Source organism: Rattus norvegicus, chromosome 5 (assembly GCF_021556685.1).
Source record: "Rattus norvegicus strain SHRSP/BbbUtx chromosome 5, alternate assembly SHRSP_T2T, whole genome shotgun sequence".
Taxonomy (NCBI): Eukaryota; Metazoa; Chordata; class Mammalia; order Rodentia; family Muridae; genus Rattus; species Rattus norvegicus.
In genome coordinates, this window is record NC_141538.1 from 126,918,082 (window position 1) to 127,127,350 (window position 209,269).

The window sequence follows — 209,269 nt, forward strand, 5'->3', positions numbered from 1 at the left end:
TGGATGGCCCCATGGAGAATATACCAGCAAGTGTAACCATATGCAAATCAGTTAGTTAGCAGGCCATGTGAGAGTACAAGGGAAGATGATGATAGTTTAAATTTAGAAGAAAGGGGTAGATTCAGAGAATTAGAGACACGCTATGAGATACTTATAGATAATAAACTGAATTAAGTCTGGGGAAACTGAAGAGAAGGTAATAAGAGTGAAGTTTTGGAGAGAAGGCTCAGCAGTTAAGAGTACTTTACTGCTGTATTCAGAACCCAGAACTCTTCTGATCTCCATGGGCATTAGGCATGCAAATGCATACTTACACACAGACAAAATACTCATAATAAACAAAAATAAATAAATTCTTTTTAAACAAAGGAAAGAAAAAGGGAAAAAGAATGAACTTATACTTTTATATAGACTTTTTTCCACCACAAAAGACCAATTTTGAGATAGAACTCCATAGACTTTAATTTAAATAACTTGAATTTGGGGGTGTCTCTTACACATTTCAATGGGGATTTTAATATATATGAATCTGAGACTCAAAAAAAGGAGAATTGGTCTAAAGGTATTGTTGTGAACACTGGAGTTCAGGTGATCACTGGGGCCCATGTGGCTGTGAATTCATGTCTAAGCAGAATACTGAGGGACAAGAGGAAGCGACTTAGGGAAAAAGACATTTAAGAATCACATTCAGAAGTCTTAAGAGGAGGGTCATTCTCCAAGCAAGAAAGAGTAGCCACAGAAAGGGGAAGAAAGAAGAAGTAGGCACACGAGGGCCAAGGGCAGCAAGTGTTCAGCCGAGCTGGTTGTGATGGTCTCCAAGGCATGCTGCTAAGAATCGAGCAAGCTGAGGACTGAAAGGTTGCCAGTTGCTCAAGCAACCCAGGGTAGGGTGTTAGTGTTAATGCTGGTGGGGGCGCATCAGGAAAGGTGCAGGGAGCTGAGAGGTAGGAATGGTTGGAAGGTAACAATTCCTTTGAAAAGTTTTGCTGCTCTGAGAAAGGGGGGAAGGGGATTGCAGGAGGAGGTGGGTCCAGAGAAAATGTTTTGGACTATACAAGCTTTGAGCATTCTTAAATGCTTAAAAGGCACACACAGGAAGGAAGTGGTTGAATATTTTCTAAAAAATGAATCTGAAAATTGTTATACAGTCTGAACAATTATGGTTACAGGTACAAAGTCAACAGTTCCCACTGCCCAGGACAGATTAATGTTTTTAAACAGGTGTTTGATGATTTAGCCCAAGCAATAGAAGCTGTGGGACCATCTAGCTATCTTACACTGCCAGAGGCCATGTTAGTACTCTGCCCCCTGATCGACAGCCCTTGGACTGCATCTGTTGAGGACTACCAGTAGTGAATGGGATATGTCCCACAGCTGCCCTGTTCTTCAGACGTTTCTAAAGGGTACAGACAATATTTTACCCATCTCTATATGGGTTGGGCCAAATGTAGAGCCTAACCACAGTATGGAGCTGAGCCGTATGATATAGAGAAAATATCTTGTGCCTGTATGGATGTGGCACCTGACAGTAAATTTGATGGCCTATAACTTAGACAAGAAATAGGAGGTGGAGGCTGGAGAGATGGCTCAGTGGTTAAGAGCACTGACTGCTCTTCCAGAGGTCCTGAGTTCAATTCTCAGCAACCACATGGTGGCTCACAGCCATCTGTAATGGGCTCTGATGCCCTCTTCTTGTGTGTCTGAGGACAGTTACAGTGTATTCATATAAATAAATAAATAATTCTTTTTTAAAAAAGAAATAGGAGGCGGACTATCCTGTAAGCAGAAAGGATTCTGGGATATTATGGGCACAGGAGATTCGCTAGGGTAGATGTAACAAGCATAGATGTATGGTGCTTGGTCACAGACAAGCAGCCATGTGACAGAATGTAGATTAGAATAAATGAGTTACATTATGAGCTAGTTAGAGAAGAGCCTAGCTTTATGATCAAGGTATTTTTAAATATATTTTGAGTCTGAATCTTATTTCTAGGAGCTAAGAGGAAGAACTAGAGCAAACTTCTACAATATGGTACACTTAATATTTATAGAATGAATCAATAGGTTAAAAGTAGCAAAATTAATTTAGGGAGAGGGCTTTCAAAAGAGATCACCAGAATACATATGTACTTTTCACCTTCCATCAAACCTACTCACTTCTCCACTTACCCATGAAGTCATCCGTGGGGTGAGATAAGCCACACCTCTCTCTCAGGATGACTTCTGCAAAGCTTGGAGTATAATACATGTGTATGGCAGGTCCTGGCCAAGGCTCAGCCGAAGACAGTTCTGTGATAAAGTCTTATTCTGGGTGTAAAGGACTGGTCGAGTGATGTCAGCTCCTTGGCCAACATAACTCCTCCAACAATGAAGACCTTTCACCTAAGACAACCTTAGCCCTAGAAGGGAGCAAAACTCCTTAATCAATGGAGCAGCATTCAGGCAGGAATGGGCTGGAAACTGTGCCAGACTTGGCAGTTGCCTAAGAGTTGGGCTGCCTACTGCCTCTAGAGACCAGTAAATAATGTATGTCGTCTTTTCTGCATTCATTCCTCAAATAGTCTAGGCCTGAATGATTGTGCTGGCTAGTTTTATATCATCTTGACCCAAGCTACGGTCATCTGAAAAGAGGGAACCTCATGCAGAAACTGTCTCTGTCTTAGGATTACCATTGCTGCGATGAAACACCATGCCAAAAAAGCAAGTTGGGGAGGAAAGGGTTCATTTGGCTTCCACTTCCACTTCATAGTCTGTCATTGAAGAGGGTCGGGCAGGAACCTGGAGGCAGAAGCTGGTGCAGAGGCCATGAGGAGGCACTCCTTAGTGGCTCACCTACCATGGCTCGCTCAGCCTGCTTTCACAAAACCCAGACCCACCAGTGCAGAAATGGCACTACCCACAATGAGATAGGCCTTCCCCTGATCATTAAGAAAATGCCTTATATCTGGGTCTTAGGCCTTTTCTCAATTGATGTTCTCTCCTTTCAGATGACTTGTGTTATATAGCTTATGTCAAGTTGACATACAACTAGCTGAGACAGCCTCCATAAGAGCTGGCTGTGGGGCACTTTCCCAATTAGTGACTGCTGGAACCATTGTAGGTGGTACCATCCTTGGACTTGGTGGTCCTGGGTTCTAGAAGAAAGCAAGCTGAGCAAGTCAGTAAAGTAGGCATCCTCCTCCTTCCATGGCCTCTGCATCATCTCTTGCCTCCAGGTTCCTGCCAAGCTTGAGTTGCTGTCCTGACTTTCTTCAGTAATGGCTACTATATCGAAGTGTAAGCCAAATAAACCCTTTCCTTCCCAACTTGCTTTTTGGTCATGGTGTTTTATCCCAGCGCTTTACCTTCTCCTCCTGAATGAAAATTCCCTCTCACTGGAACATCAAGTTCACAAATGTTCAGTGCCAAGAGTCCTGTCTTTTGCTATCCTCTCCACCCCCTCACCCCCGTGTCTTGCTCAGGATTCCAAGGCACTAACTATTAGGGGAAATATCTTGGGCTCCCTTTCCTAAGGGAAGGCACTAACAGGCCATGGAGCAGCGTCCTCTTGGAATTCATTCTGGGTCCTTAGTCCCTGCTGGGTGACCTCTGTACCCATGGACCGGCAAGTGGGGGAGAATACTCCCTGTGACCTTGAGGGAGATTTCCTGATAGGGAGAGGGGTTAGGAGTAGGTAACAAAGATAGTGAAATTCCAAGGTGGACAGCATCTTCCTCACCTTCTAGACAAAACACAAAAGTTGGTAGCTTAAAATAAAGGCCTTTTTCTCCAGCAGTAGAGCTCTCCTGCCTATGGGCCAGTCCTATCAGGATCCCTGTCTGTGTTCAACTGACCAACCCTAAACTAGGGGAGGAAGACACCCTCAAAGACCCTTAAAACCCCCATCCCTCAAGAAGAAAACTGGCTTCGGCTTCCACAGTACCCTCTCTGCTTTTCAGAGGGTCTTTTTCTCTGTGTGCCTTGCTGTGTGTGTATTTCCTCATCCCTAATAAAAGCCTTACTTCACCTGCTGGTTTTGTTTGCTGTGCCTGAGGTTTCCTCTGCCACTGCCTGGTGTGCTTTTTCGTGCTTTAACTGCCAAAAAGTCTAGTCAAGACCTCTAAATGGTAGCACCTTGTCCTTGGATGCCGCCACAACTTTGCTTCTTAGGCTCAATCTAAGGGATGCAGGACCCTGTCTGATGCACCAACTCCCTCACTCCCACCCTCTTTTCACTCAGGGAACAAGGAATGGGACAGTCAAAAGTTGAAATGGTTCTGTGAGTCTAACAACAATAAACATTAGAAGGTTGTGTGGGGATCCAACAACTCATATTTTCTGTCCTTTAACTGTTTTAGAGATTTGTTTCTTTTTATTTATATGAGTCTGTGTTCAGACACACACCAGAAGAGTAATACATTGGATTTCATCACAGATGGTTGTGAGCCCCCATGTGGTTGCTGGGAATTGAACTCAGGACCTCTGGAAGAGCAGTCAGTGTTTTTGTTTTTGTTTTTTTTTTTTTTCTTTTTTTTTTTCCGGAGCTGGGGACCGAACCCAGGGTCTTGCGTTTGCTAGGCAAGCACTCTACCACTGAGAGCTATCCCCAACCCCCGCAGTCAGTGTTCTTAACCACTGAGCCATCTCTCCAGCCCCCTTTAACTGTTCTGAAGTGTCCGTTGTTTTGCTTTTCAGTTTTCTCTTTTTATTTTTATTGTTTGTTAGCCCTTTTCCCTTTGTTTTGTTTTGAGGCAGGTTCCAAGGGTAACTCAGAATCTACTGTGTAGCCCAGGTAATTCTCTTGCTTCAACCTCCCACAGGTCGTGGGATGACAGATGAGGTGGCACACCTGGATTTGACCTTGAAAACAGTCCCTTGTGTGCTGAGGACGCCAGCCATAGTTTCCAGCTCTTGCCTTTATGTCCCTGCTCTCTGCCTTCCATGCTGTCCTGGCACTCTCTTCTACTATAGCAAACCAAGGAGTAAAAGAAAGAGGTTTCAAACCTGGGGGCAAGCAGCTGGGGTGCCTATTTAACATATCAAAGCAGTCCTGGCCTCAGGGTTCTCCCAGCATCCCTCAGTCCCTACCCTTTACTGGTAGTGACTGGCACACCCCACCCTCCACCCTGAACTTCCCAGCCAAGGGGCTGGGCTGCCCTTCCCGCAGAGGCTGGCTCTTCCCTATAGAGCCAGACATTGTGGTTACCCACCTATCCTCTCTCCGTTTGCTCCTTTTGCACCTTTGACCTCCTGGCTACTGTACTTGGCTCTCCTCTCTCTCTTCCTGCACCCCTCTCCCTGCATGGTTCAAGGTCATGACCACACTGAACTCTCCTAGCTGTGTCTGCCTCTGGCTACACTCTCCCACATATATAATATAATATAATATAATATAATATAATATAATAATAATACAATACAATCTACCATACCAATGAGCAATCATGTCCTTTCTTTTCCTCTTTATTTCTTTTTTCACTCACAAACCACAATACTCATCCCCCTCTTCAATCCTAAAGCAATGTCAGAACAGGAACTAGTGAGATGGCTCAGCCAATAAAGGCGCCTGCGGCCAAACCTAAACAACCTGAGTTCAATCCCAAGGACCCCCACTGAAGGAAGAAAGAACCAGCTCTCTCTCCCAACCCCCCCCCCACACACACCACAATCAATCAATAAATCAATAAAGGGTCTTGGATAACTATTCAAAAGAACACTACGATGGATTGTTGGGGATTTGAAGTTTATTAAAGAGTTGTTAATACGATGGACAGACAGACAACAACTAGATGGGACTCTGAGGAGAGTTCAAGTCTCAGTATCTGAGACAGACAGCATGGCAGGAACTCTGAGGAGAGGAAACCAGGGCCCATGTGGCACAGATAGGGGTCTCTTCTGATACCCCTGAGGTTGGAGGGGTTTCACAGCACAAACCTATGACTAGGTGCTTCCAAGGCGAGGCAAGAAGAGGAATGAAGAGCAGGATCGGTGGCCACAAACACTCTGTGATAGCAACTTCCTTCTGCATGTGAGAAATCCTAGCACCTGGAAGCTAGGGACTCAGACAGTGTCTCAGTCAGGGGCCTGTCTGTGTCTGTGGGAGGAGAGGGGCTACTGCAGGTATTGTAGCCTGAAGAGCAGCTAGACTCTAACATTACATCTTTATGACAAATGAATAAAGGCGATAATTTATGTGAAGGCAAACAAACGGTATCTCTGGTTTTATAGACAACAATCTCTCATATCATTATGCCCTGCCCTACCTCACATAAAGGCAAGCTTAACTTTGCCTTGTGGACCAAACCAGAGACCAAAAAACAAAACAACAACAGCAAAAAGGAAATAGATAGATAGTAGGTAGATAGGTGGATAGATAGGTAGATAGTTAGAAAGAAAGAAAGAAAGAAAGAAAGAAAGAAAGAAAGAAAGAAAGAAGGAAAGATAGATAGATAGATAGATAGATAGATAGATAGATAGATAGATAGATAGATAGATAGAGCAGAGAGGGGAGGTAGTTGTATAATAATGCCTGGGAAGAAGGGAAAATGGGGAATCATTAAGGAAAGTAGGATTCAAATATCAAATATTGGGTCATCATTCTAATCTGGTAGTGGAAATAGTACCTAATCTTTCTTGAAAGTTCCTTTCTCAGGGCTGGAGACACAACTTAGCAATTAGGAGAACAGAAAGCCAAAGTTCAGTTTCCAGGACCCCCATCAGGGGCCTCACAACTGCCTGCTAACTGCAGTTCTAGGGGGATTCAATGCCTCTGGCATGCTGACACTCACACACACATGCACTCACATACACAGACACACACACACACACACACACTTTAAATATTTAAACAAGGAAGAAGAAAAGCTTATTTTTGGGGCTACTCACTGAGCTGTGTGGTCTCTCCCTCAGTCTCTGACATTACCTCAGTCTCTGACATATATCGACTGTCTGAACCATACTCTATGTGTTCCTTTGAGCCTGTGATGTTGCTCCCTCTTTTAAAATTTCTTATTCACAATTATGACCAGACTGTTCCAAACACTCTGCTTACTCTTGAAACTTTTATTTTCTGTTAAAGAGAAATACTTGGGTTAGTGGTTCGTAACTCACAACCTGGCATTTTTAAAATTCCACTTCTGACTAATACAGCACCTTAATGTAGCTGATGCATAGACCCGCAAGGTGCAATTTTATTATTTTTTAAGAAAAGGCAGCTATGGTAGAGACACAAACCCCATTAAGGCTGACAGACTGCTTCATACTGTATCGTGTTCTGTAGGGAAGTGAGCTTAGTCACAGGAAATGGGATTGTGCTCACGCCTCCCCCAAATAATAAAATAGCACCAGGTGAATGAGCAGATGGAGGTGTGGGAAAGTGCGAGCTTGCTCCAACACCCCCCTGGGCAGCTGCCAGGTCTGTTTCTGGGGATGTTTTCCAGGCTGCTCCTAGTCATGTTTACACCCACCCCACTCTACCTCCCATCCCACAGCCGTTCTCCAGGGAGACCTGTGTCTTTATCTGCAGGCCTATTTCTGTACCTTTCTTCTGGAGCCCCACAAGCTGCAGAATAATTAGTGCGTGCCGGTGATCCAGGCATTGAAGGAGAGGTGAATGGGGCTGGCTGGTAGCTAAGACTGTCTGGTTTGCCACTGACCTTTAACAAAAATACACTTATAATCTGGCCCTTACCAGTGAGCATGGCGGCACTCTCATTTCTGCTCTTGCCGCTTTAATACTTGTGTGAAATTGTCCTGGACTCAAAAGAGGTCAGGGAGTAAGGCTTGCTTTGCAGTCAGGAAATGTTCCATGGGTCCCAGCACGAGGCATGGTCTAAAGCACTGGAGACAAACAAGACAGTGTGGTGAGAAGCAGGGAGGAGGGCATGATGACGCTCACCTTTAATCCTTGCACACAGGAGGCAGAGGCAGGTGGCTCTCTGTGAGTTTTAGACCAGCCTGGTCTACATAGTGAGTTCCAGGACATCCAGGGCTATGTAGAGAGCACCTGCTTTAAAACAAAACTAAAGAAATAAAAAGGCAGGATGGCCCAGTCTGCATCCTCATAGAGAAAAGAAGATGTGAGACCAAAGGAAAACTATGTGCAAATAGGACAGGCGCCAGGAAGCAAGCGCGGTGACTGATGGGGACAATGAGGAGTAAGCTTTAGGATGGGACTAAGGGGAAGTTTCTCTGAGGAGACATTGCTGTGAGCCTGAATGATAACAGGATATGGTGATAAGACAGACAGACAGCTTTTCTAGCAGAATCTATCAGAGAAACACCTCCAAAGTGGGAAAGTGTGTGATAAGTACAAAACCGTGTGTAAGGGGCATGTGGCAGAAGCTAACTAACAAGATGAAGAGGAGAGGCTGTGTGAGAGTTGGGGACACAAAGTGAGAAACTTGGGGTTTCTTCTTATTGTAATATAAAGCCCGAGGTAATTTTAGATAAGAGATTAGAGCCGGATGAAGTCCGATTGACATTTCTTTTTTTTTTTTTCTTGTCTCCAGCTTATTTGTAAAAACAGCATAGGACGCTGGTCATCTGCAGATAGTGTGTAGGTAGGTGTGTCATAGCAGTCCGTCTGTCTTCACACTGGCAGGAGCCCTTTCTATGGGGCCTTCACAGGGGCCTGGGCACCTTTGGGAGCCTGGGCTGGAGCTTTGGCCTGGGCCTTAGCTGGAGCAGTGGCCTCTGCCTTGGTTTGAACCTTGGGCTTTGGTTGGCAGAGCCTCTGACCCTTGGCCATGTAGCTTCAAATCTGCTTCCCAAGCTTCGGGGTGAGCGCTGAAAGCCAGAAGGCTGAGTTTGCAGCTGGGGCCCTTTGGCATCTTGGGCTTGATGGCCTGAGGCTTCACAAGGGCCTTGGTGGCCTCTGCTCGTGCGCTCACTGCCCTTACACTGTCAGCCTGCATCTTCTTCAGGCCTTTCTTGTTGTGCTTCTTGGCAAAGCACATGTTCCTCAGAAACGTGGGGTCAACCCCCTTAAAAGATTCGTATCTTTGTGACTGGGGTTTCTTGGTGCAATTTCTGTGTCATTTAAGGGACTGGTTGTGTGGTGTGGTTCTTAGATTTGGCCATGTCTGCACGGCAACCTGCAGCTCCCACAGCACAGCGCTTGGGACTGGGAAAGAAAGAGCCTGATTGACATTTCTTAAAGTTATGGTTTATATTCACTGGAAATACAAAAAAAAAATATCCAGGTATTAAAATCCTTCACTCTGCTCCCACATTAGCAGCTCATGTCATTATAGAAGTGTAACAGCCATGTTATGATTGACACGGCTGCAGTCCACAGAGTTTGCCAGACCTCACGGATCCCATCTACACGTGTGCGCGTGCGTAACAGAGAGAAGGAGTTGTTGATAATTTTATAACATGCATAGCTTTGTATAACCACCACCAAAGTCAAGATGCCAGCTATGCCCTCACCACAAGGCTCCATGGGGTTCGCCCTCTGTAACCAGTCCTGCTCCCTCCCCTCAAATCCCAATCTCAAGAAACCAGCGATCTGGTTCCCATCTCTGTAATTACAACATTCCAAAGATATTGTATAAATGGAGTCGCAAGGCGTGTGCCCTTCTGAATCAGCTGCTTTACTAAGCAGAATTTCCCTGGGGCCCATCCAATGTTCTGTTCCATTTAATGCTGAGTGGTATTCCTTGATACGGATTACCATTGTTCTGTTACTCTGAGGAAAGTCTAGGCTGTATCTGGTTCTCGGCTATTATGAATAATAAGAACTTTGCACATAGGTTTTTACATGAATATAAGTTTTTCTCCTCTGGAGTAAATGTCAAAGAATTCAAGCACTATACTATACAGTGAGTGCACTTTTAGTTTTGTTTTTGTTTTTTTTTAATTGCTAGTACTGGGGGGAAGCAGATTGAGGGCTCGATAGTACAGGCTTGCAATCCCAGCATGAAAGAAGCAGAGACAGCTATCCCTGGGTCTCTGGGCATTGACTTTATCTAATTGGCACTTGGGATATTGGAAGAGCCCTTGTTTCAAAAACAAGGTGAATGGCATCTAAGGAGCAATCCCAGGGTTGACCACTAGCCTCCACACATGCACACACATGTGCACCTGTGTGTATACAAACATGCACACACTCAAAGAAACTACTAAACTATTTTCTACCCTTTTATATTTCTACCACCAATAGGCTGTTGACAACCCAGTGTTTCTGCACCCTCATTTCTGTTAACACTAGTTTTCCTTCTAGTCATTTGGCTAGATATACAGTGATAATCCATTTATAGTTTTAATTTGCCCACAGTAATAGATAACGGGGTTACCATGTTCTCATGTGCTTACTTGCCACGTGCAATTCCTCTTCCGTGGAAACTCTGTACACATCAGTCTTAGTTATGTTTCTATTGCTGTGACTAAACACCAAGACAAAGGAAATTTATAAAAGAAAGAAAGCACTTAACCATAGGGTTTACAGCTCCACAGGGTTAGAGACCATGACATCGTGGCAGGGAATATGGCAGCACGGAAGCAGGCTTGACAGGGGCTGATAGCTTGCATCTAATCCACAAGTGCAAAGCAGAGAGAGCCAACTGAATTTTGTTCTCACCTTGTGCAGCATAGAATTTTGAGAACTATGTTGAATGAGAGTGGTGGGAAGGAACACCCTTGTTTTTCCCTAACAGTGAAGTGATGATTAATATTGTCAACCTGTCAGGATCTAGAATCAGCCATCAGACAAGCCTCTGGACACACTTGTGAGGGTTTATCTGGATTAGGTTAAGTCTTAGTTAGGCTTTTATTGCTGTGAGGAGATACCATGACCATAGCAACTCTTGTAATTGTGGCTGGCTTACAGTTTCAGAGTCCATTATCATCATGGTGGGCAGCATGGCAGCATGCAGGCAGACATAGTGTTGGAGGAGTCCAGAGTTCTACAGCTTGATCCACAGGCAGCAGGAAACGATTGTGTGCTTCACAGGGTGCAGCTTGAACAGAGAAGACCTCAAAGCCCATCCCCCACAGTGACACACTTCCTCCATCAAGGTCACACCTACTCCAACAAAGCCACAAAGCCTAATAGTGTCATTCCCTAGGGGCCAAGAATATTCAAACATGAGTCTCTCGGCCAAACCTATTCAAATGCCACAGTTAATGTCTGAGCATGCTTGTGAGGATTTTATTGATTAGGTCAAGTGGGGAGAGAAGAACCATTACCATTGCCTGGGATGTGGGACTTGGGTTGCATCTGCATTCTCTATTGACATATCTCTAACATCTGGACAGCATCCAGTGGCTTTCTAATCAGCTTCTCAGCTGACATGCTTCTTCTTCAATATGTCACTTACAAAGAAGCCAGAGAGAGCCCTGAGCACGAGCACTGGCCATCATGTTTTCTGACTGCAGATGCAATGTGGTCAGCCCTCTCGAGGTCCTGACAGACTGTGCTCTTGAGCTGTGAACCAAAGCAAACTCTTCTTTTCCTGTAGTGACTTCTCTCAGATATTTTATCACAGCAACAAGGAAAGTAACTAAGACATAGAGGGAAAGCCTTTAACCTTTCACCATTTGATATAATTGTGTCTATAGATAATTTTATAGGTTCTCTTTATCAAATTAATTCATTTCTGACTATTCTTATTTCGGGAATGAAAGTTGAATTTTATCAAAAAAATATAACACTGTATAATTTTCAAACGTTGAGCATCTTTTTATACCTGAAATAAACCCCATTTCCTTACCACCAAGGTATACACCTTACACAATGCTATATTCAAATAATTGATTTTAAAAGAACATTTCTGCCTCTGGAGCTTGAGAAAAAGCATAAGGCTTAAGAGCATTGGCTGCTCATCAGAGGACCTGCAGTCACGTCTCGGCTCCCACCTGGCAGCTCACATCCATTTGATATTCCATTTTCAAGGTATCTGGTGCCCACTTCTGAGCTTTTTAGTTACAAGACTGTGTGCATGGTGCACATGAATATGGTCAGCAAACACTCACACACATAAAAATAGATAGATGATTGATAAATAGTAGACAGATGATAGATAGATAGATAGATAGATAGATAGATAGATAGATAGATAGATAGATAGATAGATAACTATTTAACTTGCATTGTTAAAAGACCACTCTGGTTTCTTTGTATGGAATGTAAAGAAGAAGAGGAAGGAGGAGGAGGAGGAGGGAGGAGGAAGCAGCAGAAGCATCGTATCTGCTGAAAAGCCACTTTAGAAAGCCACTTGAAGTTGTCCAGATGTCAGAGATACATCAGTAGAGAAATGAGACACCATCAGAGATTGGGGATGTATAGACAAGATCAGATGAGACTGCTCTTGGATAAAGTGTGATCTGTAAGAGAGAACTAGTGTAGGCAAAGAAATACTTGAGAATTATATTTTGCAGAATGTGTATCTGTTTGGATTCCTGAAATCAAGGACTTTCAGCTGGGTCCATCATGACACATTAGACTACAACATTCATTCCATTTTCCCTAACCCCTATCCCCTCCCAAGGATATCTCAACACCTACGTGCAGCTTGAAAAAGTTACTGAAGAGTCATCGCCCCAATTCCCTGGACTTTCGGGGGGCTGAAGGTGATTATTCTAAGGTTGTTTTGTGAGGAATTTAGAAATGGTCATAATTTAACAGGGAGGAATTAGCTAGATTGATTTGTACAGTCACAATCTCATTTGGTAAGTAAACTAAATCATATTTTTACTTTGGAATGAATTTATTTGTTAAAAATTTTAAAAGTAGGGCTGGGGATTTAGCTCAGTGGTAGAGCGCTTACCTAGGAAGCACAAGGCCCTGGGTTCGGTCCCCAGCTCCGAAAAAAAAGAACCAAAAAAAATTTTTTTTTAAAAGTACAAGGTTTAGACACAGTCCTTCTATTGATGCCATTACAAACTTCTGAGTTGATTAAACAGGAATTAGGGGCCAAATAGCAAATTCATGGCTCCTAGTTCACCATTAGATTGTTTTAAAAATATTCTCATTGGAAATAACTGAGAATAGTTAACAGACAACAGTCCAGATGGTCTTATATAGATAGATGTTTTTAAAAAACATCAGAAATCCACAAAATATGGCATTTAAGATTATTTGTCTTTTGTTGAGACATATCTAGTCCTACAGTTCCCCTTTGGTGGATTTAACAAAGAAATTGAGCATCTCTACCTCTAGGTGAGGTAATAATTTATGGCTAGGCAGCCACTGGGCAAAAACTGCCTATTTCATCTACAGACTAGTACTGTCCTAAAAGGGACACATTATACAAAATAGTTGATGGATAATTTTTGCTGAGCCAGAATTATCAGCCCTTCAAGTTTTCTATGTTTCAAAAGTCTGTCAGTTGATCCTGAACTAGAAGGCTAAAGACTTAAACGTTCACATGTTGTTAACAGGGGACTGTGCTTGTGGAGATTTGTCTCTACAACCTCTCAGTTCTGGAAGCCGTGTTAGGCTTCCTATGCTTATAGATATTTGGTTATTCTCAGATTTCTGACAGGGTTGAAGACTGATTATAGTCTCATAGCCTACTCAGGCTGTTTAACTTTGAAAATGCATATTTAATTAGATAGTTATCAAATGGTAACAAGCTAACCAGGATATAACATAGATTTTAAGCCTTTCTTAAGCTGGAATGGATAACTAAATGTTCTGTTTAACTGATAAAATGTTGGACTGGGTGTTAGATATATTTTATGCCTTTAAATTACAAAATGATAATAGTTGTGCTCAGCTTATATTTGAGAGAAAAGCTTTTTTAATTAGACAGAAAGGGTGAAGTGTAGGTTGATGTCATTATGCAGGTGAAGGCAGGTACAGGATAGAACGAGGCCTGTCATTGGACAAGAAGGAAGGATGGGCGGGAGAAAAGTTTTAGAGAGGGAGGAGACTGGAGCAAGAGGGAGAGCAGCCAAGAGAACATGTAGGCGGATGTTAAGATTTCTCTCTACACATTTACAGGTTGTTATGACGACTCTTAAGGGATGGATGTATGGCTGTGGCTTTGTACGTCAAGATGAACAAAATATATCTTATCTAGGTGGGTGGTTTATATCCTTATCAATTGGTTGTAAGTTAATTGTGTGGATGTATTGTACATTGAGCATTTAACACATAAATCTGGTTGTTGGTTTCCAGTTTGCTGAGTCATGACTTCACTGGGTAGTTGAAAGTGTGAGCAGAGTCTGTGACAGGAAACCATGCTAGGTTATAGAACACTTGGGGCTAGCCTGGTGTGGAACGATACTAGCATGGTCCTTGGAATGTGATGGTAACAGGCCTGGTAACAACTGGCCAAGGGGACAGTGTGTGAAAGTGGCTGACAGGGAAACGCCAAGAGCGCGGGGATCCACGCAGAGAGGGAACTTGCAAGAACCAGGTTGAGCACCTTTTTAAAATATACCACAACAAAGAATGATGAGACCAGTACTGGGGAGGCCAGAGATTCTATTCACTAAGATACAAAAGACCAGGGAGGGGGGAAGCAGAAGGGGATGAAATAGAATACAAAATCAAGAGCTCTGTTTTAGGCATAGTAAGTTTGAAGCATCTTTTAGAGCTCATACGACAATGTTAAGAAATTAGATGTTAAGTCTAGGCCCAAGAGAAGAAGTATTTCAAGCCATGAAACTGGGCAACATCACCTAGGAAGGGTGTGATAGCTAATTTTGGTTGTCAACTTGACTACATCAGCAACCAAGTAAAGCCTAAGCTGCTGGGCACTCTGGTGAGGCGTTTTCTCTTCCTTCTTTCCTTCCTTCCTTCCTTCCTTCCTTTCTCTTTCCTTCCTTCCCTCCTTCTTCCTTCCTTCTTCCTTCCTCTTTCCTTCCTCCCTCCTTCTTTCCTTCCTTCCCTCCTTCTTCCTTCCTTCTTCCTTCCTCTTTCCTTCCTCCCTCCTTCTTTCCTTCCTTCCTTCCTTCCTTTTTTCTTTTCAAAACAGGGTTTTTCTGTGCATCCCTGGCTGTCCTGGAACTTGATCTATGAACCAGGCTGGCCTCGAACTCAGAGATCTGCTTCTGCTTGCCTCTGCTTCCCAAGTGCTGCAATTAAAGGGATGTATCACCACTTCTTCAAGATTTCAATATAAACTGAAGATCAGCAGCTCTCCAATAATCCTCCAGGTCTCCAGCACTAGTCTTGGAATGCTGAGATATTCAGACCCATGGACTAAGTAGACAGTGGCCTCTCAGACTTCCTGTTGTGAGACAGCCATTGTTGGACTGCAGACTATAAGACACTCTAATAAATATTCTTTTAATGTATATTACTTCAATATTAATATTGTTTTAGAATATATAATATAAATTATATTCTATATTATTTAATATATGGTATATATTATAAATTATAAATTACATATATGTATATAGTCACTGTAACAGTTTTTTGCTTTATTGAACCCTGATACAGATTGACTGATACAGAAGAGGAAAGACTGAGGCCCAGCATCAGACTCTGCTCATGCAGACTCCCACTGCATCCCCAATTCCTGCTTCCCTAGTCTCAAGGTTGCAACCTCACAATTGTCCCTTAGATCTCAGATCAGCTATTGTTCTGTCCCTTTAATCTTGAGTTCCCTTCCCAGCTTTGATCTGCCTTTGCTTCCTGCCTTGGTGACTTTTCATATTGCTGTAACCAGCTACCTGAGGAAAAAAAGTGGTGTGACAGGAGAAGGGTATGTCCTGGCTGACAGTTTGAGAGTCAAGTCCACCACCGTAGAGAAAGCATGACTCTCACTGTCCAAAGCAAAGACAGGGCAGAAAGTGGGGCCAGGATTTAGAAGGTTTATAAACTTCAAGGCTTGTTCCCAAAAACTCACTTCCTCTAGCTAGGCTCCACCTACAGAAGGTTCCACAACCTCCCCAAATCAGTGCCATCAGCTGAGGACTACATGTTCAACCATAAGAGCTTGTTGGAGACACTCTGTTCAAACCACAAGGCTTCTTGAGTTGTTCATGCCTCCTTAGAGTCTAGTGACACAGCATTTTAAGTGGCTGCCACCCTGGTGACCCCAACCCAAATAGCTTCATTACTGCTGTTTGTTCCAACTCTGGCAAAACGATACCTCATTTATAGCCTACCCTTCCTTCAAGGTTCCACTCAAGTGCTAGCGCCTCGTTAAAGCAGATTCAATGGCTCGAGTCCCTGGTCCCTTCGGTCCCTTCCTCCTTCTTCCTACCTTCTACCCCTCCTGCCATCCATACTACTTATTTCATTTATGCATTTAATTATAAACTATATAAAGATATAGCACTAAACAAAATCTTATTTAATCATGTATGTACATATATAGATAGATACATTGTATATGTGTGTGTGTGCGTGCGTGTGAGTGCACTTTAATACAAAGATAAGCACCGTGAAGAGACAATATGGAGCATCTAGAATACACCACTCTCATTTTTCCTGTAAGTACTACAGTCTAGCTGAACGTTTCCTCATCAGACAGACCATATTTTACGTCACTCAGCTAAACCCAGAAGCTGAGTCTTGGATATTTATAATCAACAACAGATGTTTATTAATAATGGTAGTGGCAATAGAGAAGGACAGAGTTGTGTGGGGGATAAATCATTAATAGCAGGGGGTAAAGAAGTTGAACTTCTCTTTGCATCCCTGCAGAAAGAAGGAAAGGTACAGAATGCATTTGATGTGCTTGTGTGAACCCAAACCAGTTTCATTGCTGTTGCTGTTTTGTTTTGCTTGCGGTTTTTCTGGAAGGCGTCTGAAAGGCGGTTTGTGGTGCCTACATGCTTGCCCCAGGTGTTCGTGCACTTTCAGCCTCTTCCCAAGTCATTATCCTCGAGAACTGATCACACTGCTGTGCTGGTGAATGTTGACCAACTGACTCACTCAAATACATCCAAGGACAGATCTGTAGCATTTCTTTGGGGTAAATGTTTTCATAGCCAAGTTAAGGCTATCGACATACTGATGGGAAGGCATGCGGAGCAGTCCTTTTTAAAACACCAGACAGGGACAGTAGACGGGAGCAGACAGGAGTCTCTTGATACTGGCTGAGTTTATAAGCTGGTTTGTTCATAACTTTATGCATTGATTTCATTGCCCCAAGATGGTATAAGACCCTCTCTCATTCTCCAACTGACTAGACCCAGACAGCTCTCAGAGAGGAGCCAGCTCTGGTAAACGATGTCCTCGTTAGATTAAAGGGAAAAAGGAAAGTCATATCCTGCTACCTGATCCCCAACTCCCACAACTTCCATCTCTGTGGGAGAAATCAAGTTCATACTGAAATCTTTGCTGTAGTACTAGGGTAATTGAATTACCCTAGATGCACAGAACACATGAAACTCAAGAAGGATGACCAAAATGCAATCCAAAAAGCAGCTGATCTAAGACCTACTCCTCACCACTGTCTCCCTCGTCTATGTAGACATTCTAGACAGAGTGGAAAAATAAACATTTATTTTTTGTGAGGCTGAGTTGCAAGCAGAGGGAGTCTTCGTGGCAAAGGGCTGTAATACTAGCTATTACAGAGGCTGAGACAGGAGGATTGCAAGTTCAAGGCCTGCCTGGACTACAAAGTGAATTCAAATGAGAACTTGTCTCAAAGGATAAAGTAAGAAGGCTGGGCACATTGAGTAGACATTTTAGTTTGTAGAATGTTTTCTCTGTAAGCACGAGAAGCTGAGCTCCCGCTCCAACATTCACATTTTAAAAAGCAGGAGTCTGTGAGCCTAAGACCAGTCCAGTGTACATATTGAGCTCCAGGCCAGCAACATAGTGAGACCCTGTAAATGAATAAATAAGCAAAATAAAGATAAAAATCGAGGCACTATTACATGTGCCTATCATCCCACTCTGGAGCAAAGGATACAGGAGGATCCATGGATATTTTTAGCCAGCCAGGGTAGCCGAATTCATGAACTCCAGGCTCACTGAGACTGTCTCAAGCACTAAGGAATTAGAAAGTTATTAAACAAGACAGCTGATGTATACATCCTCTACAGACAGTTGTATACACACACAAACACACACACACATATTCACACACACACACGCACACACACACATGCACACACACATAGTCACACACACATGCACACATACATATTCACACACTTACACACATATTCACACACACGCACACACACATGCACACATACATATTCACACACTTACACACACATGCATACACACACATAGTCACACACACACATGCACACACACACACACACACACACACACACACACACACACAGCCAGGATATAACTCAATGACAGAGCACTAGCCTAGCATGAGTGAGGCCCTGGGTTTAGTCCACAGGACCAATGACTCTCTTGCTCTCCCTCCCCCTCTTGGATAGGACTGGAGTCCCAGGAACTATTTTGAAACTGTGAAGCAATAAACACAGGGGCAAAGCCAAGAAAGCTGAAGATCTATCAGCCATGAGTCGAGTGGGCTTCTAAACTAAAACAAATAAAGTTCGATTTGACATCGGATGTCGAGTGTTCTGTTGTTTACTGCCAAAGTCAGTCTCGCTCCATACACGTAGGAGGTTCGTCTGTTCCGGCGGCTCTGCCCTCAGATCTGGGCTGGGAAACGAGAGCAAAGACAACCGAGTCACTGAGCACGGTTCTGGGTGCCTTTCACACTGCATTCTCTTTAAGCCTCACTACAGCATTATGAGGGACGACATTTACAAAAATGGGTAATCTGCCGTGCCTCATTTCGCCTTAGATTTTTAAAGAGGATGTGATAGCCTGCGCTTGTGTAGCTCTTTTTTTTTTAATTTTATTTTTTTATCTTTATTAACTTGAGTATTTCTTATTTACATTTCGATTGTTACTCCCTTTCCTGGTTTCCGGGCCAACATCCCCCTAACCCCCCCTTCCCCCCCATTACCGCCCTCCCCACAACAATCACGTTCACTGGGGGTTCAGTCTTGGCAGGACCCAGGGCTTCCCCTTCCACTGGTGCTCTTACTAGGCTATTCATTGCTACCTATGAGGTCAGAGTCCAGGGTCAGTCCATGTATAGTCTTTGGGTAGTGGCTTAGTCCCTGGAAGCTCTGGTTGCTTGGCATTGTTGTTCTTATCGGGTCTCAAGACCCTTCAAGCTCTTCCAGTTCTTTCTCTGATTCCTTCACCCGGGATCCCGCTCTCAGTTCAGTGGTTTGCTGCTGGCATTCGCCTATGTATTTGCTGTATTCTGGCTGTGTCTCTCAGGAGAGATCTATATCCGGTTCCTGTCGGCCTGCACTTCTTTGCTTCATCCATCTTATCTAATTGGGTGGGAGAAATGGATACAGAAAATGTGGTACATCTACACAATGGAATATTACTCAGCTATCAAAAACAATGACTTTATGAAATTCGTAGGCAAATGGAGGGAACTGGAAAATATCATCCTGAGTGAGGTAACCCAATCACAGAAAAACACACATGGTATGCACTCATTGATAAGTGATATTAGACCAAATGCTTGAATTACCCTAGATGCATAGAAAACATGAAACTCAAGATGGATGATCAAAATGTGAATGCTTCATTCCTTCATTAAAAGGGGAACAAGAATACCCTTGGCAGGGAATAGGGAGGCAAAGTTTAGAACAGAGACTGAAGGAACACCCATTCAGAGCCTGCCCCACATGTGGCCCATACATATACAGCCACCCAATTAGTGTAGCTCTTAAAGAATTCATTTCAGTGTAGATTTTCCAACGTCTGAGCACTTGCCCTTCCACAGGACATTAAAAGTACATCGCACCGCACAGACTTCCTGTTTGAAGAAGCTGCAAGTGGAAAGATGTGGCATCTATTCCTGCCTGCTGCCAAGCAGTTGGGGACTTTTAGTTTGATTGACAAATACCAAGGAGAACCTTTCCCTTTCCTAAAGCTAGTCTCGGCCTCAAAGAAGTAAAAGAGAATTTTATATCTTTCAACTGGGGTAGTGAGAGCTACCTTCTGTGGGGGCTGCCCTCAATCCGCCATGCTCCTCTAATGCATTTCTTGAGATCACACTGGCTGTGTGGTTTGAATGAAAATGGCCCCCATAGGCTCATATATTTGAATGCTCTGTCCACTTGGTAGAACTGTTTGGGAAGGATCAGGAGTTACTGCCTTGTTGGAAGAGGAGATGAGTCACTGGGTTCCGGCTTTGAACCAGCTCTTGCCATTCCCAGTTACCATGCACACGCACGTGCACACGAACATGGATAACCAATCTGTCTCTGCCTCAGGCTTGTGGATCAGGAGATAGCGTTCGGCTACTGCTCCAGCACCATTCCACCATTGCTGCCTGCCTGCCTACCTGCCTGCTACTTCCCACCATAATGATCATGGACTCTAACCCCTGGAACTGATAAATGTTTTCCCAATAAATGTTTTCTCTTCTAAGTTGCCTTGTTACGTGACTCTTCAGAGTAACAGAAAAGTGACCAAGACCCCAGATCTGTCCTGATGAGCCTCTATAGAGATGAGCGCTTTCAGGTCTCCACAGATAACACCGACACAGCCAGGAGTTAGAAATCAGTGTGTCTCCGCCGCACATGGAAGATGGAGGCCTCCCTGATGTGAATTAGGAAGACACGGAAACCACAGGAAGTGGCTAGGGACAAAAGAAGGGGTGGGGTGATGGGCCACCATGTGGAAATTCCTCAAATAGCGGCAGCTCACCATGTACAGAAGTGGAACTCCTGTAACTCTGTTGTCCTTCAGTCACCCTGGGGAGGGATGTACTTCCTGAGCATCCATTGTGAGCTAGTTACAGAGATGGGACACAGACATATTCTTTTGAGACAGAGTCTCACTATGTAGCCCAGGTTAATCTAAAACTCTCTATCACCACCACCACCCCACCACCACCACCACCCCACCACCCCACCACCACCACCACCCCACCACCACCACCACCACCACCACCACCACCCCACCACCCCACCACCACCACCACCACCACCACCACCACCACCCCACCACCCCACCACCACCACCGCCGCCGCCGCCGCCGCCGCCGCCGCCACCACCACCACCACCACCACCCCCACCACCACCATCACCACCACCACCACCACCACCCCACCACCACCACCACCTCACCACCACCCCACCACCACCACCACCACCACCCCACCACCACCACCCCACCACCACCACCCCACCACCATCACCACCACCCCACCACCACCACCACCTCACCACCACCCCACCACCACCACCACCTCACCACCACCACCACCACCACCACCACCTCACCACCACCACCATCACCACCACCACCCCACCACCACCACCACCTCACCACCACCACCACCACCGCCGCCGCCGCCGCCGCCACCACCACCACCACCAACACCACCACCGCCGCCGCCACCACCACCACCACCACCCCCACCACCACCATCATCATCACTCTTTTTGCCTCTGCCTCCCCTGGGCCAAGCTTACAAGAGTACTGGCTGTAGCTGTGGTTTTCAAAGCAGGTATAATCCCCATTCTCGTGGGAATGGTACAGTCTAGGAGAGCAAGTGAAGAGTTAAGACGGGCTACAATAAAGTGAGATGGGTATCACAAGTGAGCAGTATTAGTTACATCCATCCTTCCATTTTCTTACTCCTTTGCTATGTGGTGAGGGAGAACAGCGAAAGCAAGGACCGTCCCAGCCAACGGCCCATGTTCGACTCAGGTGCAGACTTTTACTCTTGGGTCAATCTCTAAGTCTCTCAGTATTTCCTTCTCTTTAAAATGAGCTCAGCCATGATCACTATGACTGTGTCACTTACATTTTTAAAAGGAGCCATAACTGGTGATCTCTGCGAACAACTCTGTGCTCTTGGGATTGCCCACCTTAGCGTTTGTGAATTAGCAGGATTCAAAGTATGCGCCAAGGAAGTTGTGATTTCTTTAGCACGCCCTCGCACCACATGGGCTGCCCAGACCCTCCTGATGACTGACACAGGAAGGTTCTCGTCTGAGACTGGCCATGTCACTGCTGGCACCAACATTCCAGGCTCTTCACTTATGCGCCAAGGAAGTTGTGATTTCTTTAGCACGCCCTCGCACCACATGGGCTGCCCAGACCCTCCTGATGACTGACACAGGAAGGTTCTCGTCTGAGACTGGCCATGTCACTGCTGGCACCAACATTCCAGGCTCTTCTAGCTAAGTATATCTTCAGAACAGCAATTTTAGCCTGAAGTTTTCAGTGCCTTGGAGACGTAACAATGAACACCCTTAAATACAACTCCCCCCCACAAAAAAGAAAATCATGAAAAGTTTAAAGCACTATGTGTGTGTGTGTGTATGTGTGTGTGTGTGTGTGCATGCGTATGTGTGAGTGTGTGTGCGTGTGTGCAGAAAAGAACCCATGGGGTTCAGCAGATTTTTAAGGATTCCCATAATCCTCAAAGAATGATCCTTGAGCGATCTCCCCTTCTGCTGAGTGCTGCGGTTCTTGTATCCATCACCCATCCTCCCACGTGGCCTCCCAACTGTCCTACCAGACTATTACTTCCTCAAAGGTGGAAGCTATAGCTTTTTCAGTCAATAAACTACAGAGAAAATTAAATGGAGTTGGACCCATTTAGACTCTTAAAAAAAAGAAAACCAACAACTTACTGTGTAACCGGAGATGATACTGGCATAAGACTTTCACATCACTCAGGATCACCATGCCAGGGACGGATGTGAGTGGCTGGGGCTAGGCTTGCTGGGCTATCACAAGCCCTCCCCAGAGAAGCAAGCCTTTTCCTTTCTGGCTGCTGCATGGAGGAGTGGATATAAACTCTCATTCTCCGAGCAGGTTTGTCTATGAACGGGATGAAGGGACCTCAGAAACCTGGAAGCAGAGATAGGAAAGGAACTATTGCTGTCAATGTTTCTAAACTTCCCAGTTACACAAATAAAACACCGCCCCCGCCCTCTCTCATGTGTGTGGGTGGCTTTGCATGCATATGTGCCTGGTACAGCACTTGTGCGCCTGTGCCAGCAGAAGAAACTGGAGTTACAGATAGTTGTGAGCCATCTTATAGGTGTTGGGAGTCAAACCTGGGTCCTCTAGAAGAGCAGCCAGTGCTCCTACCTACTGAACCATCTTTCCAGTCCTTTTTCTTTAACTTTCTGTTCAGCCTTGGCCACATGCAACCAGGGTCCCAAACTCGTCTGTTGAGTAGGGATAGTAATACTGAGACAGATCACAGAGACCTAGTTCAACGTAGGGTATCTGGGAAGGACTTATGTGCTAATAAGTACCACTGAGAAGGCTGATATCCTACTAGGCCTTCATTATAAGCACCCATTGGTGTTTTAAGTTCACAAAGCTGTTTAGAGTCAGCCAGTGGGCCACGTCACCAACAGCTGGTAGACTCTACCCTTGACACTTGCCTCAAGTGGAGAACTGTCAATCTGGCACCATTGCTTTGGCAAACTGGCTGGACCATCATCATAACAGCCTGGCTTCTTTGAACACTCTACAACAGTCCCTCTGAGCAAATTCCTCTTTGCCAAGTAGTCTGAAACTATCACAATGAAGAAGCTGCAGCACCAGCTTTGAGGCTCTGCTTTAGTCACAACTGCCCTAGACATCCTGCCCTGACTCCAGGAGACTTCACTTCAGCCTCTCCGTGAACTGCAGAGGACCTACCCCACCAAACTGCAGCTGGTCTCACTCAGGAAGAACAACTTGCTGACTTAGCAAAAAAGCTTGTGATTGGTGGAGCTCCAAGCTGTGATGGATGGAACTAGAAGCTGTTTACAAGCAAACCGTCTTCTTCTTCTGTCTTGATGAGCAGGCGTGTTTTTTTACTCTATCTAGATGATTCTGGAGAGTTCCCTTCCTATATACTGCCCACAAGTGCTACAACACTTGGCTCCATTAAAAGTCTCTTCTGGATTGTCTTTTACTGTTTCCCTGTGGTCTTTGTCATAGGTAGGACTTAGCTGAGCTGGCAACACTAAGGAAACCATAGACTTCCCACCCTAGCTACCCAGCAGCAGCAGCTAGAAGCAACTGAAAAGTGACTCCCAAAGCCATAAACCTGCAGGGACTTGTCTTGAGCATGCTATGCCCGGGACATAAATAAAGACATTCGTTCTTTTTTCATGTGTCAGAATTTATTAAATAAAAATCAATTCATAAGTTGGAGAGGTGATGACTTAGCACTTAAGAGCATGCACTGCCCTTGCAGAGGACCCAAGTTCAATTCTCAGTAGGCATATTGGGCAGTTCACAACTATAACTCCAGAGAGAGAAAGATCTGATGATTCTGGCCTCCGTAGAAGCTGATACCTACACAGACACATGTGAGGACACACTGTTAAAATAATAAAAATAGATCATCAAGAAAGCTTTCCAGATGATCTTATCTACTCTAACCTGTCCAAGGCAAATGAGGGTTCTTTTATTCCAATATGAATTACTAATATTAACTTATATCACACAGCACCTGGAAAATATGTCTCTATCTCTCCCTATCTATCTATCTATCTATCTATCTATCTATTTATCTATCCCTATCTATTTATCTATCTTTATCTATCTATCTGTCTGTCTATCTATCCCTATCTATCTATCTATCTATCTATCTATCTATCTATCTATCTATCTATCTATCTTTAAGTGAGTTACAGAATGAATATAAGTTAAAGCAGCCATAGCAGACTTCCAGAGGTTTCAGAGGAGGGTGGACAGAAGTGTGTGTAGAGTCTGTATTGATGACCTAACAGATCCACGCCAGATGCAGGGAAGGATAAAACTTGGGGCTGAGAAGGAAGATGTAGTCAGCTTTAGAAATGAAGGGGCGGGACTGAGTTCAGGGCAGAAACAACAGATTCAGTTGAAATGGGCAAGTAGGAAGATGGACAGATGGGCCACATCACCAGGAGGGGATTGATGTGTGCTAAAGCTTTGAGCAGAGTCAAGAGTTCTCTGCCAGTCCTTCACACACACACACACACACACACACACACACACACACACACACACACACACACACTCTGGGTGTCGGATGACCTACTGGGAGACCCACACTCTGGGTCAGTGGGGCCATGCAATCACAGTGCTAAGTATCTACTACTTTATGGGGTTCATTTGAGGGAGTTATACCCTTCACTCAGTCTGGCATGCATAATAAGTTCTTGGACCTGATTGCCCTGAATGTGACTCTTAACATGCTCATGTGCGCCTAAGGTCTCAATTTACTCTGCTACACAGACAGATGGTCCTGTTTGCCAGTCCACTAGACATACAATCATCTTCCACCTTCAAGATAGAGGTGGGGGGTGGGGGGTAGAGAAATGGCTCAGCAGTTAAGAGCACTGGCTGTTCTTCCAAAGGTCATGAGTTCAATTCCCAGCAACCACATGGTGGCTCACAACCATCTGTAATGAGATCTGATGCCCTCTTCTGGTGTGTCAAGGACAATGCAGTCATATACATAAGATAAATAAATAAATCTTTAAAAAAAAAAAAAGAAAACAAGAAAGAGAGGGAGAAAGACTTGTGAAATGGAATCTCCCGTGGCAAAGCATTACCTAAAAAAAAAACACCGTTTTACACAATAAGGAGGAGCTCAGAGCAGGATATGCCTGATGGTAACAGATTCCTGGGGTTTTAAGTCCTTGACTTGTGCAGCAGTTAAGAATCGGCTAGCAGCCGAAGACCTCCAGAGATTGGCTGGGTAGGATGACGGAGACTATTAAGGACTTCAGAAGAGCAAAAAACGGTGAGAAGAAGCAAAGAGCTAAGATGACTAGAAGGCAAGAGAGTAAGAGGAACCAAGACCACTGCAGAAGGCAAAAAGCCAAGGAGATCTGCACGTGCCACTGCTGGAAACATTCAAGAGAACCATTGAAAGTTAAAAGGCAAGAGCCTTGTTACCACAGGAACGTCAGAGAGACTACATTAGCTGCCTGGTACTGGGCTGTTCACACTCAAGGTCAAGCATCTAGAGCCGTAAATCGCGGGCTTTAAAATCTCAGAGCCATCACCTAGTTCTGTAAGCCTCTAGCTTTGGGTGCTCAGAGCGATAAGCTTCTGACTGAGAACCTGGACTCAGAAGTCTGACTCTTGGGGTTTAGAGACAGAGGTCTCTAGGGAAGACTCCATCCCGTAAGCTTTTAGAGTTCAGGGATGCCAGCCCCAAAGGAACTTCCCTATACTTGTTCATTGTTTCCAATTAAATAGTAAAATGGGACCCTGAACCAGCCTTTTCTAAATTCTTTTATTTTTAGGCCTCAAACTTCCTATGTAGCTGACAGAATATGGTCCTAAATTTCTGATCCTCCTGCCTACACTTTGGAATGCTTGGCTTGCAGGCCCCATGCCACCATATACCCAGTTTAAACCAGTCTCCCCCTTTGACTATACCTATTCCTAAAGTCATGTAAATATAAACATAACTGGTAGCCAAGGACCTAGCTTGTGACTGCCCCATCACAAAGAACAACATCTGTTTGTCTGTTACTGTGTCGTCACTGTGGAACACTAATTACATAGGCTGTAATTAGACATCCCTCGAGGAGGGGGGATAACAAAGTATTTTGAGAAATGCTTGGTTAAACAGATTCTTTCCCAGGGGACTTTCCAGAGTCTCCAATTTTCTAATTTGCATCATGAATTTCCGACTAAGCCAAGTGATATGACCACAGAACCCTATGCTGAGGAGAGGCCCTATGAATACGAACATATCTTGGAAACAGTTCTCTGTATGTGTGGTCAGTGAGCTGAGCAAACATTTCTACACTGTCCTCTTGTCTAGTGGCTTCTCGATTCTGGTCTGACTATTAGTAACTTGGTGACTTAGAACATAACTGTTTGAGTCTCGCTTTTGTATTTATAAGAGGCATAGACTCTGTGTCTTTCAAAACCTGTCCAACCATGCCGTTCTTTGAGGTGGGATTATAAGAGGGCTTAGAAGGACTAAATGGGGAGTGTGGATACTGGGTCTACAAAGGTCAAGGCAAGCCCAGGCATTGAGAAATGAAGGGCTTGGTGGCTCATGCTGAAAATCTCAACAATTTGGAGGCAAAAGCAGGAAGATCAAGAGTTCAAGGTCAGCCTTGGCTACATAAGGAGCTTGGACCAGCCTGAGCTACCTGAAACCCTGTCTCAAGCAAAGATAAAGGAAGGGACTTAGGGAAAAGAAGGAGGGACAAGAGAGGGAAGGAGAGAGGGAGAGAGGAAGGAAATGAAGAGAGAAAAGTGAGCGGAAATGCTTCTCTGCTGTGTATGTTCACAGCAGCCATTAGATCCAACCCAGGATTTCAGAGATTTTATTCCAACATCCTAGCAGGAGCAGTCTTTGGAATAACTCAACTTTAACTGAGCTGTGTTACTTGAGATGGGGCCCTGCTATGGAGCCGTAGCTTACCCAGGACTTATAGTCCAGGCCACCCTCAAATTCACAGCAGTCTTCCACTTCAGCTTTGAAGGAGCTCCAGTCCACACAGCAGACATGGCTCTGGCAGGCCTTGCCCTCCCCCCATTCCCTCTGCCTTACTAAAACATTACATTACGTTCCTAAAGCTAGACCCCCCAAGTATAGTCCCTTATTTGGCCACTTCCTCCTCCAGAAGCTGACCAAGGTCCAGCTATCAAAGCATTGAAGCCCAGGGATCAAAATCCTCCTTTGGCTCACCTAATTAACATGCCCAATTAAAATTAAACACTTCATTCTAAACTGGGGTTTCCTCTTTTACCTTTATAAACTGCCATTTGTCTATGGCCACATCGGTCTCTTCTCTTGTCCAGAGGTACTGCTTTGTGAGTACACAGAATTCCCTGCCTCCTTTCTCCCTTGTTTCCTTTTCCTTCTCCCTCTTCCTCTGTCTCCTACCTTTGTCATATCCCTGACCTCTGTCCCTCTGCGGCAAATAAATAAATCCCTGCTCTGTCTCCTTTGTGCTGAGAGCTTGGTCTTGGGGTGTCTTGAGCTGATTCTGAGGTTTCCTACAAGCTTCCTGAGAGCTGAGGTCACAGGCTTGTGCCAGCATGCCTGATTCTTAAACTAGGTTTCTATTAACAATGAATTCTAGGGATTTACACACTATATGGTCTGGTAAGACAAAACGAAAGCCTTATAAAACACAAAATGCATTTGAGTAAATGTAAATTGTTCTGTAGTGCCTGAAAAATCCCAGAATTCTACCAAAAGAGGAGCTAGGAAGTGAAGTTTGTACAGTGCAGACCTTCAGACGTTATGGTCCTCTCTAAGTTCCCATTTCACCAAGACAGCTATGAAGTGAGTTCTATGCTGCTGTCTTTAGCTACTCAACAGGAAGTTGTCCCAGGGAGCTTAGTAAGCAGTAGGGAAATAATGAGGGAGGAAGTCCTTTGAAAACTGTGAGGTATATCACAGCTATTCTATTTTTATTATTATTCATACCATTTAAAATGTAATTTTGGCTTCACCACAGACATGACTTCAGGCAACCAATTCATCAACTCCACCCTTCATGTAAAGTCAGGGCAGTAATGGCTGGGAGAGATTAACTAGAAAATCATGGTGGACAGCTCAGAAAATTGACGCTCACTGTGATGCTTATTCATTAACAGTAGCCAAGTGACTGCGAGGTTACAAGCAGGCCTGCCCTGGAGAAGAAGCCAGGGTGCTCTGCTACCTTTTACACTTGTTACCATTTTTATCATTAGTATTTAATCCATTAGCTCCAGTAACGTATAATTAGCATAACGCCCTGGAAAATGAAGCCAGTCTGGTGACTCAACATCAGGGGAAGGAAACAGACTTCTAAGCCATGTTAGAATTAAGCTGGAAGCTCAGGGCCAAGTCCTTTAAAAAGTCTTAGACCCCAAACATTCAGCCAAAAAACAGAGGAGACCATCTTTCTATTTCAACCCTGCTACCAGTGTAAACCCATTCCTGTCTGTTACAGAGCTCTTTCATTGAGACTGTGAATTACTCATAGGAATGTGGGTTGGAAATTAGGGAGAGGGCTCAATGGATAAAGCACTTCAGCCTGAAGGTGTAAGGAGCCCATTTAAAGCCACGTGCAGTTTACTCCCCTGTAATCTCAGTGCTCCGGTGTGAGACAGGTCACAGGCACAGAAGAAACTCTCTGGTAAGGGAACCTGGCTATGAGGACTTCTATGTGAACCAGGATGCACTGGGTGCCCCAACACCAATGGTGTTCTCTGACCAATCATGGGCCATGGTGCAAGATCTCCCTCTCCCTCTTCCCTCTCCCTCTCCCTCTCCCTCTCCCTCTCCCTCTCCCTCTCCCTCTCCCTCTCCGTCTCTGTCTCCTCCCAGCCCCCTAACTAGAGGACATTAAAGGAAGCACAGGAATTACAAAGGGAACTGAGCAGATTGCGGAGTGTGCTTAATGTCTAGATTGTTGGGCCAGATAAGACTGTGCTTGCAGGAGAATTAAAAACTTCTAAAAGGTTGAACCTAAGAACCTGAGTTCAGATCCTCAGAACACATATAAAAGCTGTAACCCAGCATTTGGGGGTGGGGCGGGGAGGGTTGGTATAGACAGAGACAGGCAAACCTGTAACCTAGCACTGGGGCTTGGGGCTTATAGACAGAGACAGGCAAGCCCCTGGAGCTCTTTATCCAGCCAGCCTAGCTCAATAGGTGAGTTACAGGCTCAGCAGGAGACCCTGTCTCAAAAAGTAAAGTGGAGAGCAACTGAAGAAGGCACCCCACAAGCATACGCATGCACATGCCAACACACACACACACACACACACACACACACACACACACACACACACACACACACAAATATATATAGATTAAGCTGTATACATTTCCCTCCTGAAGAAAGTGTCCTGAGGTTTGGAGGATGTTCACTTAGCCCAGCGACATTGGAGAGGCAACAACAGCAAACCACAGCTTGAACCTAGAGCCTATCAAATCCAAGAAGCCTGGGCAGGTACAGTAAGTGAGGCCATGCAGTGCAAAAGCTAGCCTCGCCTGGCCAAGCCCATTGGAGGTGCAGAGAGGCATGGCTGCCCCAGGATGAAGAGGCAAGATGGAAAATGACTGAGATTGTGCAAGGTAGCTAACCCGCTCCCATTCACACTGCTGCATTGAAGTTGATCTTTTGAGAGAGCAACAGCAGTGATAGAATTGCTTCATGCTGTGAAGCCCTGACCTTGTCCGCCTTTGGAGACAAACGATGGTGGGCCTTTAGAAGTTCCTCTGGCCAAAGGTTTCCAGTTCATAGATTTTTATAATGCTGACCTCTGGGCATTTTATATGTTTAGAAGAGTATCTAAAAAGAAAAGAAAAAAAAGGAAAGCGTCTGAAAGACATACTTGCACATCTAAAGAAACATAAGAGGGGAAATCAATGATCGTGGTTTGCAAGAGCCAGGTACAAGTGTGAAGTTCTTGGGAGTTTAATGATTAGGTGAGGCACGCATGGTACCTAAACTGGCAAAGAAGAAAAGTCCTGCAACAGCCTATGCCCATAAGAATGAATGAGTGAGTGAATGTCAAAACAGTTAAAATAATTGGTTCTCCAAGCTACACTTGGATAGAGTTGTTTCCTTGTTTGCGTTGTTGATGTCTTATCTGGTGTGAGTAAACATTTGTTCATGTGCAGCAGAAAAAGTTCCTACACTTGTTAGAAATTACATTCCTTTAAGAGTGATATATATATATATACACACACACATATACACACACACTCACACACAGATAGATAGATAGATAGATAGATAGATAGATAGATAGATAGATAGATAGATAGATGGATGGATGGATGGATGGATAGATAGATAGATAGATAGATAGATAGATAGATAGATAGATGGATGGATAGATGGATAGATAGATGGATGGATAGATAGATGGATGGATGGATGGATAGATGGATGGATGGATGGATGGATGGATGGATGGATGGATGGATAGATGGATAGATGGATGGATGGATGGATGGATGGATGGATGGATGGATAGATAGATAGATAGATAGATAGATAGATAGATAGATAGATAGATAGATAGACAGACATGTATACATTTGTGTGTGCGTGTGTGTGGTATATGCACATGTGGGGCATACTTCTCTGTGCACTCACAGAAGCCAGAGAAGGTGGGCTGTCCTGCTCCATCTCTTTCTCTTTATTCCCTTGAGATGGTCTCTCATTGCACCTGGAGCCAGGCTGGTGGCTGCAAACCCCAGTGGTTCCCTGTCATTATTCATCACAAATTCATAGCAACCTTGTTTCTTTTAGCAATATTATCCTCTTTCTTCAAAAGTTATTTATTTATTATATATAACTACAGACACACCAGAGAGGGGATCAGAGCCCATTACAGATGGTTGTGAGCCACCATGTGGTTGCTGGGATTTGAACTCAGGACCTCTGGAAGAGCAGTCAGTGCTTTTAACCACTGAGCTATCTCTCCAGCCCACAACCTGATTTCTATACAGATGCTATGAATTTGAATTTAGATCCCCACATTTGCACAGCAAGAATTCTTACCTGCCATTTCCCTAGTCCCCTAGCTCCATATTTTGAAACAAAATATGAGCAAAATAGATTTAGTGCGGTAATAAAGAATTATACAGCCAAACAGGATTTATCCTCAAAATGCAAGATTGCTTTAATGTCTGAAACCAACGAAAGCAATATACCATACCTATATAATTTAAAAAAGTACATGCTGTCTGGGCATAGTGGTCCATGCATATAGTCTCAGCAGTCTAAAAGGCCAGCAAGAGGATTTCTTGAGGCCAGGATTGTGAGGTTAGCTTAAACAACATAGCAAGACCCTGACCCAAAAGAAATGAAGAGCCCATATGATCATCTTACTAGATGAGAAAAAACCATTTGACAGGTTATTTTGACATGACCAAAGGACAGAAAAGGAAAGGAGGAGGAACTCCTTCAGTTTGGTAGTGGACAACAGTGAAAAGTGTAGTTGATGGGACGCTCAGTGGTAAAAGATCAGGCAGATGCATCTCCTCTCCTGTCAGGGGCAGGAAGCAAGACCAGAAGGACTGCCCTGTTCAACACTGGTCTAAAGGTTCCATCGGGGAAGGAGACAAGAGAAATAAGTAAGGGGCACCCAGCTTAGGAAGGAAGACGTAAAGCCATCTTTATTCAGATAATAAGAACCTGCTATAGGAACCATTAGGACTTAGCAATAAGTTCAGCAAGGTTTCGGGAAAAATCACGAAACCTAGACACGAAAGTTCTATTACGTTTTTATTCACTTATAGTAAACAACTCAAAATAATATTTAGAAAATGATTTTATTTACAAAAACACCATGAAAGTAAAATATTTGGGATATAATTTAGCAAGAGAAATTGTACTCTGAAAACAATAGAGAAGATGAAAGGAAACCTAAATAAATGGGGAATGTCTGGTATCGTGGGCCAAATGAGTTATTGTTATTTATGTGCCAAAACTCCCTTAATCTATCTATAGATTAAAGCAGGCTTGTGGGAGTCACAAAGACTTATTCATAGAAATTAACAGGCTGATTCTAAAATATAGTTCCAAGGGATCCAGATGGCCAAAACCATTTTTAAAGTGAAAGACAAAATTGGAGGTGTCACACTAGATAGGAGAACTTGCTAGTAAATGTACTTACTAGTGAGTCGTGGGGATGGTGCAGTGTAGACATAAAGATAAAGATACATGGCCATGGGTAATTCTGAGATTTCAGAATGAACCATGTATCTATGCTTAACTGCTGCTGGGCAAGGGTGAAGACCATTCAAGTGCGAAAGTAGCCTTTTGAACAAGTGTGCTGAGACATCCAGATGGCCACATGCAGAAGAATGCAGTCATACTATACCTCACACACTCATGTCCATCATTAATTAATATTTTCTGCTAATTACTAACTAGTTCTCTAAAAGTATTATCACCTCAATTAAGAGAGATTCTAGAAATGGATGGAAATCATGGTTAACCATCGGACTGCCATTTAATTTTACATTTTAACATCATAAATTTTATGTGTTTGGTTGTGGTAGTGTGTGTGTGTGTGTGTGTGTGTGTGTGTGTGTGTGTGTGTGTGTGTGTGGTGTGCCTGCCATGCATGAGGAACCCTGAAGTTGCCAGTGGATGTCTACCGCTGCAGTTCTTTAATTTTTGGAGATGGTGTCTTGTACTAAACCTGGAGCTTGTTATTTAGGCCAAAGAGCCCCAGGTCCTTCTGTGTCAGACCCCTATTCCAGCAGTGGCTGTACAGGAACTCCACACCTCACCCGGCTTCCATATGGGAGGCGGGGATTCAAACGCAAGCACTTTGCTCACTGAACCATTGCCTCAGTTCTCAGGATAAAAGACAATTTGCTGATCATTCATCTGATAAGATATTTGGCTCGAATATAAAAGACAAATAATCTGGGTCAAAAATGGGCAAAGGACTTGAATGAGACTACTCTCCTCAAAGGAGATAACTAGGGAATAGGAACAGGGGAAGAAGCTTGACATCATCAGTCACCAGAGAAGTGCAAACAAAAGCTACCCCACAATGTGAGGCCACTTCATAGCCACTACTCTTAAACAGTAAGAAAATAGAGGTTGTGATGGTTTGTATATGCTTGGCCCAGGGAGTGGCACTATTAGTAGGTGTGGCCCTGTTGGAGTAGGTGTGTCACTGTGGGCAGGGGTTTAATACCCTAGTCCTAGCTCCCTGGAAGTGAGTATTCTGTTAGCAGCCTTCAGATAAAGATGTAGAACAGCTCCTCCTGCACCATGCCTGCCTGGATGCTGCCATGTTTGACTTGATAATGGACTGAACCTCTGAACCTGTAAACCAGCCCAATTAAATGTTGTCCTTATAAGAGTTGCCTTGGTCATGGTGTCTGTTCATAGCAGTAAAACCCTAATTAAGACAGAAGTAGACATCCCCCACCCAATAGAACCCCTAAACACTGTTAGAAGGAAGGGCTGTAAATGGTGGGACACATTTGGAAAACAATTTGGTAATCCCTGAAAAAGTTCAGCAGAACTAACACTAACAATTCAACTCCTAGTAGATGCCTGAAAGAAATGCAAACATTTATCCACATAAAAACTTGAGTGTTTGCTGAGACACCATTTATAGTCCCCCAAAGGTAGATTGGATCTCATATCCACCATGAGTGAATAAATAAAATTTAGCATAGCTATATATAATTCAATTCCATTCATCCACACAGAATGAAGTTCTAAACATGCTACAACAGGATCACACTTGAAAGGAAAAAGTAAAGGCAGCCAGAGAGAGAGGCAACACCTTATTAGGACAGGTAAGATGTACACGGTTACTTAGGGAGTGGGGTGGGATGAGGAGACAGCAACTTGTTTTCTACTGGGTTCCTCTCCACCTGGCCCTCCCCACCTCCTCTCATTGTACTTTAGACTCTTAAGATAAATTATTGAGGAGTATGCTTCCGTTGAACTAACTGCAAATCTGAACACAGCCGTACTCCTGCTAATACTCATGAGGAACGGCCTTAAATACGTCTAGCCTGTGGTTCCTCTGGGTCCAGCTCACACTACTTACAGCTTATTGTTCCTTTAAAGCAAGTTTTATCAGAAACTGAAAAACTAAGTCGATACGAAGTTAACACAAACACCACGAAAACTGTTAGCAGTTGAAAACTGTTAGTCAGTGGTTGATTTTCAGCCTGATTTTGAATAGACTTAATCAAAGGTCATCTGGGAACATTGGCTCAAATTTTGCTTTAAAAAGCTGTTTTGAAATTATAGACTCACCTACAATTTCCAAAGACTTAAAATGTAGGCTTCTGAGGCTCAGAATTGACAGAAGCACTTATAGTCATTTAAAAAAAAAAAGTAATACTTTATAGTTCTCCCTCTTCAAGGGTCCCTAACGTATGTACAAGAATGAAGGTGAAAGAAAACCAATAATAAAACTGTTCTAAATTACAGTAATAGTCACATATGTCTGTAAATAATATGCTTAAAACCATGGAATTGTATACTTCGTATGAGTGAATTGTGTGGTGAATGACCTCCATTTTAAAAAGCCTGAAACCACACCCTCCCCACCTGTTGCAGGATATTTGATCACACTGTAAACCCCGAGACTGTGCTATTTACTGAGGGGGGGAAAACCCGTTTTTCAGTTGTGGTGCACACACCTAAAGGTACATTTTTATCCTTTCAAACACATACAATGGGCCTGGCTCTGAATTGACCAAACTCTGGTACATTGAGTATTACTCTATTTTTTTCCTTGTGATAGTTTGGGTTCAAGAGCTTTCTGCTTGAATAGTGTCAACAAGATTAAATAAAGGCAGCCATAGGTCATGAGACAGAGCAAGCAACTAGCTGACAGGAAGTGAGCATAAGATTATTAAGAAGAAAACATAGACAGCAAGAGGAAGTCAGGAAGAGACAGAGAGATATACAGGAAGTAGAAAGGAGGGACATTCCATTTGAGGGAGGTTTTTTGAGACAGGGGCAGGAAGACATTGCTGGTAGAACATCAGCTAAGGAGGGAGGTCAGCTCGATGCCTTCTCTGAACTAGTAGGCTTTTGCTCCAGCATCTGGTTCCTGAGTCTTCATCGATAAAATGGAATGATTGAGATTTTGTTAAAAAAAAAACAAAACACCTCCTCAAATCCCCTATCAATGCCAGATCAGTGAATTCAAAGGGATCAGCTTTCTGGTTGCTGTTTTATCCTTTCTAACTCATACAATGGGCATAAATCTGAATTGACCAAACGCTGATACATTGAGTATTATTCTATTTTTTTTTCTTGTGATGGTTTGAGTGAGAATGGTATGTGTAGCTACTGTGTAGTCACCAGGGAGTGGCACTATTTGAAAGGATTAGAAGGATTGGGAAGTGTGGCCTTATTGGAGGAAGTGTGCCCCTCAGGGTGGGCTTTGAGGTTTCAAAAGCCCATGCCAGGCCCAGGCTCTCTTTCTCTCCACCTACAGATCAGGATGTAGCTCTCAACTGCTTCTCCAATGCCTGACTGCATGCCATCATGATCCTCACCATGATGATGATGGACTGAACCTCTGAAACTATAAGCAGGCTCTCAATTCAATGCTCTCTTTTGTAAGGATTGCCTTCATTGTTGTTCTCCTTACTGCAGTAGGACAGTGACTAAGACATCTCTAAAACAGAGGTCCTGAGTTCAATTCCCAGCAACCACATGGTGGCTTACAACCATCTGTAATGGAATCTGATGCCTTCTTCTGAAGTATCTAAAGACAGCTACAGTGTACTTATATATAATAAATATATAAATCTTTTTAAAAAGTCTTCACTGTGGTTCTGGGTGTGGCTTTAAGATCTGTTTTTATTGATAATATATCATCAGTAGAGGTCAGGTAAAGAGAGATACATGGGGCTAGAGAGATGAGTTCAGTGGTTAAGCATGCTTACTCTTCCTCCAGATAATGTTCTTCCAAGTATGGCTTTTGGCACCAACCCGGCTCATTACTATCCATGTACTCCAGCTCCAGGAGCCTGACACCCTCTTTTGGCCTCCACTGGTGCCCATACTAATGTGGCATTCATTTACACAGGCACACAAAAGGAATAATAAAAATAAATTTCTTTAAAACAGAGAGATTTTATATACTCTTGCTCACTGGGGCTTCTATTTTAGGATTGAGCCTTCAGACTTAAGTCAGTGTCATTCCAAGGAAGAGACAGGCCATAAGGCCTGCAGGATGGGACATTATGTTAAGGGAGATCGTGTGGAAAGCATTAGAGTTTCCCAGACAAGCTCCTAGCTGAATGGACTTTAACACCAGAAGTGTTTCATTGTGTGACTTTCTTCCTTGTCTCTTGTATTTTTGTAGCCAAGTGGAGTTTTTGTTTGAGATATTGTATCTTAAAATCCACAGACCACAGGAAGCTCAAGAAGAAGGATGACCAAAATGTGGATGCTCCCACTCCTTCTTAAAAGGGGGAAAATATTCATAGGAGGGGATATGGAAGCAAAGTTTAGCGCAGCGACTCAAGGAATGGCCATTCAGAGCCTGCCCCACATGTGGCCCATATATATACAGCCACTAAAACTAGATAAGATTGGTGAAGCTAAAAAGTGCATGCGGAAAGGGACTGGATATAGATCTCTCCTGAGAGACACATTCAGAGCATGTCCAATACAGAGGTCAATGCTAGCAGCAAACCACAGAACTGAGAATAGGACCCCCTTGGGGGGAATTAGAGGAAGTATTGAAAGAGTTGAAGGGGCTTGCAACCGATAAAAACAGCAATGCCAACCAACCAGAGCTTTCATGGACTAAACCACCACCGAAAGACTATACATGGACTGACCCAGGGCTCCAACTGCACATGTAGCAGAGACTAGCCTTGTTGGGGCACCAGTGGAAGGGGAAACCCTTGGTCTTGCCAAGGTTGGACCCCCAGTGCAGGGGAATATGGGGGAGGGCAGTAAGGGGGATGGATAGGGAATACCTGTATGGGGGAGGGGAGGGGATGAAATGGGGGCTTATGGACAGGAAACTGGGAGGGGGAATAACCTTTGAAATGTAAGTAAAGAAATATATAATAAAAAATTTTTAAAAACCACAGGAATATTTTGTGTATTTACTTTACCTCTGACTGGTAACTGGAAGAAGAGGTAGGTTTTTAAGAAAGATTTATGTGTTATGTTTGTGTGTACAACATCTATGGGGTGAAAAACTGTTCCACCAACCCAGAGAATTAAAAGTAATAACAAATCAGCATTTTAAGCCACAAATATTGAGGTGATTTAAGATACACTAATAAACAATTAAAACAGTTAGGAACCAAGAAGAACCTAAAAGTAGGTTCAGATTTTTAAAAGCATCATCATTGGGCTGAGCAATTGAAGGCAGATCTAGAGAAGCAGAAAGAGGGCCTGAAAAGCCTTCAGTTACCAGCACCCACATTAGGAGGTTCACAGCCACCTATGTTCTAGCTCCGGGAGAATGTGATGCCTCTGATCTCCAGGAACACCTGCACTCATGTACACAGATTCCACTCACTTGTCGGTATATACATACATATAATTAAAAATAATAATAAACATACATGGTTTTTAAAAATCATCTCTAACTCTAATTACCTGCCTGAGGCAAAACAAACACAAAAATCATCTTCGTGGTTTTTTTTTTTTCTTTCTTTCTTTTTCGGAGCTGGGGACCGAACTCAGGGCCTTGCGCTTGCTAGGCAAGCGCTCTACCACTGAGCTAAATCCCCAACCCCATCTTTGTAGTTTTTAAGATACAATGCCAGTTTCAAAATAAATAAACAAAACTCTACTGTGCTTACAAACATATAAGAAGGACAAGAGGAAAATCAGAGAGACCTAAAGGAGATTCAGCTATGGCTATTCCAGGCACAGAATATAAAAATAACTGTGACTACGAGGAATTAAATATCAAGATAGATACAGAGTCCATGAAAAATTAAAGTGAACTTTAAAAACGTATATATTGCACACCTTTAAACTCAGTACTTGGGAGGCAGAGGCAGGAGGATCTCTGTGAATTCAAGGCCAGTCTGGTCTATATAGCAAGTTCCAGGATATCCAGGACTACATAGAGACTGTCTCAACAAACAAACGAACAAAGGATTTACATATTCGGTAACTAAATTAAGAACTCAATAAACAGTTTCACAGAAAAGACACCGCTGAGGAGAAAATCTGTGAACTTGAACAGAAAATCAAAGAGGTATCTAGACAGAGTCAGAAAGGGACAGAAGGATAGTAATAAGGCCTGCAGGATGAGACATTATGTTAAGGGAGGTCGTGTGGAAAGCATTAGAGTTTCCCAGAATAGAAATGTATGTAACTGAAGTCTCATGAGGGAGGGATGGGGAGAAACGAAGGGAGGGAGGAGGAGGAATGGGAAGGGAAGGGGGAGGGAGGGAGAGGGGGAGAATTAAATAGAAATACGTGAAGAAATAACATCCAGTCGTATGTGACGGTACCCTTCAGGAGACTGAGGCTGCAGGTTCACAAGTTTGAGATTATCCTGGGCTATACACAACGAGACCATCTTAATACAATTAATAATAATGATAATGATAATAATAATAATAAATCTCCTGAGACCTCAAGCCACACAGTCAAGAAACTCTACAAACTAAAGATAGGCATAAAGACAGCACATTTAGAGACATCAAAGTGAAAGTCCTAGAGAGAAAGAACATAAGGAGCAGCTAGAGCTCTTAGCCAGAGCACTTACGTGGAATGTGCAAGGCCCTGGCTTTGATCTCCAGTACTGGCACAGGAACAGGATCAAAAGTTGTAAATTAGGTGAGAGAACAAAACTCAACTCTTTGTTGCAAACTGGCCACCCCAGGTTGATCTTCCTAAGCAGCGGTAGCTCTGTTCTCCGCACACGTGTTCTAATGGTCCCTATTCTGTCAGAACGAAACCTCTAGTTCATAGTCTTCTGGGATCTAGTGTCTGTGTATTTTTGTAGCTTCCTCTTTCCTTCTTCTGCTTCCAGAACTCTGTACTTCATAGCGCCGTGGCTTTCAGTGCCTCTGCCTTGCTTTACTCTCGTGCACCTCAGGACGCTTGCACACTGCTTCTGTCGCCTGGGACTTTCTCTCCTCGCAGCCGTTCTTGGTTTGCCTGCTTCCTTTCATACTATAGTTAAGACGTCATTTCCTTTCTAGACACCCTGGCCTTCGAACATTCTCTCTGGAGAGTAAGAAATCTGCTCTTACGCTGGAGAGTAAGAAGTCCTATCAAAATATCTATCATGATTTACTTATGATCCTCTCCCTTTATAGACACTAAGTTCAAAAGGACATTAGCTGTGCGTTTGCTCACATGTCCCTGTCTGAGTTCAGGCTAGACAGAGTAAAAATCATGTTAAGAGTCCTTCGTATCTTTAAGATACTCCATCACAACTTATTTCTAGTCCTAGTTTCTTCTTTCTCTTTAGGTTTCTAAAGAAGATATGTGCAATTTTGTTGCTGTTGCTTTGTTTTATGACACAGGGTTTTCTGTGTAATAGCCCTGGTTGTCCTGGAACTCTATTTGTAGACCAGGCTGGCCTCGAACTCACAGAGATCTACCTGTCCCTGCTCCCCAAGTGCTGGGCTTAAAGCCTTGCACCACCATGCCCGGCTATAATTAAATTTCTCTAAAGTTTTTTTTTTTTTTTAACATTTCTGGATTTTCTGCAGTTAAAATAAAAATGTAAATGAACATGAATAGGACATATGTATATGTCCCCAATTTAACAAGATATTTATTTTCTTTAGGACTAGGTCTCCTGTAGCTCAGAATGGCTTTCAAACTTACTATGTAGCTGAAGATGACCTTGAACTCTTAATCTCCTATCTCAGCCTTCAGGCCAGGATGACAGGCAGGGGCTATGACTCTTGGCTTACTCAAGAAGACTTGCTTTTTAAAAGAATGCAAAAAATCCTGTGCTGTTGCTGTTGCACCCTCAAATGACACTCTGGCTTTTCGGTCACTGCAGGATCTGATCTTTTGCAGGGAGGGGAGGGTAGTCTTTTGTGGCTCCTTTCCAGTTCTCATCACAGACATTGTTTTTCTCTCTCTGCTTCCTCCTCTCAGTGAAGCACGGCTTCCTCTGTCATGGTCTGTAAACCTGTCACTGCTGATGAGTCTTTTTATGTGCCATCTGAATGGGCCGGCTCTCGTCTCATTACCTCTTCAGTTCTATCTGCAATCTTAGTAGAAAGCAATTTTTGTTGTTGTTGTTGTTGTTGTTGTTGTTGTTGTTGTTGTTGTGGCTAACTCATTTAGTTGACTTAACTCTGCAAATCCAGGGTAAAATGGAATGCCTCCATTTCGCTTTCCATCATTAAATGGTCTTTTTGTTCCGCCATGGCATCACCAGCACCAACAGTTCCTGATTTAGTAAATGGTACACTTGGTTGTTATGTGACAAGGTCTTGCTATGTAGTTCAGTCTATTCTTAAACTGGAGATCCCTCTGGCACAGCTTCTAGAGGGCTGGGATGACAGGTGTCCTGGCCTATACTGTTGGTGTGTATTCTGTGACAGGTCGCTTACCTCAAGTTAGACTACTTTGGTCTTTATCTATTAGATGCACCTAACACTTCATTGACACCCCAGGATTTATTATCTCTTCAATAAAATCTTATCTAGGTGTCTATTTTGTTACCAACCCCATTACATAGCCTTTATTAAGAACAATAGAAAGTGTGTGTGTGTGTGTGTGTGTGTGTGTGTGTGTATGATAAATTCACTCTGTAAATTGTTTATACACTGTCAAGTCACTAGGCAAGAAGCCACCAGGATCTGAGGAAAAAGATGCTGGCAGAGAATGCAGAGAAAAGTTCTGAGTGTTGTCAATAATTTCAGATTTGGGGTATGTGAAAGTCTGATTGCTGAGCCATCAGAAATGTTTTAACAGTGTGAGAAAGGTTGGTGGATCTGGGGTTCAAGAATAAAGCAGGATGAAGACCCACAGGAGACGAACTAATAAGCAAGTATGCAAGAAGAGGAACCAGGATCTTGGGAGAGAACCCAGAAGAAACCTAGATCATTGTCCTAGGACACTGACCCGGATAAAAGAGCAAAGGGACCGGCCATGGTAATGCCAATGCTGAGGTGAAAATAGGAGGCAACGAGCTAAAGAAAAGCTGGAAGACAGAAACAGAGATGAGCCCCCAAAGACAGCCGGACCCCGAGTCAAAGATTTCAGTAAAAACATGGTGGTCAGAATCAGGACTGGACACCCAGAATGTTTCCATGTGTCTGTGTCTGAAGGACGGTTATACAGTTCGCATTTTCTGGCGTTCTCATACAGGGTTTCTATATTGGGTTGGGAGGCAGGGGGTGTGTTTTAGATTTTCCATGGATTTCGGCTGAAAAGTATGGTAACGTTTATCAGGTTTGGTGGAAAAGACGGTCAGTGTGGTTGGGAAGATTCAGTCAGGAGTGGGAGTTCAAGGTCTGGAGGTCTCCAGAGAAGGCTGGAGGGTCGAGGCCCAAGGTGTGAGGCAATGCTCCTCTTGCGAAACAGGGCGCCCGAGCCTGCGCGCGGCGAGGAGGGCTTCGGCGGCGCGCGGGGTCACTTTCCTCGGACCGCAGGACACTTCAGGAGAACCGAGCAGGGTTCTGGGGACGACGGGTGGAGTCGCCCGGGATGGGACACGAGTGGCGTCAAGCCACCAAGGCCGGGGCGTCCCGGGACCTCAGCAACGCCGTCAGCAAGCGGCTCCGCGCCAGCCCCTCCCGTCCCAGAGGGAACCTGTTGCCCGGGAAGGGGTGGGCGGGAGGCGCGGGCGGGGGACTCTCGTGCTCGCTCTGCACGCCACGGCCTCTCACCTCAGATACGCTCGCGCACGCCCCTCCCTGGCCCCGGACTCGGAGAAAAACACACACACATACACATACACACCTCTCAGAGCAGCCCGTGCCCGGGTACGGCCGCCCGAGCGCCGCTTGTGCTGCTTCCGGGAGCGGAGGCGCGGCCCCGCGAAGAGGAGGAGCAGGCCAACATGGCGGCGCGCAGGGCTGGGCCGGCCGGCCGCGCCTGAGCGCCCCACCACCCCAGCTCGGCTCGCGGCGCCCACGCGTGCACCTAACCCTGGCCCGGCGGCCGCCGAGCGCGCGGGGCAGGAGCGCAGGGGCCCTCCCGGGTACGGGGACCGCGCCGAGGCAGCGCGGCACGGCCCTCCAGGCCCGGGAGCCGCAGCTTCGCCGCACGCCGGCCGGCACGGCTCCGAGGCCCGAGCCATGGAATCGGAGGAGGAGCAGCACATGACCACGCTGCTGTGCATGGGTTTCTCGGACCCGGCCACCATCCGCAAGGCCCTGCGCTTGGCCAAGAACGACATCAACGAGGCCGTGGCGCTGCTCACCAACGAGCGGCCGGGCCTCGACTACGGCGGCTACGAGCCCATGGATAGCGGCGGCCCCAGTCCGGGGCTTGGAGGCGGCCCACGGGGCGACGGCGGCGGGGAAGGCAGCGGGCCTTCCCGTGGCGGGAGCACCGGAGGTGGTGGCGGCTTTGACCCCCCGCCCGCCTACCACGAGGTGGTGGACGCGGAGGTGAGTGGGGTTGCCCTGACCTCGCCAGAGAGGCCGCCGCGCTGGAGTCCCGTGGACAGCGAACGTAGCCTGCCCTGCTCGCAGTGGGACTCTTGGGCGGGGGCTGTAATGAAACTCGGGGCACGGAGATAATAGAACACCGGCTCTGGTCAGAGATCGGGGTCACTAGACCGGGGTCAAATGGGGAGAAGGGCCTTGGGAGAGGTATATTCCCGCATGGAGTTAGGTATACGGTTCTGGGCTGCGGAGGGGTCTCATAGGCTACCTGCCGAGTCTATGCAGTGGGCAGGAATCCCTGGAGGGGATGGGGAGGAGCGTCCACATTTCCAAATTCGTGTGGCTTGGGAAATGGGAAGGACATGAATATCAGGTGTCAAAACTGAGGTCCCAGTGGACCACAGTATTTGTGACTCTAGGTTTTACTGAAGGATTGGGATAGGTACCAGTTGAGAATCAGAAATAGTGCGTTGCTGTTGGCCTGCCAGAGTAGAGGCCTCTGCCGGGTCACACAGGAGTGACTAGTGGGGTTAGGAATAGGGTTTAGGTTTTTAAGCCAACCGTTAGAAAGTGGACAGGGTCTAAAATGAGGAAGGGCCTAGACAGGACCAGGAATGGTAGGAATGAATACAGGGTAGAGGAGCAGGTTTGGCTGTTTTAATGTCTAGGTTGGAAGGATGGGCTTGACTAAGGTCAGGTATTAGGACAAGTAGTGGAATGGGACTGGGATAAAGAATGAGTGAGAAGTCTGGGCAGGAGTAGGAGCAAAGGAAGGACCAGACAGCCATGAGATCAGGAATGGGAGGTGGAAGCTGGGACGCGAACCGACTAAGGGGTCACTGAAGAGGAGAAATTAGACTGAGGAAAGGGTTCTAGCCTTAGAGAGGTTAAAATGGAGGCGGGGGCATAGACTAGAGAGGAGAAATAAATGGAACTGGAGTCTAGACAAGGGAGTCTAGTGCGTTTGGTCAGATACCTAGTATCTTAAGTAACGAAACTATACTTTTAGTGTTTGGTTTACACTGTGTGCAAAGAGCATGGGAGAGGCTGACAAGCTTGCCGAAACAAGGAAGAATCACCCAGAAGCCATAGTGGTTATGATTAATTTGCAGGAAAATGGCAGCTCGTGGCAGAAATTCTTGTACTTTTCTTCGGATAGTGTATTTTAGGGTCCAGGATAGCAGCTTGGCTTAGTCTGGCTACGGAACAGCACAGATCTCAAATTAGTAAGTAGGCTTGTGATTTTAGAGAAATTAATTTGGGTAATTTCTGAGCTAAGACACCTGATTTTGTTTTCCTGAGCAGCGCTCTGTGCAGCAACTGTGTTTGCAGCAGTTTCTCAGTCTGGTGTTTGCCTCCAGTCTCCAGCTAAAAGTCCACCGTTAACCAGTAGCTCTTTTTGGGGATTTTTAAGATTCTGTGTAATTGGCTGTCCTCTCTTGTTCATTGAGTTTTTTTGAGACAGGATTTCCTCTGTGTAGTCCTCCTGATTGTCCTGAAAGATAGGCTGGCCTCGAACTCAGAGGTTTGCCAGCTTCTGCCTCCCAAGTGCTGGAGTTAAAGACCTGTGCCACCACCACCTGGTCTTAAAGCGACAGTTCTTAAGTGTGACATTTAAGATACCAGCTCCCATCACTCTTCCCTGTCCTAGCAGCCAGTTTCGTCTATTTAGAAATCAAGAGGAAAACTCACTTCTTCTGAACATGTTTATACATGTCTTACAGAGCTCAGTGTGTTTTCAGTAGGTGAGAGATTTTATTTTCTGTTTCTGCTTTTAATCTCCTGTGGTTGACAGTGTAAGTTAAAATACCTGTGGCACCTTGACATTAGCTTACTTGCCATACATTTAAGTTGGCACAATCTGGAGTGGCTTCTTTGAATAAAACAGCAGGCTGAGAAGTTTGCTTTCACGATAATCCGTAGAACATTTTCTTTTAAAAGAAAGTCTAGCCCTCATTTCTCCTGACATGTGGCTTGGGCCTATACTATCACTTAGTAAGAGTTCAAGAGGGCTGATTAAGGCTGCATTCATTACTCTATGCTGGTAGAGTACAGGCCACCTTCTGACACCACACCAGGCATGTGATAAGAATATTTTTAACAGTTTTAAAAATCATCACGTATGACATCCATGAAACTGGGGCTTCTGAAAGGTATGTCCAGCTGCAGGTTAGCTGTTTGACATTTTACTAATCCTCAGTAAAATAGTTAGTACACACCATTGTAGGTATGCAGTTAGTAGCGGAACCTACATTCCAGTGCAGGTCTCTGGCATCAAAAGCCAGGGCGCTTTTAGCTGTGTCCATGCAATAGTTTTAGGGTTGCGTTCCTTGGTGCAGTGTAGATGGCAAGGGAAGGTAAAGCATTTGGGAAGAGGTGGATCGTGAAGCTACTCTCTGAGTCTAGGATGGCGAACGGCTGTATCAAGGCATCAGGGCTACATTAGTGGGTAGAATGAAAGCAGAATCTTTTTTTTTTTTAAAGCATAGATTTCAGAAATTAATACTTAGTTGAGTCCCCTTGTTTTATAGTTGTGGCCTTTGAGGCCTCAAAGGGAAGTTGTCTCGACAGAGGCAGCTAGTACAGCCAGATGCTTTCCTTTCAGAAGGAAAAGATGGTGCGGTAATGAGTCCAAGGGAGACAACGGAGTGAGCACAGCGACCGTTGCCAGCTCTGTCTGATTCACCCCTATTTCTAAGAGCAGACTACTGTATCTTAAAATACATATACGTCTGCTTTCTACATTTAGGACATCTTATTTTCAGCGTCCTTTAGAAATCTTTTTGAGACGATAAATTAGTTTTTGAGGCAGGGGATGCAGCTTAGTGGTAGAATATGTTTAGTATACCTGGAAACCTGGGTCATGTCCTTAGTACATAAATAAAAAAATTGTGGCAGAAAAATGATAAAAATGGTTACATTTGGGGTTGTGGATTTAGCTCAGTGGTAGAGCGCTTGCCTAGCAAGTGCAAGGCCCTGGGTTCGGTCCCCGGCTCTGAAAAAAAGAAAAGAAAAAAAAATGGTTACATTTATTTGTCTATATGTATTTTGGGACAGCAGCCATTCTGTCAGTCATAAACATTTCATGCCTTCCCTGTCCCATGGCAGGGGGGGTGGGTAGATTGGCCAGCAGAACAGTTTACATTCTAATAATCTACTTTCAGGCTCTCATTTTATGTGAAGTGACTTACCAAGGTCATGTAGCTAGAATCAGTTTGGTGATTTGGTGCCCTTCTGTAGTTAGAACTTGCTTTAAAAATTAGAAATTTGAAAAGTAAAAGTTGCATTTCAGTAAGAGCAAGAGGTGTATTTAGAGAGACCAGATAGCCCATAAAACACAGAGACTATAGGAAACCTTCGTAATGGTCTTCATTAAGTAAAGGTATTGCCTTGCAAAGGAAGTTGTTTTATTCTTGCTAGTATTGTTGGATGTGGATGTAGAAGTGGTTCTTGGGTTTTGGGTCTGGAAGGAACTCTTAAGGATCCTTTTGGTTTTGGTTTTGAATGAATGGCATTATTCCAGAACGATTCCATGGTAAATAGGTAGTCTGTCCTATTTTTATTAAAGTGTGTGATATCTCACAACTGCTTTAAATGACTTCTCCTGAGCTTTCAAATTCACACCGTGAGAAGCTTTTACTGTGGCCAAAGTAAACTCAGTGCCTCAGCTGAGAGCTGCTCTGTAGTCTGTCTCCACAGGGCTCTGGAATTGGTCCTTGTATTGTAGTCTTGCCCAGAGAGTCAGTAGAACTCTGACCAGGTATCCTTGGCAGCTTAGAAATTTTAACAATTATGAAGTATACCTTTCCCTTTTTAATTTTGTCTTTAGTGAATGCTAAAAGGTTTTGAAAGGAGTTTTACATTGACTAAAGAATTGACTTTTCTTAGCTGCCTAGTTCTATTCATTAATACTCTCTGAAATATCATTTCATATTCTAATCAGACAAGTAATTGTGAATTTCATGCTTTTTTATTGAATGTGACAGTCCTTGGTAGTATTATGTCAGAAGTATTTGCAAGAATTCCTTGTTTTGTTTGGTTTTGGTTCTCAGGTTAAGGTGGCCCTGACATAGCACATGTAAAACACGTGTGAATTAATTAACAGTGATCAGAATATATGATCTGTAGTTTGCTTTACTATGATTTGATACATTTCAAAAAATCATGTAAAGGTTTGAGGAAAAAAATCCTCAGATCAGTTGAAAGTAGATGAAATAAAAGTAAAGAATCTGAAAGATGAATCGGGATAGCCTGGTTTTTGAAGTAAACATTTCTCTGTGATCATTGTGGAGTTCCTTGGGGAATTTTTGAGTGAGTGCATGGAAGGTCTGGATTCTCACTTTTGTTTACACTCTCATTGCCTTTAAGATTTTTTCAATTGTTTATTTAATGGTGTGTGTGTCTGTCTGTCTGTCTGTCTGTGTCTGCGTGTTTGAGATTCTATTTTCCATTGTTGAGGTAGTCTCTCGATTCTGCTGCTGCGCTAAGTACCTCAGGCTGACTGGCCCATGAGCCTTTGGGAGATTCGCCTGTCTCTGCCTTCCATCCTGCTGGAGGATTCCAGAGATCACAAAGGTACACTACCACATCCAGCTTAAAAATTGTTTTATTTGTTTTTATTTCGTGTATGAATTATACATGAAAAAATGTTTGCTTGCCTGTACGTATAGGTATGGCATGTGTACCTGGTACCCACAGAGGCCACAAAAAGGTACCACATCCCTTGGAATTGGAGTTACAGATGATTGTGAACTGCCATGTGGAAACCAAACCTGGGTCCTCTGCAAGAGCAACAAACGCTTGTCACCACTGAGCCACCTCTCCAGCCCAATACCAGCTGTTTATGTGGGCTCTGACTGTTGAACCCAGCTTGTGAGGCTTCTGCTTTATTGTTCTGGCTTTTACCTGCTGAGCTGGCTTGCTGGCCCTCACTTGCTTTTAGAATATTTGTAATTGGTATAAGGAATTTCCTTCTGGGTGTCTTGTGCTTTTAGTCTGTTTATCATAGTAGACTGTGGCAGAATCATATAGTTTATTAGACTAGGATTTGAAAATTAACTGTTGTCGTTCTTTATATTTTACTGCTTTGATAGTTTGAAGAGAAGACTTCAGGGCTGTTTGTTTGTTTTTCTGTTTTTGTGTAAAGGCAGGGTCTCTTTGTGTAGCTAATTGGCCTAGAGTTCACTCTGTAGACCAGACTGGTCTTAAACTCATAGAGATCCTCTTGCCTCTGACTCTCCAGTGCTAGAAATAAGGCCTGTGCCACCAGGCCTTGCAAGGTTTCAACTTTTATTAGGAAAGTATATCAGTGTACTTACACATTTTTAGGTTTACTTCTCAGATATTAGCGTGTGTGTGTGTGTGTGTGTGTGTGTGTGTGTGTGTGTGTGTGTGTGCACATAAGAGCAGGAGCCTGCAGAGGCTAGGCCTGTCAGATCCTGTGAAGATGGAGTTACAGTTTTTCTGTAAGAGCAGCGCATGCTTTTAACTGCTAAGCTTCCTTTCAGCACTGAAAGATTTCATTTTGAATAAGAAAGTGTCAAAAAAGATTTAATAGAATCTTTCAAAGCCAGAGATAAATTTTCTAGGAAATTTTTCATATTTGGAATTCCAAAGAAATTCACTGCACTAAAGCACATAGATTTATTCATATGTGTTTTAGCTTTATTGTTTCATTTATTTGTTTTTTGATTAGTATACTAGGAGATAGGTTCCTTCAAGATATTTTCACACACAGACACCATTATACTTTGTGCTTACTTGCTCCTCTACTGCCCTCCCCAGCCCTCCACTTTCCTTCTTGCTATTTCTCACCCCCTACTGCTCATAGAAATATTTCCCCTTTCTTTTTGTTGGAGGTGTTTTATGAATGGGGTTTTGGTTTTGACTTTTGAGACAGGGCTTCATGTAACTCAGGCTGGCCTCCAACCCTCTGTGTAGTTCCTTTTCTGGAGCGCCAAGAGAACAGGCAGAGCTACCATCCAGTTTATCTCCCACCCTGCCTTCATGACAGGGGTTCCATTCCATCCTCTTGTTCCTGTCCCCTCATCTAAGCATAGTTTTCACATGAGGTGGTTTGCACTAAGAAGTAAGGACTTTGGACTGTAGTAAGAAGTGTCTGTAGCCCCTTAGTTATAGGAGAAAGGACACCTTAAAAGCAGGCTAGTTAAGTTTTTATAGGGCGATTTGAAACACCTTTGTGTGCATCGTAACCTTAAGAGAATGTCTGCATTTATAATGATGTTACAAGCCGAGGAGCACTTCAGTCTGTTTTGTTGAAAAGGATTAGAAATGAGCAATGTACTTTAACAGTTTTGGGTTGTGGGCCTGAAGAGATGGCTCAGCGGTCTAGGGCACAGTCCTCAGCACTCACATGGTGACTTCAAAACAGCTGTGCTCAACTCTACTTCCAGGGGTCTAACACCCTCTTCCTGTCCCTGCGGTCACCAGGGATGCATGTGGTTTAAACACAATCATGCAGATAAAACTCACATTTGCATAAAATAAAAATAAATCTTAAAAAAAGTTGAGTTTAGAGCACTGAACAAATAAGCTTCAGATATGACAGTTCAGTCGGGTAAACTGCAGATAGTCAACCAAGAAAATTGTTGTTCAGTTTTAGAAGAGCTGTTTTTTGCCTTTTGAAAGCGTTGGTTTCATTTAAAGCTTGTGTTGCTCACTCTCACTGTTCCCATAGGAATCTTTACTGCTGAGTGTTGTCAGTCTTCAGTCACATTTCCTTCATACACTTTTCTTTGATAAGCTCACAGTGGTAGTGGTCTTTATAATGCATGCCTGTGGTGAATTTTCAACAAAATATATAACCATTTTCATGTTTATAATTTTGTCTAACAGTGAGAAACTGTTCCCACCATTGACGATTTATGATTTTTCTCTCTTCCTCTGTGTGGAAGGGAATTTACTTGTTTTTAGAGATTCCGTAACTCTAATTTAAGGATTATAAAGCCGTACACTCTTGATTGTTTTCATTGTTCTAGAGCTGACACAGTTAAGTGCAGTAGATCCCATTTAGACTTACCCCGACTAGCTTACAAAGTGAGTCTCGGACTGTGGTTATTTTATTTGGCTTTGACAATTACTAGGGGCAACCCCTAATCTACTCTTCTAACTGCTGGGCCAGTTACCTCTACAGTGCTACAGTGACGTGCGCAGACACTTGCTGCTTCTCCTGACCACGTGCTTACAGCCGATCTCCCCTCAAGGTGGGGATCATAACTCCCCCTCCCCCATTGTTTGTCCTCCTTCTCCTGTTCTCTGCTCACTTCTCTTTTCAACCAGCTAACTCAAAACCTACCTACCTCTAATTTCTCTAGTAATTCAATTAAATGTAGCAATTTTTACAGCTTCAAATCAAGCAACAAGGTTTGCACAACAAAAGCCTACAGAATTTAGCATTACAATACATGGGAGCAGACCAGACTTCAAGAATTAAGTCAAAGTATCCGATAATTTTTTTTAGAAATGAAAGTACTTTAGCCATGATAGGAAGGTTTGAGGACTGCTTCCTGGGGCTGAGTCACAGACTTGACTGTCCTTGCAGATAAGTAAATCTTAGTTACCATCTTCTTCCCACTTGTAAGGCAAACTCAGATGTCCTGTTAAAGTCTGCCGTCCCATACTATTGATCCATTTTTGTGACATTCAGTTGAATTTACACGAGTTTATATCAGAAATATTTTTGAAATAATAAGAATCAACATGACACTAATAATCTTTATCAGTAGGTCTTCAAAATGACTTTGGAAATTAAAACAAGATTATTAGCCAGACATTTGATGGCAGACACCTTGCAGCATCTGTGACCTGTGCTTCAGACCCAAACTTACTGAGAAAAAGAATGCCTTCTTTCCGTCATGCTTTTCATTACATCTTGTCAGTTTCCGCTGGAAGTTGAATTGCACTTTAAGATTTATACTTGCAAATGGTCAGCAAGGCATTTAGAAACAATTTAAAGTGAGTTTTGCTATCTCAGAAATAGGAAGGTATTCCACCTACAAGAGGCAGCACCCTATCAGTTATCTTAGTCATTGTAGCCCCTTCCTTTCTCCTTTCTATTGACTTCTGCTGCCAGGGCTGTAGAGATGGCTTAGTGGTTAGTGCTCTTCTGCTCAAGCTTGAGGACCCATATCTCAAGGCTCACAACACTTGTAACTCCAGCCAATGCCAGCATGCCCATGTGTGTACAAGTGCTCCTTTCTCATCTGCTCCAGTTTCCATTCCTGCCTCTTTGAATGTTTCTCTGAGATTCTGTGTGTAGCATTAGAAGGATCTTTCTAACAGTCAAGCTTTAATCATAACCTTGGTCATAAGTCCCTCATCTCTTCTGGGTAAAATCTAGTCTTTTATTCCAGGGTTTCCCTGTTACCTGATTTTTATCTCTTACCTTCCTGTTCCTTTGTAGGTTTCTGCCATCTGCCTTCCCACTCCATGCTTCCTGCTTATCTGGCTAGCACTGATTCATTCTTCAAGGTTAGCTCGTGTACCATTTTTTATGAAGTGCACAGATGGTGAAATTTTAGTTTAAAAGGTATTTCATATGTGCAGGGTTTTTTTGTTTTGTTTTTAAAGATTTATTTATTATATATGAGTACACTGTAGCTGTCTTCAGACACACCAGAAGAGGGCATCAGATCTCATTACAGATGGTTGTGAGTCACCATGTGGTTGCTGGGATTTGAACTCAGGACCTCTGGAAGAGCAGCCAGTGCTCTTAACCACTGAGCCATCTCTCCAGCCCCTATATGTGCATTTTATCTGTAGTGTTCCTGGCTGGTGTTTGATTAGATAGAGAAACTAGTTAGTGGATGAATGGATAGATAGAAATTAAAGGTAAAATGATACTTGAATAATAAATCAGGGTTTGGGGAGACTGTTCTCTATTCTAGGTTCTTTGTTTGCTAGCTATGTTACTGGGTGTCCTAGGATTTCCATTGCTGTGAAGAGACACCGTGATCATGGCAACTCTTATAAGACAAAACATGTAATTAGGGCTGGCTTACAGTTTGAGAGGTTTAGTCTATTATCATCATGGTGGGAGCATGGTAGAGTATAGGCAGACATGATGCTGGAGAAGCTGAGAGTTCTATATCTTGATCCACAGGTAGCAGTAGAAGGATATGTCATACTGGGCATAGCTGGAGCATAGGAGACTTCAAATCCCACCCCCCAGAGTGACACATTTCCTCCAACAAGGACACACCCACTCCAACAAGGCCATATCTCCTAATAGTGTCACTCTCTATGGGTCAGGCATTCAAACACATGAATCTATGAGGGCCATACCTATTCAAACCACCACACTGAGCTACATAATAAAACTCTTGTCTCAAGAACTGAGTAAACTGTTGTCTACATCACCATTCCCAACTATACATTACCATGCTGGTATGGTCAAGGCCCCAACAGTTTTAATAGGCAAATCATCTGTGGAACTTTGCTGGCCAAAGGGGAGCATAGGCTCTCCTTTTCCTTCCTTTCCCTTGGACGCTTGTACTACTGTCACATGGAATTAATATTTCACAAAACAGAGTCAAGGGATTTGTTTATAAACAGCATGAGCCTTCTTCAACAGGAGAAACATTACTGCATCTGTTACATGATTGGTTGCCATGTTAAGAATTTCATCAAAAAAAAAATCTACTAAAAACATTTGAAATCCAGAAGTCTTCCTAGCTCTCTCATGTTATGACTGGGGAAGTGGATGCACAGTGAAGGGAAATGACTGAGCCAATGTCCCTAGAAAGGAAAGGGTAGAACTGGGGGCCTGTTCCATTTACTACTATCACCCCCAACTCCACCAGGGCGTCAGGGAGTCACACGAAAACCCTGATGCAGGGGCCTTAGAGACAAGAGGATGTCTAATGTGTGTGTGTGTGTGTGTGTGTGTGTGTGTGTGTGTGTGTGTGTGTGTAGAGGTATATGGGAGGCAGAAGCAGGACAATCTCTATGAATTCCAGCTTAGCCTGGTCTCTGTAGAGAGTTCCAGGATAATTAAGGCTACATAGAAATAATTAAGGCTACATTGATCAGTAGGCTATTGGTAGAGACTGTATGTGTTTTATACTGGTTGTAGCTTGAACATTTAAGACTTCAAAGCCTGCCTCCACAGTGACACACTTCCTTTAACAAGGCCATGCCTCAATAAGGCCACACCTCCTAATAGTGCCACTCCCTATGGCCAAGCTTTCAAATACATGAATCTGTGAAGGCCATACCTATCCAAGCCATCACACTGGGTAGTTACCTTTCTGAGTCGTAGTTCTCTCCAAAATGAATATCTTGGAATGAGAAGATGGCTTAGTCAGTAAGGCGTGTGCCATGTGCGGTGGTTCGACTAAGAAATGTCCCTATAGTCATAGCCGAATGATTACTCTGTCTCTATTTGTGGCACTGATTGTAGATGTTTAGAAGGTGTGGCCAGGCTAGATGAGTTTATGTCACTACCTCTGTGGGTAGGCTTCAAGAGTAAAAAGCTCCAGCTACTTCCAATTTGCTGTCCCTGTGTCTTAGTTAGGGTTTCCATCGCTGCAAAGAGACACCATGACCAAGGCAACTCTTTTTTTTTTTTTTTTTTTTTTTTGGTTCTTTTTTTCGGAGCTGGGGACCGAACCCAGGGCCTTGCGCTTCCTAGGTAAGCGCTCTACCACTGAGCTAAATCCCCAGCCCCGACCAAGGCAACTCTTATAAAGAGCAACATTTAATTGTGGATGGCTTATAGGTTTAGAGGTTCAGTCCGTTATCATCAAGGCATGAAACATGGCACCATCCAGGCAGGCATGGCACTGGAGGAGCTGAGAGTGCTACATCTTGTTCCAAATGCAACCAGGAGAATACTGGCATCATCAGGCAGAGCTAGAAGGAAGCCCTTTTCCACGATGGACCTCAAAACCCATCCACACACTGACACACTTCCTCTAACACTACACCTATTCCAACGAGGACATACCTAATAGTGTCACTCCTTATGGGCCAACCATTCAAACACATGGGGGATCTATGGGAGCTATTCCTATTCAAATCAGCACAGCCTGCATTGCACTTAAGATGAAAAATGTGAGCTTTCAGCATCCTGTTCCAGCCACCATTCCCACTGCTTGTTGCCATGCCTCTGTGCCACAACAGACTTACCTCTCTGGAACAGTGAGCCCAAATAAACTATTCTGTAAGTTGTCTTGGTCATAATGTTTTTATCAAGAGTAACTAACATACCATGAAATCATAAAGACCTGAGCTTGCATTCCTAGACCTCACATGACTTAGTTTGAGTTTCTGATGATGTTTTGAAACATCATGACCAAAAGCAACTTGATTAGGAAAGGGTTAATTTTACTCAGTTCCATATAAAGCTCATCATCGTCAAAAGCAGTGAGGGCAGGAACTCAGGCAGGACAGGAGCATGGAGGTAGGTCATGGAGGGATACTGCTTTCTGGCTTGCTCCCCATGACTTGCTCAGCCTGCTTTCTTAAAGAGCCCAGGACCACCAGTCCAGGGGTGCCACCACCCACAATGGGTTGTGCCCTCCCACGTCAATTACTTATCTAAAAAATGCTCTATAGCTAGATCTTATGGAGGCATTTTTTCAATTGAGTTTTTCTCCTTTCAGATAATTCTAGCTTGTTTCAAGTTGAAATTAAATTAGCAAGCACATCACTTAAAGTCAACATGGAAAGCAGAAACAGGCAGATCTCTGAAGGTCAATGGCCAGCTAGTGTAGCTGAGTAGGTGAGCTCCACATTTGGTGAGAGAGACTGTATCATAACATATGATGGAAGGTAGAGAAGGACTGAGAAAGACACCTGATGCCAACCTCTCTCACACACGCACATGCACACGTGCAGCTTGGACAATTTATGGCTTTTTTTTCTTTTCTCGAATTTCCTTTCTCTCCCCACTCCCTTTGGAGAAAGGGTTTCATGTAGCTGAGGCAGGCTTCAAACTTGCTATTTTACTCAGGCTAACCTTGAATTCTTGATGCTCTTGCTTTTACCTCCTAAGTGCTGAGATTATAAGTGTGTACCACCGTGCCTGGTTTAAATTTCTTTCATTTATTGCCCCATTGGAGAAGTTAGAAACTGTAGAACCAATCATGTTTATTTATTATCATAAGGTTTTATTGCGTGAAGAGATACTATGACCAAGGCAACTGTTATGAAGGAAAACATTTAATTGGGGCTGGTATATAGTTTCCGAGGTTCAGTCCATTATCATCATGTCTGGAAGCATGGCAGCATGCAGGCAGGCATGATGGTAGATGAGGCAAGAGTTTTAAATCTTAACACCTAGGCAGCAGAAGGAGACTGTCACACTGGCTCATAGCTTGAGTGTGTAGGACTCAAAGCCCACCTCCACAGTGACACACTTCCCCTAAGAAGGCCTCACCCACTTCAACAAGACCATATCTCCTAATACCAATCCCTATGGGCAAAGCATTCAAATACATGAGTCTATGGGGGGGCCATACCTATTCAAACCACCAAAAGTATAAATATATATGCAATATTTAAAATAAGCTAATACCAAAGTAGTTATATACTGTTATTTTTGGATGACGGGGCTGATTTTTTGAATTAAAGTTTTCTTGATGAGCTTTTAATGGCCTATAAGCTTTAATAAATGTAAATAAACATTAAAACATAGACAAATAAACTTTACTGTCTGCCCATTAAAATGCAAGTAGTTAAAAAGTCTAAAGCACTTAACAGTTCTTAAATAAGACTCTTAAATTACTCAAATGACTTCTGAAGAAAATTAAGTATAAAAAGATTTACTTGGTTTTTATCTAACATTCACACACATACACACACACACACACACACACACACACACGCACACAATCAAAGGTGACTGTATTAGGTTGGCTTACATAGACAGTACAGTCTGTGTAGTCCAGCAGTGGCTGTCTCACACTGGAGAGACTGAGAGGCTGTAATGCTAGAACAGATTCATAGTCTCAGTCTGGCACTGAAGACTGGGGGAATCCTGGGTGCTATTGGTCTTCAGTCTGTTTTGGAAGCCCCAGGAAGCTGGCTCTGTTACCAGGAAGGCGTGCTGACAGACTAACAAGGAGTGAAAGCAAGCATGTACAAAGCTCTCCTCTCTGCTGCCATGTTTAGGGAGGTCACCCCCTTTAGATGGCTATAACACCTCACAGGCGGGCCAAGCAGCTTACCCTTTGGTTGATTACAGATCTAGCCACGTTGACAGTGAAAATTAGCTGTCACAGGAACTACTTTACAAAAACTAGAAATATTTGGTTCAGGTATTTGCTTTGTTGTTATTCCTAACCATGAGAAAACTCTGTTCCACAGAATTTATCCATATTGAGCCTGCGTTTTTTAGTTTGTCTTTCTGCTCTGCGCACCTTTTTTCTGTGCTTGCCCTCCATGTGTCCTTCCCCATTATCAGCATTTTGTTCTCTTAATTATTGCTATGTTCTGATTGATCTCTGTCTTATCTACCTACCAGCTTTTGAAAGGGCCATAACTGAATTTGAAACAGCTATCTTACGAGGTTTGTTTTAAGGTAGAGGATAGATTACGGAGGAACACAGGTAGACCCTGACAGCACAGTTAGCGGCCTTTTGTGTTCCTGCTTCGCCTAGCACTGTGAGAATTGTGAGGTCACTGGTAGGGTCTGTCCGCAGTGTTTAGGATTCTAATCACCTGATTCTTTCAGTCCTTTACATACAGTTACTGTGCATTCTTAAAAGAGCAGCACAGCTGTTTCTGTTATTTTTATTAAATGGAAAGAATTCTCTGAATAAAAACTGTAGATGTATATTAAATAGTGGTTTAGATTGTATCTGTTTGATAAATAACACATTTTATACTGAAATATCAGAACAGCAAAATAGTTAATACCAGTTTACTAAAACTAACCATTCAGATTGGCTAGTTTTTTTGTCAAGAACTTACCATGTTTGCTAGGCACTGAGGTAGGTATTGAGAACAGATGTAAGGATGCAGAAATTAGATATAGTCCCCTCTTCGAATTTTTGTCATTGCTGTGGTGAAGACCTGACAAAGGCAGCTTAAAGGAGGGGGGATTTATTTTGTCTCAGTCTATCATGTAAGGAAGGCATGGCATCGGGGATTGGGATGTGGGGGGGATCCCACACTTTTTATCTGAACAAATCAGGAAGCAGAGAAAAGGACATGGCTGCTTTTCTCCTAATTTCATTTTCAGCTGTAGCCCCCAGCCAGGGGTGCTGTTGCACACATCCAGGCCAGGTTCTTGTTTTAGTTCAGTCTCTCCAGCATCATAACACAAAGCTATCTGTACCTCCCTGTGCCCTAGACATTTCTTAATCCATTTAAGTTGACCATAGAATTAACCACCATACTTCTTTATTACAGCCTTGAGCCTAGTAGATGTTTTGTGTTCAAAGTGTAATAAATTATATTTGATTTTTTAGAAGCTAGAGACTTTAAAATTATGAGTTAAGTATGAAGAAATGTAGATTTATCAAAAGAATTTGCATAGTGCCTTAGAATTTTTGTGATATAATTTATCTATAGTGGTATCCATTGCCAGGAATCAAATTTTTTAAGGGAAATTTTTTTATTGCTATGGACAGAATTTTTATTTACTTACCTGTTTGAATGTTTCATATTCATGGGTTGATATTTTCTCAACTACTGTCTCCTAAGAATAGTGCCATTTATTTATTTTTTCCTAAAAGCATAAATCTAAAAAAAATACAGCAGTTTATTTTGTACATAGACAGGACTTACTATGAAGCCCTGACTGACCTGGAACTTACGTGTAGACCATACTGATCTTGAATTCAGAGATCTACCTGCCTGTCTCCCAGAGTACCTGACCATTGCCTGCTTGGTTTTTGTTGTTATTTTGTTTTGGGTTTGGTTTTTTTGTTTTTCTTAAAGATGGGTTCTCATATTGTGGCCATCCACTACCTTCCTTCCCAAGTGCTGGGTTAGAAGTGTAAGCTGCCACATCTGGATAGGAACTAATCTTTGATCTCAAAAGAAGTCCCTTAGAGCTGGATGGATGCGGGAAATGTCTGGGACACTTGTTGGAGAGGCATAGCAGCAACCCTGTGAATGAAAGCCTTGCAGAGCCACTCAAAGTTGGGCTCTGGCTTATTATTCCTGTTTCGATTTTTACAGTATGTTTTATGTTGAAATGCTAACCAACGCAATAGTTTGCCAACGTTATTTTCACTTTGTGTGGTTACGTCTCATGGCTCATGCCTCATTTTGAAATGTTCAGGTGGATTAGAGTCGCAGTGGATTATTGCTGCCTCAGTCTTACACACACAGACAAGCGCGGTTTGTCTCTGACAGAATGTTATGCATTTGGTGAGTAGTAACACTCATTTCCTGTTGGAATGATGCAGGCCAAATATATTCCTTTGTACCATAAAAGCAGTAGTTTATAATATGTGTTCAGAGAGGCCCACGAGTGTCAGCAGTGGATGGCAAGCAAGTCCTATTCGATCTTCATCACTCTTGGTTAGCATCTAGAACAGGTCTGCAAAAAAGGAATTCTAAGCATTCACTAAGGGTTAAAGGTCAGAAAAGGCAGCACTGCATTTCATTCACCCAGTCATAGTGATTAGAATCTGGAGAGAAGTATCAAGGTTGCATAACAAGACATTCCTTACAAAACAGAAAACTTGACAGAGCTGTTTTCTGCCATTTCTTCTCTTATTCCGGCAAATAAAGTTTCGTGTTATAACTTTAGGGATTAAAATAAAAGATTTGTCTCAGGGCTGGAAGGGACCATACAGATCTTGGCGTGTCAAATCTTGCCACTTAAAGGACAGTGACTTTTGGCTCATTATCAAAATCAAGAAAAATAAATCTTCCTCCTGCCTCTTGGGGTAGATACTGTTTACCTTTTAAAATGTCTTTTTTTTTTTTTTTTTTGAAGTCAGGGCCTCTCTTTGTGGTTCAGGCTGGCCTCGAGTGTACAATAATCTTCCTGCCTCAGTCTCCCAAGTACTGGGATTAAAGCTTGCACCATCACACTCAACTTTGTTCAAGAGAGGGTGTCTGTAGGCCAGCTGGCCTTCAGTTTGCAGCAATCCTCCTGCTGTTGCCTCTTGAGCATTAGCGCCGACTGTGCACTAACTTCGTAAGTTAGTGAAGGATGCTAGGTTTCAGGAGGAGGAGGAGGCCAGGCAGTTGCTATCGGTTGCCAAGATGCTGTGTCAGCTATCACTGTAGCGCTTCCAGGCCCTCCCCGAGTGTATGCAGTCAGCACGGGTACTGAATCCTTGAAAATAAGCTGTACAGTCAGTCCTGGGCCAGTACATTGCCTGACTTACAACTGTTTCAGATGTGTCTCCTTCAGGTCTTTTAAACTGCTCTTTTGTTTTCTGTATATTAAACATAGAGTGTATGTTTACCATCTGGGAGTTTGCGTACATTTGTAAATTTGAAATTAAGCATTTTGAAAGGTAACTTGGAACAGTATTAACATGTTTAAAACATTTGACCTAGATTCTGTATGTTAATAACTGTAGAAATAAAACAACAAATTAGTGAACTCTTAGAGGATACTATAAAAAGTCAGCTTTAAAACATGACGTATCGCATTATGACTCCTTGTCTGCACAAGGCTTTTCTCCTATCTGACCTTCCTTGCTGCCTTCTCTTTCTGCTCTTGCTGCATTGATAGACTGACCTTAAGAGTTAATCCACAACATTGCTAGTGTTGTCGGTTTGACCCTGCACTTGTCTGTTCTCTACAAAATAGACTTAGCATAGCCTTGTGGTTAGTGAAGCCCTCTAAGACTTCAAAGGCTACCATACTCAATGTGCTGTTAATCACTTTATTAATAGCTGTCAGTTAAGGCTTCATCGAGCATAACCTTCCATTACACAGCGTAGCCTCTTACTCCTTCTCCCTGTCCCTTGCTAGAAGTTCCTTCTTGAATTTGAATAGAAACTTTTACATATTATGGCATTTCCCCACTGTATTGATACTGTTATTTTTCGCTAGTACTGAATCGGGTGCTTCGAGGCCTGGGTTGGTCTCCCGTCCCCCTAAGGTCTAAGGAGCATTTAATATCAGGTACTGAGTCAAATGAAAGGCTCTGAGCTTTGTCGTTTGTTTTTATTTGTCGCCATCACTGTTTTGAAATATCTGTTCCATTCATGTGTATCATATAATCCCCTAAAGTTATGTTGCTTAAAACTCTATCCACCCGTCCATCCGTCCATCAGTCTATCTATGTTTTAGAGACAAAGTCCAGCTGTGTAGTTCTGTCTATCGGAACTCTCTGTGTAAACCAAGCTGGTAGCCTAAAATTTTAAACCATCACTGAAGGTCATCTAAGTTTTAGGAGTTTTTGAGCAGATTCCTGTCAGGGTGTTTTCTTTCGATCACAGTGCGAGGGAACAGCTTATTTGAACTCTTGCCAGCGTTTTAATAAGGAGCCAGTTTTGGGCCTTAACACATTAAATGTGGTCTTCGGTCTTTGGTGCTGCTTCCTTTGCTTTATGTGTTTCTCTAGCTCATAGAACAGCATCGTCCATAGGAAAGGACACACACAATAGATGCTTTCAAAACAGCCTTCGTTTTTAGAAGGAGTGGACTTCAGTAGCAGATTATTTGTAGAGACTATCGTTTCTGGTGACAAAAGAGAAAACATTTTACCACGCCATTAAGCCAGGAGGGCTGAGGATGTGTGCGGTTGGTGGCGTGCTTGCCCAGCCTGAATGGAGCTCTGGGTAGCCTAGGACCACCTAACTCAGCACAGTGGTGTGTGCCAGTACTCAGTACTCAGTACTTGCAGTGCAATCACTACGGGTCTCCTTGACTGTCAGGGCTAACAGTTTTAATCATCCTTCATGTACAGGACAATTTCTTCAACAAATAGATATCCAGCCTAAACTATCATTTGAGCCAGGGTCAAGAGTCATACAACTAATGGTGAGACTTCACCCCATATTTGTTGGTTTGTATCTTTAATGTTTTATTTTTTGTCAATTTAATCCATGTATATTATGTCTTTGGGTCTTTTTCACACACACCCCATCTCCCTCTTACCTGTCTTATTCCTGTGGAGCCCCTCCTTCCCAACAAGCCCCTTTTCATTTTCATGTCTTTTGTTTCTTTGTGTGCTTGGCTGCTTTTGTTGTTTTTTGTGACCCAATGATAAGTAGGATTGTATGCAGCACAGTTCAGGGTATCTTAACTGTGGTTATACCACTGGGGTGTGGGGAATGATTCCCTCTCCCTAGCAAGCAGCGGCTCCCCAGGGAGAGGCAGTACTCATGAGCCCCTCCTCCATCTGTGGTGGAGTGCTGATGGACCCCATCTTGGATGGATTGTCAGTGGGTAACATGTATGAGCAGCAGCAGTGCTGTGTCCAGAAGACAGCCCTTTACAGCTTGTCTCTCCATCCTCTGGTCCTGCACCCACTCTTCCGAAATTTTCTTATCACACTTGACCAGGTGTGAGTCCTCAGTGGCTGTTACTCACTATGAAGAGAAGCTTCCTTACCTGGGGTGACAATCACTTTTGGACTTACAGTCCTATGTTCTCTCCACACCAGGAACAGTAGGGCCTGCCTTCTTCCTTTTGTGTTTTACTCACCGTGATCCTCAGGTCTCACTTTTGGATCGTTTTCTTACAAATGAATTATCTGACAGCTGAAAACATTAAGGCAAATTAGAATGCATCACATGAATGAACATTGAGTCTCTTCTAGGAGTAATATAAAAGAACTTTTAAAGGAATTATACTCTATAAGTGAAATATTTGTGTAGATAACCTCTTAAGGTGTATTACTTTACTCTTGTTCATTTGGAATTTGGGTTTTCAGAGCATACTCTTCCCCCCCCCCCCCCGCCTCTTACACACACACACACAGACACACACACACACACACACAGAGAGAGAGAGAGAGAGAGAGAGAGAGAGAGAGAGAGCGCTCAAGCCAGCGAGCTGGAGAATTCTTGTTCATACTGGAAAGTGATCTTATTTATTCAATGCCCACAAAAACTTTTGTAGTTAGAAGCAAAGCAAAAAATAACACGTTTCTCTCCCAAGTTAGTAAGTGAAGTTTGGAGGAACATTCTATTGTGCTCAGGTAGGTATTAGAATTATTTCAAGATAGTTTTTAATTAAAATTTCATCTAGAAAGAGGAACCAGGCAGTGCTAGAGTGACCTAAGCATTGGGTGCAAGAGCTGCTCAGGCAGATGTTCTGGGTACACAGGAGAGACTGTGTAAGGATCTGGGCAAGAGTTAGACACTGGAGACCGAGGAGACAAGACACAGCTCCTTCTGTTGTGTCCATAGCCTGATTGTAGGCACCAAATACCCAAGCATGTGGCTTAAAACAGCAATAATTTGGTATTAGGAAGATAAGAAATGTGATTTAACTATGTCACTCTGAATTGCCTGAGTACACAGCGTTCTCTGAGCCCAGTGTCCCTTCCCCTTCTCTTCAGTTTTGCAAATATTTATCAGGTGCCTAACAGTCACTGATTCGTTCTTCAGACATTAATGGAGCATCTTTGTTTCTGTGCCTCGCTTAGATGATACAACAAAAGATATCCTCCCTGGTGAAACCTGTGTATTGTATGTAGTCCAGGGAAGACAGGAAAATAAGTAAAACAAAATATGTTTCAAACAAACAAACCAGTAAGATAAATAAGTAAAATGTAGAATGTTGTGAGGTTTTAAGTACTATGGGAGAAAGTAGGGGCAGCTAATTAGACTAAGTATGTAGGATGACAGGGCAGGATGCTTTTAAAATAGATTGTTGAGGGCAGGCTTCATGGAGGAGGTCATGTCTGAACTAAGACCTGAAGAAGGTGAGGGCGCTGCCTCTTAGGGAGATTGTGCTCTGTAGAACGGCATAGTAAGCACTTAAAGCTAGCAAACCATAAAGGCTGCGTCTCTCAGCTCTGCTGTTGTCCGATGAACGTAACCAGATGAACGAATAGGTTTGTGCTCCAGGATTAGCTTTATCTAAAAAGCAGTGGCCGTGCAGTTTCTCTTTCAATGCAGGAATACCTAGTCCACAGGCTTCAGTAAGAGCAGGGCTGGACTGTTTGAAGCACCGCAGAGAAGCAAGTATTGTTGGGGCTTAGTGCAGGGGTCAGGAGGAGGTCAGCTCCTCAACTTTGAGAAAAATGAAGGAGTTGAAGGTTTTAAACAAGGAAACATGATTGGGTAGAAAGGATTGGGAGTTGGGGGATTGAGAGATGCCTGTCAGATATTCAAGTTAAGTCAGAAAGGGAATTAGGTAGAGAATTGGAGTCCAGAGAAGGACTATCCCACAGCCAAAGTGGAAGCCTTCTGCTCAGAAGTGGTACTTAGAGCCACTGGGATGTGCATTCTCAGCAGGACACTATTACTCCACTCGGGGATAGGATGTAAACAACAATTAAGAACAAACCGCCAAGATCTCTCCGAGACTTACTCCAAAGCTCAGCACTGCCTGGCCTTGTCTTACTCTTGGTTGTGCAGGTTCTTGGGGAGTCGGGTAATTCAACTTGTAAAAAGGTGTTTCGAGAGGTAATGGTGCAAACGGTATGGGAAAACAGCATTAGATTGGAGTCCATGCACAGGCACTGAGAGTCGGTGCCTTAATCAGACCAAAAAGCAAATTGGGGAGGAAAGGGTTTATTTGGCTTATACTTCCAGATCATAGCCCACCATTGGAGGAAGTCAGGATAGGAATTCAAACAGGGCAGGAACCTGGAGGCAGGAGCTGATGCAGAGGCCATGGAGAGGTTCTGCTTACTGGTTTGCTTAGCTTACTTTCTTACAGAACCCAGATCAGCCCTGGGGTGATACCACCCACAATGGGCAGGACTCTCCCATTGATTACTAATTAAGAAAATGCCTTATAGCTGGATCTCATGGAGGCATTTTCTCAACTGAGGCTCCTCTCTCTGTGATGCCTCTAGTTTATATCAAGATGACACACAAAACCAGCCAGAGAAGTGGTCTGAACTGGATACCAAGGTGCTCAGTCTAGATACTAGATGATGAGGAACTAGGCAAGGGCTCTCCTAAAACCCAGGAGTGGAGGGCTTTCGAGGAGGAGGCAGCGAGCAGCAGAGTTAAATATTGCTGGTGGGTCAGGCCTGATAAGGACTAGTGTCTAACCACACGTGTAGTATGCAGTTGCAGTGAAGTAGTTGTGTACTGGGATTTGGCTTATGTATAATTTATCGTAATAGGCTGTCTTCAACTGTGATTGCAAGGAGTCCCTTTTATAAAGTGTATGTTTTAGTAGTGCTAAGTATGTTCATAAGGTTTTGTGTGACAAAACTCTTAAGCTCCATGCCTGTTCAAATACTTTGCACTCACTAGCCTCTGGCAGACACCATTCTGCTCTTTCCATGTCTGATTACTTTAGATACTACTTACAAGGAGAATCATACTAGTCCTCTGTGACTGGCTTATTTCTTTTTTCTTTTTTTTTTTTTTTTTGGTTCTTTTTTTTTCGGAGCTGGGGACCGAACCCAGGGCCTTGCGCTTCCTAGGTAAGCGCTCTACCGCTGAGCTAAATCCCCAGCCCCTGGCTTATTTCATTTAGCCTCAAGGTGTGTTCATGTGTATGCTTTTGGGGGAAGGGAACAAGTTTTCTTCTTTTTAAAAGTTGAATAACTCCCTCATGTTTTCACATAGCACTCTAGAGTAACATGTTCCTTACGAGAAATTAGAATCTCTTATCTAATTGTTTTCTCTAGGCTTCACCGTCAGAACCTGCTGTGAGTTACTCACAGCTTTGAGAAAACGTGGAATGCTAGTGCTGTTTAAAGTAGAAGACAGAGGGCATTCCTTTGTTCGGAAGTACATTGGAAGCTCAGAAGAGGTGATACGTGACATGGCTTTGAGGGAGTAGAAAGCTCTTAGGCTGAGAAAGGGCATTCTAACTGAGTATAGACATTTGGGGTGGAGAGATCACTCCCCAATGTACATGGTTTCCTGACAGGACCTTGTGCTACGGGTAGGGCGGCTGGGAGGGGCACGATCGGGCAGGAAATAAGCTTTTCTTCTTAGGTGCCTGTCAGCAACACAGCAACAGGGGTAGGAAATGGAAGAGAATGGTGGGCTCAGTTTCTTTTTGTGTGTATTTTGTTTCCTTGTCACATTCCTGGGAAGAGGGAATCTCAATTTGAGGAATTATGTCCGTCAGGCTGCTCTCTAGGCAAGCCTGTAGGGCATTTAATTGATTAATGATTGATGTGGGGAGCTCACCTGCTGTGGGAGGGGCCACTGGGGCAGGTCCTGGACTGTATAAGAAGCTGGTTGAGCAAACCACAGGAGTGAGACAGTGGACAGGCCTCTGCCTCAGCTCGCTTCCCGCTTCCTGCCTTGGCTTCCATCAATGGACTGTATAAGCCAAATAAATAAACCCTTTCCTTCCCAAGCTGCTTTGGCCATGGTTTTATCACAGTTCTAGGAACCCTAAGTAAGACAAGTAGCAGATTGTGTAGGGAGAGGGGCTCAGTCCAAGGCACGGCACTTACATGAACATTGTCTCAGTCTAAGCAACATGTGAAGGTCCTCAGCTAAAGCAATGTTAAAGGACTGCTCAGGAAATTCCTGAGGTCTTATGCTGATCAGTTGATTGGGAGAATTTCACAAAACTCTCAGAGATTAGGAAGTATTTTAGTTATTGTTCTAGTAGCTGTGAAGATACACCATAAGCAAGGTATCATATCAAAGCATTAGTCCATGGTGGGAGGCAGGCAAGCATGTCTACGGAGCAGTAACTTGAGACTTTGCAGCAGATCTGCAAGATGGAGGCAGAGAGAGCAATATCAGCCTGGCCTGGTCCTTTGAACCCCAAGTGTCCCCTGTTGACATATCTCCTCCAACAAGGCCATACCTCCTAATCCTTCCTAAGTAATCTACCATCTGGGCACCAAACATTCAAATACATGAGCCTATAGGGGCCATTCTTACTCAGACTACCATAGGACAGAAGGAAGGAGGAAGGAAACAGATTCCAGGCAGAACTATTAGTTCTTAGGATGTGGGACATTTGAAGTGCCTTTAATATACCACAGCTAGTCATTCCAGCTGAGAGAGAAGTACTTACAACAGCCTAGAGAGAGGCTGGCTGCTTTGTTATGTTCCCATTGTCTGTGTGTGTGTTAATTCTAGCCCCTGTTTCTCACTGAGGGAAACTGAGAAATACAGGAGAGATTCAGGATCCTATTTATGGTCACAAAGCTACACCCTCACTAATTCAGAACAGACAAACTAGGCCCAAGTAAGACCAGCCACTCACCCAGTCTCACTTCTTACAGTTCCTTGCCTAATAACAATAGCCATTCCTGTGTTTATAGTAGGTATGGCTGTTTCCTCCCCTCAGAAGTTCTGTTGGCAGTAGCTTCCTCACACTGCAGTCCTGCCTGCACTCATAGATTACATAGCTTTTCCCTCCTTTTTAAAAAAGACAATCTTTGACAATTTCATACAAATATGATCACATACACCCTAACTCTCCTTATTCCCTCCTTTTTACAGACTGAAAACGTTAACTACTTAGTTAGCAGGCTGCAGGCTATGTTCACCTGTCAGACCCTAACCACTATTTTTAAATTGTTATTTTAAAACTGTCTTACTGGGGGTTGGGGATTTAGCTCAGTGGTAGAGCGCTTGCCTAGCGCTTTCCCCAGCTCCAAAAAAAAAGAAAAAAGAAAAAAAACTGTCTTACTGGTCACAGGTATTATATTTTATTACAGATCATAAAGTTCTGTGCTGTTTTGAAATTCTTGGTTAAGGGACTATAATAGCTACCCTTAATGTGTTAATTCTCCTAATGATTTTATTGAGATATAATTCCCATACCATAAAGTATTTGTGCACAGAGTTGTGTCATCATAACCACTTAACTTGAGAATATTTTAATCTCCTGAAAAAGAAACATCACAGCCATGACACCATCATCAGTTGCTCCCCAAGAGTGGCCATCTTGTGCGGCCATTTCACAGAAGTAGCATGATGCAGTATATGGACTAACATCTCAGACTTTTTTTATTTAGAATAACATTTTGAAGTGTATTCATATTGAAATGTATATCCATATTTTTGTCTTTTGGGGGCATTGTTTCTCTTATGAACATAACTTTGTGGAATTATATTAAGTTACGAGTTTTGATGCACATTGATATGGAGTTGAAATTAATTTTTTGTGCTTTATCATTTCTGTCTTATAATAGTGGATTTTTCCTTTATTGAAATTCTAGTGTCTTTATGGAATGGTTTTATTATTTTGTTGTGGGTGAATTATGGCATGTTTGAAACTAGGTTTTAGACAAATTGAAGGTTTTGGAGAGTCAGGGTTCTGGTGCTTTCTTTCTCACAAGTTAGCACGATGAGAACTGAAGGCACATCTCCCTCCAGTTAAGAGTCGCACTTTTGCATAGGTTGCTTCCCATTCGACTGTATGGGCTGACTGGGACTTAGGACTTGTCTCTGGAGATAAAAGGTGATGCTAAGTAAGTAAGATCTGTGCCACCATTATGGAGTTTGGTCTTGTGGGGGTAAACATAAGTCATGAATAAGCCTGACGTGGTGACTCACACCTTTAATCCCAGCACTTGGGAGGCAGAGGCAGGTGGATCTCTGTGAGTTCAAAGACAGCCAGAGGTACCTAGTAAGGCCCTGTCTCAAAAATCAACAAACAAACATAAACAAATGTCCAATTACATTTGTGAGTAAATGCTATGAGGGAGTACTTCAGAATGGCAAGAATCAGTTTTTGGGTGAAATTCGGCCTGATCTAGACAGTATTCTCTGAAAGAAGTATGTGTAGGAATCAATAGGCTCAAGTAGGTAAAGGTGAGCTAGAATATGCAGTGTAAAACAGCATATGCCCGCCCATTGGTTCTGCAGGAAACAGCCTTAGACTTCTCCCCATGAAGCAGTTGTCCCTGCCCATGATTCTGGGCCTTCAGCTAGCACTCTTAAAACTGAAGGTAATGGCTGGAGTCTGGAATCTGAAGTTCCTTCCCTGCCCTTCGGGGCTTGGCTCAGGTGGTGCCCAAACAAAGCTGTTAGACAGGGTACACACAGGCGGCCTCTTAGAGATTTTCCTGCACTCTTCAGTACAAAGAGCCAGGAGGCAATATTCCCTTTTCATGACTGAGGCTTAGCCATCAAGCTGCGACACAAACCCCCACTCTACTTGAGAGCCAAGGGAAGTAAGGTTTTTGATTATGAGAGTAGCAAAGTGGTAATATAGAAGTATGACTGCAATGCCTCTCAGGAAGCTAGTAGATCTTAGAGAAACAAGAGTACAGAAAGCTGGAGAGGGAGATAGAGGATAGGTCATTCACAAGGCCTTGTAGAACATTTAGAAACTGCTTTTAAGGACATTATTTTGAGGCTATGTGCTTTTTAAGGTCAGCGTGGAGAGCTGTAGGAGTCGGCCTCTTTCTCCGCCCTACCCCTACCAGTTAGGAAGCATGTAAAATCATCCAGGAGTAAAGTGGGTTGGGGGTGGCTATGGAGACAGAAGTGCATGGTTTGGAGAGGAATGAAGGCTTTAGGCATAATAACTAGACCTTGAGGACAGGGATAAGAAAACCAAGTGTTAAGTCTGGTCTCCTGGTTTCTGATGTGCTGCCAACAACGGGCCATTTGCCAGCATGAGAGATAGGAGAAGTGGCCTCGAGTAAGGAGAAGCACAGGAACTTGGCTTGAGACACACATTGAACTGGAAAGGGTATTAGAGAAGACTGCATTTGTGAGTCTGTAGGTCAGAAGACAGATCTATGCTGACATAGAAATGTATGGATCATCTGAGGCTGGAGAGAGAGCCGATGTTCAAGAGTACTTGCTGCCTGTGCAGAGGACCAGAGTTTACTTCCTGCCACCCACATTGGGACTGTTATGACAACCTATTAACTTCCGGGGAATTCAGTGTTCTCTTAGACCCTCACTGGGCACCCACAAGCACAAAAGAGGTTCCTGAGTTGTGTGTAGGTTGTAATGGAGATTTGGGAAACAGATAAATAAATATGAAAAGTGTCTGGAACAGAGAAGAGGCTTGAGGTCCATATAGTTGACCGAGACTTGAGGGACTCATATAGTTGGTGGATAAAGGGGAAGGGAGTAGAGAAGGAAAAGCCAAACTGGGCAAAGAAGGAAAAAAATCTAGCTTTTTAAGAGGAATGTCAGGAATGTCAGGCCAAATATCAAATATTCCTGAGAAGTTTTGGGGAGATTGAAAAGTGGTTGGTTTGAAGCTGTGTAAGTTCCGTTGTGGACATAACAGCAGTCATTGGGGGAGTGAGGCCTCTGGGAGCCGAATGGGGCTGATTAGGAGATGAAAGCAGATTGGATGGCGCCCTCTAGCTCAGCCTCATGGTCAGAGAGAAAAGAATACGGCTGACAGGGATGTAGTTTTAATATTTTATAAAGAGAAAATGAGAATTCAGGAGAATGATAACCTCTGAGAGGGAGTGGGGATATCAGAATGATACGTTGGGAATTTCTGGGGTTTGGTGAAGTTGTAGTTTTTGAGAAAGATGAATCCACACTAAGGAATACATAATTACCATTGATTAAGCATCTGCTGGGTGTTAAATACTGAATATTTGGAGGGGTGACTAATTGGAGTGCTTTTCTTATGCTCATCTCTTTTTCTCAGAAGAATGATGAAAATGGAAATTGTTCAGGAGAAGGAGTTGAATTTCCTACAACAAATTTGTATGAGCTGGAAAGCCGTGTTTTGACTGATCACTGGTCTATCCCATACAAGCGAGAAGAATCACTAGGCAAATGTCTGCTGGCTTCTACCTACCTAGCAAGACTTGGTGAGCTTCCACACCTCAGGTGTTTGTTGCAGGACATGAAGTTTCATGTAGGTCAAACACAAATCATTGGCTGTGATTCTGGTCACACCGTTTATTTTCTCACTCTTTGTCATTCCCTGTGGGATGATAGAAGCTGTTTCTGTTTCTAGTAGAGCATAAAATTACTTATAATACAATTGAAAAGCTTTGTAGAGATGAAAATTAACTTTTCCCCTAGGAGCTTGAAGCACTTTATATTTGGGCTCAATTTGGGGCTTTTCAGAATAGGAAGAGTTCTGGCAGTGTACTTCTCTAGCATCTGTGAGGCCAAGTCCCTGAGGGTGGGGAGGAAGGAGTGAAGGGGATGGGAAGGATGTGTAGTTTACTATCATGATTAAATGTAAGATGCATCAAAAGAAGTATTTTGACTAGGCCTAAGTTTAATTTCAACAGCCATCTATGGTGTATTTAGTATTGATTTCCCAACACTGGCATTTATTAAGAACCTGTTAGGATGCTAGGCAAGAATTCTGGAAAATAAAATTGTTTATCAATATTCCCAATGATAAAATTCATTACTAAGTTTAAGAGAGAAAAGCATTCTGGACCCAGTGAGTTGTCGCAGTAGGTAAATGCCCTGGCCTCCAAGTCTATTGACCTAGATGGTGGAAGGGAACCACAGTTCTTTTCCTGAAAGCTGTCCTCCAACCTCCCTACACATACATTACCCACCCCACAGTAAGTAAGTGCGTACAGTAACTTTAAGAAACACTGAATTCTTTTACACTAGGTTCTTCCATTCGCTTAGCATTTGTTCCTTGCTGTTTGTGCGGTGCCAGGCACAGTTCTTTTGTTTTATTTACACAGAACTCATCTGCATTAAGGCATATGATTAGGCCTATGTCCCGGATATCAGGTGCTTTATAAATGGCTGTTCAGGCAGCTAGTGCTCCTAAGCAGCTGCTGCTGTCCTCAGATCATGTAAGCTACTGTGGCATGGAGACAAGACTGTCCATTTCAGGTTTAACTAGTGTCTAGTTGAATGCTCTCATTATTTCTCAGCAAACTACTACAGCACAATGTCTGCTTTTAATAATCGCTTAAGAATCAAAGTTTTGAGTTAAACGGTCTATATGTATGAATTTAGAACAGATATACAATGTCTACAAAAAAGCACTTGGAATCTACATAACTTACATGTTCTTATCTGTTTAACCAAGGTCTTTCAGAGTCTGACGAGAACTGCAAAAGATTTATGGAGCGGTGCATGCCTGAAGCATTTAAGAAGGTAAGGAATTGTGTTGATTGGATGGCTGGTAGGGGCAAGCCTTTGGTTTTAGTCTTAGGAACTTGTTATGCATATGTAAAAATCTATGTAATCAGTTCACGGACTTTGTTCAACTGAGAAATTCTCTTCTATGAAGTAAGCTCTGAATTTGAAACTTAACAATAATTTACTTTCATTCATTTAAATGCTCACACTTACCTTTGGTAAATTTAACTCTTACTTCCTAGTATTTAATAGATTAATTTATACTAGGGGATTATATAAAGGCTGTGACACTTAGTAAATTAGTGTTCACTACCCAAGTCAGGGCCACTTCATGTTTATTGTTTTTTGTTTTAATTTTGAATTTTTTGAGACTATAATATTATCATTTTCCTTCTTTCTTCCCTCTAAACCTTTTATGTACTCACCCTTGATTTCTTTGAAATCCATGGCCTCTTTTTCTTTAATTGTTGTTATATACATAAGTGTGTGTGAATGGAGAGAGGGGGTGGGTGGGTGGGTGGGTGGGTGGGTAGGTAGGTAGGTAGGTAGGTAGGTAGGTAGGTAGATTAGGTAGGTAGATAATCCTAAATGTATAACTACAATTTGCTTGGTTTGTATGTTTCCATCCCTCATTGTGGGAATGTTTCTTTGCCTCAAAGAATCAAAGTACCATAACAGAAAACCAGTCAGAATGCAGGACTGTGGAGCCCAGTCCCAGCCTATATACCTACAACACAAATCCTGCTCCTGAGGCCCAGGGATCGATATGCTTATTGTTTTACCAAGGCAGAAACATATTTTAAATTTGTAAAAGTTTGTTCTTCCTGAAAAAAATGACATGGATGAGAACATTTCTTGTCAAAGCCAGAATGATAAGTTTGCTCCTCAATCTGGTCACTTCTCTTACACAGCCCTCTTCTTCAACTAGGAGACCCCAGACTTGTCCTTCTAAACGCAGTCTGACGCGGCCTGGTTGCCTTTTCAGGACCTGAGTCTTTTTCCTCACAAGAGAAAGGGCTATGTCATAGATATTGCTTTTTCCCCAGTAGAAAACCAAGTGCTCAGTACACTTGGCTGGAATGAGTTTCCCAGGGTCTTATACTTAGAGATTTTGCATTAATTTTTGTCCCCTGTGCAAATTAAGTCACTAGACCTACAGATGGATGATATTTGTATTTACCTTAAAACTTACTGGCATAAATGATCGTTTTGTTAATGGTTATTCCTGTCTGTACTTTGATTCAAGGCATAAGCAATAACAAAATTAATTTGAGAAACAAAATGGTTTAATCTTTGAATAAAGGGAATAAATCTCTTTAAGTTGCATTTGGATAGAAATTATTTAGAATCAAGGTCTGTCCTTAAGATGTATCTGTTCACCAATTTATAATTTTAAATAGAAAGTGTTCTTAATATATAATAGCTTTAAAATAGCAGACATCCTAGTCCGACATGTGTCATAGTATGAACATAGGTTTACAAAGAAGGAAATGCTTGTTTATTTAGTCATGGGAAACAATTCAATTAGTTTAAAAAACAGCCTGTAGGGACCAAGAGTTTTCTCAAACTCAGAAGACTGGAGTTTGGGTCCTAGTACCCATGTTAGGCAAATACTTGTAACTCTAGCTCCAGGGGACATGACACCCTCTTCTGGCATCCACAACACCTGTGGGGGGACACACACACACACACACACACACACACACACACACACACACACACACAAAACATTAAACAAATCTCTAGGCAAGAAAAACAACAAACAACCCAGCCTTTAGGTTGGGAAGCTCCAGATCCAGAAGGATCAGTGGTGAGTTTCACGTCTGGTGTCTGGTGTCCAACTCCAGAGTCGCTTGGGAGAGCTGTTTTGCATTGTACCCTTAGCGGATAACTGCAATCAGGTGCTGGTTGCTTGCTTTTCTCCGAAACTGTGAACACAGATATGCTGAATTATGAGTTGCCAAAAGTTAAAGTTCCTCAGGGTTTAGAAAGATGAAGAAGACTTTCCGCCCTCGTAATTGGACTTGCTGTCTTTGGTTAAGTCTGAACAGCAGGTTTGGTGCCTTTAGGCATAGCCTTCACAGACTGGGCAGGATGTGCTCTGTTTGGTGCTGTGCTCTGTGACTGCTTCCTACTGTGAGGCTCCTCCTTCTATCTCCAGCTTTTCTAGATGTTGGTCCTGACAGCATGGCGAAGGCGCAGGAAAGTGGCTTTGTTGTCAAGGTGGCTTCTTTACTTTCACTTTCCAGCTGACTTGTTTATTCTGCCAGCAGAAGTCATCCGAGTCAGCTCCAGTGTTTGAACCGTATGCCCATCTCTACACAAGGTGCTGCCTGTCTCCCCATCTCTTCTAGGAGGTAGAACTTGATGTGCAAAGTGAAAGTGAGCTAAGGAGATGAGACCAGACTCTGCATTTTATTGTTGAGATTACATGAAACTTCATAATCAGTGCTTCATTTTAATGTGTAATTTTTAGGTATAGGAGCAGTATTCAGTCACTGCTGCCACAAGAAATAGTACCTTGCCAGTTTAAATAAGTGTAATCTTTGGAGTTTTTCTCATTTGAGCTAACAGTGGAACTGAACAGTGTTTTAAAAATGTAGAACTGGTTGGTGATGCACACCTTTAATCTTAGCACTTGGGAGGCAGCGGTAGGCAGATCTCTGAGTCCAAGGCCAGCTTCGTCTACAGAGCAAGTTCCAGGACAGCCAGGGCTACACAGAGAAACCCTGACTCGGAGGGAAATAAACAAACAAACAAACAAACAAAAACAGAAAAGAAAATGTAGAACTGATGTTTCTTTCTTCTACTACTGAAATCTAGGTTTGTCCAGGCTGCTTTTCTTCAGTTCTCAATGTGACCAAAGTAACTTTTTAGTGCAGAGTATTTCCCTATAAAGGGAAATCTTCCAAAACACGGAGCTAGCTCCCTAGCTTGGTGGCACACACCTGTAATTCCAGTGTTTGGAAAGCTAAGGGGGGCAGTTGGGAGTTGGAGGCTAGCTTGAGCAGAGACCCAATCTCAGAAAATAAACACCCAAACCCCAAACCAACAGCAATACAAAGAAAACACCATCCATCTAAACAGAGCCCCGCGAGAGCAGCCTAGAGGTTTAAGTGTGATGCTTTGTGTCCTCGTTCTCTGACCTGCCAGTTAGTTTTGAATTAGGTATCCTAAGGACTGAAGAGTTGAAGCGTCCAACTTCTTTTATTTTAATGAACCTAGCATGATATCATTGCTTTACATTTGATATTTATGCCTATAAATGTTTTAGAGTGAGTAGATTGAAATATCTTATTATTTTGAGCTGTTTTAAATTTGCTTTACCATTAAAAAGTTACTTTTGTACATATCGAAAAGGGTAAGGTACAGTGAGTTAGTGAATGTATAAAATTTGTTCACATTGATAGTTATTAGTAGACAGATGATAAGATGCCGTCCTTCTGAGATATGGATGAAGTGGATTGAATATATGAATCCTTGAGACTCATCCTCCTGTTCTTAGATTCCTGAGTTGCTGATTAATGTTATTTTATCAGCATATATTAATACCTTACCATTCGTTAAACGCTCCTGTTTGTTATATCGTTCGATCTTTGTAACATCTGAGTGAGACGAACAAGAATCATGCCTCCCTAGAGACATTTTCATTATCTGGTATAATAAGAACAATGTCTCTTGAATTTGAGAACGTTACTGAAGGCCGCAACAGTTAGGAACCAGTAGTTTCCATAGTAGATGTCCAGTTTCTGTTTGCCTTGTATTACTTTGTTTCCTGACATAATAATGGAAAACAAAAGAACAAATTAAAAATTGTTTTAATACCAGGCATGGGTTCACTCGTCTTTGGTCCCAATACTTAGGAAGCAAAGGCAGGCCAGACTCTGTGACTTTGAGCCAGCCTAGTCTGCATAATGAGTTCTAGGGCAGCTAGAACTACCTAGAGAGACCCTGAAAAACTTGCTTTTAAACAGACTGCTTTGTTATAAAGAAATTAAAGCTCAAAACAGAACTTCGGTACTGAGTTTGGGATACATGAAGAAGCAGGATGGCAGTTACTACTAGTCTCAAAGCCGTGTCCATCCAGAAGGGTATTTTGGTCATAGTTTTTGACTATTGGAGATCTGTTTGGTGAACTGTAGGTTTCTTGTGGTTTTTCCAAGTTATATTCTAGATTCCCTTTTGTTTTTGTAGCTCCTGACATCGAGTGCTGTTCACAAGTGGGGAACTGAAATTCATGAAGGAATCTACAACATGTTGATGCTGCTAATAGAATTGGTTGCAGAGAGGATGAAACAGGATCCAATTCCCATTGGTCTCCTAGGCGTGCTTACAATGGTATAGTATCTTGAAAATGAAGTGCTACTCTCTTTGTTTTGATTTAATTGAAAATAATCTGCTATTCTTCTACTTGTAACTAGTGAGAAGTGATGAATATTTTGTCATGAAAAGTATGAACTTAGCTGCGAGAATCCTCACCTTTAGTTTAGAAGCAGAGCAGCCATCATGTTCAGAAGAAATGCTTCTCTAGTTCTAATTGATTTTCAATAGCTTTCCCTGGTAACTCTGATTATTCCCATCTTAAATATATTTACAGATATATAAATGGCCTTTTCTCCCATTCTTGTCTTTTTCCTCAGCTTCATTATCTCCAATTTTGTCATTTGGCTGTACTTGTGGCAAGATGCCACTCAGGGATGCTGGCATTGCCTTGCCTCAAGTCAGACCTCTCGCCCTGCTGGCTCATCTCCCATGGCATGGATGCCAGCAGGGCAGAGGAACATGCAACAACTCCATCAGTGGAGGAACCAAGGCTGTATTTTTATCTTCTTTTCTAATGCTAATATGTTGCTATAAAAGTAGGTGATGTTTCTCTGTTCTCTTTGAATCTAGGCTTTCAATCCTGATAATGAATACCACTTTAAAAACAGAATGAAAGTGTCTCAGAGGAACTGGGCAGAGGTGTTTGGAGAGGGAAATATGTTTGCTGTTTCACCTGTATCTACTTTCCAAAAGGTAAATGTAGTTCTTTTTCACCTTTTTTATCCATAAATATGTTGAAAAAAAAGTTGTCTATGCTTCAGAACTGACAATTTACATAGAAGAGTTAAAATTATTTGAAAATAAAAGATAAATATTGCAACTGGTTAATAGAACTTCCTAAAATTTATTAAAAATTTTTTTTCTGTTGCTGTTAAGTAATGTTATAAAAAATCTTTTTATCTGAAATTATATTTGGTGAAAGAAATTACTTCACTGCCCTACATACTGGATTATCAGAACCACAGTTTAATTGGTGTCCCAGTTTCCTAGAGGTATTTGAGAGAGTAGAGCATTTGAAATTACTTAAAATGACTAATTCTACCCCAAAACCATAGTGAAAACAGTCCTCAGTGCTCTCTAGAATTTTCTTGCAAACATGCCAGCATTTAAACTTTCGTCCCTACATTTCCAGGTCCAGTATCCTGATAACGAGAGATCTGTCACGGGGCAGGAGTGTTATGCCCACAAGAGGGTATCATCTAAATGTTCTCTAATTCAGACACGGGTTTTAAAAACAGTTGAAATAAGTCAGTTTTAGTTGTTAGAATGGTGTCCATCACCTCATCAGAAGCACATTTGGTGTGGCCACTTGATGTTTACCTGGCATTATTCTAGGTTTGGGAAATAAATACCAATACTCCTTGCTTTTATCAAAAAGTATAATAGTACATGGTTCTTGGCTCATGGTTATTCTGTACAGAATAAAAAAAAGCTGTCTTTGATAACTTTCCAGTTTTGAATGACTTGAGCAGTATTTGTTGGTTTCTGTTTTGTTGTTTATTTTATTTATGCGTGAGTTCTCTGCTGTGTGTACACCTGCATGCCGGAAGGGGGCATCAGATCCCTTATAGATGCTCATGAGCCCCCATGTGGTTGCTGGGAACTGAACTCAAGACCTCTGAAAGAGCAGCCAGTGCTCTTAACCACTGAGCCATCTCTCCACCCCAGTTTTTAAATTATATAGCAAACAAATAAAATAATACATAAGAAGCAACAGATAGCAAAACACCATCAAATTAGACCCTCCCAACATCTAGCAGTGAAGATTGGAGTGACCCAATTGAGAGAGAAATGAAATGTAACATCAAACCAGGGCTTGTGGGAATCTAACTGGAGAAGTCTAACGGAGGCAGGCAGCTGCAGTTTCCAATAGAACATGTCCAGGGCAGATTAGAGTATTCTTCAGGAGAGGCCTACAAGAAAAAGAAGAAATAGTGAATCAGCCATTTACAGTCACCTAGCAGAAGCAGATGGGGAAACCTTGAAACAGTCATGCTTGGGTTCCCGATTGAAGTCCCAGGCAGGGTAGAGCAGACTTTCCATGGATGAACTTTTCATCTCTTTTTCACTGCAGATGTTTTTTATATGATAAGATAAACAGTAGTAACCTGACTTAGAAGTCATTTACTTGCCAGCTAGTCTCAAGGACACGTTTTTAATACCCTTATTTGCTTGCCGCTTTCCATTGTCCCTCTCACAGAGTGAGGGGACCAGCCTGTTCTAGGACAGGGAGCTTTGGAGGAGACAAGGGGGAGCCTCCTTGTTCCCTGAGTCAGCTTCCAACAAGCCAAACAGTGTGTAACACTACACGAGGATAAGTCCACCTCTGTAGTATAGTAGAGGAGATAGAAAGCAAAAGGTTACAGTAAGTAAGCGATTGGTGCGCTTGTCTCCCGTGTGTGGACTGTGGGGAGGGATGGCTAGTGCAGCGCTGCCTCTCCTGCTGCTGATTGCCCAGGATGCCCAGTTGACTCCCTTAGTAATCCTGGGAGTAGGGTCCATTCTACTCCCTTTGCATCGTGAATGAGAAATTAAAACTACATAAGTATTTCCAAAGGCCAGGTACCCAGGTACAAGAAGAATTTATGCAGTCATGAAATTTGAACTTAAAATAAATACTAAAGTCTTTTCTTCACTTTTTGTTGTGAACATAGCACATTTACTGTGTTACATGGCAGGAGTGTGTAAAAGTGCTACACTTAGTGATTTAGTGCAGATAAATATTCAGCAGACATTTATTTTCCTCCCTTTGCTTTCTATAACTGAGACCAGAAAGGTTCAATCTTTGTTTCTCCTCGTTTTCTCACAGGGAATTACTTCTCCCAGGAGAGCCCTGGCTGCCTGCTGCCTCCTCAAGCATTTTGCTCCTTAGGGTTCCTGTTCCTTCTCTGGTGTCTTAGTCGTTCCCTCCCTGAAGGGTTATTCTCCTTCAGCATGCGCTGGTGTTTTCCACCTCTGAGTGTTCTTGCCCTTACATCCTTTGTGGCTCCAGCATGGGTTTCCTTCATGGACAAACCTCATGAAAGATTGCAGGTTCTCCTGTCATTCTCAGTAGCTGCCCTGAACTTAACTTACTAACTGAACAAAAGCTGACTTTCATCATCTTTATTCTCCCATGAGTAATACATATAGACTTTAGTTTGTTTCCTGGGGTTCCCTCTACCTCTAATTCCTACCTTGTTATCTCTAGTGGACAGTCTCTTAATGCTTTTCTGTCTCTTTTTAAACCATATAAAAAGGTAGCTCACTTATAAAACATGCTTTAGTTAAGTGTCCTTCAGTGATGGTTTTTAATGCCCTGAACCTTTATTTCACGTTTCTTAATATTTTCACTGGTTTTTGTTTTTTTTTTCTTTTTCTTTTTTTCGGAGCTGGGGACTGAACCCAGGGCCTTGCGCTTGCTAGGCAAGTGCTCTACCGCTAAGCCTAATCCCCAACCCCCACTGGTTTTTAAATTCTGAACTAATTGCTATTATTTGTCAGAATAATAAATCTGTCATTCGCAGTGTCTTCTGGCTTTGATTAGGCCCGTCGAGAAAGTAGCTCCTGGTCTGGTTCTTTATGAGAAGTGCATTTCATCTCCCTTCTTTTTCAGACTCCTCTTCCTTCACCCTTATCTTTTTAACTCTTACGTGGCTGATTAAGATATTCTTACTGTTTCTTTGGTGCAGATTCAGCTTCGTAGTTCAACAGTTAGTGTCTTGTGTGCATGTACATACACAAGGGGGAGGTGTGCATGAATGGGGATGAGGTCTGTGGTGCATGTATTCATGTGAGTTTGTACACATGTATTTCAGGTCTTTGTGCATGCCTATGTATGTAGGCCAGAGGTTGGTATCATCCGTCTTTCTTAGCCACTCCCCTGTTGTTGAGATAGTAATCACTTTACAGTGGTTAATAGAGTTTGTCTCAGTTCTGTCACTTCTCAGACGTTATCTTTCATGTATGTGAGTACACTGTCACTGTCTTCAGACATACCAGAAGAGGCATCGGATCGCATTACAGATGGCTGTGAGCCACCATGTACTTGCTGGGAATTGAACTCAGGACCTCTGGAAGAGCAGTCAGTGCTCTCAGTGCTCTTAACCACTGAGCCATCTTTCTAGCCCAGCCATTACCTTTTGATGAATTACTTTCTCTGTCAGACAGTCTGTCTTCTTTTGGAACTTTGATTGGATACACATTAGACTTTCTCATTTTGTCTTAGGTGTTCCTTCCCTTTTCCCGCTTATTTCTGTTTCTTTGTGTTATATTTGTGGTACTATGCTCCTCATATCTATAGTTTAGTTTCCTTTTATATTTGTATTTAGTTTTAGTTTTCTATTTAACGTTCAAATCTTTAACTTCACGTGCACATGTGTGTACACACACACACACACACACATTTTGTTTGTTTTGTTTTTGAGACAGGGTCTCATGTAGCTCAGGCTGTCCCTGTACTCCCGATCTTCCTGCCTCTGCTTCTTAACTGTTGGGATTTCAGGGATTGCTTTGCATGTTATTGGGCTGTTTTCTGCTACCTGGCTTTGGTCCAGGCCTTCCTGTCTTTGTACTGTACTTTCCTAAGGAGTGTCCTCTGTTCTCATTGATATAATGTCACCTTAATGATGAGAACGTTATCTTTGTGGTTCAGACTATTCTCTGAGCATGCCTAAGTTAAGAAGACAACCCTCCCTTCTTAGTTGTCATACAGAGTTCTCAAGATTCACATGCCTGTCAGGGCCTTGCTGTTGCCTGTAGCCTCTCTTCTTTTCCACTGAGTAAATAGCATCACTGACTATCTCAGTGCTCAAGCTAAACCCAAGTTGGCGAAATTGACCTGTTTTCTTAGTTCCTGTATTCAAACCACAACCAGAGTCTGATTTAAAACCCTGCCAGGCCTCCAGTGTGTACTCTGTGTCCTGCCATCATTCTGTTCCACACCCACCCATCCTATCTTGTTCTAACTGATTCTCTGAATGCTTCCGGGTCTTCCGTTCTTCTTAGAATGGAAAGACTACCCTGCCTCTCCTTGGCGCTTGCATGCTGTCCAGGCCTTTACTGCTGCCTCCAGTCTCACTGCCAGTCTCCACAACTCAGTCCAGGCAGCCTGGGAGTGTACTCTGTGCCTTCTCCAAATTGCCCTCACCACTTTAGCCTTCTGCCTTTAGCCTACTGTCCTGCACAGCACCTTGTGTGGAGAAACCTCCTATTCTTTAAAGGACTCTTTGCCTTTTATTTTTACAACTGATTTATCATAACTTGAAGTGCTTGTGTATGTGGTAGTTTTTTAGCTTTTAACTGCTGCAATCTGAGCTCTGTGAAAGCGGGTGTGACATCTCTTTCTACCTAAACTTAAGCCCTAAGTGCACAGAAGAAAGAAGGGAAGGGAGAGCCAGGAAGGGTGGTGATGATAAGGCTGGGACTGAACTCTAACCTTTGACTTCCTTTCTTTTATTCTACTTTTTAGGTAATAATTTTTACTTTCTACAATAAAGATTTCAGTCCTGAATGGTCATTCCCAGCCCTTGGGAAGTAAGCAGGAGAGTAAGGAATTTAATACTAGTCTCAATTGTGTAGCAAGTTCAAGGCCAACCTGAGCTACTTGAGACCCTATTTTGGAAAAACACAATAAATAAAATACAACTTTCTTAGAGACTTTAACTTGAGGTTTCTTTTTCCTCAGAGAACTTAAACAGCAAACTCCAACTGCCCCAAACGCATACACGCTCCTCATGTGACAGTGCCACGAAGGTCTAGATCTGTATGCTTCAAAAATTGTATAACATAGGGGCTGGAGAGATGGCTCAGCGGTTAAGAACACTGGATGCTCTCCAGAGGGCCTGAGTTCAATTACAAGCACCCACTGGGTGCCTCACAACCTTCTGTAATGGGATCTGATGCCCTCTTCTGGCATGTACTGTGTGTGTGTAAACACAGAATACCAATACATTAAAAAAAAAATTAAACAAATTGTATACAGCAATGTCAAAGGCTTACATTAAGAAACATTAGGGAAAGACTTCCAAAGTATGTTTCAAATTTTAATGCTTTTCCTTCAGATTTCCTATTTAGGAAATAAAAAAGGTTAACAATGGGGAAGCTTTTCTCTTCCCATATTAATTTTTGGATTTATTTTCTCACAGGAGCCTCATGGATGGGTGGTGGACTTGGTAAATAAGGTATACACTTTTATTAATTTGGCTTTGAGATACCACTCCTAGTTTCTAGTGTGACTTCTGATAGTTCAATATCTTAAACAAGTGGAAAATAATTATTAGTTATTTTTTAGTTATTTTTCTGTTGCTGTGATGCAACATGACCAAAAGCAGTGTAAACAAAGTTCATTTTGGTTCATAAGTCCAGAGGCAGAGCACATAATGCTGGGGAAGGCATGGCAGCAGGAGGCAGGAGCAGGCATCTGCCTGATCACATCTTATGCACGCACACGAACACACACACACAGGAACCAGAGAGCAAGCATGGGAAGTGAGATGAGGCTGTAAACCTCAAAACCTGCTTCCACGGATATACATACCTTCTAGCAAGGCTGCCCTTCCTAAAGCTCCATAGCCTCTCCAGACAGTGTCACCAACTGGAGACCAAATGTTCAACTACATGAGCTTGTGGGTGATAGTTCTTGTTCAAGCCACCACAAATAAGAATGGTTCACTGAGGAGGAATGCTGTATAGTCCTTCTCTGTATGTGATAAAGTAGAGCTGAGCATCAAGTTTCTGGTTAGTTGATCTTTTACAGTTCACCTTAGCACATCTTGCAGTTCACATTGGAGTTGCATTTCTGGTCTTCAAAGATCAATCTCACAGAGCACAGAGGCAAAGAGAAATGGGGTAGTTATTACTGTGGAGCATTTAAAAAAATAATTCATGCCTGCTTTCTTTTCAGTTTGGAGAATTAGGTGGATTTGCAGCCATCCAAGCCAAACTCCATTCTGAAGACATAGAACTTGGGGTGAGTCAGACCATTCTCTGCACTCCGCGTGCAGGACTTTGGTTGGTTGGTAGAGGTAAACATCTGGGGAAAGCTCCAGCACTGCAGTGCTTGTTGTGCAAGCAGAAGAACCTGAGTGTGATCCCAGGACCCATCGTAGCAACAGCCCTGGGCGTGCTACCTGCCATAATTGGATCAATGCAGAAGTTCTGTGCTGAAATTCCAACCCTAAGTGTTAAAAATTGGGCAGTTCCTGTGGGATGACAACTGATCAACTCCCCTGGTCCCCTGTGGAAGAAGGCAGAAGAGACCTGATGGAGTAGTAATAGAGCGACCTGGTTTTTGCTGCCACAAACCAGGAAGCTTTGTCTCCCTGCCTTGAGAGTCACTTAGGCTGTTGGATTGTCATTTATATTAATGGAATATAATAAGTCATGTTGGAAATGACTTTTTGACATGAAAGATAGTAGTGATTTGAAAAAGAAAAGAGAAAAAATCTCCAGAGACACTTTTCTAGTTTACTTGTTTCTCAAGAACTGGCTGTTTAGATAATGAGTAATGTTAGAAATTAACTTCATTTCTCAAGAAGGTAAAAACGTTCGGGGTTGGGGATTTGGCTCAGTGGCAGAGCACTTGCCTAGGAAGTGCAAGGCCCTGGGTTCGGTCCCCAGCTCCGAAAAAAAGAACAAAAAAAAAAAAAAAAAAAAACGTTCAGTAATTTTCTAGTGTTTAAACAACAAAGAATCCCCCTTCCATTTCTACCCTACATGGCTGAGCATTGGAGAAGTGTGCACACATGTATTGAAGGCCTATTCTCTATTTGATATTAAATGTTATGAAATTAAAAACCTTCAAATTGTACATTCGGTCAGACCATTTTCTAAAGTCACTCTTACGGGCAACGGTGATCTGTGGAGGATGCATTGAGGGGAGAGTGACCTCAGTTCTCGTTTTCATAACAAGTATAATTAAAGTTTCATGATAAGTGCCTGATTTCTGACCAATTAGGAAGGTAACTGTGTCCCAGAATAAATTTAGGCCATATGATAAGACTGTTGATGTTATATCTTTTAGCTTGAAAAGTATTGGGAAAAATAATCACATTCTCGCCAGTTCAAAGACACCAGTTCTAAAGAATGAAACTGATTTACCCCGTGCATGTACCTACCTCCTGCTCCCCTCCCACTCCTTCTGTCTCTTCTCCCATTTCTCCGTTTCTCTAAAACAAGTCACTGTCAACCTGTACGCGTAGTCCTTTTTCCCTTACCACATCATGGGCGTCTTTCCCACTTAGAACCATTAGTGTTCCTAGTGACCCCAGGTGCCTTGTGCAGAGGTGCATGCACTGTGATGCCGTTTGTTGATGTCGTTGGCTTGTTTTTTTAGTTTTTACTACTACAGAAAAATGGTCCCTATATATGTGTCTTCATTTAGATGTGTTTGTAAAGGATCAGTTCTTAGAAAGTAAGATTCCTTTTTTTTTTTCCAATCATTTCAAGATACTTTATTTTCAAAATGGGTCACAACATAAGATTCCTGGATTAAAGACTAAACATTTTAAAATTACAGTTGATTGCTAAATCTCCTTCCAAAAAGCTGTACTGCCCATTGGGCTCTACAAACCCATTTTACAGCACAACCGATAATGCTAAGTATCTTTTCATCTGTGATTTTCTAATATAATTGACATAAATGCTGTTTTCTTAATTTGGAGTGCTCTACTATTCTGGGAGCTAGAGCATTTGTCTAAGTGAGTACTGTCTATCGGTTTCATCTGTAAATTGACTTTTTAGATTTCAAGTAGTAAATCATTAATTTCAAGTAAATCATTAAGTTTTAGGAAGTCTTAATTCTAAACCATTTTTGTGTGAGTGTATCTATCTGTGTGTGAGGGTATGTGACACATGCATGGAGGTCAGAAATAGCTTGGTAATGGTTTTCTCCTCCTTCTAAGTGGGCCTTGAGGGTTGAGCCCAGAATATCAGGTTTGGCAGCAGGGACCTTTACTGCTGAGCCACCTTGCCAGCCCTGTTTGTGTTATCAGAAATTATAAAATTTCCTTAATGGCTTAAAATTTTTCCAATATTAGGGAATATTCTCCCATTTCAAGGTTATAATTTCTTTTTATGCTTTTATAATTTTTTAAAATTGGCTCTTGATTTATTCAGTTTACTCATATTGTATAACAGGGTCTAATGCTTCTCTTTCAAATAAATAACCAGTTGATACAGGGTCCTCTTTGACTAATTCTTGTTCCCACTATCATTGGTGTCTATGAGCTTTGTCTCATCTCAGTGCTGAGAGTGGTGTGCTCTTGGACACTGTTGCAGTCTTTGATTCGGGGCAAGTGCAGTCATCTCGAGTTACTAGCCACGCTGCCACTGTGCTGTCCCTGCTGTCTAAAATCCTCAGGCTTAGTTTGACACCTTTCATTCTTCTGCATGGAATCAGTATGTCCAGAAAAAAGAAAAAGCCACCGAGGCCATGTTTGGAATAGCATTAAATACATAGGTCGATGAATAGAGAATTGGCATCTCTATAATTGCTATGTCCCACTTGGAACACTGTCTCCGTTATTTATTTGGATCTTTTGTGTATTTTAGTAACTGTCTATTCTTCAAATAAACCTTAACTTTTTTTTTTGACTAGAGGCTATTTTACTTCCTCTTTATTCTTTCCTTTTCAAGAGGAAATGCTTTAATATCCATCATTATAAACTTTAGAATCATTTCATTCAATCTTTCAGGGGAGTTTTGTTGGCATTCTGATTTAAATGTCTGTAATGTTTTAAGTGGATTGTCTTTCTATCTAGGAATTTAATTTATCTAATTATTACTTCATGACTTGATCCAGTTACCATTTACATTTTTCTCAGATACATGGGAAAGGATTTGTTTAATTTTAAAGGGTGCAAAGCCAACTCACATGTCTCTCACCTTCACTGTCTTCTCCCAGGCCGTCTCAGCACTGGTGCAGCCCTTAGGGGTGTGTGCAGAGTACCTCAACTCCTCCGTGGTGCAGGTAGGATGAAGCCGTTTGTATCACTGCCTGGGAAATGACAAATACATAGTAACTTCTATGTTATTAGGTTGTTCAGAATGATGCTCAATACAGAATAGCTTCTGTTTTTCAAGGTTGCAGTTGTTATACTGAAAATGTTGTCAGAAAATAAGTTTTCTAAGAGTAAGGAGACCTGTAACATTTGTTTTTAAAGATGGATTTTTATCAAATATAATTTCTTAGTGTTAGCTGTTGTCCTTTCTATACAGAAGGGGCATGTATCCCTGACTTCACTGAGTTGTTTTGGGCTCTGTTTCTGACTGGGTTCTCCTAGATCAGCTTTGACGGTCAGCCAGGCAGGCTTACAGCCTAGTCTCTCTCGTCAGGGTAACAGCTTAGCAGCTTTTCATGTCTGACTTCCTTCCTCTGCAAAATTGTAATTCTTCAGGTCATAACGTCGTAAAGCTGAGTGTTCCAGTTTGCCTGTGTGCATGCTCGTGTGCAGGTACCACCATGCCCTGCAGGTCAGGGAGCTCCGGAGCCTTCTCTCTCCTGGTGTCAGGGTTGCAGGTGCACACTGCCACTTTGAAAAGGGGTGGGGGAGTCCTGCACTCAGTCCTTAGCATACTGTGTATCTCTACCCACTGAAGCATCTTCTTAGTCCCCCGAGTAGTCAGGTTTTAATGCTGAATGAAGGCCTTATACTTTCTTGTTGCTCTGCTTTGGTTAGTAAGTTACCAAACAAAATGTCCTATCAGAATACATCCATTTAAATTTTATAAGAAAAGTATGTGTGAGAATTTTCTGCCATTTCTCAATGTTGAGTGCTTTCTTTAAACTTCAAAATACTATGTAAAAATGTTTAAAGAAAAAAGATAGAATTTAAATATTTTTTAGTTCTGTATGTTGAGTTCTTTAGAAACATCTACTGATGTCAGTTTTTTAAGTATACCAGTATAAGGTTTTTTGTTATGTTTTGGTTTTTGAGATGGGGTCTTATGTAATCCAGGCTAAGCTCAAACTTGCAGTGTAACCAAGGACAACCTTGAACTTTAGATCCTCCTGCCTCCACCTCCTCAGTGATACGATTACAGGTGTACACCATCAAATCAAGTTTCTTTAGTGCTGGGCTCAGACCCAGGACTTCATGCTTTCTTGGCCAGCACGCTACCACCTGAGCTGCATCCTAGCCTAGATCAGTGGTTTAGTGACTAAAACATTAAGACATAAAAGACAAAGTAATTTGAGTTTTTTAAAAAGAGTATAATTAGTAATTTAGTTAGCTTAATGAATCAAGCTCAGGGCTCACTTTTAAATGTTCTGTATTCCATGTAAGAAAATTTAGCATAAATACTCTAAATGCTAATTAGTTGAGTTCTTCAGAAGCTGCAGATTGTGTGTGAGCATGTACATGTGAGCAGGGTGCACTTAAGAGTGAGAGCTGGAAGAGGGTAAGCTACAGCTGCTGTCGTCTGTTCTACTGACCTATCTTGATCCAAATTCAGTCATCTGTGCACACCATGGGCATATTAGCTGCCATCCGTTGTCTGCATTGTGTGGTGTGACTAGAAGTTTGTGCTGCTGTTGTAACAGCGCCTGTCTCCCAGCGTGCCAGTGAGGACTGAGTGTCCTGGTACTGCTGATAAGAGTCCTGACTCACTTTCTAATCACAGCCCACAGCCCTTCCTGTACTGTTGGCTTCTGTATGAAGGAAGAAATTGTATCTGGATCAGTGTCTCATATCATCTGCACTCATGGACCATATATACTTGCTTCTGACAGCCAAATACTATTTTTCTATCTAATTTTTTTAAATTGCTTATTTCACTAGAAGGGTCAGTTTACCTCTAGTTACTATTTTACTGTTTTTCAAATTAACAATTTAGAGTTAAGTGTGTGATCGTGTTCTCATTCTGTAGCAATGTGTCATGTATCTCATTCATAATAAAAGTAGTTTGTATGTAGCATGCTTTGCATGTATCCATTTTTAAAAGTCAAATATAAAATATTTTATTATAAAAGTACTCATGCCAGACCTGGAAGTCATACGGATTTCTAAATTAGAGACCAGACTAGTTCCAGATCAGCCAAGTCTATATAGTGAGACCCTGTCTCAAACAAGGTAGCCGTACCTCTTACTCTTTTAAGAGGGAAGTTCATGTGTCTTGAGTTTTCTTCAGATAACTCATATACAATGTAGTGAGAGGAACTTGGCTCATGTTACAGTGAAGAAATAGAGGCACAGAATCTGTTAAGGGCACTTGGGATGGTCAGCTAGTTAATGGTGGCACTGCAGGGTAGGATTCATACCTTTCACTGTGCCCTCTCCTTTGTGAGTAACAGGTGAGGAGTAGCTATTGTAGCATAGATTCAGGAGTTTTGTAACTAGTGTTTTATGTCTACAGCCTATGCTAGACCCAGTCATCCTTACCACAATCCAGGACGTGCGAAGTGTAGAGGAGAAAGACCTCAAAGACAAGGTAATTACTCCCTAGACAGGTAGAGCCTAGCACTGCTTAGTCCATGATAGCAAAGCCAAGCTTGGCAAATTCCCACGCCATTGCTTTCTGGACCTTCTTGATATGCTTAACGGCATGTGTCAAATTAATTAGTTTTCTGCCCCTGCCCCCAAAAGCTACTTTCAAAACAACTGAGGATAGTGTTGTCTCAGTAAATACAACAAATTAGGAGTGATACCTAATTCAGGTTTTCTAACGTGATTTTGATGGTATTACAATCAGGCTAGATTAGAATAATAGTGTATTTTTGAGTGTATCAGAAGTACTTTAGAGCAGTTTTAACACTGATGAAGACTTTCCTGCCTTGAATCCCTTCTACTGCGATCCTTTTTCCTTCCTTTGCCCCTCCCCAAATAGCTTTGTTAGGTGAGTTAATTGACTATGTAAAATATGAGTTGTCTCCTGGCCACTGTCAGCCTATATGTGTGTCATGACAATTAATATCAGGATGTTTTTACAGTTTTTGTTTGTTCGTTTCTTTGTTTTTCTGTTTTTATTAAATGAAAGAGGTTGGTCAGCATCCCTGAGCTCTTGTCTGCCATTAAGTTACTTTGCATGCGCTTCCAACCGGATCTGGTGACGATTGTGGATGACCTTCGCCTTGACATCCTGCTGCGCATGCTGAAATCACCACATTTTAGTGCTAAAATGAATTCCCTCAAAGAAGTAAGTTTGCATTCGACTCACATGTCGTTTTTAATATAAGATGTTGGAAGAAAATAAATTCTCTTGACTCTGTAAGACAGAAAAAACAGTGGTACTTACTATATGTGAATTGTCTGCTAGTGAAAAGTCATATTTGTATTATTGTCAAGATTTTCTCCCTGAAAATTATTTTTGTGAAATTTCCTACAGTATCATCCTTAGCTATTTACTAAGAGACATTTCTTTTTGTTTCACATATAACTTTATCTTCTAGCTAATGTTGGGACAAAATGAAGTAACTGTAGTAGTGAGTCCAAACAAAAAGTACTTTTCCTCAGCTTGCTTTCCCATTCTTTCATCTTAGACCTGCTCAATGTGGTGGGCTCAGTGGAGGGCAGGTTAAGCTCATAGGCTAATTCACTCATTTCCAGTTATTTTCCCTTGAGTTTTCAGATTTTTAACTCTTAAGTCAAATCAGTTCATCCTAGATCATTTTAAGTCAAAGAAGAATTTCTTGAAAGGGACTAAGATATTTCACAGATATGAAGCGTTGAATAGCCAGACCATGAACACAGGCAAAGGCAAGAGTGAACGAGTACAGTTTGAACAGGCCAGTGCCAGGATTCGGTCTGTGTCTCACTCCACATTCTGGGACATCAAGCCTGTAGCCATGGATAGTTCACAAGCGTACTCTGAACTTCTCATCACCAGAGTTGGGCTGTCTGCTTCTCACTCCTCCTTCAGTTATAAAATGTGGAGGACAAGTCATGGTTGCAGTTTGGGTTGGGTCCTTGTCATTAAGCCAGCCAGCCATTAAGTAGAGCTCTAAGAATGATCCCATTTTCTTTTTAAGGAGACATCATACTTAGTTGTTATCTTTTAAGAAATAATCTAGTTTTTAAATATTTTGATTAATTGTTAGACTTTGATAAGTCTTGAGAATGACTATACATATAAGAGAGAAGATTTGATTATGCATATTTGATTCACTCATGCTAATTAATTCACTCATTTTAGGTAACAAAACTAATAGAAGATAGTACTTTATCCAAGTCTGTGAAGAATGCTATAGACACAGACAGATTACTAGATTGGCTAGTTGAAAACTCAGTTCTGTCAATTGCACTGGAAGGTAAGTTGTTTTCAAAAAATAAAAATTATTTGACATATGAATTAGTTTTACTTTTAAGAAATGCAAACATCGGGGTTGGGGATTTGGCTCAGTGGTAGAGCACTTGCCTAGCAAGCACAGGGCCCTGGGTTCGATCCCCAGCTCCGAAAAAAAGAATAGGAAAAAAAAGAAAAAAAGAAATGCAAACATCTTGTTTGTTTTTATTAGTCTTTAGGTAATCTTGGAAGTTATCATTGTTTGTATTAATAGAGCTGTTATTCACTGCATCTGGTTTCCCTCTGATGTCTCCTCTATTAGGCAACATAGACCAAGCACAGTACTGTGATCGCATAAAGGGAATTATCGAACTCTTGGGCAGTAAATTGTCACTAGATGAACTCACTAAAATTTGGAAAATACAAGTAAGTTGAGCAGAATTATTTTTGGCTTTTTCTGATATGTTTGGACCATAGGAAAGGGGATAGGGTGGTGAGAAGTCAGTCAAAGCAGGGGGACCTCTCTGGTTTGCCCTAGGTGAGCTATAACTAGTCTTTTTTATGGTTTATTAAGATTACATATCTAAGGGGTTGGAGATTAGGGGACTTAGCTTAGTAGTAGGGCACTTGCCTAGTAAATACAAGGCCCTGGGTTCCACTCTCAGTTCCAGAAAAATAAGTTACATTTATAAAAGGAATGTCATACTCACAAGACATTTCAAACTTTAGTCTTATTTTTTTGTTCTGTTAAAAAAGGTCAGAGTCTTCCAGAAAGCTGTGTTAGCTAGTGCAGAGCTAGGAGTAGGTCTACATCTCCTGTTTATCAATCCTGTTACTTTCTTTGTATTGTTAATTCTCGTTATAGTTCTTCTTATTTAGTCTAATAAATGAGCTTGATAGTAGCAGCAGGTTTTAGATTTTAGCTTTTCAGAACTCATCAGTGTGACAGACTCCCACATGGCTTTCCTTCTTTATTTGTGTTGTCTCCGTCACTGTCTTTCCCCCCACCCCCACCCCCCCGAGACAGGTTCTCATTATAGTCACTGCTGGACTTAAACTTGAAATTCTCTGCCTTAGTTTCTTGAGTGTTGAGTTTATAGATGTGTTCTCCCCCCACCCCCCCCAGGGAGCATGCTATTTGTAATTAGGCAGAGAAATAACACATCCTAATTTTTCAAATTTTTTAAATTAGATATATTTCTTTACTTACATTTCAAATGTCATTCCCTTTCCTGGTTTCCTGTCCGTAAGACGCCCCCATCTTCTCCCCCTCCCCCATACAAGTGTTCCCCCATCCATCCCCCCTTACCCCCCACACACACATTCCCCTATACTGGGGGGTCCAGCCTTGGCAGGACCAAGGGCTTCCCCTTCCCCTGGTGCCCCAACAAGGTTATACTCTGCTACATATGCAGTTGGAGCCCTGGGTCAGGCCACGTATAGTCTTTCGGTAGTGGCTTAGTCCCTGGGAGCTCTGGTTGGTTGGCATTGTTGTTCTTATGGGGTTGCAAGCCCCTTCAACTCTTTTAATCCTTCCTCTAATTCCCCGCAAGGGGTCCTGTTCTCAGTTCAGTGGTTTGCTGCTAGCATTGACCTCTGTATTGGACATGCTCTGGATGTGTCTCTCAGGAGAGATCTATATCCAGTCCCTTTCGGCATGCATTTTTAGCTTCATCAATCTTATCTAGTTTTGCTAGCTATATATATATGGGCCACATGTGTGTCAGGCTCTGAATGACCATTCCTTGAGTCGTTCCTCTAAACCTTGCTTCCATATCTCCTCCTATGGATATTTTTCCCCTTTTAAGAAGGAGTGGGAGCATCTGTATTTCGGTCATCCTTCTTCTTGAGCTTCCTGTGGTCTGTAGATTGCATCTTGGGTAATTTGAGCTTTTGGGCTAATATCCACTTATCAGTGAGTGCATACCAAGTGTGTTTTTCTGCGATTGGGTTACCTCACTCAGGATGATATTTTCTAGTTCATTCCATTTGCCTATGAATTTCATGAAGTCATTGTTTTTGATAGCTGAGTAGTATATAGATGTGTTCTCTCATGCCTAGCTTCTTTTCTACCTTGCCTGCCCCCCAAGCCTTAATCTTTTGCCCTTTTTTCACTTCAAAAGCTTTCCATAGTCAGTTTCACTCACTCCTGTGGCTTTAGTTAGGTTTGTGTGTTGCTGACTGTGAGTCACTAATTCAGGCTAAGCAGTGCAGCATCTAAATATGTATGTGCCTCAGCTTCGTGTGCACAAATCTCCACTCTAAGTCACAGTGAAAGCTGCTGCTGTATTTAACTGTGTCCCCTTAATTCTGTAGCAGTCAGAATCTAGTTGGAAACACACTCTGCTAGGCATTTCAGGCACGTGGACTTGATGCTGGGGAATTGTTTACAAAGCATGTATGCATGAGGCGCACAGGCATATGTCCACATAAAATACCCACACACATAAATAATTTTTTAAAAAGCTTAAAATGCAAACAAAACAAACAAACAAAAAACGTGTTGCTAAGGTGGAAGATGACGGAGAGGAATCTACCTTTGGAGGTGCAGACCGTGCAAGTGGGGGGTGCCGCCCCCACTAGCAATGCCGGACAGAGCCCTGGTGCCTCACCAGCCCTATATCATTCTCTGAGCCCGAACCCAAAACACCCCTTCCTCTCCCAGTACTGCCTCTCACTGTGTGTCACAGGAAGCTAGCTGACCGGGCACTGTGGGAGCACAGTTAGCTGATCCCCTTCTAGCAGTACAGAGTGCTACAGTTGGGCAGGATTACGGAAAAGCACTCCTAGGTTCCTAGGTAGACTTCCCGTATCCGGCCGAGGTGAATACCCTCGTGTATAATGTGTTCTCAGTGTACATTCTGAACCCACATGAGGTGAAGATGAGGAGGGAGAGGGAGACAGAAAGACAGACAGACAGACACAGAGAGCCTGCTACATTTAATGAACAACTACATATACATAGTGGTTGTGGAGAAAATTAACTGAATATACAAATATTTTTCCTGCTTTCCAAGTTTCTATCCTGTGCCATGACTGAGGTTATAAATAAGTGTCAGTCATTCAAGTAGGGCCTATAGCTTTGATGCAGACTTACTGCCCATTGGGTCAATAAGTACTAGTTGAAGTCATAAAGATTTTATAAGCAACGTTTAAAATGGGGCCAATAATGCTCTCAGCCAAAGCCCTGAACACTGATCTACAAAGACACTAAACATGTATTTGCCTTGTACTTTTCAGTTTGAAATAAATCAATTTGAATTTTTTTGTTGAAAATACTTTATTTTCTTTCTAAAATAACTATCAGACTGAGATCTTGATTCTTTTGCTTTTTCACACGTAAAAGACGAAATGCTGCTAGGAGTGGAAATGCAGTGAGGTGACCATTAGTAATAGTTGCTTCATGTAACCCTGCCAGTGTTGGCATGGAAGTGAGTGCTAATTAGACCACAGTCACTGTGTAAGTTGTTGGGAAGAAGATTTAGGTTTTGCCGACTGCCAGGACTTAACTTTCTCCCGGCATCTCCTCTTTTCTAGTCAGGACAGTCGTCTACAGTAATTGAGAACATTCATACAATTATCGCTGCGGCAGCTGTGAAGTTTAACGCAGATCAGCTTAATCATTTGTTCGTCCTCATTCAGAAGGTAAAGTTTAAACTGTGTCCTTCCCCCACAGCTGCCTTCAGATGTACTTCTCTTACCTTATTAACCTTTTTAGTTAAAATTTTAGAGTTTTTGCTAATTTCACCAGCTTGACCGTGGCCCCTCTCTGTTCTTACTGTTCTCTTGTGCAGAGCTGGGAGACTGAGACTGACAGAGTGAGGCAGAAGCTGCTGAGTCTGATTGGACGAATAGGCCGGGAAGCTCGCTTTGAGGCCACTTCCGGAAAGGCAAGAAAAGCATATGAGTTTTTCTAGCACAAATGCTTAAATCGTCTTCTGTGCTTATGGGATGGCTCATCATAATGGTGCTGTTGCAGGTGTTAGATGTACTCTGGGAACTGGCTCACCTCCCCACCTTGCCCAGTAGCCTTATTCAGCAAGCCTTGGAGGAGCACCTCACAATCCTTAGTGATGCCTATGCAGTGAAGGAAGCGGTCAAGAGGAGCTACATCATTAAATGCATAGAAGACATTAAAAGGGTTGGTTTTGGCTTTAATTGTGTTGTCAGAGCAATAATATTGTTTTGAGCGATTAGAGCCAAGAAATTCCCTCCCTGTTATGCCAATTAAGTGGACTGTCCTATTTGAAAACTTACCTTAGAATCCAAATTTGGGGCTATAGGCTTTGTTTTTACCAAGTCGCTTGTATCTCTTTGAATTTTCAGCCTGGAGAATGGTCAGGTTTGGAAAAAAACAAGAAAGATGGATTTAAGGTAAGTATTTCCATATGGAACCAACTAAGGTAATCTAACTTTATAATTACCTTTAATGAATTTCATCCTATTTCTAAGATATTTTAGTGATCATTAGACTCATAAGAATATACAGATATCTAGTGTTTATTAGACTAATATGAATATACAGATGTGATCTTTATGAGCTGTGCTTTATTTAGAACTTACTAGCTGTTTACCCTTAAATGGGAAAAATTAGGGTTCCATTGAAAAAATAATTTTTTATGAAATGATATGACTTTCAGCTTCATTTTCCTTTTAGATTATAAGTAGGGTATATACAATTTTTAAAGCACATTGGATTCTAAATAAATTCTGTCCCATTTTTCTCCCATAAGGGAAAATGAGTATTTGTGACTAGGAGAAAGCAGGGGAAGGTGTGTGTGATGCTGGTGTGTGGGAGGGGTAGGTGTTGGGTGCACATGCACATACATGTGCATGCTTTCGTTCTCATAGCAGCCCTGATCAGAGCCGCAGACGGCACTCAGGCAGCCCTAGACTTACATCCCAGCCATGAAGGAGTGATTCTGTTTTTGAAGTTTCATATTAATAACATGGAAACATTTCTGGTAAAAATGGATGGGGACTTAGTATTTCATCAGCTACACCTCTCCATGGTTTCCACTGGTGTTTCTTGAAAGGAGCTGGGTGGAGTACTGCTGGCTTTCATCTGAACACCAGAGATACATAATTCTTGCTAACAAGTTTTGGCGATTTACCAGGCTTTTGTGCACTTCAGTTTATCTGGCTATAAAGTTTAGGTGGGAGTATAAGAATGTGGTATTTTATATTGCTGACATTGAAATTTGATCAGTGGAATTTCCTGCATAAGATCTAGTTTTAGTGATTTTAAAAAGCATTCACAAACTGGCATCAGTAATGCTGGGGTTAAAAGGAAAGATGAATGTTTAATGCTTGCTTTCTACTCAGAATTTAAGTTTTCCAGTTCCCTCTGCTCAGTGACTCACACAATTTAGCAGTCTCTCTTCTTATGATTGAATGATTCTGAGTTACTGAAATATATATCCTTCAATAGTATCAATAAAAGAAAAGGGACCTCTAGGAAAACACTCTTTTCTTCTAGGCAACAGACATTTTTTTTCTTTATAGATAGATGTGCAGGTCAGAGCTGAAGGGACATTTTCTTCCCTTAAGGGAAATGACTTTAAATCCAGACTCCTTTGGACCTCTGCCCCTCCCTTGTCCCTGCTGAACATCACCCAGCTGTCCTAGTCAGGCGCATCATTGTGTCTTGCTTCTCTTTGCAGTCACTTCATTCATGTCTGTTGCTTTATAACAGTACAACAACAACAACAACAACAACAACAAGGGAACTGTCTGGTCATTTTGTGGGGTTCAAAAGGAATGCTCTTCCTTTTTAGTCCTTGCTGCTCCCAGAAAGGAAGTCTTAGTGCACTGTGGCTCTCTCCAAGTTACAATAGCTTGTGTTTATATAGCAGCACTTGCCAGTTTGCCAAGTGCTTCACAGATACCCAAAGTGCACATTGCTGAGGGGGGCAGTGGGAAGATCAATCCCCCGTGGCAGGGGCGTGAAATATTTACTGCCACTAAAGGTGTTTTTCTATGCTATGCCCTTTCCTGCCAGGCAGCAAGGTGGGCTGACTGGGGATTATGTCTCCCTGCCAGGCTACACAGAAACTAAGCGAAGGGTAAGACAAGACCACCCACCTCTTACTCCCTCCTGCCCTCAGCTACCTCTTCTCCCCCAACTGATTCCCTTCCTGCTGCTTTTGACACTCCCAAGTTCCCAAGTTCCACTGTCATGTTCAGAAACTCTGACTTTATTTCTATAGATTATGCCGAGGCCCCCTCAGCTCCCGTGGTCCTCTTTCTTCCCTTTGCTTCATTTATACCCTCACTGACCACCCCCAACCCTTTGTCTCCTACTTCACTTCTTATTTCCTTCAGTTAAAAGTTTAAATGTTCTCATCCAAAAAATAATTACTAAACAAACAGAAACGATGTTTTCTCCAATAGTGGTTTTTCATATTCCAAAGGCTGTCTGTCGGTCTCCTGACAGCGCCTGGCAGGCTTCTGGTAAATCTTAGTTCCCCCCTCTTCTCCCCTGCCCCTAGGAAGACACATGCTGTCCTTACACAGGTGGAGTAAGCCTTGTCTGAAATGCTTGGGAAATCCCGACACTATTTGCAGTTTTGGAGCTTTTTGGGTTTTAGAATATTTTCATAGACTTTGCTGGTTGAGCATCCCAAATTCAAATAATAAAAGTTTCTAGTATAATATTAGCACTCGAAAGAGCTTTCAATTTTAGAACTCACGTCTTTAGATTTGGAACATTAATCCATACGTATATCAATGAGTTGCTTCTGTTTGCCGAAGGATAGAATAGACAGTAAAGCTAGCCAGGCGTCTTCACTACAAATAGTCTCACGGTGGTGCCCACAGTAGTGGAGGAGAAAATTGTGCTTAAAGGCTTTCTTCCTGTATACATTTTTTTTAACTTTATTTCTAGGTAAAAATCTAAAACTGTAAAAGCAATACAGATAAGGAAATTGGGGGTGGGTATGTTCAGCCCTAAGAAGAGAGAACTCAAAAGAATATGAACCCTTTGTTTAGGTGCTTAGAGGGTAGTAAGAAGAGAAATTGGAGTGCACTTACGTCCTAAGGTGCTGCAAAGATACCTTCATGTGCAAAAAGTCAGTGGGCTTTCTAGTGACAAGTGTCTGCACAGACTGTCTACCTGCTGAGGCAGTGAGTGTGTCGTGGGTGCATAACGTGAAGGAGGAGAAGGTTTGCAGACATCCCGGCTGAGCCTTGCGGCTTCCTTTAATGTCACTGCTTGGAGAGCACACTAAATTCAGTGACATCATCAAATGTATTCAGTGTATTTGCAGTCATCCTCAGCAATCAGGAATTTTCAGTTTTTCTTGTAACTTAACAGGATAATACATAGATAACCGTGGTTGATTGTTTTCTGATTACTAACCTTCAGAGAGACTGTATTAGCAACAATTCTTAAATCCTAACTTACATGATTATTCTCTTAATTTATTCAAAGTATAATTTCCACTAGCCATAATTGACCTAATTAGTCATAATAATACTTTTAAATGTATCTGCTTATTGCTAAAGGGTTTATTGTGTACGTTTTATTTTTTGTAATCCTTTTGGAAGGTGTCAGTTCAGATACAAACCTCACAAATTTCCTCATTGTCTTTACAATTTTATTTTAGCAAAAATATTCTGGCTAACTTCAGAAGTAGTTGACCCTCAATATATACCTTATTTCTATGATTTGAAGATTCCAGAGACTGCAGCCTACATTGCAGAGTTACTGGATTTATAGAGAAGAAAAACAGAAACTACCTTTTGGGGTTGAACTTTAGCTCCGTTAAGAGAATGCTTACCTGGCATAAAGAAGGCCTAATGAGAGTTTCGTCATTAGCACACTATAAGCCAAGTGTGATAGCACATGTCTGCAGTCCCAGTACTCAGGAGATGGAGGCAAGAGAAGCAGACAGTCAGAATCATCTTCAACTACATAGTGAGTTTGAGGGTACCTGAGACTCTGCCCGGAAACCAAGAAAAAAGTTCATTTTTCCATTTACTAGCCATTGTTTAGACGTACAGCAAAGGTTAAATGAAACCTTTTTGTTTTGTTTTGTTTTGTCAATGATGTGTAACTTTACCTTTACACACTGGTTATCATTATCTATAGTAGTGTTTTGGACCACTCTGAAATCTTTGGTGTGAGAGGTACTAGGAAGTGAGTCTGGGCTTGCACGTGTACGCAAGTGTGCTAACACTGAGTTGCATCCCCAGCAGCCCTTGAGGCATACTGAAGCATGTGGAGCTCTGTATGCTCACCTTTCATGAAAGCAGCTTTGTCTGAGTATAGGCTGAGTAGTAGTGGTTGAGCTTCTGAATTAGTGTGCAGCTTAAGGCAGAGAGATGCCAGAGGCAAGTGAAAGAGCTCCACGCAAGGGAACTGCATGGTAGCTTCTGGCTATAATATGACTTGAGCTGCTTTGACAGTCACATCAGGGCAGTCATACTGTGTCATAGTATGTTTCTGATAACATTTAAATAAATTAGGTTTAAAGGCCATCCTTGTTTGGTACTTACTACCTATACTAAATAACAGCTCAGCTCAGCTAACAGGTAGATGAACACATTCCTTTTATGTATAGGTAAGTTTGTATATACAAAGATAATGGACAGTTATAAGAGCTTACATTTAATGTTTAGTGACTGGTAAGTGTCTGTTGATATAATGAAGAAGTATCAAGTTTAGAATAAAGAAATGTGTCATAGAAATGTGTCTTAAGATCCAGTAAATATGGCATTTGGGAACTTATTTGGCTTGCACATTTGAGGTGAGGAGAAAGTATTGTTTGGTGGTAGTAATTAATTTGCATACGGTAAGCAAGTAGTAGGTGCATTTCTTTAAGATCGCCTTTCAACAGGGTCTTCATTTTGCAGAAAGATTTGATAAAATTTACTTAAAACAAAAATATTAGCCTTTTAAATAAATAGTAAGGCTTTAATTGATGTTTTGAATAATAATTGATCAATTTATTAATAGCATTTAATCTGATAGCAATTTTATTATGAAAGTTTGTAGTTTAAAAGATGCTATTAATTAAAGGCCAATTCTCTATCAGAAGAATTGCATGCTTGTCAGATTTCTTTGGTTTACAACACAAAAGTCCAGATTGTTGTACCAGTTTCAGAAATAGTATATTTGAAGTGCTTTGAAAATAAAGTGTAGTCTGAGTACAGTATCCGTAATAATTAATGAAATAGTAATAGGGTCCGATGGAGTCTGGGAAGTGCTAGAACTGGGTCACAGGCTCACCCACACTGAGCCATGACTACCTTGGAGCTACACCCAAACCCTGTCCTCAGTTAAGGCAGAGTTTCCTTTTATAAAATTACCTTAAATAGAAATAGAAGCAATTATATTTTTCTTTAGTACTTAACTCATCACCAGTGTTTTGATCAGATCATTAGTTAAAGAAAGCAATATTCTTAGTCCATTTTCCTTGCTCTCTAGTTCAGCGTTCAGCTTTGTCGTCAATTGATTTTACTGAGTCAACGTGTCTTAGCAGCCTGTGCCACTGAATCTGTCCTCTGAAGTTGCTAATTCCCTGTCTGTTTTTGCTGATGTCCCCTGTATATTTGCTATCATTTCACATCCACTCCTGTTTGCAGTTCTTGCCTTAGGAAATTGCATGCAGAGTAAGAAGTTGAAGACTGAATTACGGTTGCATGAGATAAGCTATAAATAAGTAATATGAAAGGGGAAATTGTAGAATGTGTAACAGTGAAATAATTAACTCCGACATTTTTTATAGCTAATAAACAAGTGCCATTTAGTTGTAAACCTAATTAATGTAACTTCTTTTTAACCCTGTAGTCATCTCAACATAATAACCCGCAGTTTGTGTGGGTGGTGCCAGCTTTACGTCAGCTCCATGAAATCACTCGCTCATTTATAAAACAAACCTATCAAAAGCAAGACAAGGTAGGAACACACTTCCTTTTGATTCTTATGTGCATAGCCTATTGTAATAATTGTAATAAGCAAGCATGGCTAAGGTTGTTGCACTGATAGGAACTCACTAGCTTATGTTTACTAATGTCAGTGGTTTTTAATTGTGTGGAACTCTTTTGGAGGAGGTCTTTCATTTGATACAGACCTAACTCTTCTTCTTGATTGCTTAGTTTATTAAAATAACTAGACTAGCTTGTAAAAACATTAATGATATTTCCAAAATTTGAAAAGATTCTAAAAAGGAATATTTTCTATTACAAAAAGATAACTTTGTCTAAGGAGCTGGTTGGAGCTTTCTTAATGTCAAGGATTTGGGGGTGAGATCCAGGAAGCACATAGAGTGCGTTCTCTCTTCAGTGCAGCGTTTAGCAATGCCTTAGTTCCTAGTAAATAAAGATTGACTTCATTAACTGTCATAAGAAATCTCCTTTGCTCTTTCAGCTGGTGCTCCATTCTAAAACAAAGCTGTATTATGTTAAACAACAAAATGACCACACATTCTCACACCACTTTCATTTCTGTTACTTTTGTTAAGAGCATTATTCAAGACCTGAAGAAAAATTTTGAAATAGTCAAATTGGTAACAGGAAGTTTACTAGCTTGTCATCGACTTGCAGCAGCCGTGGCTGGGCCTGGAGGCTTAACTGGATTAACACTGGTGGATGGCCGCTATACCTACCGGGAGGTATCAGGCACTGTGTTTGTGTTTTGTGATTTTGGGGACTTGCTTAACTTTTTCTATTTGAACTATAAAATAAATATTTGTTGGGTACAACTATGAAAGGGTACCATGAGCAATCTTTGTAATGAGGGAATGGTTTTGAATATATAACTATATAACTTCATTTTTTTTCTCTTTTTTTCATTAGAAAAATTTATTAATTTACATTTTGCTTGCATGTTTGTATTTGCACCACATGTGGGCCTGGTGCTCACAGAGGTCAGGTGAGGGCCTCAGATTTCCTGGAATTGGAGTAGCAGGTGGTTATGAACCACCATTTGGGTGCTAGGAATTGAACCCAGGCCCTCTGCAAGAGCAATGAGTGCTTTTAACCCACTGTGCTGTCTCTCCAATCCTTTACTATAATTTCAAATTAAATTTAGAAAAATAGTATTTCTTAGGAACAATAGCAAACTCTGTAGATCATGCATTTAGTTTTTCAAATCAATTGATGGCTAATAATGTTTGTTTAAAATATCTTAGCTGGGTATAGTGCCTTACATCTGTAATTCAGGACTTTGTTAGACCAGTGGCTCTCAATCTTCTTAATTCTGAGACCCTTAGTACAGTTCCTTATGTTGTGTTGACCCCCCAACCAATTCGTAACTCTAATTTTGCTACTTTGCTGCTCTTATGAATCATAATGAAATATCTGATGTGCAGGATATCTCGTATGTGACCTTGTGAAAAGTTCTTTTGATTCACCAGAGGGGTCACAACTCACAGGTTGAAAACTGCTGCCATAGACTGAGGCAGGAGGATTTTTGTGAATTCGTGGCCTGGGCTATATAGTTGAATTCTAGGCTGTTCTAGAATTCAGAGTAAGATCACTCTCTACAAAACAAAAGAACTACCAGAAATAAAACTTAACTTCACCACTTGTGAGTGTGATGGTTACTATAAGATTACTGAAATTGAATTTGATTGATATCAACCAACTTTGTAATAAATTTGAGGTTGCTTCTGCTGCATTGAATTACTGGCTGATAAGTCCACTGTCATATTTACTTTATCGTGAATTACATGACAAGTGTTCTGTGTAAACCTTTTTTGTGGAATCTTAGTGTCGTTTCTTTTAGGATGAATGCCGCAAATGAGTTAACTGGTTGCACTGTTGCTCTTTTCAGTATTTAGAGGCACATCTGAAATTTCTGGCATTTTTCTTACAAGAAGCTACATTGTATCTTGGGTGGAACCGAGCCAAAGAAATCTGGGAGTGCCTTGTGACTGGCCAGGACGTCTGTGAGTTAGATCGAGAGGTAAGCCATAGGGTTGTGAATTCGTAACCCTGCAGTAAACGCTGCCCTCCTCTGTGTCTCCTGTTGTCTGTGTGAGTCCCGTTGCTGTGACTGTGAATATGTGAACACTTAAGGGCAGAGTGGGAACTGTAAGGACTAGGAAAAAATGTCTTAGAAGACACCCATGATAGACATAAATGTGTGGGCTCTTTGACCATTTTGTTCAATTCTGGTTAGAAGTAAACAAAATGAATATGGCTGGAGAATTGTGGTATAATTTAGTTCTATCCTTTTCTGTGAGACTAAATTTTAAATCACTGCTAAAAAACTTAGTTCCTAAAAATGTTGAATCCCTAGAAATGTAAACATGAGTCAAGAACAATGCAGTAAAAATGGAAACACTTATTTTAACATTTGCACTTGCTAACAGTGAGTCTTGGTCTCCTCTCACTGACAATGGTAGCTAGGTCATAGGCATATTGAAAGGACTAAGCGTGGCAGTGCTTAGCACTGGGGCTGGCCTAGAGCAAAGGCTTACCTGAATGCTGGCGGGAAGATTTAGGAATAAGATCCAGTAAGAAGTGGGAGTGTATGTTTCATCTCCAGCAGAAAGATCTCCAAACATTTCAGTGCCCTGTGTCATTTGAGCAGTTACAGGAGTGTTAGAAGTATTGAAAATGTCTCTTTACTATCCAGATGGCCATATGTTTCTGTCTGCAGTGGACTGGTTGGTCTTAGGGCAGTTCTGTCTTAATCCACAGATGTGCTTTGAGTGGTTTACAAAGGGGCAGCATGATCTGGAGAGTGACGTTCAGCAGCAGCTCTTCAAGGAGAAAATTCTGAAATTGGAGTCATATGAAATCACTATGAATGGTAGGGAAAGCTTACAATTATTTGTTTTAGATTTTTTTTTAGAGTGAGAGATCTTATTCTTAACTGTAATCCTACTTCACCGAAGCTGTATTAAAATAATACAGCCTAATAGGTTAAATTGCCAAAATAACTTTCTGGTATTCCTTAATAAGTAGGATCCATTAGGTAAAGATATATTAAAGTGCATAATGTTTCCCGTTCAGTTATTTCTTTTAACTGAGTTATTTTATTGAGTTCCACAAAACTCCATTTTGTAAATATACCATCAACAACTTTCAGTCTGCACTCAGGTGTGCAGCCTTGGCTACTTTCTAACTGTAAGCATGATCAGCCCAAGAGGAGCCCTGCACTCACTGGCAGCCACTTTCCAACCCTCACTTGCCCAGCCTCTAATCTCTTCCCCTATGACTGGCCCAGTTCTGTACAACTGAAATCATAGGTACTATTTGGGACTTTTCCTACCTGACTTCTCTGCTGTGGCTGAAGATTAATGTTTTCAAGGCACACCTAGGTTGTTGCGATGTTACTTTAGGAGTATAATATTTCAATGCAGACATCCCATTATTTTCATTCTTCGGTCATTTTGAGCTGTAAACATTCATAGAGTAGTTTTTTGTGTTCTCATTTCTTTTGGTTATGAATTTTAGAGTCACATTGCTATGAGACCTAACCTTTGAGGATCTACCAACCCGTTTTTATAAAGTAGCTGCACCATTTCATAATCCCACCAGCAATTTATGAGGGTCCAATTTTCCTCATTGTCAACATTATTATTATCTGCCTTTTAAAAGATGTCCTGGTGGCTGGTGAGCTGTGTCCTGTATTATGACTTGCTTTTCCTGATAATGAATGGTACTGAGCATCTGTTCAGACTGGTGTTTGTCTATGTGTATAGGTTCTTTGGAGAAATGTCTAGTTATGATTTTGACTGTTTTTTAATTAGACTGCTGTGTTATAAGGACTCCTTATATACTCTGGGTATTAGCTCCTTAGCATATACATAGTTTGTAAAAAATTTCTATTTTGTATGTTGTGTTCTTTTCTTGATAATGTCCTTTGAAGCACAAAAATCTTACATTTTGATTAAGTCTGGTTTACATGTATTTTCTTCTGTTGTTTGTGGATTGTTGTTGTTTTGATTTGTCTGGTTTTTTTTAGGACAGGGTTTCTTTATGTAGCCCTGTCTGGTCTGGAACTTGCTGTGCAAACCAGTCTAGCTCCAATCCACAGAGGTCTGCCTCTGCCTCCCAAGCTTAGGGTTAAAGATGTATGGCTGGCTTGTGCTTTTTAAAGGTGTCTTTGGTTTTTCTGAGATGGGATTTGGGTGGACTGCCCAGGCTGGTTTGGAGTTTCTAGGTTCTGGAACTGCCGGCCTGCACCATCGTCCACTGACATTACACTTTTGATGACTGTTTAAGAAACCATTGCCAGGAGCGCTATAGCCTACACTTCTGCTTCACTTTAGTCTTTCCATGATTATCTGTGTCTGAGTGCATGGGTTTGACTGCATTCTGTACTCTTAGGTTTCAACTTATTTAAGACTTTTTTTGAAAATGTGAATCTCTGTGATCATCGGTTGAAAAGACAAGGAGCTCAATTGGTATGTATTTTATTCTCAATCTAGATACATTGAAATCTTTGATATAGCTTGATATTCAGAAGGAAAAAAACTGTCTTTAATGGATTGAAAACATAAACCTGTTTGTTTAAATAAGGAGGTCTTTTTACCTGCCTGTTTGGGCATTAGTGGCAGAGGCTCCCTTGAAGGCACTGGCAGCTGCATGTCTAGTCCCGCCTTCCCTCCGCAGCACCTAGGAAGTCTGCCCAATCTTCTCCTCCCCTGTAGAAGCAGCTCTGCATCTGTGGTTGTCAGGCGTGTTTCCAGGGGCACTGGTCCAGAAGGCTTCCATGTAGTGGTTCACATGAACCTGATAATGAGACGACGTCCCTCCTAGGATGTCAGTGGCAAGGATTGCAGGGAAATGTGCGAACAGACTGTGATGTAGGAAAATGGGGACCCACAGAACACTTATGTTCACATATGTCCTTAAGACAGAAAACAAGCATTTGATCTTTTCTAAGTCCCTGGTGTTCAGGTCCTGCTCCCTGAAGTACTCAGGATATATACAAGACACTCTAAGCTTCCTAACAGCTTTGGGAAGGACTGGATCAGGTTCCCAGGGTTAGTAGCCACTTCAGTCTTGACTCATTTCTTTTGAAGAGATGTCCACTTCTCAGTTTCTGATTGATTAGCTTCTCTAGGTAGATGTCTTTCTTATGTCAGGACTATCTAGAGAAACATCCCTGAACCTATTCTGAGTGCCTGGAGGATACCCGTTATCTCTGGTTGTTTTTGGTGTGAGAGTTCCATATCAGTGCAGTAGGGTGTTGACATAGTGGTCTTCATTTTGTTAAACAGAGGTCCAGACTCATTGATGTAGCAGAAAATAATGACCTGTGATTTTGTAATACTAGTGTACTATTAAGTTTAATAATATACATTTTAATTTTGTACAGTATGTAGAAAAGTTGGAGTTGGTAGGAATGGATTTCATTTGGAAAATAGCCATGGAATCACCTGATGAAGAAATTGCTAATGAAGCTATTCAATTAATCATAAACTACAGTTACATAAATCTAAACCCTAGGTTAAAGAAGGTGAGTGTCCAAGGAAAAAAGTTTCTTAGACATTAAAATGTTAAAAAGTATGTATTTTGTTATTGGTAAGTTGTGACCCTTGTTGTATCCCAATTTGATTTATTTTAGTATTTTGTCTTGACTAATGATTACAATTAAATGCCAAAGTCTAATTTTAATTTCCATATACTTCCCACTTTCAGGACTCGGTGTCTTTACATAAGAAATTCATTGCCGATTGCTATACAAGATTAGAAGTGAGTAAAAAAAATTTTAACTTGTCTTTTAAATGAGTTCTTTTCCCCTTTTATAAGTTTATGTTTTTGGACAAATGTTGAGTGCTGATATCTGTGGCTAGGCACTATTGAAGAATTGATCAAACGTACCATGTTGTGGTGTGGGAGTAGGGGTGACCACTGGTGTTAGTCAGGGGCCAAGTGCTTCCCACAAAGCCTGAGAACTGCATTCAGAACTCACTGCTGGCATTGCTGTGGGGGTGTGTAACTCAGGGGGGCTCACTTGGCCAGCAAGCCTATTCCAAAACAGTGAGCTGCAGCTCAATGAAGAGACCCTATAGCAAAAAGTAAGGTAGAGAGTGGTAGCTACCTGGTATTAAATTCTGGCCTCCATGTGCATGAGCTCACACATGTACTCATGAACATATGTGCATATGTGTGCATGCTGACACATAGACACACATACACCAGTTACACTCTGTATAAAACCTTACCTTCTATCTCATCCTCTCTCTCCCTATCTGTCTGTCCATCTAGCTAGCTCCCACTTCTGAGACATAAGAAACATCTACTGTACATAGATTCCACATAGGTAGTAGAGTGTAATTTATACAGTGAAGGCCATTTCACACCACAGCAGGAGATGTAGAAGTAAAGATGTTGGCACTCTCTGTTCATTAGAAGCCTCTGGTTTAATATCTTATTCATTTTACCGCCTTAGTTCCATCACAATTAATGTTCAATTGAAAGCTGCTTATGTTTTATAGCTGATGGGGTTTTCCAAAAGTATAAATGCCAGTGTCCCCAGATGTTAGTAAATTGATCTTCCTCATGGCAATGTACTATTCTATACTGTATACAATATTCCTCAAATTGTGACTTCCATACAAATATGTCATTAAAGACTCAAATATTCAAGTTCTTCTATGCGAAGTACAATAGAAGTATTAGCATATCTCAACTAGCTCTTTTTAATGGTTTTTATTATTGTGCGCATGTGCATGTACATGTGCATGTGTGTGTGTGTGTGATGGTACAGAAGGGATTATTCACATCCCATGATGCATATGTGGAAGTCAGAAGGCAAGAGTTTATGAAGTTAGTTCTCTCTTTACTTGGGTTCCAGGGACTCAGCTGAGATCCTTATGCTTTCTTGGCAAGTGCTTTACGTGCTGAGCCATCTCATAGCCTCCACTGGCTCTTATTTTGCCTCCCATAGGTTACTTGGTGACTACTGATTGTTCTAACTGGAAAGAGTCAGTTGGTACCTGGTGGTTAGAGGCCAGGGATACTGCTAAGCACTTTGCAGTGTCCTGGGCAGCTTTTGCAACAAGTAGTTGGCCTCAGTGTCAGAGACCAGGTGAGAGATCCAGATACAGACTGTTACTTTGTACCTTACAGGCAGCCAGTTCAGCACTCGGTGGCCCCACTCTAACACATGCTGTGACCCGAGCAACCAAAATGCTCACTGCGACTGCCATGCCAACTGTAGCAACATCAGTGCAGTCTCCATACAGGTGAGTGACCTCAAAACTGAACGCAGACACACAGCACAGAACTGAATATTGCTAAAAATGTTTACCTTGTGTCCTCCCCAACATCTCTTCTCTGGGGTCCTCAGAGCTTCTACAGGCTGTTCTGTCTTGGAAATACATAATTGTATGTTTCCTAATGTCCACCTTTTGTCTGTGCCCTGAAGATCTGCAGGTCATCACCAGAGCCACCTGAGTATTGCTTATACCTACCCATCTGCCCCATGGGCACATTGTTTTCTTTTACTTCATTTTCTACTACTTTAATTATGTATAGCCTAATCATTAGGATTTAATGCTCATGGTATCCCTCTGCTGCCTTCTACTGGCAGATACTTGTACAGTCCTTTTTTACTCTTGGAGCAGTGTGTGTATTTTAACTTATTGAGGTATTACTTTTTTATCCTTTTATTGAATTTTTTTATTTACATTTCAAATGTTATTCCCTTTCCCAGTTTCCTGGACATAATCCCCCTAACCCATCCCCTCCCCTTCTTCTATAAGGGTGTTCTTCTCCCCATCCACCCCACTTCCAGCCCCACCATCCCGACATTCCCCTATACTGGGTGTCCAACTTTGGCAGGACCAAGGACTTCTCCTTCCATTGGTGCCCAACAAGGCCATCCTCTGCTACATATGCAGCTGGAGCCATGGTCAGTCCATGTATAGTCTTTGGGTAGTGGTTTAGTCCCTAAGAGCTGGTTGGTTGTCATTGTTGTTCTAATGTGGTTGCAAGTCCCTTCAGCTCTTTCAATCCTTTCTCTAATTCCTCCATTGGGGGATTCCGTTCTCAGTTCAGTGATTTGCTGTTAGCATTTGCCTCTGTATTTGACATGCTCTGGCAGAGCCTCTCAGGAGACAGCTGACTCCTGTCAGCATACACTTCTTCGCTTCACCAATCGTACCTAGGTTTGGTGGCTGTATATATATGGGCCACATGTGGGGCAGACTCTGAATGGCTATTCCTTCAGAATTCCTCTGCTCCAAATGTTGCCTCCATATCCCCTCCTATGAATATTTTTGTTCACCCTTTTAAGAAGGAGTGAAGTATCCACATTTTGGTCGTCCTTGTTCTTGAATGTCATGTTGTCTGTGGATTGCATCTTGGGTAATTCGAGCTTTTGGGCTAATATCCACTTATCAGTGAGTGCATACCATGTGTTTTGTTTTGTTTTGTTTTTTTTCAGTGATTGGGTTACCTCACTCAGGATGATATTTTCTAGTTCAATTCATTTGCCTGTGAATTTCATAAAGTCATTGTTTTTGATAGCTGAGTAATATTCCATTGTGTAGATGTACCATATTTTTTGAATCCATTCCTCTGTTGAAGGACATCTGGGTTCTTTCCAGCTTCTGGCTATTATAAATAAGGCTGCTATGAACATAGTGGAGCACGTGTCCTTGTTATATATAGGGGCATCTTTTGGGTATATGCCCAAGAGAGGTATAGCCGGGTCCTCAGGTAGTTCAATGTCCAATTTTCTGAGGAACCTCCAGACTGATTTCCAGAATGGTTGTACCAGTTTGCAATCCCACCAACAATGGAGGAATGTTCCTCTTTCACCACATCCTTACCAGCATCTGCTGTCACCTGAGTTTTTAATCTTAGCTATTCTGACTGGTGTGAAGTGGAATCTCAGGGTTGTTTTGATTTGCATTTCCCTGATGACTAAACATGTTGAACATTTCTTTAGGTGCTTCTCAGTCATTCAATATCACACATACACACACACACACACACACACACACACACACACACACACACACACACACAGTAGTTGAGACAATGTTCTTTCCCAGATTCTTCTAAAATTTATTTTTTAAAAATGTGCTGACTGTTACATGCTATAATTTATTAATATGAAGGGATGAAATGAAACCTAGCCCCACAAGACCCCATTTTTAAATGGTCACAGTGATTACAGAGTCAGTTCATGATAAGAATAAATGTGTTCCCCATTCTTGTGTGCATGCATGAGTGTGTGTGTTTGTGTGTATTTCTGTGTGTACATGTGCATGGAATCTTATTATAAGGTTTCTAAGATTTAGTTCATTTCTCTTGCTCAGTTTCTTAGCAGTTTATCCACCAGTCATTTATGGTCTATTGGATTGGGTTTTCCAATTGCTAGTTTAAGTGAATATACTTTTAACCCATCTTTTCACCCTGAATCTCAAATACAGCAAGCTAATGAAACCACATAATTTTTAAAATGTTCTTATTTAAGTAGTGTTAGTAAACTGTATTTCAGAGTTGACTGTGAGTTAGACTGCTGTGGTTCATCTCATTTCACTAGTTCTGAAAGACTGTTTAGAATCTATGATTACTGTAGTCTAGAAGTTCAGGTTATTCTGCTGTAGTTTTGCCATTACAGTGCTGTCTGTAGTTCAGGTTCATTGTTGAGATGGACTCACAACAGACTGCTCATTTCTCTTACTTACTAAGGTCTTGGTTATTCTCATCCGCCTTTGGAAGGATAGACAGTGTGATTGGAACAACAGCTATTTAAAGCGAGGGCATTAGCACAGACTTCCGTGGCAGATGAAGCTCTTTGAACATTAGCTACCGAAGTCTTACCGTCTCAGATGAAAAGTTACAGTCTATCAGTCGGTGACCAAATAGTCAATCGGATTTTACTTTCAATTAACAACTTGTGTTGGTGGTATATTTGTTTCCATTTGTCTTCTGGTTTTCCTGTCTAATAGATTCCATGTTTTTGTAGAATTTTGTGACATTTTAGTTATAAGATTATGAACATCAAATCCTAATATGAAATCTCCTTCTTGGTGGGCTGGTGAACATGAAGACCTGGGGACTTAGGTCCACTCTTTCTGGAACAGCTGTTTAAAAAGGAGAGGAAACATGAAAAGGGCAGGCTTCACTTCCCAGATTCCATTTGAGCATGGCAGCTGTGAGCCATGAGTGAAAGGGGAATCTAATCTTTGTGGGTTTCAGTTTTGACCAGGGAGTGTTGACTGTGCATCTGGGTTTGGTGAAATAGAATAGAATTGAGCGGAAGTCAGCAATTCATTTCAATGTATTTTAAAACTTTCCTGGTCTTTGTAACTCACAGATCAACAAAACTTGTGATAATCGAGAGGCTGCTTCTTCTGGCAGAGCGCTATGTGATCACAATAGAGGTGCGTTCCCTTCTTTTCGGGCAGCTGTGCTCATACTGCTAGAAGAGGGGAAGAAGCATGGGTTTGACATGTGCAGTTGTGCCACAGTGTGTCCGACTCAGTTGGCTTATCTCTTTCAAGGACTTCTACTCTGTCCCACGAACTATTCTACCTCACGGTGCCTCATTTCATGGACACCTTTTAACTCTCAATGTTACCTACGAGTCTACCAAGGATACCTTCACTGTAGAGGTAGGTTTGCACGAATGTCTACACCTGTTTTCCTAAAAGTGATGTGGGGAGATAATGACGGTTCCCAACGATACTTGGTAAATACATTGAGAGTAAAGACTGAGATCTCTGGGAGCAAGCATGAGGTCCTGCTTGGATCCTAGCACCCAGATGAAAAGCTGGGCACGGTAATGTGTGTGTACTTATAGTCCTAGAGCTGGGCTGGGGTATAGGGAGGTCCCTAGAGGTTGCTTAGCCATTCAGTGAACTCTAAGTTCAATGAGTGTCTCAGAAAGTAAGGTGGAGGGCTGGAGAGATGGCTCAGTGGTTAAGAGCACTGACTGCTCTTCCAGAGGTCCTGAGTTCAAGTCCCAGCAACCACGTGGTGGCTCACACCATCTGTAATGAGATCTGATGCCCTCTTCTGGTGTGTCTGAAGAGAGTAATAGTGTACTCACATACATAAAATAAATAAATTTTTTTTAAAAGTAAGATGGAGAGCAGTAGAAAAAGACACTTGACATCAGTCTCTGGTTTTCACACTCATGAATACACACACTTATACACCACACATACATAAAATAAAGTAAGCATGGAGTGAAAGGAAAGCTTGGAGTATAAGCAGATATATAAGTAAATATAAAATACAGTGCCAAGTGAAGATATGTATTAAAAGAATGAGTGAGAGTAAAGGATAATAAGTTAGCTGAAGATGATGATAGTCATGAAATATTTTGAATAAAGATGAACCTCTAAGATGGACCGTGTTCCAGCAGAGATTTGAAAAGCAACAGAGTAATTGCTTTTATTAGCACAGTCTTTCAGATAGAGGGCAGCAGGTATAAAAGCTCACAAGGTGGCTGTTAGGAGTGTTGATGAGAAAGGGTGGGGACAGAAGTCACTTCCAGCTAATGGCTTGAGATTTTACTCTGTGCATAAAGGGGAGGAATGCAAGCATGGCATAAAGCATTTAACACTTGTGTAAGGGCAACCACCCAAGATGAGGAGCTCACAGAAGAGCCTGCTGTCTTCCTAGTTTGTAATAAAGGGTCCAGTACAGAGCTGATGCTCAGTACTGCTGTGTGAAGGACTAAGGAAATGAAAGGCCGGAGAGAAGGCTCGGCAGTTAAGATCACTGACTGCTCTTCCAGAGCGTAAGGGAATGAAGTGAATAAATGAATTCTCCTCTCACCCCGGTGTTGTATTTTATTTCCTAGGCTCACAGTAATGAAACCATAGGCAGTGTCCGGTGGAAGATAGCCAAACAGCTGTGCTCTCCCGTGGACAACATACAGATATTTACGAACGATAGTCTGGTGGGTTTTTAACAGTTGTTGGCATGTTAGCCCAGGCTTGAATAGTTTCCTCCTCTTTTACTCTCAGTAACTAAGAAACAACCTTTTGCAGCTGACAGTGAATAAAGACCAAAAGCTCCTCCACCAGCTGGGATTTTCTGATGAGCAAGTTCTTACCGTGAAGACTTCGGGCAGTGGGACCCCCTCCGGGAGCTCGGCCGACTCCTCAACCAGCTCCAGCAGCAGTAGCAGTGGGGTCTTCAGTTCGTCATATGCCATGGAACAGGTAGACACAGGCATTTAACAACTACTGCCTTTCTGCTTCAGCCTCTGTAGGTTTGAGTGATCACATCCCTTTATTCTGACAAGATCTGAATAAAGCAAACTACATAATCGAGAACTGATTCAGAGCAGAGAAGATAGATAACTTCAGTCTCAATCTTGGAATGTTATGAAACACCAACTTGGTCTTCCCATCTCTCCTCCTGCTGTCCTCTCATACATCTTTCTTCATTGGTTTGTTGGTTTTTCTCTCTCCACTGGGTCAATCTTCAGAACTTAGATGTGTTGTGCTATCTTAGTACTTTAGAGACAGGAAGGTAAATCATTGAGTAAAGTGTTTGCCATACAACCATGAGGAACTGGGTTCAGTCCCTAGCATCCAGGGAAAAAGTAGGGAAGGTGATACACGTTTATATTCCTACCCCTGGGGAAGCAGAGATAGGCAGATCTCTGGTCTCACTGGCCAGCAGCCCCACATGCTCAGCGAGCTCCAGGCCAGGTTCGTGTTCTCTACCTCTCAGTCCTCATCTTCTTGAGGTTTCAGGGGAGCACTGTGGTCTCCTAAAATACTTCATTTGTTTGGCTCTCAGTGCTCAGCTCTGTGCTTTAATCTCCTTTGTAGGCTTCTTTTCATCTTCCTTATACAGAGGAGTTCCCAGACCTACTCCTTGGACCTTCCTTGTCTCCAGATTTGTTCCCAAATTGCATTGCATGAAACCCACAGATATGATCTGTCTACTAACCCAATGTCCCGCCTTGACCACTCTACATCCCAGTGGTGGCATTCCCAAAACTGAGCCTCTCACTGTCCCTCTCTTATCTCCTTGTCCTCGCTCCTAAGTTTCTCATTTTATAGTCTCGATCTATCTCAGACCTTGACATCCCTGTTCTTACACGTTGTTCATACCTGAGCCCTTAGCTCTGGTTCTAACCTTTCCAATGCTGGGACCCTTTACTATAGTTCCTCATATTGTGGTGACCCTCAGTTAATAATTTTTCATTCAGAAATTTTCATTGTTACTTCATAACTAATTTTGCTACTGTTAGGGATTGTAGTGTAAATATCGTCTCTGTTTTCCGATGGTCTTAGGTGACCCCTGTGAAAGGGTCAAGAACCCACAGGTTAAGACCCGCTGCCTTAGAGCCTTCTTTCTCTTGAACCCATATGCACCTGCCAACATTTGGCTCTACCTTTACCACGTGTTCAGAATCCAGCTACTTTCTCTCTGTCTCCACAGCTGCTGTACTTACTGTTCAGGGCAGCCATCATCCTTCAACTGAGTGTTAATTTTAACTACCATGTCAGGAGTCTGCATGGCACTCAACACCCCCAAAATCATACTATGCCACTCCTCAACTCACTCTATTGCTACCATCTCACTCAAAGCAAAAGTTAGGGCCTGGACTGAGACCTTCAGGCTCTGCTGTTCTAACCCCACCCCTCAAACATCTCTGAGGCCCTCTGCTAATGCCCTCCTCTCACACCTTTATAGCTGCCGTGCTAAAGGCCCTCAAATGCACTGCACCTGCTGTGCTGAACTTTCAGTGCCAAAAGTATTATTTCCAACAAGTTCACAAGGGTGTCTTATTCTCACTTCAGCTTTTGCTCAGATAAAGCGAGTTGGTCAGCCATCCTTGACGTCCTGCTTACAGTGTCAACCCCATTTCTGGTCTTACACTCTGCTCATGTTCCTTCTCTGCTTGTTCTCATTAGCATCCATTTTATCTACTGTCTTCTGATAAAACACAAGCTCCATGAGACTGAACTGGTTTATTTTGTTTGCTGTCTCACTCTAACACCCGAAACAGTACCTGGGTCAGTCAGTACTTGAATGACTTCATGAGATTATAATTTTCTGTGTTAAGACTAAGGTTGGCATCAGAGACACAGAACTGAGGGAAGCTGTTCTGTTTTAGGGTTTACTATCTAGAGAGGAAGTGCATGTGAAGTGACAGTATTTGTAAGATGTCCTTTAATACGTACGGAAAGCCTTTGATTCTCTTTCTTCATGACAACATTATAGCAGTAGATAGTACAGAGCACTTCAGGATGCTCAGTACTCCTTAACAAGAAAAGTCTTCTATATATAGATATATTCTATAATAATGTCATTTCTTTTCTTGTGCCCTGTGACCAGGTTACATCCGAACCTCTTTTTTTGTAGTGTTGTCCACTTTGTCCTCCCTGATCTTTAGCCAAAACAAGAGTAACTATTTTCACATTGAGTTCCATCTACCTGGGTGTTATATGTGAGTGGATGTACACATAGATACTACTTCAGCTTTTCCCCAAGTCATTCATCCTCTTGTTGCTCCAGAAAGCCCCTGATAAGCTTATTGCCTGCTTTCTGCCATGGAACCTGCACACACCCCTTACTTCACCTTAGTTCAAGCAGGTAGCCAGGGAAGTGTTGACTGAGTGATACCCACAGGAAGGCGGTGACCTTCACTTCGTTCTTCAGTCTCCCCCGGACTTTGTAGTGCCAGCCTCTCAGGACAAGTATCAGTTGTAAGTTTGGTTAGAAAAAGAAAATTCTTTCGCTAGTATATATTTATATTTGATGTTTTTCCCTCAGGAGAAATCTCTCCCTGGTGTGGTGATGGCACTTGTATGTAATGTGTTTGACATGCTATACCAACTTGCCAATCTAGAGGAGCCAAGGTAAATACATGTATTTGTGAGGCTTGAAAGCACATTATTAAAGTTAATGAACCAAGCAAATTTGACTTTAAATATATTTCATTATATATCTAATATATGTATATACTAAATTTATTTCATAGTAGTATATAAACTTAAATTAAAAGACCTGTTACTGAAGTCATAGCATATATAAAAAAAAATTAAAGAAATTTACTTTATTTTTGAAATTTTCTCAGGATAACTCTACGAGTACGGAAGCTTCTGCTCTTGATACCCACTGATCCAGCCATTCAGGAAGCCCTTGATCAGCTGGACTCTTTAGGCAGAAAGGTATTCAGATTTTTGATAGTTGTTAAACTAGCTTGAAATTTTGTCCTGTGATTCATTGAAAACATTGCCTGAATCCTATGAAGGTCATATGATATCATCTTTCTATAATACTTTTCTTTTTTGAAAAAATACCCTTGCCATAAGTTAAAATCAGATCCTTGTGTTGCTTTGTAAAAGGTCCAAACAGATCCAATTATGGGATTGAGTGTTAGAAGAGCCCTTTCTATTGTCTTCTCTGTGCTCCTGGTACAAAAGGAGAGACTGACACCCAAAGAGATGTATGTACTGTTCAGGGTCAGGCAGTTCTCATACGTTGAGATTTTTCTCTTCTCACGATGCTGAGAGGGCCTCTGCAGGTGTCAGGCTGTGGAGTAAAGCACTAAGAGGTGAGAATGAAAACTTGGATTGACTTCATCACAGGGAGTCTGATGCCCAGTGATTAATTGCCAACAAATTTAAACACAGTATAATTTGGAAAAAATGTTTCCTGGTGTAATATAATCTCCCAGTGGCTAAGGAAATATAATTACATTGAACCTCAACTCAGGATACATGTCATTTCTTCCAAGAAGATAGATTCTAGAGAGATGCTACCTGAACTAGCCAAGGACCGAGGGTCTGGTCTGGTCTGGTCTTGGTCATACAGATAGTGTAGGGCTATTAGTTACTTCTGGTTCTAGATATGGGAGCTTAGGCGAGTTCATGAGAATATAGATAATGTGATAGTCATTTACACTAAACAGTTTACGTGTCCTTTCCTTTGAGAGGACAATCCTGTATGCTTCACATTCCTGGTTGCACTGGAGATCTGTGGGTCCAAGGACTTCTGTGTACCCCGAAGATGCCTCCCTGGATCTGATGACTCCATGTCTGAAGTCTTGCATAATGGAGTCATTGTCACTTTTTTCACATGTAGCATGTAAAGTTCATTCTGGCTGAGCATGTTGGTGCCTGCCTGTAATCCCAACACTCAGGAGGCAGAGGCAGAGAGATCCGAGTTTAACGTCACACTGAACTACATAACAGGGTTCTGTCTCAAAAAGACAGGCTTTGGGCATTATGACACTTGCCCTCATACAAAGGTTTGGGTTCAGTCCCTGGCACTGCAGAGGAGAAAATAAAAATAGTAAAATTCATTTTGTTTTAATTCTTAAAATATTGTTCCCTAAGAGATTTGTACATCAACTGTTTTATATATCATATTCTTCAATTACATGCTCAGAAGAAATTCATTTATACTAAAGTTGTTGAAACTGAGTTTTTTGTTTAATAGTTTAGTAGTTGAAATTTGGATCTGCTTGGTCATGTTCTCTGAGGCTTAGGTGTTGAGAGAGAACTCATGTATCCTTGAAATACATCATTAGTATCAGTTGAAAAGAAATCCTTAAGACCTCTAAATTAGCAATCTTACAGTTTTATTAAAAGCATAAAATGGGGGGCCGGGGATTTAGCTCAGTGGTAGAGCGCTTACCTAGGAAGCGCAAGGCCCTGGGTTCGGTCCCCAGCTCCGAAAAAAAGAACCAAAAAAAAAAAAAAAAAAAAAAAAAAGCATAAAATGGAAACATGGGAACAAATTAAAATGGCTTTGCAAGTATTTCTGAGAATGTAGTCTCAAGGCGCTCATGCGGTGTGTGACATTCACTGAACTCAGCTGCGTAGTGAGTTTGATGGTTTGTGAAGAGAGAACTAAGTGGATTTGGGAAGACTGTTTTTTTGAGAACTTGTTAATTGTGGCTTAAAGAGGAAAAGAGCACAAAGCACTGAGTGTGCTTCTCCTTAGAGTGTGATTTTAAGATGTGGTTTTTGGTTTTCTTCCAAATATAGAAAACTTTGCTCTCTGAAACAAGCTCCCCGTCCTCAAAGTCTCCATCACTTTCGTCAAAGCAGCAGCAGCAGCCGAGTGCCAGCTCTATCTTAGAAAGCTTGTTCCGCTCGTTCGCTCCTGGCATGTCAACCTTCAGAGTGCTGTACAACTTGGAGGTAAGAAACGCCGTCTCCTTCCATTTCACTTGACAGACATCAGAAACAAGTGAAAGGTTGTATTATGGGATGATCTACCAGACAGTTAGTGCGGGGGAACTAAAGTGAAACTTTTTTCACCTTTGAGAATTTTTATTTTTTCCCATTTATACGTCTATACATTGTCTACTCACATACTGGCATCTAGGCAAAAAGAGTTAGGAAATCCTGTGTCCGATATCCCCTTGCCTTCCTCTGTAAGCTTTGCGTGTCTGTAATATGATTATCTTTAGCTTTCTTGATTAAGTACGTTGTGATATTTCTTTACATTTTAGTTTGTTGTCATTCACAGATTTATGAAGAATTTGTCAAAAAGCATACTATGTCAAGTTCTAAGAAGGCTATCAAATAAATTAGAGCAATTATTATCTTTTTTATTTTATTATCTTTTATTTAGCCATTCAGGTTTTCATAATAAATCTATAGACTGGAGTAGCTTATTGCTTATGGTTATGGAGACTGAACAATCCCAGATCAAACCATCAGCTGACTGATGACCTACTCCAATGAGGACCTACTCCTGGGTCATACACACTGTTCTCACTGGGTCCTCATTTGGTAGACAGAGGGTGAGAGGGCTCTCTGAAGTCACTTAGAGGCCAGTCCACCTCATGAGCACATCACCTTCAGGACCTAATCATTTCCCATAGCCCCAACACCCTGTAGTACACTAAGAATTAAAATTTCAAAGGGTGAATTTGGGGGGCATACAATCATTCAGTCAAATGCAGTTACTTATCTCATTAAAAATATCTTTTAATGAATTCATTTAATTCACCAAACACTACTTGTTCCCAGTGTACAAGTTATCACAGTGGTTAAAAAAGACAAAGTAGTGGCTTCAGGTGTTTAAGTAAGGGCCATGGAATGCTAGTGCACTTAATCAGGAAAGCAAAGCATAAACAAAGGGGAAAGTGTCTGGGTGCAAGCATTTCTGCTCATTGATCAAACCCTCTGATCAATGTGTTTGTAGATAAAACCTTGAATGAATTGGCTTTATCCCTGTCCTGCAGAGGTTGTTCACAGCAGTAACTAAGCAGCCTTAGTGTATCATGATGCCTAAGTGGATAACAGGTATCTTGATTAGTATGTATTTCAAGTGGGTTTTGAGTCATAACAAATGTCATAATTAGTGAGGGAAAACGTGTTTTCCCTGAAGTGTACTCATCTAATCTAATTTGGAGTGTACAGTTATTCCTTTTCTGTCCCACTTCTTGCTTATATGTTCAGAGCATGATGATATTACATATTAGCCTTAAGAGTATTCATTATCCTGAAAAGAGAGATTAGTTTAAAAGAAGAAAATACTTAATAAATCATTTTTAAAATGAAATATGCCCTTATATAACATGGACATTTGAAAATAAGTATAATATTCCAAAACAAAATTGTCTGGAAGGTTTTGGCCTGCTTACATTTTTCATCTTATGATTTCTACTGGCTTTATTGCTTCTGAGTAGATGTTTCTGGGAAGCTAAGGTGTAGTTTTATCATTTGTGTTTAAGAGCACCTAGCAAAGCAAGGCTGTGCTGGCAGTCGGGTGTAGTCATCACACACTGCCTAAAGTGCACTGTCTGAGAGCCAGAGCACTGACTCTAAACACCTCCAGTGTAATTTGGGGGCTGTCACTGAATTCCATTCAGTAGATCTCTTTTGCTTCAAATGTACAAAATATATGGAAAACATAACTCTTCTAAAAGTACTTAGTTTTGCTAGTTCCTAAAATCATAATTTCCTTGAACTTTGCTCATTAGTTTACGTTTGTCTACCAGGAAACCTCAAAACTAATACAATAAATACCTGTTCCTCTGAGGAAAATTGATTTTCAGTAATTTGTTGCTAAGTTTGGGGTATGTGCATGCCAGTGACTAACTGTGCTCACAGGAAGGACTGCAGAGCAGAGGACTTCTCTTCCCACGCTATGCTTACTCTCTGGAACTGAGGACCCCCCTTCCCAAACAGAAGAAATTGTCACTAATAGAAAAAAATTAAAAAAAAAAAACCCATATTAAGTGCATAAGCTCATAATGCTCATAGGTTCATAGAAATAAAGTTTTTAGAATAGAAAAGTATTTTGAGTTCAGAATATCTAGTTTAGAACTAAGAGATTTTTAACATAACAACTAAATGAGCTATTGTTTCCTGGACACTTGTTTGTGCCGCTGCTCACTGAGTAGATTGTCTTTCCTTGGTCTGACAGCTTCTGTTGCATCTAGCACACGTAGTCATTATTCTCCTTTAGCATAAGGAAATGAGGCTGTGGGGAAATTACACGTGTATGATCTCTCAGCTCAAAGCTGATAAAATTAGAACATGACTGAGTCACTACTAAATTGTGATTTCTATGCTAGAATCCTCCATTCACCACAATACTCAGTTTAGCTTTACTTTGCTGTAGGCTTTGCAGTATCAGAGAAGGACAGAGACCTTAGAGTAAGACCCACCTCACCTACACAGTGAACGGATGTGCCTGGAGCAGAGCTCGTGTCCACTGAGTAGGCACTGTGCTCTCTAGGGACTTCAGCTAGTGCTTTTCATTTTTGAGCTGTTTATAAAACTCTGGCCTGCGTGTGTTTAAAGAACATATTTTGGGTATTACATGAATTTATCTGTTATCTAAGCTTGAAGACATTTTATGAAAACACTTTGTGTTCAAAACTGGAAGAAGAAATCCTAATTAAACACAGTATGGAAAAATGTGATTGTCTTTACTGAGGGAGATCAGCCTTCATAATCTTCTTGAGGAACTACGAGGTGCATCAAGGGAATTCTGCCTTGAGCTGTATAAGTAAGAATACCCTCCTCAGAAAATGTTAGCGTGACTAACTGTGCTTCTTTGCTCCCCAGGTTCTAAGCTCCAAACTCATGCCAACAGCTGATGATGACATGGCAAGAAGCTGTGCAAAGTCCTTCTGTGAGAACTTTCTCAAAGCTGGAGGCTTGAGGTTTGTGAGTTGCAAAACTCATCATGGTCATATTGGTTTATTTCTCCCATGTAAGCCCTGCTTTTTCCTCCAGTGAATTGTGTAAGGCATTATGAGGGTTACAACAAATAGGAACGGTGCTTCGATGTCTTAGGATGTTTCTATTCATTTTCTGACTTTTCATTACTTGGGAAAACTTAGTGAAGAATGTCTCTCCCCTCAGCAAGGGAGGGAGATTTTCAAGAAAAGTAAAGTTGAGGTGACTGCCTCTCTTTCTTCAGTCGTCCATGACTTTGTGTCCTGCATTGCAGCAACATTGACACTAGTGGAACGGAGTTGATTAGGTGGAACCCGTCTCTTCAGAAGTTTGCACTTAAATGGAGAGTAACAGCTAATTAGCCTGGAAGCAGTGGCCTATGGCCATGGCTGAGGGAAGGAAAAGCTGATATAAGAGTCTAGGACATGCTTCACAAAAAAAGGAATCTGTGAGCTGGGAATTGAGAATGAGTGGACTATTCTTAGGTCAGTAAGCAGAGAAGGAGAGAAAGAGTGCTGTAATCCAAGTAGAAGGCAAGATGAGTTAAAAGCATAAACATGTATTGCTTGTCTTTATGTCTACTCAGCTAGACCTGACTAGAAGGTCAAAAGTAAAGAACGGTCCTCAAGCAGGAAGGAATGAAGACCAACTTGAACTTTGAGCAAAAGATGGTTAATAGAAGTCCTGTGTGGAAAAATAGCATAGAAAAGAATCTAGACAGGGACCTTGAAGATAACAAGGGAAAAATGAGGATTAAAAGAATTACCAAGCAGCAGGTAGATAGATGGCTCAGTGGTTAAGAGTGCACTACAACCACTTCTAACTGCAGTTCCACAGGATCCAACACCATCTTCAGATTTCCGCAGGATATTACACACACACACACACACACACACACACACACACACACACACGTGTAACATAAAATTAATATTAAAAAATAATTCCCAAGCATTGTGGAAGTTCTGGTGTGCACACAAAATTTCTTGTTGTGCTTACACCCTTCTCCCTGCAGTCCCCCCAACCCCCGCAGGCTTCCTTCTTGCCTCCATTTCTCCACCCTACCCCTTCTTTCCTTGAGACAGGGTCTTATTCTGTAGGCCAGGCTAGCCTGAAATTAACATTCTAACTCAGGCAAGCCTGCCATGATTTTGTCAATTCTACAGCTTTGACTTCAGCCACCATGTCTGCAGTTTAGAAATGCTCTTCTTTAAACACTCGTTTCAAGTGAGCCAACAGTTTGCATGTCTGTGGTAGTCAAGGCATTATTCTTGGACTTCCTGTGGGTACTTGATAGTGTCTATGTTATACATTTTAAATAATGGGGACAGACAGAAGTGAGTAAAGTAGACAAAATTTATGTCCCCACAAAGCTTGCAGTCTACTAGAGAGGGAGACAAACAGTAAGCCACTAAGTAAAGGTTCTTGTTAAAAGGGATTAAGAGCTATCAAAAGACACAGAAGAGGAAGCTAAGGAGTAAGGTTGTGATTCTTAATGGTAGATGAGAAAATGTCTACTTGGTAAGGTGACATTGTACAGAAAGTTGAAAACTAGGAAGGGGCAACGCTTGGCCAGCAGCTAGTCGTCTCCTCTTGGTGGGGAAGCTGCCTGGTACCTATGTAGGACACCAGAGGCCAGGGTGCTCAAAGCCAATGACTTTGGCCCGATAGAATGTGGCACTCTGTGGACACTCAGGATCAGAGTGTGTAGCACCTCACAGCCTGCTCTGCGCCCTCTGCCTCTTCTGTTCATGTGGAAGCCAGTGAACAGCTTTGTGCAGATGAGTACCTTGATCTGATTTACATTAAAAGGCTAATTTACTCTGGTTGACCTTCTAAGAATAGATTTGGAGGGTGGAGAGATAAGAACGGAACCAAGAAAAGTAGAGATTGAAAACAAGCTTGATTGAATGCACCAATTTTTGATAGATTTTCTTGAATTGCTAGTTCTACTAATAACAAGGTAGGCATTGTTCTGTGGTGGCAAACCAATTAGTGAGAAAAGCTGCAATCTGAACATCTCTTGATTATCTGTAAAGCACAACCACAGGTCTAATTATTATGGAAGTCCTCATGATAGAAATACATAATGTGGATAGTTTATGTAGAAACCACAGGTCTAATTATTATGGAAGTCCTTGTGATAGAAATATGTATGTGGATAATTATTATGGAAGTCCTTGTGATAGAAATACGTATGTACATAGTTGACGTAGAAACTTGTTAACTAAACATTTATGGAAAGTGCATTTAGTTTTCTGTTTTAAAGAAATTGAGGTCTTTAATATACTATCTTTGTTCTTTCTTTGAAGTTTGGTTGTAAATGTCATGCAGAGAGATTCCATCCCGTCAGAAGTAGACTATGAGACAAGACAGGGTGTTTATTCTATCTGTCTACAACTTGCAAGGTATGAAGATAGATTGCACTATTCTCTCAAGGCAATATTTTTCTTGTCTTCCAAATTTTATCATTTTAAAAGAGTATGAAATAACTTCAAATGAGCATTTGCCTTCTCTGTTTAAGGTTTTTACTTGTTGGACAGACAATGCCAACATCATTAGATGAAGACCTCACCAAAGATGGCATAGAAGCACTTTCTTCCCGTCCATTCCGAAATGTCAGCCGGCAGACAAGCAGACAGATGTCCCTATGTGGGACCCCAGAAAAGTCATCCTACAGACAGTTGTCGGTATCAGACAGGTCTTCCATTAGGGTTGAGGAAATCATTCCTGCTGCTCGAGTTGCAATACAAGTAAGTAGTCGGTGAACTCAACAAGAACCAAGTGGCTCCTGCTCGGGAGAGGAAGCAGTGAATATAGAGCAGCTCCAGTGCGAACACTGCTTCCAGGCACCTTAGTGCGCGTAGAAAGGAGGCTGACTGCAAGTACAGAACTGATCCAGGTGGAAGTAGCAAGTGTAAACCTGCACAGACAAGCCAGGGCTGAGTCCACTCACCTGTGCTGTCAGGCCTGTTTACGCTCTTAAAGACTAAATGGTGAACAGAGTGGGAGAGTTGGACAGGAGACTTGTTCAAGTAAAAAGAACAAAACCGGAGCTCACATGCTACGTGACAGGATGTTCATGGAAGCTGCAGTGTACTGTGTAGGAGAGGACAAGGCAAGAAAACAAACTGAGGAACGATTGGTTAAACTAGAGCATGGGGATTAGGGACTACAGGAAACAGCTCTTAATGAGCCTGTGTGAGGACGCAGCGTGAGAAGGGCAGTCCTGCATGATCTGAGAGAGAAGGGTTCTACCTGAGGCCACAGTTAGAGAAGTCACCATGTCTCTCTCATAATACCCTTCCCATGCCTCCTTAGACTATGGAAGCAAATGATTTCACTGCCACTGTGGCTTGTTTCATGAGACTCTCGTGGGCTGCAGCTGCAGGACGGCTTGACCTCGTCGGAAGTAGCCAGCCAATTAAAGAAAGTAATTCTCTGTTTCCTGCTGGAATTAGAAACAGACTCAGCAGTTCAGGTAATGATTTAAACTGGGACAGTGCTCTTAAGTAAACACAGAACAGTATATTCCCTGTGGCATTTTGGTCCTCATTAGTATGTGTGTGTGCCTTTTTACATTTGTATACATGTGTACATATGATGAGAATGTGGGAGGGGTTGGGTGGGGGTAAACGTGATGTGAATACAGTACCCATGTAGAAAAATCTTCAGAACCAAAAAGACAGTAATAGAGCATTGGGCAAGAATCAGCTGTAAGAATAATCCATGGGAAGATTTGCCAGATTATAAAAAGAAGCTTTTCCTCTTGCTTTTGAACATGATTAAAAAATCCGTGAGTCTTGACACCTTTTCTTAAGAGAAAGGGCGCTTATTAATGCATGGCTTATGTGCAGATGTCAAATCCTGACATCTTTATTTATTTTTATACTAGGTTTGCTGAGTATAAAAGTGTTCCAACACCTATAATTTGTAGCAGAAACATAAATTTCCCAGAAGGCTAGCATGGTAAACAGTTTTTTTTCTTGGTTTGTTCTAACTCCAGAGTGGAGAGAGAGAGAGAGAGGGGGGGGGGGGGGGAGATCGATATAAGATTATTGTTCTTCAGATATTTTTGTTCTCTTTTGGTTTGGGGTGAGAGCGGCTGTTTTAAGACAGGGTCTCTCGTTGACATAGAAATCACCCATTAGGCTAGGCTGATTCAGTAGGCCCTGGGAATGTGCTCCCTGTCTCCCCCTCCCCAGTGCTGGATTGGTAGGTGTGCTCCTATGCCCCGCTGCACCCATGGGTTCTGGGTACTGAGTTCAGGGTCTTATAGTTAGCATGCTAAGCATTTTACCAACTGAGCTACCCTTCTGGACCGTCCACTTATTCCCTGTTGGGCCTTTTCATGTAGCTCTATTTGTTGGTTTTGTTAGTTCTTCCTGCTCTCTATGTTTATAAATACATCAATAGTAAAAGGTTTTTCTAGTTCGGCTTGGTTTGGGTCTTTTGAGATAGGTCTCACTGTAGCCTTGGCTGGCCAACTGCTTGATGTATAGACCAGGGTGACCTCACACTCAGATCTGTCTACCCTGCTTCTGGGATTCCTTACTGGGATTGAGGGTGTGTGCCAGAATATGCAGAAATGTTAAGTAAATTCTGTTTTTAGGATTCTCGTGTCCATGTAGTCCATCGAGATCACCTTGTAAGGTACAAGGCCTTCTCCCACCTGAAAGGAGTTTTGTCATGTGAAAACATTTGAATCCCTGCAGATGGTTTAGGGCAAAGCAGCTGGTGTGCATCAAGCAGGGAGACTCCATCTCCTGCTCCCTATCAGTGCTTCCTTCAGTATTTACCACTGCACGGGGACTGTGGGTCTTACACTAAACACTGCAAACTCTAGGACAGGGCCATACTCAGCTTGTGTTCCCTGCCTTCAGGAAGCAATTGCAGCTCGAGCAGTGAAGGAGAGCCAGCGGCCCTGCATGCCGGGATCTGTGTCCGGCAGCAGTCTGTGTCCACCAAAGATGCGCTGATTGCTGGAGAGGCTCTGTCTCTTCTTGTTACGTGCCTGCAGCTTCGGAGTCAGCAACTGGGTAGGACGCGGCTGATTGGTAATCCATTCCTCTCAAAGAAAAGCTTGGTTTCTGTTAAGGCTTGACATCGCTTTATGAAAAGCTCCTTTTCATGAGAGAAGGAATAGAGAAAGTAAGGATGTAGACCAGGTAAAAACAGTGCTAAAGTGGTTAATTCTACAGGAATGTTTGAGTGTTTGCTGAGCCTTGTGTGGCCACACATACAATTCTACATCAGGTGTTGTAGGGTGCCATGTCTGCTCTGGAGATAATTCTAACTAAGGAATCGAACCACCCAGGTTACTGGTTTATAATAAATAATGTCAGAATTATATAGTCACCATATAAAAATGATGAAATCTAGGTCTGGCTCTGTAATCTTTGTTAATGACTTCTAGTGGGCAGACATGCTAGGCCTTAGTTCCTCAATATCTCTGGTTTGTCTTCTCTCTTTCTTGGTGACTCCATCCAGTTTCACAGCCTTAAATCCACCTAGACACTGTACCCTACACGTTAGTTTGAGTCTGTAGTCTGGACCACTCTCCTCATCACTCTACTTGAGATGTCCCAAACCTGACCTGTTCAGAATAACTGATCTTGCCCGTATCACTCGGAAGTTCTACCAGTTTATGAGCAGAGCAGTTCGAGCTTCCTGCATACTCTGCCTAAGAACCTGGAGTAAATATCACATTTTACTGTCTCTGCTTCTGTTATCGGAGTGTAACCTTCAGATTCTGAATTCTACCTCTTTATGCCCCTTTTGTGCGGAGTTAGTACTTCCACACTGCCCCCCGTCTCTTAAGTAGATTATACCAATCAATGCTGGCCTAATTTCTCTCCTACTCCTGCCCTTACAGTTTATTCCTCATGCATGCTACTTCTTCAGAACTCACAGGCTTCTCTGCTTATCCACAGTAAAAGCCAACTCTTCACTAAGTCCCCAAACCCAACACAACTTAATACCAGCAATTCTCTTTCTCCCATCTTCTAGTTTATCCCTCACTTGCCGGCCTCTTTGCTCTTTCCTCTACATAAGATACATTCCTGCCTCAGGCCCTTTGCACTGCTGTTCCCTCTTTCTCTTCGTGCTCTTTCCTCACCTGCAAGCCTTTGAATACGTAACATTCAGATGTCTGGTTAGACATTCCCTGACCATCTTCCCAAAAGCTCAAGCCTTCCCCGTGCCCTCACACAACCCAAACCCTTCCCTTACTCTTTCAGCCTCGTTTGTTTTAATAACCGTCAATACAACACACTCATTTTTCATGGTATTGCCACCATCCCCTCTCCTCCAACTACACTGTGAGCTCCACAAGGCCAGAGACGTGTACATTGCATTTCCTGCTGAATCTCCAGCTCCCAGACACTTTGTATTGTTCAGGAAATAGACACAAAGTAACCCATTCTAGGACCTGTACTAATGATCTTGTACTAATGATCTTGTAATTACTTATTTCAGACTACCACAGATAAAGATTTGATGGCCATGCAAACTAATTGTATAAGTCAGAAGTGAAAATCAAGATAGACATAGAAACTAGAATATATAGTTCCAACTTATAATTAATTAAAATAATAACTGTAGACATTTTCTGAGAACAAATGAATTTGAAGATTTTTATATGGAAAGTATAAATCATTATGAAACAGCTTTTCAAGCCTGTACCATTCTTATAATTTAATTTTCCTGAAATTGTTTAAGACATTTTCAAGTTGAGAAAATACAACTTCTCCAAGTTTTTATCTCTTTTCATGTATGAACTTAGGTTAAGGTGTATTATAGTTAGTAGCACTGTAGTTTTTAGAGAGAAGACGTCCTTATTCTGTAACTGGTATGTACACAGAAGGTAGTGGTACTGAAATGTGCCATGAGGCCTGCTGTTCCCAGAGACCATTATAGACAATCCTGGGGTTTGCCTCTATGTAGAAAGGGGAAATTTTTCTGCTTAAATTTGCTTTTAAGAAATTCCTTAGGAATGCTGTCATTTTGTAAATGTGTTTCCTGATTATTTCCTTCATTCTCCTTGTTTTCTCTAGCGTCTTTCTACAGCTTACCATGTGTTGCTGATTTTATCATCGATATTCTGCTCGGATCACCAAGCGCTGAGGTAAGGATTGCTATTACATAGCAAAAGACCGTTTGCCCTTGTTATGGGCTTTCATCCAGGTCTACAGCATGGTGAGGAGCACAGAAGGAATGGCTACAGACACCACCCTGAAGGAAAAGAGACCATGCGGACTATACTTCTGCCTTCTCCTTCTCCCTCCACATTCCAACAAAGGTTTCAGCACTGGGGTTAGAACTGATTGATATTTGAGTTTTTGTTAACAATCAAAGAGCAGCCCCCAGTGTTAAGCATCTGTTAAGTGCAAAAGCAGCAGATGTCAGGCTTCAGCATGCTGGTCAGAGTCTGGAGAGATCACCTTCAAACCATGAACGTCTGTTAGGTTTTTAATTCTTTCATATGTGACCATGAAAATAAGCTTTTTTAAAAAAAATATTTGAAAATGGGGTTTATTTTCATTGAGTTATAAACCTTTTAGCTCAAGTAAAGTAGTAGAGTAATTTGGGAAGTCAGTTTCCAAACCACATTTATTTTTTAATTAGTCCATTTACTCTGTCAAATCTTTTGTCATTCAAAGTTAGAGTTAACATCTTTCTAATATATTTCCGTCATTTGAATAAGTAAATGATGTGGATTTTCAGGGTGCTACTTTTTAAGCAGTCTGCAGTGTTGATCTTTCATTTACCACTGATCACATTTCAGATCCGCCGGGTCGCCTGTGATCAGCTGTACACTCTGAGTCAAACAGACACTTCGGCCCATCCAGAAGTGCAGAAGCCAAATCAGTTCCTCTTAGGTGTCATTCTCACAGCACAGCTGCCTCTCTGGTCCCCGACCAGTATCATGAGAGGAGTCAATCAGAGGTATGTAATAAAGACACAGAGGCGGGGAGTGGTTTTCTGTGCTACTCTAGTTCTCAAGACAAGAGAGCTTCTCTTTCCTCTCCTCACATGCAGCTTCTGCATGTTTTTCCTGATGCAGGATGAGAGTTAAAGCCCACCAGGCTTCCCTCTCCACCACTCCTCACTCCCACACTACTCTTCCTAATTGGTAGCATCCCAGGGTTCTTTGAGCCTGTCCCTTGGTCCACATCACACTTGTGTCCCCTTGCACATGGCCTTGATTATGTTGAGATAGACCCTTCAGGTCCTACTTCAATCAGTGTTTTGATAAGGGGCAGCATTAAACTTTGCTGGGTCCTACTTTTTTTAACGTCTGTAATTGTATTTAATACGTATGGACGTTTTGCCTGCATGTGTGTGTGCCTAGAACCTGTAGAGACCAGAAGAAGGTATTGGATCATCTGGCACTCAAGTGTTAGGAACCAAGCCCAGGTCCTGTACAAGAGCAGCAAGTGCTCCTAACCACTGAGCCTTCTCTTCAGGCTCCATGTTGGATGCTTTTTGTCCCTGTCACTGGAGCTGATTTGTGTGGGCTCCTTCACTCCTCTCTGGTAATAATGCATTTCATGTCTGACTGTCGCTACATTCCAAGAAAACAGCCTGTTCATGTTCTAGAATTTTTTAAGTGCTGGTTTGCTAATATTGGGGATTTTTGCTTTAGTATTTATGAGGGTAGTTGGTTTGTAATTTTCTCATGGGATCTTTATCTGGCTTTGATATTAGGATACTGTTGTCCTCATAAGAATTGGAAAGCATTACCTTCTCCTCAGGGTCATAGAGTTTGAGAAGGACTACTATTAGTTTTTTAAATGTTTAATAGAATTTACCAATAAAACTTCCTAGCCTAGTACTTTTCTTAGTTGGGACTTTTTTAAATTCTACTTTGCTAATATTTGAGTTCTAGAATTTTCATTTCATATAGAATATTAATTTTATGGACAGTTGCTGATGGTATGCTCGTAACCCCCCCCCTTTTTTTTCTCTATAAAAATCAATGACAACATTCTTACTTTCATTTCCAAGTTTAATACTTAAGTTTTTTGACTGTGTTTGTTTTGTTAATCTAACTAAAATTATCAAGATATTTCTTTTTTTTTTATTGATCCTGGGCTTTTAAAATGTATGTATTTTTGAGATGAGGCATATGACACAAGATACCCTTCAGCTGTTTTATCTGTTATTTGTAGGTCTTTCTTACAGCATTAAGTGTGTGTGAGAGGGTGTGGGTGTGTCTCTGTGTGGGTGTCCGTGTCAATGCTTGTTATGCTCTCGTACACTTTCTAATGCGTAAAAATTCATGGTCCACATATTTAATTATCAACATGTTATCTTGAAGCATTTGACTTTTAAGTTTTAAAATCCTGATGTGTAAATAAGTCAGTATTTTTTGGTTTTGAAAATAGATCATTATGGATGACTTGTTAAATGTTCAACCCAAATGTATTTGCAACTTAACCCTCAGGATTGAACCTGAAGTAGATGCTAGTTGTATATTTTTAGTAATGAAAAATAGTTCTTTAATTATTTAGAACTAATTTTCAGGAAATATTTTTACCTAGTAAGCATCTGAACTGAAAGTAGACAGCTTCTTTTTCCCTTGACTATTTTTGACTTTGGAATTGGATTCCAAACTTCCTATGTGAAATTTTTCTAAATATAAACATTTATTTGAAGGACAGTGATTGTCAAGTGGAAGTTTTCCGTTGTTTAAGAAGTTGAAGCTGTTGGACTTGTCCTCACTGTGCAACAAGTTACTTAATTCCTCCACAATTAAAGGTGACAGGCAAAAGGAAGGAGCTGCAGCAGTGGCTCCATGGCTAAGAGTACCCATTGCTCCTCAGAGGACCTGGGTGTAACTCCCAGCAGCCACATGAGAACATCTATAACCCCAGTTCCAGGGGATCTACTGCCCTCTCCTGACTTCTGTGGGCACCAAGCGCACACATGACACTCATACACACGTGCAGACAAACATTCACATGTAACATAAAAGGAATAAATTTTTAACAAAATATGAGATGAGATTTTTTTTAACAAAAGAATCTTTTGACAGGTTGTTGACTTGTAAAACTATTTAATTTTGCATACAGTTGAATGGTTATAATTTTCATAAATTTGAAATTAAATTTGTATTTTACATTTTTAAAATGTCTTAGTTTGGTATATAATTAGCAATTACAATAGCTAACTGTGCTGCACAGTTTACCAAGGGGCGTGTGTGTGTGTGTGTGTGTGTGTGTGTGTGTGTGTGTGTGTGTGTGTGTGAGAGAGAGACAGACAGACAGACAGACAGACAGACAGACAGAGACAGACAGAGAGAAACAGAGAGTTTTACACTCAGAAATGTCTGAGTTTGGATATATTATTATCTTTAATTTTAAATAACCTAAAAATCTTGGTTCATTATACCTACTTGGTCCATGTATATCCAAATATTCACACATTTTTATTCTATACTAAGCATTAGAAATTACAAGACTGAGAGGAATGAGGTGTCATGGACACCAGCTATGAGTAGTAGAGCCAGGATTGAAACCAGTCTGATCCTGTGCTCCTGCCCACTGGGACACAATCCGATTCTAGAACCCGTACTCCTGTTCACTGGAACAATCCAGTAACGCCCTGCATTTGACAGCTAACTGATAGATAATAGTTCACATTTGGGTGAACAAAAGCAATCAGTGTTTGTTATTTTAAAACGATACGTTTGTTAAGTTTTATTCTCTCTACACCATTGTGCCTAGACTATAGACTACAAAAGTTATTGATTTCCTTCATGCTAAAATTGGTATTTAATGTAAGTAATTGTATGTTTAGGAAAATTACCTTGCTTAGCTGCTTTGTGAACTTATTTTTTAAAGGAAAATGCTTTATCTTTTAAAATCAGCCCGTTTTTAGTAACTGGAATCTATCTGGTTTTTAGACTGCTGTCTCAGTGTATGGAGTATTTTGATTTGCGATGCCAGTTATTGGATGATCTGACAAGTAAGTAAAGTCTCACTTTGATTCTGGGGAGGGAAATGAAAGTGACAGACCAGGTCTGAAGTACCTGTTAGAAAGTCAGAATACATTCATTTTTGACATTGGATTTTGTTTTCTTGGAAATGGCTTGTAAGTCCATATGCTACTGAGCTCTGCTTCTGTTATATACCCAACCAGGGTACAAAGAAGACTTGTTAACTTTAGAATTTGCAAGTCTCATCTGTAATTGAACTAAGGAAGAATTAACATGAAGGATTTGACTCTCTAGCATAGTTTATTCTACCATGTTTTATTTTTTTAAGGTTTATGTTTACTTTATGTGTATGTCCTTTATTGGATATTTTTATTTGCATTTCAGATGTTATCCCCTTACCTGGTTTCCCCTCCAGAAACCCGCTATCTCTCCCTGCTTCTATGAGGGTGTTCCCCACCCCCAATCCCTCCCATCTCCCTGTTCTAACATTCCCCTACACTGGAGCATTGAGTCTTGACAGGGTATGTGTATGTTTTATATGAATGTATGCAGATGTGCCTAGATGCCTACAGAGGCCAGAAGAAGATGTTAAATACCCTAAAAATGGAGTTACTACCAGTTCTAAGCCATCTGACATGAGCACTGGAAACTGAACTCAAGTCTTCTGGGAAAGCAGCCAGTGCCTGTACCACTGAGCACCTCTCCAGTCCCTGTTCTGACACTTGAGGGGATAGTTTAATGGCAGCTGGGATCTGTTGAAACATTTTGATAGTGACAGAGGTCAGTCAGTGAGTGAAATAGCAGTGACAGAAGTTGCCCTTTAGAATGTGGAGATTTGACTCATCTGTACTTTCAAATAATGCAAATATATTATAAATAATACAAATTTTCTATGTAAAATTTAGTTGTTCAGATCAGGTGTTCAATGTATTCCCTACTCTTTATGCTCAAATTCACTTCAGATTATAGGAAATAAAATTCAGAATCAACAGAAATATTAATTGGAGTAGAACTTCAAAGCCAGGTAAAAATAAACATCCACTGTGAATGTACAAGTTGGACAGCCCCATGGGGGATTCATAGGTACAGTTCCTGGAGACTGGAAGTCTAAAGGAGACAGCATGTGGCTGTCCTCTGTGCTCTAGAAAAGGAACAGAATGGCTTCTCAAAAGAAGCAACCTTTTCCCAGCACCTCATTCTAAACAGACTTTGATGTAAAAGCCTTTCTTCTTACAAATGACACAAGCTGTAGTGTATGGTGACTGATATATACCTGAGCAGCAGCTCTGCAGGCTGTGGTTTCCTCCGCCTGCGAGCAGTGCAGTGAGTTCCTTGGTGACTGGAGTAACATAGTTAGACTATATGTCTTGACAAGTATAAGGTAGAGAGAATGCGACTGTGTCCATATGACTGCCTAGACTAATCGATACTTTGAGCCACGCTTCCAGTGTGGGATCTGACTGTCAGCCCTTATTTGGTAGGGTAAATTATTCTCCGGTGTTTGGTTTATGGATTGGAGAAGAGAGCTTATCTTCCTCTTTGGTTTAGGAAGCACTGTGGAGAGCCTTCAGTCTTCTCATTACTCTCCATTCCTCCCTTCCCTTAGGAAGTCTTGTTCGCTAAATCAGGTGCTTTGTTAGAGCAATGATCTTCTCCATTGTCTCAAACTTAGTGTGTAGCATGGTGGCCTCCAACAGAGGAGGCAATCAAGTGTTTAATTGACGCACGAGATGGCCTTAACAGGGTCTGCAGCCAGATGGCTATTAATGACAAGGCTTGTGAGATCTGCGAGGTGAAAGATGAGGACTTTAGACTGTTATCTTTAGTCCAGGACTTTTTTCCCATGGACAGAAATCTTCTTTGTAATAGATTTCCACCTCCTCACCTTTACCCCCCCTCTCAGCTTCAGAAATGGAACAGTTAAGAGTCAGCCCAGCTGCCATGCTTGAAGACGAGGTTACCTGGCTGGATAACTTTGAACCCAATCGGACAGCAGAGTGTGAGACCAGTGAAGCAGACAACATCCTATTGGCAGGACACTTGCGGCTCATTAAGACCCTGCTGTCACTCTGTGGGGCAGAGAAGGAAGTGCTTGGTACTTACTGTTCATTTTATTTATTGTGTGGGAAAGAGTCCCTCAGTTCTCAGCTACTACCAGTGTTTCATATAATTGTGACAATATGATAATTGCTAAATGTCCCATGAAAACTTGACCTTTTGGGAGTAGAAAATGGTCTGTAACTTTAATGATTAGTAAAACATAGGGTGTCTTTCACCTGTGTCCTTAAATCACATGGAAAATTTTATATTGTTGAAAATAGTTAGCACGTAACTTACTATCAAATAAAAGTTGCAATTCAGAGGTTTGTCTCTTTTGCTGATTGTTATATTTTATAATATATCTTCATTCTTATAAGAATGGTTCTCATCCGGGAAGTAATCCCCAGCCATTTCCCCCTCAGCATTGGGGAAATGTAAGATTCCCCTGGAGTAGTTACAACTTGGATATTCATATCTGAATGCTATAAATGATACTTAAAATATAACTACCACAGTTGTAGCATCAACTATGCCAGCGTTGTAGAATCCTCATTACTATTGAAGATACGTAGAAAAAAGTGATTCTTAATCAGGAAGGAGGGAGCATCATTTTACCTGACAAAGATCGGCTTGAAAGTTTCTTTAGCCCTTGTGTGGAGGACTTCCTGATGCCCAGATTCGAATTAGTCCCTCAGACCATTCTGCCTAGTAGTGGTGTTGGCACTTGTGCTTCCAAGGTGAAGACTTGACTCCTTTCACTGTCACAGACTCCTAAAGAAGGCACTGTCACCTGACTACTCCTTGCCTTGTTTCCTGGTCCCAATGTGCCACAGATCTGTGCAACATACTGAGCTCCCGAAGAGTACGCTAAGTTAAACCAGACATACGGCTGTTAGGTGGCCTCAGGGCCTGTGCTTCTCTGATAGGAAAGTGCAATAGACTCTCCCAATTAAAATCTGTCTTCCTCTTGAACATGACACTCTGCTCTGTTCCAGGCTCATCACTGATTAAACCGTTATTAGATGACTTCCTTTTCCGAGCTTCGAGAATTATTCTGAATAGTCATTCTCCAGCCGGCAGTGCCGCCATCAGCCAACAGGACTTTCATCCAAAGTATGGAAAGTGCACATTGTGTTCAGTTTTGGTAAAATCTCTTAATTCACAACTGTGATCCAAAAAGATTTTGTTAATTTGGAATTTGTCTTCCATCCTGTGAGTTTGTCCTGTTTTCGGCCACCTAAACCAGTGCATGCAAATGAGCTTTATTTAAAGCATGCATGGCGTGGAGTGAACAGGGAGAAAGTGTCCTGGTCCAGTGCCCGCCATCAAGGCGGGAAGGAAGTAACTGTGCTGATCTGGTCATAATATTCCAAGGGAGACAAAGGTGGTAGGAATTCCACGTAGGGATTGGATTGGGACTTTAGCTCCTTCATAAAGCAGAAGTTTAGCCGTGTGGGATGTCCCGAGTCCAGTCCCCAGCACCGAAAGAATGAACTACCTCCAATGTAAACAGACTCCAAGTGGAGACCAGGAATTTTTAGGAGAAAGGGCTAGAACCTTGTCATTTGCTGGGTCATACTATGTTCTCATATCTGCAACTGCTAGTAATTTATTAAAGTTGTAATTTTGGAAGCAAGGTTTATATTATTCTTTGGAGCTATAAATGTGAAATGTCTACAAGTATTGTTGACCTGTGATGTTTTAGACTGTTGTCCCTAGAACAGACAGCAGTGAGCTGCCACTTACCTTGCTTGGAATCAAACTTAATTTTCTAAAGAACAGAGTTAAAATTTCAGAAGCAAGGTATAATAAGAATGACATGGAGTCCCATGTGTAAATACTTTTCTAGCTAGAGAAATCCCTTATTAGCAGAATGTAGTGGAAGGCATGGAGAGGGCATTTTTAGAGCTCTTGAACTGTCCTCAGGGCTATGGCTCTCATCTCATTCCTGTCTGGTCTTGTTTTGAAACACTAGGTCTCTGGGATTCTAATTAAAGCACCAGGAATAGATTAGTAATTTTGACTTTTCAGTAAATACAAAACAATATATCTCTATTAGTTTTAATGAAAAAATTAATTGGTGACTCCTTCCCCTTATTTTTATTAAAATAATAAGCTCATGGGTAACTCCTGAATGGAAAAGCAGACCTGTTTCTTCCTTCCTTGTGTACTAAATGTGCTCATCCATCAGTGACCTTTTCCAACAAAACCTTGAAGCAAAGGGGTTTAAAATAGATGATAACTTTCTGAAAGTAAATGTATTCTTTGTCACAGTAACAAAACAACTGCTTTCGCCTCTGTGTTTAGTACCTCCCTGTTCATTTCTTGTCCAGCCTGTTCAATCCATACATCTAGACAAGAATCAAAGGAAGGGCGGCCTCTGTGGCCCTTGTCCTCAGCAGCAGGTGCAGTGCTAATCCAGGAGCTGCACAGTCCACACCTTTATAATTGATTTCACGCAGACATTACATGTCCTCTTTTTTGTGTGTTCACTGTAATCTGTGATCACTTCAGCAGTGCCAGGTTAATTAGAGCTCAGAATTGCTGCCTGGGTTGAAAGGCAGGCAATAAAGGAATCTGCTTCCTCTGTGTCACTTTCATAAACTGATTTGACAAGCTATCTGTTTCTGTCTCCATTTCTGTAACACAGTAGAAAGCTATTAGTGTCGCTGAAAATTATTGGCCTGCAGCATATTTGAAATGTTTGTGGGAATCTATTTTTAGTTTCATAGCTTCCTTTTTTTATTTAAGAGGATTTTACTGATTATTAATAGGCTAAGATAATAGTTATGAAAGCTCTTCCTGCCTCCTGTATTTAGGGCACATAGATTACTAGGTTTCCTGCATATACCTGACTTACCTGTGTTGAAGAGATTATAGTGTTCATGTTTTGTTTTCCAATGTTGATTTTGAAGATGGCTGTGCTGTTGTTCTTAGGTGTAGTACAGTAAACAGCCGATTGGCAGCCTATGAAGTCCTTGTGATGTTGGCTGACAGCTCACCTTCAAATCTTCAGATTATTACAAAAGAACTGCTTTCAATGCATCATCAGCCTGACCCTGCTCTCACCAAGGAGTTTGATGTAAGTTTTTGGACCTACTAATATTCTTTCTTGGTTGTGTTTGTGTAAGTGAGGTAGAGGCAGGAGACCCTGGTGTCCTCCTCTGTCATGCTCCCCTTGGTTTGGCTGATGCGAAGCATCACTTGAACCCGGAGCTGTTTAGACTAGGTGGCCGCTTGCTCTGAGGACCCGAACTGTAGACTTCACAGCTGCATAGGAGGCACTGCACCCTAAGTCATCGCCCCAGCCCTCATTTACCTGTTTGTAGAATGATCTCCTACATGTATAACTTCTGTCTACCTTTTGTGGGTATGTACATGACGAGGAGCAGGGTGGAGGCCAGGAGAAGTTGCAGGAGTTAGGTCCTCTCACCTTCCACCACCATGTGGGACCTGGGGATGGAAGTGAGGTTTTCAGGCTTTGCAGCAAGAGCCCTTCCCTGCTGTGGAGTTTCTCTAGCCCCATAGCGTGTAAGTTTAGGACTCGGGTTGCATTATCCTAGCCACAACCAAGTCAATATTGTTTTTGTGTGGCATGTTTACGTATTACAATCAACAAAATGTTTTATCATATTTAATCACTGTATTATTAGGAAATATCATTTCAGTTAGAGATGAGCCATTCTCAAACTGACTAATAGTTACTCTCAATAAAAAGTAACATTCCAATCATTTTTGTTATTAGTTTTTTTATTATTCTTGTTTTTGTTTTTTTGAGTAAATTTATGCAGGCAGAATGCCAGGCACTGGAGTTATAAAGCCAGATAAATTCAGTGAGATTCATAGAGTTTATCATATATTAAGAAGAGATGTGTGAAGTTAGAAATGACAGTACTGCCCCAGCTGTGAGGCAGGCCAGAGCATGTCCAGTGGAAGGGAGAGCCATCAGCACATTGTTTCAGCACTGAGGGATACACTGTAAGCTGGAGGTGTGCTCTAAGTACAGAACTTCAGCACTCAAAAAAATATTTTATTTGAGGCCAGCCTGGTCTACACAGCGAATTCCAGGACAGCCAGGGATACATAGAGAAAGAAACTCTTGCCTCAAAAAAATCAAAAGAAATTTTTTCATAACTTAAAAAAAAAATCTGTGCTTTTTACTACAAATAAATGTCAGTACTTGTGTCAGTTACTGATGTTAGTGAAAAACATGTGACATCTAGTAATGCTTCAAAAGACCCGCATGTCTTGTCAGCTGTTTGCTTATTACATGGATGATGCACTTTGTGTGTGGTTATGGTAAGAGAGCCAGCTCCTGGTATAGTCAAATTTCCACAAGGAAAATCTTCTACCTACAGAGATGCTGGGTTGAACATTATCCAAGATACCTTATCTGGATTATTCCTACCCAGAAAGGCAGTGTGTTAGGCTCTGCATTGTTTGATGACACTTGTAAATAAAACAATGGGGTATTTTCCTGTCATTTTAATCGCATGCTTATAGGAAAAGTTTAATAGAACATTACCTTGTATTAAAAAGGATAATGTATAAAAACATGGGTTTTTTTTTTAAGATACTATATAAAAACATTAGTTTGCTTGACTTTTTGCACTATAGAATTCCTCAGGATAAATTTGAGAATATTCAGAAAACCATGTCAACATATAGTAGGCATCTAGTGTAGCTTCTTGATTAATGAATGCCATAGAGCTGACACAACCACCCTGTCAGTTCTTGAGAGATGAAGGACCATGAACATTTCTGTTCTCTCTTAATCCCTGGCACAGTGCCTGGTACATGATAGGTCATTAGTAAACAAACACTTGTTGAATGATAAGTGAATGACTGCAGGTTGATTTGAGTGACCTAATGCCTGCTTTGTGTGACATATTTTATGGACAGATAAGAAACATTAAGATGATTGCATTGCGTCATCATGCCAGCACCTAACACAGGTGCTTGAGGAGCATAGGCTCTGTTGATGTTACCTACCAAGCCGGAGGGTGGATCTGAGTCTGCTACTTTTCCTTCTTCGTCTTCCCAAATGGCTGTTGTGGTAGAATACTTACTCTCCTCCCCACTGTTTCTGTTCCTTTTTTCCCCAGTACCTCCCCCCAGTGGATAGCAGATCCATTTCAGGGTTTGTGGGGCTGAGGAATGGTGGTGCTACTTGTTACATGAATGCAGTCTTCCAGCAGCTGTATATGCAGCCCGGACTCCCTGAGGTGATTTCCTTCTTCTGTCCTGTTTGTCATGCTTAATTATTATTTCTTGTGTTTGTAGCTATAGTTAAAAATTATTAGCTTCTGAAATCTGTAAAGATGTTATAGTCACACATTTGTGTAAATCTATTCTTTAATCAGTAATTTGACCAAGTGTAATTTTTGTACATACAAAATTAATTCTCAAGCTACGTTATGAATATTTTAGAATATCTGGCTCTATTTTTAGCATATCTTATTAACATAGTCACAAGTTGTAGAGTAGCAGGCAATATTTTGAGACTATTCCATAAGTATTGTGTCACATGTGTCTAGAGATCTTCATCTTACCAGCTTTGTACTTTATCCTTAACCACACCCACTAGGAGATGACAAACCTAGATATCTACAAGGCTGTCTCCACATCAAACACTGCTGGCATAGCAGCAGAGTGGGCACTCGCGTGCATGCATGTTTGCGGTTGGTGCAAAGCAGTTCCGAGTCCCTCAGTTGATAATGCTTTTCTTCATAGTCCCTTCTTTCAGTGGATGATGACACAGACAATCCGGATGACAGTGTGTTTTACCAAGTGCAGTCTCTCTTTGGGCATTTGATGGAAAGCAAGCTGCAGTATTATGTGCCTGAGAACTTCTGGAAGGTACTTACAGTAACTATACTTGATATTAGATAATATTTAGAATTTGGCTCCACTTTGGTTTCTCTCATCACTAACAACTTGTCAGAGATTTGAATGTTCAACAAATTGGTTCTTTTGAAGTGATTAGAATGTTAAGAAAGTAATTTGTAATTCCTGGGGATCTACTTATCTGTGTTGACTGTTTCTTACGATTCTTATTTTAGCTCTTTAAAATATTCTTAAAGGAACTACAGAGGTAGCTCAGCAGCTGCATTGCTTTTGCAGAAAAACAGGTTTGGTTCCCAGCACCCACAGCAGACTGTTCACAGCCACCCGCAGCTCTAGCTCTGTATTCCTGTGCACAAACTGCACAGAGACATGGAACACACACAGTTTAAAATAGCAATGACAGTGTACCTTAAAGTAGTGATTCCAGCTACTTCTCCTCACCTGTGCCAGTATCATTAGTGCCTCCAATAAAAAGCACATGGCTGCATTTTGTCACAGAGCAGAGGTCACTTTTAAGACGGACACTTGCTGTTATATAGTCTGAGGGCTTACCCTGCACCCACAGTCGGTTTCAGACTTGCCGTTAGGAAGAGCCAAGAAAATGCACAGATGCTGGGTACAGCCCACACCCTAAGAGTGAGCTTGCTTTTCAGAAACACGTATGTGATCCTGTGTTGTTCAGAGCATGCTGCTGTTTTTTTAAACACCTGTTTAATTCTTGCTATGTAGATCTTCAAGATGTGGAACAAGGAGCTCTATGTGAGAGAACAGCAGGACGCATATGAGTTCTTCACTAGCCTCATTGATCAGATGGATGAGTATCTCAAGGTAATGAAACTCTCTGCTGCCCTCTGGCTCCCGCAGCTATGAGAACAGTGTAGGTTGATGGTGACCGAGACAAGTTCGTTCTTTCAGCATTTAAAATGAATACCTACACATTATTCCAGCTAATATTCCTTATGCACCTAAGCTGAGAAGAAGTATAGTTCCTCATCTATGTTTCATAATAAATGACCATTTGTGCGTGAGGTGTTGTTGTTGTTGTTTGTTTGTTTGTTTGTTTTGTTTTAGCAATGTCCCTAGAGGTATTCTGGTTGCAGAGTGCTTAGTAAACTGATGGTTCCTGGAGGATGACCGGGAACTGGGAGACTCTGGCAAAGGGCCAAAAGGACTAATGTTATTGTTTTGATGCTTAGACTCAAAGATTTCTGCCTTTCCAGGAAAACAATAGACTTGCCCAGAGGTGCCACTATACATCGAATCGATAAGCACCATTGTTATGCTTCATCTGTTTAAAATAACTTACAGATCTGTAGTACCTGGCCTTGAACAAGAGCAAAGATTTTCAAAGCACTTCTACTTTGCAGCTTGCAGCACAGAAAGAAGATCCAGAATCATAACAGTCGACTTGGGAGGATGAGCTCTCGTGACCCTCACTCTCCCTCCTGTATTGCTCTGATACTGAGGCCAATGAGTCAGCCTGCCATCTGGCTGAGACGACAATAGTACTAATATTTTTGGCTAATTTGGTGGCTAAATTGAAATTTTTAAATAAGATTTTATGTAAACCAACTTGTATATTCTAGGGTTATCAATTAAAACCTTAAATATTTATTCCAACAGAAAATGGGACGAGAACAAATTTTTAAGAATACTTTCCAGGGCATCTATTCTGATCAGAAGATCTGCAAAGATTGTCCTCACAGGTTAGTGAAGATGTCACCACTCCATTAAACAGTGACTCTTAGGGATAAGAGTGTAGCTCAGCGGTACAGCATCTCTGATATGTATAAGACCCTGGTTTTGATACCAGCACCATGGAGTGGGGGGGGGATAAAATGATGGGTTTTTTTTTTATTCTTTTTTTTTCGGAGCTGGGGACTGAACCCAGGGCCTTGTGCTTGCTAGGCAAGTGCTCTACCACTGAGCTAAATCCCCAACCCCTAAAATGATGTTTTAGAAAGCTATAATGTTAGTTTGTTGGCTGACTTGTAGATGTATTTCTTAGTGGATCTATAAATGTTCAGTGAATTTTATTTGTTCAGTTTCTATAATTACTTTGTAGTCTTAAAGTATTTGTTGAAATTGATGGTTTTGTCTGTGCCTTTATGCTGAGGCTTGTCTAATTCTGTGGCTGTTGCAGAGTGTGTTGAAGATCAGGTCTCGTGACAGTTGAAGTGGTTCTCCATTCATGGGTTTCTGTCTTTTCCCAATCAGATATGAGCGTGAGGAAGCTTTCATGGCTCTCAACCTAGGAGTTACATCTTGCCAAAGTTTGGAAATTTCTTTGGACCAGTTTGTTAGAGGTGAAGTTCTAGAAGGAAGTAATGCATACTACTGTGAAAAGTGTAAAGAGAAGGTACCACATTTGCCCTTTCCAAAAAACAATGTTAGTATCTGTGTGCCACCCATGGGTCATCACTAACCTCTGCAAGCTGCTCCCAGTAGATTTGCTGCTATTTGATTTACATGGGTACCAAAAGCTTTTACATCTATTATTTCAATTTCCTCCAGGGAATTAATTTGGTTTTTTGCTTTTTCTTAGAGAATAACCGTGAAAAGAACGTGCATTAAGTCTTTACCTAGTGTGTTGGTAATTCACCTGATGAGATTTGGCTTTGACTGGGAGAGTGGACGATCCATCAAATATGATGAACAAATACGGGTAACTTCTTCCCTTTCCTGAAATTTCTCCTTTCCTTCTTTCCTTCTGTTTCTACACCCTGTCTGTTCTCTGAGACACATCATGAGGGGTGTGCAGCCCTTGTTTGCAAAGCTGCTGCTAGTATGACTGGCAGACCTACATATGTTGCCATTTATTTCTGGAAGGCACCCTAGCCATGGTAATGACTATGAGATGCTGAGGATAAGTGGGAGTAGGAGTCAGCCCTTCTCAAGGGAAGCATGACTCACTTTGTCTGACTTTACTGGGTACTACCCAGTACATTCCCACTTAACACTGCTGTGTTCTTTTTACTTTTACATAGTTTCCTTGGATGCTAAATATGGAGCCTTACACAGTTGCAGGAATGGCTCGCCAGGATTCATCTTCTGAAGTTGGTGAAAATGGGAGGAATATGGATCAAGGAGGTGGAGGATCCCCACGGAAAAAAGTTGCCCTCACAGAAAACTATGAGCTTGTTGGTGTCATAGTACACAGTGGGCAGGCCCATGCTGGCCATTACTATTCCTTCATTAAGGACCGGCGGTAAGGGTTTCCTGCAGAAGTCCTCATGTACTCTCTGCCTTCCCTGATGAACTCTGTCATCCATGCTCACCACTGGAAAAGGTTTTTTTTTTTTTTGGGGGGGGGGGGGGAAGCTAATGGATAAGACGAAGTTTTATAGCTTACTTTGTCCTTAAATTCTCAATGCTGCTTCTTCTGCCTCCTGAGTACTGGATTCCAAGCATGCATTATAATGCCCAGTATAAAGAAATTCATAGTATACTTGGTTCTGCATTTTGAATTTTTTAAACTTAGAATAGTCTTTTACTCCTTTGATTTGAAAAGTTGTTTCAGAAATTGGTCACTGCACCTCTATTGCTATGTTTCTCTTGGATGCTCCTGAGTAACTGTCGCCTGCTTTATCTGTGCATAATCTATAGGGACAAATGCAAGGATGAACATAATTATTTTTAAATCTTAAAATGTTTACCTGATATCTGGGTCCTAGGGGATGTGGAAAAGGAAAATGGTATAAATTTAATGACACCGTTATTGAAGAATTTGACCTAAATGATGAGACCCTGGAGTATGAATGCTTTGGAGGAGAATATAGACCAAAAGTTTATGATCAAAGTAAGTATTTATAAGGAGATATATTCTGCTCGCTTTATTTTTTATTATATAGGGTTTTTTCAGATTAGAAGCTATATTCTCTCTATAAAAATATAATACAATAGATTTTGTTCTTTTCATATTTTTCATATGCAGAGATATGATTACTAGCACCTCTACCAAACCTCATTATGCAGTGTGATTAAAGAAGTCTTCCCTCAATCCTCACCAACAAGGGGATGCATGAACTGGCATTTTAGGCTACACTAAAAAGACCCACATTTTACTTACACTTTGCACTTTGCAAATTAGTAAATAAATTGTTAATCTGGAGGCCTTTTATTATAATCACTCTGAAAAACAACTTATTTACCAGACCTTCTCTCTTACTGTCATAAAATAGCCAACCCATACCCTGATGTTCGTCGAAGATACTGGAATGCCTACATGCTCTTCTATCAGAGGGTGTCTGATCAGAACTCCCCCGTGCTGCCAAAGAAAAGTCGAGTGAGCGTTGTAAGGCAGGAGGCCGAGGACCTCTCTCTGTAAGTTGCTCTGCCATGTGATTTCAGTGGGTGTTGATAGGATCGTCAGAATATGATGATTTTTTTAAGGTTTATTAATTTATTTATTTTATGCATGTGAATACAATGTAGCTGTCTTCAGACACACCAGCAGAGGGCATCAGATCTCATTACAGATAGTTGTGAGCCACCATGTGGTTGCTGGGAATTGAACTCCAGGACCTCTGGTAGAGCAGTCGGTGCTCTTAACTGCTGAGCTATTTCTCCAGCCCCATAATATAATGCTTAATGTTTAAAAATAATTAAGCATAAGAGAAATTCTGCAAAGAAAATAAGAAGTTGCTTGTTTATTGCTCCCCAGACTTTATTGCCCTGGCAAGAAGTTACTTGTGTTTCACAACATGCATGTAAATATTCTAGAATTAAGGAGTGTGTGTGTGTGTGTGTGTGTGTGTGTGTGTGTGTGTGTGTACATATTGAATGCATTTCCTGTCCAAAGCATAATACTATAACCAGAAAGATTTTTTTATGGTCTTTTCCTTAATGAATTTGCCTTTACGCTATTGGATCAGGAAAGTATGTTTGTTGTTATGTTTAAGTACAGACCCAGTATGTAAATCTAGCAAGTTAAAAACAAAACAAACAAAAACCCTTTATACTTAACAGTTCTTTGATTTTTGTCTCTCAGGTCAGCTCCATCTTCACCTGAGATTTCACCTCAGTCCTCTCCTCGGCCCCATAGGCCTAATAATGACAGGCTCTCTATTCTAACCAAGCTGGTTAAAAAAGGTGAGAAGAAAGGACTGTTTGTGGAGAAAATGCCTGCTCGGATATACCAGGTAAGAACCACATGAACAGGCGTAGAGAGGTGGGCTCGGCTGGTTAGAGCTCTCACTGCTCTTGAGAGAACCCGGGTTCAGTTCCCATCACCCACATGGAGGCTCACAACCTTTGCCCATAACTTCAGTTCCGGGGATTCAATACCTTCTTCTCACCTCCTAGAACTAGGCACACACATGGTGCGTATATATAAATGGAGCCAAAATACTGATGCAAAAATGAAAATAAATCAATCTTTGAAAGGGCAGGGGCAGCAGATAAATCCTTCTCTAAGGGAGAAATCACAATGAGTATCAGAATTCATGTGTAAGTTTCAGAGCACTTCTGGTGGCTGCCTTCTGTGCTTACAGTTGGCATGTCCTATGTCTTCCAGGCCAGAAGCTATAGAGCTGGTGCCACAAAGGTGAGCCAAGATGGCCAGCACCATCCCTGAGCAGACAGACATGCTGTGGAAATTACATTATCTGAGAAAACAAATCAAGACCTAGAACTTTTTAGTTAAGACTAAGTCAACAGTGATAGTCAGTGTTTATTGAATACCTGTTCTGTGCTGCAGACTGTAAACAAGTTTTGGGGGGTGGGGTGTTGTTGGTTGGTTGGTTGGTTGGTTGGTTGGTTTTTGAAACAGGTTCTCAACTACCTGGCTGGCCTGGAACTCACTGTGTAGACCAGGCTGGCCTCAAATTCACAAAGATCCTCCAACCTCTGCCTCCCAAGTGCTGAGATTAAAAGCATGCACCACCACACTTGACTAAAGAGGTTTTTATGAATTGATTAAGCTTCCTAAATCCATTGTAGAATAGGAAATATTACTCCTATTTTTCAGATGGAACTAATAAACAAGGCTGATTAAGACAGAGAAATGGCCCACCATCTCACAAGGCAAGGGTTCAAATTCAAGACTGTCCACTTGCCTGGTTCAGACCTTATACACTAACAGCCCAAAGCTAAGTAGGTAGAACCAGAGAATCTAAAGAAAATGTGGAGCCTTCAAAAGAAAAAAGAACTGAGTAGTCTGAACCAGGAAGGTGTGGAATTTAGTGTTTGTAACCAAACAAACAAACAAAAACAAAAAAAACAAAACCAAACATACCAAAAACAAAAAAAAAATCCTCTGTTGCTTGAATCCCCAAAAGAGATTGGAGATGGCTTACCTTTCTACAGCGCCTTAGACTTAAAGGAAAGATTTTTGTCCCTCATTGTTACAAAACCCAAAGTTTGAAAAAGCTAATTATAAAGTATAATTTTTTTACAAACTTTTATTACCTAAATATTTTGCTAACCTTCCACATATTGTTCTGCTTGTTAAAAATGACCACTGTTTTTGTTTTGCAGATGGTGCGAGATGAAAACCTCAAGTTCATGAAGAACAGAGACGTGTACAGTAGTGACTACTTCAGTTTTGTTTTGTCTTTAGCGTCGTTGAATGCTGTAAGTAGCCAGTTGTATCTGAACTAAAAAAGCAGTGGCCTCATCTCAGGTGTTAGCATTCAGGCTAGGTTCAAAGCCCTGCTTCCTGTAAATGTGTTACTTCCTGGTGATATGATTGTGCAGGCAGCTTTGGGCTGTACACTGTAAATAAGTGGTATAGGTTTGCACATACAGAAGTTTTAGATTTTATTGCAAATTTGAGGGCTATGGGGCTGAAGCCTCTGGAGTTAGTGGCTATGGAGTTGGGGACTATGAGGTTGGGGGTTATGGGGTTGGGGCTATGGGGCTGAAGACTATGAGGTTAGGGGCTGTTGGGCTGAGGGCTGTGGGATTGGTTTTTATCAATTGCTTCTGAGCTCTATGAGCTAACTTTTCCTAATCTGGAATCATATGTTGTCAGACTCAGAATTAACTTTCCAGTACTCCTTGTCTACAGTACCACTTGTTAATAACGGCAAGAGGGACGAAGATTCTTTTCTGAAAGGACTTCATTTAAAAATGAACGAGCTAGCTTTTTAAAAATTTAAATGAGTATTTTCTTTTATTAACTGGCTAGGCATTTCTTTTTCCTTTGTGTTTGTGTGTAGCCCAGGCTATCTCCAAGTAGTCAAGGATGTCTCTGAACTACTTACCTTTCTGCCTTCACTTCCTAAGTGCTAAGATTAGGATTTTTCCTATAACTTTATCATTTGTCGTTATTGCATTCTATAAAATATATAACGATCTGTAAGATTTTTATGAAACACCCTCTTCCCTCTCACAGACTAAGTTAAAGCACCCACATTACCCTTGCATGGCAAAGGTGAGCTTGCAGCTTGCCGTTCAGTTCCTTTTCCAAACCTACCTACGAACAAAGAAGAAACTCAGGTAAGGGTGGTATGTTTTACTACTCTGTTGTTACAGAAAACACTGCTTAATTCAATGAAAAAATAAATTTATAATCAGCTTACTGAAACATACCCTCAGTCTCTAAGAAAGGTTTAGTGGGGATTGGTTTTTAAAAAGGAAATTGCTGTGCTGTAAGACATAAATTCCATGTCTTTGAGAATTGGGCAAAATCATAGCTGTTGATACCTTCGGAGGATTTTAAAAGGAAGAAAAGAGAAGGCATCAATCTAGGCAAAAAGAAAGATTCTAGAATAGCAAGCATGATTTGCTTAAGGCCACCTATGAGTGACTGGTTAGTCGTATTTTTCTGGTACTTGTAAGGGACCCATTAAGACTAATCACTAGGTGCCAGACCAGAAAGGCTGGGCTGTGTTCAGTGACAGTTCATGGAGGAGTTTGAACCAGGACATGTTCAGAGTCATCTTATGAGCTCCAGACATGGTCTGCATCTTATACATCACAAGATGTCTGGATCATTACAGGTTCTGGGTTAGTAACAGTTGGTCTGTGAATATATGACTGCTGGCGAGAGCTGGGGGTCTTGTAGAAAAATACCTAGAGAAAGAGCAAACTAGCTAAAGTTGGAAGACCATTGAGCTCTGGGTTTGGGGAAAGACTTTTCAGCCAGTCTCATGAAGAAAAATAATTAATAACGGCAGCCTCGTTTTATGTGTAATAACCAAGTTACATGATTTTCAAAAGAGCACATCCTTTAAGGTCTGCACAGAGTTAAATAGAGAAATTCAGTTGGTACTTTGGCTTATGAAATTCACTCCTATCTACATGTTACACTGTCACCATTTTGCCTGTTTTTACCATTAGGGTTGGTAAGGTACTGGAGTCTTGGAGTGGTGTGAGATTATTGGGAGTATAGTCAGGCCACTCTTTCTGTCTAAAGCTTAAAGCAAGATACTAATGATTTTAGCAATCTGATATAAAACATAAGCTGTTGTGAAGGTGACACACAGTTGTGCCAGACAAAATGTGACAGATCTGTCTGGTCTTCACCAGTTGAAGTAGATGGTGAAGATGTGAAAGATGAAAATCCGTCAAAGGTGTAGGTACTGCACATGTGTCCTGTGTGTGGGCGAGGGTCACAGCACTGAACCGAAGCATGCAAATGCTGAGTCATGCCAGCGGGTAGCCAGGGAATAGTTAATCTTCCCCTTGTTCCCGGCCACTGGGGGACAGCTAGGTAGACAGGCGTGACTGTGAATGCACTGTGCAGTTACTCGCTGGAGCCTGACATTGCACTCTGCTCTTTAAAGGGTCGATACTGAAGAATGGATCGCTACTATTGAAGCATTACTTTCAAAAAGTTTGGATGCTTGTCAGTGGCTTGTTGAATATTTTATTAGCTCTGAAGGACGAGAATTGGTAAAGTAAGTGTCTTTTACTTTTAAAGTAATTAAAAGTCAAGATCTTTTAATTAAAAGAACTTTCTATCTGTTCCTATCATTTAGAAGTAAAGCTTCTTTTTACATTTCAACTTGAAATCATTTTTCAGATTAGAGTCTATTTTAAGCTTTTCAGTAAAGTAGTAAGGCAATTAGGCCACTCCAAAATCATCTGTTGCAAGGGTTCCCTGACTACAGAAAGAGCGTAAGGTGATAGCCACCAGGTGCTCACAGCTTGCAGCCCTTAATCCATGTTGGGGCTAAGGAGCTGCATGCAGTCCCTTCTCTAGGGTACACAGTTTGGTAACAAGGAAATAGGGAACCCAAGGCTATTCGTTTGCCTATTTGCTGTCTCCATCCCTTTCTCCTATAACGTTCTGTGGGTTTTGAAACAGCTGGGTCACGTAACTCCTTCCTGGAAGGTCTTGAGTGATGGGTCCCCTCAGACCACAGTTAGACCCATAGGCTTTACTTGAGCTTCCCTTGACCTTCAACCTTGCAGTGTACACTTAGTCCTTGCATTCAGTCACCACTTAGACAGCCTGACAAGCCCCTTACACAATATCCTGCTGTCTGGAACATGGTTCTCTCTGCTCTTACATAGTAGCTGCTTTTGTTCCTTCAGATGTCAGCTTAGATTACACACACAGAGACTGGATGCTCTGTGTACTCCTTAGTGTTTTGCCTGTCTCTCCTGAGCTTCAGCTTAAGGATAGAGTCAAGTCTGCTGAACGGTTCCCTGCCATGCATACAGAGTGCCTGCCAGATAACCCACGCGAAAATATATGTTCACACATACATCACGCATATACATGAAGAGAACTTGTAAACATGTCTCAGAAGAGTTGCGTGCCTGCCCCTTTAGAGTTTGCAGTAAAGATACCCTTTTACCAAATTTTCTAATTCAGTTTGAAAATATTTTCTCATAGGTCTCCCAAGCACCATTTCAAAGAATGATTATACATTTGGAAAATGCATAGAAAATACTCACTCATCACCTTAAATGAAGACAGGCTTGATTTTGACTGTCTCCTGAGAAATTATACTCCTTTGGTAGAGTTTCTTAGTATTCCTGCTGTCAAGCATCCCGGGGATTACCTGATCTTTTTAAAAGATCTAATTACTTTTCATTGTCATGAGTTGATGTGTTTAAGAAATTATTAACAGGTGCTGGAGAGAATGGCTCCACGGTTGAGCACTTGTTGCTCTTGCAGAGAACCTGTGCTGTGTTCCCAGCACCCACATTACAGGTCATAACCATCTGTGACTCCAGTTCAGGGAATCCAATGCGCGCCTCTAGCCTTTTAAGGCACTAGACATATATGTGGTATACCTTTGTGTAGGCAAAATATTTATACACATAAAAATAAGAAAAATCGTTTTTAAAATCTGAGAAAAAATATATTTTGTCTAGTTCTTTTCTAGGACCTTGAGGTTGTCTAGCTCACATGCTCGCTCTCATATACACATGCACACTTTTTTGCATATATTGCAGATGTGCGTGTGTGCGTGCGTGTGTGTGTGTGTGTGTGTGTGTGTGTGTGTGTGTGTGTAGCCAGCTGCCTTTGCATATGGAGGTCAGAGGACATGTTCAGGAGTGGAGCACTCACCCTTTGTTTTTAAAGACAGTGTCTCATTGCTGTGTGGTTCATCTGTCTTCGCCTTGTATTTCTAGCACTGTGCATTACCATGCCTTTTTTTAAAAACATAGTTTCTGGGGATTGAATTCATGTTTTCAGGGCAAGCACTTTATTGAGCTATATCTCCATCTCATAGAGCCTTAAAGATAGTTTGTCATCGCTCTAATTAAAATGTGTCACCTGCACACAGCACACACACTGAGTCAGAGCGAGAGCATAGCCTTCTCTTAAATGCTTGGAACCAGACTATTTTGGAAAATTCTTTGAATTGAGGGCTGTTTGCATTTTTAAAGATGTGTCTCAGGATGGAACACAGATGCCAACATTTACTCACTTTTGTTTTATTATCTAAGTGTATTTATAATCTGGAGATAAATCTATACAATATTGCTCACCTTTTTGTATGCTAAACAGTATCATGGCATAGAATTTTCCAAGAGTGACATTGTATTGTCACTCAAAGATCTCAGATTTTGGGGCTGGGGATTTAGCTCAGTGGTAGAGCGCTTACCTAGGAAGCGCAAGGCCCTGGGTTCGGTCCCCAGCTCCGAAAAAAAGAACCAAAAAAAAAAAAAAAAAAAAAAAAGATCTCAGATTTTAGTGCATTTTGGAATGAGGGTCAGTAGTCAGCATGTATAAATATTTCTCTTAACTGAAGCATAAAAATGACAATGGCCTCTCTCATAGCAGCACCCCATACTGCTTCTTTCTTTATGCTGGTTTTTAACGTAGGCTTTCTAGGATTTGTAATAGTGAATGTTCTCAAGTTGACTTAAAGTGTAAACCACTCACATGGAGGATTCTTTATCCTCCTTTAGGAACTTCTTATAAGAGACAGACAGACAGACAGACAGACAGCTGGGCAGAAGGATCCTGCAAAGCCTTCTCTTACTGTCCTAGTTCTCCCCATGAATGGAGTTTGCTTCTCCTTCTGATCTAAAGCCAATTTCAGACACAAAATTCACTAGCATTTTTCAGCATATGTTTCTATCACATAAAGGAGCTTGACTTTTTCCAGCATAAGCACCATATCATTTTCAAACCAAACAAAAAAAAAAATAAGAATTCCTTCACATCTTCTTACACCCCACTCAGACCCCCCCCCCCCAAATACCTTAGAAATGTCATCTTGCACACTGCTTGTACAGACACGGGTCCTACAGAGTCCATGCATGGGCTTTGCTGTGTATGTCTCTGATGAATGCTAACCTTCAGTACTGGCATTCCCATGTCTCCCCTTGTTTAGCTTGCTTATTTTGGAGGAGACTGACCACTTGTCTGCTACCCTCCCCCCATTCTAGACCTACTTTTATTCCTTTAGTGTTACTGTAGGAGATATACAGTATTCCTCAAAAGTTCATGCATCTGGTTAAGTCCTATTGCAAATGTTATGGGTGTCTCTTGTCCTTAAAGCGTTTGAGTTACCACTTAGAATCTTGGTGAACTTTCTGTCTGGTTCCCAGATCTCATTTACAACATATGGAGTGACCTGGGGAAGCTCCCAGGTACCTGTGAGCCTAGAAGCTCTCGGGATACTTGGACTAATACCTCTGAGTCATTTCACTCCATGGCTATTACAGGTTGGAAGTATGTAGAGCAGGTTAGGACTACATACTTGTGTCCTTTTTATATCATGTTTTTCTTTATTTTAGGGTTTTCTTGTTGGAGTGCAGTGTGAGAGAAGTTCGAGTTGCTGTGGCCACCATTCTGGAGAAGACCTTAGACAGTGCCTTGTTTTATCAGGATAAGGTCAGTCTCACTTGTAAACTTGATGTATTTTGATCAGATATTCCCAGTTGTACATAATAAGAAGGATGACCTAGAACTGGTGTCTGGACTAGGGTTTTTGCCACATGGTACACACACACACACACACACACACACACACACACACACACACACACACACACACAGACTTTCTGATACATACCAGCTTAGAAGGTATTCTTTTCCATCCCTCCTTGTGTTCCAGATACCAGGATAGACTGAAAGAGTTCAGGTCTGATTTTGTCTACTTTAAGATTTTCCTTCTAGATCCCTGACCAGTCTTCTCTCAAGAACTTGTGTTAGACTGTAAACTGAGACTAATCACATCTAGACACTTCTAATCTAGACATTTTGAGTCTACCCTTGGCTCTTTCTGTTTCCTCAAAAGCTGTTTTCCTGATCTGACTGCTTTTGGCAGGCAAACCAGAGCCTTTCCTCCCAGGCAGAGTAGTTCCTTCATCCTCCATCCTTCCCTGAGCTTTGTTTCTCCTTTCTAACCCTGTTCTCTACACGGATACCTTCAGAGTCCCAACTCAGCATACACATGACAAAACAAACTATGGTGTTTGTTCCCAAAGGTTTGAGCCTTGGGGAAGTATGTGGTGTACATTCTCAGTCTGGTTGTTCAGTCTGTTACTAAATCTTCTCAAGTACAGCAGTTACTCCCAAGTCTGCTGTTTCAAACAGCTGATACTTCATGGAAAACTTTGAAAAACAATAGTTTCAGGATAAATTGGCTCCTCATGAACATTGACTCCAGGCATTTTGTGCAGCAATGATTATAGGAATGACCGCCTCAAGTTGAGATGCTGACTGTTAACGCAGCCCTGAAGAGGGTGTTCCAGATCTAGTTAGTGGGCTCTTACTGGAACCGGTGCTGCCTGTCCCAGCAAGCACTATTAGACCCAACAAGTTGAGGAGTGTCGCTCCACCAGAGGAGCAGGAAGCAAGGACCAGCAAGTCAAGGTGCTCTTAGAAAAGTCCTGAAAGTTCTCCTCTCAGTTCCAGTGTCACAAGACTTACATGTATTACAAAGCAATGGTTTTCCATTGCTGTAAGCAGCAGAACCACACTATGCAGGTCCCTGGAGCTGCTTAGAGGACTTGAATCTCATTGCTCCGAGATACTCCTGTGGGAGTTGTCTAAGGTGTCTCACGAGTGTTTACCCTAGACTGTCTCACTCTCCTTCTTCCACTGTCTAGTCCAAAGAGGAAAGGCAGGTTTGATTCATTCTCCTGTAGCTAGGATCAGGATACAGGACATCACCAACCTTTTAAAGATAGAAGAGCAGGTAGTGGAAGAGAAAGGAGTAAGGGTGTAAGCATGGAAACCGCTTCCTGAAGTCAATTTATTGGATATCCAGCTGATGTGTTTTTGTGTTTGTTTTCCCCACATTGGATATTATACCTCTTGGCACCCACTCTATACTGTCCTTTGAAAATGAAGTGCTATGTAAGTGCTGACTGTATTATTTATAATGGGTGTGGCAGGCGGATGGGGTATTCCAGAAGTCTGTGAACACCGTCTTCGCAGGAGTGAACTAATGAGTAGTGAGCCTGGTCTTCGTGCTCGGATAACAACTGAACCTCTAGGGAGTTGTCCAAAAACAGTTGGGGTGGGAGGGAAAGCAGAAGCACTGTCATACCAAAATGGTTTCTAAACAAATAAAATGTTTTTCAAAGCTTTCCATGAGGCGTCAGCGGGCTTTCAAGTAAGTTCCTAGTTGAGTCGGTATTGCCGTGTCATCTGTCAGGCTGTTCTCTCCATTTGCTCCATCGGCTTGGTTTCTAGCCCTTCTGCCTGTGTCTGTGTTTTATTCTCTGCATCTGTGACTGTGAAGAAACAGCCTAGTGGAGGGAGGGATTCAGAATCCATCTCCCCTTGGTACCCTACCTCTGTAAGACAGAGAAATTGACTCTGGAGAACATGTGACATGGGCCAGTGGGATCCGGTACCTAGGAAGTAGCACTGGCCTCTTAGCTCTCCTACAGTTCTGACACTCTCCTGGAAGGTAAAAGGATAACTCTGTTTTGCTCTCCAAAGTATAAATCCACCTAAATCTGAGACTGGATTGTATCACTTTCCCTTTGTTCTTATGGTGGTTTACTTCAAATTAACCCTGTGATAATGTCCGTCTGTCTTCCTTTTCTTTATATAATCTCCTTTTTCCTCTCACCAGTTAAAAAGCCTTCATCAGTTATTGGAAGTCCTGCTTGCTCTTTTGGATAAAGACGTCCCAGAAAATTGTAAAAACTGTGCTCAGTACTTTTCTCTCTTCAACACTTTTGTACAAAAGGTAAATACTGTTTTCTAATGCATTTTCCTAATACAGCAGACTTATAATCTAAAACTTACTTCATACATGGAGAATGTTAGTTCCATTCTGTGTAGTTCTGTGGTTTCATTGGTGCTCCTAATTAAATCCAAATTAATGGGTAGTTTTACTTGTAAGAATTCTGGTAGAAGTAGATGTAGTTACTGACAGCAGTGGAAGGCGGCGGCAATGCTGTTGCCATCAGGTATCAGTGGAAAACTCAGCAGTCTGTAATTAGACATTAACAAGTATTCACTACACATAAGTTACAGCATTTAACCTGGTGATTTCTTAAAACTTCTCATCTGACTGTAGTTTTAAAACAACTTTTTATCTGGCTGGTAGTATAATTTGTCATTCTACTGCCTTGTGACAGCAAGGTATTAGGGCTGGAGATCTTCTTCTGCGTCACTCAGCACTGAGACACATGATCAGCTTCCTCCTTGGGGTCAGTCAACAGAACAGTCAGGTAAGGACAGTTTTCCTGCTCTCGGTGAGATGCTGTTGGCTTTCTTTTTGCAGATGATAAATGTTTTATACTCCATTTGGTTGTGGGTATTAGTACACGTAGGCCTTAAAAGTCTTTGGAGATCAGTAGAAGAGGAACGTGAATAGGACAAGGAAGAGGTAGCATTGGAGTCCTCTCCTTTCTTCCCTGGAGCCGTGAACTTTATTTAGGGAGGTTGGAGTCTGTCTGTGAGGCTGGACCGTTAAAAACTCAACTATACTGCAGTCAAACGATAGGAATATATTAGTTCCCAGAGCATTGAGGGAAGTAGAGGGGTGTGTGTGTGTGTGTGTGTGTGTGTGTGTGTGTGTGTGTGTGTGTGTGTGTGTGTGTGTACGTATATGCTGTGTCCGTACACGGCATGGCCTGGTGGAAATCCTTGCATAGCTCTATTTTACCTCATCCACATATTTCTTTTGATAGATTTTTTTAGATGCCCCAAATGCTAAAGTCCAATAATGGTGACTAGAGCGCTTTTGTAGCAGGCACTCCTGGTTGCTCTGTGGTAGAACAGTTTGGATACAGCAGTGCTACTCCCATTCTCCAGAAAGAATTTAAGCTTAAGCACAACTGTGCTAAGTAACTTACACAAGATGACAGAGCACGCAGGTGTTGGTGAAACAGATCTAGGCGCTGTGCTTTGCATGGGCAGAGCTGTCCTTTGTTGAAGGCAGACTTGGCACTGACTCTCCTAAGCTCCTCTCAGCCACTGTCACATCATCTTGCTGCTGTGACTTAAGTCACAGTACTGCCACCGTGGTGTGCTGTGGGTGTTGACTGTGCTGGGATTTGTAGTACTTCTGTTTTGTTTCAGACTTCACATAGAATGAGGACTGGCTTGAATTCACCATATTTGCACTGCACAAGCAGTCACTATTATCTTGAATTTGTGGAACACACTACTTTTAAAATGTTTCAGTCTTAATATTTCACTTGCTCCTCAAAACCTCAAAGTAGGCAGAGCAGGTGGATTATCTCTGCCATTACATGAAGGACTTTTAGGGAGCATGCGCCCATTTATACAGCACACTGGAGACACCACAGGCCAGGCTTCCTACCCTCCAGCTTCATTATACCAACCCGCTGGAAAATTGCCCAACCTATACTGAATACTTGGTTTTAGAATCTGAGTTACTCTTTTCCTCCTGGGGAGCAAACTCTTTGAAGGTGCCTTTAGATCAGTGACTTCATATGTTGACCTCTCCCACTGTGGGCATCAAGAGATGCTGTGGTTTTGTAAATTGCCACCTAATGACCCTTTCCCACCCAGAACAGGAAATTAATTTTCTCTAATGACAGATCCGCCGATGGAGTTCAGCACAAGCACGGGAATTTGGGAATCTCCACAATACTGTTGCCTTGCTGGTCTTGCATACAGACGTCTCCTCGCAGAGGAATGTTGGTAAGTTTGACCATACCTTCTCACATCAGAAGCATGAGAAGAGAGTTTCATCTTAGCAACTGAATGAAAGTATTTGTTTCTCAAATGACTATTGATATTTGGGGAGTGCTTAAAGTTTTTTTTTTTAATTAATGCTAAACCTCACCTTATTTAACCTAGTTTATTGATAACAACAGAAGATAAGTTAAGCATTGATTTTGAGCAGAGAAAAATATTATTTTAAAGAACTCTAGGATTAAAGACTAATTTAAAGTTCATTCATCACCAAAACGTTATAACTTATGTACTAGGAAAATAGCCAAGGTATGAGCTATTGTCTCTTAGCTGTGTGAACTTGACCAAGCCACCTCACCTTTCTGATCCTTGATACAAAATGAAAATAATTTAAAAATAACTTCTAGGTATAGTAAGGATTAATTAGATAAAATACCAAAGAGCTTTGTGAAAGCAAAGGTGATTCAAATGTAAATTAGTGGAATCTTTTTTTTTTTTTTTCTTTTTTTTCCGGAGCTGGGGACCGAACCCAGGGCCTTGCGTTTGCTAGGCAAGCACTCTACCACTGAGCTAAATCCCCAACCCCTAGTGAAATCTTTTTTAATGTTAGAATTGGATATTTTTCCTGTCGTCACCCACCAGTGGCACAGTCACAGATAGTGTCCTAATCATACATGTATACCGTGTTTGTATACAATCCCTAGGGTTTGTCCTGCCGGCCACACAGTAGTGCTGCAAAGCAGATATGATATGAGTGGTTTCTATGTGCTCTACTTTTTCACAGTGCTGTGCTCATTCCCCACAGCAAATTGGAGAGATGCTATCCCCTTCTATAGATAAGAAAACATAAAGACACAGGTTCACAGCTCTAAGTGATAGACCTTGCAAGCGTGCTGGTAATGTGTATAGTAAAATCTAAAGGCAGGAAATAAGAAAGATTCCAATGTGCATCATTTCAGATGAAAGATACAAAGGTTAATGAGCACACAAACGGAGTTCCAGTTTTCTTTCTATTGCTGTGATAAATACCACCTTACTGGGAGGGGGAGCTCATTTGGCTTACAGACTATAATCCATCGTCAGGGGAATCCAAGGCTGAAACTCAAGGCAGGAGCTTAAAACACAGCAGCAGAGGAATACTGCTTATTGGTTTGCTCAGCTTGCTTAGCCATCCTTCTTTCACAGCCAGGTCCACCTGCCTAGAGAAGGGATTGCCCCTGGTGGGATGGGCCCTACTGCATTAATTAGCAATTAAGAAAACACCCTGCAGTCTAATCTGATCTGGGCAATTATTTACTTGAGGTTCCTTCTTTCAGATGACCTTTGGTTAGTGTCAAGTTGACAGCTAAAACAAACTCTGACATATGGCAATGAATATAGCTTGCTTTCTACACCTGAGTTGTTCATCTCAAAAATAAAAAACTATCTCATTGCTTGAGTTCAAACAGTTTTACAACAGAAAATCTGAGTGTGTCCTCATTTCTCAGCCCTGCCGTGTCTTTTGCAAACAATTGTTTAGAGAACAGTGACTTGTTCAATGTCTCTTTGGTAGCAGCTTTGGCTACGTTTTCATAGCTATTGCTGAGGTGAACTTTGAAGAAAATAGGATTTTGTTTACATAGCTCATTGGTGCAGTAAACCGAAGGATGGAGTTGTAAGAATGAAGCAGTAGTGTGTGCAGACCTCATGGAACATTTCCAAGTGAGACAGGTTGTGTTTTGTGTTTTGTTTCTTGGGTCTCCTAAAGCTCCTGGAATATTTAAACAACGACCGCCTATTAGTGTTGCTCCCTCGAGCCCTCTGCTACCCCTCCATGAGGAAGTAGAAGCCTTATTGTTCTTGTCTGAAGGGAAACCTTATCTCTTAGAGGTATGTAATTGCTGTGCTAAAGCCATTTTCTTATGTTATTTTCTCCTATTTGAGCGAAATCCTTTTGTTGGTATATTTTTCAAGTTTCTCTGGTAAAAGGAAATATCGTTAGGAGAAGTGCTTGTCTTCTATATACATTTTTAAAACATTAAAAATGAGGCCTACTGAATGGTAGAGCACTTGCCTAGCATGCTCTGTGTCCAGCACTGGATGGATGGATAGATGGATGGATGGATGGGTAGGTGGGTGGGTGGGTGGGTGGACGGATGGACGGATGGACAGATGGATGGTAAATTTGTTAAGTGGGCATTATTCATCTTCTTCAACCAAGAACTTACCCCTAAGGCCCCAGAGGTGAGTGACAGTTCACATAGAAAGTATTTCATTATCAAAAGATTGTGTCCCTGGTATGTCTCGCCCTAAAACACTGCAACCTAGAAGCTTGTGTGTGTGAACCTTAGAAATGTGGTTGGTTGGGAGGGGAGGCCCTTATCCTGTGAAGGCTCAATGCCCCAGTGCAGGGGATGCTAAGATGGTGAGGTGGGAATGAGTGGTGGGTGGGGGAGCTCTATAATAGAAACAGGAGAAGCGGGGATAAAAAAGGCAGTTTATGGAGGGGAAACCTGGAAGGGGGATAACATTTGAATATAAATAAATAAGATAACCAATAAAAAGATACAAACAAGGATTTAAAAAAAAAGAAAGAAGGAAAAAAGAAAATGTGGTCGTGGACTGTTCCCATGCCTGCCCAGGGCATTCACCGTGTGACTCATCTTCAGCCAGCTGTCCTTCCACCTAGAGCTACTTACCTTCCTATGAATTCTTTAAGAATCTGATAGTATGTGGAGATGAGTTTGTGAGCAACCTATTTTTTTAAGTTTAACTTTATTTTCCTGTCATCAGTCATTAATCTCTCATGAGAATGCTTACATTTGAAAACTGGTGAAGATGACTCTTTACAGAGTACAAAGTGCATGTTTGTACAGAGCTGTATAAAACGGCAGGTAGACTCAGATACCCTGAAATCCATCCTTAGACCTCAAACAAACAGTGTTGGTGGATCTTAGTCTCTGACACTGCAGTGAAAGCAAGAACAGCGGACTGCTGACTGTGCTGAGCCCATTCCTGTGCCCTCCCACCAGGTTATGTTTGCTCTGCGAGAGCTGACTGGTTCCCTCCTGGCACTCATGGAGATGGTGGTGTACTGCTGTTTCTGCAATGAGCACTTTTCCTTCACGATGTTGCATTTCATTAAGGTACAACTTCAGTTAAACCTAACAGTAGCTTGTGGCATTCTGTGAAGTCCCCTGGAGAACACTCTCTTGCTCCCAGGGAGCATGGATACCATTGTTCATAATCATAAGAATTTTACTTGCAGTATCTTAAAAGTCAAAAGTAGGGTTTTATGTATTCTAGAACAGTGATAAAATTAATTATAAAGCACTAATCAGTAATTATTATTACCTCGCCTCTATATCTACTGAACAGAAAAGCTATGCCATTTAATTCACTTACTTTTCAAGTAGTCCTATGGGATAGATATGGTTTTAAGTACATGAAACTGGGACAGAGTAAGGAGGGTCACACACTTAGCCAATGACATAAGTGTGCATATTCTTTTGCTAGCCTTCAATCTTTACATAATTTTGATTCTCTTGGTGGAAAAAAAAATGTAAGTCCACAAATATGGCCAAAGTCTACTTTGACAGGGTTGCTAGTCATGCATAGTCTTTCCACTTCCCACTCTGCCCTAAGGAGAAGCTTGCCACATCAGCAGTTTCCTTCCAGGTTCTTTATGTGAAAGTCACACTGTATGTACTAGTTTCTACCCACAGTTCTTCACACTCCCGTGTTTGTAATTGATACATTATTGTCAACAGGTGTAGGTACTTAGATACAGCCTTTGCTCTTAGCAGGGTGCTTCATCCTCATCAGAGATGAAGTTTCCCTGCTTACTCTCTACATTGACTGTGAGCTCAAGCAGCTTCCTCCTTACAAAGCAGAAGAAGCTTGACTTCAAAACTTGATGACCCATGCAGCTCTAGGCGTGTCTTATGAGTGCATCCCTGCCACCTCAGAAGTCTTTGATAAATGCAATATTCTTTCTCAGAATATTGCACAGAAGATGGGGTGGGTTTGGACCAGAGATCAGTCCCTAGCACCTATCAGGCACTTTGTAACTGCCTGTATTCCAGCTCAGTGGAATTTTCACTGTCTCCTTATAGTGTCTGTGGATACCTGCACACACATGCGCATACATACACATAAGTAAAAATAAAATTTCAGATGTTTTAAAGGTTTCCATAAACCTTGTTTTCTTAGTGGATTTTTCTGTTTTGTACACTGCATTTTTAATATACTTCACCTCAGAGTTTTTATATGCATCTTCTTCACTGCCAGCATCTTTAGAGAGCAAAGTAGAGTATAAGTGTAGCTGTGTAAGGATAGGGTTGTTAGTGATGTAACCAATGACAGGCAAACAGTGGGAGAACTAGAGCTGGGTTCCAGAGTAGTGCTCTCCACTGAAAAGTTACCAAAGTCTTTATCCTTTCACATGTTTTCAGAACCAACTAGAAACTGCTCCACCCCATGAGTTAAAGAATACATTCCAGCTACTGCATGAGATACTGGTAAGTCTCATGTCGTCTCCTGACTCACTTGCATTTACATGTTTACTACTTGGCATGTGTTCCTTACTGGGATTTGTTCAGTTTGTCTGCACTTACTCTTCTTCATAACAATCATGGTACTTGTACTGTGGTTGACTGAGAGGAGCAGCAATGAAAGTCTACCTCCTTGGAGCCTTCAGGATCTTGAGGAAGCCAGGCAAGACCACAGCAGTTACACTGCAGAGATCAGAGGACTGACTAGTGGAGGAGAGTCAGCCTTTGTCGAGGCCTCAGTTGTGTGACCCACTAGGCTTAACCCTAGGGACGATCCTCAGGATCACTTGCTGGGTTTGCATGTGAGATATTGTCGGTCACGCCCTTTCCATTGTGACAGAGGACCTTGATGGATTTCACTGTTGTGACTGAAGAATAGAACCATGCAGTAGAGCTTGGGGCAGGTTACAGAAGGCTTCTGTTGCCAATGTCCAGGACACACCAACTTCTTCCTGTAGGGCATAGGGTATATTCACAGCCCATAAATATGACTGTGAAGTTATCTAGCCGTGTTAGTTCCATTCTGATGAACAGCAGTCATCAAGATAAGTAACCATGTGCTTCCTTGGATGTGCATGTAGCTTCCAGTTCCCCTGAACTCCTTATTTCCTGAAATGAGCTCCTTTGTCTCCTAGCCTCTGACATCAGAGTTGGCCAGCAGGGGTTTAAGTGGGAAAGTAAAACTAATCAACTGCTTAGCAAGAGCCTTTAGCAATTGGTTTTAGGTTTTGTTTTGTTTTGTTTTGTTTTGTTTTGTTTTGTTTGGGGGGGTGGGGGGAGTTGGTGTTTGTTTTTTGTTGGGTTTTTTATCTTTATTTTTACTATTTATTTATTTATTTATACTTATTTGCTTTACATCCTACTCTCCCAGTCACCCCCTCCCACAGTTCTTCCCTCATACCCCTTTTCGTCCTCGGGGTGGGTGGGGGTCCCCTTGATATCCCTCTTGGCAATTGTTTTGAAGGAACAACCAAAAGCAAGCAAGGTTGGAGATTGGGAGAACAGGAATGCAGGACCCTGGCAAGAAAACGGGGCAGTAAAGTGGATAGAGGGCCAGCAACAGGCAGACCAGAACTAGAAAAAGAATTAAGAGAATTTGATTTGGAGTGAGCTGGTGAGAGAGCCGAGTTAAGGGTCTCTGAGAAAGGAGACTGTGTCCCATTGAAAACCTAGTGCTTAATAATTGACCTTGGCTCAGAGGAGGCATTGAAATAGCTTAAAATATAAATATGCATCATGGGGGCTGGGGATTTAGCTCAGTGGTAGAGCGCTTACCTAGGAAGCGCAAGGCCCTGGGTTCGGTCCCCAGCTCCAATAAATAAATAAATAAATAAATAAATAAATAAATAAATAAATAAATAAATATGCATCATGGAAAATACATGACGGGTGCCATCTACTACACACCCGTCTTCCTGATCTTCTTTTTGACCCCAGTCCTGTTTATGAACTTTGGGAAATGGCACACGATTATATATCATTGAAGTGGAAGCAACAGACCCAAATAGTGGGCTACAGTGTGTGCACTCGGTGCCACTAACTAGACATGTAAGAGGAGCCTGTCTAACAGTAAGCCTTAAGCATATTTTTTGCTAAGTAAATTAAAAATGGGGGTTGGGGATTTAGCTCAGTGGTAGAGCGCTTGCCTAGGAAGCGCAAGGCCCTGGGTTCGGTTTTATTTAATTAAAAATGAACTCATGTTCTTATGACCACAAAACATTTGTCCTCACAGCCCTCAGAAAACTATGGAAATGTACAGATGAATGATCCTTAATAATTTTATATTTTGGGTTTGAATTAGGGGTGTGTTTGAGATGCATGGCCATGGCATAGCATCCCTTAGTACTGAGTCTTTGACTTAGTTCTGGAGTCAACTGTGAGGGAACAGCAGGTAGTTCTGCACAGGCTGTGCTGTCACTTGCTTATTCTGTCTCCTTCCTCTCCAGGTCATGGAAGATCCCATACAAGTAGAGCGAGTCAAATTTGTATTTGAGACAGAAAATGGATTACTAGGCAAGTATGCCAGCCTAGGAGCAAGTGCCTGCAGTGTAAAGTGTAGCTGAGTAAGCTCTGTTCCGGTGGGCGTGGTCCCTCTGCTCTCCCTGACTTACACCAATGGCTGACTGCTCCATTCGGATTCTTATTCTTGACACTGGGGTTCCTCATCCTGACCAGGACACTGTCCTTATATTCATATGGTGCAGTCTGGGCTTCTTCCCCAGCTCAGGGAAGGTTCAGGAATACTATAAAGTTTGTTACAAGCTGAAGGAGTCTTTCTGATAACAGAAATCTTTCCTTCCTTAGCAGCCATGGAAGGAAAACTAACACCATGGACTCACAGTACTGTCAGATAGAGGAAGTGTGATTGCCTTTTGATCCATGTGTCCACTGTCTGTCATGTTCTGTGTCTGGGCTTTCCTCTGTAGAAGTCTGATTTAGGTCACTAGTGGTATAGCTGTCCTCCTTTGTATAAGTTTCCCCTGATTTTTTACAACAATGACCTCACCTGCCAAACAGTTCTCAGAATATATCCCCATCCTTAAGCAGCACATAGTAGGCCAGTATTAAGAGGAACATAAAAACCATCTTTTAGCACAGAAAGGAGCTACAAGCTCAAGGTTTCTAAGCCCCAGTTTGGAGCATTGTACCCTAATCATAGCTGTCAGCCATAATAGGTCCTCTGCAGCCTAAAAGCATAAACACATGGCATGTAACAAGTGTTATTTACTCTTAAATTGCTGAAGTGGGAAATGGGAAACATTAAATAGAATAATATCAGAAGTTTCCATTGTCAAATGATGAATAGTTGTAACTGCTGCTCTTGTCTGGGTAGCAGTGTGTGGGAGGTTTGTTCTTTCAGTTCTAAGAAGTCAAGTTGCTACTTATGCCTGTTTTTAAACATAGTAAAACACTAGAATCCAGATGGTTCTGTTGAATCAAGTCATTGTTCCCTACCCACCAATCTAACGTATTTCCAGAACAAGAACAATCACTATTAACCTGAACCCATCCAGGACCTTCTTACTAAAGTGTTTTTTCTTCCTCCAGCATTGATGCACCACAGTAATCATGTGGACAGCAGTCGTTGCTACCAGTGTGTCAAATTTCTTGTCACTCTTGCTCAAAAGTAAGTACAAACTAAAACTACAGAGGAAGTGAGTTTGTCTGTGGGCTAGGATCTACCTTGTTTTGAAACCTGAGATTTGGGAGCATTTGGGAGCATGCTTGCTTAAGATCTACAGGAATGTGTCCAGATTGTTTTCCCAAAGCAACTGAAGGGGAAACATTAGAAAGTAACAGAAGTCCAGAATTTCAAAGAGAAGAAAAGGTGGATCACCTGGCCTTCTGGCAGAAGGGGCTTTGGAGACCTCAGGAGCAACAGCTGATGTATTTCCCTGTGCTGATCCCTTTCATTAACCAGCAGCTCCTTTGAGCCGAAAGTCCCCAGTTTGAAAGCAGTCTCTCAAGAGACAAAATCTTGTCACCTTATCTGTCAAACCCTTGCAAGCTTGTGACGCAATACCAGGTGCTTTGTTTGTACTGCCTCATCTAATCTTGACAACAATTTGGGGGTGGGAATGTCGAATCACAGATGGTTTGAGTGGCGGCATGCCTACCATCTTGGAACTTTGTAACCACAACACATTAGACAGAGCATATCCCCTGAAACCTCGTGAAGTATACAGTCCATGCAGTTCAGTACTGTCTAGCTCTTCTGTGTTTGAAGGAGAGAACCAATTCCTACAAGTTGTTTTCAGTCCTGCACATCTGCACCATGGCTCATAAATAGTAAAGAATGTAAATTTTTAAAGAAAATTTATACTGATCACCATCCATTTCTAGAGCCTTTCATCTTCCAAACCTAAAACTCTGAACCCTGCTGAATACTGGGTCCCCATTTCCTTCTTCCTAGAGTGTCAGGAGCCATCTACAATAGCTGTGGCTAATAGGTGGCCTTCCTGGAGGTGGCCCACTGTTTTGTACCTGGGCTGCAATGGGTGAGCTCTGTGAGGCAGGCACGAGAGACTTCATCTGTGCATTGCTCCTTGCAGCTGACAGCCTTTCCTGTCATTATTGATATAATTCCTGGGCGTTAGCCCACCTTGTTGATCAGATTTCCTGCAGATCACCGTAAAGATGAACTTTTATGAATTAACACTGTTTAGATGAATTAATAATTCTATAAATTTCTGATTTGATTCAAATAATTTTAGGAAGAAAATTTTAAGAGATGGTCTTATTGTTTTGCTAGAAAGATATAACAAAGTGAGAGCAAAGAATTGAACGTACCTGCTCCTCATAATAGTAAGTAAAGGCTGCATAATGAGAAATAAAATGAGCTTTTATAATCACACTAAAAAGAGAAATAGACTTGGAACAACTTTGTGTTTAAGGAAAAACATTAGGTTCAAGAATAAAGTCACAGGTGTGCACTATGATAAGGCAAGGCCATGTAAAAACTGTTGCTTTGAACTTATAATGAGCTTGCAGAATGAAACACTGCTTTGAACTTGTTATCAACATCCTTCTGTGACTCTTATTCTATGTAACATTTTATCTCAGGTAATTTTCTAAAGAACTTTTTATCTAAGTAGGTATAAAAAGACTAGAGAAAAGAAATAAAGTTGGTTGGATGGTTTGGCTTGGGGAGCTCTGCCCCATCCATCTATCCAAATGTATATGTCTGTTTGTCTGTATGTACGTATATGTGTGATGTAAGCATGCATGAATCTTTGTGGAGTGTATGAGACAGGTGGTTGGGCCCAACAAAAATGTAAATGTGTCAATGTGTAAGTGAGAATGTGTGAATGAAAATGTAATATATATGCATATATATATATACACATATATTTTTTCTGTGCATATTTGCCTATGTAAAAAATGTTTAATTCTTTTCTTTCCTTCCTCTCTGGTTCACAAAGAGTTACCCAGCCTAGCCAGAGAGGCTTCTGGCTGCCTGGCCAGAGCAGAAAGTGACAGCAATAAACCCTGCTAGGCAACAAGTATTAACTGCCCAGGCCAGAGGATCTTTAACAGAATAAGCAAGAAGGTTTTTAGGACTTTTTTTTAAGCTATCAGCAAGCATTTGCTATAGTTAGAGAACTAGAAGGCCAGAGACCATCAGTCTTTAAAGCTACCTCTTCGTCCACTGCTATGTTCAACTTCAAGCCATTCCAGGCCAGGCTGGCTCCCTGCACGTGAGCCTCTAGCAACCACTAATTTTGCCTCATGAATTTGACCACACTGGATATCTCATGACTAGCTTGCTTGACTTAGTGCAATATCTTCAAGGTTTGTTCATGCTCTAGTGTAGCAGAACTTCCTTCCTTCTGAAGGCTGATACTGTATTTATATGCCATGTTTTGTGTGTTGTTCTTCAGTTAATGTTGCGCTGACAGTGGTGCTCATCTAACCCCGTGTACTCCACAGTCAAGCAGTCAGTGACTATACAGTGGCTTTGTATTACTGTGTATGAACTTAGCCACCTTTCTTTCTGTAGGCATAGAAATTGCCATTCTTGGATGTGTGTCAGATTAAAAATGAGAAAGTGTTAGGCTTAATCCTTTGTGCTTGAACTTCCTAAACCAAGAATTTGGGCTTGCTTAAAATGTTTTTCCTAGAGGACATAGTACTCTGGCCACAGACAGGTGTCACCCGACCACAACTGTGGGTTCCTTGATTACACTTGATATTTGCAGCATGTCAAGATGGGCATTTCTGAGTAATGCTAGGACCAATGGCCTATCCCTACCAGCAGCTACACAGTTGCCTGTCCAGTGTCCTCCCACACCCTGTCTACACACAGCAGAAGCAAGATCATCTTCAGTGCTCTCTTCAAATGTGAAGGATAACCCTGTGAATAGGCAAAGAGAGATGCTCCCAGACATGCTTTAAAAATTATTCTTCCAGAATTAGATCAAAAGATTATTTATTAAATATGTTGAGTTTCTCTAGTTCTCCAGCTTTCCATTTTAGCAGGACTGTTGATAAGTTAGAGATAGTGAGACTAGGCATGGTATCGCCTTTGCTGCCTCTCGGAGTTCAAGTGGATGTTGGTCTTACCTGTCCAAACATGAAGGAAAATTTTAATTCTAGTAAAAGTAGCATACACTGGGCTGGAGAGATGGCTCAGTGGTTAAGAGCACTGACTGCTCTTCCAGGGGACCTCAGTTTAATTCCCAGCAACCACATGGTGGCTCACAACCATCTGTAATGGGATCTGATGCCCTCTTCTGGTGTGTCTGAAGACAGCTACAGTGTATGCACATAAATAAATCTTTTTTAAAAAAATAACATACATGTTTCAAAATGGAGCACTGTGATTAAACGAAGAATATTTTCAAAAAAAGTATTTGACTAATAATAATCTCCTTAATCTCCAGGTGTCCTGCTGCTAAAGAATACTTCAAAGAGAATTCCCACCACTGGAGTTGGGCTGTACAATGGTTACAAAAGAAGGTAATAGAATTCTGAACTTTCCCAGCTCTATAACATAGGAATCTAAAATAGCACATCTTACTTGGAAAAGGATTTTTTTTCCTAAACTTGCAGAATGACCTCAAACTATTTTCAGATGTCAAATATTTATTTTTTAGATATTATTAATTATGCATGTGTGTATGTGTGCATGAGCATTAGTGCCTATGGAGGCCAGAGGTATCAGATCCCCTGGAGCTGGAGTTATAGGCATTTGTAAGCTGCCTGACGTGTGTGCTAGACATCAAACTTGGGTCCTCTGCAAGCGGAATACATGCTCTTAACCACCAAGTCATCTCTCTAGCTCTTCAAACATTTCTTTAGTTGATGCATACGTATATGTTTTAGAGTTGTGTTTTAATATGGTAACACCCCATCCCCACATCTCACAGGACTGTGTTCTTTTTTTTCTTAAGATTTTTTATTTATGTTTATGTGTGTGAGTACACACACATGCATGTGAGTGCCCATGGAGACCAGAAGAGGGTGTCACATCCTTTGAACCTAGAGGTGCTGGGTCCAAGTTCAAGGCCTTTGCAAGAGCAGCAGGTGCTCATCATGGCTGAGCCATCTCTGCAGCCCAAGGGCTGTGCTCTGGGCACACGCCCCAAGTGAATGGCAGTGCCAAATGTGCATATGCTATGGTGTTTGTAGATACACACACTGTGATAACGTTTAGTTTAGATATAGCCACAGTAAGAGATTAACAATGATAGGAAGGGGACAGAATACACTAGAAAAAATGATAACAGGGGTCTGTAGTAAAAGGATCTTGTACTTGTGACATGAAGTAATGTGGAGTGTGGGCAGGTGGGGAGCTGGGTGCTGTGAGCAGCCACATGGCTGTTGGAATTCAGATTGTCATCAGTGGAGAGAGCTCAGAGACAGCAGCAGACATAGAGGGTAGATACACGGCTGGATGAATGTTAATGCCCAGTTGGACAGTGCAGGGCTTCATCACTACGTTCAGACTGGACTGGCACACAATATAAAACCTAAGAATGACTTATGTTTTGAAATCTCCTTTAATATATTTGAACCATGGTTGTTCACAATAACATCTGTCTTAACTTTGAAGATAAAGGTTCTGGGCTGGGACTGTCGTTGAGAAGCAGTGTTTTCCTGTGGGAAGTTGGCAAACAGTGTTCCATGGTAACTGAGGTGGCAGAAGTCTTGGTGTGTGAGATAGGAACGGCACTTGTGGGGACTTACTTGTCACCTCTGCCTTTATCTCCAGATGTCAGAGCATTATTGGACTCCACAGAGCAATGTCTCTAATGAAACCTCAACTGGAAAAACCTTTCAGCGAACCATCTCAGCTCAGGTGAGGCGGGTCTGACCTGGCATACTTCAGACAGGTTCTTAGAAACCACAGCTCAGAGCAGAGACGGAAGGGTAGGAAATGAGGTGCAGAGGCAGCCACTGGGTTTATATAGAGGGTAGGGAGCTGGTGTTATCGGCCCCAATGAGAAAGGGCCTCTGCAGGTTGGTGAGTGGGGTCTTACAGGGAAGGGGTTATGAGGGGCTTTGGTGCTGAGGGGCCACCAGCGGTCACTGAAGAGGTGCTGCTCAGGAAAGGCTTCTAACCTGTCTTCTTGTGTTTGAATCTGTGCAGGACACATTAGCATATGCCACAGCTTTGTTGAATGAAAAGGAGCAATCAGGAAGCAGCAACGGGTCAGAGAGCAGTCCTGCCAATGAGAATGGAGAGCGACGCTTACAGCAGGTATCTCTGGGGCCTGCCTATGACTGAAAGGGCAACACTTGCTCCTAAGTGTTCCAAAGGTGAAACAGAAGGAAGTGGCTATAAAGATAGGCTGTGGGCTGAGAACTTAGGCTGTATACTTACACAGTTGAACAGTGCCACAAGGGAAATGAACCCCAGTCTAAGGTGTCTGCTGCCAGCATGCAGATGGGTCTGTAAACTCACTTCCTGCTGTCTGCTTCTCCATTCTGCCTAGTTCTGAAAACCTCTATTGCTCTTCCCCAGCCTGCCTAGAAATGTGGATTTGAAAGTTCCATGCCGCTTGAAGGACACCTACTTTTTTAGGGGCCTCCAAATCCTTCAAGATTAGTTTCACAAAAAAAATAAATAAATAAAAATAAAGGGGGAAAAGTTTGGTTACTCAAGATGTAGGAAAGAAAATCAAACTCCTGGGCCGTGTCTCCCCTGGTCCACAGCCTTCCATCACAGCAGTCTCCTCTGAGCAGAGACCGCCAGCCACCTGCCTGTGAGTGAGTGCTGCTGCAGGTGGAGACGCTGTTCCCATAAAGCTTGCCTTTCACACCCTCACAACCACATTGGGCAACTATTCGTCTCACTTATGTATGGCTGTGGCCCAGGTTTACAATGTAAAATACTGTATTTGTAGTTGTTCTCAGCAACTTACCTCACCACTGCCCTTGTTCATCAGGAGAATGGCCTTTCAGACCACGCTCCCACACTTGAGCCCTATAGACTGCACTGGTCCACTTCTTTCTAGAGCAGTGAGGGATGTTTCCTCTCAGCCTTCTTTCTGCCTAACTCGTTAGAACTTTACCTCCCATCCTGAGCTCTGTTTGCTGACCTTTCTAGAGATGCTTCCTCACAGTTAGTTCTCCATCTTTAAAAAGTCAGCTCTTGACTCGGCCGTCTTCAGTCTCATCCCCTCCTCTTGTCACCCCGTAGTTGGGATGGCAGGTGGCCCGTGTTTCTCAGATCTTATCCAGCAATAGCAGGCAGTACTGCTGGCTTCCTCAAATCCTCCTGGCTGACTGTGCCTCAGTCTCCTTGCACACCTCCCTCCATCCTGTAGAGAGCTCCCGGCTTCATTCCATCACCGCTGCGCAGCTGCTGAGTGCCAGCGTGAACTTGCTTTACCTCCTCAGCTTGTCTTCGCTTGCCCAGTGCCTCACTTCTCTACCAAAGCTGGCACTTTCTCAGCATCCCACAGCCCATATGGAGCACCCCTGTGTACTGGGCCAGTCCCAGGCCTCTTACTTAGCACCCACCTATCTCTTCTCTCATCCTAAGCTCTGTGCTCTCAGAGAATGCCCTGCTTGTACCGTGGCCGTTTTCATGGCACATTTGGAAACGTTTCCGTGGCTTCTGTTGCCACTGCCGGCTCCTCCATGTATGCTGCCTGACGACCCTGTAGACCTCACTCCTCAGTGTTCACTTTTTGTTTATCAAACTTGCTTGTTCCGTCCACAGGAGAATGTCTCTTCTCCTCCTCATCCCTACCTCAAGTGAGAGTAGTCCCAGGGCATGGGCTAAGTCTTCAAACTAATTATTAAACATATAAACCAAATACAGCCCACTTGGTTACAGAAGCCAATGGTAGACTCAGGAATGACCTGACATGTGTAGTACCTGGCACGAGATAAGGTGTCACTGGCATTCAGTGTCATCATCATCCCACCCCCAACCCCCTGCTTCTTCCAGTTGCTCACTCAGTCCTAATGAGAGTCTGCCTGTGTGGGTACAGAGAAGAAAGTGCAACCTGAGGCCAGTCTGAGGGTTCTTTTGGTGACTGAGTAAGACCATACAAATGCAAATGTTTCGCGTGACTGAGTTGCCAAAAGGAGTAATAGTTAGCATTGTATTTTCATCCTCTCTAATAAGCAGAATTAAGTTGCTCAGTGATAGATTTAAATTACAGAGTGCAAGTAAGAAGGCAGTGTGGGAAACTATCTGACTTTAGTTGTAGGAACCTTAACTTCCTTTCCTTGCCACAGGGTTCGGAATCTCCCATGATGATTGGTGAATTAAGAAGTGACCTTGATGATGTTGATCCATAGAGCAGTGTGCCCAGAGAGGATGCTCAGCACCTTTTGGGAAAGCAGAATCTCGTCGCTGAAGGCCTTAAAAGAGCCTGGAGTGGGAGCCAGGAGTGTGATGAGGACCTGTGCTCCAGAGGAGAGACTTCTCTGGCCACTTGGAGGCTGGGAGTTGTTGGGAGAATTCTGGATGTGGGCCAGCTGTCCCAGCGTCTACTGGTGCACTGACATGTGCTTTTAGGAAACACATCTGGTGGCAAACCTGTGCTCCATGGATATAGCAGTGAGGATGAGGGATAAAACTGTGGCTCTCTCTGTGACCCAGGGAGAAGAAATGGGAGGGAAAATTAGTAATCTGCAGTAACATTGAATAGGAATATCCAATTTAGAATGATGTGAAGATATGTGGTAAAATTCTTTCTGTTGTAAAATAGTAATGAACCCAGTTTACACAGGCCTCTGTATTTAATATGTCTCCTCTACAGAATCTCTGGTGTCTGGTGAAAGCCCTCAGCATGGTCTCAGACCTTGATGACATGCTTCCAGGATCAGAAACTGTGGCATTGTTAAGCTCTTTGAGATATTTTCTGAATCAAGATTGAAAAGAGCAATAATAAATTTAAAACAAAACAAAAAGCTATGTTCTCTAAAAGAATAGGGTGTGTTCTCTGACGTCAGTCACTAAAGACTGATGGGTTGTTCCTAAAATAAAATTTAAAACAACAAAATTAAAAGCACTTTATAAGTTTATTGAGTTTGACTTCATAAAACTATCCTTTTAATGCTTGGAGACATATTGAATAAACTAGTCTTAAGTCATGTGATCTGCAATCATTTGTTTTGCTTAAACATAATTTCTATGGCCCTTGTATTGATTGTATATTGAGTTAAATACCAAGGCCGGGGGCTGCTACTTCGTGAGATTCATCAGAATTTTACTGCATAGAAAGGATTTAAGACTTTGTTTCTCCTTGATGTGACTAATACTGAAAAGGCAAGATTTAAAATGTACTTTCTCTGAAATAACTAGAAAATAGTTAGACACCGCCCATTTAGTTGTGTTTGCAACATGGCATCTCTCACTGGTTTCCGGCTGGGGTCACATAGCCATTGCTTGTGTTCTGTACATTGTGTATCCTCAGTTGCTCAGTGCCAGCCTCGCTTCGCCTTTAGTTCTGCCTTATTTTCCACTTGCCATGCACAGAACTGGGGGAGCCTCTGGAAGTGCCAGGCTGCCACTGTCAGCTAGATTTGCCAAGTCAAAGAGGCACAGCCAGCCCCTAAGTGCCTTTTTGGTTGCTTTTGCATTGTGAGGACACTCGGCAGGCAGGCAGCAGTCCCTGCTGTGTGCTTCAGGGACCCTTCATCTCACCATAGATGTCCCGTGCAACCAGCTTCAGTTGTGGGTTCTGTAGCCACCACAGGCCAGACCCAGCTTTGGTCAGACCCACAAAGATGGACGGGACAGCATGGAAGAACAGCTGTGTCCTCAGGGAAACAACAGAGGCAAGTGGCAGATCTGATTCTGGGGTTCTTCTAGTTTTTTAATGCAAGGGTCTAAAATTGATTTTGAATACCTGGACACCCGTGTTCCATTGTTTCCCTTTCCAATTCACATCTCTTCACACCCATGCCTGCAGGAAGATTGTGTGGGACCCGCATTGAAACGCTGGCCATGATGCATAGAGGAATATCATTGCCAGCAGCTGCACTCAGGAGCCCGAATTCAGGAGTGAAACTGCCACTTCTAGCTAGTCCCTTATTTCCTATGGAAACGACGCCCTCTGCCCCTACGCCTGCTGTCCTCACATAAAGCTGAATCAGGATCGCCGGCACCGTTCACTTTGGTCCATCTTCTCCCCTTGCTACAGTGAGCATCCTTCACATAATCAGGAACCACTTGATTTCCAACAGCTTCAGTCCACTAACCTCCTGAGGACTTTTTTAAACGTAGTACCACAGTGACAATTATGGCAGGCCTGCCTTGAAAGAATTGTCATTTTTACTGCCAATTTTTGGATGAAGATGTTTTTATAATCTTTTACAGTGGTCTGCAATCAAGCAGGAATTGCACAATTGACTCAATGCTGTGTGTTCTCAAGAAGCTCCTTCAGTCCAGGCTGACCTCAGGACTTCTGTCTTGCCCCTAAGGCATCCCTGGGACAGACAGATGAGCCTCCTACAGGCAGCTTGCCTGTAGCTCCCCAGGTGGCCTCTCTCTGGTCACCAACAGCTGTTAGCTGTGAGACCCACAGCCTGAGCCTCCAGATTCACCTGGCTTGCCCCACCCTCCCTGCTAGCACCAAGGCGTGTACAGCATCTTTGAGCTTGGAACAAGCAGACTGGAATTTTCCTCTGCTACCTCTTGTGTACAAAATCTTGTTTATAAAATTTCAGAAGGAAGTAGAAAAACTAGGAAAGACTCTGGATTCTAAATTTGGTTCATGTGTGGTGGAGTTCTTAGCTTCTAAGAGTATAAAATAAATTTTTCAAAAATGTAGAATTGGAGTCTCACAGACATTTTTCTCCAAATGTTAGACTGGGGCTGTGGGGGACACTGGGAGCAGCATAGACATACCTGGTCCCTTCCTGGTGTGCTTGCTGCACTGACAGTGGGGGGCGGAGGGCCACAATGCAGTCAGGGGCTGTGTGTCCTCCTAGCCTTCTCTCATCTAGGATCTCTGTCTGTGTACAACTTGGGCAGGGCCCATAGCCTCAGCTTTCAGAAACTAAGTGTCTTGCACTGGTCAGTCATTCCTGGTGGCCAGCATTGTTTGCATGGGTCCCATCCCCTTCACTACATCTTCAGAAGCCAACTGTCCACATTCAGCACCTGACCAACCAGTGGGTGGGCACTGCCATGGAGGAGACTGGAAGAGATCTCAATAGAGTTGAAAGCACAGGTACCAGTGGCTGTGGTGACAGCCACTATTGTAACATTTGAGCCGTTAGCATCTGCCAGCTATAGTGCTTTTCACACATGGCTTTGCTTTGCAGAAAACCACTTGGAGACTTTTGGCAGATCCATTGTGTAGACTGTATAGAGATAGACCATGCCTAAGACAGTAACACCAAGGGGTCCACACTGCATGACAGGGATATTTGCACATTGCACACTGAAAAAATATCTGAGAGCATGTTTCATTTCAAATCAGGGGTAACTATAGACTGCTTGCAGAAACACCACAGACTAATGAGTGAATGAGCCGAGAAACATCACTGAGCCCTTGCTAGAAGGGTGGTAGAAGTGTTGGGAGCTAGGAGTGCTGTAGGCATGAGCCCAAAGAGTCTATAATGCTGGAGGGAGTGGGATCCCCAGGACAAATACTAGTACTCTGAGGCATCAGGAGGCTACAGGAACAGTGGCTGCATTCTTAGAATGGGCCCACTGCAAGCCTGTGCACGCCACCGTCTGGCAGATAGTCCAACCTGGTAAGCAGGCAGCCTTAGTCAGGTGCAGGCAGTCACATCAGCTTCTTTTATTCTGAAAAGTCACTACATAATAAAAACTCTATAAAACCCGGCATAAATATCGAGTTACAAAAGCAACGCAGGTAGGGAAAGCTTACTATAAAAAAGCAGAAGAGGTCAAAAGGATATAGGTGTTCTTGTCGACTTGTGTGGCCTTAGTACAGTCGCCCTCTGTTGCTCCTCCACTCTCCACATAATCCGTGGGACTGGGGCTAAGGGAGCATAGGTCCAGGAACAAGCCGCTGAAGCACAGCCTGTCCTCTCATTTTTTGTTTGCTTCAAAAATAGGATGCCCAGCCTGGCATTGCCAAGAGGCATGGCTTCAGGGCCAGCCACTCTGGATTTATGTCCTAGCATCACTGGCTGCATGACATTGCTTCTCTGGCCCTGTCTCTTCCTTCATAAAGTGAAGCCAGTCAGTGCACAGGGTAGTGGGGTAAGCCCTGTGTGGTTCTCCAGTGCAAACAGAGTCAGCTAGGAGTTCGTAGCGTGTTCTCCTGAGCAGGGCCAGAGCCTTCGGTGCAGCAGATGAGAACATCTGGAAGATACAGGTGAGCCTCACAGCTGGATCCACCCCTGGAGGTGGGCAGAACTGATCTGCATTAATCAGGGAGCCCAAAATGCTGTCTCCAGAGTAAGCAAGCTGTGAGTGGCCCCAGCAGCTTTCAGATACTGTTCTAGTCTGGTGACATCTGACCTGGGGGAGGGGGGTGACCGTCAAGGGTCACGATCCATCATTATCTTCCTGCAGGATACATTCACTCTGGAGGCCTAAGGCCTGAACACTAGCCTTGTAGCAAGTGCTCTCAGGTTCTGATATACTGGAGCAGCTGGCCAAAGCCAACTATAGCTTAACATCTTCGATGGCAGAAGGCCAAGCACAGGCCCCCTGACCATGAAGGAGGTGCTTCCCCACACATACACCAGGAATGGGTACCCAGGATGAGACGCCAAGTTCCCCCAGGCAGAGTCTCCCCACCTTTGGCTAGACACAAGAGAGCCAGGACGTCCATCTCTGCGTCCAGCCACAGGTACAATGCCTGCCTGAGGCTGTCACTGGTGAACCCAGGAGGCCTTTGCCGAAGGCCGGCTCCGGCAGCAGATGGCAGCAGCTACCGTGGCTTCTTCACTGGTCCTGTCCGCTCTACCAGCATCACGGATTCGTGCCACACACACGTTGTCCACACTGTAGGCCCCCAGAGGGAGGGATGCCCCAGGGAGAACGTTGCATCCAGTCAGGGTCCATCCTGCCTCACAGGCCACGGTGACCTGCCAGAATCCAGAGGAAGACAGCCTGTGTCTGAGACTTGTGGGCTGACCACGCTCCACAGCCTCTCAGACACAGGCAGGGTTGTACCCAACAGTAACCAACGCTCTCCTTCCAGGGCAGACGTCTAACTCAGCCACCTTCACTTCCCCAAAGTCACTCCCTCTGCAGCCTTCCATCCCATCTAATGGCAGTTCAGAGGCTCAGCAGAAACCCTGAACCTGTTCTTCACCTACACATCTCCGGTTGCAACACCTCCCCCTAACTCCCACTCCAGCCTAGACCCTCACATCCTAGACCTGGAGCAGTGCAGGGGCCATCCTGCAGACCTTCCTGTCTCAGTCCGGCAACCATGGGCCTGGTCACGCCCCAGGTCAGATGTTTCCAGACTTCTGAGACCCTACCTGCCCCACTGGCCTAGATGATCCTGTCACCAAGATATACTGTCACCCCTCTTGACCTTAGCTGTTTCCTCTGCCAGAAACTTTGTTCCCGATGGTGACCCTATGGCTTGTCATCTCATCTCAAGGGTGTCTCTACCCACCACTCTTCCCTGCTCCATTTTTCTCCATATTAGCACTCTCCATACTGGCCCTCTGGAACTAACTCTGCTTACTTCTCCCACCAAGTGGGACTCCTAGAGGGCCAAGCAGGCACCTCTGCCCAGTTTATCTCCTAGGACTGGACTAGACTGGAGCCAGCCTCTCTGGGTACCTGTGCTCACTGATATAGTGGAACTGAGATTCCCCTTCATAGAGCAGCTTTCTGCCTCACACCGCCCACCCCCAGAGCTGTATAAAGGACGGACACTTCTGCCTCTAGCTCTGAAAGGCCATCTGTTGGCCCCAGGCTCTCTTCCCAGGGCTCTTCCTTTCCTCAACCTTCACTTGCTCAGCATCTACAGCTCTGTGTCCAGACTCTGCAGAACCTCAGCGGCCCCCATCAGAAAGTGCTCAAGCACGGTGTTTCCTTCCCACTTGCCACGACCATGCATGCTCTCAAAGAGCAGCAACAGTGGGCAGAAGCAAAACCAGGCCTGCCTGCCTCGCTCAAATGCTCACATGCTGTGCCTGCAACAGTAAAAACCGTCTAGCTCCTCTCCTGACCCATGGGGCCCCTTCAACACAGGGCAGCACCCCCCGCCACACACACACACAAGACCAAGGTACCCAGCCATCCCCAACTCCTTCACCTGCTCTGCAGGACCTGCGATGCCATGCTCCTTGATTTTGCATTCCAGACCTGGAGCATGGCAGCAGGAAGCGTGGACACTGGCCTCCTGGTGGCCAACGCATTGGCCAGGTTGATGTCTGGACCTCAGCAGAGGCTGCTGCTGGGCTCTAAGGTTTTCCACTTCCCAGTGGAAGCTGCAGCCTAGAACAGAAAATACATAGCTCAGACTCTGTAATTTTGTGGACTTCCTGTCTTTCTGGTCCCAACTGATGCTACTCCTTTCAAGTCTAAAGCTTGGGAAAGACAGAAACAGTTCCAAGAGAAATGATGCTGGCTTGAGCAATAGGATCCCTGGATTCTCACTTCAAATCTGCCACTGACCATCTCAGGGGCTGTGAGAGAGCCATCCAACCTCTTGGAAATTTACTTTCTTAAAACATGGTCTCTCCAGCCAGAGAAGGGGGTTGAGGGGATGGGAAAGGGCTCTTCAGCCTGAGGTGCTCAGAACCTCTGTGAGTCCCTTCCCCGTTAAAGTGTGAGCAGCTCTGTGTGGGACCTGGGATTCTAGTTTTGGAAGGGACACCACCGGCTACAAAAACCATGGATAGTGGTCACTAGGCTACTCTAAGCCCTAGGTCCCTTTTGTGGCATTGGGAGTACCAGAGCACCCATGGGGATGCTATGGGAAGATGGAGGCCACGTGTGTGGTCCCAGCAGATAACCTATTCATGGCAAGGACTCTGCATATTAGGGTGTTGAGGACTTCAGTTCTCTCTGTCCTGGCTACAGGACCTCAGTAGGGTCACTCTACATGGAGGGGAAGCTGCCTTAGCTCAACAGTTCTCAATCTGTGGGACAAGACCCCCTTGGAAGGATAGAATGATCCTTTCACAGGGGTCACTTAAGACCATCAGAAAACACAGATATTTACACTTCAATTCATAACAGTAGTAAAATTACCATTATGAAGTAGCAACGAAAATAATTTTATGGTTGGAGGTCACCACCACATGAGGAACTGTATTAAGGGGTCGCAGCATCAGGAAGGTTGAGAGCCACTGGCTTAGCTGATAAGTGGATCTCTGCTAGGCTGCAGAGAGGGAAGGTCAAAGGCTCTCATGGCTCCAAACATGCCCTGGGGCTTAGCTGTTGACACTCAAAAAGGCAAACAAGAGCCCAGTACGGAAGTGCAACCAACAGGTCCAGGGACCTTGCCAGGTCCAGGCTGCAGCCTCCCACTAGCTTCACCTGCCCCCTGAAGATACATTCTGTGTCTGGGCTTTGCCAACCCCATCCTTCACTCTGGAACCCTCAGTGGCTCCCCAGGCTGTACTCCACCAGAATCTGCCACTGAGTGAGCCATCCCCAGTGACCTCCCACTCCTTCACGCCCTGCCCAGCACTTAACCTCCATTCATGCAAGGCTGTTTGGCCTTCTCCCAGTTTGAGAGCCACCATCCCCTAACAGCATTCAAAGTCCTCACTGGTGACCTCTACTACTTGCCTGGGACTATTTCTGACAGTGGCCGTTAATGCCCCCTAGCCCAGAGGCAGGGCAGTGATGTAACAAGGAGAGCTGATATACCTTGTCCCAGCACCAGGCTACATGTGTGGCATGCACCCTTTCCTTCCATGATTAGAAAACCAAGCACAGGCTGATTAGGAACTTATCCCACCACTAAGTGTAGAATTCAAACTGAGGTTGCCCCCTTGGTGACAGACCTCAGAGCCTTCCTTTGGATGGCACCAGGCACCCCCATCCTCTGTTCCACCTCACCCCTCCATCATCACCCTCTTTTCCCAAAGGAAGCTAAGGAGAAAGAGGATCAAACCACATGGACGAGATGGAAGCCAGCTTAAAATGGGCCCTGGGTCTCAGGCTCAGAAGGACCACACTATGGAGTCAACCAGGCCTCTTTTTCACCGCTTGGAAAAGATCCCTACCTGTGAGAACATGGTCCTTCTGGTGGCAGTGGACGGGGGTCTGCGGACCAGCTCTGGCTGCAGGAGTGTTGTGGATGCTGCAGTTGACACGGGGAAGCAGGCAGCACCTTGCGACAGCATAGACACCCTCACCCCCAAATGCATTGAGGGCCTTGCAGACCTGCTGGCCCCCTATGGCCTGAGAGTTGCAGAAAAACAAGAAGCAGTGAGAAAGAATACGGGGCTGGGACAGAGTACACACAGGTACCTAGTTGGGACCCTTGGAGCTCGCAGCATCATGCTTATCCCCACCACTTTAAAGACAAGTCATTTGCCCAGGCCGAGGCAGACGGTTCTGTCTCCAGGCAGCTCCATCATAAATAAAGCTTCCGGCAGAGACACTGGGTGGCTAACATACCAGCCCCAGCCTGGGACATTTCACAGGTCTATCCTTAGGACCTGGCTGTCCTGGCCAGGTGCTGCCCTCCAGCCAAACTCAGTGTCACACAGCATCTGAATGCTCTTTACCCGACTCCAGAGCCACAGACCAACACAGTGAAGCAGCTCTTAAAATGTCCCTCCACAAGTCTCTGACCACACACCCAGCAGGCACTGCCCATCCTGGATGTGGCTCTCTCTGACCATAACTTTAAGCCTAAAATTGGGGATTAGAAGAAGACTCAGGCATGAGCCACTTGTACCTGCTGAGGGCTGGGACTGGTTAGGGGTAGACAGACACACAAACAGGGCCCGGGCACCTCAATTCGATCACCCCGTCGCCTCCCGCTCCTGGAGAAGCTGGAGCAGCTCAGCAGTTCCTCTTCAGGGGCACAGCGGGCTGTGGCTGTTGCTGTACGGGTGGGCCCTGAGTGGGCGGACCACACTGTCCGGCAGAGCAGCTGCCCGCCTGCAACAAGGCCCAGATGAGTAGGGTTCCCGGGGTTGGAGAAGCACCCACCAGAGATGCTAGGGATCGCCTCAGCTGATGGCAGGGAGAGAGGCTGCAAGCTGGCTATTTCCCCAAGAAATCATCATCAAGCCTTCTCATCTGTCCTCAAACTGCAGCTACGAAAAGAAAAACCCTCCTGTGAGGACCAGGGGAGGGACTGTGTACCCTCCCTGCCGTCCTGCTCACCTGTCTCCTGGGTGCTGGGGGGCAGTGTGGCCACCCGGTTGGGGGTCAGCACCCGCTGGTCCTCAGGGAACCAGGCCATGTTGATGACATCTTTGGTAGAGAAGAGGATCAACCTCTGCCGCAGCTCAGCCAGGGTAAGTGCTGGATCCCGGTTCAGCATCATAGCCACAATGCCTGAAGGTGCAGATTACAGAAGGTGGCCTGGCCCTCCTTCCCAAAACATAGGGCTCCTGCCAGGGCACACATTCAGGCACAAACACACATATGTGCGTACACACACACATACACACACACACACACACACACACACACACACACACACACTGCTCCTCTGGAAATTTAAGCACCTGCAATCCCTCACTCAGTGAAATCCAGGTAAGGAGACATCTGATCACGCCTGTGGGCCTTGGCAACTGCAGGCGTTTGCTAGGTGAACCACCCACCAAAACCCACATCAAACATCCCTCCTCCAGGGAGCCTTCCTGACCTTCAGGCCTGACAGGTGCCTCAGTGGAGCTCCTTCAGGAGAACTCCAACTGCTTTCTGTTCCACCATTTGTGTATCCCTCCCTGATAGACCCAGTGTTCTTCAGGACATCTTTGGGGGTTGGTCTGGTGCTGCTGTGTATTCAAATGCTAAATACTGACCCCCAAAACCTAGTTGCCCCCAACGAGATCCTCACTTACAGTGATGCTATGTAAACTCTGCCCCCCAGCTTTATAGTATCAGTTAAATAGAAGCCGCTACAGCCGATTACTGGGGAGAATAGAAGTAGGTGGAGTTTCAGTTACCAGGCTGGGGGTTGCAGGTAGGGGCCATGAGAAAGGAGGAGAAAGAATGAAGGAGGAGGAAGACAGAGAGAAGAGGAGGTCTCCATTAGACATGCCAGACCAAGAGCACATGCCCGAGCGAAACGACCCCACCCCCACCCCAACCTCCAGAAGGGACTGTTGGAGAAGTAACCCAGCGAGATTCAAACAGCAGGTACTTCAAAAAGCTAGAAAGTACACAGTCTAGCGATTAGTAAAATAGATTTAAGGGTAACCCCCAGTAGTTGTTCAAGAGCTGATTAAATAATTCGTAGTACTGGGGGACTGTCCAGATCATATTAATAATAGAGTTTGTTAAACTCCATTTACAGGACATTGTGATAATTTGATTCTTAAATTTCTCCCCAAAAGCCTATATATATTGAAGGCTTAGTCACCAGCCTGTGGGAGGAGACAGAACCTTTTCCTAATACAAATAGGTCATTAGGGGTGTGCCCTTCCTCTCTGCTTTCCAGGCAAATGAGGGGAGCAGTTTTGCTCTACCACACACTCCCCACCACGGCATGCCCTAAAATAAAGGTGCCAAGTGACCATGACTGAACCTTCTGAAACCGTGAGTCAAAATAAACACTTCTTCCTTTAAGTAGGTTACCTCGGACACTGCACCGCACTAGCAAAGCTGCTCACCACAGTCACCATCTGGTCCCCCTCACATTTGCCGTCAGGCACAGGAGGTGACCCAGAGGGTCAGGGGACAGACCCTGCTGCCTGCCTAAGGGCTGTGGTGGCAGGGTAGTGGGGTGGTGACTCACCAGCCACGTGGGCAGCAGCTTGTGACGTCCCACTCTGTGACATGTAGCACGTGCTACAGTCACTGGAGGCTCCGATGATGTCCTTCCCGGGGGCAAAGAGATCCACACAGCGTCCAAAGTTTGTCCCCAAAGTCCCCAGGGTGACTGGCTGGTCCTGGGCATTAGTGGCCCCAACTGTAATGACCTGGCACGGTAAGGAAGTGGGTAACAGAGAAAGACCAGAGCCACAATGAGACTGGCAGATCTTGCCTCTGGACTAGCCGACTCCAGTTCCCACGGTGGCCCACTGAAATGCCATCTCCTGTGAGAAATGCAGCTCCTCGGGGAGCTGCGGCGCCTCACCATGGCCAGGGCTCCCCAACATTTTCCAGAGCCCATTTCCTGACTCCATGTGGAGCCCATGTTCTAGGGTAGAGACCAAGTAGGAAAGGGGCCTGCTCTCAGGTTCTGTATAAAGCCTAGAGCGGGCAAGATGGCAGTATTAGGTTGAGCAGCTTGCTAAGCTCTGGTGGTCAGGGAGGGAAGGCCGGGTTACATGAAGCCTTGAACAGGAACAGGTGCCTCTCTCCCATTTCTGCACATTCAGCACTAAGAGATTTGCTCTGCAGGTGTCCCCCAGATGAGGAAGGGCCCACTGGACCATCAAGTCCTCCGGAGAGGCCCCTCCCAGGATGCACCTACTACGGTCCCAGATATGGTGGATAATTACAAGAGGCCATCACATGAGGGCTTTGGGGCCAGCAGACACCCACTAATCTCACTAAGGTCATTTATAGGTAGGAGCTGAACAATGCGGGGGGGGTCTAAAGGATTGGACAGGACAGTGAATCTGACACATAAATGGCTTAGGGGTTTGTGGGTGATCTAGGAAAGCTAGGGGTGGGGAGAAAGCTGAGGGTGCTATCCTGCCTTCCAAGGGACAGAAGAGGGATTGGATAAGGCCCCAGGTCCTGAGAGGGGGAAGGGAGAAAGGGCTGGGCAGGATCGTAGGATTGGCTGCATGGGTCACAGCTTCCCACAGACACTGGAGCAGGAATGGCTTGAGTCCCATCGGGGCCCCGGTTTGGAGGCTCTAAGCACTTTTCAGCCCAGGCAGCTCAGTCGAAAGAGAGCCACCTTCCCTTTGTTCTGGGAAAACAGTTCAGCACCTACCTCTGGAGCAGAGGCTGGGGAGTAGAGGCAGGCATCATCTCGGAAATTCCCAGCTGCTGCCACCAGCACTACCCCAGTCCTTGCCAGGCGCTGGCAGGCAGTGTTAAGGATCCGGCTATACCCACCCGCCAGGGGCAGCAGCACCACGAGTGGCCCCGAAGGCTGGATTAGCTGGCTCTTCCGAATAAACTCCAGGCCTGCGAAAAATCAAGCCCAGGTCACCTGCTAGAGAGCTGTACTTTCCTCCTCCAGCTCCTTCCCTCAGAGACACAGTGTGATGGGGTTTTTTGGTGGTTGTTTGGTGCTCCGATGCTTAGCCAAACCTATCTGAACGTTACCTTGAAAGTGTTTTATGTAGGACGGACATTTAAATCATTCACTCACTTCCTTTGAGTAAAAGTGGATGACTTCCACAGTATTGATGGTCCTCACCCAATCTATTGAATGCCTTGAGAGAAAGCACTGGGTCCCTGGAGAAAGGGAATAATTCTGCCTCTAGATTAAGTTTAGACTCAAAACTGAAGGAGCTGAGTGCTTCCCAGAACTAGATGGTAAGGTGTTATTTCAGAAAACGTCACATACTTTGGTTGCAGGATGTAATGGCTATTCTTGGTTGTCAACTTCTAATCCAGATCTATGAGGTAGGAAGACACCTTTAATCCAGATCTTTTGAGTTGGGAAAATCCACCTCTAATCTGGGTCTTCTGCTGGGAAGCCTAAGGACCTGGAAGAAGGAGGCATTTGCTCTTTGCCTGCGTGCTCTCACCCTGCTAGCAAGTCTATCGCTTCCTTTGGCATTAGAGCCCGCTTCTTTGGGATACAGTGAAGAGCAGCCGAGACAGCCAGACTCAGACTCCAGAGAAACTACTAGATTCTTGGACTTTCCATTCACAGCCGACCATGGTTGGGTTAGCTATAAGTCATTCTAATAAATCATACAAGCGTGTGCCCATGCACGAACATGCGTACACACATATGTGTGGACAGAGAGAGAGGGAGAAGGGGAGGGGAGGAGAGAGAGAGAGAGAGAGAGAGAGAGAGAGAGAGAGAGAGAGAGAGAGAGACTCATTCTATAAGTTAGGTTACTCTAGATAGCCCTAACTAACACAGAGAAAAATCAAGCTAGAACTGAGTTGGAAGTTTGCCCCCTGCTGCCTCACAGTTTCTCACAGCTGAAGGGTGCTATGCAGGCTGGTGGGAGATAAAAGTCAACAGGCTTACCCAGTTGTAAGCCTTTGAGTTCAGTTCAAACCCAGCCAATGGCATATGCTCACCGGTGCAATAGTAGTGTGGCTATCATGAGGGTAAACAACCACTTTCTGATCGGATTGGAGGCTCACTCCACCGAAGGGGATTTATGCCTGGTACGGTAAACCTGGTCAAAACCTATGGCTGGGAAGATCATAGGCCACTATTGGTTTTGCTAAATAGTCATATTATTAGGCCGCCTTCTAAATGTTTATGCTGATAGCCAGAGATGTGTGCTACTCTCAAGCTTGGTGTTTATAAAGTGGAGAGCAGTTAATGCAGAGACTCATAGCTGGGTCAGCTGCAATCACAGATGCTGCCTACAATCCTGTGTCCTGTGGGTTGGCTATACACACAGATGTCACCGACACTCCTGTGTCCACGTCACTTCCCCTTGCCTCCTACTGGTGTGAGAAGCCTCGCCTCAAAGTTCTGAGGGTAAGTGACCACGAATGCTCAGTCATAACAGGACATCCTTATCACCCCCTCTCCTGCAGGGCTCAAGGAACACCACAGAAGGGAAGTAAGAGAGGATGTAAGGACCAGGGGTGAGCAGAGTGCTCTGAACATCTGAACGAGACAAGGCCATTGTGCTCATGACAGTATCATGTTACCTCACCAGGTGGGTAACACTCTATTATGGATGGCAGAGGGACTCACGAAGCCCCACCCTAAGGAGCCACTAGCAGGTAACTGCTCCCCTGAGGCGAGAGGTGTCATTTTTTTTCACAGGGGCACACTGTTAAGTTGTTTATGCCCCAGTAAATAATGCTGTTGCTAGCAACTGTAATGAAACTCAGTGGGTCACAAAACAAGCTAACAAACAAAAGAAAACTAGACGGGAGACTTATTGGAAAGAAGAAGGGGTTCGGCAGAGGGTAAGAAAGATAAAAGAAGATAATATGGGGGTAAAATGACCAAAATATACACATGTATGAATCTGTCAAACGAATAGTGGATTTAAAAGAAAGAAAAGCACTAGCCCTAAAAAGGGAAACATTTTCTCCACTTTTAACTTCTCCAGCTTCTCCAAGAACCTGAATATTCAAACTATTAGGAGCATCACCAAACTTTTATGCCTTTCCAGAAAATTCCTAGGCCTCCAGAAATGAGAGGGCCTCCATGACAGCCCTCAGGTTTCATAAACCTCCACGTCCCTCTGAGGCCTGCTCACCACACTTGGAGTTTTGCACCCAAAATAATCAGAGACTACCCTGGCTCCCACTCACAAGCTGCCAATCTACCCTCTATAAACAGGGACAGTGCTGTTTGTATCAAGTCAGGAGTTAAAGACTCCACAGCGTCGCCCACAACTCTCCACTACGGGATGTAATCCCCCAACATGAACAACACTCTGTTCCCGCTCTGAATGTGTGTGAAGATCAATTCTACCCCAGGCCTGCTATACAGGTAACTCTAACCCTTGCCAGCCTGGAGACTTGAGTCTAACCACAGCCGGCCTAGCCTAACAGCTCCGTCCCCTTTCAGACTCCTGTTCTGTTACACAGTGTGGCCAAGCCAACTTCTCAGAACCTTCTGATCCAGGTGGCCCTGGGGGACTGTGGCTGAAGTTGGAACTGGGGTCCAGGACAATTCATGTAAGGGTTGGTTGGTGAGGTCCCTCACACCAGGAGGAGGTAAGGGGCAGCGAAGTGGACACAGGAGTAGCGGTGACACAGGAGTATCGGTGACATGCGTGATTACAACTGACCCCTAGCTGATGCAGACCTGTGCTTAGACTTGACACCACTGCCCCCAGCTTCATACAGAGGAGCCTGAGACTGGAGTAACAGCTCCTTCCTGTTGAGCCCACTCCACCCTGAACTGCATTAGGTGCTTTCTACACATTGGTGGGGAGAGTTCTCTTGCAGAAAAAGCCCTCCAGAGCCCAGAGCCTGGCCTGGGTAAGGGCTTCCAGTGAATGAGTAATCTCTTTCTACACAGTGGCCTTCGGCGGTGGCAAACTGGACTGAGGTTGGTCAATAAGGGGGTGGGACAGGCACAAGCCATCCCCGATGGAACAGAAGCTATTGCTTTATTTGTGTGTCAATGACTGGCTGTGCTCTAAGTCCCAAGCAGGTGGCTGGAAAGATGGCTCAGTGGTTAAGAGCACTTGATGCTCTTGAAGAGGACCCAGGTTCAGTTCCTGGTACCTGCTACCCATACATACATACAGGCAAAACATTCATGATCGTGAAAAAAATAAATCTAAAACAAACAAACAAAACAACTGAAGTCCCACTGATAAGCCAAGCCGGTTCCCATATCTTTTGTGGATGAGCTCTGGGCCAACATCTAACTGGTGGGCGGCAGTCAAGCCATTAGCAGCTCCATTCCCAAAGGCTGGCAGGCTCCTGCTGTAGGCCCTGGCCAAGTCACGCTCTCTGGCTGGGCTTTCTGTTTAGCTGCCATCTCATGCCAGCCTCGGGGTCACCGGCCAAGCCTCACACTGAGATACAGTGACCCAGCGCTTCTGCACTTCCTCTCCCTGCGTATATACTGAAGTTCTAACCCTCTGGGTACCACTGGAGTGGACCGAGGTGCTGCAAACATCCGGAAAGATTCACTGCAGTTCCCCCACCAAGTAGGTGTCCCAGCTTTCACCGTTAGCACACAGATGGGAAAACTGGCTTCTACTACCTCGGGGTTTTGCAAATCTAATGAAGGTGACATGTGACAACACTGTAAGGGAACAGTGCAGAGCTGTGGGAGAGCACTCACCCACAGGCCCACTGGACTGAGCCCCACCCCCTCCAAAGCCTCAGTTTCCCACCTGCATTCTTGATCTCTGGGGCCCTGCTGACTCTGTGTAACAGAGACTGCCTGACCGTGAGACCTTGCTTCCTGCTAAGCTTTGGCTCCTTTCTCACGCCAGGTAGAACCCAGAGTGTCACTCACCTATGAGGGTGCCGCTGACTGTGCCCTTCCCTTGACAGTTGAGCACACGCAGACTGTGCAGACTGGTGCCCTTGGCCACACCAGCATCCCGGCCGCTGACCACACCTGCTAGGTGGGTGCCATGGCTGTCACACTTGCTCGCCTGCTCAATCAATCAACACAGGGATCACGTGAGGGGGTCCGAACCAACTGACAGAGGGCAGGGAAAGTTAGGCAGTACTGAAACAGTGCTCCAGGGGTGGCACCCCTGCCCACCTTCGCCCACCACTGAGATGAAGTGAGAGTCACACCCACCTGTCTGTGGAAACGTGTCCCGTCCTCCTCAGGCACACTGTTGAAGTCAGTGATGGTAACTCTGCCCTCGATCTCCCGGTGGCCACTCTGGATGCTGGTATCTAAGAGATACACCTCCACCTGGCTACTTCCGTCTTCCCATGGCAGCCATTGCGGGACGGGAGAGAACAGTTCCGGGGTTAACACTATTGCGCATGTCCTGAGCTGTCTGCCACCCCACCTGTTACACAGCTCATGCGAAACCTCCCCACACTTCCTGAGCTGCATGCTATTGAATCTTACAGCAAGGAGTGGGGCACAGAGAGGGCTGGGAGCTGTCTGTGGCCTGTAGCTGGCAAACGACAGAGCCAGGAGGTAAACTGATGGGAACATTCAGAACACAGTATTATGGTATAAGATAAACCAATCTTCCAAGCATGTGCGCTCCCATCTCGCTAAGGCAAGGACTGAGAAGACAGAAAGAAACTAGCAGGACTGCCTGATGTCCTGGCTGCCCAACACATTTCCAGGGAAGAAACAGGCTCCAAGTCCACAAATTTCACCTACAAGGGCCTGCTAAGCCCATGGGCTATTTCTTCCCCCATTGAGTTTGGGTGGAACTTGGCACAGGAAGCTCACCGTGACCCTGACACCTGCCCCTTCCATCCCTGAGTAGGTGAGCATCTTCAAGGAACAGGCATGGGGTGAGCACTACATGAGACGCTTAGGGTCGGGGGTGCCCCTGCAGGCCTGGTGGCGGGGACCTGCAGAGGGTAGCACATGTCTGTTTGCTAAGGAAGGAGAGCTAGGAGACTGGAGGAAAGGAAGGAGAGCCCAAGGCGGCAGCTACCCTCAAAAATTCTCAGCCTGGGGGACTAGAGGGATGGTTCAATGGCTAAGAGCATTTGCTGCTCTTGGAGATGAACTGGGTTCAGTTCCCAGCACCTACATGGTGGCCAACAACTCTCTACAACCCCAGTTCTAGAAGACCAGATGCCCTCCTCAAAGCCTCTGCGGGCACTGCCTGCTCATGGCACATATGCATACGTGTACACACGTGTAGACAAAACACACACATTTTAAAAACATGAATCTTTAAAGAATTCTCATCCTGGGGTTGAGCATACAGCTAAGTCTTTGAGTACCTCCCTAGCAGGCCTCAGGTATGGTAGAGATACAAGGCAAAGTGTCTAAAAGGAAAAGGAACCTTGGATTGCCACCCCCCCCCCAGCCTGTGCCCACCCTTAGGGGGTACCCAGCAGCCTGAGAAGCTCAGATACTCACAGCTGCCAGGTTTCATCCAACTCACCAAATCCATGCCCCATCTATTTAAACAGTAGATTAGCCTTCCTTACATCCTCGAAGGGGACAGACACTTCAGACTCCACAGAACCTCTGATCCTTTCCCAAAGCAGACACCCTGCAGCCTTTCTCAACTCAATGTCAACCACAGTCCTACCGATCCAGACCACCTTCCCAAGTCTCTCTTTCTCCATCTCTGATAGCAAGACACACTGGGCAGACCATTGACAGATGCAGGGAGCCTCCAGCAGGCTGACGGTACTAGTGGTAGGGGCAAGGTAAGCTGGGAGACTAGATATCTAAATGGGAGCCATTGAAGTGAGCTGTGTCTGCTCTGCTGAGGGGTCTATCCCTGTCTACAAGGCTGGGTACCCCACAAATAGTGGGTCAGTCAGGTTTAGGCTCTTCCTAGAGAGGAGTGAAGCAAGAGGGGCTATCCAGATTGGAGGTGTGGTGGTTTGAATAGGAATGACACCCCCAGACACTCATGTGTTTGAATGCTTGACCCATAGGGAGGGGTACTACTAGGAGGTATGGCCTTGTCAGAGTGAGTGTGGCCTTGTTAGAGTGGGTGTGGCCTTGTTAGAGAAGTGTGTCACTGTGGAGGCGGGCTTTGAGGTTTTATATGTTCAAGCCATGCCCAATGTGACAGTCTCTTTCTGCTGCCTGTGGATCAAGATATAGAACTTTCAGCTCCTTCTCCATGTCTACCTACGTGCCACCATGCTTCTCACCATGACAATAATGGACTAAACCTCTGAAAGTGTAAGCCAGCCCCAATTACATGTTTTCCTGTATAAGAATTGCCACGCTCATGGTGTCTCTTCACAGCAATAGAACACTGACTAGGACAGGAGGGGATGATGCCAACAAGGATGAGTAGCTGGAGGGAAGGGTCACTTAAGGGGAAACGCTTGCGTTTCTGCATGGAGCAATGCAGAGAGGACAGAGAGGTCAGTATACACTCCGGAGCCCTGGGGTGGGGTGGGAAGGGGACAGGCAGAGGGGATCTTACCAGGGGAGCTATCTTCCTCTGTCTGCTGCCACGCTGGGATAATCCGCTCCAGGTTCCATGGGATGCTCTGGGCGAAGACTAATGAGTCTTCCTCGATGTACTCCACATGGGGCAACTTCAGGGCCTACAGAACCAGAGAGCCATGCACTTGGCTTCAAAAGTCCTTCAGCTAACAGCAGCCCCACCTGAGCCAACTGTCCACCTCCCCAACTGTCACAGAGTCTCCCTCCTGAAGCCCGAAGACAGACCAGGGGCCTGTATCCTCATCTCTCTCTCTCTGGTTGGGGAGCGTGGTGCTCTATAACTCCAGTGACTGAATCTGTATGACTGCTCAGAGGACTCTCTCTTCCTCTCTCTGGATTCTGAGCTCCACATCTCACCTGGGAGTCAGGCTATGCCTAGCTTCAGGGAGGTGGTCGGGAATCTTAGTACCATCCCTCTCAAGTCAGGACACCAGTGTTGGCCATGGTGTGTCTGCTCCCATCTCCGGCCTTTGCACTGACCCTGCAACCAGACTCCCAGGCCTCCAGCATGTTTGGCTAACAGGAAGCATCTGCATCAGTTTGAGAGAGGGGCCTGCACCCTTCTCCTTAACCAGGCTCACAGCAGCTGCATCCTCAGCTACCACACCCTTCCCCCATGCTTCAGCTGCCTCTCTCCACCCCCTCCCGACTCCTGGAGGCCCAAAGCATCTCTAGGTGCTTCAGTAACCCCAGGGCTCCTTAACCCACCCTCTGCCCATCTCTCTACTTATTATCTGCTTAAACACTCAACAGTCATCTGGTGATGTTGGCACCTGTCTATAATATTCCAGAAGCAGGGGTGTGGGCATCATGACTTGAGGCCAGTTTGGGCTACAGAGCAAGACATTGTCTCAACCTATCCCTATTCACAAAGATATTCCACATTCTCCACTAGTCCTCAAATGATGGCTCCCATTGCCACATCTGGCTTACAGATAATCATGGGAGAGAAAGGCATCTGCTCTAAATTACACAAACTAGTGAGACACTGAACGGGGCCTATTCACCTTTCAAGGCTCCAAGGCTCAAGTGCCTAGAGCAAACTCTATGGCCTCCTGTACAGAGCTTGTTGTCCTTTGGGTGTCTTATTCCTTCCCCACTGTGCTGAGCACACAGCACCAGCTAACTGCTCTGGCCTCAACCATTCAGTCTCTACCTTGGCTGCAAGCTTGGTGGAAAGACTCAAGGCTGTGTCACAGACAATGCTCAGTAAAGTGCACAGCGGGTGAGTGGAAGGCACTAACTTGATGTCCTCCTGCTCTGTGGCACTGTCCATGCCCCACAGTCATTTAGTAACAAGATGTTAAGTCAATTTAAACCTTGGGGCGGCAGTGACCTGAGGTGCATGTGCACGCAATGCACGCTGGAGGCCTGGGCAAAGCCCCTGAGCCCTTGGACCTAAGTGCGTGCAGGGGTACTGAGAGCACCCAGTGGAGAAGAGAACTAGCAGGCAGGTGAGAACCTGGAGTGCCAAGATGGGGAGAACAGGGAGGGCGGGTGATAGCCTGTACCCCTTTCACCTCCTTCAGCAAAGAAAGGCAGCATTCAGAGGAGTGATGGACAAGCACTACCTGTCCCAGAAGAGAAGAGTCTGAAACCTTTGATACAGATTCTCACAGGCAGTAGAGAAACCAGAAAAGGATACTGGCAGGCAGACCATGGGGTAGGAGCTCCTAGCTGTCTTATGGTCCCTCCTGTCCTCCTATGGATGTAGACTCAGCACTGGGATGTGGCCAAGTTTACAAGGCAGCTACTCAGGGAGCCAAGAGCCACAGGTGCTAACTGGTCCTGCCTCTTGGCAGTGGGCACACTAAGGGCAGTCGGACCACGGAAATGGGAGCCCATTCTTCCTGGAAAGTCCCACGCCCAAGAAGGTAGCTCACCAGGCCCAACAGGTCACTGCTCATCTTCACCAAGAAGCCAGGGAAGAGGTCATAAAAGACATGCAGAACCTTGATGACATAGCCCCGGCGGGCCGCCCAGGTCTGCAGGCGATGGGCAGTTTGTTCAACCTGCAGCCGCTGGGTCTCCTCCATCAGCACCACCACGTAGGTTCCTGGCAGCCTCCAGGCCTCCTGATCCCCAGGAAGGAAGAGAAGCAGAGAACATGAGAACTGCAGTGGATCCAGCATGACATCATCCCAGTGTAGCATGCATTTAACATTTTCCCACATTGTCTTTATTGGATGCACTCTGTTCCTATAGAACTTCATTTCCCTGGGAGGAATATCTATGCCTGCCTAAGGAATGCTGCAGGAAGGATCAGGATCCTCCCCCCTCTCCTCCTCCTCCCCCTCCTTCCCCACCCCTCCTACTTCTCCCCCTCTCCTCCTCCTTCTCCCCCTACTCCCTCACCCCTCCTCCCACCCCAACCCCCTCCTCCTCCCCCTCCCTCTCCTCTTTCTACTCCCTCTTCCTCTCCCTCTTCCTCCCCCCTCCTCCCACCCCCTACCCCTCCCTCCTCTTTCCCACCCCTCCTCCTCCCCTCCTCCTCTTCCCCTCCTCCTCCCCCTCTTCTCTCACCCCTCCTTCTCTCCCTCATTCTCCCCCTCTTCTTCCTCCTCTTCCTCCTCCCCCTACCCCAACCCCCCGTTCCTCCCCCACCTTTCCTCCTCCTCCCCACTCCTCCTCCTCCCTCTCCTCTTTCTACCCCCTCCTCCCTTCCTCCTCCTCCCCAACACCCCTCCTCTTCTTCCTCCTCCCCCACCCCTCCTCCTCCCCTCCTCCCCCACTTCTCCTCCTCTTCCCCACTCCTCCTCCTCCCCACTCCTCCTCCTCCTCCTCCCCACTCCTCCTCCTCCTCTTCCTCCTCCTCCATAGCAATGTAGCTTTAGTGCATTCAGCCATGAGACCTTCTGTCTCCTGAGTACGTCTGGTGAGAGTGATCATAAGTAATGTGGATATTTTCACTGTTTCTCTGCCCATGCTTTGAGCTCTGAGCTATCCAAATGAACCTCCCCAGAACACCAATAAAAGGCTCTTATGCAGCGCAGAGGCCTGGTTTTGTTGAGTCTTGAGTTGCCGCAATCATTGGTGGATTGAAACGTGTGGTACCCAAACGGGGCCTGACCAAAAGAGAGGGAATCTAATGAGAGGTGTGTAGTTCTGGTAAACCCACAGGAGCCCACTCCAGGACACCAGGGTAATCATGGGCACAAGGCTGAAAGCATGGTGGAAGGGGCAAAACGCAGATTTGTAAAGTCTGTCAGAACATATGGATGCACTGCTACGGGCTGCCACCATAGGGCACATCACACATATAAAGCAATGGAAGGGGGTTGGGGATTTAGCTCAGTGGTAGAGCGCTTGCCTAGGAAGCGCAAGGCCCTGGGTTCGGTCCCCAGCTCTGAAAAAAAGAACCAAAAAATAAATAAATAAATAAAATAAAATAAAGCAATGGAAGGAAAGGGTTTTTGTGTTATTTTAAAGAAGTTCATAGGCAGTGAGAGGTGGGCCCACTGAATGTCCAGCCCCTTTTAATCTGATCGCCTTAGTCATTCGCCTTTGCAAACTACCCCTACCCTACTGGTACAAAGAGAAAGCACCAGATAGACAGCCCCCTCATACAGAAAGAGAGACAGTAGACAAGCCTTACCTAAAGCCTTCAGCTCCCCTCACCCCATTCCCAGTCTTGTGATTCTTCCAGTGATTCAGAAGGCAGAACATCTTCTGTTAGCCCTTCCTCTACACCTCTACAATTTGATGCATTTGCACTCTCCTGGGAGATTCTGTTAGCTCCAAGAGAAGGATCCTGAAGCATGCCTAACCTTGCCTCTGGTATTTCCAACCCCTTCAACCCTTGGGTCCATCCCCTTTATGAAGAGTCGATGATGCTTTTCCTCAGTGAGGAATACATGCAGAGTATGAGCCGATTCCCACTCCTATAAGACACTTGGGGGTTTAAACATGCCATGCCCTCTCTCTTCTGAAGCTATGTCTCCATATAGCTTTGGAATGTTGACAGGGACAGCTGAAACAGACCACCTAATAGCTCATGAGTGGGACACACTGGCCACGACTTCTTTAAAACCTTCGAAATACCTTCAATTCAGGACTCGGTGGCATAACGAGACTGTTAATCAAACAGCACAAAATCGAAATGCCAATCCTGCCAATGGTGACCAGCACTGAGCAGCTTAGGACAGGAGATAGGGTTAGGACAGAAAATAGGGTTAGGACAGAAGATAGGGTTTGAGAGGCAAATGTGTTATGACCACCAGACAGTGAATCAAATGGCTCTCCCGTGTTAGAGCTGAAAAAGATTTCTATGCCTGGAAAGGTGATTACACAATGGCCTTTAATGACTACACTTGACTGTTAAAGGGGTCGAAGAAGCATCTTGCCTGGGGCATTCCTTCAGTGGATGGAGATCTTCCTCCCAGGGGACTAAACAGGATTCTAGGGGAAGAGAGTTCACACAACGGGATAGTGTGGGAAAGTCAATTACATCCATGCCAGACTCCAGTCTTGCCTACAGAATAGGAATGGATCCAAAGAGATAGAGTAGACAAACTGTAACTAGAAGGGGCCAAACAGTGATTGGAACCACAAGTCCCCCAGCTGTGCAGTTATTTGTGCTACAAATTTGGTGGCCGGCGGGAAGGGGAGGCAGGGCCATATCACTCCCATGTCTACAGAATCCATGGCTTGGTCACTCAGCTGACTCTACCCAAAGACCTTTCTAGTCACACCTCTGCGTTCACTGACCCATCCAAGGTAATTCACTCCCTTCCTATCCCAACACCTCTGACGCCCTCCAGAAGCAGCCCAGAGGCGAACACCAGAAGGCTTCGGGCTTTAATCCCATCTTCAGTATTTACTGGCGTTTTGGCCCTAAGCGGGTGACTCGACATGTTCGAGCCCCAGAGAGTGCGTGTGTTGCAGGGCCCGTCACAATCCCAGGATGCACCTGCAAGGAAACTCAAAAGGGACAAGTGTATGGCACCAGGCTGGGTGATTGGCAAATGGAGGCAGGCGAGAAGAACCGTGGAAGGAGCAAGACCACACCTCCATACAGAGAGGGAATAGCCAAGCGCAAAGGCATGGGAACAGAGGCGCCTGCACAGAAACCATCCACAGATCCCCGACACCCAATGGCTGTCCTTAGCCTTGACTTTAACCCACTCTGAACCTTCACCTCCTACATCACTGCACAGGCACCTTTGACTCTCGCCAGAGGAGCTCAGTCCATAACCCTTTGTTCAAGCCCTCGGGGTCAACTGGATTTGGGGATTCAAACCTCACTTGCATTCTAGAAAGGAAGCAATGGGCAGTGAGGAGTCAGTGCTGGGGTCAGGTTAGGGTTAGGGGTCAATGCACTCACTCACCCCGGTGGAAGAGTTGAAGATTCTTGATAATCTTGATCAGACCTAAGCCATCAAGTAAACCACAAAGGACCTTTGGGAAGAATAGCTCACACTTCAGAAGATAAGAGTAAGGGCTACACACACATGAGCCTTCTTCCTCTGCCTCCCCCATCTCTGCACCTTCATCCATGACATAACCTCTCTAGAAGATTCTCATGCCTCCTTCATTTGCCGAGCTCCTAGCGATGCTTCAACGCTCAGTCTAGAGTGCCCTCTGCCAAATGAAAAGCTACAGAATTAGGACGGTGCTCTGCAATGGAATGAGTTTTCTGGGAAGCCAGGGGCTCACCTTCTCTCTCTGGGTCCCAGTATCTCATGGCCAGAATAAAGAGATTGGACTAAAATTCCGTGCCAAAATTATTTTCATTCTAAATTTTATTCCCATAAAACATTCACTGGATGGATGGATGGATGGATGGATGGATGGATGGATGGATGGATGGATGAGTGAGTGGATGGATAAGCAAATTTTAGGGTTTTCTTGAGCCCCTCAGATACACACTCACTTCTGCCCACTCATCTCTCAAAACAAGGTCCTTAGTCCCTTTGGGGGCAGTGGTGATTAGAGCTGCTTTATTTGTTTGTGTCAGGGTCTTACTATGTAGCCCAGGCTAGTCTTGACTTCACAATCCTTTTGCTTCACCCTCCTGAGAGCCACAATTATAGGCCAGACTTTAAAATGCCCTTTATTACACTGGCCGTGACTCCACATTGCTTTAGGTACAGAGCTTGAGGACCATTGGGAGGGGTAATTCGAGTTGAGAACCTGACACTGGCTGGCCGGCCCACCAGCACACTGGCTGGGGCTAGGTTAATCCCGGAAGCCCATTCTCCCCTCTGCCCTATTAACAATAGCCAGATGGTCACAGTGCAGTGGGCTACAATCCCAAAGTGATCTCTTCCCTGACTACATCCGGAGATCATCCATGTGGTCCCCGAAGGATGGTTACTTCCCTTTTAACAAAAGCTCAAGACAAAGTAACTAGCCACCCTGGGATAGGTAAATGACTGCAGCCTCCAGGCCTAAATCCATTTCCAAGCCGGGCAAAGAACCTCAATGGAACCCTGGGAAGATTCAGGCAGGAGCTTCCTGTGGCCCAGAGCCAGAAGTAAATATGCCCAAGAATTTGACTCCGCCCACCCACGCACTCACCTACTAGTGCTTCCAATCATTCATCCCTGACACCCTTCCCCTAAATCAAGGTCTATAGAACCCCAACAGGCACCCAGGATGATTATTGGCACCCAGTTGAGAAAGATGTGCCACTAGAGTTCTCAGCCTCCCGATGCCACCTTATTTCGGAGAACACCCTTTCTACATGACCACACCAGTGGCCCGCTCCCCACCTCACACCAAGCCCCACAGTACCTTTAGCGCGTGGCCTCCCCTATCCCACCCTATCACTCTCTGCCACAAGGTGCAGCTGCACTGTAGGTCTCCCCCGCACCCCGCACCCCGCACCCCGCACCCCGCACCCCGCACCCCGCACCCCGCACCCCGCACCCCGCACCCCGCACCCCGCACCTCAGGGCTGCACTTAGAGACCACCAGACGACTGGATGGCCAGAGAAGATCCTCGGAGAGAACTACCCCAAACCCAAAGCAACACCATTGCCTGGCATCCCGCACCCATACCTTGGAGCAACGGCGGAAGGTGGCGGTGGCCACGTGTGAGGCCTCATCAACCAGGCTATCCTCCTGGGACGGGAGGGCGAGCATCAGCTCTTCGTAGTCTCCGTCCTCGTCCTGGGCACGGGAGCCTGTGGGGCACAGTAGCAGCAACAACAGCAGCTGCGGCGACAGCGGCCACCGCAACCATGTAGAGCAGCGGATGCCCATCGGGGCGAGGAGAGGTGCACGAGGCCTCGGGAAGGACGTGAACGCGGGGCACTGGGCTCTGGGACTGCAGGCTGTGATGTCCCTAGGGGAGCCAAGCACTGGCTCAGTCCTCAGGTCTCAGACAGAGAGAGAACGGGAGCCCAGTGGCAGACTGCGCGTCCACATAAAGATGGAAAGCCTTTTAGGGTGTGGGTGCTGGACGCCTGGGGGCCGGGAGATCACGCCACCCCAAGCCCCATCGGAAGATCTTCTCTGATTAAACATTAACGGGGCCCCGGGTACTAAAGGATCGGGTTTCGGCCTCGCCCTCCCCAGACAGTGTCAAATGACGCTCAGAGAAAGGACAAAACCCCAAATCCTAATTGGGCTGTAAAGCGAACCTGTTTGCTACATTCCTCCCTCTTACCCCCCCCCCCACTCTAGTCCTCAAACTGGAAGCCAACTTAGAGGCATGCTGACCCACCTCTTTAGTGTTTCCGGGGTCTGCCAGCTACCCCTGTACTTCTCCCTCCAATAATATTAACTAACTTCTCCTCCTGGGCCCTCCTCCTGTGACCCATGACTCCCGCACTGACTTCCCTCCACCTGCCTAAACTTTGCACTCCATACAGCCTGTATCCCCTCCCTCCCTGGCCTCCACCCCTCTGCTGCTTAGGCCCACCTGTCCCCTAGCCTACCTGGAGAAGACTGCTCACTTTGGGTTCCAGCTACACTGGTCACCTCGAGGGACGATTCTACAGACGCCACATTTAAATCTTCAAAGAGGCCAGAGACTCAAACTCCATTGTAAGCACAAACTGGGGCTGGCTCGCTCTCTCTCTCTCTCTCTCTCTCTCTCTCTCTCTCTCTCTCTCTCTCTCTCTGTGTGTGTGTGTGTGTGTATGTCTGTATGTGTCTGTGTGTCTGTCTGTGTCTGTGTCTGTGTGTCATGTGTAAAGGTTCAGATTGTGTTTGTTTTTTATTGTTTTGTTTTACACACTGTAACCAAGAATTCAGTGGAGCAAGTGTCCAGCTACACTAACTATGTGCTGGGCAGCTAACGAAAAGAGGATCCCTCCTCAGATCCCATAGTGGGTTCCACAGAGGGAAGGCATAGGGCCAGTCTCTGCTCAGAAGCAAGACTCCTAGCATCAGGATCCGAGTCTGGCTCTGCTCCGAGGTCTGACTCCAGGTCTTGGGGCCCGAGGCAGCCGTCCTTTCCACCTTTGCCTTTACCTAACACCAGACAGCCCACGAGAGTAGGTGGAAGGAGGCCCATGAGACCAAGCTGGTGTCTGTCATCCCTTTATCCTGTTTCTTCATCCCCCCACCGCATAGCCCACCATCTTGGCAGGCAAATGAGCTCATTCACTTTCACTCAGAGGTGACTGGAGACTCTCCCTTGCTTGATGAGCCAAGCTTTGGTCAGAGTCCTCACTAATGCCACCTGCAGCAAGAAGGTCCCTGAGCAAGCCTTCCTCGTGCTCCCTCCGGGAGGCCAGGCTTCTCACCCTTCAGGCCCACCCAGTAGGTGATGAACCTGTACACAGAGGGTCTCTGTGTAGATCCACAGTCTCTGTCCGTCTCTCTCTCTCTCTCTCTCTCTCTCTCTCTCTCTCTCTCTCTCTCTCTCTGTGTGTGTGTGTGTGTGTGTGTGTGTGTGTGTGTGTGTGTGTGTGGTGTAAGGAGATGAGGGTGGGGGTAGGTACCCTGGGCTCTATGACAGATGGAGCCTGAGGGGCAGTCAGGTCTCATTCCACACCCTCCACTGCATTCTCCACAGGGGCGGGGAGGACACCTCACTGGGTGCCTGCCACTTGGCTGGGTTTTCATGGCTCATTAATTACGCCCCCTACTATAAGTTGCCCCCAAGCAGCTTCTCCCCCTTTTGAGAACCATCCCCTAGCCCCAGCACTGGTCACCAGTCTGTCCCTCAAATGTACTGACTGTCAAGTTTAAGTAAACCAGAGGTTCTCAAACTGTGGATCTGGACAGTGGGTCGAATCCCTCTCATGGGGATCACACATCGGGTATCTTACATAACAGATATTTACATTGCTATTCATAACAGTTGCAAAATTGTGGCTATGAGGTAGCAACAAAATAATGGTATGGTTGGTGGTCACCACAACATGAGGAACTGCATTAAAAGGTCACAGCAGTGGGAGGGTTAAGAAGCACTGACAAATGTTCACTGAGAAGTTCTTCCTCCCACTCCTGAAATCATAGTACTAGGTTTGAGAGTATCCACCCAAAAGATGTGACTTCCTTGACCCTACCTAGAGGGATGGTTTGATAAACAAAAGAAGACTATGAGAAAACCAGCGGAACCCAGGGAAGAGGCTGGGCAAAGACAGCAGCACGGATGGGAGGGATGCTCACACAGAAGAGCCTCGGGGAGAGACTAGGAGGGGCTCTCTGAGGCTTTGGAAAGCACAGCTCCTCTCACCCTTGGTTGAGACTTCTGGCCTCTAGAAGCTCAAAATAACAAGACTCGGCTGTTTGAGGCAACCAATTTTGTGGTGATTTGCATTAGCATCTATAGGAAATGATATCACCACTTATTGGCTCTCTCAGACATGTTGCAGTTTTGTAAAAATATTTTCAATCTGAATTTCAAGCATTTAACTTTTTATTTCCACTGGAAGAGTGGTAAGGAAATACTTTGTCTTTCTAGATGCTGGGAACTCTAGTATCTTGTCCTTTCTTATTTGCTCTGAAAAATACTTGAGAAAAGCAATTTAAAGAAGTGTTTTATTTTGGCTTACAGGTTGCCACCATAGCCCATCACTGGGAAGTGTCACTGCAGGAGCAGCTTCTCATGTGATCACATCTGATCACATGACCACATTGTACCCACAGTCAGGCAAGCGCTGCTGTCCTTTTTAATTCAGTCCAGAAGCCATCTTTCTTCAACTAACTCAGTCTAGAAAACCCCTCACAAACCTGTCCAGGGGCTTGACTCTTGTGTGATCCAGGTCCTGTCAATCATTAGATCCAGCTTGGTAGGGTACTACAGTTCCTTCCACCCAACCCTGGGGTACCCTAAAATCACAGAGTGCTTGACTGTGCTCTTGCCAGCAACAGGTCCCCCAACCCCTGCAGGCTTTAACCTGGAACATTCCACGGCATCACCAAGGTTGCTAGATTCTGGCCCAAAATTCCTGGGCTCCACGCTGAGCCAGTCATTAAAGCCACAAACCAACTCCGCCTTGACCCTCTTGCTCCTGCAAGGGTCATAAAGGCACCATGTCAGAAATACAGACAGACACATTAGCATCTTCCTACAGCATCAAAATTTCTTAACAGGCAACAAATTCACACGCTGTGTCAGTTTTCCTACCTGCAATTCACTAAGTGATCTTGATTTCACTGGATAGTGGTCACCGGCCATTACAGATTCCTTTACTCCAATCTTAATTACTAACCCTAACTCTGAGGCCGCACGTTACACTTCTCATAGTTTATGTTCACAGCAAAGTTGAGCCAAACCCTTGAGTTCCTCGTGGACCTGTCTGTTTTGAGGACCTCATGGTCCTCACTTATGCTTCCCCTACTGTCAGCATCTTCAGCACTGTGGTACATTTTATTGGCCTACGGCTCAGTCAACTATGAAATGGTTAGAGGCTTCACTGGAGGCAGATGGAGAGAGCTGACGGAGCACAGAGGTCTCCGTGGGGGACCAGAGAGGCTTTGCCAACTTCAGGGCAGAGCAAAGCTGTTCCAGGGGCTGAATCGGCTCCATTGGACACCTGGGGACAGAGGCAGAAGTCCTTTCCTGTGGCGATTTTCCTGGACACAGCTGCGGCAAGAGCTTGGTGTATCTGACACCTCTCATTCTTAGGCTGCTACTTCTATAGTCCCAGATGAGAAGACTATGTTTTGGTGTTCTCGGTAAGTCCACAGGCTTGCTTTGTCTGGTATCTCACGCTGCCTTATGTCCATCGCTCCTGATCTACTTGGCTAAGTTTGTAGGCGACAGTTTTTACTTTCAAGAGTAAGGTACTCATCAGTCTGGGCCTCATGCTTCATGCTGGGGTGGTCATTTACACCCACAAACAAGATACAGAGTCACCCTGCCTCATCATGTGCACTCAAAGTAGAGTCAAATATGACTTTAAAAAATGAGTTCACTCCCAGGAAGGGGGATAATATTTGAAATGTAGATAAAGAAAATATCCAATAAAAATTGAAAAAAGGGGTTGGGGATTTAGCTCAGTGGTAGAGCGCTTGCCTAGGAAGCGCAAGGCCCTGGGTTTGGTCCCCAGCTCCGAAAAAAAGAACCAAAAAATAAAAAAATAAAAAAAAATGAGTTCACTCAAACTGGATCTGACCTGTAAGTCTACTCCAGAAGGACTCACATCCGTGACTCTAGAAGATGCCATGTAGGCTTCAAAAGGAAGGAATCAATTAATAGTTCTACCCAACTATAATGCCCATGAAGCACAACAATGACCAACATGACATTAAAACACTTAGGGTCACAATGGTGGCACACATACTGCCTTAGTTATGGTTTCCATTGCTGTGAAGAGACACCATGACCATGGCAACACTTATTAAAATATCTAATTGGGGCTGGCTTACAGTTTTAGAGATTCGGTCCTTTATCATTGTGGAGAGAAGCAGTATGTAAGCAGACATGATGCTGGAGTAGCCAAGAGTTCTACATCGTGACCCACATGCAGCAGAAGAAGACTGGATTCCACACTGGGTGGACCGTGAGTGTAGGAGACCTCAAAGCCCACCCCCCCCCACAGGGACAGACTTCCTCCACCAAGACCACACCTACTCCAACAAGGCCACAACTCCTAATAGTGCCACTTCCCATAAGTCAAGCATTCAAACACATGAGTTCATGAGGGCCATACCTATTCAAACCATCACATGGACCTTGAAATTGTATACATACAAATAACATTGGACTGACTGAGCGGGCTGCATTCACACACACACACACACACACACACACACACACACACACACACACACACACCACATCCTATATCTGTCCCACAGTTTTTTAGTCAGCCTCCTGTCATTGAGCCTGTCCTCACCTTGGCTGTCACATTCAAGAGTATGAGGATGATTCATGCTTCCTTACATGTGTGACACAACCTATTTCATGAGCTCTTAGAAATGGAGTTGAGAGGGGAAGCACTTGGAGGCTTTTATTGCTCTCATCCCTACCCTGAAGAAAGCCGACTCCCTGGGGTTTAGGCTGAGATTCACTCCACCATACAGAACCTCAGACCTCAGGGGCGCTCAGGGATAGGGCTTCCTCTCAGCTTTACTTCTCTGCCCACAAAGGAGGCCTTCCTTCACAATGTCAGTATCCTCACCTCAAAACTACACTGATGAAGGAGCCATCACTGGGCACCTTGCTGGGCACCGAGAGAGAGAGAATGTGAACACATTATTCCGACTCACTTTTTTATTTCTCCAACCCATAGCAACACACACACACACACACACACACACACTCACTCACAAATGTGCACACAAACATACAGGCACACATAATAAAAACAGAATACTTTCAAAATGAAGATTCATCACCCACAGCAGGCAAGAAGAGTATAGGCGTTATTTCTAAAGCAGTTTCCTTCTCAGAGGAAGCATGAGTATTTTTCAACAGGGGAGCAAGCCTATATATTCCTACAGAAAAGCACCTAGGGAGCAGGCATATTTCTGATTATGCATAGCTAAAGAAGGAATATGGGACACATGGCATAATGGTATGCAACTGTAATGTTGGAGAGTCCGGGGTAAGAGGGTTTGAGGCTTTTATATACTAAGCGTGTTAGTCTTCCTTAGTAGCAGGCTGGAGAGATGATATCTTAGTCATAAATCCCCTTCTGTTTTGTACCTAGTCCGTTTTGTTGCATTAGTAGCTCTAATCAGTAACAAACTGTGACACTGTACATAGTTATGGCCTGGTGACTTTATTTCTTAGGAACTTATTCCACGAAAGAATCAAGCAAGGGGGCAAATGGTACTCATGAAAATTGTCCTAGAGAAAGTCTGAGGGCGACTGAAGCACATGTGAGTCCCAACCAGGACCCAGGGGTGTCCTCCACCCATGGCCTAGGCTGAGCAAGGGTGAAGAGGGGATTACTAGTCCCTAGGTTAAAGGCAACCTTGAGTTCCTAACCTGAGTCCTGTAAGGACTGTCAGGCAGGACACCAGCATGGGCTGCATTCCAGTGAGGGTGGCTCATGGCTACAGCAGGAGTGTGTAATGGACCAAAAGGCTCAGGTCTCCAAGGCGAGCAAAGAGCGCTGACAGGTTAGGACCCCACAATCTCTTCCAATGTGATCTTCCACGGTTTTCCAATGAGCCTTCCCACATGAGCACACCTTCTCAGATTCCATCCCTACTAATAGCCCCACCCTAGGAACCAAGCCGCCAATCACAATGGACTCTGGAGTGACACTCAAGTAATATGCCAGCCACGGCACATAAGTACATGTGGTTTGCCTCTGAGTATGTAGACCAACGTCCAAACTGGGCTGGAGGGTTCTTGCTGCCTGTGTCCGATTTAGGTCTGTCGTGTGTGCTTGTGGTAGTGAGGTGGACCTGGCACGGCCACCTCGCCTTTGTCCTTGTTCCTGTGTCATCCTTCCAGGCTCCATGGAGCACTCTGGGCTGACACCATTGCCCTTCCTTAAGAGATGAAGAATTTGAAGGTCCCCATGCCATCATACAGCCTTGAGTCAGGTGAACCGGACTCCTTTCCAGCTCTTTCCTAAGGCTCAGAGAAAGCGCGACCAGGAGAATACAGGCTGAATCTAGTGTGGCCCAACTGTCAGAGGCCAGGGCACTCCTCCAGCTGGTGGGGATTGGGGAGCAGGTGGGTGAGCGGAGCTGCAGTTTTCTGCCAAAATGAACCCCCCTCCCACTTTTAATAGGGGCTATGTCAGCTAGAAACAAATATAGATGACTGCCTGCAAGTCAGTCAGTCACTAGTGTGTCTGTCTTTCCCAGAAACTGAATGTGGTGGAAGCAGGAACTTTGTCTGAGGGGGTTCTCAGCACCTGAGCCTGACACATTCCTTTAACCACTGACTTAGTTAATTACTAAGTACACATTGCATCTGAATGCTGGGTTAGGGCAATGAGCAGGGACTTCCAAGCATCACACACACACACACACACACACACACACACACACACACTGCAGCTCCTACCACAGAAGAGTAGAACACGCTCAGAACAAGGAAGTCAGGTGCCTAGTGTGTGAGATGATAACAAGGCTGGAGTGTTTGAGGGGACTGGAAGGACTTGCAGTGAGGAAAGCAACCCCGAGGGGCTGGGCCCGGGGCACAGTGTGCTGAGCTCTGCTTCCAGATGAGGAGGTGGACCCCTGGGAGTCCCAACGTGGGGGGTAACAAGCTAGGAGCGTCTGAGCCCTCGGGGTCTCAGGTGGAGATGTGAAGAGAACTGTGAGTGGAGAGTAATTTATCCGACCTATTACTGAAGTATTGTTGCTACTTAGAAGACAGATCTAGCAGGGGCCAGGGGGGAAACAAAGAAGGCAGTCAGGCACCCATGAGTCACCTGCAGAGCTGGTGACAAAGGAAGAGGGAGGGGCTATGGACATGGAGGTTCTACGAAAGCTAGCAACTTTCAGGTGGGGAGCGGGAGTGGGAGCATTTGGGGGGAGGGGGATTGGCCTACATGGCTAGAAAGACGCTGTCCTTGCTTAGAGGGCTGGAGACAGGAGCTCACTGGGGAAACCAGGACTCTCTGTGTACACCTTTTGATCTCTTGAGCCATTCACTCAGTAGGCGCCATGGATCAGACAGGAAGATGCTGAACTGAGAGCATTAGTGGCACTCAAAGACAGGGCCCCAGAGTTCACTGAGGGAGCCTAACAGGCAGGGAAGTGGCCCCCGGAACAAATGCAACTCGGGAACCATTATAGCAGAAATGCTACCACAACTATGACCAGAAGATGGCATCTGGCAACCAAATTCAGCACAGGAACATCACTAGATGGGCCACCAAGGAAAAGCTTCCTGCATGAGTGGTGAGGCTGTTACAAAGCTAAATCAGCGGGGTGGGGTTCTATTGTACTGGGTGACTGCAGCTAAATATCATGCACATCTCAAAACAGCCACGAGGAGACATCTGGCTGTTCTCACCACACAGAAGTGAAGAAGTGACTTGAAGCCATCAATATACTAATCACTCAAAGGTCATCATTATACAAAAGCATCTAAACATCTCTCTCTCTCTCTCTCTCTCTCTCTCTCTCTCTCTCTCTCTCTCTCTGTTATGTGGTAACTAAATTTTAAAAGTAATTTTTTTTCTTTTTCTTTTTTTTTTTTTTCGGAGCTGGGGACCGAACCCAGGGCCTTGCGGTTGCTAGGCAAGCGCTCTACCACTGAGCTAAATCCCCAACCCCTTTAAAAGTAATTTTTAAATGCACCCCAAAATAGGCAGTGGGTGAAGAGTGCGTGGGGCCAAAGAAGCTTTCTTTTCTCACAGGACGGGAGAGGTAGAACATTCTGGGCTGCTGGGGAAACTCAGTACTGAGGGAAGAGCTGGCAGAGCAGGTGAGAGGGGGTATTTTGTAGGCAGAAAAGATGCTCTTAGAGCCACTGAGGAGGACCCAGAGACCTCTTTCACACAACAGAAGATGCAGAAAGGTACATGCAGTCAGATGTTGGGGGCAGGGGATGGAGGTTCTGTTTATACTATATATGTTTTCTCACTGACAGGACAGCAAGGCATTCAGCTATTGGGAAGGATGAGGAGGGAGGAGTCTTGGAAGCCTGAGAAAACAGCAGGACCAGCACTGAGTGAGACAGTGCTGTCTGGGGTCACACAGTGTTCTGTCTGAGACCCTATGACCTCATCTGTGTGGTGATGAGAATAGACAGAGCTTCTGAGTTCTCTATATCACCTGCAAGGTGTAACTTGCTCTTGTCGTTTTGGAGCAGTTTCTCCTTCTGTAGCCCAGGCAGGCCTTGAACTTACATTGCCTCAATCCCCCTCAGTTTCTGGGCATGCAGGCACAAGCTATAATAGCCAGCTATAAGCTTGTTTGTTTTATAAATGACCAATCATTACAGATGGCTGTGAGCCACCGTGTGGTTGCTGGGAATCGAACTCAGGACCTCTGGAAAAGCAATCAGTGCTCTTAACCGCTGAGCCATCTCTCCAGCCCCGAGCTATAAGTTTTTTTAGTTAAAATAAACAGCAGGGTCTGATAGCATAACCTACAATTCAAACACTTAGGAGACAGAGGCAAGAGTGGGACTGCAAGTTCCAGGTCAGGGACTGAGGCCGTGGGCAGGGCAGGCTCCAAGAGTGGATTGCTGAGATTAACCTCGTGGAGGGACGGTGCGGAAGGAGCTGGGCGGCGCTGAGTAAAGGGGATGTCTGCGATGATTGACAGCTGGGAGAGATGCTAGGAAGGAGGGCGTAGTCAGACGTGAGTGCATGAGAGTTTTAAAACAAGTGCTGGAAGAGACACAGGTACCATAGGACAAGGTCAATAGTTCAGTGGAGGGAGTCGGAGGCTATGTGAGTGGCAGGAAGGCCTCTGATGTAGAGGTGACAGTGAGCTAGTCAGAACTAGGTCTTCATGCTGCAGGGGTAGCATGGAAGGAGTATGGTGGCCCACTGTGAGTTTGTGGGGGCAAAGGACAACAGAAGAGGTGGTCCTAAGGAGCAGCTTCTGTGCCTCTGGGAAAGGCTGGGGAAGAGAAAATAGGAAGCGAGCTATCTAGAAGACAAAGCATTCTAGAGCAAGGAGAGAGAATGTGTATGGAGAAACCACAAAAGACAAGGCTGGGGATGGGCCAGGATGTCTTGGGCATGATGAAGCTGGGAGGAAGGGAGAAAGGGAGAAATATCAAACTTGCCCTACTCCTGCAAGAAGCACTGGAGGCCTAGGAGCAGTGACCACAATGGACCAGCAGAGGGCACCAGTACAACGAGTGAGAAATCCCAGCCTGAAGACAGATGAGGCAGCGCCCAATGCTATAAAAACACCTGCTCTCGAGAGACGAGCGAGACCCTGCTCTAACTCCAAACTCCGGGGTAGTGACCCAAGCATGGCACATGGAAGCAGGCTCTATGGTACAGTGATGGCTGCCACATGCTAGGTGCAGTATGTGGCTCTTGAGGCCAGCACAAGGCATTGTCTTTCCTGAGAGTACAGAGATCTAGGTTAGGAACAGAAGAGGGCTTTGACTGAGCCTATGCTGAGTAATACTTTTACACACACACACACACACACACACACACACACACACACACACACACACTTGCACACATAGGATCTCCTCCAGGCTCCCCAGCCTCAGACTGTCTTCTTTTCACAGCCTTCCCTGTCCTGAAGACCCTTGCCAGCCATTTGGAGAACACATAACTGAGACCTGCTGGGCCTTTCCCCATCCCCCTCCCCAGCATGCCCGCACTTCTTTCATCCCCTAAAAATTAAAATTAAGACAAAGAGAACAAGTTCCCTCTGTCACCTCAAGTATAATAGACACCGGGTCACAGCTGTAGACATGGCAGTATGAGTCCGGCCGGTGTTTTGCCTAAGGTGGTGAGCTTCTGAGAAGGACACAATGGATGTGTGTGTGTCAGGAAGAGGATAGAGACACCCTTCTAAGCAGGTACACCCTGTGGCCCCTCGGCTGCTCCTACAGCACACCCACACCTGCTCAGCCACACTCTCTGACCAGGACTCCCCATGCTCCAGGATGCCCACAGCTGAGCACTGCCTGTGCGGCAGCCTGTGAGAAGGTCAGCTTCCCCGAACATCATGGGGACCTGCAAATGCCCCAAATGTCTACAATGCTGCTCCTTCTGTAGCCCATTCCCAGTGATCTTCCCTCTAAGACAGCACAGATCTTTCCGACGCTTTGCATGGCACCCTCCTTCAGACAGCATCCCTTGACCTCTCCTTTCCTGCCTGACTCCTCTTTGCCAAGGCCATAAACGTGCCCATCTCTCCCTGCCCTCTTTTTCTTGCTCTGTTTGGATCTGGTCTGGTGGGGGTGGGGGAGGACTGACAGTGACCATAGTGGGAGGTGAAGGGTGGCGAAGGGGCCTTACAGGGGAAGAAGAGTCAGGTGGGGCTGCAGATGAGGCTGCACTGTGTTGCCATGACACCCATTTGCCCACTCCCAAGCTATTCCCATCAATAAAATGGTGACTGTAACTCCAACCTCACCAATGGAAGGGGACGCCAGCTAAGAGAGCAACTGTGGAAGTGTTTCACCACACTGATGGAATGTACATCCACCAGTCAAGCATGGGAGGACAGCGTTCAGGTGTGATGGCAGCCTCAACCCATGAACACTCAACCCTGTCCTGACTGGGGATTTGGATCGGGAAGACCCCAAGGGCATGCACCCATTGGTATCAAGTGAGGAAAGGGGTGGAGAGGAAGGGACAGAATCCCAGGCATCCAGGACCCCGGGGGAAGTGGCAGGGAGTGGAGAACAGCTATAAATGTGACAGGTTTCAGGCCTCCAGGCCAGGGAGCTAATGTTGCAGGGAAGGCAGCCATCTGAAACCCACCAGCACACCCAAGCACCGGCCAACCTGCTCTCCACTGTAGGAAAAGAGAAACTGAGCCTGAGGGGGACTATGTAGGCCCAGGGCAGTAGCCATGTGGATCACTGCCTTTGGTTGAGTCATGGCTGTCCCTGGCCAAGGACACCAAGGAGAGTGGAATCTCCCTAGTGTCCCCTCCAATTTCCTATGCTCTCCCCAAGGGTCACTTTCACAGGGTTTCACAACCTGAGTTTGTTGTGAGAAGAGTCACCTGGGCAGCTCCCCGCATGACTCTGTTTACATCAAATACACTGCAGCCATCACCTGTCACCTCTCGCGTCACCTCGCAGGTCCCACAGCACCTGGCATGCTGGGTAGCATAGATGGCAGGGCCCCAGTCTCAGGGAAAGACCTCATGTCCTTGAGGGGTTCATCGGAGCCTCAGGGCCCCCTGCCTCCCTGGAGACTTCATGTCTGCTACTGACCTACCAGGTTACCACTCCTACGCAGGACAGACTTAGCTTTAGTGTCACATGCCACACCCTGTGGACACTTCAATCTGTTCTTTAAGGTGCCAACAGATGACTAGAATGTGAGGTTCTTCCCAGTAACCTGATATTTTGTTTAGTTTAAAAAAAACAGAATTATTATTTTGTAGCTATAAAGCCCTTTCTCATTATTTACATATTTTCTGTAAAAGAAAAAAGTTGTGAAAATGGGAAGAAAAATCCCACTTAAATGGCAACTTTAAGCTTTTCTAATCGCCTCTGTACACGTGGATGTTATGGGTCCATACTCTGCACCAATGAGAGTGCATTTGGCTGCAACTGCAGTAGCTTAAAGAATGAGGTAGACTTTTCTCAGTTAGGTGCAGTGCTTAAGGTTGCTAACTAGTCCACTGGTTCAGCTGAGTCGTGGCCTTTCTGTGGTTCTCTTGGACTTTTCCTCATGGCTGAAACATGACTGCAGCAGCTCCATCCATTGCATCCACATTCGAGACCAGTTCTACATTTCTAAAGGGAAATCAAAGTGTGTTTCCGGAATAACCCCAGCTGGCTGTTCTTTAAGGCCCGTTCGTTATAATTTTTGATCGTGTGGACATTCCTAGCAGCCAATAAAATTGTCATAAGTGCCTCTGAGCCAGTCATAATTAACCAACTGTGAGTGGGCATGTGATCGCCACAAGCAAAATCCAGGAAAGAGAGGAACGACAGCCTCCTGCTGCATGTGTGCTCTTTACAGTATGTCACCTCTCCTAACTGTATACTACCAAATTGTCCCACATCAAGGGGCACACTCAGTCACTCATTCAACAGTGATTTTTTGAGAATACACTGCACTCTGGGACCCTAGCTGGGCATTGTGGGTATAATGACAATCATCATAGAGCCCCGCTGTCTTGAGGTAGAGAGCTTAACGAAGCATCCAGAAATTACAGGAGAAATGCATGGAACGTGTGTAGCTTCAGTCTTACCATGTGGTACAGAAAAACAAGTCAGGGCTTGACTCAACAAGGATGGCCTCCAAGCTGAGTAGAGGGTCATGGCATTGAATATAGGGTCATTGTGCTAAGTGGGGGGTCGCTATGTTGAGTAGGGGTCATCATGTTGAATGGAGGGTCATTATATTAAGAGGAACATCACATGTTGAGTGCAGGGGTTCGGTCTGTCACCAATTTCAACGGAGGGTCACAGTGTTGAATGGCTGATCACTGTGTTGAGTAGATCATCACTGTATTGAGTGGAGGGTCACTGTGTTGAATGGCTGATCACTGTATTGAGTGGAGGGTCACTGTGTTGAATGGCTGATCACTGTATTGAGTGGAGGGTCACTGTGTTGAGCACAGTGTCATCGCATTGGGTGGAGATACACCAAATTGAATGGAGGGTCATAGCATTGAGTTTCCGTACGGAGTCCTCTTCCTCAGGTTGCAGTAGGCAGTTAAACTTCTCACATCAACCTGTTGGTGTCGTTTAGATCTTCAGATGTTTTATCCTCCAATACGCTCCGTAAGTCCCCCTTAACACACTGCCTGGTCACCTGAGGGTAAATCTCTATTCTGAACCACAGTTCCCAGAAGTGATGCTGCTGGAATGGCGCAGGCTGCTGAGGCTGGAGCTCACACTGTGGACCTTCTCTCCTCAGAGCGCCCACCCCTTACTCTTCAAGAAAGCTTATCCCCTGCCTCATCTCCAACCCCACTTTCTGTCTCACTGTTACCTTTCCAAAAATGTTGCCGAGTTCCCAGGGCAGCATTACTGGTTGTCTTTGTTTGCATTCCACTCATGTTCCTGGAGCTGATGACCTCTCATCTCTCTCCTTATAAGATTTCAGCATGCACGCGCGCGCGCGCGCGCGCGCACACACACACACACACACACGCACACACACACACACACACTTCTCTTACATACGTTACAAATCCCCTCCTTCTGTGTCCTTGTCAAACTAACCCTCTGGTTTCCCATGGAATACCCAAACCTCCCCAGTCCAGTCCTGTCTCCCCATCCTCCCACCCTC

General features: G+C 43.6%; 2 protein-coding genes and 2 long non-coding RNA genes across 11 annotated transcripts; 1 reads left to right on the plus strand and 3 right to left on the minus strand.

The window, feature by feature from the left end:
* Positions 1 to 18,432: 18,432 nt before the first annotated feature.
* On the minus strand, positions 18,433 to 39,455 carry LOC102547167 (uncharacterized). Of its 2 annotated transcripts, XR_015621024.1 has the most exons (6): positions 39,078 to 39,455; positions 30,047 to 30,166; positions 22,547 to 22,766; positions 21,377 to 21,444; positions 20,606 to 20,689; positions 18,433 to 19,212 (listed from the first exon to the last, which is right to left on the minus strand). It is a non-coding gene; the product is annotated as an uncharacterized LOC102547167 (long non-coding RNA). The 2 variants fall into 2 exon arrangements; XR_015621023.1 differs by lacking the exon at positions 30,047 to 30,166.
* Positions 39,456 to 42,323: 2,868 nt separating this feature from the next.
* On the plus strand, positions 42,324 to 172,085 carry Usp24 (ubiquitin specific peptidase 24). Of its 4 annotated transcripts, XR_015619722.1 has the most exons (69): positions 42,324 to 42,897; positions 69,521 to 69,683; positions 70,883 to 70,950; positions 75,130 to 75,273; positions 75,829 to 75,951; positions 81,384 to 81,419; positions 82,142 to 82,207; positions 85,142 to 85,207; positions 87,592 to 87,666; positions 88,213 to 88,371; positions 89,368 to 89,482; positions 89,780 to 89,883; positions 92,995 to 93,102; positions 93,252 to 93,347; positions 93,437 to 93,598; positions 93,784 to 93,831; positions 99,251 to 99,358; positions 99,924 to 100,073; positions 101,237 to 101,368; positions 102,109 to 102,220; positions 103,744 to 103,820; positions 104,738 to 104,878; positions 105,061 to 105,114; positions 106,495 to 106,610; positions 109,697 to 109,763; positions 109,884 to 109,994; positions 111,191 to 111,289; positions 111,381 to 111,554; positions 114,127 to 114,212; positions 114,431 to 114,524; positions 116,349 to 116,504; positions 119,391 to 119,488; positions 121,817 to 121,912; positions 122,029 to 122,257; positions 122,826 to 122,985; positions 124,388 to 124,543; positions 126,560 to 126,630; positions 127,291 to 127,451; positions 130,414 to 130,475; positions 132,350 to 132,541; positions 133,482 to 133,599; positions 135,424 to 135,568; positions 137,592 to 137,711; positions 138,220 to 138,345; positions 139,063 to 139,161; positions 139,957 to 140,039; positions 140,551 to 140,692; positions 140,879 to 140,998; positions 141,321 to 141,541; positions 142,008 to 142,132; positions 142,515 to 142,656; positions 143,324 to 143,474; positions 144,811 to 144,906; positions 145,670 to 145,773; positions 147,063 to 147,176; positions 150,484 to 150,580; positions 152,778 to 152,894; positions 153,289 to 153,381; positions 154,720 to 154,822; positions 156,564 to 156,685; positions 157,828 to 157,941; positions 159,250 to 159,315; positions 161,295 to 161,361; positions 162,397 to 162,475; positions 165,732 to 165,807; positions 167,063 to 167,149; positions 167,441 to 167,551; positions 169,543 to 171,090; positions 171,225 to 172,084. XR_015619722.1 is itself a non-coding variant. In NM_001271206.2 (68 exon segments), coding segments are annotated over 68 exon segments (7,854 nt in total). In that variant the 5' UTR covers positions 42,324 to 42,582; the 3' UTR covers positions 169,606 to 172,085.
* On the minus strand, positions 121,989 to 159,652 carry LOC134479024 (uncharacterized). Of its 4 annotated transcripts, none has more exons than XR_015621025.1 (3): positions 159,412 to 159,652; positions 152,954 to 153,140; positions 121,989 to 124,628 (listed from the first exon to the last, which is right to left on the minus strand). It is a non-coding gene; the product is annotated as an uncharacterized LOC134479024 (long non-coding RNA). The 4 variants fall into 4 exon arrangements; XR_015621027.1 differs by having other exon boundaries at positions 124,420 to 124,628; positions 159,478 to 159,639; XR_015621028.1 differs by lacking the exon at positions 121,989 to 124,628 and adding an exon at positions 142,713 to 142,955 and having other exon boundaries at positions 159,478 to 159,639.
* A 956-nt stretch (positions 172,086 to 173,041) lies between the features above and the next one.
* On the minus strand, positions 173,042 to 195,441 carry Pcsk9 (proprotein convertase subtilisin/kexin type 9). The gene is made up of 12 exons (NM_199253.2): positions 195,048 to 195,441; positions 189,929 to 190,120; positions 188,023 to 188,146; positions 185,727 to 185,860; positions 185,433 to 185,574; positions 181,287 to 181,483; positions 180,135 to 180,318; positions 178,553 to 178,726; positions 178,176 to 178,324; positions 177,439 to 177,616; positions 175,515 to 175,696; positions 173,042 to 174,324 (listed from the first exon to the last, which is right to left on the minus strand). The coding sequence occupies exons 1-12, from the start codon at positions 195,249 to 195,251 to the stop codon at positions 174,109 to 174,111; spliced, it is 2,076 nt and encodes a 691-aa protein (NP_954862.2). The 5' UTR covers positions 195,252 to 195,441; the 3' UTR covers positions 173,042 to 174,108.
* Positions 195,442 to 209,269: the final 13,828 nt, after the last annotated feature.

What these genes read in the sequence shown, in the direction of transcription:
- Pcsk9 (NM_199253.2), bottom strand. Translation starts at nt 195,251, where the DNA reads ATGGGCATCCGCTGCTCTACATGGTTGCGGTGGCCGCTGTCGCCGCAG. An exon ending in GGACACGTTTCCACAGACAG is followed by an intron (nt 185,575 to 185,726) that starts GTGGGTGTGACT and finishes TTGATTGAGCAG; the next exon opens with GCGAGCAAGTGTGACAGCCA. An exon ending in AGTCAGCGGCACCCTCATAG is followed by an intron (nt 181,484 to 185,432) that starts GTGAGTGACACT and finishes GATTTTTCGCAG; the next exon opens with GCCTGGAGTTTATTCGGAAG.
- Usp24 (XM_087549156.1), top strand. Translation starts at nt 42,583, where the DNA reads ATGGAATCGGAGGAGGAGCAGCACATGACCACGCTGCTGTGCATGGGT. An exon ending in TTGAGGCCACTTCCGGAAAG is followed by an intron (nt 93,348 to 93,436) that starts GCAAGAAAAGCA and finishes GTGCTGTTGCAG; the next exon opens with GTGTTAGATGTACTCTGGGA. An exon ending in ACAAGAAAGATGGATTTAAG is followed by an intron (nt 93,832 to 99,250) that starts GTAAGTATTTCC and finishes TTAACCCTGTAG; the next exon opens with TCATCTCAACATAATAACCC.